The 222,800-nt window shown below is 39.4% G+C and overlaps 6 protein-coding genes across 11 annotated transcripts; 1 reads left to right on the top strand and 5 right to left on the bottom strand.

Moving 5' to 3' along the window:
• Positions 1-3,027: 3,027 nt before the first annotated feature.
• Positions 3,028-8,417, bottom strand: rpl13 (ribosomal protein L13). Its single transcript, XM_079842983.1, has 6 exons — positions 8,378-8,417; positions 7,744-7,859; positions 7,521-7,662; positions 4,713-4,886; positions 4,374-4,430; positions 3,028-3,232 (listed from the first exon to the last, which is right to left on the bottom strand). Exons 2-6 carry the CDS (start codon positions 7,845-7,847, stop codon positions 3,074-3,076), a joined length of 636 nt encoding a protein of 211 aa, XP_079699109.1. The 5' UTR covers positions 7,848-7,859; positions 8,378-8,417; the 3' UTR covers positions 3,028-3,073.
• Positions 8,418-11,027: 2,610 nt separating this feature from the next.
• Positions 11,028-30,427, bottom strand: gcshb (glycine cleavage system protein H (aminomethyl carrier), b). Its single transcript, XM_079839371.1, has 5 exons — positions 30,076-30,427; positions 21,662-21,741; positions 13,959-14,022; positions 13,749-13,880; positions 11,028-13,672 (listed from the first exon to the last, which is right to left on the bottom strand). The coding sequence occupies exons 1-5, from the start codon at positions 30,224-30,226 to the stop codon at positions 13,575-13,577; spliced, it is 525 nt and encodes a 174-aa protein (XP_079695497.1). The 5' UTR covers positions 30,227-30,427; the 3' UTR covers positions 11,028-13,574.
• Positions 30,428-32,836: 2,409 nt separating this feature from the next.
• kars1 (lysyl-tRNA synthetase 1) lies at positions 32,837-50,565 on the bottom strand. Of its 2 annotated transcripts, XM_079811007.1 has the most exons (15): positions 50,458-50,565; positions 48,883-49,013; positions 48,585-48,726; positions 48,323-48,488; positions 46,727-46,820; positions 46,451-46,637; positions 44,727-44,852; positions 44,478-44,597; positions 44,227-44,389; positions 42,244-42,417; positions 42,044-42,129; positions 38,685-38,770; positions 37,522-37,648; positions 33,644-33,787; positions 32,837-33,515 (listed from the first exon to the last, which is right to left on the bottom strand). In XM_079811007.1, the coding sequence occupies exons 2-15, from the start codon at positions 48,999-49,001 to the stop codon at positions 33,441-33,443; spliced, it is 1,809 nt and encodes a 602-aa protein (XP_079667133.1). In that variant the 5' UTR covers positions 49,002-49,013; positions 50,458-50,565; the 3' UTR covers positions 32,837-33,440. The 2 variants fall into 2 exon arrangements, with proteins under 2 accessions (XP_079667133.1, XP_079667134.1); XM_079811008.1 differs by lacking the exon at positions 48,883-49,013 and having other exon boundaries at positions 50,458-50,554.
• A 1,243-nt stretch (positions 50,566-51,808) lies between these two features.
• On the bottom strand, positions 51,809-143,621 carry nfat5b (nuclear factor of activated T cells 5b). 5 transcript variants are annotated; one of them, XM_079802828.1, is made up of 13 exons: positions 141,739-143,621; positions 94,078-94,203; positions 75,178-75,724; positions 72,124-72,310; positions 70,222-70,412; positions 69,876-70,048; positions 65,141-65,275; positions 64,991-65,046; positions 60,721-60,853; positions 60,388-60,456; positions 60,180-60,274; positions 58,280-60,071; positions 51,809-58,202 (listed from the first exon to the last, which is right to left on the bottom strand). In XM_079802828.1, exons 1-13 carry the CDS (start codon positions 141,809-141,811, stop codon positions 57,964-57,966), a joined length of 3,816 nt encoding a protein of 1,271 aa, XP_079658954.1. In that variant the 5' UTR covers positions 141,812-143,621; the 3' UTR covers positions 51,809-57,963. The 5 variants fall into 5 exon arrangements, with proteins under 5 accessions (XP_079658954.1, XP_079658955.1, XP_079658956.1 ...); XM_079802829.1 differs by having other exon boundaries at positions 64,991-65,043; XM_079802830.1 differs by lacking the exon at positions 141,739-143,621 and adding an exon at positions 94,621-95,173.
• A 4,895-nt stretch (positions 143,622-148,516) lies between these two features.
• On the top strand, positions 148,517-161,348 carry psmd7 (proteasome 26S subunit, non-ATPase 7). Its single transcript, XM_079802815.1, has 7 exons — positions 148,517-148,905; positions 149,516-149,607; positions 149,684-149,776; positions 151,541-151,638; positions 154,202-154,282; positions 154,362-154,453; positions 160,528-161,348. Exons 1-7 carry the CDS (start codon positions 148,832-148,834, stop codon positions 160,982-160,984), a joined length of 987 nt encoding a protein of 328 aa, XP_079658941.1. The 5' UTR covers positions 148,517-148,831; the 3' UTR covers positions 160,985-161,348.
• Positions 161,326-220,108, bottom strand: pkd1l2b (polycystic kidney disease 1 like 2b; the record flags this gene model as incomplete). The annotated part of the gene is made up of 29 exons (XM_079838742.1): positions 161,326-161,768; positions 164,989-165,120; positions 167,231-167,332; positions 167,911-168,121; positions 168,256-168,416; positions 170,506-170,633; positions 170,720-170,853; positions 173,064-173,394; positions 184,440-184,625; positions 184,700-184,840; positions 190,246-190,348; positions 190,416-190,976; positions 194,244-194,479; positions 195,308-195,507; positions 195,587-195,733; positions 198,259-198,437; positions 198,522-198,623; positions 200,682-200,912; positions 201,621-201,811; positions 201,904-202,126; positions 207,467-207,592; positions 207,924-208,041; positions 208,137-208,261; positions 208,988-209,137; positions 209,220-209,360; positions 211,400-211,521; positions 211,612-211,723; positions 211,891-211,993; positions 220,080-220,108. 29 exons carry the CDS (start codon positions 220,106-220,108, stop codon positions 161,658-161,660), a joined length of 4,836 nt encoding a protein of 1,611 aa, XP_079694868.1. The 3' UTR covers positions 161,326-161,657.
• Between the last annotated feature and the right edge of the window lie 2,692 nt (positions 220,109-222,800).

Raw genomic sequence — 222,800 nt, 5'->3', positions numbered from 1 at the left:
GGGTCCCCCTACAGTTGGGAAACAGTATTGTCCTCTACTACTGTCGTAAACTCTGTCATCCTTCATCAGGGGATGCATCGCACGTGCATTTGTTGACATGACAACCATGACGCCGCATTCACACGGGGCGTCGGCGTCAATGCTTCTCGGCCCGTGTGAATGCGGCGTGATAGCCCTGAACACTGCAGGAGGAGTTCACATGCAGGTGTTCTGCTTGCGTCTCGTGTGAAATGTCTTTGTCCCAGGTAACGTTACAGTGGCATATGTTTCAGCATGTCATATGAATATAATTTCATGGGTTTTATTTTTTTTCAAATGCCAAATGATCGCGATGCTCACGTTTACAAGCCAGCGTCATTATAGTAGCCTAGTCTATTGGTTCCCGTTTTACAGAATCTATGATACTTCAATTCAATGTTTGAGTGTAGGTAATAACCATATATCGTCAATATTATAATATCAAGCTACCATAGATGAATCTGCAAATTTGAAAAATCGATTTGCATTATAGCTTGAGGCAAGACGAATAAACAAATATCACAGACATGTTAGGTATCCTAAAATATGATTTTGTACATCTTATGTATTTACTTGCAAGAATGTAGCCCCTCCTCCTTCAGCTCACGCCAACGAGTAAACGCTGGCCCAATGTTGATCCTCGTCCTGCCTTTAATCCGATCACTTTCTCGTTTCCTCTTTTTGCTTTCCTCCGACAAAACCTTTGCTTTCTTATTTTTCTGTGCTGCTTCGGCCATGACTATAACATCCGGCAAACAAATGATAGTTGGGCTCGCACATCCGAATTTAAGGAAGTGGGGGTGGTGTTGGAAGTGACGTATATGCCGTAAAGCAGTCGAATTTTGTAGTTCTTTTTGTTCTCGGGTTACTACCCGAAACCCGAAGTTTAAAAGTACGATTAAAAAACGATACAGACCCCGTCAGGCTATGGTAGACGTGTCATTCAACCTATTGTAAGTCGATCATCACAAGAGTCTTGAAAATATATTATAAAGGTTGAAAAGTTACCTAGTGCTGCTTTAATATTCTCGAAACATTAGCAGACAAAATACATTAGCCTACATCATGGCTGGTCGTTTGTCTCAATTTTTAAATGTTATACTGTTTTGGAATTTACAGAAAACATTCCCATGATGTTTAAAGAATTATTAAATGGAATGTTTTCTTAACGTTCACCATTTTAAATGTTCAGAGAATATTCAGAGATAATGCTTTCATAACTTAATGGGAACGTTAGCAAAACGTTCTTATAGATCATATTTTTGTTCTGAGAGCTCTGTTATTGTTAGCCGAAGAACCATAATTCTCCAGTATTTGAATGAGTGGTCTAAATCAAGTCTTTCCAGCACTGAATCAAAAACAAGGGTAACTACAGGACACATTCTCCATGTCTTATGTAACCTCATACGTGATCATCTCCCCACTCATCTCTCCTGGGTCAAGATATTTTTGGTTTATTGATCCATCTGTAGGTTTTCATGGAAAAATCCCAATGGTTCATTGATTGCGGATGGACAGCCCCAATTATAACGGTCCCTTTACTTCACTTATAATTGATTTAGGCCACTTCAGCTTCAGTTTCAGCAGCACTACTGGGACACGAACCATTGCCCAATTCTTATCGTTTCCTAAAGCATCGAAGTTAAAAATCCTCAGAGAAACAAGTTGAAAAATCAGAGCATACGAAATACAAATAAAGATAGTATAAATCCTCTGGCTCAAACTCACACATATAGATATGATGTGGGAATGCAATGTTTGCATAATACACCCACAGCCCATTCATCCACCAAAAACCTCCCATGGACATTATGACATTACTTCAGGACAGAAGTATGCTGGTATTTCTAAGCATGAGCTGATTTGTAGTTCCATCATGAAGACACATTCCTCACTTGACCTGCGCTGACAGATGTTAATCAAGGTTTCACCTCAGGTTACAAACACAATCTGCAAATTCAGCTGCTAATACATATCATTAAAGGGATAGTTCATCCCAAAATGTACATAAACCTCTCGTCATTCATTCTAAACCTGACTTAATGAGTTCTGTGAAACAATAAGAAATGTCTTTCCATCCATATAATGCAAACCAGTGGTCACTAATGCTGCTTGGTTCCCAACATTATGCAAAACATTTGTGTTCTGCAGAAGAAATGAATACAGATTGGATCTCTTTAAAAAGTCTCACTAGCACAGGCGTGTGAAAATACTGTCCTGACCCTGATCTGGAAGAGCGCAGCCTCTGGTTTGCATGTACCGTTGATATAATTTACATCATCTTAAAATGAGCACCTATCAGGTTTCTTCAGATTAAGTTATTGCTGAACTGTGCCATTAACAAACCACACACAACAAATTAAACTTCTAAGCAAGGAAACATCCATGAAGGTAAACACTGCCATCTTCTGGGGAATGAGTAACATTCTCATTCAACTCAGTTCATACAAGAGGACAAAGGTTTTGCTCGTCCTAGGAACACTGACATATTCACCCTTTAAATATAAAAAATTTGTTTACAATTTAGAAATATTACATTGTTGTACTTCAGAGTCATGCATTTGTGATGCAATGAAAGATGCCAAATGGCATGGACAATTTTTGGCCCGATTGTCATGCAAAGAAATGATGAACACTATACAAACCCAACAAAATAACAGATTTTTTTTAGTCAACATACTGTTTATCTAAGCTTTTCTGTGTGTAGCTTGCCTTTTTTTGCCAAATAATGTTGTCATAAATACCAGTTTAGTAATTTGAAGATGAAGATTTGATCCATGAAGACACTTTAGCGATATTCAATTTGTGCGTTATCAGCGTTGGTTCAGTAGAAATTAAACGACTTAAGCAATTCTAGGACGTTTTTCGAATAAAAAGGTCACTTTGATATTGGGAATCAATTATGCTCAAGTGCCACTTCACCAAACATCACACTGGCATTTGAACATCCTCTACAAAGCAGACAATTCTACAAGACAGGTTTCCCAAGAAATGACTCCAAAGACTACAGATTTTTTGGACATTTATTTTTTGACAGTTCCTTACAAATAAACGTTTATTTCTTCTTTTCGACGTCCTGCTCGGCGGCCTCCTTTGCCCTCTTGGCACGGATGCCAAACAGACGGGCATTGGCACGGGCCATACGCAGGCTGACAAAGGCCTTGAAGTTCTTTTCATCCTCTGAGATGACGCGGGCCTTCTCCTTCTTGTAGGTCTGCAGAAAATATGAACACTTCCTTAATTGCAGCATAACACTATTATATAAGAACTGAGTCTATAACAATATACATAAAACCAAAGGAAAGGACATCCAATTCCCACACATCACTCACTGCATCTTAAGCCAACAAGTCTGACATATTAAACAGTCAGAAAAATCTTTTTTTCTTTTAAATGGAACGTTTTTGTCAAGTATCATGTGATACACAAGAGGTTTATGGATCTATAGTATGATATAGAATGTGAAGCACATATTTGGAGGAAAAATATCTTAGTACAGGGGTGTCCAAACCTTCCCCTGGGGAGTCATTGTCCTGCAGAGGTCAGTGCCAACCCTACATTAAAACACACCTGAAACTTAACAGACTCACTAAAAACTTTAAGGCAAATCTAATGGAGCTAAAATCTGCAGGATGTTGGCCCTCCAGGAGCAGGATTGGACACCTCTGTCTTAGTGAGATGATATTGCTTCTCTCTACTCGTAATTTGTCCTCATTTTAATACTGAATATTAACTTTTTTTAGTGAATTAAATTTGAAATCAAGCTCTCGTGCTATGTGTAATCTATTGCAACAAAAAAAACGATACACGAGTGAGCAAACATTTAAGCGAGATCATTTGAATGGTAATTGGTCAATGTGTACATGTGAATAAATGGCTAAATTAAAATCTTTGATTTTGGCTCTTCATAAGACTTGGATTAAACTGCTCGATGGATATGGATTACTGTTATGCATCATGTACTTTTTGAAGCTTGAAAATATTGATTTTAGAATCTCAATGGATTGGGGGGGGGGGGTGGTAAAATATCTATTTGGCAGTTTTCCTTGTGATATTGAAAATCAATTTCTCAAGGTATCAAAGTTAGAAACGCCAGTATTTCAACAACACTAAATGGATCATTTCACACTTAATTTTTTTTTTTTTTTTAAACTCTGCTTCAGTTGAGCAAGTTAATGTTTAGTTAATAAAAATAAAAGATGTTGCAACAAATTATGCACCAGGACTACAGAAGGCACATTGATTGGGTAAAATTGGTTTCTCAGCAAAGTTTCGATAGTTGATTCTTTAAAGGCCTTAGACTTTTGCTCATCAAGAATCCTACAGTAGGCTTTATAAGGGTTAAAGATACATACGTTTCTGATGGGCATGATGGTTCCAGTGTGCTGTGTAGCCATCTTGAGCTCCTCCTCCTACACACAAAAGGCAAAAACAGTCAAAAGACCGACAAAACAAATAAATCCACTAGAGAATTATGGCTGAATAGTTTGCAGTCATCAGCAAAAAAGGGTTCAAAAGTCATCAAGGATGTGCAGCGATTCCGGAGAAAATGTCATCACTTGACTGCAAACACTGAAGCGGTTTCTCTATCACAATCTAAATGTTCTGACCTGCCATATTATAGCAAGCATATAGCTTTAAAGGATTTTATGATATGATTTGATGAATTAGAAAGCTCAGATTTAGCCACTTACAGTGCTGTCTCCCTTCTTGGGTGCAGAAGCCTTCTTCGGGAAGAGGATGAGTTTGGAGCGGTACTCCTTCAGCCTCTGAACATTGGTCTGCAGAGACTCTGAGGATCGGTTACGCCGGCGAGCGTCAACAGCGATGCCAATGGTGCGGGCCACCTTTTTGTTGATTCCTGCCGCCTGTATGGGCAGATTACGGTGCAATGGGACAGACATGTGAGACGTGATGCTGGAACAGCCCTGACACTCGTACAGAGTCAAGAACAGTCATCAGCAAAAAGGGTTCAAAAGAGGATCATCAAGGAAGTACAGAGATTCCGGAGAATTGTCATCATTTGACTGTGTGAAAAGACTGCAAGTGCATGGTATGAACAAGCAGACAGACAGAATTAGTTAAAGAGATAGTTCACCCAAAAATACCAAACATGTTTACCATGTGATGTTTTCCGTGTGTGTGGATTAGGGCGTCACTATTAAATTACAAGTACTTTTTTTTTTTTTTTTTTTAAACTTGTAGAGTAACGGCAAAATCCCGGAAGTGGCGCATTCTACGGACGAGAAACCATGAACTGTATTATTAGTTTTCTAAGGCTGCACGATGTATTAACACCCTAGTATAGCGTAGTGCTATTGTGAATTCACAAAGGCTGTGATTTAATTAAATATATGCCGTGCAGGTTTAATATGCGCTTTATTTACATGCGTGTAGGTTACAGTGTTCACAATAAATGATGCCCCACTTGAACGGTCACTCAAGCATGGAGCGCATCTCAAACTCCACCCATGCATATGCTGAGTGAGGGTTGCTTAAAACGTTCATCTGGGAACACAACATGCACGATTCCACATTTATAACGGAAACCATTTAGAAATCTACACCAACGCAGGAGAATACATCAATATTTTTCTTAATATGTGAACTATTGATCGCCACGATTTCAGAATAAAAGTTAAGACTGCTCGCTCCGAGTTTGCATGTCCACATGTTCTTGTTCAAGAAATTACAGGCAGTAGTATTTCTATGGCAAGTGGCCAAATAGTAAAGATTAAGTGAACATTGGAATTAAATGTAATTTGGCCAATATTAAACAAGGATTTGATCTGCTTTAAAAGTGCAACAGCAGCATGTTGGCATTCTCTGCAGGAATTTGTTATAATAACGTAGATAAGGTGATAGTTTATAAAATACACATTATATAAACGATCACCTTAACTATCAACATTGTCCTATAAAACTAGGGCTGTGCAATATATCGAAATATGCATATCGCAAGAGCATGCAATATCTGAATGATATTAATAGGCTTCTTCAACAGTGTGGAAAAAGTGTATGTTTTAGGTTGATGCATATAGCAGAGAATCGACTGAGCACACGACTGTTACTTATGTGACTTGCTTGAAGTTAAAAATTGTTATTAAACGCAATAACTTGCAAAAAAACAACTCCTTGCAGTCTCGTGCTGTCTTTTTTTTGTCTCTTGTTACACACTCGAACTGTCAAATACACAAAGTTGTGCCTTGATGAGTATTCATGTGAACACAGTCGTTTATGCTTTAAGGGAAAGATATCAGTTGGGGAAAAATAGATTTCACACTTAAAGCAATATTGCGTCACATAGTGAATATTGCATTATTTAACAAGGATATCGCATATTGCATTTTTCTTCAATATCGCACATCCCTATATAAAACCATGTGACCCTGTTGGCAAAAGGAGTGGGAATGTGCACAGGATAATTTCAATATGAGACGGCAGAGATGGAAACATGCGACCGCCATGCGTGATAGTGAGAGGTAAATTAAACCGCATGTCTACACGATTCCTTGCACAGACCCGCAAGATTTGTATTCAAGTAATCTTTCTGCGGTTTAATATTCACAGACACTAGTCTAGATCACCAGTTGTGTTTTCAGGCACCGAACTTTGGTACAGGCTGATTTAATGTAAATCGGTACTACTGACGTAATTGGATCGGTACCCTTAAAAGTACCGACTTCTGTACCCAAACCTAGTGCACACAATCTCGATATACACACAGAATTACAGTATTTCAAGTATCTGTCATGGCGAGTATTCACGCAAACATTATCGGTTATGTCTTCAGTGAACGTTTGGTTAACTTGTGGAAAAGCATCTGATGTGTAACATTATAAAACATCTGTGCAGTACAGTAGATCTTATGACAGCCTATCAGTTTCATTAATGTTAATCAAACAATTGTGGTATCATGGGAAAAAAAGTAGATTTCATATTTTCCTATAGATATTTGGTGTTGACTTGGGGTGTCAAATTTGGTGTTATATATATATATATATATATATAAACAGGTGTAGCTCAGTCATTTGTCCAATTCAAACTAATTATTTTGAAGGGTTTTTAAATGGAGAATTTGAAAACTCTGTTCGGAAAAATTGCCATCAAGGGTCACATTTAATTACTTTTGATTCTTTATTTGAACCAAATAAGTCATGCATTTTACACTTTAAAGGCTATCATTTGCTTTGGTCTAGTTTTACTACCACAAATGAAATCTGCTATAAACTTTATTAATAGTCAAAATAACCGTTAGTGACAGCCCTAGTGGGGATCAATGTTTAGATGTAAACAAAAGCTTAAATTAAATTTGTCCATCATCTCTTCACAAGAATTGCATTGCATTTTCGGTGGAGACGGACACCTCGCAGGTTTCATTAAAAATATCCTAATTTGTGTTTTGACTAAGCCTTATGGGTTTGGTACGGTGTGTTGCAACCATTTTCATTTTTGGGTGAGCTAAGCCTTTAAGATCTAGCACAACTTGGCACCAAAGTTACCTTCAACTCCTCCAGGGTGAACCCACGTCCGGCACGGACTTTGTTGTGATAGCGGATGGTTGGACACCTGACCGCTGGTCGAAGAGGTCCAGAAACTGGTCTCGGAGCAATACGGCGAGCCTTTGCCTGACGGGCCTTGCGTCTGAAGAAAAAACAAGCAGCATTTTTATAAACAGCCACTTTCAATGACCTATTAACACATTTGTCAGCACAAACGTGTTACCTGCGGAGCTTTCTGGCAGGCTGGTTGAACCAGGTGCGCACTCTCTTCTGCCAGTCTTTATGGAAGTGAGGGTTCAAAATCATGCCATTCCGGCTGGGAGCCATGGTCGTTCACTCCTAATGCAAAACAAAAGTCATTGCAATAAGCATGTTCACATTCAATTCAACCAGCATTGAAGTAAGTTGTGCACTGTGGTTTGGATATTAGAACATCCTTGTAAATATTGTAAAAGTCATTAGACTCTACGAGACTCTTTGAAAGCGCATGCGTGTGGATAAGGCGCAAAGACAACGGCTCGAATTAAAGCAGTAAACATACTTAAGGTCTGCGAGTCTTTTGCTGAATCGTTTATTTAATCTATTTAACACTCGACTGGTTAATGAGCGGCGGTTGAACATCTCACACAGACTTTGAAACGTGAGCGTTGTGTGTGTGTGTGTAGCGGCGACAGGGCACCGTGTGCTAAATTTATATTTTTCCTCTCTCAATAGAAGAAAACATCAACAATACAGGCTGGTACGCACGTAAAACAAAGCACACTTTAAGGTTGCACTATTGTAATTATCATACAGTAAAGAGATACTGAGGATTAAAGCGGATAAACTTGATGTTTAGCCGGAATAAATGCACATACCGTCCTGAGCGGGAAATGGCTGAAAGGGAAAAGGAAATGATAACGCGGGGTTTTATGGGAAGTGAAGAAACGAGCCAATAGCAACGAGCGACGCGCCGGTCTGCCGGAAGTGTGAAGTCGGATTTTGTGGCGACAAATTAGCACGTGTATGCAAGTACATTAAAAGTTCCACGACTAATATTGTATTGCTATTAAATGTTTAGAAAACTCGCCAACTAATAGTTGCTATCAGGCTATCATAGGCTCTGACGCATGAGCGTGAACGTAAAGGAAAACGTCGTTTATATATATATATATATATATATATATATATATATATATATATATATATATATATATATATATATATATATATATATATATATATATATATATATATATATATATATATATATATATATATATATATATATATATATATATATATATATATATATATGGAAATGTGTGTGTATGTGTGTAATGCATCAAATAAATCAACTATTAAAATTACAACTAATAATAATAATAATAAAAAAAAACAAGAAACAAGAATGGAAAAAAATATGGGCTAGCTGAGGGAATTCAACTTCATACTAAATAAAATAATATTTTAAAATATGAAACCACCTTAATGCACTTTGAAATGCTTCAGTAATGTTGTTGCAAACACTGCACAAACAGTAACAGACCATTCTGACAAACTTGTATAGGGTTCTCACACTGAAGACGAACAATAGGTTTAATATTTCCATATTTTTTACCATGATTTTGCAGTCATTTGTGATATCTTGATCATTATTTTTTTTAATTAATTCTAAATAGGCCTACTTTATTACTGAACTAGCCTACATTATAGAATATTTTTATTTAAAAAAAATAAGTACTTCAATTTCATTTTATTAAGTATACTTAAGTAATGTTCAAGTATACTTTGAAGTATAGGCCTACTTTATGTAGTAAGTACACTAATATCTAGAAGTACACTTGTAAGTGTACTGTTTCAATACTACCTGGGACTAAATTAGCCCACTTTTTAGAGTATAAAAGTATACTTAGGCTAAGTAAGTACTAAGTAACTGTAATAGTTTACAACTTCAGTTTTTTTTTCCGTTTGTACTGTATCTGTACTACAAGAGATCTTATAAATATACTGATAGTTTACTAGTCAAATGTAGCACGTTTTACTTTACGAAATACACTTTGAAGTACTCTCAGTAAACTACTAGTTTAGTAGTTTTATACTGCAAGTAAAGTTTTTTTAAGTGAACATATTTATAGTTTACTCTTTATAAAATTATTTTTTGCACTTTAAGTATACACTGTAAAATCGAATTAGTTAGACTTACTTGAAAAAAGTATGAAAAGCGATAGCCTTAAAAAAAACCCAAGTGAAATAGGAATATAGTATATTGTGTTAATAAATTCTTAGTTAGTATAGTTACTAACTATATAGGACACTAACACAAGAGTTCTAGTAACCAACAAAAAGAACTGTAGAGGTTACTTGATCTTTTACTTTAGGTTTACTCTAGACATACTAAGTGTTAGCAATACAATTGTAAAAGATCATTATATGACATAGAGGGAAATATTACATAGGTTAATTTTAAAAGATGATCTTAACTTCTGACTAAATCATTAACCATAGTTTATTATTCAGTCAGAAGCTAGGTAAACTTTTAAAAGCAACATATTTATACTTCTCTTCCTTTGAAAACAAATAACTGATTTCTTGTTGCATCACTGCATCAGAAAGAGTGTTTAATAATATAAATGTTCCAAGTGCCCAACCAAAGTGAACACTTATCACTATAATGGTGAGGAATTATATATATTTTTTGCTTGACAAAATGGCACTCAAACCAATCAATTAATCTTAACTTGGTTTTTCTGAGTAAGCAAGGAATAGTATGTGAATAGTACAGATTACTAGATTTTTACAATTAAGTTAAGACACTTAGTGAAGTTAACTAAAAAGTGTTAGTTAGAATCACTGTTGGATTTTACAGTGTACTACTATGTCCCTATTTAGGTATTCATTTTTTATACTTAATATACCATAAAAAACATTTTATTCTAGCTTCAAGCATCCTTTTTTATCAACACTTCAATGGTTTCAAGTTTCATTGAAAAATAAAGCAACATTTTAAACAAAAAGCTGAGAAAATCACATTTTTGTCAAATACTTTTTCCGGATTTGAAGTAAATTCCTATGTACATCAATATTTTCAAACAATTTAAGTTTATAAGACCGTATGTAAAACTATGTGAAAAAAGTATTTAATAAGCTACTCAATCAAAAGAGTTTAAGTATATCTCTATCAAAAGATTGAGTAAGTATAGGCCAAATACACTTAGACTTCTCTGTCTGAATTGTAAGGATATTTCTGAGAAGTTCATAAAAGTAGACGGAAAGTATACTTTCTTATTTTTAGCATACTAATAGCACACTTAAACATATTTTTTGTAATGGTTGACATGCATAATCTGTAACATTTTCATTCTCTGATATTTCCGTGGGATTTCAGAAAGTTATTTACAAAAAGTATTTGACATAGTTGTCTGCAGTCTAATGAAAGAATCAAAATGGAGCATTAGGGGGCGTTGTAAGTCCTTGCGTAGAAATGAGGAAATACAGTATATATCTGGAGAGTAAGCATTGTTTGTTGGAGCCACACAGGTTCTTTCTTTATTGAACAGTTTTATTGTTGATTCAAACTGGCTTGTTCGGTTTAAAACAAAAACTGTTGGTAATAGTATGGTAAAACAAAGGCTTAATTAATAATATATCCATTGGCTTTTGACACTTATGTTATCAATGTCCAGTTGTATTACATATGCTTAAATTAGCCATATTTGATTTGCTACCTGAGATGGTTGCACTTCATTATGCTACATGGAGTTATATATGAAAGAAATCTGATGTGAACTTAACACAGGTTTCAGATTTTCTTCAGGCAGAAAAAGATACTACGATCACCCGTTCATTAATCATTGATCATTGGAACACTGAAACTCATCAGTATTTTAATCTAAGGGCAAAGGTCAAGGTTGTGCTAGGCTGGGAGGCGGCCATGTTCCCTTCTTTCTCTACGCTCTTCTCAGCACCAATCTCTTTAAACAAACAGCGCATACTGTACAGTACAAAAAGAAAACTAATGTCAGAAACAAACAATGGTGCATTTCTTGTGATAATACTGTTAAAGAAGTTTGTTTTTAAATAAATTAATAGTTTAATTCAGCAAACACTGATCAAAATTTGTGTCAAAAAAATATATTTCAAATAAATTCTGTTCTTTTAGACTTTCTATTCATCAAAGAATCCTGAAAAAAAAGAATCCCGATTCCACAAAAATATTAAGCGGCACACCCATTTCAACATTAGTAATAATAATAATTAAAGCTGCAAGCAGCGAAGAAAGGGCCCTCGCAACCGTGCCACTGCCACCTGGTGGCTTTAGGAAAACAGAGCACGGTGAGAAATATGCATTTAAGCATATAACACTAGGAGGACTATGGCCCTGTCCCAAATGGCACCCCAAACATCACGGTCTTCCTCTGAGGCTGCACTCTCAACGTAATGCCGCTTTGACTGCCGGGAAGAAGTCCGCTGGGTAACCTGCACCACAGGCTCGGCAGAAGTGCGCATCAAGAGTGCTTATTGACCTCAAAGGAGGCGCTTGCAAGCACCCTTCTGAGACCTAAAATAGCAAATGGGACACCCTGCGGTCTCGTGGACTTAACGGACACACACACACACACACACAGTTTGCCACACTTTCTGCTACCAGCTGGTGACTAACTAAAGTTTGGCGCGAAGATGTCTTCAGACCAGGACTCAACATCAAACATGTGAAGTTTGGGGCAGATCGGACATTGTATGATTGAGTTACTACAACTTCCTGTTTCATGGCGAAACATCGAACTTTGTCAGGCCGCCACAGACACACCCTTCAGGGAAAATTCAAGCTCTTCACAATTTAACATCACTAAGGCCTCAAGATTATACTGACCAAATATGATGCTGATCTGATTAAAACTCTAGGTTAAAGTTTGTTAAAGTACAACGTCTGGAAATGGCAAAAACTGCAGAGAAAATTGGCTTTCAAACGTCGCGCCAAGGGGCTTCTTTTGTAGGTATTGGGCTGTTACATGTATGTACTGAATTTCATACTTGAACGCGAAATGTAGCGCGAACGCCGCTTAATTTAAATTTTGTAGGTGGCGCTAATGAGCCATTTTGCTACACCTAATTCTGAAACCCATATCAGACGTACATTTTCGCCACTTTTGACATGTGTGCAAAGTCTCACGAGTTTTCGAGCATGTTTAGGCCCTCAAAAATGTGATTCATTTCGGAGAAGAAGAATAATAGGCCGAGCAATTCCAAAAGGGTCCTCACACTATCGTTGCTCGGGCCCTAATAAATGTTTCACGGGGAGCAAATCAGCATATTACAATGATTTCTGAAGGATCATGTGACACTGAAGACTGCTGAAAATCACAGGAATAAATTACACTTTTAAATATATTCAAATATCAGAGTATTTTTTGAAAAAAATATTTAACAATATTATTTTTACTGTATTTTGAATAAAATAAATATAGCCTTGGTGAGCATAAAAGAGTTCTTTCAAAAACATTGAAAACATTACCCTTTTGAATGGTAGAGTAGATATTTTGGTAAAATGTGATGAAAGCATTTGCTGTGAGTACTATCCCAGTACTCCTGAAGCAAAGCTTCACATTCATTTGTTAAACTGATCGTGTATTAAAGGCAAGAGAACAATACAATACTAGCGGCACAAGACAAGTTGAATCTGAAAGTGTAAGAGTTGAACACCGAATCAGAACACAGAAGCAAACTGATTTTATTGCATGTCATGTTACTTTAACGCCACACACGTTATACTGAAACATATTCTTTTTTTAAGACAATCACCCCTCTCTTTGTTTGAGTCCATGTAAAGCACCTCAAAACTGTATCCAAAAGCCCTTTAAAATATTTGGCTTTTGACGGCAAAATACACACGTTTGTTAAACTAGCACATTACAAAAGATTATTTTGGTGGAAAAAGAAATTACAAAACCAAAATAAATAGATTACCAAAAATTGTATTAGTACTCATTCTACCACCAGCATTCTAAAGTAGCCATCATGAATCCTTAAAGGCTCTGAATGATCAATAACAAAACAACAAAGGTCTGAAAACCTTTATGAATCAAGGGATTTGATGAATTTTTCATAAGCAGCTTCATCCATGAGTTCATCAAGTTCTGCAGGTTTCTCTATGGTCATCTTAATTAACCATCCTTCAAGAGGGAGAAAGGAATGTTTTAGCATATTATACATGCATGTAGAGTATTTGGTGATTTCAGCTGCACTCACCGCCTTCGTAGCAGGCTTTGTTTACTAGTCCAGGGTTATCTGCCAGCTCTGTGTTGATTTCGGTCACCTCTCCAGTCAGTGGAGAATACAGCTCACTAGCAGCTTTGACGCTTTCTAAAACACCAAACTCCTCTGGAAAATAAATGCAATCAGAGTTGTCTGTACTGTAACAGGCAAACGGCATAAAAGGAGATTTCAAATGATTTTCACCTATTTGTTCAAGCTTTGTTCCCACTTCTGGAAGTCCACAGTACACCACATCACCTAACGCTTCCTATGGAGATAGAACGGAGGAATTAAAGGGGAAGACCAATAAAGGGATAGTTCACCCAAAAATGGGTTAATTACTCACCCTCATGTCGTTCCAAACCTGAAAGACTTTCGTTCATCTTCAGAACACAAATTAAAATATTTTTGATGAAATCTGAGAGCTTTCAGTCCCTCCTTTGACAGCTACACAACTACCACTTAGTTTATAAAGAGATCATAAAACAAATCCATATGAATTGAGCGGTTTAGTCAAACATTTCTGAAGAGACTTGATCGCTGAAGCTCAAACATTCTGAGTAACACGAGAATTAACCTCATTGGTTCTTGTTGAAGCTCAAACGTGCTGCGTAACACGAGAATGAACCTCATTGGTTCTTGCTGAAGCTCAAACATTCTGAGTAACACGAGAATTAACCTCATTGGTTCTTGTTGAAGCTCAAACGTGCTGCGTAACACGAGAATGAACCTCATTGGTTCTTGCTGAAGCTCAAACATTCTGAGTAACACGAGAATTAACCTCATTGGTTCTTGTTGAAGCTCAAACGTGCTGCGTAACACGAGAATGAACCTCATTGGTTCTCGCTGAAGCTCAAACGTGCTGCGTAACACGAGAATGAACCTCATTGGTTCTTGTTGAAGCTCAAATGTGCTGCGCAACACGAGAATGAACCTCATTGGCTCTTGCTGAAGCTCAAATGTGCTGCGCAACACGAGAATGAACCTCATTGGCTCTTGCTGAAGCTCAAATGTGCTGCGCAACACGAGAATGAACCTCATTGGTTCTTGCTGAAGCTCAAACGTGCTGCGTAACACGAGAATGAACCTCATTGGTTCTTGTTGAAGCTCAAATGTGCTGCGCAACACGAGAATGAACCTCATTGGCTCTTGCTGAAGCTCAAATGTGCTGCGCAACACGAGAATGAACCTCATTGGTTCTTGCTGAAGCTCAAACGTGCTGCGTAACACGAGAATGAACCTCATTGGTTCTTGCTGAAGCTCAATCGTGCTGCGTAACACAAGAATGAACCTAATTGGTTCTTGCTGAAGCTCAAACGTGCTGCGCAACACGAGAATGAACCTCATTGGTTCTTGCTGAAGCTCAAATGTGCTGCGCAACACGAGAATGAACCTCATTGGCTCACGCAGAAGCTCAAACGTGCTGCGTAACATGAGAATGAACCTCATTGGCTCACGCAGAAGCTCAAACGTGCTGCGTAACACGAGAATGAACCTCATTGGTTCTTGCTGAAGCTCAAAAATGCTGCGCAACACGAGAATGAACCTCATTGGTTCTTGCTGAAGCTCAAACGTGCTGCGTAACACGAGAATGAACCTCATTGGTTCTTGCTGAAGCTCAAACGTGTTGTGTAACACGAGAATGAACCTCATTGGTTCACGCAGAAGCTCAAACGTGCTGCGTAACACGAGAATGAACCTCATTGGCTCACGCAGAAGCTCAAACGTGCTGCGTAACACGAGAATGAACCTCATTAGTTCTTGCTGAAGCTCAATCGTGCTGCGTAACACAAGAATGAACCTAATTGGTTCTTGCTGAAGCTCAAACGTGCTGCTTAACACGAGAATGAACCTCATTGGTTCTTGCTGAAGCTCAATCGTGCTGCGTAACACAAGAATGAACCTAATTGGTTCTTGCTGAAGCTCAAACGTGCTGCGCAACACGAGAATGAACCTCATTGGTTCTTGCTGAAGCTCAAACGTGCTGCGTAACACGAGAATTAACCTCATTGGCTCACGCAGAAGCTCAAACGTGCTGTGTAACACGAGAATGAACCTCATTGGCTCACGCAGAAGCTCAAACGTGCTGCGTAAAACGAGAATGAGCTTCAGCAAGAACCAATGAGGTTCATCCTCGTGTTACGCAGCACGATTGAGCTTCAGCAAGAACCAATGAGGTTCAATCGTGCTGCGTAACACGAGGATGAACCTCATTGGTTCTTGCTGAAGCTCAATCGTGCTGCGTAACACGAGAATGAACCTCATTGGTTCTTGCTGAAGCTCAATCGTGCTGCGTAACACGAGGATGAACCTCATTGGTTCTTGCTGAAGCTCAATCGTGCGGCGTAACACGAGAATGAACCTCATTGGCTCACGCAGAAGCTCAAACGTGCTGCAAAACACAAGAATGAACCTCATTAGTTCTTGCAGAAGCTCAAACGTGCTGCGTAACACAAGAATGAACCTCATTGGTTCTTGCTGAAGCTCAAACGTGCTGCGTAACACAAGAATGAACCTCATTGGTTCTTGCTGAAGCTCAAACGTGCTGCGTAACACAAGACTGAACCTCATTGGTTCTTGCTGAAGCTCAATCGTGCGGCGTAACACGAGAATGAACCTCATTGGCTCACGCAGAAGCTCAAACGTGCTGCAAAACACAAGAATGAACCTCATTAGTTCTTGCAGAAGCTCAAACGTGCTGCGTAACACAAGAATGAACCTCATTGGTTCTTGCTGAAGCTCAAACGTGCTGCGTAACACAAGAATGAACCTCATTGGTTCTTGCTGAAGCTCAAACGTGCTGCGTAACACAAGAATGAACCTCATTGGTTCTTGCTGAAGCTCAAACGTGTTGTGTAACACGAGAATGAACCTCATTGGTTCTTGCTGAAGCTCAAACGTGCTGCGCAACACGAGAATGAACCTCATTAGTTCTTGCTGAAGCTCAAACGTGCTGCGTAACACGAGAATGAACCTCATTAGTTCTTGCTGAAGCTCAAACGTGCTGCGCAACACGAGAATGAACTTCATTGGTTCTTGCTGAAGCTCAATCGTGCTGCGTAACACGAGAATGAACCTCATTAGTTCTTGCAGAAGCTCAAACGTGCTGCGCAACACGAGAATGAACTTCATTGGTTCTTGCTGAAGCTCAATCGTGCTGCGTAACACGAGAATGAACCTCATTAGTTCTTGCAGAAGCTCAAACGTGCTGCGTAACAAGAATGAACCTCATTAGTTCTTGCTGAAGCTCAAATGTGCTGCGTAACACAAGAATGAACCTCATTGGCTCGAACTGAAGTTCAAACGTGTTGTGTAACATGAGAATGAACCTCATTGGTTCTTGCTGAAGTTCAAACGTGTTGTGTAACATGAGAATGAACCTCATTAGTTCACGCAGAAGCTCAAACGTGCTGCGCAACACGAGAATGAACCTCATTGGCTCACGCAGAAGCTCAAACGTGCTGCAAAACACAAGAATGAACCTCATTAGTTCTTGCAGAAGCTCAAACGTGCTGCGTAACAAGAATGAACCTCTTTAGTTCTTGCTGAAGCTCAAACGTGCTGCGTAACACGAGAATGAACCTCATTAGTTCTTGCAGAAGCTCAAACGTGCTGCGTAACAAGAATGAACCTCATTGGTTCTTGCTGAAGCTCAAACGTGCTGCGTAACACAAGAATGAACCTCATTGGTTCTTGCTGAAGCTCAAACGTGCTGCGTAACACGAGAATGAACCTCATTGGTTCTTGCTGAAGCTCAAACGTGCTGCGTAACACGAGAATGAACCTCATTGGTTCTTGCTGAAGCTCAAACGTGTTGTGTAACACGAGAATGAACCTCATTGGTTCTTGCTGAAGCTCAAACGTGCTGCGCAACACGAGAATGAACCTCATTGGTTCTTGCTGAAGCTCAAACGTGCTGCGTAACAAGAATGAACCTCATTGGTTCTTGCTGAAGCTCAAACGTGCTGCGCAACACGAGAATGAACCTCATTAGTTCTTGCTGAAGCTCAAACGTGCTGCGTAACACGAGAATGAACCTCTTTAGTTCTTGCTGAAGCTCAAACGTGCTGCGTAACACAAGAATGAACCTCATTGGTTCTTGCAGAAACTCAAACGTGCTGCGTAACAAGAATGAACCTCATTGGTTCTTGCTGAAGCTCAAACGTGCTGCGCAACACGAGAATGAACCTCATTGGTTCTTGCTGAAGCTCAAACGTGTTGTGTAACACGAGAATGAACCTCATTGGTTCTTGCTGAAGCTCAATCGTGCTGCGTAACACGAGAATGAACCTCATTAGTTCTTGCAGAAGCTCAAACGTGCTGCGTAACAAGAATGAACCTCATTGGTTCTTGCTGAAGCTCAAACGTGCTGCGTAACACAAGAATGAACCTCATTGGCTCACACTGAAGTTCAAACGTGTTGTGTAACATGAGAATGAACCTCATTAGTTCACGCAGAAGCTCAAACGTGCTGCGCAACACGAGAATGAACCTCATTGGTTCTCGCATGTTAAGCAAACATGCTTAAGCTTCTGTTTAGCACAACTTGGGCCTGTACCATGATGGTAGCTGAACAAACTCAGGGTTACAGGATTAGTTTTGAGTTGACAAAACCAAACCAATCTATTCAGGCTTTGTTGGTCCCATGATGCTGATCATGAGCTTTCTCTGTCAACTCAGGCTTTGATCCTGAGTTTTGGAGTTTAGCTGTGACATCAGAAGTGAACAGCCAATCACATGCTGTGGATCAGTGGAACTGAGATTCAATTCTCTCTTCTGCAGAATATTACATGATTGAAAAATATTAATTTAAACAAATAGACAGGAAGAAAAGAGCTGTCTATGAAAGAGGATAACTTAAATAAATATCTTATTCGTCAATGCAAATTTGTTTAGTTGATATATAGAGAGAATTGAACATTTAAGATCACATGTAGTCATTTTGTAGCTTTATTTATTGATTTTAAAACTTATTTGTATGACCTTTATATAGGCTATTTATATTAATTTTAACAAAGTGCCTATTAATGATTGATTAACTAAAATGATACATGTGTAATTGATTATGGGTACAATAATTACATAAATGATTTCTAAATCATTCAAAAGTATTATTATTATAAATAAGCATTGTTAAAAGCCAGACGCTTTAGTCTTTAAAAACCATTTGCTATGTAGTGACCTTTAATTTGGAGTAGAAACTGGGGGAGTGACTTTATTTCATCAGAGGTGTGTCACTTTGCTCACAGCTGATTGGCACAAACTAAGCTTAAACATATCTGGCTAGCCAGCTAAACCGGCTTCATGGTATAGGCCCCTGATGTGTGTGTTGATGAATGTTTATATGTGAATAAATCTGTTCATCATATAAAGCGATCGAGTCTCTTCAGAATATTTGGACTAAACCGATCAATTCATATGGATTCGTTTTTCGATGTCTTTATGAACTTTTTGAAGAGTCAAAGTGGCAGTTGAGTAGCCGTCAATGGAGTGACAGAAAGCTCTCAGATTTCATCAAAAAGGTCCAGGTTTGGAATGACATGAGGGGGAGAACTCTCCCTTTAAAACTAAACTTGAGAGATCCATAAAAAGAAAATATTCCTATAACATTAAATGTAAAACAACAATGTAACTTTTTAAAAGTTGTCCACAAAGTTATACATTGAAAAAAGTTATAGAATTTTACGATTATTATTTTATTTAAAATATGTATTTTACAAATAAAGACATAAATCTGGGTTGACGTCTCAAAAAATGAACTTTCAGTGAGGTTGACTGGGTGCAGTACCAAACATTTCCACTAGATGACATCCAGGTTTCAGTCGTGACCATATAAGGACATACCCATTTCCATATATGGTTAAAGTGATCTGAACCATATTTTTCACAAAATGTATGTAGACATCCTACTCAGAAGTAGTATGGGCGGTATTTGATTTGAATTCAACCTCTAAGGCCCTGTTTACACCTGATATTAAGATAATTTAATATTTAATTTAATAATATTAAGTTTTAATTAGGGGTGTAACGATTCGTTTTAACAACGATTCGATTCGTATCACGATTTGAGGTTGTCGATATACGATTCAAGGACGATATTGGTTAATTTAGAACGATCCGAAACGATTCAGTGACTTGAAATCGATTCAGTAACTTCTTAGCCAAAAATTGTGTGACTGAAATAAATATCTGGATACTGGTCAGTGCAGGTGAAGTTTCCTAGATTCCTGTTGTTTCTTGTAAGGGAATCAGGTATCAATTAATTATGGATATAAACAAACAAGTAAACAACAATTACTGGCAAATGCATTCAAACTTTATTTGAATAAAGTGCAACCAACAGTTTAGGTTGAATTAACAGGAAGTTAACCTTTTTTCTGCTCTCATTTTCAATATTCAATACATTTTCAATAAAAGCACAGTAAGTGCAACCAACATTTCAACAGTAGGTTAACCTGCTACTTCTGCTTTTGTTTTCCAACATAAAAATATTCCAATATTAATATCAAAAATAAAGTGCAACTAACTCCTCTTCAGGTTTAATTAATAGTAGGTTTACCTGCTACTTTTGCTGTTGTGTTTCAACATTAAAATAATATAAATACAATATTAATATCACAAATAAAGTGCAACCAACATTTCTTCAGGTTGAATAAACTGGCTGAACCTGCTACTACTCTCAGTTTAATAAACAAACAATATTTAACACAAGATAAAGTGTAACCAACTACTCTTCAATGACTCTACAGATTTACAGATTTCTTTTTCAAAAATATCAACATGATCTGACCGCAGAACACTCTGTGCGTTCACTATGTCGCCAGCAGTATTAAAGCTCGCTCTGCTGGCACACTGGTGCCAGGAATGCACAGGTAACATTTAGCCAGGGTTGAAAGTACAGGTAACGTTAGCTCTTTCTCCTGGTGGCTTGATAATTTCTCGCTCGTTGGCTTCTCCTCTGCCATCCGCCATGCTATGTTTTGTTTTCTTAGCGCTGCTGCGTTGCGATGATGTCACAGATAGGCAGACTGAATCGAGTAACGTTTAACGCCTTTATCATTAAAAGTGCTAAGAAAAAACTTCCATATAAAGTCTGACGTGCTTAAATCCAATGCGGTATTTCCTATTATCGATACAATCGATTGATTACCTTTTAAAACGATGTTAGATCGATATATGTCGTCCGGAAGGCCAACTTGCCGAGCACAGATCGATGTAGTTAGATCATAGGAATATAAATCGATACATCGATGTAGTAGATGAATTGTTACACCCCTAGTTTTAATCAATCGGATCACAAGTAGACTAGGGAGACACATTCCCATTTACATCTGGTGTTTTAATCCGTCTCTTTTGTCCACTTTCAACCACTTCTGTCTGGATTTCTTCAAAGGAGAGTCTATAGGCGAGTAAATGTATGGGCTTTTTCAGATCTTTCAATCTAATGGGCAAAATAAACTCACGCATTTTACATATGAACACGTCCAAAGACGACAGAAAAACATACAGAGAGCATCAGCTTTCGTTTCTGCGTTTCTTTCGGGCTTCAGCTGACAAAGTTTAAATCCTGACTGGCTAGCGTGCTTCCCATAAATTTCCCGCATTAGGTCAGTAGGTGAAGAGTAGGCGGTCTTTTGTGGATGTTCGAACACATTCGACTACCTCTGGAAGTGGTCGAAAGTGGACAAGCTCAAAACGTTTTACACCCCGTTTATCAAGATTAGTGAAGGTTTAGACTAAGATATTATTGTTTAAACTATATAAATGGCAAACATCCCACTGGTGGGACAGTAAGAGTTAACAGGGTGCATACCGTTTCAGCAGTAAAAAGCGTAAAAACAAGTAAAAAATTGAAACTGAACTGACACCATATCTTAACACCCATTTCTTTATAGAGTGGAGCAAACCTGAGCAAAGTTGCTGATGCCGACTGTGCCCACACCCCCCTCCACTCGCACCCACTCGTGTTTGTCTGTAAACTTCAGAGCTGTAAACACACAAGAGAATTTCATTAATAAAGAGAATTAAGCATAAAAAGATCAGGATAAACAGAACAATTAGTTAAAGCAGAGCTGGTCTTATTATTGGGAGATACGAGGGTCTGTGGCTCTACCATTGGAGAAAGCATAACTGCTAACTTGGATCACATGTGCCTTGATAACCAATCACATTACAGCCTTGACATCATTGAATTTAGTTCGGAGATGTGTCGACAGTCAAAAGGTGTGTTTGACATCGGCTGGATGCAACCGATCGGCGAGACTATCCGCGTACAGGAGCTGCAAACGGAGACGTGAAGTCGGACACTTTCTGCTTCCCGCAGTGACGCTCGCGCTGTGTTTGCGTACTTTATAACAGCTGAAGTGAAATAAATGCATATTTGTAAATACACAGATGTTTCAGAGACATTATTTGTCATGTCAATTTATGCACTGCTTAATACAGCGTGTGTTTGTACAAGAATAAAGTTCAACATATAAGCCTACGCTATCAATGAAGTGAGGTCTAAGGTTTTATTTTGGTAAACATGGCAATATAACATTGTGACTACATGAAAGAAGGTTTTACTGTTATAAAAAACTGATTTGTGAGCATTAGTGGAACTGAAGGTTTTTAGAATAAACACGAAACACGTGATCGCTGTCATGCGGTGAATCTGGCCAATCGTGGAACAGCTGTGTCGTCATCAGAGTCCGCGCAGTCTGGTGCGGCCACTCTAGAGAAACTGCTCCGGCTGTATTAGCCGACTGCTCTCGAATCGCTCTAGCGGCACTTTGATGCCATACGTCACAGTCAAGTGGTGTCAGCGCTGCCTCAAGTTGGGCAAAATTTCTAACTGGCATGCACTGCTTGAAGTCAGCCGCCACCACTACCGTGACATCATTAACCAACGTGATTGAACAACAAATTTGCGACAGTATGGTTTAGGGAAATAGTCATGACTACCTAGTTGATTTCTTCAGCGATGCATCCTACTACGGTAGTTTAGCAGCTAATTATTTCGATGTACGAGAAACGCACATCAACCAACCAACCAACCAACCAGGCAGCCAGCCAACCAACTAGCCTACAAACCAACCAACCAACCAGCCTACAAACCGACCAACCAATAAACCAATCAATCAACCAACCAACCAGCCTACAAACCAATAAACCAACCAACCAGCCAACCAAACAACCAGCCTACAAACCAACCAACCAACCAGCCTACAAACCAACAAACCAACCAACCAGCCTACAAACCAACCAACCAACCAGTCTACAAACCAACCAACCAACCAGCCTACAAACCAACCAACCAGCCAACAAACCAATAAACCAACCAACCAGCCAACAAACCAATAAACCAACCAACCAGCCAACAAACCAACCAGTCAGCCAGCCAAAAAATAAGCCGTTTTCCCTATAAAAGCAGTTTTATTCAGCGTCGTGAAGCCTCTCCTCCATTGGCAATCATAAAAAAACGGCCTCTGGTCTCCTTCCCTGCGCACCACAGTGTTAACAGGCTTATTAAAGTGGCTTTGGTTAAACTGACAGCTCTCCCAAAACTACAACGGAGTGTCTATTCACACCAAGGGCAAATAGCGTGCCTTATTGGCAAGCGCTATTCACACTAGCTTTGCCTAACAATGCCTGTATGGAAAAAACAAGATAAAAAAATAACAAGCCTATGTCACCGTTTTCAGTGGTGTAGTCAGTAAAGTGTAAGGCTTTAAAATCTAGGTTGACACGATCGACCCAGGTTCGAATCCGCCTTTTGCAGAGCTCGTTCTTATCCCTTTTCTCATCACAAATCACATCGGAAAGTAGGGATGTAACGATTCAGTTGGAGCCGGTTGAAAATGGATACAAATGTTTGACGATTCAAGTCGGTTGAGATGTTAAACGAATCGCGATACCCGTTTTAAACAGCCTCACTTTACTGGCACGATAGCAACCAGCAAGTTGTAGCTAGCGGACTGTACGTGCACACTGGCACGAAGAACAGTGAAATAAGCAAATGTTTTCAGTTCATTCATATGGAAGTTGGGCACGAGGGCACCCGTGTGCACGCGCCGTCAAACAGAAGCATGGCGACGGCAAGCAAATAGTTTCAAATCGGAGGTGTGGCGGCACTTTGACTTTCCGAAGACTAATAATCACCACAGTGAGAGGCTCCAGACTCCAGTCACCTCCGGCTGAATGTAAAAAGATAATAGGCCAAACCACACTGACCGGCGGATTTGCAGCCCCACTCATGGCGTCGAGGGCGATTGCCATGGAGATCAGTGTTTTCACAGCGAAAGATACAAGGCTGTTTTCTGCCGTAGTAAATTAATTCCAAGAAAAGAAAGACCAGCGCGAGGATGTGTTCCACAGACTGAAGGAGTAATCTGTGCTGTTGGAGAACCAGGTGTTTATTTTACCATCCCTTTCTCGTGTACATGGATTTTTTCGTGAACATGGATTATGGCATATTTTTCTAAATGTGTTCTGTTTTTCTAACTCTTGCAAGTGTAATGATACAAATTATAATTAAAACCTTGCCTTTACAACAATGTGAAACCCCTGTAACTGTTGTACTAAGTTTTACCTAGTCTTTTTATTTCGGCTCTTCCTCAGTGCCATTGGAAGATCACCTTGAAGGGACTTTTTGAGGATTTGTTTTAAAATTTCAATTGAGTTATTATTTTACATTAAATATACGTTTATAGAATTTTGTCTGAGAAATAAAAGGACACTTCTTTTATAATTTGTCTTAAATCTCCTTTTGTTAAAACAAATCATGAGAAAATCGTATCGTGAATCACATCGATCGCATCGTGAGTTGAGTGAATGGTTACATCCCTATTGGAAAGGCATTTACTTTTTTAATAACAATTTAAAATAATGTTCTAAAAATGGAAATAAATTGCCTAACGAAATTTATTGGGTCGGGTTAGGTGTAGGGAGGGCTTTTATTGTCCCATTAAGGCGGCATCCATTTAATCATTTTAATAAAAATATAATCATTTACACTCCATGTTATTATTGCATCCTGTTAATGTACAACAACAATACTGAGGTGCAAATAGTATGTATCTGTCAAAAAGTATAAATAGCATCTAATTACTATTGACACATATTGCAAAGAACTGCTACATGGTGTAGATAGAATATATCAAGTCAACTTTATTTATATAGCGCTTTTTACAATGCAGATTTTCACTTAGTAAATAGCATCTACAGCTAAGAAAATATGTTATTGTCACTTAGTACAAATAGCTGCTGCCAAACTACAAATTGTGTCAATTATTCCCCCCTCACAGTGTAATTTTAATATTATTTATATACTATTATAGTATTTGTCAATCATTTTGACAGAGCTTTTTTTTATATTTTTAGTTTTCACTTTAATTTTAAGTTTTAACTTTAATGTCATTCATTATTTTATTTTAATATTTCTATAGCTTGACATTTTCATTTCAGTTTTAGTAATTTCAGTATTTTCTCATTTCAGTTAGTTTTAAGTGTATGTTTTCAAATATTTTTATTTTTACTTAATTTCATAAACACATAACTTTTTCTAATGTGGAATACAAAATGGTGAAACGTTGAATAATGTACTGGTCATTATTTTTCATGCAATGAGACTTTGTAAGACAAAACGCAGAAACAAGTTAGCATTTTAGCACTTCTGGTTCCATCGTCCTGAAGTCAATAATTTTGGTTAGATTGCTGAAATAAGATCTGCGGAGAACAAGTTCAGGACACTTTCACGGTTTATTATACAACATAAAATACATCAATATTTCCCACCTCTGATGATTTTTTTAAGCTTTTATGTGTCTTGAAAAAGGCGGTTGCTAACAAGTGGCTAAATGAGACTGCAAAGGCTGTCGGGGAGATTAAACATCATCAGGTAAACTTAGTCCCCTTTTACAGCCTCATTATGCTCATAATTGTGAGCCTACCTTCAGCTTTTTATTTCTGGCATATGCATTTAGGCTTCAAAATTCATAAACGTGCTCATCTGTGAAAATTATCTTGATGGACAAAACCAAGCGTGCCACACGAGTCCTGAAAAGGGAAGCCAACGCGTTTCGATCGACCCCCCGGGTGGCTGGATGCAGTATAGCTCATAAACCCCACCCTCTCCATGTAACGTAATGGGACATAGACAAACTAAATCAAATTAAACTTCAAATACATTTTTCTAAAGATGGTTTCTGTCATTTTAGGCAGTTATCATTACGCTGATGTTAGTTCAAGTTCTCGCTCTTTAAATAAGTTTGGTTTTAGTTAGTTATCTGATGCTATAAAAACTGGGGTTTTACTAGGGATGGGTATCGAGAGCCTAGAACCATTTCCAAATTGCCCAGAACCGGTGATTTAGAGAAGAAACGTGCATTTCGGTTACTGTGTGCATTTCATTGTGATTTGTAACCATTTGAGCGCAAAAAAGACAGAATGGCTTCTTGTGGTGAATGAATAGTGCGCGATAATGAACGGAGTTCTCTTCCTCGTCTTTTTGCACAGCACGCGAATGGACAAATACACACACAATGTCAAAATACTCTCGTGAACAGTCGGTTATGTTGTTGCCGTCTCTATGATAAAGTTAATCAAAAACAAGAAAAGCTGACAAAATTCACTTGCTGTTCTAGACAGAATAACTTTTAACTATATTTGTAATGTATAGCCTATATATTTTATCAATAAAGTACAGTGTTTGATTCCAGATACCTGAAAATGTTTATTTCAATCCTATCTTTGTTCAATTGCATTTATTTGTGCCTTTGTTAATTTGTTCTTATTTTTAAATTACTGATTGTTTACTTGTCTTGTCTTTAATAATGCTTGAAATTAGGCGCTTTTTTTTGCTATGGTATTTTTAAACCACAGGCAAGAGTTTGCTAGCCTGTTGATTTTTGTTCATGGTATTCAGCTACAATTAAATGTTTTGCAATAATAGCCTATTAATAAATGTGAATGACATCTAAGTTTTTATTTTTATCCCTATCTAAATTATTGGAATCTATTAAATCGATAAGAATCGGAATCGATAAGCAGAAACTAATCGGAATAATTAAAATTCAAACGATACCCAGCCCTAAAGGTGTGACGTCATGATTGACAGCTGAGATTGACAGCTTCTGAGCGAAGTAGTCACTTAGGCACCAATGGACATTTTTGGGGACTTTGGGAGGGGCCGTTTACACGAAACCGTTTAATAACTAATAATGGAAACGTATGCATTTTGGTCGTTTACTTTTACGACAATGGTATTTAGGGGGCCTGAAAACGTCAAAGTGCACGTTTTTGAAAACAAAACAGTTATCATCTCTGTGTAAACTACAAAACGCGTCGCAATAATGCTGCGTTCACACCAAACGCGAATAGAGCGTCAGGAGGTCCTGCGGCGCGATAGACGCATTTCGCACAGCGCGATGGACTCGATTCCGCCTCACACGAATTGAGCGTTATTTGTGCATTCACGCGTTTGAAGCGAATCCGCATCTGACGCCCGAGTTGAACATTTTTAACTTTGGCATCTATTCGCACCGCGTTAACCAATCAGGAGCCTGCTTGCTGCTGTAACGTGGTAAAGTGACGTGATGAGAAACTAAAATACAACTATTGTGTCACAAAAATTTAGTTTTAAGACTTTTTCAGATGAGAATGTAGTTGTTTAAAGCTCAAATCTGTGGTTTATTTATAAAGAGAGCGCCTATTTAAAAAAATTAATCTTGCGTTTTTGAAGTTGTGAGATCCAGGCGATCACCGGGCGCTCTGCGCTCGTTAACCCTGACGAGAGCAGCCTTTCCTCGGCCAGACCTTCTGACGTCTGCCGCTGGCTCAGATGTCTCTGTAGTGGTTAAACATGAGATAGAATTCATCTTGTGTAGATCTAACGGGCAATCTTTGGTGTCATGAATCTATAATTTGTTGTCTGCCAAATCGTTTTGACTGAGGGCAAAGAGAAGTTTCATAACTTTATTTTTTTAGGATATTTAAATATACATGCAGTGAAGATAATGTAGGAGTTGCCTGGACCACATTTGTGTGGCTATTAATGTTTAATATTTATTTTTAATGAAAATGAAGAGAGGCAGAGTGGTGTTTTATGACATTTCTCCTGGAGCGCCTTCAACGCGGCGCGCATCTATTTCGCTTCAAATGCTCGATTTATACGAAAAATGGATTTAAAATGTTCAAGTGTCCAACTAGACGCGATTTTGACGCTCTATTCGCGTTTGGTCTGAATCAAGCGGCAACCTCCTGCAGTTTCTCTTGAAGCCAATACGGACGTGACATAAACTGCAATTCATCGACTGGCCGCTAGGGACAGGCTCCAGAAGGGAGCAGAATCTCATTGAGCCCCATGTTAAAATGCCCAACTTTACAGCAGATTAAAACATGTTTACAGCCTGGTACAAATTGTGGTTTTGGTCTATACGGCTAATTTTGCCCTTCATGACAACTGTGAGGGGGGCGAAATTTTTTATAACTCATTCATTTACATTATATAAAGCATTAAAGATCTGCATAATTAAGGGCGTGGCCACTTCGAGTGACAGGTGGATAGCCGTTTGTCTGCTGTCTGTTAGTCATCGCGTCACTTCAGCTCCGCCCACGTCCCGCCTTTTGGCCCATTTTCTGTTATCCGGGAGTGACGCACTGCCAAGATGGCAAAGATGGATCGTCCCTACTTTACGCTTCAAAACTGCTCTTCAGAATCCTATGTGACGTCACGGACACTACGTCCATATTTTTTTTACAGTCTATGGTGTGAACGCAGCATTAGGCGTGTAGCGTTCCATTACAAAGTGACATCGCCAACTACTGGCCTGGCAGCAGAATACAGCATTTAGTTGTTTTCACGGATACGTGAGAATTAGGATAATTTTGACAGGACAATTTTTTAGTACATCGCTGTTGTGTATCATACATACTCTAATGACTTAAAGTTCCTTCTACAAAGCCATCACACGGGTTGAGAGACTTGTGCTCCATATGGTTTGCGTGTTATGATAATTGTATAATACTTTGTCAATTTGAAGCTTGACAGCAAAGTTCACTGACACTTTTCTTTCCAGGACGTTTATTACATAAATATTAACTTTCTGACTGATAATGGTTAACCATTTGAACTCCTTAAAGGCTAACGATACATTAATTATTTCCAGATCATTCTTTCCATTTCACTGCATTAGGTTTTCTAAGTTACTCCAACTCTGAATCTACCTTCTCATATCACTATGCATGACGCAGTCACTTCAGGGTGGAAGCAACAGTAAAAAAAGGTCACGTTAGGGCATGCTTTTCATTTCTGTGCCAGGCAATTATAAAATAACCAGCTTTCAAACAGGTTTCCTAAATACCCATTCATGGGTTTCTGTACAAGAAAGCTACAAAATTAGATTCACGTGATAAAAACAAGTGATGGACATTAAGCATCCACTTCCGTATGAAAGGGATGCCTCCATATCCCTTGCACAAGACCTGATTCAGAAAGCAAGCATTCCTAATTTGATATAAAAATAACAAATTCCATACTAAGAACATAGTTCTTAGGAAAATAGTCTGGCACACCAATGAACCACTGCTGAGGACTCCCAGAGGGGCAATGCCTCAACTGAGTCGGATTCTAGCATCAGCCCATGCAGAAACAATACAGGTTTAAACCAGATTGTGAGCAGGGCTGAATGCTGGAGCATGGCTGGGCTTTATACAAAACACTCCTGATGTTATTTTTGATCTTGAGGGAACATAATGAAGGTGAAGCATCTCATATAAACATAGATTTCTCAATGACAGCTTTCGGTTTGAAATAATCAGGGACCTCTCTAAACAAACTTCACAGGCACGAGATGCAAATAGCCACATTTTAAGATATCTAAATAATTAAACCCACATGATAAAACCGAACCGAGAATATTTGCGCATGACGAGTTTGATCCGATGCAAGCGTCAGCAAAAATTACATTGAAGCAGGTTAATAAATCTGTGCGCTTTTAACACTTTAAATAAGAATTCTAAAAAATATGTTTGTTATAACGAAAAGTTCCAAAAATAAAGAGACCAGTGGAACGGAAGAGTTCGAAAATTCGAATCCGCCTAGTAACTTACTGCGAATGGAACGTACAAACGCCTGCGGAGCTTCATGATGTAACAAACGAACCGAAGTTCCAATGTTACCAACGTTTAATCTCAATACCAGTTCAGTTGAGAAGCACACGTTTTGATTCCAGAACATTAAAACCTCTTAAAAAGACCCAAACGCAAACCTGCAGCCCTCAAGGCAAAGCTAAATGTGCGATATAAAACGGAGGAACCGTGAGTTCAGTAAAGTTTTTACCTCCCGAATGCCGCGAGCTCGTGTAAAGCGTCCTTAAGATGTTTGGTCTTAGCGAGTTTTGGCACGTCCAGATATGTGCAGGCCTCGAGAGCAGGGGCAATGCTGCCGAAAAGTTTGCCGAAACGCATCGGAGCGCAGCACACATCGCCATCTTCACCGACTCTGGGCTGCAGACATGAAATAACAGCCTGATGCACTTGACCGCGCGAGAGAGGCAAGAAGCGCGCTCCCGCTAAACCAGGGACCTCACGGTGCTGATAAGTTAGACTGGGAACAGAGATATCGATAACGACAGGAACATTGGCACAGAGACTAAACGACCTATTATACAAAGTCCAAGCATTACGAAAGCAAAAGGACATGTGTAGCACAGTCGAAAATCGTTCATTTACAGAACCGGGAGTCGAAACCAAAGCTTCTTTAGAGGAGCCCCCAAAATATGTGGGTAGTTAAGCCATGCATAGGCTATATCAAACCAAGAGACGTCTGCAAAGCTAGACTTTTAACCAAATTGTCCAATGACTTTAATTGGTAACCACAGGTGTTATTCATCAAATTGTTCCACTAACGTTTGCCCAAAGTGTCACATTACTTCAGCATAATGTATAAATAATAGTTTTATAAAACCGTAAAATGTAAAAAATATAAAATATTGTACGTTCTTAAAATAAAATAAATAGTTAAAATACTCTTGACAATCATACGTGTTGAGAAATTTCCCCTCAGTTTCACAGACAAGGCTTAAAGGGATAGTTCACCCAAAAATGAAAATTAGCCCATTATTTAGGCTACTCCACCTCAAGCCATCCTAGGTGTATACATTCTGTTTTGAAGTCCATAAAAGTGCATCTATCCATCATATAACTGCTCCACACGCCTCCGGGGGGTTAATAAAGGCCTTCTGAAGCGAAGTGTTTGTGTAGGAAAAATATCCATATTTAAAATGACGTAGGCGCGGAACGCTGCGGTGAGAATATGCTAGTTCTCGCCAGAACCAAGTTTGGTTTTGCTCTATCACCGGATCTCTCCGTTTGCTTGTGAGCTGGAAGTCCATAAAAGTGCATCTATCCATCATATAACTGCTCCACACAGCACCGGGGGGTTAATAAAGGCCTTCTGAAGCGATGCGATGTGTTTGTGTAAGAGAAATATCCATATTTAAAACTTTACAAACTGTAATCTCAAACTTCTCTTAACTGCCGTACACATAGGCGTTTATGAGAGACTGGCGTTCCAGTGTATGACGAAGATTGTGTTGTTTTCTTCTGCGCTTCCGTGTTCGTCACCAGAACTTGTGCTACGCCGGTTTCCTACGTCATACACACAAACGCAGCGCTTCGCTTCCGTGTGGAGCAGTTATATGATGGATAGATGCACTTTTATAGACTTCAAAACAGAAACAGCCATTCACTGCCATTATAAAGCTTGGATTAGCCATTTTGAAACACTCCGATTGCATTCGTCTGAAAGAAGAATGTCATATACACCTAGGATTGCTTGAGAGTAAATCATGGGGTAATTTTCATTTTTGGGTGAACTATCTCTTTAAGCTAGTCCCAGACTAACATGCAACTTTGAGCTGTTTTAACTGAAAGCAACTTGCACAGATACATCTTAAAATATGTCAGCGCCATTGTTTCGTCTCAAGATACACACAAGTAATGACACGTTTATAAAAGCGACTTAACCCTCTGGGGTTCTTCATTTATGGGTCACACTCAGGACCTTCAGGTCAAAAATGACCCGGAGGGCGGGATTAAGATAAAGATTTGAGTAAAATCAATGAAATATATTTTTGTCCAATAATATTTTTTCTTTTCTTTTTTGGTGTTTAGAGATAATTTTATGATTTATAATTAATATTTATGCAATAATTATGACCCATTTTTTCCCATTGAATATAATAAAAAAAATGTGTATATGTATATATATATACTTTTTTTAAATTTTTATTAAAGCTTTATTTCATTTTAGAGTCAATTTTTTAAATGAGATCGGTGCCATCCGGTGGACACATTGGGCATTTTTATCACGCAATAGCACATTTTTAGCACTATAGTGGATCTTGCGCTTTATACATTTTTTTTTTTAAATCGTAGCTTCATCGGAATGATCCGAACCTTGGTGACTTTATTGGTACTTAGTATATGAACACCCAAAAAAATTGGGGACAGGATTTGAAAAGTTTAAGAGGTCGTAAAAAAAAAAATAGTCACACTCAGGACCTTCGGGTCAAAAATGACCCCCATAGGAAATGAATGGGAAATTCGTTTTTTTGTGCATACAATCTACAAATCAGCCAGGATGCAGAAAAAAGGACTCAACAGTGAAGGGGTGAATCTCTAAAACATCAAGAGTGCAAAACAGACAAAAAACACACACACACACACACACACACACACAAAAACACACGCACACACAATTTAACGCGTGCCATTCCAAAAGCTAATTGTGTTTGTGTGTGTGTGTGAGTTTTTTGTCTGTTTTGCACTCTTGATATTTTGGAGATTCACCCCTTCACTGTTGAGTCCTTTTTTTCTGCATCCTGGCTGATTTCTAGATTGTATGCACAAAAAAAACTCTGTATTTTCATATTTTTGACAATTTCCCATTCATTTCCTATGGGGGTCATTTTTGACCCGAAAGTCCTGAGTGTGACTTTTTTTACGACCACTTAAGACTTTTAAAATCCTGTCCCCAATAAAGTCACCAAGTTTCAGACCATTCCGATGAAGCTACGATTTTTAATATTTTTTATTTTAAAAAATTCGGGTCAGAAATGACCGAAGAGCCCCAGAGGGTTAAATGTCCTAAGGCCTAATCCCTGTCTGTGAAATCAGGCCTTAGAGTTCATCAAACTTGCAAATTATGACTGCTACCATTATAAAACTGCATTAAAATATATTCTATTTTGGGGAAATTCTGTACATTGGAAACAAAATGAGAGAAAACTAAAATGAGATCATGTCCATCTGTGATATAGAAACAAAACAAACCATTTGGGTTGTTTTAAGTCATTATTTAATGGGATTCAATTGAACAGCCATAGTAAGCTTGTTAAAAAATACAGTTGGACAGAAGATCATAAAACATCCAAATATGTCTGAGAAACATCACCCCAGGCCACAAAACTGCAGGAAATCGACAATGGGCAACAGAGAAAAGAAAACGGGGTTCCTATTCCCCATAAAACTGTGAGCCGTGTGTTAAAAGAACTGCTGAAATCCTTCCCTTCAGTATGGACAGTGCATAGGTCTTCAGGCTATAACCCTCAACAGCGACAAGAAATTGGACAGTTCAGGCTGAATCAACAAATCCAGAGATTTCCTCAGGTGTGTTTTCCTCACTCAGATGAAGTCGTGGCGTTACACTGATGTGCCCTCTGCAGGTGGAGCTGCTTTATTTTCTTCAGGTTTCATAGCAGGGAAGAGAAGCACCTCCTGAATAGTAGAGCACATCGATTCATATCAGATGCAGTCCACGGAATCATCTTTGACTGATTTTATTACAGGGCTGCAATGTGTTAGTTCTAGTTTTTCTAATGAAAAGGTGTCATGGCGGGTCATACCTTGATGTTGTTGGAGTCCGTGAGGAACATGGTGAGCCGGTCGATGCCCATGCCCCATCCTGCCGTGGGTGGAAGGCCGTATTCTAAGGCAGTGCAGAAGGTCTCATCAATAAACATCGCCTCGTCGTCACCTTCTGCCTTGGCCTGCGGACACAGTATGAACATTCATTCACCTGGAGGTTACTTTCTAGCCAAAGCAGCCTGTTAGGGATGTGCCCGAAGCCCAATTCCGAATTCGAAAAGGCATGGAAAATGAATAACACATTGGACATGGACCATGGTTAGGCTTGCACGGTTACATTACAGTACATCAGATTTCACTCATCATGTGATCTGGAAATGTGTGGGCAGCACCGCCGCTCCCTATAGACAGAGTACGTGTGTTCGCAAAATGGAGAGAAAGCGAGTGTGCATTCAAAAGTGATTTCCACCCCACATATTGATAGTGGCTCCCTGATGCCCGCAAATTATATACAATATAATGACCCAACTATATAATTGCGACAGAACTCAAAAGCATTGAGGTTTCCTCCAATTTCTTATGTTTTCCCCATCACATGTCCCGTTAGGGGCATCGTAGAATGAGTCCTTTCCTTTCCGAACAAAGTATTTGGCTTGAGGCACATCCCTACTTCAGGAAAGATGAATGTGTATTTAAATTGGGTCATTTATATAGTAGAAATGTGAAATTATTTTATACGTTTGCTAGGGGTGGGAATCTCTAGGCACCTCACAATTCGATTCGATTACGATTCAGAGGGCTGCGATGCGATCGTGAAACGATTATCGATGAATCTTTTTCTCTATACAGATTTTCTTTTTTTCTCACATGGCAATTTTAAAGCAAAGTATTTGTAATGACCCATAATGAATTTACTTCCAATATATTTTTATTAATAAAATAAATGGAAGGGATTTTGCAAGTGAATTCCTCATGTTTGTTGTGTTTCCAAAATATTTCAGTTTCGTTTTACACAACTTACATATGGTGTGGCTCGTCGATGTCATTTTCCCCTTCATAGAAGCCAAAGTGCTTCCACACGCTTGCTTTTAATGTTGAGGGCACCGGTTGGATTTCATGCTCTGCCATCATGCGTATCTGTTAGGTGTAGGGTTGGGTACCGAACTCGGTACTTTTAAGGGCACCGACCGAATTACGTCGGTACTACCGAGTACCGATTCACATTAAATCAATCGGTACCAAATTTCGGTACCTGAGAACGCATATTGTGATATAGACTAGTGTCTGTAAATATTAAACCGCGAAAAGACCATTTAAATATGAATCATGCGTGTCTCTGTGCGAATGAATGCCATAGACGCGCGAGTCACTTAAGGAGCATTTTACCGTTTCATTTGAGAAAAACTACCATCATATCAAACACACACAAACTCAAATGAACGGCAACCCGTCAAAATAAAAGTTCGGCTAACTTGACAAATAAATTACTGTTGTAAAGTAGAATTTAGATACGTCTCAATGTAATAATAATACTCACACTAATGTAATAATAATAAATGATCAAAACGTAATTTTTTTTTAAGGTTTAAAACAAATAAATTCTCTCTTCATGTTTTCATTTTAACCATATAAAGCTCAGTTGTGCAGCACTTTGTTTGACAAAAAAAGCTTAATTTTAACCATATAAAGCTCAGTTGTGCAGCACTTTGACAAAAAAAAAAGCTTAATTAAATTAAAAGATAAATAAAATGAATGTTTTATGTCTTCATTTGATTACCAGAAAATACATAACACATAATTTGTGGGAAATCTTTTCATAGAAATTAAATTAAAAAGAAAAAATAATAATATGGTTGTTTTTATTAATTAAATTAAGTACCTAGTAGCCTACTATTTACTAGTAAATATTACAGTAATCAAACATCACAGACAATGGCAGACAGAGACCAGGGCAGCTCTGGCATAATGTCAATAACACTTTCATAAATGACTTACAGGTTCTTCACAGTTATTTATGTAAACATCCTAAAAGTACCAAAAAAAGGTACCGGTACCGAATTTCAGGTACCGGTACCGATACCGGTTAAAATGTGAACGGTACCCAACCCTAGTTATGAGCAAGCCACAGACTGTCCGGGCGATGCACTTCCCGTGATTCAGAGTTCTGCCTTTTTTCGTTCCGTATTATTACGTTATCAACATTTAGAAAATCGATTTGACATTTGTGAATCGATTCAGAATCGCCCACGTCCGCATCGCGATGCATCTAAGAATCGATTTTTTTCCCCCACCCCTAAAGTTGGTGCCTTCTAGACTGAGAAAAGCCAGAAAATGTATTTTTGGCTCATATGGATGAAAGACAACAACTCCCAGAATGCACTTGCTTCACTGCCCTATGAGGCCACTCCCAAGCCACGCCTACCGGAGATTCCCACCCCTAGCAAACTTATAAAATAATTTCACATTTCTACTATATAAATGACCCAATTTAAATACACATTCATCTTTCCTGGTTACAGCTCTTGCCCACCGCGGCTCCACCCCACCGTCATTTAGATTTTTATAGTAATAAAAATAATTTAGTTCAGTTAGAGAACAGACACTACTATTAAAAACTGAACGTGTCTGTTCAATACAGGGTGAGCTGAGCGACATGATCATTCGAATATACTACCGGGTTTCTACTGATACAAAGCCTAATGCTAAATCGCTGACGTAAAACATTAATACAAGGTGTGTTGTGGCCACAGCTTATTTTAATAAAGCAGCCATCTTGGTATATAATACAAAACCAAGCAGCTAACATATACTACTAGTGCGGGGTTAAAAATATTGATTTATCAATTCTATCCGGTTGTCATTATGAAGAACCGATAGAGATGCATAAATCCCAAAAATCGATCTCCTGTCTATGCTATTTTCAGTTGATTAATGAACAAAGATTTGTGGTGTGTCCCAACCCATATCATGGCTCATGTAATCCGTTTCAAGTGCAGAAAGACGTCAGTAAAACAGCTTGAAAACAATGTAACATTTACCTCCGTGATTAAAAACTCAGTCAGTTAGAAAATAACCACATGCGTGCGCTGTATTGCACATTCATTGTATTTTAACTTAATCTGTTCTTCAATATGCAATGAATGTTTGAATTCATGTTTTTATGACAGCTACCATTTATATGCTTTAAAAAAATGAGCAGAAACATAATATCATCATTAAAAATATATCAATATAAGGTCAATATAAAAACGTCCTTATTTAAATGCAAATATCCTACAAATCAGTTCATTTTAACCTTTAATATTATTGTGATGTACCAACTGGTGTTCCCTGTATAGTTTAAGCATTTTTTTTCCTTAAGATAATTTCCTACGTACTGTACCTGACAGGCCCCAATTAATCGATATCAGATCTGATCAAATCGCAAGCTTGTGAATTCGAAATCGAATCATGAAAGTAGTCCAAAGCCCAGCCCTATTAGCCTGGCTCCGCCCTCCAACGTACTTCTGCTCAATTTTCATTTTCCTTCAGTGCCCAGTCTGGGAATCGGTATATTCTCTGGATTTCTCCGGTCCAAATTTAAACCGGTCCAATCAGCGAACAGAGGGAGTGGCTGAGAACTGATGGCGCTAGTTTGAGATGACATACGAGCAATTGGTTATGGCAGATCCAATAGTTTTAAGCTTCAACAGAGTACCCGCCTTCAAGGAAGTTAATGCTTGTCAATGGAGAGTGGCCAGACTCTCTGTACAAATGAAATGTCCGAGAGTATGGTAGGACCAGGAAACAGTTTCAAAAGTTTGGCCTTACGATTTTCTTTATGTTTTTGAGAGAAGTCTCTTATATGCACCAAAGCTGCATTTATTTGAACAAAAATACAGTAAAAACAGTAATATGATGTATCTGATAGTTTCACCTTAGCCTGCTGCTCAAACAGTTCTCGTTGTCTGATAGGATCGTTCAACTCTGTGTAGGCATTGCAGATCTCCTTCTTCATCACAAAGAGTTCGAATCGCTCGGTTAGACCTTTCTGTGATCGGTGCCTGAGGAGGAGAGGCAGATAATACATCAACTGAATGTGTTAGATCAGGGGTGTCCAAACCTGTCCTGCAGAGTTCAGCTCCAGCCCTCATTAAAACGCACCTGAATATTAGCTAATCAAGGTCTTCAGACTCACTAGGGCCGTTTCTCAATATGCGTTCTTAAGCGATCTTGTGTCCTTGTGTTCTCATCATCAACTGTCGAAGTTCAATTCCAATACTCAAGAACTTCAAGGATTAGTTCACCCAAAAATGAAAATTAGACCATGGTTTGCTCACCCTCAAGTGATGTACAAAATCGAAACTTTTCATTTTCCGTCGGTCTTAGTACACGATGTAATTACAGAAGAGTCAAGTTGTAAATAGGAAAAATAATTGAAAGTCTTTGTGGTCATTTTTGAGCGAGATGCTAACGGTCTAATCAGATTCAATGATTCTATGCTAAGCTATGCTAAAGGGGCTACCGCCAGATCCGAATGGATTCGAAAATGGTAAAATTCAACTGTTTAACTCTAGGGGAGATGGAAAATGAGCCTATTTTCAAAAAATTGTCTCCTTTAACATTGCCAAAGCATAGGTAACTACTCATTTTCATAAATGCACGCGTTAAAATAAAAAGATTAAATGAAATAAAAATGTCTAATAATATGTAAAATGTTTTAATAGGTTGTGACATTTGTTTGTGATGTTATGTTGTATTTACTGTGCATAAGCCACTACTTATAATATGCTGGGACGGTCAGATGAGCAACAAGATCGCAGCACATCTCAATTCTCACAAGGATGCATTTCTGTGTCCTCACGTCCTTCCGAGTTTGTTCTTTTAAGGTCGCCTGTCAAGACCGATCACCACAAGAATGCAAGTCCATTCTTTGCATTCTTGGAATTGAAAAACAGCCTAGAACCTCAAGGCAAGTGTGTTGGAGCTAAAAATCTGCAGGACGTTGGCCTTCCATGAGCAGGATTGGACACCCCTGGGTTAGATCATTTGTGATTTAACCACACAGTGAAAAAACAGAAATCAAAGTCAGGCACATACCATTTAGCTAGAGGACTCATGATCTGTGGATGATCACAGATGAATGTTGGGTTGATGCACTTCACCTCCAGGAAGTCTCCCACCAACTATCAACAACAAAATGGCAGTTTAAACGTGTTGATGAACATAGTGAATATGAAAAGTATAAATCATTTGTAAATACGCTAATTGTTGTTGATGATATGAAGTGCTTTTTGTGTTAATACATATTTTTGTGAGCATTATACAATTTCACAGATCTGCTCGTGTGCCTTGTGGCCAAGCAAGTATTTGCCATTAAAAAAGCCAAAAAGGAACACGAGTTAATGCATTAACTAACAACGAGCAATATATTTCTACACATTTATTAACCATGTTAGTTAATAATTTTCTTGTTCATGTTAGTTGACAGTGCATTAAAGGATTAGTTCACTTCAAAATGAAAATTCCTGATAATTTACTCACCCCCATCTCATCCAAGATGTTCATGTCTTTCTTCAGTTGAAAAGAAATTAAGTTTTTGAGGAAAACATTCCAGGATTTTTCTCCACAGAATGGACTTAAATGGCAACCAACTGGTTGAAGGTGCAAATCTATACAATTTCAAAGGGCTTCAGAGGCTCTGCACGATCCCAGCAGAGGAATAGGGTCTTATCTAGCGAAACCAGTCATTAAAAAAATATATACTTTTTAAATTAAATTGCTCATCTTGCGCTGCTCTGAGGTGCGGCAAGGATTACGTAATCACGTCAGAAAGGTCACGCTAGACGTAGTCAGAAGTACCGGCCCCGTATTTACACGTGCACGTGCGTAATACAAATGGCCTTTAGCAAAAAAAAAAAAAAAGGTACAACAACGATGCCGGACGATTTTGAAGTTGGAGATGGAGTTTTTTTGGTAAAGGGCACTTGTATTAGTCTTGTTCACTTGGGGCGGTACTTCTGTCTACGTCTAGCGTGACCTTTCCGACGTGATTACGTAATCCGTGCCGAGCCGCAGAGCAAGATGAGCAATTTATGTAAAAAAGTATATACATTTTTATTTTTCTTTGAAAATGGCCAATGGTTTTGCTAGATAAGACCCTATTCCTCGTCTGCAGAGCCTCTGAAGCCCTTCGGAGCCCTTTGAAACTGCATTGATTTGGACCTTCAACATTTTGGTTGCCATAGAAATGCATTCTGTGGAGAAAAATCCTGGAAATGTTTTCCTCATAAAACTTAATTTCTTTTTGACTGAAGAAACAAAGACATGAATATCTTGGATGAGTTTGGGGTGAGTAAAATATCAGGACATTTTCATTTTGAAGTGAAATAGATTAGATTTGCATTTTAAATGCTCATTATTATGGTTTAGTATTTCTCCCCTACAAAAAAGAAAAAAAAGAAAAAAAGGGGGGCCTTTTTTTTGGTTGTTACTGAAAATCGAATTCTCGCAAAGTCACAATATGCTTAAAGGGTTACTTCAGTGATTTAGCATTAAGCTTTCTATTTAAACTGGGTCATATATGCAGTAGAAATGTGTTTTTTTTTTATTTGATGCCTTCTAGACTGATGAAAGACATCAACTCCAGAATGCACTTGCTTCGCTGCCCTACAAGGCCACTCCGTACACCGTCGTGTAGATCTTCCTAGTAATATAATAATTTTGTTCAGTTAGAGAATAAACACTACAATTAAAAACTGAACGTGTCTTTTCAATAAAGTGAGTGAGCTGAATGAGAGTCACGGCACAGACGCAGCAGTGTCAGATTTCATTCATCACAAAGAGCTGAGGTAACATTAAGCGCCAGTCTGGAATGTTTTCAGATCGCATATGGAAGCTAAACTATCACAGGAATTCCTTGAAAAGTTGAAATAATCACTTTACTCTGCACCGTGCTCCGTTACAATTGTCCGTGCGGCCGTCTGTGCCTTACATTCTGTGCGTGAGATCTCTCCCCTTTGGGCGGGTTGATAACAAGTGGAACAGCTCCATCTAGTGGCTGTAGTTTTTAGACTCTGGCCAAAAAAATCCTCAAATCCTCATCGTCGCAAAATGACGATATTTGCGTCATCGGAGGATTTTTTTCCAGAAATAAAATGCATAATTCTCTCATCTCAGGGGGATATGAGGGGGGAAAGTACCATCATTTGAATATACTACCGGGTTTCTATTGATATAAAGCTTAATGCTAAATCACTGAAGTAACCCTTTAAAGTCCTCATGAAATCAAAATCGGTCTTATTTACTTTGTTAGCCCACATTACAGGTCTTAGGGTGAACAATTAATCCGTGCAAGTTAATACACATAAAAAAATTGTTTGCCGTGGTAATCTTTAATCAAAATCTGAAAAGTAACTTCCGGTCTTGAATGGCGTTCCCTTTCCGATGACGACTATGCGCCGGCTTGGGTTTGAATATCCTTAACCACTCCCCTCCAATCGTTAGTCTGCTATGAGCGAGAGATGGAGAGGAGAAGCGCTGAAGTGAAACCCTGCCCTCTATTCAATATTCCGTTTCGCTTGGAAATACGTCACAGCACTGAAATAAAATCAGTTGCAACTTCCGGTTCACTGGGACTTTAATCATAACCGATTAGGGGTGTGACGAGTGCTCGTGCCACGAGATCTCACCAGACTAAAATGTGACAAGATTTCGCGTCATATTGTCATGACGGAGTGTGAGGGTGAAGTTAGGACAGAATATTGCTGCATCCCAATGCGCCTAGTTATACTACAACCTAAAAGTATGTACTCCTTTTTGTGAAGAAGTGTAGCAGAAGAGTATGCTAGCTTTGGGACATACTACTTCATCTTTAACGGACTGTTACCTATTTGCATGCATCCAGTCACCGTTTAAACATTTGATCAATGTATTCAATGTAAGTTTTTACCTCAGTATGTTTCTTCTGCGGATTGTTTTGATGGTCCCTCACAAAGAGCCTCAACAGTGTGACATTGTTACCAGAAATACACTATCCATTATCAATCACTGTTTACATGGAACGTAATAAAATCAGAATCATTCTTGCGTTTAATGCTTCCCTGTTGTTTTTTTGTCACTTCAGTTTTGAATAGGTTACTTGTCCGGTCAGGGCAATTAAATTCTCTTCTACTTGTCCCAACAAAAAAAATCCACATAACCCGGAAAAGCGTTAATGTCGAGCCCTAAAATGTATTAAACATCTTAACTTTATGAGGTTATTTATAGAGTTTTGTCTTTAGAACAATCTTAAGAAATGCTTTTGGGAATACAAAAGTATTTTTAAGTTAGAAAAGACAAAGAAAATAGCAGTTAAGAATTTTACTCCCAAGAACATTTTGTGAATCCAGCCATGAGCTCTTTTCCATCCCAGTCACTCATTTCTATTATAGTGGCAGCTTCTGGCCAGAGCAGCATACCTTATCAAGAAGACGAGCAGTCGTCCTAGGAGGAGGGCATTCAACTTCTTTCTGAACACAAAGGTCATCTAAGAACTTGCGCGTTTCTATCAAAAGACATGAGTTTTTTAGAGTAAATCTCCACTGCCTGTTTGATTATGTGAAGTAATTTTCATGATCACAGATCTCATGCTCTTTTGTTTACTGACTGTAACCCTTACCATCACTGTCGTAGGTGTCAGGAGCTGGAAACTTCACTCCCAATTCCTTCTCCAGGTCTTGAGTCATGCTGATCCGTCTGAAGGGAGGAGTGAAGTCTATTTCTTGGGCTTGTCCTTCTGGACCATCAGGGTGATACGTCACCTTATAACCTCCAGTGATGTGCTTAACCATTCCTGCGAAAGCAACAAAGAAACGTCAGACACATCTTGTTATATAAATGAACACATTTAAATTAAAGGGACAGTTCACCCAAAAATGAAAATTCTCCCATCATGTATTAACCCATCCATGATGTATATGACTTTCTTCAGATAATTACAAACAAAGATTTTTTAGGAAAATAACACACAGCGATCGTGACAGTAACTCATACAACCCCAGTGAATCAATGTCTTCATCACGTTTCACAACTTCCCTCTCATAAACGCTCGAATGACCATACATCATAATATTTATGGTTTAAAAACAAGTATTTTTCTTACACTAACCCATTGTTTCACTTCAGAAGACATTGATTCATCCACTGGGGTCGAGTGTAGGGATGGGCAACAGTGGTCGAGTAATCGAGTACTCGAACGTGACAGCGATCATCGATCATGAGAACGATGATCGCCCTGAAAAAAATATATTTGTCTCTTTTTTATTGGTTATTGCATCGTTTTGCGGAGGTCTGATTGGTTAGCGTTTTACAGCACGCCTCCAGACCGCGGCGAAATAAAGGCGTGCACTGCAGTGATGTCTGGAATCATGATGATCATTGAATGGTTAGTGCAAGATGTGCAGCGCCAATCTGTCATAGCCTACATAGCATTATAATGAAAACACGATGGAAATAGAATGCTGTAAATGATCTGTGCTTAGTTCCCCGTGTATCAGCTGATCCACAGAGAAACTAGCGGGAACACTCAGACTAGCGCGTGAAGTTCATGTGAGCATCCGCGTCCTTATCTGCAGATGCACATTGTAAGATACTTTTATGTTGTCTATATCTGATTAATCTAATATAAAAAGCGTTTGGTTGAGCTTAATAAGCTAGAAAAGCGCTGCCGTTATACCGGCTGTTGTTCATTCTCTTCAGTTTCAGCTCAAACGCATATTACATGCTCGACATGATGGTTTAGAGACGGTCATATTCTTTTCAGATAGGCTATTTCTTTCTCAGAATCATTGATATTAGTAATGCAGCACTGCTATACTGTTCTCGTATTTTTAACAGTAGACCTAGTTTATTTAAAGCTGTTTTTCGCTATGAGTTTGAAAACGCGCAGTGATGTCTGTAAACGCTTCGATCATGAATAATAAAATTAAGTGCATGATGTGCAGAGTCAATCTGTCAAAGCATTATAATGAGAACACGATTTTAATAAAATGTTTCTGTGTGCTTTCGTTGTCTGTGTATCAGCGTTGTTAAGGGAAGAGCGCATTCAAAATGTTCTGTTTCAAACCCTTCGCCTGTAAAATCTAGCACGCTGAAGTTCACGTGCGCATTCACGTCCTTTTGTGTTGATTTATGTTGTAATAGGTTCATAATAATCTTCATATTAATATTGATATATGGTGCGTTTGGTTGAGTTTATTAACCAGCTAGCAAGCTCTGCAGGGTGGTGTTATTTCACAGTTTCAGCTCAAAGGCAATGCTCGATATTACTGACTTGTTTAAGACGGTCATTTTATAAAGATGTTTCTTTTTCAAAGACATTTATGCATCATAATCTAGCAGTTATTTTTTGTTTTATATGTTCATGTTTTCATATACCCGTTTTCATGTCACGTTTGTATTTGTCAACAACCATTTTAACCATTTACAAAAAGTCATATATGGAAATGGTCCAAATCAGAATAGAAAAGAGATTACAGATTACTGGTACATTGTGCTGTTCACACTGTTATAAAACCTAAAAATCTGATTTAAGTCGCATATGCGCAAAAAAAAATCCTATATGGGCCACTTTCACCTTCAGTCTGACCCTATCCTAACAAACCTGAGAGAAGCTTCTCTGTGATTTCCATCAGGTCATGATAGTCCGCATAAGCCATGTAGAACTCGCATGTGGTGAACTCAGGGTTGTGGGTGAGATCGATGCCTTCATTACGGAACTGACGCCCAACCTCATACACACGGTCGATTCCTCCGACTACCAACATCTGAAACATCGATGAAGGTTAGTTATCCAATATAACTCAAGAACGTCAACATTTCACATTTGAACAGCTGCTGCAGTGACACATTTACCTTATGGTAAAGCTCAGGAGCAATTCTCATGTAGAGCTTCATATTGAGCTCGTTGTGGTGGGTGACAAAAGGTCTTGCTACAGCTCCACCAGGTATCACATTCATCATTGGTGTTTCAATCTGTAAAACACATTCATAAACGGCAACCAGTAAATCATGGGGGAACTGAAGAACCTCTATCAGCAGAGGACATAAATCTCCACTGATTGTTCTTTACAGAGATCTCCCTCTTGTGGACAACATCCTTACCTCAAGAAACCCAAGCTGGTCCAGAAAGCTGCGGAGATAAGTGATAATCTTGGAACGCGTAACAAACTTCTGTCGCACAGAGTCATTAAGAATCAGGTCCAGATATCGCTGTCGGAACCTGGTTTCCTAAAGGAACATGAAAAAAGATCATCATGCTGATTTCAAAATTAATAATGTAATACAATTTCCCATCTTCCCTTTTTTCTTTATTGAACAGATGAAATGCAGCTTTTGGTCTGCATTTCAGTGATTAATTTTAGAAAGCTGAAATCCTTCCTGTGAATGCACTGCATAACACACAATACATCTGATTAATTCACTGATGAGCACTTGGGGCCAGTTGTTCAAAAGTAATCTGATCAGTGTTCAGCAATCGAACTGGATCAAATCTTGGAATTCAGTTGTTCAAAAGAAAAAAAGGATTCTGAAATCAGATCATAAAATCTTGGTTTTGATCTGGATCAAATCATCAGTTTGTGTTGTTCTAAACTTTTCAGTAAGATTGGGATACTTTTGATAAAAAAATAAAATAATAAAAAATAGGATTCAGGAACAAAAATTTAATAAAACTTTAAAACTGGATTAGTTTAAATTTTAAAGTAATAAATTAGCAGTAGACATTATTAGGCTACCTATTAAGCCTTTCGGTAGCCTACAGTAAACCTAAACAAAGATTTTGGCACCATAAAATAATCCCCAAACAGCTGTAAATATCAAACAAACATATTATATTTAAATATCACTTATAAGACTTTACTTTTTATCAATTATAAGAGATGAACCAGTCAAAAGTTCTTTGCGAGAGGGTTTTCCAAATCCAGATCATTGTGATCCAGATTTTTCTTTTTGGACAACTGGCCCTCAGGCATCTACTGCCAACTGTGACAATGTGTAAACGCTAAAGCTCTGGGAAAAAGTCAATGTCTCAATGTCGTTGCACCGAGCAATAACTACTATTAAAGGAACACGGCAACTTTTCGGGACTTCAGCTTATTCACTGTATCCCCCAGAGTTAGATAAATCCATACATACCATTCTCATCTCCGTGCGTGCCATAACTCTGTCTGACGCACCCACCGCTAGCCTAGCTTAGCACAAAGACTGGAGGTAAACGGCTCCAGCTAGCCAACTGCTCAATAAGTTGCAAAATAACACCAACATTTTCCTATTTACATGTTGTGATGTGTATAGTAACATTGTGTACTAAGACTGATGGAAAATGAAAAGTTGCGATTTTCTAGGCTGATCTGGCAAGGAACTATTCTCTCATTCCTGCGTAATAATAAAGGAACTTTGCTGTCGTCCCATGAGTGCAGCGGCGCAATGATATTACACAGCGCCTGATATTAGTCCCCAGCGCTCCCTGTGCAAGCAGATTGTCACGTTGGTTATGTTGACGGAAGTTAGCCTATTTTCAGGCGCTGCGTAACATGGTGCCACAGTTCCTTGATTATTACGCAGGAATGAGAGAATATTCCTAGCCATTTCAGTCTAGAAAATCACAACTTTTCATTTTCCGTCGGTATATCAGTATATCATTTCCATAATAAACACTTTTTAATAAGCACAATAAGTTCCTGTCAGTTGCCTATTAGTTTCTGCTGTGCTACTGTACGGTACTGTACTAGGGGTACTAAATTGTAACCCTAAATTCCAGAGTCAAAGGGTGTGCGGAAAACGAAGGGTGAAACCGAAAGGGAGTTGTTAAAGAAACTAGTCTTTACCTTGTCTTTCAGGCCAAAGTGAAGGTGGGGAAGCATATGAAGGCACGGAGACAACAGCGTCATCTCCACTGGGATGATGCTCAACTCGCCCTTCTTTGTCTTGCCAGGGTTCCCCCGGACACCAATGATGTCCCCGCGCCTTAATTTGTTGTTGATGTGCACAAAATCTTCTTCAGATTTGTAGCTCCTAAGAACAAAAGAATGAACACAGGTTACGTTACTATGTCAAAATGTGAAATGCCTGTGAAATGTGACGCCGTGGAGTGCAAATCCGACCTGGAGTTGGCCATGACCTGCAGCTTGACTCCCTCTCCTCGCAGGTCATAGAACAGCAGCTTGGCACCTGAGGCCCTCTTAGCGTGGACACGACCTTTCAAATCAAGCACGAACACAAAGGCACAAAATAAGTCAATTCAAGTCAAGTCAACTTTATTTATATAGCGCTTTTAACAATGTAGATTGTTTCAAAGCAGCTTTACAGTGTTAAACAGGAAAATAATGCAGCATAATTTTATTCAGCTTTATAGCCATTCTGGAAAAAATGCTGATGTCATCAGTTCATTTCAATTATCATACAGTGACAGTGTGGGCTTTAGATCAATAATTCGATCAGTAATTTAGTTTAAATGGTTAATTTAGTTTATTATTTAGATTTATTTCGATGTTTAGTCGAACTATGTAGTAAAAAATTGTTCGGGAGAAGACCTAAGCATATACAGCAGTCCCAGACGGAGTACTGAAGGAAAATTAAAATTGAGCGGAAGTACGTAGGAGGGCGGAGCCAGGCTAGTCTTGCATATCCAGACCTTCAGACTGACGGCAAAAGCTCTGGACTAATCACAGCTTTCTTTGGTCAAGGACCGCCCAAGAGGACGTTTTACTGACATGAAACAACTACTCACAGTTAGTTTTGATCTGCGTCATTAGGGGCATGAAAATGTAAAGTTGATGTCCCTGCAATAAAAGACCGGCGTGCATCTATGAATTATTCATTCAAGAACGTTGTTCCAAGTTTACTGCAACAATGGAGCTGCGAACTTCACATACTTTTGAAAATCTAGCCTTTAGTTGATCCTGGTAAGCGCTCGTTGTCACAGTTGTAAACACGACGTTGTTCTTCTTCCACGAGAAAGTTTGGCGTCACAGCATGTTTCAGGACGGACCGTTAACGAACGCAAGACACACGTCTCGTGGACATCCTGTAGAATTCAACCAATCAGATGACGACTTCGAAACTCCTGAAGTGTTTCCAGAAAAGTGTGCCATATGCACCAGATTCTCAGCCAATGGTCCGTGGCCGTGATCTCTGAGATCAGAGGAGTGACCTCTGACCTGATGTAGGAGTAGCGTACGCTTGGGTGAGAGCAGACGCCTCTTGCAGTTAAAACAAATAGGGCTGGGCAACAAACTCAAGCTCCTCTGACATTTCTTTGTAAAAATTCTCGTTTTAGACTTCTAGTTCATGACCGGTGTTTTGTTTTTCTCTATTCTCTGTGCTTCCGCGTTCATCAATACGCCATGCGTCAGGTCAGAGGTCACTCTTCCGCCAGAACTCAACTTGCGTACGGCCGTTACCAGAAGCCAGTGATTATAGTTTATAAAGTTATAAATACGGATATTTTTCTTGGAAAAACACATATGGCTTCGCTTCAGAAGGCCTTTATTAACCCCCTGTAGTTGTATGGATAACTTTTATGATGAATGGATGCGTTTTTTTTTAGCTAGGTACCATTCACTCCCATTAAAAAGCTCGGAAGAGCCAGGATATTTTTTTATATTGTGTTTGGCTGAAAGAAGAAAGTCATATACCTATGGTGGCTTTGGCATTTTTGGGTGAACTAACCCTTTAAAATACCAGTAAAAAACATTTACCTGATAAATTGAGGACAACATCAGTCAAGTGGTCCCCTGGCTGAAGGTGGTTATATCGCTCAATGAACTCCGTAAGCGATAAGTCCACATGGAACTTGTGAGGGTACGGGTCTTCAGCGGTTCCCTTCAAGGCTTGAATGGCTTGTGAACGTATCTTGAAGTATTGCTGTATTGAAAACAAGAGAGGCAAGACAAATCAGTCAGAATTGATTCTGAATTTGTGTGCCAAAAAAATGACTTCCATACTCAATACTCAATGTACATTTGGGTCCAGGGTTTCCTCATCGGCCCCATATTCATTTTGCTGTGGCTTGTCATTGGGCTCCTTCTGTTCCTGCTGTTCTTTGACCTTAGCTTCCTTCTCAGCGGCCTTCTTCTCAGCTTTCATGCGCCTTTTCAGCTCACTAAAGACATGTAGGGTTAGAAGCTCAGTCGTCACGCAGAGAAGCACAACTAGCATTGCTGTCGCACAGTTTGCACACCCAAAGTCTCTAGCAAGCACAATTTTTTTTGTGACAAAAGGTTGGTCGCTTTTCACATTAAATGGAAAGACCACCAACCTTTTGTCACTTTTCCAGCGACTTCCTTGAATAAGCAAAGGCAGGCTTTGTGAACTGGGAAGAGCAAACGTCTGCGCCCTGAACACTTGCAGCCCGCATATTCTGACCAGAGTCAACATGATGCGAACGCCCTATTTGATAAATCAAAAAAAAAAAAGGTCAGATTTATTACACCCTTACAAAAATGTACCATGGTACAGGGATGATATTATATGGTAATACCATGATACTGTGGAATTAGTTTTCACTATCAAAGATACATAGTATTATTATTGTGGTTTTGTTTTTATAATGTGGACAGTAACACTTAACAATAAGGTCCAAATAGTTTATATTAACTTACAATGAGCATTACATTTATCTCAGTATGATTTGAGTTTGAATGTGAAGAATGTTGGTAACCAGACAGTTTACGGCACCCATTGACTTCCATGGTAGGAAAAAAACACTATGGAAGTCAATGAGTGCCGTCAACTGTATGGTTACCAAAATTCTTCAAAATATCCTCTTTTATGATCAACATAAGAAAGAAAATCATACAGGTTTGGAACAACATGAGGCCGAGTAAATGACCAGTTTAATTTTTCAACAATCCCTTTAACAAAACATTACTGTAAAGTGTTACTGTGTGGACAAATTCTAGAATAATAATACTGCGATCATAATGCTGTTATGAAACACCTTTTAGTCCTGACAGCTACTCTAAAATGACAAACACAGCTGACCACGAACGAGTCGTTCTTTTGAGTCGGATCATTTTAATGAATCGGTTCATAAGAACCATCTCTTTACCAATTCGAAATGTTTGCCAACCGCCATAAAACGCCAAAAAATACTTCGAAAAAGCTTACTAATCAAATCATATATATATATATATATATATATATATATATATATATATATATATATATATATATATATATATATATATATAATGATTTAAACTTTTTCTGTTGTAAAAGTAGTTTGCTAGCATGCTATTCATTCCGAGGTCCGCTTTTGTCCGATTCGTAATGACCTATGGTAATGACCCGAAAACCGATAGTGAAAGCATTCAGAGAGTAACTGACTGATATCGCCGAAAAACAAGATACTTTCTGCCTAATCGCAGGAAGGTTACAATAATATATGTTTGCGACGTCACGAGGCAAAATAACCAACGAAACGGTTCTTTAAAACACCGAATAACGGAAAATTCGGACCTCTCATAAACGAATAACGTTACGCCATTAGCTTTCTGTAGACACGCCACGGAATTATGGGGAATGAAGTTGTCGTTTGGACAACTAAATGCAACCGGCGGTGCCGTTTGAGGATTTGCGAGCATAAACGAGATAACAAGGATGTTGGCGAGAGAGGATTATCGCCACAAATATTACAGGTGATGATTCGGAATCAAAACACGCCGTCAATCACGTTCACGCGGATCTAACCACGTTGCCCGGTGTGCGTTTTATCCCGAATCTCACAGCAGTGAAAGTCACGCTAAGCCATACAATGCACACACAAGCAAACGTATATGTAGTATCTCGTACAGAATCAGCATAATCTCTGTAACGCTATTAATGTCTTTACTTTTTGCTGAGTTTGTCCCCATCCACGACAGCTCCGTCTGCCATCTTCTCCGCGCTCTTCCGCCACACACACAGCAGCACGAGAGCAGTGAAGCCAGATATACAACACAAAAGCAATAAACTGGCTAATGTTTCACCACATTTCAGTGTAAAAGTACCGTTGCTTGGTGTTGCATCAGTTCCCTTTTCTTGTAATCATTTTTTTTAAATAAATATTTGCATTATTACATCAACACCGAGAGAAATGTTTATAGAAATCATAATAAACGAATAACACATTGTTACACATTGTCATAATGGTTAACTGTAAAATATAAATAAATATAAACAAAAAAGAACAAATAATAAAACAAAAACAAATTAAATAGTAGAAAAAAGGATGTCAGAGCTACACTTTTCATTTAATAATGAACTATTACATTTAAATGCTATCCCTTTTGTTGTATTCAATAAAACTACTATATATAGGCCTATATGAAATGTTATGTCATGTTGCATCAGTTCTTGTAATTCTACTTCACACATATTTGAGGCACAAATAACCCTCCTATTATTGCGTTTTAAATGTGTGGAATGTATCAGTATTTAACCTAATATATTTATTTAATTCTGTGATTTTAAAATAGGCCTACACATAGATCTCTTTTTAAGTAGTGTTCATTTATTATTACTAGTGCTATCAAATCGATGAATCTAACACACACACACACACGGGTGATTCTATAATTGCAGGTACATTTAGTACACTTTCCAAAGTCATTATATTTTTCTTTTTTCAAATGGTTATATTTTTAATTAATAATTATTGTCATGGATCAGGATCACACAATGTTACAGGCCATAACAATATGATATTTTCTGTAAAAAAAAAAAAGTGTCTTATATAGCTGAAAATCATGATTCCCTGTTGTCCAAATTAGTCAGTGTATTTTTTGCCATAATGTATCATTGTGTAATCAAAATATTTTCCTTTTCTGTTGGTGATATTTAATTTATTTTATTTATAGACGCTCTAAATAGTATTTTTTCTAATTCTACACCATTAAATTGTTTCAAAATAATTTTTATCTTGTTTATTAAAATGCACATTATAAAAATGTGCCCATAAATCTTGCATCAGTTCTGTTACCGTACCGTACTTTGCCTTTTATATTGGTGAACTTATCTCCCACAACTATGTAAGATACAGGAAATGAGGTCACTTTCTTTCACTGATAAGATTTGAAGCACTGAAAGGAATGTGTGCTCTCTCTGAGAAAATATTTGAATCTAAAAAGTTCTTACACCAAGAGTTATTTTGTAAAACGTCAAAATTGTTACCACAATATCAAAAGGAAAACAGAATGGGTGGTTTAAAGTCTTTTAATCATTGTTTCATTACTGCCCTGTGCTCTTAACATTTAGAGCTAAACAGTTTAAAATTGTCAATTATTTTACCGCCAAACTCTGTTAACAAGGTAGAGTAACAGTGTTTACAGTATGTAATGGAATTGACAGTAACAGCGTAGACAAACAGTACTAGAAATCGTTTTTTCCCCCGTTAAAAGTAATTTAAAAAAAGAAAAGGAAAATAAAGGAAGTAACTTGTGTTTGGCAAGCACTGAATTATTAAAATTGAATATATTTTCAATAAGATACTGCAAAGAATTTCTGTTAGTGAACAGTTTTTTTCCTTATCTTTTTGAAATATATGTATCTCCACTCATATATATATATATGACCACACCAATCAAGCATAACATTATGACCACTGACAGGTGAAGTGAATAACACTGATTATCTCTTCATCACAGCACCTGTTAGTGGGTGGGATATATTAGGCAGCAAGTGAACATTTCATCCTCAAAGTTGATGTGTTAGAAGCAGGAAAAATGGGCAAGTGTAAGGATTTGAGCGAGTTTGACATGGGCCAAATTGTGATGGCTAGACGACTGGGTCAGAGCATCTCCAAACTGCAGCTCTTGTGGGGTGTTCCCGGTCTGCAGTGGTCAGTATCTATCAAAAGTTGTCCAAGGAAGGGACAGTGGTGAACCAGTGACAGGGTCATGGGCAGCCAAGGCTCATTGATGCACGTGGAGAGCGAAGACTGGCCCGTGTGGCCCAATCAAACAGACGAGCTACTGTAGCTCAAATTGCTCAAGAAGTTAATGCTGGTTCTGATAGAAAGCTGTCAGAATACACAGTGCATCCCAGTTTGTTGCGTATGGGGCTGCAGAGCCACTGACCAGTCAGGGTGCCCATGCTGACCCCTGTCCACCTCCGAAAACACCAACAGTGGGCACGTAATGTTCAGAACTGGACCACGGAGCAACGGAATAAGGTGGCCTGGTCTGATGAATCACATTTTCTTTTACATTACATGGATGGCCAGGTGCATGCTTCGCTTACCTGGGGAACACGTGGCACCAGGTGCACTATGGGAAAAAAGACAAGCGGAGGCAGTGTGATACTTTGGGCAATGTTCTGCTGGGAAACCTTGGGTCCTGCCATCCATGTGGATGTTACTTTGACACGTACCACCTACCTAAGCATTGTTGCAGACCATGTACACCCTTTCATGGAAACGGTATTCCCTGGTGTCTGTGGCTCTTTCAGCAGATAATGTGCCCTGCCACAAAGCAAAAATGGTTCAGGAATGGTTTGAGGAGCAAAACAACGAGTTTGAGGTGTTTACTTGGCCTCCAAATTCCCCAGATCTCGATCCAATCGAGCATCTGTGGGATGTGCTGAACAAACAAGTCCGATCCATGGAGGCCCCACCTCGCAACTTACAGGACTTAAATGATCTGCTGCTAACATCTTGGTGCCAGATACCACAGCACACCTTCAGGGGTCTAGTGGAGTCCATGCCTCGACGGGTCAGGGCTGTTTTGGCAGCAAAAGGGGGATCGATAATGTTAATCGGTCATAATGTTATGCCTGATCGGTGTGTATATACACATACATACATACAAGGCAGCTTCCACGTTGTCTGAATATGTATTTGGCTGATATAAAACCATAGTTACGTTTTAAACATAGGCAGTCAGTTTTAGGTGACTGAATGCACAATAGTATCCATTTGAATGAAGTGAAATGTACATACAGGACTTCAGGAAGAACCAGAAAACGCTGACCTCTATTGCTCAGAAAACGTTACTGCAGTTCTATTCATTCATTGTAAACAGGAAATAACTCTAACGAATAATAATAAAGTATTACTACTGTACTTATCATTACTAGTTATTAGTATTATTAATAGTTATTTAATCCAACTTCAATTTAAAATGGTTTTGTTTTCCTTTTAGGCCAATAAAAGCCACTTTCACACACAGGTGGAAAAATAAGGTGGAAAGATTTTAATGTATGTCTGACAACAAGACCACTCTGTAATTATTTTTATTTAACCTATTTTTATTGATACACAGCAGCACATTTACAGAAAAAATAGCTGCAAGAGTAAAAATGCCCCAACAAAAGCAAAAATACTTCTATATGATTTTCTTTTGTAGCCTAAATTGTCACAATAATGTCAGAAGTAATATATGTTATCATTGCATCCAACACAAACTTCCAAATCAGACAACACAATATAGCCAACTGACACATAAACGTATATTGCCATAAGACTGACATAATATTGACATTCATTATGGCACATTAGGAATTATCATACATTAATAAGCAGCAGAACTGTTAACAAAGAGAAGTCCAACTTAATATGCACTCAGTCTAACTGCATATCGGCTTAAACTAAAATTATTAAAGAAGCATATATATAAAAAAAAGTGAGAGAGAATTGTGGGTTTTTGTAACTAATTTAGCTTATTCTTTATCTAGTCAGTTTAAAGGTGCAGTAAGCAATTTCTGAGAAATGCTGTTAAAAGTGGATCAGACCTAGCCTGGTTCCGCCCTCCTATGGACTTCCGCTCAATTTTCTCATGATGGGGGAGGCGAGTGAGCCAATCAGCAGTAGGGGGCGTGGCCACTCATGATGGGGGAGGAGAGAGAGTGAGCCAATCAGCAGTAGGGGGAGTGTCCACTCATGATGGGGGAGGGAGAGTGAGCCAATCAGCAGTAGGGGGCGTGGCCACTCATGATGGGGGAGGAGAGAGAGTGAGCCAATCAGCAGAATAGGGGGCGTGTCCACTCATGATGGGGGAGGAGAGAGAGTGAGCTAATCAGCAGAATAGGGGGCGTGTCCACTCATGATGGGGGAGGAGAGAGAGTGAGCCAATCAGCAGTAGGGGGCGTGGCCACTCATGATGGGGGAGGAGAGAGAGTGAGCCAATCAGCAGCATGGGGCGTGTCCACTAATGATGGGGGAGGAGAGAGAGTGAGCTAATCAGCAGAATAGGGGGCGTGTCCACTCATGATGGGGGAGGAGAGAGAGTGAGCTAATCAGCAGAATAGGGGGCGTGTCCACTCATGATGGGGGAGGAGAGAGAGTGAGCCAATCAGCAGCAGGGGGTGTGTCCACTCATGATGGGGGAGGAGGGAGAGTGAGCCAATCAGCAGCAGGGGGCGTGTCCACTCATGATGGGGGAGGAGAGAGAGTGAGCCAATCACTCTTGCATTGCATGTTTGTGCATTTAGGGGGCGGAGCAATGAAAGGAGGAGCGTGTTTATTTGTTGATTTCAAATATCAACAGCGTTCAACAATGATTCTCAGAAATCGCTTACTGCACCTTTAAAGTGAAACATACAACATTACATAGCCTATATATCCATTGTGGAACACATTTTAAAGGGGTGTCATTTCATGATCAGTCAAAATAGGCAATGGCCAGGAGATGATCTGCTTTTAAATCAGAAGGCACGACTAATCACTATATATTTACCACGTCATGCAACCAATATATAAAATTAATTGGTTTTAGTCAATTTAGAGGCACATTGTTTGGTATAAATTTAGTGACTGGGATGAGTAGGAAGAATGTATGTCAGAATATAAATAAATGAAACAATTTTTGATATGCAAAGCCTCACTTGACTTTTATTGTATTTTAAAGAAAAACACCTACACACTTGTGTTCCCATTGCATTTTGTTGAATTTCTTTTAATTGATAAATATTTACTTTTAACATATAAATGTTATTGCACCCAAAACAGATGATTAGTTTGCTAAATTGAACTATAAATAATTCATAATTGGTCCCAAGAATCATACAAAATAGAATTTTTAGGGGCAATGTTTGTTTATATGGCTTATATTTCCCAAAAGATTGATGAAATCGAAGTCAGTTATAATTTCTATTGCTATAAATCCCCTAAAAACGGTTGAGAATCATGATCCTTTTGCAATAGTGAATGTACAGGAATGTACAACCGAATCGCTGTGCATTATAATAATGATTCTGAACAATGTCTCTATTGCCTATATTTGAAATATGTTATAATTATGCATTTTAATAAAAAAAATACTAATAGGCATTGATTCTAATTGTGAAAATTCTTGAGACACAAAAATAAATATTTTCTATTAAAAGAGGTATGGTGAATAGTAAATATTCACATAAATATTGAGTATTATGAAGAAAAAAAAACAATTAGTATTGTACAGAGATGAAGATTTTTTCCCCCCGTTCACAGTTCTTCCCCATGCAGAGATATAAAAAAGCAAAACGTCTCCCAAAATAAACAGGATCAAATCATCTCTACTAAAAAGTAGGCATAAAATCACCCAAGGTTCTGAGCAAAGAAAATGGTCAAAACAATTGACATTGAATACCAAACATAGCAGGCTCAAATGAGCCATTTCTGTGACATTACAGAGAACAGCTCCCTCATAATGTATATATTTTCACCCTTATTCTAACTACAAAATCTGACTATAATAGTCACATCAGCCTAATATTAAGCACACAAACTAGTTTGGCAGCTTTACATCATGCCTGACACTAGAACACATACATGAGCTTGATATTACCAGAATTGTATAGCTCATAATGTTTCTCTACATTCAAAACAAACTCTCTTCATAACCCAATACACAAACATTGAACCAACTGAGCCACAAAACTGACCGATTTATGATTAAGTTGATCGAATATTTGACATGATCATCGGACATGCCGACAGCTATAAAATTTTAGTATGCAAGTATAAGTGATTGATAAAAACGGTTTCTGCTACAAAAGATAAAGGGTTGCTTCCCCAGCATATAGCGTTTGTATGTACTGTATATTCAGAGAACTTGTCGATAATACTGTTTAGACACTCCCTTCTAATTTGCCTAAAAAATGCAATCAGCCCTGTTCCAGCGTACCAGACACTGGTAAATAAAATAAAATATCCTACCACGATGACACAAAATTATTTGAGCATCAACTCTCAATATTTTAGAATCAATATGAGAATAAATTTAATAATGACAAACTTTTAGAGGTATTATCAGAAAATATGTCACACATACACATGTATATAGGACACTCAGACATGCAAAACATAGACAGCAATCTAAATAAGATGGCAAGAAATGACTTGTGTAAACCAAAATCAAAAATAAATATCAGAAGCTTTGCTTTTTCGATTACTGATAACTACTTTTATCTGATTTTTAACCAGGAATGTGCATTTCTAATTGCTAGTATTAGTCTAAAATACACAGAGATGAAAGATGGTAGAATTATGTATACAGTAAACGTGTTTTGAGATAGAAAGCTTGATGAAATGTCAATGAGTCAGGAATAACTAACCACACTGAAAACATATATAAAGTGCTAGAAGGAAAATGCCAAAACACATTTGTTTTCTCACTTATATTCTTAGTGAATGTACATAATATGTATATTCTACACGGTTTATTTCCCCATTTGACTAAAAAGATTTTTCAAAAAGAAAAATAGCTTATAGATACTCAAGTGTGTCAGACAAAAAAAAATAAAAATGTCACTGCAGACTGCTTCTATCAGGCATTCTTGATTATTTGTTTAGTGTACAGCTAAAAATAGACATCCCATGTGTCCTGATCTTCTCAAAATGCTCTCTCTCTGTCACTGTAAAAATAAGGAGATACTCAAGGCACCATTTTAGTTCCTCAGACCGCCACACCAACGAATCTCTAGGTTTCCAGGTGCCTCAAATATCCTATTGTGTACTCAAAGAACTTCAATGAACTTTATTTATGATGGGGTTGCTGCCGAACCAATGACAGTCCTTTACAGCAGGAACATATGGGTTGCATTTTGTAATTTCCATGGAAAACTGCCCTTCTTTAAGGTGCCCTTGAGGTTCTCCAGAGGGTCCTGCCATTGTGCCTAAGAACTGCAGGTCAGAATTTGTATACCATGGATTAAGTTGTGATTCTTCAAAAGATTTTTGTCAAATCCTTTCTCTACTTTCTTGGTGTGAATGTGTAGCGTGAAATAAAAGTGAATCTTGCTATTTCTGTATGATCAAAGTCTCTCCAATCCTATATTTTTGCAATATCCATAATAAAGGATACCACAATATCCAATATGCGTGCAAGAAATATCTACAATCATATATGGAATGGAGCTATTGTGCAGCGAAACCTTGAAGACCCTAGTAGGAGTGGGAAATGTTATTGCCTTGCTCCCGAAGGCTCACCAGAAGATCGTCGATCTTCTCCATGTTCTGAGAGGTCGTCAAGGTGTTCGGCACATTTCCAGGGTCTGGGATAGACTGCCCAAGTAAAGACTGAATTTGCCCCTCACTCTCTTGCTGGCTCTGTCCAGACTGACTGATGGCAATGATCTGATCAGACAGTGTAGATCCTGGGCTGTTCATCAGCTGACGGCACTCTGCAGGAAAGAAATCATCACAATGAGTTACGACTCTGAATTACGAGACAAAAGCATGTTTAAGAATATTGCCTAACCATTCTGGATCTCAAAAAGGAAAAGGTCGGGCTGCTGATTCTGGTTGGGCTGGTTGAGGCTTCCACCCATTGTAGTCTGAAAGAGTTGACCAGGCTGTTGTTGTACTGGAGAGGAAGTGCTGGTTTGAATTCCGGTCACATCACTCTGTGATGCAAAAAGGGTTTCTTGAGAAGCCATTCCCCCTTGCATGTTGGACTGGGACATGAAGAGGTTTACAGACTGCGAAGGGCCTGCACCAGAACTTGGTGCCAACTGCATTGGTTGCTGGTCTTGGAAAATTGGCTTATTCGAGGACGGGTTGACCACCATAGTATTCTGATCCTGAAATGTCATGGGTTTAGACGACTCCTGCTGCCTGACTGTAACCATGCCGGTCTGAGAGAAGGGAAGGGAGGTGTTCTGTTGTTCCGGAGAAGCTAGGCTGCTGTTGTTCATCGATCCGATCTGAACTTGTCCACCGAATAACAGATTTGAGGTTTGCTCTTGTGTTACTGGAGAATTTAAGGACCCAAGGAGTAGACCAGCCTGCTGCTGCTGACCAGGGGAGAGTTTGCTTGGTGACTGGGAGATGCTTTGGAAAATGGAGCCAGGTTGGGCATGCTGTGGTGACTGCTGCTGCTCCATTGGAGTGCCTTGCTGAATCGGGGACAGTTGGGTTGGAGTCTGAAATACAGATGGGGCCTCGAGAGTCCCCTGCATAGAAGTGAGGAAAGCCATCTGCTGTGGCTGGCTGGCATTAACAGTAAGTTGACCTGGTACGGTATTCTGGGAAAGAAACATACTGGTTGCAGAGGGCTGAGTTTCTACAGACATGTTGGACCCACTGAGAACCGTGAGATTGCTTTGGAAAAGGGAAGATTGGACCTGATCCTGGTTGGGCGAGGTCTTCTGTGTGTGGAAAAGAGCCTCCTGTGGGCTTTGGGCTTCGGTCATGGCCGTAGGGTTGTGAAACAGGGAAGGTGAGGAATGACTGGGTTGCTGCTGAAGAAAGCCGGTTGCTTGTTGAAACAAGGTTGCTTGCTGCTGCTGCTGCTGCTGCTGCTGCTGCTGCTGCTGTTGTTGTGATGGGGTTTGCTGGAAGAGGGAATTTCCATTCTGCACCATTCCCTGGGAAGAGCTCTGTTGCTCTGAACTACAATGAATCTGAACCTGGGGCTGAAAAAGCTGATGTTGAAGGTTTTCCAGAGCTTGCTGCTGGTGGTGTTGCTGCTGCTGCAGCTGGATTTGCTGCTCTTGTTGCTGGATGTGATGCTGCTGTTGCTGAATTTGCTGCTGTTGTTGCTGGATTTGCTGCTGCTGTTGTTGGATTTGATGCTGCTGCTGTTGGAGTTGATGTTGTCTTTGCTTTGACAGTGAATTCTCACTCTGGAGTTGGATGTTGCAGAATCCCTTTGCTTGCAGCTGCCGCACAGCCTGCTCCAGTTGTGCCACCTCATCTGGAGGTAGAAGTGAGAGTTGTTGCTGTGGGTTGTCATCTATTTGGGACAGACCCACCACTGATCCGCCACTGTTGCTCGATCTCTCCGGTCCAAGACTGTCTCTGTGTTCCAAGAGGAATGGCTGAACTCCTTGCTGGAGAAGAGATTTATTAGGCACGTGGAAAGAGCCGCTGGGTGCAAGATTCTGTTCCTGGATGGTGCTGAATGGTTCCTTGTTGGAAAAGACAGAATTTGGAGATTGATCCTGTTCTCTTGTTTGGTGTGCCAGCGGACTGGAAAATTTGCAGTTATTGGTGGAGATCTCAGTACTCATGTCTAAGGCTTGCTGAGCTGAATTGATGACTTCAGAGGTCTGTTGGGTTTCAAACAGGATAAACATAGGCATTTATCAAATTATACGGAAAAGCTTGATGCGGTACTGATTTATTGTGGTGATTGATGTCTCGTGATTTATACAAACCTTGAAGGCCGAGGGGTTACTGGAGACCTCCATTGGTGTGGCCTCTTCTCGTTTAACAAGAGGCAAAACCGGCGTCATCAAGGCAGAATCGATTACTGTATGAAACAACAGACAGAAGAAGGCCAGTGACACTTACATTTCAGGAAATACCCTGGCAATCATAGCGCAACATTACGTTATGCTAATAGTCACATAGATGTTTGCTCACCTTTTATTTGTTCAAAACAACAAGGTGCAACTGGAGGCAAGACTTCCTTTTTCACAGAAGAATCGACAGCTGAAAAAGTGTGTTTCAAAATTAGTGATTTTTTCTAACTGGTAAACCATTCTGGCACAGTGTTTCCCAAACCTGTTCCTGGAACTACACCAACAGTACACATTTTCAAACTCTTCCTATTTAAATACAACTGATTCAACTCATCAGCTCATTTAGACTCCAAGACCTGATATAGGTGGGTCAGATAAGGGAGACACCCAACATGTGTATTGTTGGTGTGCCTCAAGGAACAGGATTGGGAAATGGGGTGGAGATTAAACTGACCTGGCTCTGGAGTGTATGTAAATGATTGAACATCATGGGAACGTCCAGCATTTGTAACAACATAGATCCCAACAGATACGGGAGATGTGATAGCTGGATTCTGATATGGAGGAACTTTGACAATAAGGTGATTCTATAAGGGGAGAAAGTCAAAGATCAAAAGATCACACTTTTTTTTTTTTTTTAAATCGCAACATGGTGTCATATACACTGCTCAAAAAAATTAGGGGAGCACTTAATCATCACAGTATAACACCAAGTCAATTAAACTTCAGGCAGTGGCGGCGTTTCACAAAAACCTAGGGTATGGCATGAGTCCTTCTGGCCATACAACAATGACATTCCCAAATAATCACATTATATCTAAACAAAAAGTGGACAAAAATCCACTAAAAGAACTTAACAATAATACAAAATCAATGCAAATACTGAAACAGCCCTATAAGCCTTCACTGTGTCCTAACCAAACGTGACACGTCATTAAAAATATATTTTCTATGTTAATCTGAGTTTTTCGTACTAACCAGCCGCAACGGCGATTCACGGTTTTTATTTCTGCGGCGTTGAATTTGTGGCTGGAACAACATACAAAGTGCAGATTATGTGCTTTATTTAATGTAAAAGGAATTTAAAGTGAGTTTGAATATCTTTTTTTTAAACCTTTATTGACGTAGCCTTACTGAAATAACAATGGATAATTCACCTCAGATCTTGAAATAAATTAAAGGAAACAACATTGTTCAAACTGTCAACTCAAGGTGAACAAACAGGTGTATTCTATGATTAAAAAAAACCCACACGCTCTTCTGATTGGCTGTGATTTCTGATTGATTGATCTTTGGTCGAGTCTGGTTTGGCGCTGAACATCTGAAAATCTTGTCCCATCGCGTCTGGTTAGGAGTCGGACACGGCATTAGGCTGTTTAAATTTGCTTTTCAAATCTGCAACAGAACTAATGAGCAGCACCATGAGCTGTTTATATCCCCTGCTTGTCTGAATGCCAGGGTATGCCAACTGCCATACTATGCCATATGTAAACGCCGCCCCTGATTTCAGGGATATTAATCTTTCCAATTAGGAAGTACAAGTGATTGTGAATCAGTTTCAACTGCTTTGGTGCAAATTAAAGTGACAACAGGTGCACTGGGGAGGCAACAGCAAGACAACCCATAAAAAGGGGATGATTTTGCAGGTGGTGGCCAGAGACAATTGTTCTCTCCTTATTCTTCCTGACTCATTTGTCTTTAGTTTTGAGTTTTGTTAGGGTCCACAATCAGGTTGCTCAGTCAGTCCAGCTCCTCCAGGATGGCACATCCATACGTGCCGTTGTAAGGAGGTTTGGTGTGTCTCCCAGTACAGTTTCAAGAGCACAGAGGAGATACCGGGAGACAGGCTGTTACAGAAGGAGAGCTGGACAGGGACGTAGAAGGGCAACAACTCCTTTGTGCGAGGAGGAACAGGAGGAGTCCTACAAAATGACCTCAAGCAGGCTAATGGTGTGCATGTTTCAGACCAAACTGTCAGAAACAGACTTCGTGAGGGTGGTATGTGGGCCCGACGTCCTCACGTGGGACCTGTGCTCACAGCTCAGCACCGTGCAGCTCGATTGGCATTTGCCAGAGAACACCAGAATTGGCAAGTCATTGGCACTACGTTCTTTTCATGGATGAGAGTGGGTTCACACGGAGCATGTGACAAACGTGAAAGAGTCTGGAGATGCCGTGGGGAATGTTATGCTGCGTGCAACATCATCCAGCATGACCGGTTTGGCGGTGGGCCAGGGGAAGAATATCCTTGGAGGGTCGTACAGACATCCAAATGCTAGCCAATGGTTCCCTTACTGCTGTTAAGTACCGGGATGAAATCCTCAAGAGCCATTTTCAGACCTTATGCTGGTGCAGTGGGCCCTGGGTTCCTCGTGGGGCATGAAAATGCCCGGCCTCATGTGGATAGAGTGTGTTGTTTTCAGATGACGAAGGCATTGATGCCATTGACTCCACAGACCTAAATCCATTTGAGAACCTCTGGGACATATCAGAGCATCCGAAGCCACCAAGTAGCACCACAGACTGTCCAGGAGCTCATTGTTGCCCTGATTCATGTCTGGGAGGAGATCCCCCAGGACACCATCCACCATCTCATCACGGGCATGCCCAGACGTTGTTGTGAGTGCATACTGGCACATGGCACTCTCTCAAGAAACACTGGGTTCTGATGGGCGTGCGGCACTGAAGACTTGGAAGTAAACGCCCACGGCTAGGATTGGATAACAGTTTTGCATATTTAATGAGCTTCAGCTCCCCTGTGAGTAGGATACACAAGGAATTGTTTTGAAAGCCTGTGAGAAACGGCAACCGAAATGATTTGTCCCACAGGGCTCGCAAAATATCTTTATCAAAAAAACACAATGATTTATCTCTCATCCACCCGCGATTGATTGGAATGTTATTTTTTTATTACTTGGCCCGCCCGATCGGTGGATATAAGCGTGAACCGTACACACACACAAAATATGTTGCAGACTGCATGATCAAAACTTCCACGATTGTACTTTTCCTTCAAATATCAAGTCAAGAGAGTGAACAACGCACACCAAGAAAGGAATGTTATTTCACTATTTAAGACAGCCCGTCGGCAGGCCGGGCTTACGTTTTGGTAGCCCGTCTGGAAAACACATAGCCCCGGGACGTTGGCCTTTCCAAGCTCTAGCCCATACATGTCCGAGTCGCAATGAACCAACAACACCACAAATAAAGGATTCTTCAGCCTGTGACAGGTACACAGAATCAGGCGTTGTTCTTATTCTGTTGAGGCGGTATTTCACCACACTCTAACGTCATAGCTGGGCACATTCTGAGATCGATCGTTTGCTGGGCCTGGTGTCAGTAAAAGCTTTTCTTTGACTAACAAGGAAGTTTTCAGCTGTGAAACTTACAGGATATTCTTATATTACCATGACCTTTTATATATCAAAAGCTCTAGAGAAAGTTGATTTCTCAATTCATCACCCCTTTTATCCATTGATATCCAATGTGTGATTTAAGTGTTCCCTTAATTTCTTTGAGCAGTGTATATGAGAAGATAGGATAGGATGTCAGACCATGCATTCTGTTGCAATTTTAATACCAGATTTATTTACAACTCAAAGCCATTTTTGGCTACATTTGTGAAAATTATGGATCCTTTGCATTACTAGAATACAGTTTTTTTGTGGCAGCACACAATATATATTTTTAAAAAACATTGAAAATGACAAAAATCACTGCTGATATTTCAGGACAAGTCACTGTAAAAACAGATATATTTAACCCTCTGGTGCTCTTCGTTTGGGGTTGCATTGGTTGTCTTCCCGGTCATAAGTGACCGGACACCTAAAAATTAAACTTCCTCCACCCCAGTAAAACCAATGCAATTTATTTTTCTTCAATAATATTTTTTCTTTTTAATTTTGTATTTTTAGATGATTTGATGGTATTTTTATATCTATGCAATAATTATGGTCTACTTTTGCCATTGAAAATTATACAAATTGTTTTACAAATTTTTTTTGGGGGTATTTTTTTGTATTATTATTATTACAGTATTTCAGGTTAAAATACAGACTAGGCCTAATATTTTTTTTTGAAGGCAGATTAGCGCCCTCTTTTGGAATTATTTAAGAAATCATGCAACCATGGGTGTAATCACTAGATGTCTCTATGGAGAGGCTTGAGAATTCCCCAGTTCTGTTTTGAACACATTTAATGATTTTTTTGATGGATTTGAATATATATTAAAAAAATCTCAAAGACTATTTATTATAAAAGTTTTAGATTTTCTTTTGTTTGTTAGAAATATAGATTTTTTCTGTGAATTTGTGTTTTTGCCGATTTCCCATTCATTTCCTATGGTCGGTCATTTATGACCAAAGACAATGAACGCTACTTTTTTTTAAACTACCAATTAGCATGCTCGAATCATGACCCCATTTGTTGTGTGTGTTTGCATACCTAATGCTAGAAAAGTCACCAAGTTTCATATCATTCCGATGAAGCAGTGATTTTTAAAATTTCAAAACCAGAGGGTTAAAACACTTACTCAAAAAGAACAAAAAACTTTATTGCGTACTGTTTGTGTATCTAGGTCATCAATCTGCCGTTCTTTCCAAATTCATGTCAGGCAACAAATGGGGACACTGAAGTCTGTGACCGGTACAAAGCTGCCTCTATTTTTGCAGCGCTTGATCATCTCACACAGTCAAATAATAGACACAGCAGATGCTATGGCTTACCTGATGGAAAAACTCCATGTCAATGTCAGCCTCTGCCTTCCAGGACTTATCATCTGCTGCAATCAAACAGGCAGAGGTTAAACAGGGCAAGTGTTGTGCAGGATAAGCTGCACATAAAAGGGCATGACACTTTTTAACATGTAAGGATACCTGAAGCATTCTCCTGAAACATGACCTTGGTTCCTTTGAGAAAGTTTTTTCCAATAATAAAGACTTCTTTCCCCCCTTTAACCGAACAGCTGTGTAAACTCTTCTTGAGAATCTCAGGTACTCCTGCAGGCTGGGCTATTAAAACAGAACCAATCGGAGAAAGAAAGAAAAAGACCATTAGGATACACAGCCACGTAACAGCAGACCATGACTAAACATTTAGTTCCTGCACATCATATACGTGTGGGTCAACAAATCCATATAGCCAAATCAGCCTGTGACTAGCGAAAAAGAAAGGGTAACACACACCAGAAGTGCATTTTCCTACAAAAGTTGGCAAACTTCACATTTCTGCTTTTTTACTTTGAGGTATAGTAGCTTCTTAGAGTTAAATTATAAGTGAATAACAACTCGACAAATTAATTACATGATAATCAAAAGAATTGCAATTAATCCTTCACATACACTATATTGCCAAAAGTTTTGGGACGCCTGCCTTTATGTGCACATGAACTTTAATGACATCCCATTTTTAATCCGTAGGGTTTAATTTGGAGTTGGCCCACCCTTTACAGCTATAACAGCTTCAACTCTTCTGGGAAGGCTTTCCACAAGGTTTAGGAGTGTGTTTATGGGAATTTTTGACCATTCTTCTAGAAGCGCATTTGTGAGGTAAGGCACTGATGTTGAACGAGAAGGCCTGGCTCGCAGTCTCCGCTCTAATTCATTCCAAAAGGTGTTCTATCGGGTTGAGGTCAGGACTCAAGTTCCTCCACACCAAACTCGCTCATCCATGTCCTTGCTTTGTGCACTGGTGTGCAGTCATGTTGGAACAGAAAGGGGCCATCTCCAAACTATTCCCACAAAGTTGGGAGCATGAAAATGTCCAAAATGTCTTGCTGAAGCATTAAGAGTTCCCTTCACTGGAACTAAGGGGCCAAGCCCAACCCCTGAAAAACAACCCCACACCATAATCCCCCATCCACCAAACTTTACACTTGGCAAGTCCCGTTCTCCTGGCAACCACCAAACCCAGACTCGTCCATCGTATTGCCAGAGAGAGAAGTGTGATTGGTCACTCCAGAGAACACGTCTCCACTGCTCTAGAGTCCAGTGGCGGTGTGCTTTACACCACTGCATCCCACACTTTGCATTGCACTTGGTGATGTAACGCTTGGATGCAGCTGCTCGGCCATGGAAACCCATTCCATGAAGCTCTCTACGCACTGTTCTTAAGCTAATCCAAAGACCACACGAAGTATGGAGGTCTGTAGCTGACTCTGCAGAAAGTTGGCGACTTCTGCACACTGTGATTTCACATGTTCCCAATTGCTTCCACTTTGTTATAATACCACTAACAGTTGACTGTGGAATATTTATTAGTGAGGAAATTTCACGAATGGAGTTATTGCACAGGTGGCAACCTATCATGGTACCACGCTTGAATTCACAGAGTTCCTGAGAGCGACCCATTCTTTCACAAATGTTTGTAGAAGCGTCTGCATGCCTAGTGCTTGATTTTATACACATGTGGCCATGGAAGTGATTGAAACATCTGAATTCAATTATTTGGAGGGATGGCCCAATACTTTTGGCAATATAGTGTAGTACTAATATATTCTTTCTTCAAAATTGACTTCAGTATTAAAGGGGTGGTAAAACACATTCTTTTGAAGGCTTGACTGTGTTTGTGGGGTGCACTGTAACATGTGTTCATGCTTCGTTTGAAAAAAAGTGCCTTATTTTTCATATATTTGACCTTTATTCTACACTGCTCTGTCCCTCCTTGTAAAACGGTCTGATGCTTTCCGGGTTGTATGAAGCCAGTCCCTCAAAAATACGCGATGGGCTCAGATTGGTTAGCTGGCCCAGTGTGTTGTGATTCGCTAACCGCCTAGTGCACGTTTGTCGGAAACGTCACGCCCCTTACCTTTACCGGAGGCTGTGCTTTGGTCAGTATTAGAAACAACGGCGTCAATAAAACCACACCAATCTGAGCCCGAATCAGACCCAGAACATTTGAGTGAAGATGATCGAGCAGAACCTGTTCAGTCCTCAAGAGTAAAGACTGCAGATCTATAATCGCTACTGAATGGAACTTTAACTTTTGTATTTTTAGAACGATTATAGCCAAATATCTGCGCAAGAACTAACCCAAAACGAACACTAAACACTGGCTTTAACTAGTAAGTTAGCCAAATCACACACAGAACCATGTTTAGCAAGCCTGTAGATAAACAATACATAAAAGCTCTAATCAAAGAATCATTTACACTAATGCCAGGTTCGCTGTTGAGATTTTAACGTTAGTGTTTGTAACATTAGGGGCCCTATTTTAACGATCTGAAACGCAAGTATCAAAGCGCGAAGCGCAAGTAACTTTGTGGGCGGGTCTCGGCGCTGTTGCTATTTTCCCGGCGGGATAAATGGCTCTTGCGCCCGGCGCAAATCTAAAATGGGTTGGTCTGAAGTAGCTTCATTATTCATAGGTGTGGTTTGGGCGTAACGTGAATAAACCAATCCGAGCGTCATCCAACATTCCCTTTAAAAGCAGGTGCGCAAGTTCCATTATGGATTGCTATTATTATGGCTTATTTACCAGGCGCACGCCAGGAGCGGTTCACAGCCGAGGAGACTGATGTTCTTTTAAGAGCAGTGAAAGACAGAGAAGTGAAGTTGTAATGTTGTACATTATGGTAAAGGTGATTTCACAGTCTTTTTTTTTTTCAGTCTTTCAGTTTTTTCAGTTTTTCAGTTGATTTTTTTTCCTGGTTCTTGACGGACAAACCAATTTGTCAGATGTCCTTATATACATATATGTCTTGCCACTATTGGGCAAACAGGTCTTATCCTTAATTATTACAATTAGCCTGAATCATTTGTAAGTTAGATTTATGCCTATTTTTTCACATCTTCGTGGCACACCACAATGATTTCCGTCATCTCATGTGTTAATATTTTTTTAGTGTAACAATTTATGATTTGCAAAAATAACTGTTGCATCTAGGTTACATGAGCAAAGTGTATGCGCGTTGTGCACGCTATACATTATGGTCAAGCATGCGCCCTTAAAATAGCATAATGAACAACGCGCAACGCGCCACTGACTTTAGACTAGGTTTTTTCTGGTCAGTGGCGCAATTGTTTAATGGAACAGCAAAATAGCACCAGGGATTGTTTGCGCCGGAACACGCCTCCTTTTTTGCGCTGAACCGCCCAGGGAGCACAAGTTCATTCACTAGTTTAGCGACGTGCCTCTGTGGAGGGAAAAGCGCGCTTTGCGCGGGTGCAAAATAGGAATGACACATGCGTCGGTGTACAAAGTCAATTGCGCTGGGTGCAAGATAGGGCCCTAGGTGTTCGTCGGATAACGTTAAGTATGAATGAGCATTTAACAGACTGGTTTGCAGAACAGCGCTGTCATCTGTTTACTTCCTTGCTACAACCTATTACAGGAAAACACATCGATGAAAAATAAATCAGACTTACAGGTTGTGGCCCGTAAACAGCTTCTGTTTGTAAATCCAGCTTTCAGGACAAGCCGTGGTGCATATCCTGTATTGAACTCGCGAAGTTTGTGGAAGTTGTCCTCCGTAAAATGTGCAGCGCGCGCGTCGTGCATCCACGCACTGGCAGTGTTTTTTTCACACAGCTGATGTTGTGCAAATCCGGCATTGAAATCGCGAAGACGGTGGATGTTTTCCTCCGTAAGATGTGCTGCAGGGAGCCCCGCGCGCGCCTGTTCCCCGCTGTCTCATACACACACGTGCAACATGCTGTATGTTAAACGCTCTGCAACGCACCCCCGTCCCACAAGGAAGGCTGAACAGAGCAAGTACCCCAGACCTGCAATCCGGATGAAAATAACAGCGTTTCCTTGGCATTGCGCCAACACTCCAGCCTAACTATACCACAACAGCGCCGCGATACAAAATGGCCTCACCCACCCTTATTTAATATTCTAGGAGGAGGGGTTTATGTAAATATTGAGCCTGGTGATGTCACCAACCCTGGAGGAATGTGTGTAGTCGCCTACTGGCCGTTTGCTGTAGTTCTTAGAAACTGATTTCTTTAAAAGCAAATATCTCCCTTTGCTTTAAACTTTGAACGTTGTAACTTTGCAGATGTTGTTTATGCTCAAGCAGCAACATTACACGCTAGCTAAAGTTAGAATAGTGAAATCGTGGTTTACCACCCCTTTAAATGTTTTTCTCAGCATTTCACGCTATGAGCGCCACATTTTTAAGACATTGTGTCCATGCAACAACACCTCCAGTGCAAAAAGCAGCACCCAGTAAGTGTTGTAGGACATTTGTATTACTGAATCTACAGGATGGAGGGCATGAATATGTGGTACATTTGTATCACATTATTAAAAAGAACCCTAGCAAATGCGTTTTCTGTCCTTACTAACACAATGAGGGATAAATCAAAACCATTTTCTGTGGTAATTGACAGAATGCTACAGATGGTGTCAGTAGAACTTAAGTTGTAATCAGGAATATTCCTCTATTTGCTGGCGACACTGAAATTCATCACAGACCTAGAAGCTCCCTTCAGTAAGCACCTGATGTTCTGCCTCATACTCATTCTCTCTCCTTTTTTTTTGGCTCTATGGCTTTAATAATATAAACATTCATTATCCCCCCCTCTAATCCCTACCTCTCCTATGTGATGAGAGCACCAGCTGGGCTCGCCAGCAGGGAGATGCTATGAATAACCCAAAGCCACTCACTGCACAGTATGGGAGACGACGAGGTCTGTAACGTGAGCACAGAGCCATCCGGGCGTGGGATGTTGACTCGAAACACCAGTCTGGCACGGGTACTCTTCTTCTTAGATCCAGCCACCCCAATACGGGCCTCCACATCGGCATTCCTGAGCTTCAGGATCCCCACACAGTCTACACTGTAAAGACACCCGAGTGTCAGCTGGTCATTGTCAATATCAATACTTCCAACCACATTTGATCACTACAAGCCTCTGGAGTAGAAGACTGGGAATTCAGTTCAAAGTTTAATGAACAATTTAAAGCTTGAAAGTCTGATGCAATTCTACAAAGCTGACACGTTGTTACATACGCCAGAGTCATATTGCTGCTGGGATCCAGAGGTACTTCGATGACAGTGGTGCCTTCAATGTCCACTTCCTTACAGGCAGTTGTGTTCCGGCCTGTAACTCTGCAAGCCTGGTAGAACCCATGGGGCTTCACACGTCCGGCATCATTGCCCACAAAAATCTGCAGGACCACTGACTCCTTCACACCCTCAAGCTGTGAGGATCAAGAAACGTGTGGTTAGCAGAATAACATATAGATATTGAAAAGTGAGAACCATGACATAACCCTCATCTTAAAGGTACATTCATTTTTTCTCCTCATTGAAATGTTTCATATAAAGAAATGAATAGTATTTTTTTTTCAAATATGTATAGTCATAAAATGAGATGTGAAGACTCCAGTCCAGTGTTTTGGTACTGTGAGAGTTGGAGAAAGTTACTTTGAAAAGTGATGCATTACCTTAAAAAGTAACTAATTGAGTTACTTAGAAGAAAAGTAATGTATTACGTTACTTTTTCCTCACCTGGGCTGGGCTTGTTTTTTATTTGTGTTTTTTTTTCTAACAAAAAAGTTCTATTTTTCACACTCACCTAAAGGATTATTAGGAACACCTGTTCAATTTCTCATAAATGCAATTATCTAATCAACCAATCACATGGCAGTTGCTTCAATGCATTTAGGGGTGTGGTCCTGGTCAAGACAATCTCCTGAACTCCAAACTGAATGTCAGAATGGGAAAGAAAGGTGATTTAAGCAATTTTGAGCGTGGCATGGTTGTTGGTGCCAGACGGGCCGGTCTGAGTATTTCACAATCTGCTCAGTTACTGGGATTTTCACGCACAACCATTTCTAGGGTTTACAAAGAATGGTGTGAAAAGGGAAAAACATCCAGTATGTGGCAGTCCTGTGGGCGAAAATGCCTTGTTGATGCTAGAGGTCAGAGGAGAATGGGCCGACTGATTCAAGCTGATAGAAGAGCAACTTTGACTGAAATAACAACTCGTTACAACCGAGGTATGCAGCAAAGCATTTGTGAAGCCACAACACGCACAACCTTGAGGCGGATGGGCAACAACAGCAGAAGACCCCACCGGGTACCACTCATCTCCACTACAAATAGGAAAAAGAGGCTCCAATTTGCACAAGCTCACCAAAATTGGACAGTTGAAGACTGGAAAAATGTTGCCTGGTCTGATGAGTCTCGATTTCTGTTGAGACATTCAGATGGTAGAGTCAGAATTTGGCGTAAATAGAATGAGAACATGGATCCATCATGCCTTGTTACCACTGTGCAGGCTGGTGGTGATGGTGTAATGGTGTGGGGGATGTTTTCTTGGCACACTTTAGGCCCCTTAGTGCCAATTGGGCATTGTTTAAATGCCACGGCCTACCTGAGCATTGTTTCTGACCATGTCCATCCCTTTATGACTACCATGTACCCATCCTCTGATGGCTACTTCCAGCAGGATAATGCACCATGTCACAAACCTAGAATCATTTCAAATTGGTTTCTTGAACATGACAATGAGTTCACTGTACTAAAATGGCCCACACAGTCACCAGATCTCAACCCAATAGAGAATCTTTGGGATGTGGTGGAACGGGAGCTTTGTGCCCTGGATGTGCATCCCACAAATCTCCATCAACTGCAAGATGCTATCCTATCAATATGGGCCAACATTTCTAAAGAATGCTTTCAGCACCTTGTTGAATCAATGCCACGTAGAATTAAGGCAGTTCTGAAGGCGAAAGGGGGTCAAACACAGTATTAGTATGGTGTTCCTAATAATCCTTTAGGTGAGTGTAGTTTCAGGATTCAAAACAGGAAAACAATTGTTATGTTATCTTTTGTAGGGTGAAAAAGTGCTGTAACTTTTTCTAAAAAGACAACTACTGTAGGTTACTACAAGTCTGTGTTACCCACCTTGATAGTAGGGAAACCCTGCTGTGTTCGGTCTTTCACAGACCCGCGGCTGCCTTCGGTCAGGTAACGCGCTCTATGCTGAGTCTCAGGCTGTACCACAATCTTCAGTTCTTTCCCTTCACTTTTCTGAGGATACTGACAAGACAGTATCCCACCTTTGAGAGCAGATGCTTGTGGTCCATCAGAGCTATGAAACAAGGATGGCTGGTGAACATCAAATAGGGGGTTTTGACCCTTTCATTCACCCAAAAATGACAATTCTGTCAACATTTACTCACTCTCATGTCCAAATTCCATTTTAGTTGTATATTTATCTAACGTTTTTAAGTGTTACTACTTATTAGTTTCAGATGGTTCAGAGAACATTCAAAAGTAAGATTCCCATAATGTTTGCAAAATTATAAACAAGCATTCCATAATGTTGTCTCTAACATTCACATAACCAAAAAAAAAAAAAAAAAAGAATAATCAGAGAGCACTCAGAAATCAAGTATTCATAACTTACTGGGAACGTTAGCAAAGTTATGAACAAACATTCTTTTAGTAACGTTATTAAAATGTTCATTCAAAGTTATGCTGTCTTGTCAAAACGCAAGCACAAAAACATTATTTATACTTGTACTATTGAAAGCTGATTGGTTGACGAACATTCTGCATTGTTAGTTTTTGTGCTGCAATTTTTATCCCCCATTTACTGTTCGTGGCTGTTTTTGCCCCATTGACTTCCATTATAACGACATTTTTTAATTGCAAAGCCATGACACCATATAATCATGGATTCTGATTGTTGGTGGTTTTCCCTGTTGGGAAGAGGTAAAATTTGTAATTGTTACTGGTGATCACCATGTGGCACCATTAACCCTTTAGATAGGCCTGTGCAAAAAAAAAAAAAAAAGAAGCTTAGTTTCTGGCTTTAATATGCAAATTCCTCCCCTGCTCTGGAAGCCCAGTTAGCTCCTCTTTCATCAAATATACACAACAAATAAAAAATCTTGGAGTGATCTTTCACTATTTTTTGATAAATAAATTAGTGCTGTTATTAGAGGAAGTTTTTTCCATTCAAGATCTATTGCAAAACTGAAGCATCTCCTTTCAAGCAAAGATTTAGAAGTTCATGCTCTTGTAACATCACGATTAGATTATTGCAACTCTCTTTATTCCGGTCTCCCTCAGTCTTCAGTATCACGATTGCAAGTTGTTCAAAATGCGGCTGCTAGACTGCTGACTGGGTCTAAAAAGAGGGACCGCATCTCCCCGATTTTAACATCTCTTCACTGGCTTCCCATTAAATTTAGAGTTGATTTTAAAATCCTTATGTTTATATATAAGGCGTTGTCTGGTCGTGCACCAAGGTATATAAGTGATCTTCTTGTGCCTTATTGTCCCGCTAGGGCACTCACTTGCTCTTAACTGTGCCTCGGTGTAGCTATAAATCAAAGTGTGATCGGGCCTTTTCTGTGGCTGGGCCCAAGCTTTGTAATGGTCTCCCCTATCATGTGAGGTCTACTCCTTCATTGGACATTTTTAAATCTACTCTTAAATCGTATTTTTATTCTTTAGCGTTTGAAAACCTGTAATTATTTTTGTATATGTCTGCTTTGTACTCTGTACAGCACTTTGGATCAATCCATATTGTGTTTAAATGTGCTTTATAAATAAAGGTTGTTGTTGTTAATATGGAGTTATATGGAGTATAACAGCATACAAACGAGGGAGAAGAAATTTAAATATGATGCTGCACAAAAACTATTAAAGCCAATGTTGTTACTAATCTTTGACATGCCCAAGACTGTAATAAAAGGTTAAAAAATATCCAGTCAACAATCACTTTTTATACTGAAAACAAGTCATTTTGTGTGTGTTTTTCCCCAAATTAGTGACATAATTTATGAAATTGGCAATTAAAGAGTAAAAATCCTGGATTTTTTAAAAACATTTAGTAGTTTTGATCAGGACTGAGGTTGATTAACAGATTTATGCAAAACAAAATTAACATAACAAAAGGGAAGTAAAAAAACTCTTTCAGGAAACATAAAAAAAAAAGTTTTCATAACTTAAAGCCACACTGTGTGATATTTTCCCCTATCTAGTGGTGAAAAGGTATATGACCATCCAGTGAATATCAGTTTCTGTTCCTCTCAATTCCGATTTCGTTTTAACTCCTACGGTGGCCGATTTAGTCCAAGATTAACATGGCTTCCAGTTCAACCTCGTCCACATTCGACACAGTGCCATCGAGTGTTAAAACGCGAAAGGCGAAGCTTGAATTTACGGGTATGTCCCTCTTTGGCTAATGTACTTTCAAGATGGAGGGGCAACATGGCGACCGGCATTCGAACCCCTTACCCGTATGTATTTTCAATGGCATATTATAAACTTACGAGAATACTTTATTGCTTGAAAGAAGTAAATATACATTAATAAGTACATATATTTTTGAAAGAACTAAGTGTTTTTAGCTAAGAATAAACTAAAAAAGTTACACAGTGTAGCTTTAAAGGTGCACTATGTAACTTTTCCATCCACTAGAGGTCGCCTGCCTTTTAAAAACAAAGGCGTAGTTTGATGACGCCATGTTTGAGCGCAGAATCTTGGGACATGTGGTCTTCACCTCACAGCCGGTGGAAAAGACAAATCATATTCATGGATGCGATTATTAATGTTACTGTAGTATGAAGCAGAGCAGGCCTGAGTGTTGTGGAGCTAAGCAAGGCCACTGGAGCTAAGCAAGGCCCGGTTCCTTGGTTAAAATAGCAATTTCTCACGATTTACAAATAGTTGGAAACATTTGGGATATTGTAAGTACTCAACAAAATATATAACACTGGCCTAGTGGTTTTTGGATATTTTACTACAAAAATGTTACATAGTGCATCTTTAATGGGAAATTTAGCCAAACTTTCTTAAACATATTTTTGGCTTTCCAACAACTTGGGTTTATACCGACGAGGGTGAGTAAATGATGGCCGATTTTTTATTTTAAATATTTTGGCTCCTTCACACCAATCTCCAACTAACAGGCACCAAAATGTACCATGGTACTAAACGGCTCACCTTGCTTTGGAACAGGTCTTGCTGTCTGGGCCAAGTTGCGAGAGCACAAAGTGTGGACCTTTGGCACTATCTGCATCAAAGACATCCATGCTGGCCTCTTCAGCAGGGACCGGCTTTGATCCCGGCTTCTGTCGTGGGGTACACTTACGGGCCTTGCGGGGCACTTCAGTGTTGTCATTGTAGGAGCTGGAGCTCACAATGCTGAAGTTGGAGACCGAGTTTTCCATCCAGATGCTGTTACTCTGCTCTGAGTCCAGAAGCAGCTCATCCTGGCAGGACATGTTGCTGTCATCGAACAGGTCCTCGGGTGGAGGCGAGATGTTGAGGACTGGCCGTTTGGAGGGTGTCATCTGGTGTTGCTGCTGGGTCTGCTGGCCACCTTTCTGCTTGTTTTCCGCAGCCAGCGCCTCACCTTTCCTTCGACTGCTAGCATCTCCTGGAGTGCTGCTGTCATGCACGGCGATCCGCTCTGAAGCTGAGGTGGAAGAGGTGGGAAAAGCACTGCGAGGACTTCCCGTGCTCATAGCAGAAGAGGCGGACGAGGCATCTGTAGTGTGTACAATTAGACAGTGAATAAAGGCATCGGTATCAACATGAGCCAACAGTCCCAGTCAAGTCAAGACATTTCTTTTCGTTACAACTGTTCCTGTTTTTTTTAATTATCTTTTACAGAGCGTTATCTATCATTCGGGCAAATGTCAAAAAGCAGTTGAAATGCTGTGGAAATAAATAAACGAACAACGGGAGCAAAATGATCATGCTGAATAACATCTGTGAAAAAAGAAAAACAAGCATTTCATGTAGAGTTACTGCAGAGCAGGCCATGACATCACTCTCCAAGACATTACGCACAGCCCGCTAGCCATAATATCCTCGTATGTCTTGGGTTTTTATTTAAGCATACATTGGAAATCTACAGTAAATGAGCTCTTGCATACTGTATGACCCTCAAACAAAAATTGTCATTTGTTTTAATATTTATTCCAGTCTATATGGGGGGGGGGGGGTGTCTATATCTCTCATCCAAATGATGCAAGCAAATTCTTATACAAATTTGCACAAATTTTTGATGGGAGTGAGCATAGCCACAGAAACAAGATAAACCAGTGTCTGACCTATGAAGCAGAGAACTGCAGAGCATTTTGTATGCAGACACTCCCTGCTTCAGAGAGAAATTCCTGGAATGAAAATGAGACAACCAATGAGTAATAAAAGCTGACCATTAAAATATAGTAAAATGAAGAGGCTTTGTTCAATTTTATTGGCTTGTTTCTGGTGCAACTAATGTATTCATTTGCCTTGAAAATCACCCTCCACACCTCATTTGAACACAGGATGAGGTGAAGCATTTGATACAAAAACAGTATAAAGCCTGCCTTTGGCATAATTTATAAGACATTTTTGATATTTGTGTGTTTTGCATAAATAAACATGCATATTCGGGAAGAAAAAGAGATTGAAAAAGCATTTATTAAAGGGACAGTTAACCCAAAAAATAAAAATTCTATCATCCTTTACCCTCATGTCATTCCAAACCTGCATGACTTATATCTTCAGAACACATTTTTTATATTCTCTTATCATTTTTGTCTCTCTTTTGACACCCGGTGCAATGTGACGTTTTTTTGCTAGTTTCAGCCCGACACAGTTATAATTTTCACGTCCAGCGCTACGTTGTTTAAATAGCAGATGCACTCGCGCCCATTTCTTCGTCCATGGTCGTGCTGGTCTGAAAACCAGGTGTGTTCAGGCACATTGTTGGCGCATTGCTATTTTGAGGAACTGAAAACGACTGCGCCATTGACCAACAAAAACCTGGTTGCAGTATTTTTGTGCTATTTAAAGGGTGTGTTAGTAATATGTGCCTATAGGCGGGTACACAACGCACATACACTCTGCTTATTACACACACACACAAGGATGCGCAGAAGCACACAACATTTTTTAAATATTAAAAATAAAAGGATCCCTCTCCGGAGAAGTGTTCAGTCTTTCCACTCGCAAATTCCGTCGTGATGCAAGCACAACTGGTTTTTAATGGAATTGGAGATGAGGCTCTGATTGGTTTAATGCACGTTATGCCCAAAACACACCCATGACTCATTAAAGGGTTAGTTCACCCAAAAATGAAAATTCTGTCATTAATTACTCACCCTCATGTCGTTGGACACCCGTAAGACCTCCGTTCATATTCGGAACACAAATGAAGATATTTTAGTTGAAAGCTGATGGCTGAGAAAGGCTTCACACAGGCCTCCATTGGCATTCAGTACATTGACACTTCCAAGATCCATGAAAGGCACTTAAAACGTCGTTACAAAGTCTATCTCACCACAGTGGCTCTACAATAATCATATAATGCGACGACAATAGTTTTTGTGCGCAAAAAAAAATCAAAATAACACCTTTATCCAACTTGTTCTCGACTTCCGTGTATGCCTCCACGACGCATGCGCGAGAATATGACGCAGATCCGGCGTTCGGACATATGACCCAGAAGCGATTTGTTTACGAGCAGAGGAAGACGCGCGTGTCTAAGCTGTTGGATTCTACATTGATCGTGCTTTAGGTCTCGGCGTAGTGCTCAAAATGGGGTTAGAGTGTGCATTTCATGGAATCCCGAGCCCCGGCGCTACGTCATATTCTCGCGCATGCGACGTGGAGACACACGCGGAAGGCAATAACAAGCTGGATAAAGGTGTTCTTTTGATTTTTTTTTGCGCACAAAAACTATTGTCGTCGCATTGTATGATTATTGTAGAGCCACTGTGGTGAGATAGACTTTGTAACGACGTTTTAAGTGCCTTTCATGGATCTTGGAAGTGTCAATGTACTGAATGCCAATGGAGGCCTGTGTGAAGCCTTTCTCAGCCATCAGCTTTCAACTAAAATATCTTCATTTGTGTTCCGAATATGAACGGAGGTCTTACGGGTGTCCAACGACATGAGGGTGAGTAATTAATGACAGAATTTTCATTTTTGGGTGAACTAACCCTTTAAGAGACTAGGTACAACCCTTTTGGACCATGCGCCTGGCGCGCAGACAATTTTTTCCGTCGTTAAACTAGCAAAAGTCGATTCGGACATGCCCTAAATGCACCTGCGCCACGCGCTTCAGACCATGCGCTCAGATCATTAAAATAGGGCCCATTGTTTAAGTAGTTCATATAAATCAAAAGGTTTAATCAAAGTCTTCTGAAGAGACACGGCCACGCAATATATCATTAACAGATTTAATTTAGACTTCACATTCACGTCAAGCATGTTTGAGCTTCAGTTTGAGCTCTTTGTATTTGAATAAAAGCCCGAATTGAATCGGTTCATCATATAAAACGAGTCTCCTCACAAAACTTTGATTAAACTCGTATGGATTACTTTTTATTTTACGATGTCTTTTTGTACTTTTGTGTGCAGAAATGAGTGGACTTTCAATGGATAGGCAAAAATGATGAGAGATTCGCTTGTTTTCCAAGGATGAACGAAAGTCTTACGGGTTTGGAACAACATGAGGGTGAGTAATTAATGACAGAATTTTCATATTTGGGTGAACTAACCCCTTTACAGTGACCTTATACAGTGACAGTATATCTTTACATTTATCATTTACAACATTTATCTGCTGTACTGCATGAAGAAGAACCTGGATGAAAGTGCTTTGAGGTCAGGCACCAAAATGATTTGATGTACACTGCAAAAATGGGATGAGTTGCATCATGGACGGTTCAAACCTTCAGCAATCTATGACTGTGTTCGAAATCGCCCCCTATACCCTCATTCACTATTCCCTACATTAGTCCAATAATATAGCCCACTTGAGAGAGTGAATGAAACCGAAAGGGCTGCCGCTTTTGCATAGTTTGTGCTTGCTGGAAGACTTTGATATTGATATTGAATTAATTCAATATGGATGGATGGATGATTCAGGTGCGAGCAGCATCTTCTGGCGAGGAATTCATTCACTCTCACAGTGAATTATGTCAAGGGGATGTCAAGGGGAATACTATTCTCTAGCCGTCGAGTGTACAACGGTTGTGCACTTGTTATTGCGGTGTATTGCGGGATTGAATGAGTGCACTTGATAACGTCCACTATGCTTTCGGACACCACTACAAATGGCTGTCCCCTCAAATAGTGCCCTATTTAAGGGTATAGGGCGCATTTCGGACACAGCCCAGATCTTCAACCACCACTGCTGCCTAAAGAGTCATACAAAGATGAGGACATCACACAAGCATAGTAATGCTGTTTCTGCTACTATAATAGAGTAAGTTTTTTCTAGTGTGCTTTGAATGTCATTGATTTTAAGGAATGGGAATTGGATTGAATTGGTAGGAATGGATTGGAATTTTAGGATTTAATAGGAGTAGAAAAGAGCAATCACTAGGTGGCACCGTCCAAAAACATCTCAGAGATCCTCCTCACAACATAGTGTCGATGATGCTTACCAAGTGTCGTCCTGATGCAGCAGATTTTGCAATAAAACTGATAAGGCGACCAAGTAAAACCACTTTTTTTTTAGTAGGTGGCGCTGTCCCCAAACTTCTCAAATACTTTTAGAACATGCAGTGATAAAGACTTTTTTCTGGAAATGTTTTTGAAACTTTCCTCTAAGCAGTTCTCAGGACTGACCTAGACGAATAAAGTAACTTACCAACCTAAGGTGCTTGGCTCCTTAATAATAGTCTCTGTTTGAATACAAGCCTATGAACCTATATGGCATGAATGACATAATTTGAATGAGACACTGAGTCCAGTGAACGATAATAACAATGGGGTGAGTTTGACGTCCCTTCTTACAAAACAAACTCAATTTCTGAATGTTGCTCAGAGTGGGCTCTTTACAAGCTTATGAAATGAATGCTGCATTGTAATCCTATCTATGAAGCAGAACAGAAGATCAGCTCACAATTTGGATGAAAAATGATTTGTGGGCTGTTTATAACTCTTAAAAGGTTCAGAAACAGTTTCTAACCGCAATGGCTGTGGAAGAACATTACATAAAAACATCATTATTCTGATGACAGTGTTGTTTACATTTGGAAGACTAGCCTAGGCTAATCGGGCCACATTCTAGTCCACCCACAGTCCAGTCTTCCCATTCCAAATGCTCAAATATGTGGGAATAATGCCCTGTTGCAACAAGCAGCATTATACTGACGCTGTTTCACAACTTCCTTAATTCTAAGGAGAAAGGATTGTTAATGAATAAAATATTTAACAATGTTCCTTTAATATTCAAATGGAAACGGTAAACAACATTGCATAAAATTAAGACAAAATCCAATAAAAATGATGAATTACAAAATTAAAATCTTTTAAACAAATGTCACAGTCAAACACATGACAGTCAAATATGCACAAAACAAAACAAAAAACAATATGATTTTTTCATAGACATACAGTAGTTTTGTACACTTTTCCTTGTTCAGGTGAAAAACATTTGAATTAATTATAATACAGCGAAGATGGGCATGTTTTAAGATGACAATCATAAAATTAAAAGGCAATTCATATTTTTCATAAACAGGCAATGTTTTTCATAAACACTTATTGTTATACTTGTGGAAACTCTCTTCACATCCTGATAGTAAATAATTATAGCAGTAGAGGTGGATGATATACCAGTAGACACAACTGGTAGAGATTTTGTACTATTGTCTCTATCGCGGTTATGTTCACGTGACGTTGCTGTGCTGATTATGATGAAAGATTATCATTTATATGTTTTTAAGCATTGCAGTTTAAAAAGATAAAACACAATAAGCTGCTTGTTTCGCTAAATGCACGTGCTCTCTGAGAGATGGTTTCGGAGCGCACACATAAAGCCACTGCTCATACAGCGAGTGAGTACTAAAAAATGAGTTATTTTTGCATCCTAAGGGTTAAATACACATACTTATGTGTCAAAATGCCCGTCTTTGCAAGTGTCCCCATAAACACAGTCATTTATGTCTTATGTGAATGTAAACAATAGAGAAAAAAGCATGTGTAGCAGTATATTGGATTCATGCATTAAGTCTTAAAGTGGCAGCAGCCTAATAAACCTGCTGCCGTTTGGTTTGGCCGTAACCCAAAAATGAAAATTAGCCCATGATTTACTCACCCTCAAACAAAACACCGGTCATTAATTAGTCCAATGAATTTTTAAATAGAAATGGTAGAGGATTTCGATATAAGAGAAGAGGGGCTTGAGTTTGTTGCCCAGCACTATCCGCAAGAGGTGTCAAAGCTTGCGATGCTTCTATATCTATATATCTATATTCTATATCGCGTCAGTGGTTATTCTTTTGCCGTTAGTCGAATTGCATACGGTTTTCCGTGGGAAGTTAGTTATTTTAGTCTATAAAGTTTTAAAGGAACACTCCACTTCTTTTTAAAATAGGCTAATTTTCCAACTCCCCTAGAGTTAAACAGTTGAGTTTTACCATTTTCGATTCAGCCGATCTCTGGGTCTGGCAGTAGCACTTTTAGCATAGCTTAGCATAGATCATTGAATCTGATTAGACCGTTAGCATCTCGCTCAAAAAATGAGTTTCGATATTTTTCCTATTTAAAACTGGACTCTTCTGTAGTTACACAAAACTTGAGATTTTGTAGGCCAAAGACTCTAAAGTCTTTGGTCATTTTTTGAGCGAGATGCTAACGGTCTAATCAAATTCAATGATCTATGCTAAGCTATGCTAAAAGTGCTACTGCCAGACCCCGAGATTGGCTGAATGGATTTTCGAAAACGGTAAAACTCAACTGTTTAACTATAGGGAAGTTGGAAAATTAACCCCCGGTGAGGTGTGGAGCAGTTATATGATGGATAGATGCGAGACAACAATTCACTGCCACTATAAAGCTTGGATTAGCCAGGACTTTTTTAATATAACTCCGATTTTATTCGTCTGAAAGAATTCATATACACCTAGGATGGCTTGAGGGTGAGTAAATCATGGGCTAATTTTCATTTTTGGGTGAACTATCCCTTTAATATTAATCAAACAACAAAAAAGAGAAAATCTCTCACTGCTCTTGACTGAATCACTTTTGTAACTTTAATTAGAATAAATGTAGGCCTATATTTAGTTTACACATTGAAGATATGCGGTGTACATTTGATTACTTAATACAATTTATGTAACATTTCTTATTTCTAACGCATTCAGTTTTTCAGGTAGGTCTATTTAATTTGTCTTTGCTCTATTGTAGTTTGATTTCCTACAGTATATGCTTGTAATTTTCTTATTTTATCACTGTTTACTTGTCTTTATTACTTGTCTATTATTTACTTAGGCTAGTATTCGTTTTTTGTGATATTGAAATTGGTGAAAAGAATCAAAGATTTTGATATCATAAAAACCTTTTTTAAAGCAAAAACAACTATATTGTGATATATACATCGTTATCGTGAAAATAAAACTACTCATATCATGATATAAGATTTTGGTCATATGGTTCACGTTCTCAGACTCTCAGATTAATGTGTTATGTCAACACTATCAACGGCGAAATTAATCTGCAGCAGTCAGGTGCTACAGGTTAAGTTGTTTACGTTCATTATTATTATAATGTTATATGATTTGAGTCATGACGGCGCTTTGCAGACTCTGCTCTGGCTGTGCGTGACCTGTGCGTTCTTGTGTTTTGGAGGAGGCGTGGCTTTGGAGACGCTCTGAAGGGAGGGTGGGATCTCATGCTTATCAGAAGATTGATTTGGGCTGGATAATGACACTAACTTTGTAACATTGACACTGTTATTGAAACCAATTTAATCAACATTGAACTGACCTGAGCTATCACCAGACCAAGCTCAATCTTTTAAGATTGAACATTGGTCTGGGGAGTCTGCTCTGTATTTTCTACTGCAAGAGGCGTGATCAACGGGCAGAGTTCAAATGACTCTGTACAAAATTGGATAGTCCTTCAACCAATCAGACCAACAATCCATCGCTTCTCTATCGGCCTCGTGTTAAACCCGCCAATAGCGCACCAGGTGGATAAGCTGGTTTGTGATCGGTTCCCGCAAATTTGTAACAGAAGCAGGATAAAAAAGATGTACAGGTATCCAGCCTGAGCTGCAGGGCGAAATCAAATTGCCGGCAAATCGGGTTGGGTTTACCCAGTTTAGATATCACCCTCTGTAGTGCTGCTTATGGCTGATAGTTGAACTTGTTTCATAACTTTGCAACACTAACACAGTCATTTAACTGAATTGAAACAACACTGAACTGACTTGAGCTGAATAACAACACTATTATCTTCTGTAGAACTGATTTATGGTTAAAATTGAATTAGTAACTTTCATAACTGATATATTTTTCAACAGTGCCACTGTTATTTTCCTGTTTATTGATGTAGAGCTTCAAATTAACTATTTGCATCATATAAAGCACTGTCAATAAATGTGACTTCACGTTCTCAACCAACCTCACCATTTACCATGAAGCTATGGTGACTTTAATAGATAGATATTAAACCTTTAGCTGGTTTAAATTCAAGACTTGTATAATGAATTCAGATAGCATAAACAACAACAATTCAACTGCAACCTTAACAAGGCCATACTCTTTGGTTAACAACCAGACACCAATACCCTCAAATAAATCTGAGAGAATGATTTGCATCCACTTTGAGCATTTATCCCAACACATGAAACCGAAAAACCTTTATTTATGAATTCTTCTCTATTTATGCCTCATTTATATGACAATGTCAAGATTCATCAGGCTCAAATTGTGAAGGAATGGTTGGGAGGAAGCATGAAGAATCATTTTCACACATGAATTGGCACCTCTGAGTCCAGACCTTAAATTCATTGAAAGTCTTTGGGATGTGATATTGGAGATGGTGGCCCAGTGGGTTAAACCATGGAACTGATACGCAGAAGGTTGCTGGTTCGATCCCAGCAGTCACCACCAGTGTGTCCCTGAGCAAGGCACTTTACTCCATGTTGCTCCAGGGGGATTGTCCCTGTAATAAGGGCACTGTAAGTCGCTTTGGATAAAAGCGTCTGCCAAATGCATAAATATATGTGCTGGAGGAGACTTTAAAGAGTGCTGGACTCTTGCTTTGTCAATACTCGATTGATCGATATCCATCTATCTAGGCCGTGTGAAGTCAACACCTCCGCAGCAAATCAAGTTTTCCCGCCAGCATTTAAAAAAACGCCAAGTTGAACGTGAAGGAGACTCGTTTTTTTTCTTGCCGCTCTGCTTTGTGTGGTTTTCGTATCGGCAATATTGTTTTGATCTGTGACTATTTCAACTCTACCACATTTAGTTGGCCATCTCGTTTTTGATTTAGTTTCTATCTGCTTTCCGATGGTGTGGTTTCTGCCCAAGAGTAAAGTGGACTGGTTATATGTGTTATCACATGACTAACGTTGCGCAACACTTAGATAATCGATCTATAGACACCCCAGGTAAGAGTGTGAACCCCACCCTTTGTATGTTTTATTTTTGGTTAGTTAGAGTAAGTAAGTTAGGGAGTTTGACGCAGAATATTTGATTTCTCTTGTTTATTTTATTAGGTAGGTCAGAGGTTAAATTATAAGTTAAGACTTTTCTTTGGCGTCACTAATTATGTCCTTTTTTCTCTTGGGTAAATTAGAAATTATATTACCTTGTACTCTTGTAAAGATTTGTTTATATTTTCACTTATATTGATTGTTTCCTTAATTATTATTGTGAGTTATCCATACTTTTTAGTACTTGTACTTTTTTCCCTTTTGTACAATAAATCACTTTTCTTCTGCATTATTTTGTTGTTGTGTTACCTCAATGTTATTACTTCTGATCTTTGATTAGATTAAGGAGTCGTAACACCTCTATCCATCCATCCATCCCATTGAACATCTCAGGCTCCACCAAAGCATCAATGGAGAGCAGGTTGTGTGGAGGGAGAAACGATTTGCCAATTTGATATCTGATACTGTGACATTTGAGTCATCTGCTCCTATGTTTGTGCAGAATTGTTAATGAAATTAATTGAAACCCTGTTCTGGCGGAGCACTACAAAGGCAGAGTTTTTCATTGCGCATTATGTTGCAGCCTCTTGGCAGGCATGCAACAACACAGACAAGTCCAATGAGACTTAAACACACAGTGTCTGTCTCTTCTTGCTCTTTGAGACGGCTGAAAGTGGCTGCAAATCATGTGTTCTTTTCATGTGGAATCATGTGGAAAATTGTAACAGATTCAAATTCAAAATTCACATTGATTACAAGACCCCCTCTGATGCATTAGTCTGATCACTCTTTACTCGCCAAATGGCCAACTTAACACAGCAACCTGAGTGTGTTGTGTTATACTGAGCCCTCAGAGCTTTCACTATTGATAGAAACTGTAACACAAGCCAACGGGAGCCCTGAGGGGCCAAACTAAAATGTAATCTGAATTCACCAATGGAGGACGCACATTCCTACAAGGCAACAGTGACAGAATTACACTTTTAGGTACAGTAGCAGAAATCTTGCAGCTGACTCCATCTCAGTGGAGAAATAAACATTTAAATGAATGGGGGATAATTGAACAGAATCACGATGTATGATTTGGGTCAAGTTAGTCATCCTTACTCAGCATATTGTCAGTATGCACATTCTAATATACACTCACCTAAAGGATTATTAGGAACACCTGTTCAATTTCTCATTAATGCAATTATCTAATCAACCAATCACATGGCAGTTGCTTCAATGCATTTAGGGGTGTGGTCCTGGTCAAGACAATCTCCTGAACTCCAAACTGAATGTCAGAATGGGAAAGAAAGGTGATTTAAGCAATTTTGAGCGTAGCATGGTTGTTGGTGCCAGACAGGCTGGTCTGAGTATTTCACAATCTGCTCAGTTACTGGGATTTTCACACACAACCATTTCTAGGGTTTACAAAGAATGGTGTGAAAAGGGAGAAACATCCAGTATGCGGCAGTCCTGTGGGCGAAAATGCCTTGTTGATGCTAGAGGTCAGAGGAGAATGGGCCGACTGATTCAAGCTGATAGAAGAGCAACTTTGACTGAAATAACCACTTGTTACAACCGAGGTATGCAGCAAAGCATTTGTGAAGCCACAACACGCACAACCTTGAGGCGGATGGGCTACAACAGTAGAAGACCCCACCGGGTACCACTCATCTCCACTACAAATAGGAAAAAGAGGCTACAATTTGCACAAGCTCACCAAAATTGGACAGTTGAAGACTGGAAAAATGTTGCCTGGTCTGATGAGTCTCAATTTCTGTTGAGACATTCAGATGGTAGAGTCAGAATTTGGCGTAAACAGAATGAGAACATGGATCCATCATGCCTTGTTACCACTGTGTAGGCTGGTGGTGGTGGTGTAATGGTGTGGGGGATGTTTTCTTGGCACACTTTAGGCCCCTTAGTGCCAATTGGGCATTGTTTAAATGCCACGGCCTACCTGAGCATTGTTTCTGACCATGTCCATCCCTTTATGACCAACATGTACCCATCCTCTGATGGCTACTTCCAGCAGGATAATGTACCATGTCACAAAGCTCGAATCATTTCAAATTGGTTTCTTGAACATGACAATGAGTTCACTGTACTAAAATGGCCCCCACAGTCACCAGATCTCAACCCAATAGAGCATCTTTGGGATGTGGTGGAACGGGAGCTTCGTGCCCTGGATGTGCATCTCAAAAATCTCCATCAACTGTAAGATGCTATCCTATCAATATGGGCCAACATTTCTAAAGAATGCTTTCAGCACCTTGTTGAATCAATGCCACGTAAAATTAAGGCAGTTCTGAAGGCGAAAGGGGGTCAAACACAGTATTAGTATGGTGTTCCTAATAATCCTTTAGGTGAGTGTGTTATTGCCTTGCAAAAGTCTCAAAAAAATGTATTTTGATAAACAACCATCAAGATTGTTCTGTTAAAGGTGCACTATGTAGGATTTTCAGAAAAAATAAAGTATAGGTTCATACTAAAGTAACGCCACTAAATCATCTCTCATAGTATACTAGAAGTGTGTGGTGGTGTTTGTGTCTACAGAGACACTACCATGAGCCTGTATTTTCATTTTTTGCTCTTGAATTGCTATGCTTTAGCCTTCACGGCTCGCAGAACTTTATCGTCTGTGTCTGAAGCTCAGGAAGCTCTGCTAAGGTCTCCTGTCTCGATACAAAAACAATTAGCTAAACGTAGCTATTGCCTTGTTGCCTGCTATCTGTAACTCGACAGATTACAAGGTATTATAATTATAGTTTTATGATGACACGTGATTAATGTTTATTAGCGAGCTAGACTGAAGATGGCTAAACTCACTCGCAAATTACAGCCAGTCAACAGACTATTAGCATAAGTGCTCTTTCATATACACAAAATGCTATTTATGTATGATAAACAATTGCTCAATAGCTCATTGCTCATCTTCCTGCTGGTATTCTCTTGAGTCAGCTCAATTAGTCTATCGTGTCAGGGGAAAGAGAGGGCGTGGCTTCTGCTGCTGTTCCGCCCATGAGAAGGAGGGGCAGAGTTTGAATGTTGTATTTAGAAACAGTAACTGAAACTTTCTGCATAGTACACCTTTAAAACATATAGGCAAACTGAATAAAAAATTTTTTTTAAATCGAACTTTACATTATAGTTAACTATTATTTATACGATCAGCACAGAAAAACATGCTTAAATGTGTTTGTTAACAGTAAGAGGAGTTAAATGGGAGTGCAAAAAGTGATTTTATGGCCCAATATTTTCAAGAAATATGGAGAATTCAAGTACTCTTAAAGTGTACACTATATAACTTTTTTTTTCAAAATTAACTACATTTAAAAACATCATAAATCTTCCTTCAAAATATGTGTTTTTTTAAGAAAGATTGATAATAATAGGCATACTATACTGAATCTTACATATTATAAGTGTTTATATTTTAGACGTAGCAGGAAGATGTTTGTGGGATATTGCGTACATGTGTCATTCGCCCCTGTGTGTCTCATCATATCTGTAAATAGAGAAGTTTCTCTGACGTGCGTATTGTGTGGGAGTGGCATAGGTTCGTTGTCACAACAAGTTTGACATGGAGCAGCTAAATCTCCAACCTCTGGGAAATCATCTATTTTAAACAAACGCCGAACAGAGGAGAGTCTCCTGGCAAAAAGAGAATGCGACAGAGTTCGTAATAAAACAAGAATCAACATTAGCTTGGCTTTTCGGAGATGGCGAGAACTAGTGTTGTAGTACTCGAGATCGGTCTTGGTTTTGAGAAAAATTCGATTCTTAGTTGCATTGCGATGTGGACGTGGACAATTCTGAATCGATTCACAAATGTAAAAAAACAAACGATTTTCTAAATGTTGATAACGTAACGTTGACGGAACGCAAAAGGCGCAACTCTGAAACGGAAAATCAATTACATTTGTGTATAAGAACAGCTGTATGTTACTAGTTATTCAGAATATGCTGAAGTCCCACAAAAATGACTTTTGTATGAGAGCTGCTGGTATAGAATTCTATATTTTTTGTATAAAAGTAGTGATTTTGGTACAGCAAAATGTTTATTTATTTATTTTTGTCTGAAGCATTATATTGCTCATTGCACATAACAGAAGGGTGCTGTGATTACTTTATGTTAGTGATTCAGAATATGCTGAAGTCTGTAATCATTCACTACAGGTATGCTGCTACAGACACTTTTCCAATGTTGGGACATATTCTGGCAAATGTAACCTTCCTGACCTGTTGACTTGTAAAATCACTTCCATTTGTTTTATTAATAAAAGATATTGGAAGTAAATTCATTATGGGTCATTACAAATACTTTGCTTTAAAAGTACCAAGTAAGAAAAAAAAATGTATTGAAAAAAGATGCATGAGGTGCCTAGAGATTCCCACCCCTAGTTTTGAGACCGGTCTTAAGACCATTTTTTTGAAGGTCTTGGTCTTGTCTCGGTCTCAACCACATTTGTACTCGGTCTTGTCTCGGTCTCAGGCTTCGAGGACTCTGGATTTTGTTTCAAGACCGGTCAAGACCACAACTGTTGGGATATTACAAAATTGCTGTGCATTGATTTATTTGTTAATGTAAAACTTACTTATTTTTGTGAATATAAAACTTATCGCTTAACATGCAATCAACAACTTATTTCTAATTTGATTTATTTACTGTGCTGGTTCAGAAATTAATGAGGGATTGTGTCAAAAATGTCACCAAAATGAATACAAATCCTCACAAAATTTAAGATATTGTTGCTAGTAAGTACTTGTGTGAGATCTATATTTTTATATTATAACGTGATATAATTAAGCAATATCAAAAGAGCAAGAGAGCTGTTTTGACAAATTTGAGCATGACTGCAAACATGATATTGCTTTTATACAAACATTCAATAATTAAAAAAATAATATTTTCTACATTTATGCATTTGTAATTTGCCAATTCAGATGCATCTTCTGTACCACATCTGCAGTGCAAATATGCATTTTGTTGTTAATGATTTGATTTAATTGGTAACAGTTCTATATAGTGTCTTATTCTAATTATATTTATTGATGTTTATTGAAAAATAAGTCATTTCTCAGGCGGTAATGTGGCTCTTTATGAATTTAAGGAGTGCTGGTATAGTCTCCCGCTGCCTTGGTCTTGTCTTGATCTCTCACCACACATTGGTCTTGGTCTTGACATGGTCTTGGAATAGGTGGTCTTGACTACAACACTAGCAGGACCTAAGGGATTTGGAATGTTGTAAAAGCGACACCGAGATGGCGTTTTTATTTCTCAACAGGTGAGTAAGGTATCTTATTGAACAGATAAATTGTTGTGTGCAGCTCTCTAACAGAGTTCATTGTAAAGCATTATCTATTTTGAAGGGTAGTTTCATTATTATGGTTGTTGTGGCTTTGTGCTGGAATTTATTTTTCAAGGAAGTACGGAGTCTGTTAATGGGTATAGCTATTGTAACGTCTTCAGCAAGTCAGCTTGAGATAATTTCCATCTAAACTGGTTATATCTCTTAAAGGGTTAGTTCACCCAAAAATGAAAATTCTGTCATTAATTACTCACCCTCATGTCGTTCCACACCCGTAAGACCTCCGTTCATCTTCGGAACACAAATGAAGATGTTTTTGTTGAAAGCTGATGGCTGAGAAATGCCTCAGATAGGCCTCCATTGGCATTCAGTACATTTACACTCCCAAGACCCATAAAAGGCACTTAAAACGTTGTTACAAAGTCCATCTCACCACAGTGGCTCTACAATAATTTTACGAAGTGACGACAATAGTTTCTGTGCGCAAAAAAAATCGAAATAACGCCTTCATCCAACTTGTTCTTGTCTTCCTTGAATGCCTCCACGACGCATGCACGAGAATATTACGCAGATCCGGCGTTCGGACACATGACCCAGAAGCAGAGATGTATAGTAACAAAGTAGAACTACTTCACTACTGTACTTAAGTACTAAAAGGCAGTATCTGTACTTTACTAGAGTATTATTTTTTTCTCCTACTTCCACTTTTACTTCAGTACATATTCTCGATGAGTTTAATACATTTACTCCGATATTTTTTTTATGTGCTGCATCGTTACTCGTTACAATTATAAAAATGTTACGAATCATTCCATTCCAAACCCACATTACCGCGCATGAGAGAGAGAGAGAGAGAGAGAGAGAGAGAGAGAGAGAGAGAGAGAGAGAGCGCGAGAGTGCGAGAGAGAGAGCGCGCGAGAGAGAGAGAGTGCGCGAGAGAGCCGCGCATTCACTGTCTTTAGAACAACACGAGCGTCTTGCGCTCAAATTGCTCTCTATTTGTTTCCATAGTTAATGTGCACTGTGAAGTAACATATACAAACAATGAACAGCTGTATTTTTATTAACTAAGATTAACAAAGATGAATAAATACAGTAACAAATGTATTGATCACGGTTAGTTCATGTTAGTTATTAGTCTAATACATTAACTAATGTAATGTTAACAAATCAAACCATATTGTAAAGTGTTACAAACAAATCATTTACTCAGAACACCTCTTGAAATGAGAATATAAGTGTGCTTTCCCCATTTTTTTAGTAAGAGTGGTTATAGTAAGATTTAATCTTAATGAACTACAGTATTTTCAGGTTATTTATATGACAATATGTAGAAAAATTACCTACCAACATTGTGATTGTCCTTTAGCTTAATCATTTGAAATAATAAAAACAATATGATGTTCAAACTTTTGACTACTTTCTTTAATAACTACATAACACAATACTTGTACTTTTACTTTCAGTACTTGAGTAGTACATTTTAAAATAAACTACTTGCAATACTTAAGTACAAAAAATGTTGAATACTTTAGTACTTCGACTTAAGTGTGGTGCTTAAAGAGCACTTCAACTTCTACTCAAGTCACTTTTTTGATAAGGAACTTGTACTTTTACTCAAGTATGTGTCTCTAGTACTTTATACATCTCTGCCCAGAAGCGATTTGTTTACAAGCAGAGGAAGACGCGCGTGTCTAAGCTGTTGAATTCTACATTGATCGTGCTTTAGGTATCGGCGTAGTGCTCAAAATTGGGCTAAAGTGTGCATTTCATGGATTCCCGAACGCCGGCGCTACGTCATATTCTCGCGCATACGTCGTGGAGGCATACTCGGAAGGGAAGACAAGAAGAGGTTGAATAAAGTCATTATTTTGATTTTTTTTTCGCACAAAAACTATTGTCGTCGCATTGTAAAATTATTGTAGAGTCACTGTGGTGAGATGGATTTTGTAACGACGTTTTAAGTGCCTTTTATGGGTCTTGGGAGTGTAAATGTACTGAATGCCAATGGAGGCATATCTGAGGCCTTTCTCAGCCATCAGCTTTCAGCACAAATATCTTCATTTGTGTTCCGAAGATGAACGGAGGTCTTACGGGTGTCGAACGAGATGAGGGTGAGTAATTAATGACAGAATTTTCATTTTTGGGTGAACTAACCCTTTAAGCCTGGCAGCGATATTCATCCGCACAGTCACGCAGAGCCAAAGCACAACCAAAACAATGTTCTTCCGCAAAACCGCTAGAGGGCCAAAAGATACATACTGTACCTTTAGGAAAGGAACAGTAATTTGCAATTATGTTAGACATTACTCAGGCAGTGTAAAAGAGAATAAAAGATAATAAAAGTAATAAAGGGCTAGGGTTAGAGACAAGGCGGCAACACAATGGCTCAATACAGATGAACCCAAATATCTCAGCACAGAGGGAAGATATCATGTAAAGAAGGGACATGAATATGGCAAAAAGAGACGACCATCACAAAACAAAATGAAACAATGTAGTGGACTTAAAATGAAACAAAATAAACACAAAGAAATAAAACATAAAAAACTATAATAAAAAAAACAAGCAAAGAAAAAACAAATGCCAAACAATAGCAAATACAATGAGCACATGTTTGATTGCTAAGAACATATTCTTGATTCAAGAATAAAAAGATACACAAACAAAATATTAATTAAACAGGAAGAGAGAATAGCCAGAAGAAGCAAGTCCAATTTGCAGTGAAACCTAAAATCCCACAATGAAATTCATTTAAGCTGGAAAATACGTCACCTTCCTTCAGCTGCAGCCAGCATGTCCTGCCTCGTCAGAGGGATGCATTTGGCTGCAGTTAGGTACAGATGTCCAAAGGCAACAGAAACTCACCCTAAACCTGGGCACTTTGATAAAGGGGCAGAGTAAAAGAAACTAAAGTGAATTGCATTTTGAATGTACAAATAGGAACTCAAAAAAAAAAAAAGGTTCTGAGGAGTGTTTTGTGGACAGTTTCTTTTCTCAGTGTTCAATGCAAGTCAGGAGGAATTTTCATTTAAAATCCTTTAGAAAGCATTTTTTCATTGCCAATTACACATGCATTTCTGAGAATATAGTATAGAATTTCGTATGTGTTGATTTTTCCCATTGGAATTTTATACTAAACAGATTCTTTTTTTTCTTAATTTGTTTCACTGCAAAACCAAATTAGATTGGGAATGTGGGAACTGAGCCAATTATGTTCATTCACAAAACTAGAAAAATGCTGGAGAGCCAACTGGAATTTCACACACTGTAAAAAAAAACACAACATGTTATGACAACATGTGTTTTTACATTACCTTAACTCATCAAAATAAGTTTATTTTCAACTTTTAAAAAAGTTTTATAAGTTATAAAGTCAGTTTAAAGTCATTTAAGTTGAAATGACTTAAACATCCGAGTTGATTTTACTTAAAAATGTAAGTTTTTTTTACAGTGAGGGACGACAGTCTGACTGCTTTATTATTATTATTCTAATTGTTAATCACTAAATTAAATTTATTACAGAAAAATAGGACTGATATTTAATTACTATTTGCAAAGCATGATTGCTACTCTGATGCCCCAAAAAAGTTTTTGTTTACTCTGAAATATCTTCATTTTTTTTCACATAAAATAACGTTTTTTGAAGGCTTTTCTTCTTTGAAGGCATTCACAACAGGAACAAAATGATCTAGATTTTGGTTAAAGACCCCAATCCATGCTAAATGCAATCAGATTTACTGTATAGTTTTAATTAAATAATGAGTATTGTTTTAATGTTTACCATTAAAACAGTTCTCTTTATATTGTTTGGTTAAAACTTAAATAAAAAAGGGCCCTATTTACGTCCTAATGCACGTTCCTGGTCTGAATGTGAACAATTCATCAGTGCATGTTCTCTGTAATCTTTTATCAAAACTCGCTCCACCTCTGAAACCACTTTCCTTTTTTCGTCTGGTGTCACCAAGCCCTCCCCTCAAACCACCTGTCATATAGAGACCATTTTTCATTAACCAAATTAAACAACCACAGAAAAAAAACTGGACAGTTGAATATGCATCTTGATGTAGGCCTTAGTTCCAGTCTTCAGCATCTGACTCAAGTGAGCGTGAGAGAAAATATGGCTTAAAAGACAAAAGTCAAGCTTACCTGCGGCGAGAGCTGTTGACGGAGGAGGTCCTGCCTCTCCACCACTTTTTTGACTCATAGCGGCTGCGTTCTGCTCTCTAGAAGATGGCAGCTGCAGCTCTTTCGGGAGAAGATCATATACTGATTCTAGTAGGAATCAGAAGAGAAATCTATTAATTATGGGTATGTTTACACAACAACAATGTACTAAAAACTGAAAGTTTTTCCTTCGAGTTTTTCGCATACAGACGACAAAGTAGTCAAAACGATCCCCGTTCACACAGATAGGTAGCCTGACGTCGTCATACTAAGATTTTAGTCAGAATATGAGTCTGATACTGGTCCATTGGGCTGTAATTATGGGGCATTTCAACCGAACCAGGAAAGAAAATGCCTCTGCACTCAATTGGATAGACCTACAACCAATCAGAGCAACGGAGGGACGCATAGTTGTCAACAGAACTCAACTGCACGCACATTGGAAGAAGTAGAAGAAGAAAATGAGTGTAAACGATCTTTGCCGGTGTTGTAAAAAAAGAATTTAAGGATACATGGAGTACTTACCAACACAATAGTAAAGGTGAATGCATATACAAACAAGTTCTCCGTTTAGGATTAGAACAAATTCAACCCAAGCGCTCTTTGGTGACGTGGATGATTACGTTACTGTTGATCATCTGTCCATCATCGTATAAAGCCCGCCCTGACAATTTGATTGGTCCGAACAGCTCTGGTTCGAGCATAGTTGCTCCACAACAAATCATGTCCAGAACGAACTTCCCGACCTCAAATGTTGTGGGCGGGGCTAAGTTCGGCTGGCATCCAGGCGAAAAACAACTAAAAACGCTGTATTCTGCTGCCAGGCCAGTAGATGGCGATGTCATTTTGTAAAGAAACAATACAACACGCATGACGTCACCTCTTTCACAAATTTACATTTTTGTAGTTTACACAGAAACTATAAACGGCTTCACTTTGCAAAGGTTTGCATTTTTCAGGCCCCCAAAACGCAGTTGTCGTGTAAATGAACGTCCAAAACGCCTAAAAAGTTATCTGTTTTTAGCTGAAAACGGTGTCGTGTAAACGGCTCCTATGTCTCAGAAAAACACAGCAAGTCAAAATAGCCTTGCACAGATTTCTTTGTGGCAACTGATATATGCAGTGAATTTCCAATATCTCATTTCAAGTGGATTATCGCCAGGCAGGGCTTGACAATCAGCGCAACATTTATTTCAGTACTTTTCCATGACCATAAAAAGTCATCTACATCTGTCAGTCCAGTTCCAGGTATACAGTGTCTTTCTGAACCCTCAACAGCCTGGCCATCAACCTGCCTGGCCATCAACATGGAAAAAGTCCTGACTGCTTATTTTACACTAATAGTAAGTGATAAATACCATTTTTGGCATGCCAGAGGCCTTAGTCACCACTCATGTGATTGTAGTGGGTTATTTTAACAGAACAAGAACACAATGCCTTCAATCCTTGTTCAGGACTCTGATCAGTACTACTTTGAAAACAAGGCTGCTACAAAGGGATGAGGAATTTGAGAAGTTGAAATGTGATTTTATACTGTCCCCATCAGTTAGGCCATATCAAGCACATAAAAATATAAATAAAGTAAAATAAAAAGTTGCCCATCTGTCCACAGCCAAGCTCCTCAAATCTTCAATTCTGTACCTTGAGATTCTAGTGCAGATCATTTCTCACAGTTGTGTGATCCCAAAGCAGGATCATTAATGGTCACACCTGTCAATGGCAGGTGAATGGAGAAAATGTACCACTCATGAACCTTATTGAGGGGGTGAAGGATAAGCATACAATCTGATCAGTAGGTGGAGCTATCTTAATGTTATATGTCAGGGATTTCCACATTTTTTGTCAGCCCTAACTATGGAACTTTTTCCACACTCCTGGAAAAAAAGGTTCTAAATATCACCTTAAAGGGTTCTGTCAGGAGCTTCCCATAATTTAGTATTTATTAGTTCATTTTGTTTTATTATTCCTTTTTATTTTGATTCAATTTGATTGGAAGTTTTGATTCGATTTAAACAGCTTAATAATTGAAATAACCAGTTAAACGTGAAAGTATTATGCAATCATAATCATACATTTCTCCTTTTTGGCATAAAGGGTTAAAAATCCTAGTGTTGTATATAGAACCCCTCTTTTTTGTGACTTTTAGTGAAACAGCTTCTCAAACAAGAAAAAATGTGTTACACCTTGGCAGGAAGATGATGAAGAAGGTGCAGATATTTCCAAAAAGGTTTTTAATCCAAGAATAAACACAGAGTAGAAGAAGGTAGCTGCCATGGAGGATGAGACCCAGAGCGCAGTTGGGACAACAGCCCTTGGCGGAGTCGTATATGTTTTTGAGTGACACCGCTGACTCCAGGGACCAAGGAGAGGGTGCGGCGACAAGTGTTCGAGGTCAAAGGTGGATTGGGATGGAGGGCAGAGCCCACTGGAGCCGAAGGGGTGGAGACAGCGTCGCGGATGGCTCGTAAGTCCGTGGTGTAGGTAGGGTGACGGCTGACCGAGGTGAAGCCGGAGGGATGAGGAACTTGGTGGAGCCACAAGGCTGAGGGTCTCTGGTGGAGCCGAGGGTGGGAGAGTGCCAGACCTGAGGCTTGACCACATAAGGTGTTACAGGGGAGTGAAGTGAAGTGACTGGCTGAGCTCTGCAGTGATGGTGAGAGAGGAAAGCGGCAAAGAAGACTCAGACGATGATGAAATTGATGACCTCAGAATACAGGTCTATTAGCCAGTCCTCCATGTCCAGTTCCACCAGGATTCCCTCTGTCACGGTGGTTGCCGGCTCACACCCAGATTAACTTTGAGGCGTGTTTGGCGCTGTCGTCACAGTCTCTATTCTCGCGGCGGGTGGAAGTTTTCCCTCTGCACGGGGCTTGGGCAAATTCTCCGCATTCAAGGGTGGGGGTGGGCTGGGCTCTGGGTCTGGCTGTAGTCTGGATCGGGGGTAGACACTCTCCAGACACCGGATGATGGCCTCCCTCCAGTCAAGTCCATGGGTGTCTGGGAGGGCTACGGGATGATGGTAGTTCGCCCCGATCAAGAACAAGGATTTGAGGGTTCATCGTCAAACGGAGAGTTGATGGCGAGACGGCTAAACTCCACTGTAAAGTCCAATAACAGTTCCGGGCAACAGCAGCAAATTTTGCTGCATAATCCATTTTAGTAGGTCGGGTGTCTGTTACACCTTGGCAGGAAGAAGATGAAGAAGGTGCAGATATTTCCAAAACGAGTGAAAACACAACTTAAAGTCCAAGAAAATTAAACTACCTAAACAGAACTGTAACAAAATGTAGGGTAGGACTTGCTTTTGTCCACGGGGGAATTGATTGATTGGTTGAATGTTTGTGGTTTGCTATTGGTCGATCTCATGTGAGTGACAAGTTGTCCTGCCAACGTCAGTAAGCATGTCAACAGAGAAGAGATGTCGTTGCAAGAGGGAGGGGAAGTTATTTTGATTGAAGATTGCGAGGGCACATGAATTTAAAAAAATGTATGTGCGCGCGGATAAATCATTTATAATAAATATGACAATTTTCTATTCAAAAATAAGAATTGTCTATTTTGATTTAGACAGACTGTTTAGTTGACAACAGATTTATAAACACTTTTCATATTTACTTTCAGTAAAAAAAAATAGGATTTAATTAATTAGTAGCTTTGCATCAACTTACGAACCCCATGCAGTTCTCTCACAAACCCCCATGGGGTCCAAATCCTTTTGTTCACTTTTTGGAAATACTTATTTTCAATATTTTATAATCTAAATGATTGGTATAAAGGAACACAACAGTTGTGTCCACCAGTTGCACCAAACAGAAATTCAAAACATAATGGATTACAAACAGGCTTCCCAAACACTTACAATGCCCTCCATCTCTCATTAGTAGCCACACCCCTAAATCACACCATTGGCTGAACAAGGCTGACACGTTAGACAGCTCCAACAAACCAACCATGTTTGCAGAATGCCATGGAGTCACACTGTTTACACTCTTTGGGGGATGACAATAAACAAATGGTTTACTTGTAGAAGTCTCTGCACATAGGAGGAAAAAAAGGAGGATGTCTGCATATGTTCACACTCTTTCCATCTGCATCTACAACGTAATACCTGATGCTAAGACGATTTCAAGCAGTCCCACAGAAAATAAAACGTGAAAAGCACAGAACTTAAGAGGCCTCTAAACATACCTGAGAACAAATTCATCTCTTATATGGCCTGAAACAGATGCAAACATGGGGGCAGGTAAAGGCAAATTCTCGGTAAGGCCGTGAACACAGTTTAAAGAGGTGAGACGGGGACCAACAGACACTCTCTGTTTCTAACTCAAACAAGCCTAGGAAAGTGGATTTTAAAGCTCTCGAGACCAAAAACATCCCAGTTCTTGCATAACCACCATTACTTTTTCCAAATATCATTGTCTGGACTTGATTTTTCCCTTTTATAATTTACAGTATGTCCCAAAAATATGGTATATCAGATGCATTACCAGGGTACTTCAACATATACTTAAATTGACCTATCATTCTATTTGATATAGGATTATTTCATTTCTGGAGCTTCCATCATTCTGCATGGTACCATGTCCATTGCAAAAATTAATTTGAAAGTTTAGTGATATTTTAAACAACTGTCATCGCATGTTGCTTAAAAAGGACCAACATGCAGATCAACACAAAAAGTGCACACTGTATGCTTTGAATTTGCTTCTGAATCCTCACAGCTCTGAATAATAACTTGCTTTTAGCCATATAGTGTAATTGAGTCTGGTGCCAATACGCAAAAAAAAAATCACTTTTAAGACAGGATAGTACCCAAATCCTGCTCTTTCCCTGCATAACCGTCTTCTTAGGCTGGTCTGCACATGCAGGAACATGTGCCGTGTGCACAGAACCCTTCCAGTAAACAGATTGCCAACCACATAGACAGAAAATATGCGCTGTGCACTAAGACTGCGGCTGCAGAATCAGTACCTGGACTGTTTCTAAGTGTTTCCACTCATTTTAAGAGAGAAAATTCCTATTTTGCTGCACAGTTTCTTTCCACACAAACAGGACACAGTGGCTGCCGTTCATGTCCCAAAACACAGTTTTTCTTTCAGGGAAAAGAAAAACAAAGAGCAATATCATTAGCTTGGTAAACATTATGATTTCATCGCTTCTACAAAACAATTTCTCACTTTCAAGCTCCTTTCTTGTTCAGACTAGATCTGATGCCAAAACACTTACACTGAATTAAAGGGCAAGAAGAAAATTCCGTCATTCCTTGTGTTGTTCTCTAAACCCAGAAGATTTGCTTTTTCCATATAACACAAAGGAAGAAATGTATCTGAATCTTCGAGCTGCTCTTTTTTCATTCAATTTTTCCTGTGAACTATCCCTGTAATTAATTTAAAGGGTTAGTTCACCCAAAAATGAAAATTATCCTATAATTTCCTCAGCCTCAAGCCTTTCGAGGTGTATACGACGTTCTTCTTTCAGCCAAACACAATCAGAGTTATATTAAAAAAATATCCTGGCTAATCCAAGCTTCATAATGGCAGTGAATGGGTACCTTAGATTTTGAAACCCAAAAAAGTGCTTCCATCATCCATCATAAAAGTAATCCATACGACTCCAGGGAGTTAATAAAGGCCTTCTGAAGCCAAGCCATGCGTTTTTGTAAGAAACAAAGACACTTTCCTGTCCTGTCAGCTAATTATCTTTCCAAACTTGTAATGACAAGTGCTTATGAACCAGCTGTTGTCAACAAAAGAGAAGCTTTATTTCCTCTAAAATAAAAGCTTTGATGGTTTAAAGTTTGAAAATGAATAAATTAAATGCGCTATACATTGCAGTTTTACAGTACTGTATTTTCCCAGTTTGTATAAACTGTCTTTTACTACTATTTACTAACATTTAAATTAATGGTTTGATACAATGCACTTATTGTGTAGTATGTGTACATACTTATATTTAAAAAAAAATACCTGCATGTAATTACAGCTGTAAATAATTTCTGTAATTCCATCTATAATAACACTGTTGACCCTTCCCTTACACCTTAACCCACCCATAAACATATCCATAGTATCAAACCTGTCCCTAACTTTACCCATATCCCACCTCAATACCAAAACCAGTGTTTTGCAATACAACATGAACACAATAAGCACATTGTACTTGTTTTTCTGTACGTACATAGTTTAAGTTAAAGACACTTACTATAGAGCGACCAATATTTTATTATTATAATTATTAAAGTCCTTTTGATATATATATCACAAAATGTTTGGCAAAATTGTGCAGTCCTGCAAACATTCACTATTAACTATTAACTAGTTGTTTATTAGCATGCATATTACTAGGATACTGGCTGTTTATTAGCACATATTAATGCCTTATTCTGCATGACCATATTCTACATCCCTTAATCCTACCCAACACCTAAACTTAACAACTACCGCACTAACTATTAATAAGCAGTAATTAGGAGTTTATTGAGGCAAAAGTTATAGTTAATAGTTAGTAAATAGTGAGAATTGGACCCTAATCTAAAGTGTCCAAAGCGTGCATCCCTAAATAAAACCATGGCCTATGGTGCTAATGCTAAAAACACAGAAGTTTGGCCACATGTAGAAGATTGACTGAAATGCATGCTCTGGAATCATAAAACTGAAAATATTTGAGCCTACGGTGCATGAAAGGACAAAAGTAAAGGAAGGAAAAACACATTATGCAAGTAATTCCGAACTTTCATTCACACTTTCATTCATTATTGCAGATTCCTGGCACTTGTTCTGATTAGCCCTGGATACGCTAGAGTGCCAGTTTTTTTGGCTGTTGGCCCGTCAGCTCCCCGTTAGCCCCTCATGTTTTTCCTCTTGTTAGCTTTTTGGCTTGATCCTCTTGCTTTATTTAACTAGCTAAACAGGTTTTGTGAAGTAGCTCAGAGGCTTGTCAAGCAGAAATGTGAACTGCCAAAAAAGACTGTCAAATCACAGGCAAAACAGAGGTGGGAAACAGATTACAAAGGAGTAAGTGACGTCACTGTTCAGAAAGACTGAGCTCATGAATATTAATTGAGCCACGATGACATTGCTCAATACGCAGTCATGTTACCTAAACAATATTCATACCAAATCTTGGAATTATTTATGAATTGATGGGCATTGAACCAGATACTGCTCATTTGAATGACTTGTAGACATTTTAGTATTTTGACAGAGATTCAGTATAAGGATATTTCTTCTTTTTTCAATATATTTACAATACCTGACAAAAGTTTGGAAACATCCTTTAAAAAAATTTTTTTAAGTCTCTTATGCTCACCAAAGACTGCCTTTATTTTATCAAAAATACAGTAATAGTAATATTGTGAAATATTATAACAAAGAACTGTTTTTGTCAGCAAACGGTTACAATAAAGGTGAGAAAACTGATCCATTCGCAGAAGTGTGAATATGTATTTAACACAACTCAAAAAACTCATAACACTAGAAACAGAACAACCGCTAAACACACTACGAGAACTGATAATCAGCTGTAAGAAATACGGAGCACAAATACAGACCAAACTAATTAATGAAATAAACAACAGGTGAAAATGATAATCAAACAATGAGAAAACATTTGAAACACTAACTTGAAACACAGGAAGCTGAACCTAACTCATAAAAACCCACCCAAACATACACAGAACACAGATCACCCATGACACCCCCCCCCCCCCCCCCCCATCAAGGAAGCACATTTTCGCGCTTCAATAACTTTACAAAAGTTCCAACAGAGGATGGCGTGAGGGGGCTATGGCAGAGGACGTGATGCAGGAACACAGGACAGGAACTCAGGCGGAGAAGACAACGGTAAGAGCCAGGACAACAAGCCCACAGCGGAGTCGAGGGAGGGAGGAGCCAGGGTGGAGATGAAGATGGGAGGAGACAGAGCGGAAACCACAGCAGGAGGGCCAGGGCGCAAGCCCATTGTGGAGTTGTGGGAGGAGCCACGGTGGAGATGAAGGTAGGAGGAGCCAGGGTGGAAACCCCAGCAGGCTCACGGTGGAGTTGTGGGAGGGAGGAGCAATGGCGGAGGCTTGGCAGCAGGAACCAGGTGGACAACGGAGATATAGCTATTGGTTTTTGGGCCTAGACAGAGACAAAGAACTGAAGGAATTGGGTGACACAGAAGGTCCAGGATAGCAGGGCAGAGCCGCAGTGACAAGTGACCGAGATAGAGCCAGGGTGCCGGAGGACTGAGGCAGAGCGATTGAGCAAGGTGAAGCCGGAGGGACGAGGAAGCCCGGTGGAGCCGAGGGGGCGAGGAGCCACGGTGGAGCTGACTGGTTGACAGGCCGAGGTGGAGTGACGGTCATGGAAGTTCTAGGCGGAGCTAGTGGGTCGACCCTTCAGGGCTCGACTGGCGAACACTTAGAATGAGATGAATTTATCATGCATTAAGCATGAAACTAAGGGTTGAGGAGATTGCGGACAGGGCTAAATGACTGGGCAGTGCAGGCAGGGGTTTATAAAAAGGCTTTCCTAGCCGATACAGGACAGACAGTCTTCTAAGGAATGACCCTCTTGGTCAACGCGGAACAAGCAGACATCTCAGGAATGGCTTTCTTGGCTGACACGAAACAGGCAGAGGCGGTAGGAGAGGGAAGCATGGCGGGAACATAGACAGCAACAACTCAGTGCACCTTCCTTCACTGCAATAGAGGCGGTAGGGCTCCACTTCATCCCCTCAAACTCCACCAGTATTCCCTCAGGGAATGACGCTGTTGCCAACTCACATACCTGGTCAGACAATTCGTCAGGCTTGGGCTCCTGGATGATTTTTGGCTCAGTATTCTTCATAGGCACTAAAATCCAGGTGGGCTCTGGCTCTGCGTCTGTGGTGGGCTCTGGCTGGTCTGTCGTTGAGGTGACGGCTGGCACAAGGATTTCCTTGGATTTCCTCCTCACTCTGGTGAAGGGGAAACCGTTGTGGAACAGCACCCATTCCACAAATTCCTGTAAACTCCCCAGAAGTCCATCTCTGCAGAGGCTATCCTCATCTTAGTGGACGAAGGGTACCAGAACTAAATACCTCTGTGTATAGACAGATCCCCTGGGAGAGGAGGAGTATTTAACCATGTTGATGGTCCGTTCTTCTGTCAGCATCAATTTATGAATTTATGGGCATTGATGGGCAATTTATGACTTGATTGGCATTGTATGAACCAGATACAGTTCATTTGAATGATCATGTAGACATTTGAGTGTTTTGACAGATGTTCAGTATCAGGATATTTCAGTTTTTTCCCCCCAATATATTTACAGTACGACACTTTTTATGAGTTTGAATTGCTAAAGAAAGAATCAGAAATGTGCTTTTAATGCAAGCCGGGTTGAGCATTGTATTTTATTATCTGCAATGGGATGTGGGCTAAAAGTGGTCTTGGCGGCCCTGATACAGACAGTAAAGGTTTACAAGGTGAAAGGCTCCATTCAAAGAATAAAAGGATTTAAGCAGGGAATCATTTATAACACTCTACAAATGTTTATTACTTATTCCATCCTGCTGCCGATGGCACCATAGCAACCAGGAGCAAAGTGCAGCCTACATCTCCAAGTATTGTGAGCATTAAGTAAGTGGTAAAGGGAAATTTAAATGGGTGCGCTATATGAGGAGAAAAACAAGGCAACAGTTACTGTCCTGTCTTGTTTGTTACTACAAGGGCCTACATTGAAAAATAGTCAGAAATTGCAAGTACATTTCACAATTAATTACAAAGAAACAGCAAGTATGACACAGTAAAATTTTGAAGTAGAGCTGCACGATTCTGGATAAATTACGAACGATTTTCACGATTCTCCCATGGTTTTGAACAGACAACTAAACAAAACAAAGTCATTTACTAGAGGTTCTGACAAAATGTTAATTGCCGCAGTTTTTATTTTAATTAATGTAATGTAATTTTGATTATTTTATTTATTTTTATTCTTTTAACGATTAATAGTGCAGCTCTATTTAAAAGTAGAATGACAATAAATGTAAATGAAAATCTGGAAATACACACTCATATTTTTCGAAAATTTACTATAAAAGACATATAAGCTGTTCTTCAATTTTAAAAAATAAGTCCATTAAAAAAAAGTTTTACATAATAAAAGTCTTAAATACATCAAAAAGCTGCAGATTAACATAATTTTAAAATGGCACTAGTTCAGAGTTTCTTGTCAACTTGTGTGCTAATGTAAATTAAATGTAAATATATGCAGCTATATTTGGAAGTACCCAAAAGTGAGTATAAAGTAAACCCGGTACGTTTAGCAACCCATGGATATTCCCTCCACTCTGATACTCAATTCAAACACTAAAAAAGAACAATAAAATAAAGTATTACCAAACTTTTTGTATTTGGAAGAGAATGTACTATGAAGATACTAAATTATTTTGATAAGGTCACAAATTGACCTAACTGTATTGTAACTTGCATTGTGATATCTCAGTCACATCATATCTTTCAGGTCTTATTTTTTTATTTTTTGTCCTAAATTGTCATACCGTTAATCAAACTCACTGTCACCATGAACTTTTTTACTTCTCGATATTCTAAAGAGATGATTTTCAAGTCAAAATTATATTTTTAACAAATGCTAACAGAAACCAGACTAGACAGAAAAGTCATGGTCTGAGCACAAGCACATTGACAGATGTGGCAATGACAATAGAGATGCAAGCAAAATCTGTAGTCAGATACAGAGAAAAGCTGAAGTATGACAAAATCCTACAGTATATTCAGAAAGTTGCCAAAATCAGACACAACATATGCGACAGTAGCTATATTTCCATCCACCTACTTTTATGCACATTTTAGGACATTGCATCAAAAAATGCTGAATGGAAACGCCAAGATGTGCATAAATTCTAAAAATGCGCATAAAAAACTAGTTTGATACATTTTCGATCCGATTCGAAAACAGGCGCATAAACTACGATGGAAATGCATTTACCGAATAAATTACTCGATGCGCATAAAAAAAATCATGTGACTTTCGCAATGTAACAGCATAACTGTACTAACCAGCGGAAAAATCTAATATGCTGTTTTGGTCATTTAGAAGTCTTGTCAAAGATGCTCGGTATATTTCCCTCATAGAACTGTCTTACACGACTGCGTTCCCAAACAGCAGCATCTGTAGTGATGCACCGATCATGATTTTACATGGCCGATTCTGATACCGATTTTTTTCAAGAAAACTGGCCGATTCCGATACTGATTTCCGAATTTTTTTATTTGTTATTTTACACAATAAAAGAATGAAAGTATACATGAACAACATGTTTATTTGGTATTTAACAGGCTAAATTGGCTTTTGGCTAATGAAAACAAGTCCTCAATCTGAAATTAACAGGAAATTTAATTGGAAATTAAAAGGCTGAAAGGTGAAATTAAAGGCAACAACTGCATATTCTGCAATCCAAACAAAGATGTTACTTAAATCAGCATTTGTTTTTAAATTCAGTGTAAAGAAAAAAAATCTTTACCAGTGAAATGAAATAAAACCAAAGTATGTTCCAAAATGTTAAAAAATAATAATGTTTAGTGCAACGAAAAAAAACTAAGATGCTACAGCAATTAAGTCAATGTAATTTTAAGGTAAAATAAAAGGTAACACTTTAGAATAATGGTCATTAGTTAACATTAGCTAACATGAATTAACCATGAGCAGCACATTTGTTGTTGTATTTGTTCATCTTTGTTAACGTTAGTTAATATAAACATCACAGTGCATTAACTAATGTAAACAAGATTTTAATAATGCATTATTAGTAAATGTTGAAATTAACATTAACAAAGATTAATAAACGCTTTATAAGTGCAGTTCATTATTAGTTAATGTTAACTAATGTAGTTAACTAATATTAACTAATGACCATTATTCTAAAGTGTTACCAAATAAAAATGATCATCCTATAGGCTACAGAACTGATAGTATTTCATTTCAAAAGTGCATGCATGTTCTTCTTTAGGCTACAAAAAGTTTCGAAATTTCGGCTTTGTCACAAGTTAGTCTGTTTTGTTCTCATCCAATCCAACACGTGAGAAGCTGAGCTGAACAAACGCTCACTATCTGCTCGTGCAGGGCGCGGAGAGGTAAGCTCGCGCAACTTCAGCTCGAGCAGGAAAGCGGCTCTTCATTCCCTTCAGCGGATCTCGTCTCTTCCCTCAGTTCTCCAGTTTCCGTTTGTAACACACAAGTGACATGTTCGCGAATTATTGCAATATAGGCGTATGTGCACGCGGGCGCACTTCCGGAAAAATCGGCAGAAAAATACAAAGAAAACCGTCCGGTTGCCGATCGCGCGCTAGAAGCAAAAAACGTCCGGTTCCCTAAGCATCTGCCTCTGAAAGCAAGACAACAAGTTTATTGAGACCCCAATAATTTATTATATATGAAAATTATTATATATGGTGGCTTCTCCTATGTTTCTTAGTGATTTTTTAGCTGTCAGGAAGTGATGATTATGTTCTCTTCGACTCACTGGATGGAAACCGTGTTTTATCCGCAAATGTTTTATACGATATAGCAATTTTGTGCATAAGTTACATTCGCAACTTTGGATGGAAACATAGCTAATGAGAGGGTGAGCGCTCTTTCATTCACAGATAACACAACCAGCATCCACTTCTGCTTAATGGGATGGGATCTGCCCCTTGTCCCATAAGGCCACTAAATAATGAGAACATCCAAGGGCAACAGAATAAATGGCCAACATTTTACAAGCATGTCAAGAGGTCTTACTGTAACAGAAGCCAGGAGGATAGATGGACACTCTTAGTCCAGCGCCAATAGCTATGGGCTAAACAATGGCCTAACCTTGAGGCCGACGTAAAGGGGGACTTTACAGACCAACCTGGGACAGGGTGGAGGAACGCAGTGTACTGTAAGGAGGATGTTTATTTCATTCTGCGTGCCACCACATGCTTCCCATTACATGTAGGATAATGTATTCCATTCCAGAAACTCTTAAAAATAAAGGGTTTTTTTTTCACAGCAATGCCATTAAATAACCATTTTGGATTCCCAAAGAAACTTTCATAGAAGAGTTCTTAAGATTGTTTTTCTTAGTGGTAAGAACTTTTAATGATCTTTTTGTGCAATGAAAAGGTTCTATGGATGTTTAAGGTTTTCATGGAACCATCGATGCCATTAGAGAACCTGTATTTTTCTGTGCTGCTTGCCATCTCTTAATTACTGTAACGGCATGGCGTGAATGCAGCATTAGCCCGTTGTTTTGGTTCAGGAGGAACTGTATAAGGCGGCTGCTATTTGTTTGTGGCTCTGGGTGACTGTCTTTATACAACTCTGCATAGCCTTACGGAACACGCTGATGACGTGTGATATCTGCGCAAGGACGTATGGAAATACATATGTTGACAAGCAGGTAGGACATCATATTATTGCATTTGGGCAAACATTTTTGGTCCTGAGACTTCCACAGAAGATATATGTAATTTTTTTAGTCTTTAAAGGTGTCATGAACTGGCTTTTACATTTTTTTATACTGTTGTCTGAGGTCAACTTATGACATTATCGTGGTTTTTACATTCAAAAACAATCGGCTACTTTCTGCCTTGGTTTTGAGGCTCTCTGAAAAATGGTCGGTTTTGAAGGGCGTGCCGCACTGAAGACTTGGAAGTAAATGCCCACGGCTAGGATTGGATAAGATTTGCATATTTAATGAGCTTCTGCTCCCCTGTCAGTGACAGCGTGTGGCAAACGGCAACCGAAATGAATCGCCCACAGCCAGGGCTCGCAAAATGTCTTTATCAAACAAACACAATGATTCATCTCTCATCCACCCGCGATTAATTGGAATGTTATTTCTTTATCATTTTGCTCGAACATCAGTGAATATAACCGCGAACCGTCTGAAAAGCACATAGCCCCGGCGGGACTTTGGGCTTTGCAAGCTGGCGTTACAAGTCCGAGTCTGATCACGAATGAACCAATAACACCTTCTCCAGCCTGTGACCGCGTGCTAAGGTATGTAATCAATAGATATCAAACGATCTGTAACAATGTAATACCAACACATATAAAAAAACATGTTTTACTCACATAAGTGTGTTGCACCGTTCCTGTCGGATCCAATATAGAAGGCACAGCATTGTGTTTTAATCTCAATATGTCTGCAAATCCAGTCTTGACCTCCATCTTGTTTACAATCGATTCCGCATCGTTTAGCTCCACGAGTCAATGGGCGGGCTTGAGGCGGTGCTTCTGCGTCCTACTACGTCAGTGGTCGACATATTCTGAGATCTCTCGTTTTCTGGGCCTGGTGTCAATAAAAGCTTTTCTTTGACTAACAAGGACGTTTTCAGCTCTGAAACTTGCAGGATATTCTTATATCACGATGAACTTTTATATATCAAAGGCTCAAAGGAAAGTTGATTTCTCAATTCATCACCCCTTTAAACAACTTCTATTTGTGATTGCTATCAGGATGTGAAGAGATTTTCAATGCAAAAAGTGTTAATGAAAAAACACCCTACCTTTAATGCCATATATTTATTTTAAAAACATAAGGGGAAATGCATGCATTGCACCATGAAGTGTGGCTTCACCTGAGGTGACATTTGTGAGAAGCCTGTTCTAGCTCTCAGCTGGAACTCAGAAGTGTGTTTTTAGCACAGAAACAAGTCTGTGTCTGCTGTGTTTACCAGCAGCTTCACAGGGCGGCGGAGAAACAGCCATCGGGCTCAGATGAAAGCAGGGCCTCAGCGCAGTGAGGAATTCACGCTGTTTACACAAGCATGGCCACTGCACTGACAGGCTCACAAGCACACAAACACCCTCACAGACACAAACACAAAGCCATCCAACCCTCACTGAAGGAGTACAACTTCACATTTAAATCCCATTTAACAGTGTAACACATAGGCCTATGCATTTGCAATGCAATAGTGAAAACCAACTGAGAGAAGAGAGACACACATTAAATGCCATTTCCAAGTTTACCGGATGGTTGTCAACCCTCCACATCATAGCTATGTGCAAAACTACATATTTTCAAAATGGACTAACCCGAGCATATCAAATCAACCTGGTAAAAGTCAACAAATGAAAGAAAATGAGCGATATCTAGCACGCCTGGTCTCATGAATGACTGGAGGACAGTCAAAGCTGTGTGTTTATTTCAGGTGGGTAACGATATAACGCCATATAACACATGGATGTTAAAATTATTTGCAATATTTGGTGTCACCATTGAGTTGTGCATTGGGAACTATGTCCACCATTGATGTGCCAACATTTTTACGGTATAGGCTACTTTATCTAATTGCCTACACTCACCAGCCACTTTATTAGGTTGCTACACCTGTTCAACTGCTTGTTAATGCAAATATCTAATCAGCCAATCACATGGCAGCAGCTCAATCCGTTTAGGCATGCTCAAGATGATCTGCTGAAGTTCAAACTGAGCATCAGAATGGAGAAGAAATGTGATTTAAGTGACTTTGAACGTGGCATGGTTGTTGGCACCAGACAGGCAAGTCTGAGTATTTCAGAAACTGCTGATTTACTGGGATTTTCACACACAACCATCTCTAGGGTTTACAGAGAATGGTCCGAAAAAGAGAAAATATCCAGTGAGCGGCAGTTCTGTGGCTGAAGATGCCTTGTTTATGCCAGAGGTCAGAGGAGAATGATTTGAGCTGATAGAAAGGCATCAGTAACTCAAATAACCACGAGGTTTGCAGAAGAGCATCTTGAGGCATGTCCAACCTTGAAGCATGAAAGCATGGATCCATACATGGTGTAATGGTGTGGAGGTTTTTTTCATTGGCACACGTTGGGCCGCTTTGTACCAATTGTGCATTGTTTAAACGCCACAGCTTTCCTGAGTATTGTTGCTGACCAGGTCCATGCCTTTATGACCACAGTGTATCATCTTCTGACGGCTACTTCCAGCAGGAGAGCGTGCCATGTCACAAAGCTCAAATCACCTCAAACTGGTTTCTTGAACATGACACTGAGTTCACAACTCAAACGGCCTCGACAGTCACCAGATCTCAATCAATAGAGCAGCTTTGGGATGTGGTGGAACGGGAGATTCACCTCATGGATGAGCAGACGACAAATCTACAGCAACTGTGTGATGCAGTCATGTCAATGGACTAAAATCTCTGAGGAATGTTTCCAGCACTTTCTTGACTCTATGCCACGGAGAATTAAGGCAGTTCTGAAGGCAAAATGAGGTCCAACACGGTACTAGCAAGGTGAACCTAAAAAAAGGGGCCGGTGAGTGTTCGTCTTAGAAGTAATACTTTAAAAATCCCAATATAACTCTTCTTTATTTTGGCTTTGTTTAAAGTAGATAGGGGTGGACTTGGGGTTATTACAGTTAATTAAAACTAACACTAAAACTCTAGCCATAAAAAAAAAACTTAATTATCTAAAAAAAAATAAGGGTTAAATTAAATAAAATAAAATAGCTGAGCAATGCAATAAGCTGAGTTATAAATATTTTGATAACTTTTTTACATTTTCTTGCCATAAGGTGAGATCCAAATGCCTGAGACAACAGGTGGCAATCGGTGACCTACTGTATAAACAGTGCAGATTTTTACATATTTCTTCATTTTGTTCAAACTTCGCTTTCATTTTTAAAATCCTAAATCTAGTTTAAAAAGAATAATAAACAAATAAACATCACAGGTTTTCAATGTGGACTCAGACCCCACTGTAACTCCATGTCATCTTGTAGGAGAGAGTTCTCAGCTCTGTGTGTGCTTGTCCTTTGGACTCAGGCAGACTAAATCCACACCTTGAGAACATTAATAACATAAGAGGATTCGGCCAGCAGTCTAATTAAGGCTGTAGAGTGTCTGCCGATCCATTAGACATGGACAAGGAGAACGCACCTATTATCACAGCAATGCACCTGGGCAAGAGTTGAGGTTAGCAGAGAGACCAAATAAAATCATCTCGCAGTGTGGAGAAAGAAAAAGAGGGCACAATTTCAAAATGATAAACTGGCACTGGTTTCATAAGGAACACAGCTCATGGTTTTAAGTTAAAAGAATAGCTCACCCAAAAATTAAAAATCATTTCACGAGTTCACACTTACAAATAAGTCAGATAGAAAGAATGGTATGCGTATTTGGCGTGCTGTCCGAGGAGAGGGCTCCGAGCTCGGTATTTGGCCCGAACCCAGACTACTCCCCCGTATGTCTGGTTTAGGAAGTAACCAGGTGAGTGTGAGGAAGATGGGGTGGTGGAGGGATGCTGCAAAACTTGTCGAGAAACATTGGTGAGTTGACTGGGTATTTATATGATCCTCCACTTGTGCTGATTGGGTAAACATGTTGATTACTGATTGCTGACAGCTGGTTGGAATGACATGATGATTAGGTAGATCATTTGAACGTGCTCCTCCCGAACTTTGTTACTGAAACATCATTTACTCGTGAAAAGACATGCGTCAGTCAACCTGACACGAATCTCTCTTAGTGCTAATAGTCCCAACCTAAAACATAGCGGCATTTAGTATATGGTAACAAGTTATTTCTTTAGCAGAAGTTTTTATCCGAAGCAACTTACAAATGAGAATAATACAATCTCGAGGAGAAAACAGCAGTACTACTACCACACCAAATTTCAAGAAGAGTTCAAGCTAGAGCATATACAGTAAGTGGAGATCAAATAAAAACTGTCTGGGAACTTTTATAACAGGGGGTGCATGGTTACAATGACCACGGTAGAGTTGGTTGAACAATACAGAGGAACGTTTATTAATACAAACTGCAGGAACACAATCAAATGCAGGATAAGCAGGATAAATCGCAGCAATAGTGACTATGAAGTGACTCTTGTGACTCTTTCAGGAGATCTGGGCACACACACACACACACACACACTCACAAAACGGAGCAGATGAGATGCTGAGAAGACTTAGATGACTAGGAAATTACTTGAAGGAAACTTGGATGACTTGAAACAGGATAACAACGTTGAGGACGGTCACTGAAGTTTATGGTAGGATTTACCCAGATAAGTGAGTCTGTGTTCTCACATGAGGCCAAACAACTAGTGTTGTGTGTGTGTGTCCTGGTGAACCCTGTGATCAGGTCTCTGGTGACTGTGAAGGCTGAGTGAGTGAGGGAGAGCCTGGCATGACCGTGACAGGAATATTATGGGCAAACTGAGGGTTATTTTTAGGGTGCTTTCACACTTGGTTCGATTGCCTGGTCCAAACCAGAGTTTAAAGTCCTCATGAAATCAAAATTGATCTTATTTACTTTGTTAGCACACATTACAGGTCTTAAGCCTTGTTTGTACTTTCGCCTGGCTCCGCAGCACGAGCCTCCCCAAACGGACAAGGCGGTTATACTTGACGCGCTCACCGTTGTGCTATTCTTTGAAACGGCAGAGGGCGACTCAAATAATTGTTCTATAAACCATCAGGAAACAGTGGTGACAAGAAGTAGAAGAACGCACACAGGTGACGATATTTATTTTAGTAACTTACACTTCACCAAAAACCACACTACAAAAGAATCAAATCAGTAAACCTTGATATTAATACTGGTGACATGAGAACAAAATGTATGTACACATGTACAGTATAGCCTACAACTAAATTAACAATCTCTTAAAGGGTTACTTCAGTGATTTATCATTAAGCTTTGTATTTAAACTGGGTCATTTATGTAGTAGAAATGTGAATTTTTTTTTTAATTTGATGCCTTCTAGACTGAGAAAAGACAGAAAATGTATTTTTGTCTCATGTGGATGAAAGACAACAACTCCCAGAATGCACTTGCTTCGCTGCCCTACGAGTCCACTCCGTACACCGTCGTTTTGATCTTCATAGTAATACAATCATTTCGTTCAGTTAGAGAATAAACACTACAATTAAAAACTGAACGTGTCTTTTCAATAAAGTGAGTGAGCCGAACGAAAGTCACGGCACAGACGCAGCAGTGTCAGATTTCATTCATCACGAAGAGCTGAGCAGAGCTGAGGTAACGTTAAGCGCCAGTCTGGCACGTTTTCAGATCGCATATGGAAGCTAAACTATCACAGGAATTCATTGAAAAGTTGAAACACTCACTTTGGTCTGCATCGCACCGTTATGAATGTCCGTGCGGTCGTCTGTGTCTTACATTCTGTGCGTGAGATCTCTCCCCTTTGGGCGGGTTGATAACATGCGGAAAAGCTCCATCTAGTGGCTGTAGTCTTTAGCCTCTGGCCAAAAAATCCTCAGATGACGCAAAATGACGATATTTTCAAGAAATAAAATGCATAATTCTCTCGTCTCAGGGGGATATGAGGTGGGAAAGTACCATAATTTGAATATACTACCAGGTTTCTACTGATACAAAGCCTAATGCTAAATCACTGAAGTTACCCTTTAAATATTTCCTAAATTCACTAAGCATTTTCATTTAGTCCCGTGAACATTTTTTATTATACATGGATCTTTATTTTCAATAAAAGGGCTTATTTATGCTTTTGTAGGCTCATTTTGAAAATATAAGTAACTCATTTATATGTGCAAACTGGGTGGCAGTTTGATGAGACGTCATATGCTTGGCTAGATTCGCCTAGAACTCGTGCATCTTCGGATGCAGAACAGCGCGAAAAGTAACAAAAACAAAAAGTTACAAAAAGACTTGCGTTGAGTATAAACAAGGCTTCAGGGTGAACAATTAATGCGTGCAAGTTAATGCACAGAAAAAAATTGTTTGTAGTGGGAATCTTTACTCAAAGTCTGAAAAGTAATTTCCGGATGTTTCTGATTGCGAATGTTCCCTTTCCGATGATGGCAGTTGGACGGCTTGGATTTGAATATCCTTAGCCACTCCCCTCCAATCGTTAGTCTGCTATGAGCGAGAGATGGAGAGGAGCGCTGAAGTGAAACCCTGCCCTCTATTCAATATTCCGTTTCACTTGGAAATACATCACAGCACTGAAATAAAATCAGCTGCAACTTCCGGTTCACTGGGACTAGGGCTGCACGATTAATCGAAATCGAACCGCAATCGCGATTTGGGTTATGTGCGATTCGATTATGAAAGCGCAAAGGCTGCAATTTTAATTAAATAAATATATGCACAGTGTGTCAGTGAAGAGCGTCTCTGTGATCAGTAGTAAACGAGCACTGCGAGTTTGAGTCACTTATAACGTGCGTTTGAAAAAGCAAAACACGTCTAAAACATCTTCACAAACTAGTAATGCGAAGCGTTCATAAACCTGTTGTCCAACAAAATACAACGTTTAATAACCGGTTTTAGCTCACTTCATATCGTCAGTCAAGCTGATGTGGCTTCTTATCACAGAATGTCAATCAGCACTGCATACTTTATTATTATGAAAATACCCGAGAAGGCTTGAAGAATTCAATACACCCTATCTTATGCAGAAGTATTATATTCATGTTTAATCAGTCAAAGTGTTTCTATCTTCGTTTACAGAGGATAGAAGCTACAGAGTGAGCTTCATATTAGGGATTTCCTGAAAACAATTACTTCTCTGAGGCATCTGTGGAGTTTCTGCTCGAGGGCGCCCTCGTATGAATGAAACTTTTGAGTAGAAAATACAACCCCAAATCAGAAAAAGTTGGGACAGTATGGAGAACGCAAATAAAAAAAAAAGAAGTGCTTTCTGAATTTACTTTGACTTGTATTTCATTGCAGACAATATGAACAAAAAATATTTCATGTTTTGTCTGGTCAACTTCATGTCATTTGTAAATATTATGCATCCTTTCCTGTCATTCAGACCTGCAACACATTTCAAAAAAAGTTGGGACAGTAAAGCATTTACCACTTTGTAATGTTGCCATTCCTTTTCAACACTTAAAAGACGTTTAGGGACTGAAGACACCAAGTGATGAAGTGTTTCAGGTGTAATTTTGTCCCATTCTTCCTGCAAACAAGTCTTAAGGTGGGCAACAGTACGGGGTCTTCGTTGTCGCATTTTGCACTTCAAAATGCGCCACACATTCTCTATTGGAGACAGGTTGGGACTGCAGGCAGGCCAGTCAAGTACCCGTACCCTCTCCCTCCACAGCCAGGACTTTATAATGTGTGCAGAATGTGGTTTTGCATTGTCTTGTTGAAATATGCATGGACGTCCCTGGAAAAGATGTCTTCTTGAAGGCAGCATATTATGCTCCAAAATCTCTATGTACTTTTCAGCATTAATGGTGCCTTCACAGAAGTGCAAGTTACCTTTGCCAAGGGCACTGACACAACCCCATACCATGACAGACCCTGGCTTTTGGAACTGTTGCTGGTAACAGTCTGGATGATCCTTTTCTTCTTTGGTCCGGAGCACACGGCGTCCATTCCTCCCAAAAAATACCTCAAATACTGACCACAGTACAGGTTTCCACTGTGTGATGGTCCATCCCAGATGCCTCCGAGCCCAGAGAAGTCGACGGCGCTTCTGGACACTGTTAACATAGGGCTTCCTTTTGGCACAGTACAGTTTTAACTGGCATTTGTGGATGTAACTACGTATTGTGGTACTTGACAAAGGTTTGCCAAAGTAGTCCTGAGCCCATGTGGTGATATCGCTTATAGATGAATGACGATTCTTGATGCAGTGCCGCCTGAGGGATCGGAGATCACGGTTGTTCAGCTTAGGCTTGCGCCCTTGTCCTTTACGCACTGAAATTCCTCCAGATTCCTTGAATCTTTTAATTATGTTATGCACTGTTGAATGTGAAATATCCAAATCTCTTCCTATCTTTCTTTGAGGAACATTGTTTTTAAACATTTCAATAATTTTCTCATGTATTTGTTGACAAACTGGCGATCATCGGCCCATCTTTGCTCCTAAAGGATTAGACCTTTCTTGGATGCTGCTTTTGTACCAAATCATAATTACAATCACCTGTTGACATCACCTGTTTCAAATCACATCATTATTTAACCATTTTACCTCATTACTAGCCCTAAATTGCTCCTGTCCCAACTTTTTTTGAAATGTGTTGCCGGTCTGAATGACAGGAAAGGATACAAACTCTGGTGCAGTTCAAATGAAATATGAACACAACACTGACCAAAGACATGTAAACAAACCCAAAACAGGACATGATGTCACAAGATGCGACCCTAAAAAGGACAGAATTCTCAAGAATACATGTTCCTTCTCGTCATAGTCTTGATGTTGCCCATCACAGTTCGGTATAGGCGTCAGAACCGCGTCTCCTCGCAGCCGATCTTGGTTTGTGTGTGACGGATGGATCCCTGAGGCTGTTTTGACTCCTTTACACATTTTATAAGCTCTTTACAAGTTCTCAGCTGGTTAAAATACCATCATATGTCGGCTACGCACATACAACGAGCGCATTTAGCCCAGCACACAGCATTGTTTTGGAAGTTCGGTAAGTTCTGTCACGAAATATACATCATACAAGCTGACCAATCAGATTGTGAACATATCCCTATGCCTTTAGGTTTGGTATCTTTTTGTTCTGTGTTAAAAATGCTAATGTGAACACTAAGGAGACCAGGACTAATTTTTTGGTCCAAACAAACCAAGTGAACCAAACTACAAATGTGAACAGACTCGGGTATGGTTTGTGTGTACCATAGTTCGTAAAAAAGCCAAACGAACCAAACTCTCACGCCAATCGAACCCGGATGCGCACCAAAAGGGCTAGTGTGAAAGCACCAGTACACTACTAAAAACTGTAATTGTTCTGAGGTACCAGTTTACGCCAGATTTGGGGTATTAGGTACAAACATTTGGTCCACCACCTGAAGAAGTTAGCTGAAATCTTCATTTTTTCCCCATTTCTTTGTGTAAAACATTTCATTAGCCAAACATTACTTTTGGTGACACAACATAAATCAGCACTGCTTTTATCATTTTTAAAAGTATTTTGAAATGGTGATTCACTGATTCAAAACCTCGTCCCATACAACAACAATTCCCCTGTCACGTTTGTCTAGTGTCACAGAAGCGAGCAATTGGAATTTGAACAAACTCTTCTCGCTCTAAGCATAGCAGTTTTGCCCCACAGGGAGCTACAGGTGAGTCACTGAGCAGGAATGAAAACAGGAAATTTAAATTAAGCAACTGCTCTGCCCATCTCTCCTTCAACCCCAGGCACACTCACAAAACCACTGGAGAAAAGAGTCATGGATTACGTGTTGTTGAAAAACCTTTTGAACTTTGACCAAGAGTTGTGTGTGATAGAGTGCAAGTGGCACATGATGTGTGGCCTAAATGAAAAACCTTTTAAAACACAGCCAACCTCACAAATCTGGATCCGGCTTTAGGCTGTCAGACCGCACTGTCCGTCGGGAAACCCGGCCAAGTGGCGGACGGAAAAAACGCCAGCTCATTCAGGGACAATTTGACACAAGGAAGCGCGCTCTACGGTGTGGCTCTGGTTTTAAGCAGAAAGTCGATCTGTAACCCGAGTGTGTCTCATCAGCCAATGGAAAACTTACTCCTTGGATCTTTGATTAACTTCCTGCATATTTAACACACAGTGTCTGGGTCAGGGTAGAATAGTCAAGAGTTTTAGGCACTTTTCACATATGCCTGATACAAACCAGTGGTTTTAAAAGGAGACAGACAGTAGAGCCTACTTTAACTGATCCCTCCTCACTTTGAGTGGAAGGTATGTTATGAGAAAATGGGGCAATTCCACTTTAGACATTCTACTGACTTTAAGTAACTTTGCAACTACATGTCAACTTATTCTACTAACCCGAACTCTAACACCTAACCCTAACCTAACAGTCTACTAATAGTCTAATGAGATTTAGTTGACATGTAGCTGCAAAGCTACTTATAGTTAGTAGAATGTCTAAAGTGGACCCTCGAAATAAAGTGTAACCGAAAATGAATTAGAGAGGCAACACTTTACTTAAAGCCTTATATCAAATGCATTATAAAACATATTTTGAATGCACTAATTATGCCTTGTATGCACCTTATAATGCATTGTCTCATGAATAATTGTAACCAGTTATAATACTTATCTATTGATTCTTATACTGCATTAAAACACATGACAAACAACACATTTCAGATGTAACATGGAATCTGAAACAATTATTATGCATTTGAACTTATTTTTAAATTATTTATGCAAAGACATAGCTGAAAGAGTTTTGTTTTAATTTGCCAACACGTTTCGACGCACAGGCCTTCATCAGAGCTCAAAGATTACAGGTGTGTGTAGGTTCCTTTAAATACAAAAAGAGATCAAATTTATTTATTTAAAGGAACCTACACACACCTGTAATCTTTTAACCCTGATGAAGGCCTGTGTGCAAAATAAAATGTAATTCTTTCAACTTTCAACTCCATCTCTTGTTTATGCTGACCCCTTGACGTCACAAGCGTTGCTGGTATTGTCCAAAAATAGCATTGCCTTTATTCCATGCACCTTGCTGATCATGTGAAGTTGCACCAGAATAACTACACAATACCGCGCCATATTTTCTAACAGCTTGCTCAAGCGCAAAACCTCATTCACCGTTTAAAAATTACTGTCAGGATTTGCTAACGACACACACTGAAAAATGATCGCTGTAAAGGCTTTTATTTTTGTGGCTGACCTCATATGCGTTTGTAGGAGCTTCCCTTTCAGACACAACATTTATAAAAGGAGAGTATTTAAATGAATCATGTGAGGTGATTTACTAAGGTTCGCGGTAGTCAATTTACTGATATTTGCGTCATTATTTACTGCCCAAAAAAACATGTCTTAAACCAGATGCTAATTTGCTGAACCCCCAAAATTACGTTTAGTTTTGCTCTATCCTCTGCGCTTCTGCGTTCGTCAATACGCATGCGTCAAGGGTTCAAGGGTTACTCTTTTAGCGCAAGTCGACTCACATTCCGCTGACCGCCGGAAGTTAGTTATTTTAGTCTATAAAGTTTTAAATTTGGATATTTTTCTTACACAAACATACCACTTCGCTTCAGAAGGCCTTTATTAACCCCTGGAGCCGTGTGGAGCAGTTATATGATCGATAGATGCACTTTTATGGACTTCAAAAACGACAAAACCATTCACTGCTGTTATAAAGCTTTGAAGAGACAAGACATTTTTTAATATAACTCTGATTGTATTCGTCTGAAAGAAGAATGTCATATACACCTAGGATGACTTGAAGGTGAGTAACCCATGGTCTAATTTTCATTTTTGGGTTAACAAACCCTGTAATGACTTGCCATTAAATGAAAATGTCATGTGGTGTGGAATACATGCGAGTGCACACATTTTAATAATTATTTTAAAAAACATGGTAAAACATGGTAATCATTATTTTATTATTCCACGTTATTCATTCAGAGGTCAATCAAGTTTTTGGGGAGTCGCACCACATGACATTTTTCATGCAGAGGTCACATGACTTGGCTGACAAAACTTTTTCAAATATTAATAAACAGTGAATCAGCTTTGTTTCACAATTTTTCTTTCAAGAATTTAATTATTTTATTGAGGCTTGATGAATTTCAAAACGGAAGTTAAAAACATAATAATCATAGACAAGGTGTTTTCAACTCACTGTATGCATGAATTGCCTCGATTTTTCAATACATTAATAGATTCAAACAAAAAACTGTATGTCATGTGTTTGACCCCTTATTGACACATAACTAATTAAAAGTTATGTATATATATATACACAATTGGATAGCGCTACAACCAGCCAGAGCAACGAAGAAGGTGAAGCGGAGTTAGTTGATAAATGAAACTTTCACCGTATCCAGTCAGCAAAACTCCGAACACATCTTCCTTTTTTAAGTGCCGTTCTTTGTTCTTTTCTCAAAGAAAATCTTAACTCCAAGGGCCCTATCTTGCACCCAGCGCAATTGACTTTGTACACCGACGCATGTGTCATTCCTATTTTGCACCCGCGCAAAGCGCGCTTTTCCCTCCACAGAAGCACGTCGCTAAACTAGTGAATGCACTTGCGCTCCCTGGGCGGTTCAGCGCAAAAAAGGAGGCGTGTTCCGGCGCAAACAATCCCTGGTGCTATTTTGCTGATCCATTAAACAATTGCGCCACTGACCAGAAAAAACCTAGTCTAAAGTCAGTGGCGCGTTGCGCGTTCATTATGCTATTTTAAGGGCGCATGCTTGACCATAATGTATAGCGTGCACAACGCGCATACACTTTGCTCATGTAATCTACACAGATGCAACAGTTATTTTTGCAAATCATAAATTGTTACACTAAAAAAATATTAACACATGAGATGACGGAAATCATTGTGGTGTGCCACGAAGATGTGAAAAAATAGGCATAAATCTAGCTTACAAATGATTCAGGCTAATTGTAATAATTAAGGATAAGACCTGTTTGCCCAATAGTGGCAAGACATATATGTATATAAGGACATCTGACAAATTGGTTTGTCCGTCAAGAACCAGGAAAAAAAATCGACTGAAAAAATGAAAAAACTGAAAGACTGAAAAAAAAAAAAGACTGTGAAATCACCTTTACCATAATGTACAACATTACAACTTCACTTCTCTGTCTTTCACTGCTCTTACTAGAACATCAGTCTCCTCGGCTGTGAACCGCTCCTGGCGTGCGCCTGGTAAATACGCCATAATAATAGCAATCCATAATGGAACTTGCGCACCTGCTTTTAAAGGGAATGTTGGATGACGCTCGGATTGGTTTATTCACGTTACGCCCAAACCACACCTATGAATAATGAAGCTACTTCAGACCAACCCATTTTAGATTTGCGCCGGGCGCAAGAGCCATTTATCCCGCCGGGAAAATAGCAACAGCGCAGAGACCCGCCCACAAAGTTACTTGCGGTTCGCGCTTTGACACTTGCGTTTCAGATCGTTAAAATAGGGCCCCAAGTCTTCCAGAGTCGCGGCCAAAGCCGATTCGAAAGACCGTTGTTCGCCAGCTTCTTTGTTTACAAGTAGCACGCGGAACCACCGCAACGCTGTCGTCATTATGTTAAGCCCGCCCACCGACTCTATGCACGATGTGATTGGCCTGACTAGAGTTTGTTTTTTTCAGCTCGCAAGCCAACGGAGAGTTGCTAGATGCCCTGGTTGCAAATTATATTTGCTGCCGTTAGGGTGCGTCTACATTTCTAGGCTAAAAGTAAATAGCAATACAAATAAATTGTAATAAAGTTCATGCTCGTATTTTACTCATACTGAAGAAGGGACCAGAGTCATAGTCATATCTATGCACCAGCACTTCAAATAGACACTAGATACTTGTGGATTTTCCTTAAAGGTGAAGATGGGAAATATACAGCCTTTCCAAAGCCCTCTTCAGCAGTTGCCAGGGGCTGCTGATATAGTTTAACCACTCGTGCATTTCTTTGTTGGCTCTAGAACAACATCCAGAGTGTGCACGGCAAATAGTGGGGGAGGTAATATTTTGACCCAGAGTCAGGAACTCTTTTATTTTTTTCTTTGCCTCTTTAAATTACAGTTTGGTTAGTGTTAACCATTAACTACCAAGGAATTTTGAGGCAGGAGTTATTGGGGCATGACAGCAGCACACTTCACCTTAGGCTAGCAGAGGAAGAAGAATAAAGAATGTGACGTCAAGAGAAGGCTGGACCACGAGGATCACATTTCATAAATTTAATTTATTCTATTATTACAAACAGCTGAGCTTAACGGTAACACAGACACTAGGTGCGTTTACATGGAGCTCTGTATTCCAATTAAAATCAGTTTAAAAGTCCAATTTAAATGAAAATGCTCAATGTAAACACCTCAATCAGAATAAACTCTGCCTAAGCCGAATGAAATTTCAATCGGTTTGAGAGGGGTGGGATAAACCTTTTGTAATCCGTTTGTTAGGGCATGTAAACACTTGATTTGACTGAAAAACTAAACGTTTTGATGTAGAAATGGTATCATGACGCATGGAACAAGCTGTTGTTGTTGAATATAATAAATAACTGTCGTGTATCTAAAATTCTCTTTCCACTCATTTGAAGTGGTGCAGGACAACGTTGTCCCTCATGTTTTTATAGCATGTTAAAATGTTCACTTTTTGAGGGTGAGCGCATGCCGTTTTTCTGTGTGTCCCTTTAAATGCAAATGAGCTGCTGCTCCCAGCCCCCTTTCAGGAAAAGGGCGGAGCTTCAAGAGCTCATGTTAGCCGCTCCGATTACCTCACACAGACGCGCACTGAAAGTATCAGAAACTTATGTTCAAACCGGAGTCGAACACTAATGGAGAGATTCAAGAAGAAGTGACAACATGTAGAATGCAACAGGACGTTTCTGAATGGTTAGTTGATGAATTTATGTAGCTGATGTTGAGTTAACTTCTTCAAGTCATTGATTAGCATATTCTGTCATGATTATCTATAAATCGCTTGTTGTAAGATACAGAGCCAGAGTAAATCTTCGGCGTGGAGATAGAACAGGTATAGTTTAGTTTAATTACGGTTATAGCTCATGTTGTCATCTTGCTTTTATGACTTGTTATTGCACTTGTGTTCGTTCTGTATTGCAATAAATGAATGTGCTCGAATACAACAACTCTTCCTCTTCTCAACATGGCATTTGTTGTGTGTTCCCAGGGGTGGAGTTTATGTACATTTTACGGTTAGTGATATCACCAACCCGTGAATAAGCTTGTTGTAGTCCCTACCGGCCATTTGTTGTAGTCCATAAAAAGCGATTTCTGCGATTGAAGCCTGTAATGTATAAATGCGCACATCAACCCGATCACTTTGTTTAATTTTTGTGTAAACACTATGTTCAGATTCTTCAATCCGGATTTCATTCTGATTTTTAAAAAAGTGTCTGTATAAACATGGCTACTGTTTGGAGATCTCTTGTGTTGCCAGGATGTATCCTAATGACCATACCAACACAAAGGAGATGGAGAAGCCATGCAGCACAGTGACTTTACAACAGTTATACCCCTTAAACCTTCACTATAAGTCTCAACCTCAGCCCATGGACCGTTGGCTGAACGCCTGATGCATATGGCACACAAAACGGGAAACACTTCAGGAGTTTTGAAGTCGTCATCTGATTGATTGAATTCTCCAGGACTTCCGGGAGATGTGTGTGTTGTGTTCTTTAACAGTCTGCCTGGAAACAAAGTTATGGAACTGACAATAAACACGCTTATCAGGATCAACTAAACACTGGATGTAAAAGTATGTGAAGTTCACAGCACCATTGATGTGGCATTGCTGCAGTAAACTTGCACAATGTTCTTGAATGAATTGTAAGCAGGCCTGTTATTGTAGGGACATCGACTTTTCATTTTCAGGTACCTATAAACATGACGCTGAACAAAACGATTGGTTGGTTTACATGTCAGTCAGACTTCCTATTGGGCGGTCCTTGGCCAATGAAAGCTGCTAAGAGTGCAGTCCTTGTGCCGTCAGTCTGAAGGTCTGGCTGCACAAGACTACTTTAGATGTGCACACTTGCCACATTAATAGCTTATTCAATTAATGTTGGGTCACCTTTGTGTGGAGCTATTTTCTAACAACTTACATACAAAACTAGCAAGAAGAAACTCACACTTAGCACACACATTGCTCAATTTAGTCTGTGATGTTGGCACACAGTCGACTGGTACATTTCAGCCGTCTGTGAAATGGAAGCATCACTAGAGGCCAAACCACTCAGGTCTAATTTTGTTCTGCATGGGCCTTTGTGTTTTGTTTATTCAGAAAAAAAATGGATTGGCTCTGGAGATTAGTAATCGAGAAAAATAAATAACCAATGAAGACAAATATTATAAAAAAAAAAAAAACAGTAACCTGCCTTGCAATCTTCTGCCTAAATAAACAGCATCCAAACTGAAATGGAACTTTATAAGTGACTGATTCGGAACAGCAACTCTGACTGACTGACGCACAAAAGAGACTTTTGATCAACAACTTATTCAACTGAGTTAACAACGTTTCTATCGAGTACAAAAAGACACAGCACACACAAATATTGAGTAAAATAGTCAATTTTAATTAGATTTAAAGGTCCCATGGCATGGCATTTTTCTATTATTTTATAATGTTTCCTGAGGTGTACTTATATTGTTAGTATGACTTTTACATCATAAAATGTCATAATTTAGAAATAAAAGGCATTTTTTCTATACTGCTGTTTGCCCTGTGGCTGAATGCCCTGCTTCAAGAGGCGTGTCTGCTGTGAGACTTCAGTAAAAACGCCCACTGTTGTGATTGGCTGACATCTTTGCATTTTAAATGAGCGGAGGGGGCGTGGTTTAACGAGGTCTACGAGGCAGGAGCAGGCACGAGCTGCTGCCAGAGAGACGGATGGACCTGAGTTCACTTCACATCAGTTCTCAGCATGTCTGAACTGTTGTAGTTACAGCATATACTTCAGGTTATTAGTCTATTTCTAGTCGGAGGGACTGTCACTCATGTCAGAAAGTTAGTAACTTTAGTAAATTATGGATCAGCGCTGACTGGAGACGCGAACCGTTTAGAACGATTCAGTCCGATTTGGTGAACTGATTCGGTTCACTAAAAAGAACCGGTTCAAAAGAAAGATCGTTCGCGAACCGGACATCACTAATGTACCAGAGACTGAGCTCAGCGATTGCTAACAAAGTTATTTATAGTAACTACTGAGTTATGAGAGCGCTGTCAGTCAGCGCGAGTTTATTGTGTTTGTATCTGAGAGCTCTGATAGACACGAGTCCCAGTCACACCGAGTCCGTCTTCATCATTATTACCAACTTTGTAACACATGCAAAGTACCATTACAGCTGTCGAGATGAACGAGTTAAAAGTAAGTGTTGATAATAGCATTATTTTTAAAATAAAATAAAAGCGTCAGTGACGCGCGTTGAGTACACAGCGCAAACAAAGACACAACACACAGTAATCGATTGTAATCCAGTTTATTGTGGGGAAAGCTGGCTAGCCCGGATATGCTCACGCTTACCCCCCTTCTGCTTAATCTCATGCCGCGTTTGGTGTCTCCGCTGTGGGACAGATGCAGTACTGGGGGTCGGGGATGTTGAAGGCCACCGGCCAGTACAGCCCGAGCTTCGGCGTGTGTGAGGTTTATCTCTAAAGATGTTGAGCAGAAACTCATGACTGTATGCACATTTTAGAACAGATAGACGCGACGAGGACGTACAAAAACACTGACTCACAAGATAACACGAAAACACCGTTCTGTTGGGAGAGAGAGAAGCCGCAGTGTGTGCAGGAATAATTAATAATTAGCTACACATCAGAAATCACTGATCACAGATCAGAAGGAACTGAAAAAAGACTTCTGTTTTCATTTGTACTTCCAAACACTGAGAAACTGCCAGCGTTCACTCGTTCACAAGCCGAGGACAATAATATAGCGTTTGCATGGGCGTGCCAGATTCTCTGGGCGGAGGAAAGGGAGGTAACCGTTCCTGCTTGGACGTCAAACCAGGAGACTTCAGGATTGGCTCGTCTGGCCTGTCATTTTCTCAAAGGCAGAGAGAGACAGCCAGAACTCGGGTTTACACCGGGCAACATTTAGGCAATATTCAGGCTAGGGGAACTCATATTAATGTTGAAAAACCTCATAAAATGAAAATTTCATGCCATGGGACCTTTAATAAAGAAGGGAAGGAAATGGGAATTGAAAGGAAGGAAAAGGGGGAAGGAAGGAAATGGAAAGGAAAGAAAGAAAGAAAGAAATGGAAATGAAGGAAGGAGGGAGGGAATGAAGGAAGGAAGAAAGGACAGAAGGAGAAAGGGAAAGACAGGAGAAATGGAAAGGAAGGAAGAAAGGACAGAAGGAGAAAGGGACAGAAAGGAGAAATGGAAAGGAGGGAAATGGGAAGGAAGGAAGGAAGGAAAAGGTAGTAAAGAAGAAGGAAAAGGAAAGAAAGAAAGAAAGAAAGAAAGAAAGAAAGAAAGAAAGAAAGAAAGAAAGAAAGAAAGAAAGAAAGAAAGAAAGAAAGAAAGAAAGAAAGAAAGAAAGAAAGAAAGAAAGAAAGAAAGAAAGAAAGAAAGAAAGAAAGAAAGAAAGAAAGAAAGAAATGGAAAGGAAGGAAGGAAGGAATAGAATGGGAAGGAGGGAGGGAATGAAGGAAGGAAGAAAGGACAGAAGGAGAAAGGGACAGAAAGGAGAAATGGAAAGGAAGGAAGAAAGGACAGAAGGAGAAAGGAACAGAAAGGAGAAATGGAAAGGAGGGAAATGGGAACTGGAAGGAAGAAAAAGGTAGTAAAGAAGAAGGAAATGGAAAGAAAGTAAAGAACAAAGGGCAGGGAAAGGAAGGAAATGGAAAGGAAGAAAGTAGTGGTGGAAATCGACAGAGGCCCCATGATATGATATTATCGCGATACTTAAGCCACGATATAATATATATTATTGCAATTTTTAAAACATTATGAATGGCCGTGCGCATTTTACTTTCACTTTAGAATTAGCACTAATATGACTATCGCAGCAAGCCTATTGTGTTGTATAATGAATGAGTGCGCTGACAGTGTAGATATGGCATAATGTAGACAGCTTCTTTGATTGTAATTGCGAGTGAAAGTTCTGTTGCAGTGCGGAGCTGGCTTGCACTTGCATGTCAAACCAACACATGTAACTAACAGAACCACGTTCAGAAATATGCGAGAATGCGCTTCCTGCACACACAGCTCACTGTGCACGTGTGTGAGCGAGAGTGATGTGCTGTTTGTGATATTACAGTCTGAAAGAACTAATTCTGAACTAATTCGAAAGTTATTATTATTTCCAGCATTATAAGGAAGGAAGGAAGGAAGGAAGGAAGGAAGGAAGGAAGGAAGGAAGGAAGGAAGGAAGGAAGGAAGGAAGGAAGGAAGGAAGGAAGGAAGGAAGGAAGGAAGGAAGGAAGGAAGGAAGGAAGGAAGGAAGGAAGGAAGGAAGGAAAAGGGAAGGAAGGAAGGAAGGAAGGAAAAGGGAAAGAGGAAGGACATGGGAAGTAGGGCTGGGCAATTTTATCGATTCTGCGATATAAATCGGTATTTTTTCTCCCAAGAAAGTATCGATTTTTAAGCCGCGAGTATCGATACATAAGTCCCATTCAAATCCCCGTGTTTACCCCCATTTGCGTTGCAGGAAGAGCGATTTGGTCAGCCAGCCGCTAGTACCGCTGTAGAGCAAGTTACCCGTACTACTAACTTTACGCCGACGTCTACCTCTTCTTGTTTACGGAGTCAGAGCGAGGAGATTCAAATAAATGGCGGCGAATATCAATCCAGCGCCTTCATGCTTAAAAGCAGATGTATGGGAGCACTTTGGGTTTAAAAAGAAGAAGGAAAGCGACGACTTAGACTCAGGGGTCAACAACATGAGTCGCCCGCAAGGACCACACGAGTTGCCCGCGGGTCTGTTCTAAAAATAGCTCACCATAGCAGCTGCGTTCAGTCGCTTCCGTGTTCATTTAAGCGCAGGGCTCCAGACTGAAGCCGAATATATACTAGTGTCTGTAAATAATAAACTGCAAAATACTATTTAAATATTACTCCTGCATGTTCTGCGTCTGTGTGGATGACGAGCGCCGCGCGCGCACTCGCTCTTGTAGTCTCTGCCGACACGAACACAAACCTCACTTCATGAGAATTTACCGTTTCATTTGAGAAAACTGGCTGCGTCTCATTCTGCTCCTGGTTCAGAAGTCAGGGCACTGATCAGGACATAAGTCAATGGGCTGATCCCTGGTCAGTGCCCTAACTGAACTAGGGAGCTGAATAAGACGCGCACCCATACCCCTTTTCCACCAAGGCAGTGCTAGAGCTAATTCAGAGCCAGAGCTAGTCCCAGTTCATAGTTGGTTTGACTTACCCCTTTTCCACCAAGGCAGTGCTAGAGCTAATTCAGAGCCAGAGCTAGTCCCAGTTCATAGTTGGTTCGACTGAGGAGCCTTCTAAGAACCGTTTGCTTTTCCACGGGCTGAGAGCCACAACAGAGCCAGGTCTCTGTATACGTCTCATCTCTCTCAGCAACGCTAGCGAGGCAGCGGCAGTGTTGCCAAGTATGTGGTTTTGCCGTGGGCTGTTTTTTCATGTCCGCGGGATGAAGCGACCCCAATTCTGTGATATTTAGCCCCGGGAATGCGAATTTTAGTGCCAAAAAACACATATTTTACCCCCAAATGTGATTTTTACTGGGGAATCCCCCCCTGGAACGCGATTGGGCTTGTTTGGAGTAGCAATTGGGCGGGTTTGTTGTGAAAACCTGGCAACCCGGAGCAGCGGGAAACACAAACACACCAGGCTTGTTCGAGATGCATCGTCACTGCGCAGACCGTTCCACGTATGATATAAAAAAAAACGCATGAGTGAATCAAAAGCATAAGGAGTCATATGCTCTCGCTGGACTCGTTGTCATACGGCGATCGGTCTCTGCACAGCACCGCTGCGAACAAGCCTTCCATCAACAATGCAAACGTTGCGTTACTATTCATTCACATGGCTTTACGATCCTACATCGGCATCAAAACACAACGAAAACACAGCGAATCCAACGCATTCATGTAGTTCGCCGTAATTTGTATAGACGGAGATTACAAACGAACAGCAGCTGTTAGCTCCATTAGCTGCTATTTCAAAAATGGTGGATCTAAAGTTTGTGTTGGTCTTGACTTGTTGACCCCGCCCCCAGCGCCTGACGTAATCGGTTCTTACTTCTAGCCCTGTTCTAGCCCAGCAATGTTTTGGTGCTACTTAAGAACCACTTTTCCTGGCTCTGAGGTGGGGCTTTGTGTGTGGAAACACAAAGAACCGATTTGAAACTAGGCTCTGGCTCCGATCTAGCTCTGGCTCTGCTTTGGTGGAAAAGGGGTACCACTGTCATATCATCATGAACACAGACACTGGTAATCACGGCAACCCGTCAAAATAAAAGTTTGGTTTAACGTGAAGAGATTGACTACAGATTGTAGCCTACAGTACATTTAGCTACGTCTCTATGTAATAATAATACGTCTCTACTAATAATAATAATTATGAAATAAATAATACTAATTATATAATTATTAATGGTTGCTTATTTTTCACTTGATCTTTCATTTATAAACAATGTTTACTTTTAAACAGCATACAGCCTTTACATGTTTATGTATTATTTACTTATGATTATCATCATATATAATAAAACATTTATTTAAAAAAAAAAAAATAGTGGTATTGTACCGACTACTGGAACTACTACTATACTCTTTCAGGTGTAAAACAGTTTGGATAGTTGTTAATATGAGAATTATGATGCATTATTTAAGAGTTTTAAGTATTATATAACATGAGTAGCTCTCTGTGACTTTCTTTTTTAAAAAGTAGCTCTCAAATGAAAAAGGTTGGAGACCCTTGACTTAGACAAAGCATCGCGGTTGATTTGCAAGCTGTGTGACACAAACGTGAAATACTCTGGAAATACCACCAAATGTCAGTGTCAAGCTAAAAAAGCTGTCAAAGAAACTGTTCAGAACAGGCCACTTGCTGCAATTTTTTAAAACTCCATTGTTAATTGCAATACTGCACTTTATTTACTTTTCAAAGGCTTGTAAGCTACAGTTTGCACTGTTTCAATAAATGGAACTAATTTTCTGAACACATCTTTGATTCATTTTGTCCAGCATTTGCAAGCTGTAGACTCTCTGTCCCGTCAGAGACATATATTGTGTAATTGATGATTTTAGTTTTCAGTTCAGTTAATTCAATCCAAGTAAATGAAACACTCACAAGATGTCACCAAAATCACTCTGTCCCCTTTAAATCTTTCAGAAAATTATGTAAGTGTATCGAATTATATCGAATCGTATCGTTGGCTGAATATCGTGATATATATCGTATCGTGAGCTGAATATCGAGTATCGTATCGTATCGTGAGATTAGTGTATCGCTACAGCCCTAATGGGAAGGAAGGAAGGAAGAGGAAGGAAAAGAAATAAAAAATAAAGAAAGAAAGAAAGAAAGAATAGACAACAAAATAAACACTAAAACCATCAAATAAAAAGACAATTTTATTCCTTACACATTGAATACATATGACTGCACAGTGCACACATCTTATTTATTGTTTATAAAATATACATAAAACATTTTCCACAAACACTGTGAATTATTCATTCAGAGTTCAATCAAGTTTTGGGGAGTCACACCACATGACATTTTACATCCTAAACTACATCATTAAAAGGCAAATGATCTGATATTTCGAGAGACAGTCAAACCACATGACTTTGATTTGGCAGATAAAACTTTTTCAAATATTAATAAAGAGTTGTTGCAAAATTTCTCCCTCAACCAATAGAGATCGCCTCTTGCGTTGACAAAGCAATTATAGCATGCTTGCCATTCCAAACATATCTACTCCAAACTGACAAAAAAGTATGAATCAAATTCCTTTTATCGCCTTGGTGAAACATTCTAAAAGTGAGAAGGATTTCACAATTTTATTCACCTCAGACTATAAAATAGCTTTTTACACAGTCCTGTAGTGTGACAAGTTAATTTTCATAAAAACAATCCAAAAACAATGCATTGTAATTATTACAGATGAATAATAGTAATTGTTTTAGATGGATTATAATGTACAGACAGAGCGGCTTCCTACAGAATAACCCATTGACTTAATGAACGTAGGGAGCTAATCCGGTGAATGAAAACAGGATTTGCCTCTATAGAAAACAGTGATCAGCTGCATGGAAAGAATCAGGTCTTGGCTGCAAATCAATCCCACATCGCACAGCCACTCAAGCTGGACAATGTGTTTTCAAAGCACACATACCAAACAACATCAAGCTAAAAATAAATTCACAAGCCACATCTCCAGGGCGTTTTGCCATCCTTCTGGGAATGCACAGCCATATGCTTAGCTACATCTCATCCCCTGCACCGTCGTCCCCCCCGTCACATGACACAAGAGCTCATTAGCCAGTCCACTCGAAGAGATCCACGCAGCAGGGACGCGGAAGGGGAAACAACAATGTGAGAAGGTCAACTGCAGATGTCAGAGAGTGACAAGAATACTGAAAGAGCGAGCACGCGCAATGACGGAACCAAACTGGCCCCAGTCTATGAGAAAAGGCCTAATCTACTGACTACTTTAAATAAGCTCATTAGACGGATTGCCGGTTTCCCATAGACCCCTGCCACCTTTCTTAACTTTCACTCCATGGATACTCCATCTACAATTGTTCTCATGTTTTCTAAATTACTCAGAGTTTCACAACCTCATAATAACTGAGATACTATGTGAAATAATGTCTGACCGCAGGACTATTTAGAAATATAATTACACGAGAACATCATGGAACGTCATGGAAAACCTGGAAATGTCAGAAAATGTCAATTTACAGGCCTGGAAAAGTCGAAAGTAATAATATCTTACAAATTCAGTGAAAAGGCATGGGAATTTCAATAGTGCATATCAGAATTTGTATCTAAAAAAATCAGATTAAAATTGTTCTTTGTGTGCTCAATGTAAAAATAACAATACATTTCTCAATTTAAACAGAAATACAATAGCAGGAATTATTAACCTTTAAATAAAATAAGACCAAAAAATATTTTTCATTGCTAGAAAAAAAACGAATTAACTGAAATTTAGTTAAAGTACTAAAATAACAAATTAAACTAAAACACATTAAAAACTATAGACATTTAAAAAAAAAACATAGTAAAAATTACAAAAAACGCAACAAAATAAAAAAAAAAAAACAGACATTTTTTAAAAATTGTCTGTTTGCATTAGCAATACTAAAACAACAGTGTAAAATAGAAAAGCGTGCTAAAATCATAGAAATGTATTGGTCAATTTCCCCAAAAAATGTACAATTAGGGTTACAGTACAAAAAATATATAGTTTCTCTTTCATATATCAGTTTTAGATAAAAATAAAATAAATAAATATTTATAAATTACACAAATGGTCAATAACTGAGGGCCATCCTTCAAATCCTAATATTATAGCCTGCCCTGGATGCCAGCTGAAATTAGCCCCGCCCATAACAATTGAGGTCGGGAAGTTCGGTCTGGATTTGATCCGTTGTGGAGCAACTATGCTCGAACCAGAGCTGTTCGGACCAATCAAATTATCAGGGCGGGCTTTAGACGATGATGGACAGAGGATCAACAGTAACATCCAGTGCTTGAAGTGGAAAAAATAAAGTGCCGGTACTCACCAAAGGGGGCGGGGCTTTGTTGGGGGGCGTGGTTATGGGGGATTGTTTAGTCAATAATTCAAGAAGGTCCACTTGTACTCAGCCTTAAAACTAACATATAGTTCTTGTAATTGTTTAACTTCGGGGTAGTCGTGGCCTAATGGTTAGAGAGTCGGACTTGTAACCGGAAGGTTGCGAGTTCGAGTCTCAGGTCCGGCAGGAAATGTCGGTGAGGGGAGCAAATAACCAGCGCTCTCCTCCACGCTCAATACCACAACTGAGGTGAGAACCTTGAGCAAGGCACCAAACCCCCAACTGCTTCCCGTGCGCCGCAGCAATATGGCTGCCCACTGCTCCTGGTGTGTGTGTGTTCACTACTGTGTGTGTGAACTTGGATGGGTTAAATGCAGAGCACAAATTCCAAGTATGGGTCACCATACTTGGCCACACGTCGGTTCACAAATTTAGCATTTGTTAAGGGTTTATTTACAAAGCAAGACCATTGAAGGCTCCTCATTACCAATGTTAACTTTTTTCTTTCTTTTTTTAATCTATAGCATTTGTTATGAAAAATAGCAACACAGTTAGAAACTATAGCTACAACATCCCACAGGTGTAATATACATCTTTAGTGAAAAATCTATTCCCTTAACTGATTATCTACATAAATTCTACAACTAGTCAAAATTTACCACAATAAATACAATAGAAAGTGATCAATTCTAGTAAATGTGGTCATCATGAGGATGATGTTTTCCCCTCTTTTCATCCGTCATTTTAGTGTCTGTTTTAGATCATGTTCGACTTTCTCCATAGTGTTTTACTAGCCTACCAGACTCTCGTACATTTAATTTGTACAGAGAGTCTGGCCACTCTCCATTGACAAGCGTTAACTTCCTTGAAGGCGGGTACTCTGTTGAAGTTTAAAACTATTGGATCTGCCCAGAGCCACTCTGGGTCTGCCATAACCAATCACTAAAGTTTGGTCGTGACGTATGTCATCTCAAACTAGCGCACGACATCAATGTCATCGTTCTCAGCCACTCCCTCTGTTCGCTGATTGGACCGGTTAAAATTTGACCGGAAAAAAACAGTGAATATACAGCAATCCCAGACGGAGTACTGAAGGAAAATGAAAATTGAGCGGAAGTACGTAGGAGGGCGGAGCCAGGCTAGTGTTTTGCATTCTCAATAGAATTCATTTCGCTTGCTGGTGTGCCAAGTGGACGAGGCGCGCGCAGTCAGCGGAGGCTTGCGCTGCGGAGCTAGACGAAAGTATAACCAAGGCTTTTGGAGTGCGCTGGTGAACGCACCTACAGTGTTTCGCACGCCCCTAAATTAAACAATTGGGCTTCAGTCACAGTCATATTGCACAGACAATTGATCCGTCCCCTTATAAAAGTGAGAAGTAGCGGTACGCAAGAAAAAGTGCAGATACGCTTAAGAGTAAAATGTACAAGTGCCGGTACTGTGTACCGGTGAGTACCGCCCCACTTCGAGCGCTTGGGTTGAATTTGTTCATTAAACTGAGAACTTGTTGGTATATGCTTCACCTTTACTATTTCTCTCAGAAATGATGATCGTGTTGGTAAGTACTCCGTGTCTCCTTAAATTATTTTTACAACACCGGCAAAGATCGTTTACACTCATCTTCTTCTTCTACTTCTTCCAGCGTGCGTGCAGTTGAGTTCTGTTGACAACTTTGCATCGCTCAACACGTCACTTACTCCATTGCTCTGATTGGTTGTAGGTCTATCCAATTGAGTGCAGAGGCATTCTTCCCTGGTTCGGTTGAAACGCCCCATAATCACAGCCCAATGGAGCAGAATCAGACTCACATTCTGACTAGAGTCTGAGTATGACGATGTCAGGCTACTCTTCATTGTAACATCTCATTTAAAAGTGAAAAGGAAAATGTCTCACGCCTGTTCTTATCATGTTAACCTGGCTGATAACATTGAGGGTTTTTAACACCTGTCACTGCGTAACCTTGTGTTCACCTCTGATATCTGGCCAGAGGAAGTGGATAAGGAGGTTGTTTATTTATTACTCTAGGCCAGGGGTCTTCTTCAGGCTAAGGACCTTCTGGTGGTTAAGGAGATGCAACAGGTTTTACATAAATGGAGTGTCGTATTTACATATTTGTTATGATGGTTACAAAGCAAAGCCAATCATTATTGATGCACAGATCATTTATGCATTATATACTCCCTCTTAAAGGTGCAGTGTGTAATATTTATGAGGATCTATTAACAGAAATGCAATATAATATACATAACTATGTTTTCAGTGGTGTATAAAGAATTTACATAATGAACCGTTATGTTTTTACAACATGACATCATGACTTTGCGTAAACATACACGCCACTTTCTAAAGCCAAATGGCGTGTTATCTGTACGCATTTTGAGCTATCCACGTGTATGTCTACGCCATGTGATTCCGCGTGTATGTGTACGCCGTGTGATTCCGCTTGTATGTGTACGCCGTGTGATTCCGCGTATATGTGTACGCCGTGTGATTCCGCGTATATGTGTACGCCGTGTGATTCCGCGTATATGTGTACGCCGTGTGATTCCGCGTGTATGTGTACGCCGTGTGATTCCGCGTATATGTGTACGCCGTGTGATTCCGCTTGTATGTGTACGCCGTGTGATTCCGCGTATATGTGTACGCCGTGTGATTCCGCTTGTATGTGTACGCCGTGTGATTCCGCGTGTATGTGTACGCCGTGTGATTCCGCTTGTATGTGTACGTCGTGTGATTCCGCGTGTATGTGTACGCCGTGTGATTCCGCTTGTATGTGTACGTCGTGTGATGCCATAGCAAATTGGCGTCATACATACATACATACGTCATACATACGCTATTCCTTTTTGGAACTTTTTTTTACTTTTATTTTTAAAGGAACACGCCGACTTTTTGGGACTTTAGCTTATTCGCCATATCCCCAGATTTCGATAAGTCCATACATACCATTCTCATCTCCGTGTGTGCCATAACTCTTTCTGATTTACCCACCGCTAGCCTAGCTTAGCACAACCCTTTTTTCACTTATTGAGCAGTAGGCTAGCTGGAGCCGTTTACCTCCAGTCTTTGTGCTAAGCTAGGCTAGCAATGGGTGCGTCAGACAGAGTTATGGCACGCACGGAGATGAGAATGGTATGATTTAACTAACTCTGGGGGATATGGTGAATAAGCTAAAGTCCCAAAAAGTCGGAGTGTTCCTTTAAAGGGTTAGTTCACCCAAAAATGAAAATTCTGTCATTAATTACTCACCCTCATGTCGTTCGAGACCCATAAGACCTTAAATACACAAAAACACAAATGAAGATATTTTTGTTGAAAGCTGGTGGCTGAGAAAGGCTTCAGATTTGCCTCCATTGGCATTCTGTACACTTATACTCCCAAGACCGATAAAAGGCACTTAAAATGTCGTTACAAAGTCCATCTCACCACAGTGACTCTACAATAATCTTACGATGCGATGACAATAGTTTTTGTGCGCAAAAAAAATCAAAATAACACCTTTTTCCAACTTGTTACTGCCTTCCGTGTGTGCCTCCACGACGCATGCGCGAGAATATGACGCAGATCCGGCGCTCGGACACATGACCCAGAAGCGATTTGTTTACAAACAGAGGAAGACGCACGTGTCTAAGCTGTTGGATTCTACATTGATCGTGCTTTAGGTCTCGGCGTAGTGCTCAAAATGGGGCTTAAGTGTGTATTTCATGGATTCCCGAACCCCGGCGCTACATCATATTCTCGCGCATGCGTCGTGGAGGCACACGCGGAAGGCAATAACAAGCTGGATAAAGGTGTTATTTAGATTTTTTTTGCGCACAAAAACTATTGTCGTCGCATCGTAAGATTATTGTAGAGTCACTGTGGTGAGATGGACTTTGTAACGACATTTTAAGTGCCTTTTATCGGTCTTGGGAGTATAAGTGTACTGAATGCCAATGGAGGCCTATCTGAAGCCTTTCTCAGCCACCAGCTTTCAACAAAAATATCTTCATTTGTGTTCCGAATATGAACGGAGGTCTGACGGGTCTCGAACGACATGAGGGTGAGTAATTAATGACAGAATTTTCATTTTTGGGTGAACTAACCCTTTAAGAGTACATGACATTTTCATTGAACTAAATAGATTTTATTGGCAATGAAATGTTTAGCTGAACTTGAGCTTCCTAACTTTTGTCTGGACTTCCATACATTTACTGTATATCTGCAAGACAATTTAACAATTTAAAAGGACATGTAACACTTCATTACTATGACAACAGAAGTGAAAGTGCAGCTGAAAAAATATGGACAAGAACAGCTAAACAATCATCCAACACTTTGGTCTGGATGTCTTGAATATGAAGCAACAACAATAACAACAGCAGTGGCGGGCCAGCAGACTATTACCAAGAATTGCAAATGAGATTAGGCTGAGTCTTACGTAACATGTGTGACTAAAGCCCTGATTCAGGATACTACAACACACACCAAGGCAATAGCACTCGTCACCTGTAATACGATGAGAATCCACATCAAATCACCGGGCAAATTAAAATCTAAGACCACCGATCCTCTGCTTAAGGCTGATACAAACTACATAAAGAACATCTAATGCACAGGAAATTAAAAACGCACCAATAGAAGACCTCAGTGAGAGGGGTGTATTTCACGAGAACGCTGCCCATAATAACTCTACAAGTATGAGAACAATGTTTGAGGCCACCACAGTTTGAGTTACTCCCAGTTTATATTAAGTGCTGCTTGAAATATTGTTGTTATTGTTATCTAAAACTATTTTTTGTTCATTAAAAAGAAGCTCAAATAAAATTAGAAATGTGCATTGGCATCTAACCGAAGCAAATAAGCTGAATTACTAAATCTGGAATAAAACTAGACATAAAAAAGAACTAATAAAAATAACCAAAAGCACATCCAATTACTAAAACTTAAACTGAAAAAGAAATGCTAATTAAAATATGAATAAATGCTATAAAATAATACTTCAAATAACACACAAGCATTGGCTTCTCTCATACACACACCTTTAGATATGTCATATTCACTCCGTTTAGCTTTCAATCACTGTCTAAAACAACAGACAGTCTCTGATGTCTGTGATGTTTCCATAAGCAGATTTAATTTTACTATAACCAAAGGAGACATGGCTAGCCTGGATGCCAGCCGAACTTTGCCCCGCCCACAACATTTGAGGTCGGGGAGTTCAGTCTGGACTTGAACCAGAGCTGTTTGGACCATAGACTGTAAAAAAATATGGACGTAGTGTCCGTGACGTCACCCATAGGATTCTGAAGAGCAGTTTTGAAGCGTAAAGTATGGACGAGCTGGCCGTTGCCATCTTAGCAGAGCACCATCGCACGTCACTCCCGGTTAACAGAAAATGGGCAAAGAGGCAAAGATGTGGGCGGAGCTTAAGTGACGTGATGACTAACAGACAGCAGATAAATGGCTATCCACTAAGGCTGCACGATTAATCGAAATCCAACCGCAATCGCGATTTGGCTTGTGTGCGATTATGAAAGCACAAAGGCTGCGATTTTAATGAAATAAATAAATGCTCAGGGTGTCAGTGAAGGTCTCTGAGATCAGGAGTAAACGCTGCTCCGTCTGAAAGCACTGCGAGTTTGAGTCGTTTATTATAACGTGCGCTTGAAAAAGCAACATGTGTCAAATATCTTCACAAACTAGTAATGAGAAGCGTTCATAAACCTGTTGTCCAACGAAATACAACGTTCAATAACATGTTTTAACTCACTTCATATCGTCAGTCGAGCTGATGTGGCTTCTTATCACAGAATGTCAATCAGCACTGCATACTTTATTATTATGAAAATACCCGAGAGGACTTGAAGAACTCAAATACACCATATCTTGCTGCAGTGGTGTTTATTGTCGTCATGTTTAATCAAAGCGTTTCTTTCTTCGTTTTATTCAGCTTATAGCGCTAGCTTCGCTTCACATTAGGGATTTCCTGAACACGATTACTTCTCTGGCAAATGAGGAGTTTCTGCTCGAGGGTGCCCTCTGACCTCCAGTATGAATGAAACTTTTGGGTGGAAAATAAGAAAAATAATACTTCTAAATAAATGTATATGACAATCCATATGTTTTTCTTCAATGTAGCCTACAGGAGTTTTAATCCCCACAGTAGATGCATAAGATGCTCATATTTCATATTAAAGACATAAACTTTAAGAAATTGATATCACAGATAACAAGCACAGATTTTTATAATTTTTATTTTTATTTTTTACAATAAATCCTTAGACCTTTCTAATAATTTTTAGTCATAGGCTGTCTGCATATTAACAGGTAACCCATAATGTTTTAGTTTTATGTAAAATATAAATATTATTATTATACTGTATTATTATTATTTAATGCTCTATTTAATTTTTTTAATAATGAATGTTATTGTAATAATAATATTTCTTATTTTTATTTAGCAATAATAATAATCATAATTATTATTAGTAATATCAATATATAAAAACAAAATGTTATATACAAACTTTTAATTTCTAAAATAAATAAATAAATAATAATAATAATCGCATTTTAAATCGCAATCGCAATTTCAACCAGAATAATCGCGATTAGATATTTTTCCCAAATCATGCAGCCCTACTATCCACCTGTCACTCAAAGTGGCCACGCCTTTAATTATGCAGAACTTTAAGGCTTTATAAAATGTAAGCTAATTAGTTTATAATTAGTTATAAAAAAAAAATCACCCCCCTCACAGTTGTCATGAAGGGCAAAATTAGCCGTATCGACCAAAACCACAATTTGTACCAGACTCTAAACATGTATTTTTTCTGCTGTAAAGTTGGGCATTTTAACATGGGGCTCAATGAGATTCTGCTCACTTCTGGAGCCTGTCCCTAGTGGCAGGTCGATTACAGGTTAAGGGTGCGTTCACACTTGTCATGTTTGGTCCGATTAAAACGAACCCTGGTGCGATTGCTCGGTTAGTGCGGTTCATTTGAACATATGTGAACGCTGCCATCCGAACCCTGGTGCGCACCAAACAAGCGGACCAAGACCGCTAAAAAGATGGGTCTCGGTCCGCTTCCAAACGAACTCTGGTGCGGTTCCATTGATATATGAACGCAACACGGACCAAAGACATGTAAGCGAACTAAAAACAGGACTTGCTGTCACAAGATGCGACGCTACCAATCAGCTGATTTGACGATGCGGAAAGATCAGCTTATCCAAAATGATTAGAGGGCAAACGTGGAGCAACGAAAAGTGCCTCATCATCTGCTGTCTCTTTGCAGCAGATCTTCGTTTCTGCAAACAACGGAGGAAATCCTGGTGCTGTTTTGAATGTTTTTAACATTTTATGAGCTCTTCGTGAGTTCTCAGCTGGTAAAAATAAAACCATATGTACACGCATAAAATGATCGCGTTTAATCCAGCACACAGCATTGTTTTGAATGTTTGGTAAGCAAGCTCTGTCGCGAAATATACGTCATAAAAGCCGACCAATCAGGTTGTGACCGCATCCCTGTGCCTTTGGTTCGGTAACTTTAGGTTCGCTGTTAAAAATGCCAGTGTGAAACCTAAGCGGACCAGGACTATATGTTTTGTTTTGGTTTTTTGGTCCAGACCAAACGAACCAAAGGAACCGAACTATGCTTCGCTCATATGTATGTGGAGGAACGCAGCGCTGTTTTATCATATTAAATACATTTGAAAACAGTTGAAAGTTATATTATAATGCTTCTCTGTGCGTTCGCTCGCACTGCAGTGAGCTAGATCGATATTAGGCATGGTTAAACATGCCTACTACATCAAGAAAACGAGTAACTGTGTTGAGCTGTATAACAATGATTTGTTTTCTGTCGATGAATGTATCCAAACAGTTGCTCACCTGTCTAATAAAACACACCATATATAAAAGCGTCTTTGGTTGACGATGTTCATCCAGCGCTGAATAATAGCAATCCAGTAAGCTACGTCCATAAAAATGTATTATGAATTTGATGCTAGTAGATTGAAACAATGGCCGGCAACATGCATATTATATGCCTATCTGAGTTTGGTATAACCATACTTATTAGAGAATAATCAGAATAATGAAAATTGCATGTAAACTGGAGAGAAGAGTTCTGCTCATGGCATGTAAACATCTTACTGCGATTAAGACCTTATTCTTATTATTAGAAATAGTTGCATTATTGGTGCACATGTAAACATAGCCATTGATAGGCCATGCACGGACACGTCTGTGTCCTGGTTAAAGTGGCTTATTTCTCTGGATTTAAACGTTCTTGGAAACATTTGGGATAATTAAGGCTGCACAATATATCGAAATTATCGCAATATCGCAAATGTTCATGTCGCGATATGCATATCGCAAGGGCACGCAATATCTGAATAATTTTAAAAGGCTGCTTCAACACTGTGAAAATGTTTCGTTTTAGGTCGATGCATATAGCAGAGAATAGACTGGGCACACAACTGTTACTTATGTGACTTGCTTGACATTAAAAAAGAGTTATTAAACGGGAAAAACAACTCCTTGCAGTCTCGGGCTGTCTGACACACACACTGAAACGCACACACAAGCCACCTCTGAAAGCGTGTGATCCCTTCAGCTCTGTTTCGTGCCTTGTTACACACTCGAACAGTCAAGGTATTTAAATATTGGCATTACATTTTTTGTTTGTTTACATTGATGTTAAAATTATATTGTCAGATTTTAGACATTCATTTTTGCATAAACACTGCCGGTCACTTTCAGAAGTTGTAGCGATGCTTTCTATTCCCAGAAAGAATGTGAAACACATAAATGGTATCATTCTCAGTTTTTAAATAATTGTTTTAATATAATTTAAATAGATTTTACACACTTAAAACAATATCGTATCGCATATCGCATTATTTAACAAGGATATCGCATATCGCATTTTTCTTCAATATCGCACAGCCCTAATTTTAATCCAAAAATCTTACATACTGTGCCTTTAAAGCTGTTCTCAGACAGAACAGAGTTATATATTCTGCGCATTTATACTTTCAGAAGATGGGTCCGTGTCTTTAAATGGATGTCAAACTCCATTGCAGGTCCATTAACCATGTCTGAATGTTTTCTCATTCATTCACTCAATCAGAGATATTTATAAACCAAATAAATAGTGATATGCTGATGTAAGTTACAACTGCACACCCCGCCCCCTCAAACACACACACAAATATGCAATGTGTGTATCATCTCACACAAGCTCATTTATTTGATCACCATTTAAACCACTTGTCACATGGACTGTGTAAACTAACAACAAACTGCTTGACAGTCCAGTGTGGCATTACACAGACTGAGTGCACGAACACACACACACAGGCGTGTGCTGTGTGCAAAACCCTAGCGAGCAGCCTACCTAGGCAGCACTTTAGGGCATCATCATAGACATAGTGAACTTGAGCGTGCATGTGATGTTGTCTAGGTAGGCAGCGCGCTAGGTTTGGGAACACAGCCCGGCTGCGCGTGCACACACAGTACATGTACAGTATGCTGAAAGTGAGCAGAAAAGTGGGTTACCTTTGGAGTAGAGGGACTTGGGCGAATCGAGGTCGATATCCGCGCTAAAGAGCGTTGTGAAATCAGAGGGCATCGCAGTGCCTCCGGTCCGCCGAGAAAATGACAGACTTGCTCTTCAACCGCAGCTTCTAACAAACTGCCATCGTTTAGTTTTGCCGAAACAAAAAAACGAAGACGAACAAAAGCCAGGTACTGAAAAAGCAGGCAGTGACACTTCTGAGTATCATAAATAAAGCGTCGCTCGGCGCTGTTCGTAGTGTGTGTTTGTGTGCGTGTGCGTGTGTATGTGTATGTGTGTGTGTGTGTGTGTGTGTGTACACACAGCCAGCACGACTCTGTTTAGTTTGTCTGTTTCCTTTGCGGCCCCGCCCACTCCTCGCGTCACTTCAAGAGCAATGCCAAACACAGGTTCATTAGATCAATTCTCACTCAGATTTAATCTAAGTTTGTCGAATAATAAAGAATTCTGGCTTCTTCAGTTGTTAAAGTTACTTTTTAAATTATTCACAATTGTTAGGCCCCTGAACTATAAATGTACAAAGTTTAATGACTGTGGCCTGGCCTCTTGCCATCACTTTCAAGACCAAATTACCCATAATTTTGGAATTGCAAAGTGTTTTGTATTGACTTTTCTTATTATAGGAATTTACACTCACCTTCCACTTTATTAGATACGAGTTGGGCCTTGTTTTGCCTTCAGAACTGCCTTAATTCTCCGTGGCATTGATTCAAGAAGGTGCAGGAAACATTCCTCAGAGATTTTGGTGACATGACTGCATCACACAGTTGCTGCAGATTTGTCGTCTGCTCATCCATGAGGTGAATCTCCTGTTCCACCACATCCCAAAGCTGCTCTATTGATTGAGATCTGGTGACGGTGGAGGCCGTTTGAGTTGTGAACTCAGTGTCATGTTCATAGAAACCAGTTTGAGGTGATTTGAGCTTTGTGACATGGCACGCTCTCCTGCTGGAAGTAGCCGTCAGAAGATGATACACTGTGGTCATAAAGGCATGGACCTGGTCAGCAACAATACTCAGGAAGGCTGTGGCGTTTAAACAATGCACAATTGGTACAAAGCGGCCCAACGTGTGCCAATGAAAAAAACCTCCACACCATTACACCATGTATGGATCCATGCTTTCATGCTTCAAGGTTGGACATGCCTCAAGATGCTCTTCTGCAAACCTCGTGGTTATTTGAGTTACTGATGCCTTTCTATCAGCTCAAATCATTCTCCTCTGACCTCTGGCATAAACAAGGCATCTTCAGCCACAGAACTGCCGCTCACTGGATATTTTCTCTTTTTCGGACCATTCTCTGTAAACCCTAGAGATGGTTGTGCATGAATTTCCCAGTAAATCAGCAGTTTCTCAGATACTCAGACTTGCCTGTCTGGTGCCAACAACCATGCCACATTCAAAGTCACTTAAATTGCATTTCTTCTCCAGTCTGATGCTCAGTTTGAACTTCAGCAGATCATCTTGAGAATGTCTAAACGCATTGAGCTGCTGCCATGTGATTGGCTGATATTTATAAATTAGATATTTGCGTTAACATGTATTTGAACAGGTACAGAAAGTGGCCGAGTGTATAACACCATTAAAAACGGTGACTCTCTTACCCTTTTCATATTAAGTTTATAATTATGTGTTTATTACTGTCCCTTGTGAAATTTTACATTCATAAATGTACATTTAAAAAAAAGATTCTTTGTTTATTTTCAAGAAATACATGTATATTTGAATTATTTAAAGAACTGTTGCTTGAAAGACTCTTCTGTAGCGTAATATAATGTATTTTGCTTTAGTTCATTTCAGAACTTCATGTTTGTAACCCTAGAATATTTAGTTTAAATTTTTTGCAATAAAAACATTATTTATCAATTTACAATTATGAACTTGATATGGTCATTAACCATATATTAACCATTAACAGTATGCTTGGGTATGTATGTTTGTTGATTTATGCAAACAGCAGCAGTTGAACTGAGATCATCTCTGTGCTCTTTAGAGACAATTCACTGAAAAAAACTACATTTTTCTTTCTGCATATTTTTAAGTACATTTCACGTGTGGAATTAAGTAAAAATCTGCTAAGTACATTTTACTCTAAACAATATAACATGCTTTTCTAGATTATCTAAATAAATAATACAGTAGATATTGTGTAGACAACATACACTCTAAAAAAAAGCTTCTATATGGCACCAAAAAAGGTTCTTGGCTCGTAATCATAGGAGAACCTTTTTAAGTGCTATAAAGCACCAATTTTGGTGCTTCAGTGGTTCTTCAGTGGTTCTTCAGCGGTTTTTCAGAGGTTCTTCATCGGTTCTTCAGTGGTTCTTCAGCGGTTCTTCAGCGGTTCTTCAGCAGTTCTTTTTCTCTTTTTCGGACCATTCTCTGTAAACCCTAGAGATGGTTGTGCATGAATTTCCCAGTAAAAAGCCCAATCGCGTGGGCCCCTTTTCCACCAACCCCTTTTCCACCAAGCCAGTGCTAGAGCTAATTCAGAGCCAGAGCTAGTCCCAGTTCATAGTTGGTTCGACTGAGGAGCCTTCTAAAAACCGTTTGCTTTTCCACATGCTGAGAGCCACAACAGAGCCATGTCTTACGTCACTGTATACGTCTCATCTTTCTCAGCAACGCTAGCGAGGCAGCGGCAATGTTGCCAAGTCTGTGGTTTTGCCGCGGGTTGTTTTTTCATGTCCGCGGGATGAAGCGACCCCAATTATGTGATATTTAGCCCCGGGAATGCAAATTTTAGTAGGCAACCATGCCAAAAAACACATATTTTACCCCCAAATGTGATTTTTACTGGGGAATCCCCCCCCTGGAACGCGATTGGGCTTGTTTTGAGTAGCAATTGGGCGGGTTTGGTTGTGAAAACTTGGCAACCCTGGGCTGCGGGAAACACACACACACCAGGCTTGTTCGAGATGCATCGTCACTGCGCAGACTGATCCACGTATGATATATATTTAAAAAAAACACATGAGTGAATCAAAAGCATAAGGAGTCATATGCTCTCGCTGGACTCATTATCATACGGCGATCGGTCTCTGCACAGCACCGCTGCGAACAAGCCTTCCATCAACAATGCAAACGTTGCGTTACTATTGATTCACATGGCTTTACAATCCTACATCGGCATCAAAACACAACGAAAACACAGCGAATCCAATGCATTCATGCAGTTCGCCGTAATTTGTAAAGACGGAGATTACAAACGAGCAGCAGCTGTTAGCTCCATTAGCTGGTATTTCAAACATGGCGGATCTCAAGTTTGTGTTGGTCTTGTTGACCCCGCCCCCAGCACCTGACGTAATCGGTTCTTACTTCTAGCCCTGTTCTAGCCCAGCAATGTTTTGGTGCTACTTAAGAACCACTTTTCCTGGCTCGGAGCTAGGGCTTTGGGTGTGGAAACACAAAGAACCGATTTGAAACTAGGCTCTGGCTCCGATCTAGCTCTAGCTCTGCTTTGGTGGAAAAGGGGTAAGAGGTTCTTCAGCGGTTCTTCAGCAGTTCTTCAGCGGTTCTTCAGAGGTTCTTCAGCGGTTCTTCAGCGGTTCTTCAGCGGTTCTTCAGCGGTTCTTCAGTGGTTCTTCAGTGGTTCTTCAGCGGTTCTTCAGTAGTTCTTCAGAGGTTCTTCAGCGGTTCTTCAGTGGTTCTTCAGCGGTTCTTCAGCGGTTCTTCAGCGGTTCTTCAGTGGTTCTTCAGTGGTTCTTCAGCGGTTCTTCAGTAGTTCTTCAGAGGTTCTTCAGCGGTTCTTCAGTGGTTCTTCAGAGGTTCTTCAGTGGTTCTTCAGAGGTTCTTAAGAGGTTCTTCAGCGGTTCTTCAGTGGTTCTTCAGAGGTTCTTAAGAGGTTCTTCATCGGTTCTTCAGTGGTTCTTCAGCGGTTTTTCAGAGGTTCTTCAGTGATTCTTCAGCGGTTCTTCAGAGGTTCTTCATCGGTTCTTCAGCGGTTCTTCAGTGGTTCTTCATCGGTTCTTCAGTGGTTCTTCAGCGGTTCTTCAGAGGTTCTTCATCGGTTCTTCAGTGGTTCTTCAGCGGTTCTTCAGTGGTTCTTCAGCGTTTTTTAAGAGGTTCTTCATCGGTTCTTCAGTGGTTCTTCAGTGGTTCTTCAGCGGTTCTTCAGAGGTTCTTCAGTGGTTCTTCAGCGGTTCTTCAGAGGTTCTTCAGCGGTTCTTCAGAGGTTCCTTATCGGTTCTTCAGTGGTTCTTCAGTGGTTCTTCAGTGGTTCTTCAGAGGTTCTTCAGTGGTTCTTCAGAGGTTCTTCAGTGGTTCTTCAGTGGTTCTTCAGAGGTTCTTCAGTGGTTCTTCAGTGGTTCTTCAGAGGTTCTTCAGTGGTTCTTCAGTGGTTCTTCAGTGGTTCTTCAGTGGTTCTTCAGCGGTTCTTCAGAGGTTCTTCAGTGGTTCTTCAGCGGTTCTTCAGAGGTTCTTCAGCGGTTCTTCAGAGGTTCCTTATCGGTTCTTCAGTGGTTCTTCAGTGGTTCTTCAGTGGTTCTTCAGTGGTTCTTCAGTGGTTCTTCAGCGGTTCTTCAGAGGTTCTTCAGTGGTTCTTCAGCGGTTCTTCAGAGGTTCTTCAGCGGTTCTTCAGAGGTTCCTTATCGGTTCTTCAGCGTTTTTTAAGAGGTTCTTCATCGGTTCTTCAGTGGTTCTTCAGTGGTTCTTCAGCGGTTCTTCAGAGGTTCTTCAGTGGTTCTTCAGCGGTTCTTCAGTGGTTCTTCAGCGGTTTTTCAGAGGTTCCTTATCGGTTCTTCAGTGGTTCTTCAGTGGTTCTTCAGTGGTTCTTCAGAGGTTCTTCAGTGGTTCTTCAGCGGTTCTTCAGTGGTTCTTCAGCGGTTCTTCAGAGGTTCTTCATCGGTTCTTCAGTGGTTCTTCAGCGGTTTTTCAGAGGTTCTTCATCGGTTCTTCAGTGGTTCTTCAGCGTTTTTTCAGAGGTTCTTCAGCGGTTCTTCAGTGGTTCTTCAGCGGTTCTTCAGAGGTTCTTCAGCGGTTCTTTGACTAAGGTGCTATATAGCACTGCTACCATATACAGAACATGTTAAGATATGGTGCTATAACACCAAAAGTGGTTCCTCTATGATTACGACGAAGAACCATTTTTGGTGCCATATAGAACCTTTTTTTTTAGAGTGTATCTACATATTAGAAGAAAAGTTGTACCCACCCAAACACGGAGATGTGAATACTTGGTACACAATACACATTCAATGGATAATTTTTGATTATGAATGTCATTTTGAGTATAATATTAACTGCAGATGTCACAAAACAAGTGACTAAACAAGCAAGTTACTATACCTCACAACAAAAGCAATGATGTCAGAACTTAATTATTTAGATAGGAATTACATTTGTTTTTATTTTTTTGTAGTATTTACTTCCCCACAAAACAATTTTTATCAGTTGGGATACAATTAAATGCATATTTAAGTATTAAAGCAAATAGAGCACAAGCACTCTTTTCAAGAAAATATTTCACACAAAAAAGTTTGACCCCTGCACACTTTCTGGTCAGCAAATGTCAGTGGGACACATTTCTTAGGAAAACAAACATGTTTAACAAAGCACCCAATCAGTGTCTATGAAGAGTCGTGCCATCATGCCAGTGATGTTCTTGGGAAAAATGAAACCATTATTGTCTAGGGACAGCGCAGGCTGTGAGGACTGTTTGACACAATGTTTGGCAGCTTGACACATGATTCATGTTCAGCACATTCACTATTGTCCTCACACAATGGATGTTAAAGGGATAGTTCACCCAAAAATGAAAACTCTGTCATCGTTTCGGCTACTTTTTGGGTGAACTATCCATTTTTAGTTTAGTTTATACAGAATTAAACTGAGAACATTTGATTAAATCCTGAATTTGATTTGAGGTAGCGAACAGGATCCAGATTTGCAATTCAAATTCGAATGTAAGGAAGGAGTATTCAAAGTGATTCATAGAGTAATTGTTAACAAGAAAAGCACAAACTTTGACCTTATGAGAGTTTAAAAAGCCTTGACATGATGATGTAGCCTAAGCAGTTGTTTTCATTTACTCCTTTTACAGCTGTTAATAAATTAATTATAATACAGCATCGTATCATTATACCACTGTGTTAATTGCCTATAAATCTGCAAAGCAAATGAGATTAGCGGATCAACGTGGATAGTTTTACAATTGTTCAATCATTGACAAATCATCAGAAAAGCTACATGACAGTCATTCATAATAACTCTATGGTCTTCTTCATGTTCATATGTGATATGTTGTCAGTGGTCTTTCATAGTAATATCTGGACACATTCAGACCTACACTATCTCAGCCCTGCCATTTTTTATTATTTGATTTAAAGTTCACAAAATTTGTGGGGTCAATTTTTAATTACTTTATAGCCCTGTGTGATTTTATCTGTACTCGATTTATAACTTTGTAGACCACACAGTGCTTTATTACTCTACAATGGACATATCGACCGAACACTGAGGTCATTGTAGGCCTATGATGATTCATAAGGTGATTTCAGAAAAGCGTAGGCCTACATTATTTGCCCTCTGTGTACAAACAGATTAGGCTACGATGGAATTGTTGACACTTTTTATTTGAGTTTAGAGAGACTCCAAGGAATTTGTCAGTACATATATCAACTGACGAGAACTAGTTAACTAAATTACGGTCATTTAAATAAATAAATAAATAACTACCTAGCCGCATGAAGTAACCATAGAAGTAACACTAAACATGATAAACAGCGCCATCTGGTGTTTAAAGGAGCGCTGTAACATAAGCAAACAAAACAGATTACAATGGCCATGCATTCACTGATAAAAGTATACTGAATATTGTTATATTGCGGTGCTCGTCTTGTTTTTAGATAGTTGTCTAGATAGTTGTTTAGATACTATCAGTTGAAGGTTATCAGGGTGTAATTCTTCCTCCAGTCCAGAGGACGCTCGCGTGCGTCGTGTGCGTCATGCCGAAGCGCCACTGTGTGTAACACACGAAGCAGAAGCGGAACAAACGGCGCAGCGTCCATGAAACTGGCGTGCTGAGCAACAGAAAAACACAATTTTTTCCACAAGTATTCGGATTTATTGAGTGAAAATGCCGGACTTAGCAGTAGAAAGGGTCGTCGTTCATCCCTTGGTGCTACTGAGTGTCGTGGACCATTTTAACAGGTAAATATGAGTGTTGTGATGGTGCTATAGTAAAACTGTTAACTCACTGTCATTATGTGTCAATGGAAGTAGCCGCTACAAGCTAAAGGCTAACTGGATGCAATCACTCTCTAAGTAAAAACATGAAAAGAGACGACATTTTAAGAGTTTATACATTGAGGTATATTATGGCGCTACTACATATCGGCTTCTCTTAATAACATTAACGTTTATGTTATATCGTCGTCTTGCATAGGCACAGATAATATCTGACTAACTGAAGTCAGTTATGATTATTAACATGTACAGATCATTTTACTCGTAAGTATGACTGTAAGCTATCCGAAAATGACAATTCAATACACAAACTATAGAAATTAATAGCCTACTGTAATTTCATAAATAAACCAGATTTATTGCGCGTTTTCCTACTTCATTTATTGTGATGCATAACTTGCTGTGTGACATATATCTGTATATATTATGTTTATATTACTATAGTTCAATTGTAATACATGATCTGACACCGCTTATATATTCAAAAAGAGTTAAATTTAACCATTCAAAAACATTGTATTAGTTTTTTTTGTATTCTCTGTAAACCTCTGTAAACCTTGTCTTTGTTTTGTAGGATCGGTAAAGTTGGCAGTCAGAAGCGAGTTGTGGGTGTTCTTCTGGGCTCATGGCATAAGAAAGTGCTTGATGTGTCCAACAGCTTCGCTGGTATGTCTGCATCTCTTAGTGTACAATTCAAAAAAATTAAATATAGTGTAATTAATGTTTATTAATTGTGTGCCAGTGCCTTTTGATGAGGACGACAAGGATGATTCAGTTTGGTTCCTCGACCACGACTATCTGGAGAATATGTACGGCATGTTCAAGAAAGTCAATGGTAAGATTGCTTAAAGGAATAGTTCGCCCAAAAATGACAATTCTGTCATTAATTACTCATCCTCATGTCGTGCCAAACCCGTAAGACTTTCGTTCATCTTCAGAACACAAATGAAGATGCTTTTGATGAAATCTGAGCGCTTTATGTCCCTCCATTGACAGCTACACAACTACCACTTTGACAGAAAGTTCATAAAGAGATCGTAAAACTAACCGTATGAATTGAGCGGTTTAGTCCAAATTTTCAGAAGCACGTCTGAGCTTCCTCAAGAACCAATGAGGTTCATTCTCGTGATACACAGTTTTGATTGAGCTTCTGTTTATGTTCGCTGATGAATGTTTATATGTGAATAAAAGACTAAATTCAGTCTGTTCATCATATAAAGCGACCGAGTCTCTTTTTAATTATGATTATTACTATTGCTTATAATATATTTAATAATATTTAACAAAATAAGAAATGTTACTATTACAATAACATTTTCATTATTACAAATAAAAAATAGAGTATTTAAGAATAAATATAACAATATAATAATAATAATATTTATATTTTACAGAAAACATATTTTACAAAAAACTGCAGGGTTACCTTAACATGCAGGCAGCCTATGACTAAAAATCACTAGAAATGTCTAAGGATTTAGTGTAAAATATATTATTATTAATAATTATTATTATTATTTAATTTTTGTCAGGAGGTCTATGTCTTTAATATGAAATATGAGCCTCTTATGCATCCACTGTGGGGGAAACACTCCTGTACACTGGAGAAAAACATATGGATTGTCATACATTTATTTAGAGGAGTATTATTTTTTACCCAAAATAGGATGTAGTGAGCACTGCTGAGCACTAAACACACTCATGTTTTATTCATACTGGAGGCCAGAGGCCGCCCTCGAGCAGAAATGCCACATTTACCTCAGAGAGAAGTAATATAATGACGTTTGCAGGAAATTCCTAATGTGTAGTTGAATAAAAAGAAGATAAAAGCGCTTTGATTAAACATGAAGACAATGAACACACGACTGCATCAAGATATGGTGTATCTCGGGTATTTTCATAATAATAAAGTATATTATAATGCAGTGCTAATCGACATAGAATTTATCACTGCATAGAATACTATAAAATAATGAATCGTCTGCCTCATTCTGTGATAAGAAGCCACATCAGCTCACAAAAAGGAAATATCAAACACTCGACTGATGATAAGAAGTGAGTTAAAGCGTTATTAAACATTGTCTTTTTTTAGTTTTTTCAAACTCGCATTATAAGCGACTCAAACTCGCAGTGCTTTCAGACGGAGCAGCGGTTACTCCTGATCTGTCTGATTTCATTAAAATCGCAGCCTTTACGCTTTCATAATCGCACATAAGCCAAATCACGATTGGAGTTTGATTTCGATTAATCGTGCAGCCCTAATTAAACCACTCAATTCATTTCGATTAGTTTTACAATCTCTTTATGAACTTTGTGTCAAAGTTGTTGTATAGCTGTCGATGGAGGGACAGAAAGCTCTCAGATTTCATCAAAAAGATCTTCATTTGTGTTCTGAAGATGAACGGAAGTCTTACGGGTTTGGAACATGAGGATGAGTAAATAATGACAGAATTTAAATTTTTGTGTGAGCACACCCTTTAACTATGCACATATCAAGAACCAATATTATATTTTATACAACATTTAATGTCATTGTTATAGGACATGACCTCATATCCAATGTCTAATAGAGTAATGGTATTATTTCTTTCAATTCTAGCAAGGGAGCGAATAGTTGGGTGGTACCACACGGGCCCGAAGCTGCACAAGAATGATATTGCCATAAATGAGCTCATGAAACAGTACTGCTCCAATTCGGTATGTAATACTGTTTATTTTAATAATGTTTGGCTTAGTTTACACTGTATATCTGACAAAAGCATGTCTGGGTAATGTTCCATTCTAAAATTAAAACAGATATAATATTTTGCATAAAAATTATACACAATAATAATACTTATTTAATATATATATTTAAAATAAAAAATATTCCACCTCTTTCATGTCATCCTGATCGGCCAATAACAAGTTTAGTGACTTCCGATCAAGTCATAAAATGTGACTATCAATCGGAGGATCCTTAATAATATCTTTATCTGTAATTATATTTTTGTTTATTATATTTAAATAATTTGTATTAATATAAATTATAAACAGAAGCTTTGCTTTAGTATTATTAACTTTGCATTTTGACAGTTTTTTTTTTTATTCCCACTATCATTCTTTTTTTTTTATTCCCACTATCATTCTTTCTCGATTAGTGATTCTCATTACATTCATGTTTTACTGAATGCTTGAATTACAGGCAGTACAACAAATATTAGTATGATGTATAATTTACAATTTAAGTCTTGTTATTTATTATTATTATTATTATTATTTTGATTTACAGTACTGGGATTTGGCAGAGGATATTTAAAGAGTACCTATCATGGCATTTAAAATGTTCCAAATATTATTTTAGAAGTCCCCAACAACAGTTTTGCATGCATGCAATGACAAAAAAGACTTTAGTTTTCTTATAATATGCATTTATTTTTACCTGTTTTGACAGCGATTCTCAAATGATTCCTTTAGTGATTCACTTTTCAAAACCCTGCCTTTACGTGACGCTAATCTGCGGTGATTGGTCAGATGACCCAGTCAGTTGTTATTGGTATAGTCTGTGCAGATATTCTCGGAAACGGAACGCCCATCAAAGTCTTATAATGACAGTAATTTGTTAATATGTGTCAGGAGTTATGAATATGAAAACCGCGTCGGTACTGTTTGATTGTAATATGAGCCTCAGCTGATCTCATTCATAAAAAAACTCCTCACGAAGACTCGCGACAAATCAACATCCCTCAGGGCTTTTAGTTCAAAAGTGTGCAGATGAGGAGACATATTGATAGATTCTCATATGTCTGTGTCAAATTTCTAAACAGAGGAGTATTTTTTATTCAATACTTCCTCAAAATGGGCAGAAATAGCCTAATCATGAGCGATTGAGTCTCTTATGTGTTGTTTTCAATTCATACTGGCAGCCGGAGGGCGCTCTGTGCACATGTAGTCCATATGGTACAGACAGACGAAGAAGAACCATGTGCCATAATAAAAGTCCATAATAAAAGCTTCCTGAGATCGCGAAACATACATTTGACGACTAATAATAAACACTCAATCGCGACGATGTATGGTTTGTCTTCAAGCCACTTAGTCTTCAAATGCTCATCCTTGGGCAGATGAAAAAAGTTTGCTTTTGAGTCGCACTTCAGAACACAGTGTCTCGTCGCCATGATGTTTTCTAGTTTTCACTGGCGTCTTGGAGCGCAATAAGTGGGCGTATCGTATTCAAATAACTTGACAAGTTGACGTCATCTAGTCAGAGAAAAAGCTTCGGTCTTCTAACGATTCTTAAAAATGACTCCGAGTCGACTCTTACTTTTGAAAGAAAATAACTATATATACGGTGCACTGTCATATTTCAAGCTATCACAGGATGTTTTTGTTCACTTAGATCTATGTTACACACTACATGAAAGGTAAATTTCAAAATTCCATGATAGGTGCTCTTTAATTGTAATGAAAAGGATGCCATAATACAAAATCTTAAAGGATTAGTTCACTTTAAAATGAAAATTAGCCCATGATTTACTCACCCTCAAGCCATCCTAGGTGTATATGAGTTTATTCTTTCTGATGAACACAATCAGTTATATTAATAAATATCCTGGCTCTTCCAAGCTTTATAATGGCTGTGAACAGGGCTCACGAGTTTGAAGCTCAAAAATGTCCATCCATCCATCATAAATGTACTCCACACGGATCCAGGGGGTTAATAAAGGCCTTCTGAAGCGAATTTATGCGGTTTTGTTACGAAAATATCCATATTTAAGACTTTATAAAGTAAAAAAATCTAGATTCCGGTAGACCGTGTTCCGTATTCAACTTACGCCTCTCGCAGTTCAAAACGCTTACACTACATCCAACGTCATGCGTCACGTCAGTTGCGCTTTTTCCGCAAGTTAAATAAGGACGGTGGTCTTGCAGAAGCTAGATATTTTACATTATAAAGTTTTAAATATGGATATTTTTCTTACAGTGAGCCCCGTTCACTGCCATTATAAAGCTTGAAAGAGCCAGTATATTTATTAATATAACTCTGAAGGTGATAAGGCGAATAAATTATGGGGTAATTTCATTTTAAAGTGAACTAATCCTTTAATATTTCAAAAAATAGGCTTCGTTTTCTTTATGCAAAATATAATTTCCTACTTTTCATTTTTGGGGTGAAATGCATCTTGTATATGTTCTTGACATGTTTCATGAGGTTCACCCACCACCATACAGGAGAAACGGCTTCATTTAAGCTTATTAAAATCCATTGTATTTCCCAAAGGTTTTAGTCATTATTGATGTGAAACCCAAAGACCTGGGCTTGCCAACTGAAGCTTACATCTCAGTGGAGGAAGTGCATGATGTAAGTATTTGTGCAGTTCTCTTATATATTATGTTTGACGCCTCTCATGCTAATTATTGACATTTATTCTTTGCTGAAGGATGGAACTCCCACATCTAAGACGTTTGAGCATGTGACCAGTGAGATCGGAGCAGAGGAGGCGGAGGAAGTGGGTGTAGAGCATTTGTTGCGGTAAGACGGAGACAAACTTGTACATAAATAATTAGCTGATTCATTTTACATGTATTAAAGTGCCCCTATTATGCTTTTTGGGATATTACCTTTCATGCAGTGTGTAATATAGCAGTTTGTGAATGTAAAATGTCTGCAAACTGCAAGACAAATAGAGATCTTGTCTCACAAAAGAATCAATTCTGAACTGCCTGAAACGAGTCATTAGTAATTCCAGTCCTACATAGGTTTGTAACAAATGTGTATAATGCCAGTCTGTGGTCTTCAATGGCTGCCCACGAACAACGTCTACCAAACACTGTAGTTGTATCTGAGACTGGAAGAGCTTGCTGTGTGTTGTCGACATGACAAGAAGAGGCTATTTTCTGCGCTGTGAAAGCAAATCCATTTTACATGCACTTCCAAAGGATGTGGACTCGTGCTGGAATTGATGCGGTAAAACCGACGCCAACGTTACTGTTCGTATCACTGTGTATTCATAGCTTTCATGTGACACCACAGCATTATAGGAACGCCCACCTGGAGGGCAAAACAAGGCTTTCCTCCATTGCCCGCCACTCATTTTTACCAGGTTTGTAGTCAGTTTTAAAGCAGTAAGACACTAGCCACGTTTACATGCGCAGTTTTTTTGTCATTCCGATTGAAAGATTCAGTGGACTGTTTACATGAGACGTTATCTAAACCGATCTGGTGTTTACATGTGCTGACTTTCAGTCGGAATCATTTTGTGACATGCGCACACAGTTTGTCTGCCGCATCAGATTCGTAACGTTAGTATCGTGGATCAATAGTGTTGGTAATTTTTACATTTATTTATTATTATAAATGTATTATTTAGTAGTTTAAACTAATTTATGTCCTATACAATGGCTATTTCAACAGCTGTGAATGATGAATGCGGAATCAAAATTAATTCAATTCATTTATTTTGAAAAACACAAAATTAACTATAAAATGCACCCAAATTATTAATAAAAACTAGGGATGCACCGAATCCAGATTTTTGGGGTTCGGCCGAATACCGAATCCACTGGTCAAGATTCGGCCGAATCCGAATCCGAATACCGAATCCTACTCCCATCCGCAGTCCATTATCAAAGTAAACACATTAATGAAGTTAACAACGTCCACAGCAGTGTAGGGATGCCATTAACTGTTTTGGTCAAGTTTACTAAAGTAAACATTGTCGTGTATGTTCTTCTCGACGCTATTTCATGATGGTTTATAGAAAAATTACCCCGAGTCGTCCTCTGTTGTTTCAAAGAACAACCCAACGGAGAGCGCAGGAGGCGCGCGCTAGGGTTGTGCCGACATCAAGATGGAGCGCCACCATCGTGAAGCCACGCCCCCGTTGCGAGTCTGACAGCGTATTAGTTAAACTAAAAACTTAGCAGGGATTGCTCTGTAAATTAAATTGAGAATGTAACTAATGCATATATGCTATTTTAAATACTGTAGTCTATGCCAGATATATAGCCTACATTTTGAAATCATTTGAGGCTGAAACATCCATAAGCATGCATGTTTATTTTAGCACTTCCGTCAGTGAAACAACACAGCCTATAAAACATCTAAACGATTATCAGTAAATAATGGTAACCTCAAGAATATATGAAAATTAAATATTAGTTAGAAAAATATTTGATTCATACTATTTCCCCGCAAAGATGTGTCATATACCGCTCTGCGCTTTGAGAGGAATGGGACACTGAATAGACACCTTCTCGAATATCTTCGTCTTCATATGTTCTACTGATGTTGCAAAGCAACACTTGTTGTAAAAGGTCTGAAGAGTGGATTTTATTTTCCACAGGGTCAAGACATTTAGACAATGTTTGATTATTCACTGCCAGAGAAAACGAAACTAAAATCACCGGCGTGTGTGTGTGTGTGTGAAATGCGCTATTCAAATAAACCAAACTTGACGCGCCTTACCAAGTTTAATAACAAGAACAAACTGTGTTAAATAAAATTTGAAGTAAAAGGCTATTCGTCTTACAGTGTTTTTTATACTTTCCCACAGTAAAGGATGTGAAGTTATAATAGACTTAATTATAAGCAAACGAAAGGAAGAAACGTTTATAATCCCCTGCGAACATGGGTGCGACGCGAGTGAAGATTTGGGAAAAGAAACGAGATGTCCATGTCCATTGGGATAAAATGGGCTAGGCCTATTGTTCAAATTCACGGAAAATCGAGTGACCAGATACAGATCGCAAAACAGAATTAAAAAGAGCTCTCTGACCATTATTTCCTTTCTAGGCTAAACAAAGCTTTGTGTTTCACTCCTGTGGTAATATTCACGTGAAACAGCATTCACATACAAAACACTGGGTTAGTAAAATAACGAAGTTATTTTTTTAAAGTAGAAAATAGTATTTATGTTAAGAGATATATTAATAAAAAGAGCTCAACTCTTAAGTGGAAGGAACCTATTTTTCCCCCTCCCGTGCAACCTAGCGGATGAATCATTATTTGGGTTAGTAAAAATAACGAAATGATGGTTTTAAGAGAATAGTATATGTAAAGATATATAGTAGCCTATATTATCTACCTATTTACCTAATTCCGGTTCTTCAAGCTTACGGATTCAGTGTATTTTCGTTTTGTCATCTTAATTTGGTAATTATTTAAGTGAAAAATATTTAGTGTAGGCCTATTTTATTAATTTTATTAATATTTTATCTGATCTATAGATCTATAGGCTGTTTGCAAGGTAAAATAAAATACATTTTGGCTGCTGTCTGTAGATTCCTTCATGCACAACTCGTATTCTCTCGGATGTTTCATATGCAAATGTTATAACAGCGGCTGTTGTTTAGGGTCCTTGTCATCACGAGACAAATCGGGATTGCAAATTGAACGCGTAGCTCAACTTGAATCGCCTTCTTTTGACTTAAAGTATACTGCCACGTTTTCTGTTCATGAGTTCCATTTTCACTTTCAACAGCGGCGTCATTACGTTCGACCAGCGGGGCGCGCATAGTGCAAGCCTAGTGTTCGGGTTCGGTGGAAAAAAATTCTGAGGTTCGGCAGAAACCGAACCCAGTCAAAAAGCCCAATATTCGGCCGAATCCGAACCCGAACCCTGGATTCGGTGCATCCCTAATAAAAACATAGGATGTATGGTGAAACATGAATGAAAGCATTCAAGACGTGTTCCGCATACTAGTACTAAACGCATAGATATTTCAGATGATTAAGGAAATATACCATAATCACAAAGGTATAAATATTAACAAAAGTAATTAAAGTAGACTGTTGTTCAACTTTTTTTTTTATATCTAACTTACGAGAAACAAAATGTCGACACGTCCTCTCCAGCAGCTTGAATGTTCCCCGTTGCCATGGCAACTCTCAACGGCCACCAGGACTTGTACAGTTTTATAAAAGCTATTCATTATTTGTTGTAAAGTGTAAGAATCACCTCAGAAAAATGAATTCTTCTGTCAGGTGCAGTTGAAGCCTCGGACAAACGCTGTCAAGATGAGATGGTGTAGCCAGGTTATGTCTGTGTCATTATTCCAACATCATGTTCATAACATGTTACGAAATAAAGTTTAATACCTCGGAAAAATTAACTTTCCTCTCTTGTCAACATTAGCCTGGTGTGAGAGGTTGTGTGAGAGGTTGTGGAGTTGTGGAGGCGCGCGCTGTATATCACGTCACGGAAAGACGTACACTCATAGTAATCGGATCAGGTCGTTTACATGGTGGACTTTTTCGTTTGATCGGTTCATGAAAAGGTTTATCCCACCCCTCTCAAACCGATTACAATTTCATTCGGTTTGGGCATTTTTATTCCGATTGAGGTGTTTATATGGAGCATTTTCATTCGGATTGGACTTTTAAACCGATTACAGTGCTCCATGTAAACACACCTAGTGATATTAAAATACCAAATTCAATATACACCTTATTGATGATGCATACTTTGTACTAGGGTTGTCCCAGAATTATAAAGAAAACACGCTTGGTTCATATTCTATCTCTCTCACTCACTCACTCACTCACTCACTCACTCACTCACTCACTCACTCACTCACCTACTCACACACACACACACACACACACACACACACACACACACACACACACACACACACACACACACACACACACACACACACACACACACACACACACAGGTAACATTCTAGGCAGAGGCCTACCGAGTATAATTAAGGGTTTATGTTTACATTTATTTGAAACTATTTTAAGTGTAACCATAATTAGAATTTGTTTCCTTTTAAAAGAGATTTCTGCCTATTATGTAATTGACATTTTACATTTACTTGATTGTTAATAAATTGTTACATTTTTGATCCTTTCTGAATTAATCTGTAATTATTAACTATCTCCAATGTGGAACGGTATAATTGCAACAAAGGGTTAAAACGGAACGATTAAATGTATGATTAACTATCAAATATAAATGATCAAACAACCAGTTGGCGTTCTCTTCTAAATGCCACAACTATGATAAATGGAGTCAGATAAAGAATATTATAATCAAATCCATGTTTCCAGCTGAGACACTGAACACGCGTGCGGCCTTCACCGCGTTTCGCTACCGATCCTTGGAGCGAATTCATGCCGTCTTACAGTATATTAGGGCTGAACGATTTTGGAAAAAAATCTAATTGCGAATTTTTTTTTAAATTTTATAACCAATATTGCGATTGCGATTTAATATGCGATTATTTTTTAAACTCTTTATCTTCTGTATTATTCAACAATACATTATTGTATAGTAATGGTGGAAATCTTTAATTGGTACCTCACAATCCGATTCCGATTCTGGGAGTCACGATCCGATTCCAAAACAATTCTTTCTCAAAAGTTTTTAATAAATTAATAAGATTAATATTAATAATTAATGTTTTTTATTACGATATATGTAATTATAAGCTTTTTAAAATAACTACACATTATAACATTTTAATTAAAACAATTGCATGTTGATAATTTTAAATATATAAACTAATATAGCTGCAAATCAAAGTAGTAAATCATAAAGAGAAACAAAAAAAACATATTACAAACAATGAACAAAGAGTGCTTTCAGTATTTAAGAGTGTCTGAACTGTGAGTGATTTTTCTCTTTCTCAGCTTTACTGTTTGATTATTAATCATGACATCATAGACAGCGGGAGACCTGCATTCACACTAATGCACAGATCTCTTTTGAAATATAAGATGTTTTTGCCCTGTCTGTTTAATTCATTAAAACATTACTGATGGTGTTTACATTAATTTTGCGTCATAAAAGCATTTTGAGACGCGCACAGACGCGTGCTCTTCACAATGCGCCGCGTGAGCATTTGAAATGGAAAGCCTTCTGTCAGTGAGTTACTAACGACATGAATGAAGCCTTCGTTGAGCATTTGTAAGGAAAATACCGGCGGGCGAGAACACACACAGTAAGCGTGACATCAGTTTCTCACAGCGCTTATCCTGTGCAAAGAAGCCTGCGAATTGCAATTCGCGCCGTCAACCTTTCCGAACGTTATGAAATATTATTTTATGGTTCGTGCGTGATTGTGTGTGTGTGTGTGTGAGAGAGATATAATGGAAGCAATCCGAATACGGGTGTTTCTAAAACACACGCAGCGCCACCGCGCACCTGCAGTTAAAATCTAAGCTCAGAATCGATCCAGAATCATTGGAGAGATGATGGTAGCCTTTAGTATGAACAACACCATATTAGATAGATCAAACACAAATAGTTTTTTTTTCTTTTAGGCCAGGCATATGATAGGCTATGTGTAACGTGCCAAGTTGATGCTTCTTCTGCAGACTTTACTCTCGCGTGTCACGTGACCAGACTGTAATCGCAGCCTTTGCGGTTAGGAAATCGCGTTATAGCATATCGCGATATTATCGCAAATGCAATTAATCGTTCAGCCCTACAGTATATTATGAGAAAATGGAGATTTTTGACCTTGGATGCATGTAAACCTGTTGTAGGAGACGTCCAAACAACATTAGGAACCTTGAAAATGGCATAATGGGACACTTTAAAACATCTGCGAGCAACCTGGTTTATTTATTCTCATGATGCTTTCTTGCAGTGATATCAAGGACACAACAGTTGGCACTTTGTCGCAACGCATCACCAATCAGGTGCATGGCCTGAAAGGGCTCAACTCCAAGCTGTTGGATATCAAGAGCTACCTGGAGAAGGTCGCGACCGGCAAACTGCCCATCAATCACCAGATCATTTATCAGCTGCAGGACGTGTTCAATCTGCTGCCTGATGTCAACCTGCAGGAGTTCGTCAAGGCCTTCTACCTTAAGACCAACGACCAGATGCTTGTGGTCTATCTGGCCTCGCTCATCCGCTCCGTAGTGGCACTACATAATCTCATCAATAACAAAATTGCTAACCGGGACGCAGAAAAGAAAGAGGGCCAGGAGAAAGACGACAGCAAGAAAGAGAAGAAGGACGAGAAGGATAAAGATAAGGACAAAGACAAGGAGAAGGGAGACGCCGCAGCCAAGAAAGATGACAAAAAGGAAAAGAAATGAACCTGAACTGGCATGAACTTGGGCTAACGCAATCTTGGCTGAACAAGGGAGGTGGTCTGCGTTTCTTTGCCTCCTCTTTTAACAATCTCCAGGCTAAATCGGGCATCGTGTCTGTCTTTTTGATATAAAGGACTTGTATTCTGTTTTGATTAAAAGAGAAAGAAATTCATTTCAGATGTTCTTTTCTTTCTTGATGTTTGGTCCTGATCAAAGTTGACCCATTTACATTATAACACCGTTATTAGACCATCAGAATATCATGACAAGTGTCCAGTGTTACAGCAAAGTCCAACCGCAGCCGTGTCATTGTATTTACACTGATGAGATTTCTTTTTTTATTATCATAAAAGCAATGTCAAACAAGCTCCTGTGGCCTAACCTGTTTTATTTTGTTCACTACATGCAAAGTGTACAGTTTGTTACAAGTTCACAAAGAGCGCTACTTCATTTAAACGTGGCTAGTTTATAACATGTTTCAGAAATAATATGCTCCTTAAAAGTACATTTTGCTTTTCCTGAAAAGAAAATTAAAGTTTGATCAAAACTACCATGTGTTATTGTAGAAGCAGTTATTTTAAAGTTAAAATTCAACAGAGAAACTGATATTTTCAGTCTGCAAAAGGCAGGAAGAAAGTGCAATCCTCTTGTAGGATCACAGGCCGATGATTGAGGACTAGGTTTTCTTGTCACTATGAGGAGTTTCTTCCTTCTTCTTACATTTGATCCCAAAAAGACTGAGGATCTTCACCAAAATCAGGTCAACGATTTCCTCTTCCTCCAAAGGCTGAGTATCACAAGAGTAATTTCAGTTATTAAAACTTAATGTTTACATTACATGGTTCAAGTGACCCAATTCTGATTTTGTCCTCCCATGTGGCACAGATCGGATATGACCCAAAAACGTGTAAGCAGGAAAAAAATCAAATGGATTCTGATATTCTCGGATCGTTTTCAGGCCTCATTTATGTGTAAATATATCACCGATTCTTGAGATAAGGGACGAAACATGTTTTAGATGTTTAAATATAAAAACTAACATACATTATTAAAAATTGGTATTTTTTTGTAGACAACGGTCTCGGATAATGAACCATGTAAGGCAGGGGTGTCCAAAGTCCGGCCCGGAGATGAATTTCAAACGGCTTGTCTACATTTACATTTACATTTATGCATTTGGCAGACGCTTTTATCCAAAGCGACTTACATTGCATTCAAGGTACACATTTTACATTTTGTCAGTTCTTGCTTTCCCTGGGAATCGAACCCATGACCTTGGCGTTGCTAGCGCCATGCTCTACTGTTTGAGCTACAGGAAAGCTACTAAAATATATTAAATGTGGCCCGCCCACGCATAATTTACAAATCGTGCTGGTTCACAATGTCAACGCAAGGTGGCAGTACTACATTTTAGGCCAGGGAAACATCGCCAAAAGCGGAACAAAACAACTTGAGGCTGCAAAAAGGGGTTTTCTTACTTAGTATGTCTGTCTTTCTTCCAGTCCATATATATATATATATATATATATATATATATATATAAAAATCTTAGATCAAGATGCTTTTACTAAGGAAAATTATATATTTTTTCTTGATTTCTGGGGGGGGGAAATACATTTGGGACAGAAACAAGATTGCAAACAGAACCAATATTATTTTTCTTACCCCGTTGGCAGATAAATATGCTTATTTTAAGCAAAAACTCACTTCAATTTCATTTTATTTTCCAGAAAACAAGAAAAAATATCTTATGTCATTTAACTTGTCTAGTAAATGCATCTTGATTTAGGAATTTTTAGATATATTTAGACTAGAAACAAGACAAAAATACTAATTAAGAGCATTTTTTGCAGTGCACACGTGGCACCTATTTTGGAAAAAATTTACAAAATATTAGTTGTCGCGTAATCGAAACACTCAGCAAGTAAACTCGCGAGTTGCGCTGCGCGTTTTACCTGTGGTGATCTAAATAGAGTACTCGTTAATTTAAATAAGAATAGAAATCTAACTCACTAATAATATTTAAATTTCACCCATTAAAAATCTTTGGTTGATGAAAGTTTTACAGATATTGTTAAATATCTATAAATTTGCAAGCTACTCTACTGTCAGCTCAAGCTTTTGTCAAATCTGTCATGTTTCCAAGAAACAAAACATTATATATATAATGTAATAGAAAGATAACTTTCCCCCTGGTGTGTCCACAACATTGAATCTGGCCCCCTTTTAAAAAAGTTTGGACATCCCTGATGTAGGGGAACAGGCTTATTTCTAAATATTTTTTCTAAAAAATTATATTTATTCACTTCACAACTTAATTTGCGTCAACTCCGTCAGACACACTAAAAAGCAAGCTAATTTAATTGAATCCATCCAAAAACAATGTCGAATCTTCAGTTATGTAATATTGGTTTTCAGTAAAGGATCTAAATCATAAAATACATTCTGTTTATTTTTTGCTTGTTTTCACACTATTATGAACAACCCAGTTTCTAAATTCCTCCCTCCTTTTAATATTGAACATATATCACCAATGTTCTTAGGTAATTAGGACACAATATCATGTAGTTTCATTGATGTTTTAACATTTTTACACAATAAATTGATAAGAAGAATAAGACATTTCTTTCAAAATCAACAAAAACCTTCACCCGGCGGTTTAAAATACTGATGGAGTTGACAAAGGTCAAATATACAGTATATAGAATCATGAAACGGCATTAGAAGAATTCCCCATTTGCAAAAAAAAACGTATTAAATCACATTATACAGACTTTTTCAGGGCACTTGTCAACGATTTCATAAAACCTGACGAGTTGACAAAAGTGAATTTTTTACCACTTTAACCATGTGTGGTACAGTGGAGGAGCAATTTAGTTTTTTCCTCAGTTGTAGCCTTAATAAACATCAAAAATGGCTAGATTTATCCCACAACTATTTACAGAAACTATTACACTGCGATGACGGAGTTGACATGTTTAAGCTGTGACCGCAGAGACTTCAACAGTTTGTTTAAAATATTAAAATATACATAACTTCCATGACTATGTGTCCTACTGTGAGATCCACAATGAGCAGGAAATAGTAAGTGCTCCTCAGAGTTAAAGTTGCCCGTGACACTGCCTGATTTATTCAGAATTATAAAACATCCTGACGCAAAGTGATGACAACTTTTATAGCTATCTTTTAATCGAAAATATAATTCAATATTTACTTCTAGATCTCCTCCACTGTATGTTTTAATTTGTTGCATTTTTAAACACTTTGTTTGGCAGTTTTAAATTGTGACCTCATGCTGAAAATGACATGTTTCCCAGCATAGAGTGTGCTTTTAAAATAATACTAAAGAAATGATGTAAAATAATAAGCAATGAATGTCCTGAGTATACAAATTTCCCTTAGATGTAACTTTTTAAGTATTTTTATTGTGTTGACATTCTTACTTTTTAACATAAATAGGGCTTTTGTGTTCGGGACATGTTTTGTCCCTTATCTCAAGAATCAGTGATATCTGATATGAATCTGTGACGTGCATTTGCGCCTGCCATGTAAGCGGACAGATCGGATATTCCCATCAATGCGAGTCATACGCCATTGAAATAGCAACAGTGGCGAATGACATCAACTCAGGTGGACACCAAACACGATCACATGACTCTTTTCAATGCCGCAATAGAGGACGAAGGCTCAACAAAATGTTTTCTGGCCTTTAAAGGTGGTGCTGAATTCAAAACGTTTATTATCATTTTGTCCTTTGCAAATCAAGCCGTTTTTTACTTCCTTTTCGGCCTAAGTTTTTCCAGGTCAATACATCCACCATGGGTTATTCCACCAAGTGTACAGTGTAAATGCAGATATCAGATATGGGTCACTTTTAAAAGAAGATATAAGCTGGTCGTTGAAAAAAACGGATATAGTCAACAAATCAGAATTGGGCATTGAGACCTGCAGTGTAAATGCGGCCCAACAGTAGTCAGACTGAAATATGAAAGAGACTCATTTAACACCTGGTGATTCTGCTGTTCTTCACCGAACGCCTCAAGGATGATTGAGACAAAGAGGGTCAGTATCACAAACGTGATGAAGATGACACAAGTGGAAATGATGAGAGCGCCAAGCACGGGATCAGAATCCATCACCTGTAGAGACAGCAGGAAAGCTTTTCGGTAACACTTTACAATAAGGTCTCGTTTGGTAACATTAGTTCATGCATGAAATAACGATGAGAAATATACTTTTACACCATTTATTTACGTTTGTTAAAGGATTAGTTCACTTCAAAAATGAAAATGTTGTCTTTCTTTCTTCCGTCGAAAAGAAATGCAGTTTTTTGAGAAAAACATTCCAGGATGTTTCCTCCATATAATGTATTTCAAGGTCCAAATCAATGCAGTTTCAAAGGGCTTCAGAGGCTCTTCCCGATCCCAGACAAGGAACAGGGTCTTATCTAGACGTGGGTGGATCTGAAGTGACGCGATGACTAACAGACAACAGATAAACGGCTATCCACCTATCACTCAAAGTGGCCACGCCCCTAATAATGCAGAACTTTAAGGTTTAATATAATGTAGACGAATGAGTTATAAAATAATTCACCCCCCTCACAGTTGTCATGAAGGGCAAAATTAGCCGTATTGACCAACACCACAATTTGTACCAGGCTGTAAATGTTCTGCTGTAAAGTTGGGCATTTTTAACATGGAGCTCAATGAGATTCTGCTCCCTTCTGGAGCCTGTCCCTAGTGGCCAGTCGATGAATAGCAGTTTAAGTCACTTCCGTATTGGCTTCAAGAGAAACTGCGGGAGGTTGCCGCTTGGTCCAAATCAATGCAGTTTCAAAGGGCTTCAGAGGCTCTGCACGATCCCAGACAAGGAATAGGGTCTTATCTAGCAAAACCATCTGCCATTTTCAAAAAAAAATGTACATTTATTTACTTTTTAACCTCAAATGCGTGACTTCTGTGTTCTGCTTTTGCATGACGTATGATGTATGACGGCATTACGTCGGAAAGGTCACGCACGGGACATACGTGGAAGTACCGACCCAGTGTTAAAACCATAGACTGTAAAAAAATATGGACGTAGTATCCGTGACGTCACCCATAGGATTCCGATGAGCAGTTTTGAAGCGTAAAGTAGGGACGAGCTGGCCGTCGCCATCCTGGCAGCGCATCATCGCGCGTCACTCCCGGATAACAGAAAATGGGCAAAGAGGCGGGACGTGGGCGGAGCTGAGGTGACGCGATGACTAACAGACAGCAGACAAACGGCTATCCACCTGTCACTCAAAGTGGCCACGCCCTTAATTAAGCAGAACTTTAATGCTTTATATAATGTAAACGAATGAGTTATAAAAAAATTCACCCCCCTCACAGTTGTCATGAAGGGTAAAATTAGCCATATAGACCAAAACCACAATTTGTTCCAGGCTGTAAAAATGTTTTTTTCCGCTGTAAAGTTGGGCATTTTAACATGGGGCTTGAATGAGATTCTACTTCCTTCTGGAGCCTGTCTCTAGTGGCCAGTCGATGAATTGCAGTTTAAGTCACTTCCGTATTGGCTTCAAGAGAAACTGCGGGAGGTTGCCGCTTGGTTAAAACGAATGTGTAAAGACTAAATCAAACGGCCTTTACAAAAAATAAAGGTAAAACAACAATGTCGGAGGAGAACATGAGAGTTTTTCGGCACTGAGTCGGTACTTCCACCTACGTCACGGACGTGACCTTTCGGACGAGATGACGTCATACGCCGCGAAGAAGAACAACAAAGGAGCGTGCATTTGAGGTTAAAAAGTATAAAAAATTTTGTTGTTTTTTTTATTTTTTAAATGGCCGATGGTTTCACTAGATAAGACCCTGTTCCTCGTCTGGGAGCCTCTGAAGCCCTTTGAAACTGCATTGATTTGGACCTTCAACCCATTGGTTACCATTGGAAACCATTATGTGGAGAAAAATCCTGGGATGTTTTCCTCTAAAAACTGAATTTCTTTTCGTCTGAAGAAAGAAAGACACAAACATCTTGGATGAGATGGGGGTGAGTAAAATACCAGGAAATGTTCAATTTGAAGTGAACTAATCCTTTAATGTTAGTTAATAGACATTTTCTTGCTCATGTTAGTTCAAAGTGCATTAACTACTGTTAACAGATACAACGTTGTATTAGTAAACAGTAATTAAGATTAATAAATGTTGTAGAAGAATTGTTCATTAACTAATGTTAAGAGAAAAAAAAAAAGATCGTTTTACATACCTCATCATAATTGAATATGCCAAACTGCAAACTGAAGATTGTCTTGAGCGCATCTGGGAGCGATTTGTACGAGTACAGCTTTGATCCAAATATTAGATTGCACTATCAAAAAACAAAAAAAAATATTAATTTCATTAGAAGAATGACTGAAATGCACATAAAATGGAAGTCTATGGGGCAACCATTTATTTTTTGCAGCATAGACTTCAATTGTACACGTGTTCCTGTCAAACGATAGTTCTCTGCTTTTTTAAATATAATATTGTTTTTGTTTGATTTTTGGTTTGATTGAGGGACCAGCAGAAATTGTCTGCTGCTTATAGAGCTAAAACACATCTTGCTGTTTTTCAATGTTAAGATACTTTTATTGGCCTATTTTACCAAATCAGTATTTTAAAGTCACCCTAAACATTTTTTAAATTGACCATTCTTATATTTTATGTTCTCTGATCATGTGTTTACTGGTGTGAGGGCGGGACAACCTGTCACTCGTGAGATCGACCGATAGCAAAATAAAATCATCCAATGAAATAATCAATTCCCAATGGACAAAATCAGGTCCTGCCCTTCATTTTTTCTCATTCAATAAGCCGTTTCACTCATATATACGCCACAAGAAAAGACTATCACAACTTCTCTTTCATGTTGACTTTAAACTGTAAAAAGTTGTTGCCCCTTACAGAAAGAGAATAAGCCAAGAGGATGATGAAGATAACCACAATGAAACTGGACATTTCGTTCCAAGCCCGCTGCAGTGAGGAGGTGATGAGGTGTAGTTTAGGGTTGAGTCTCAGCAGATGCCAGAGTTTAACACAGGCCAGTAGAACCAAGAAAGCCATGACATATCCCAGTGTAGAATCTACGACAGCTGTGTCATTGAAACTGGGAAACCTGCAAGACAGGGATAGCATTTGTACCATGTTCAGTTCACCCATTCTCCAAACCGCTTGTTCTATGTAGGGTCTTGGGATGTTCAATTCATGTTCATATCAAAACACTGGAAAGAAAAGAAAAGATCTACTTACTGATCTTTGTGTTGCTGGTAGTACTCAATGTCTTTGTCTCCCTGCACGGTTCTCTTGATGAACACTGATAATGAGCTCCAACTTAAAATGATGATGGCCAGGTCTAACAGATTCCACTTGTTTTTGAAATATGCCCATTTCTGCCTCTTCAACAGCTTTCCCTGTTCAAATATGAATGGTTTGATATGAGCATTGCAATTTAAGGAACGGTTCATCCATAAGTTCAATTTCTTTCATTAATTACTTGAGAACTTTATTCTGTGAAACAAAAGAAGATTTAGTAGTGGTGTAACGGTAAACTTAATAAAATAAGAAAAAATAAAGAAATTGTACACAATTGTAAAACAAAGAAATCAAACAGGATGCCGCTTTCTGCCATCCCGGTTTCCTTTCCATGAAGTTTGTGGAGCATGTCACAACAATAACTCAGCGTATAGGCTACTAGCAAACTCTTGCGTCTCATCTGAACTCTTAGGCTGTGTCTCAATCAGCTCCCTAGTTCAGTAGTCAGGGCACTAATCAGGGCGTCGGCCACATACTGATTCACAAGCTAGGGAGCTGATTGAGACGCACCCATAATTTGGGTTGGTGCATAGATCGTCTTTTTTTCTTCTGCTCTTTTTTCTGTTGTGGCGCCCCCTTGTGGACTGGAGTGTGGATCACCTGTGACTGACTGTATACGTCGTCTGACTGTATGCGCTGAACCGTGACGTCCGTACTCCGCACCATGACGGTTCGGGGCGAATTCATGTACCGTTACCCCCCTAATGTTTAGACATGATGTTCAAGCTGCTCTTTTTCCATATATAGAATATGTTCAGTCAAGCTCCAAAGATAATACAAAGGAATCCTAAAAGTCAAAAAGCTCATTTGCACTTTTTCCTCGCAAAAAGCTGATGTATGGCTTAAGAGGAGTTGAAATATAGCTCACAAGTCAGAAGGTCTTCTGTTATTGTACTTTTATGGTTTCCTTTGATTCTTTTGGAGCTTGACAGCCCCTGGTCACGCTTCACTTTCATTATATTTGAAAAGCGCTGCATGAACATGCTCTTGTGTTCTTAAAAATAAAGCTTCTTTATTGGCATCAGTTGGCATCCATAGAACTTTTTCAGTTCCACAAAAAGTTATTTATAGTGGAAAAAGGTTCTTTAGATTATTAAAATGTTCTTCACATTTAGAAAAAAAATGGTTCTTTTAAAGGGATCGTTCACCCAAAAATGAAAATTAGCCCATGATTTACTCACCCTCAAGTCATCCGAGGTGTATATGACATTCTTCTTTCAGACGAATACAATCTGAGTTATATTAAAAATGTTCTGGCTAATCCAAGCATTATAATGGCAGTAATAGTTGCTCTGTTTTTGAAGTCCATAAAAAAATGCATCTGTCCGTCAAATAACGTGTTCCACGCGGCCCTGGGGTGTTAATAAAGGCCTTCTGAAGCGAATCGATGCGTCTGTGTAAGAAAAATGCATTTAATTTTTTTCTATGACTCTGCATCGTCCCCGCGCCATCACTTCAGGCGAATAAGGTCAAAATACATGCAAAATATCGGCGCGATCATAGATAAATACATAGATTCGTCATTGGTGCCTGCGTGGATCGGTCGAATGAGGCATCTACGTTTATATATCTTTGATCGCGCCAGTATTTTGACCTTATTCACCGGAAGTTATGGCGCTGAGAATACTAGATGACATTCGTCTGATAAGTGGTAAAAAAATAACATAAATACTGTTCGGTTTCTCTCAGAAACTGATCGTTTCGTGTCTTAAGACATCAATGTGTCACCACGAGCCGCATGGTTTTATAAGGATTCATATGTCTATGTGTTTTTACTCTCATTGCTCTCGTACTCTAAAATATCCCCATTGACATGCATTATACGACTATCACACTGCAACGGTTGGAGTTAAAAATCTTAATTTGTGTTCTACTGAAGAAACAAAGACACCTACATCTTGGATGCCCTGGGGGTAAGCAGATAAACATACAAATTTTGTTTTTGGGTGAACTATCCCTTTAAGAACTGTTGACTGAAAGGTTCTTTGGGAAACTCAAAATGTTTCTTATATGGTATTCGCTGCGAAAACACCCTTTTGTAACTTGTATTTTTAAGAGTGTACTGAGGAAAGAAAGTCATATGGGTTTGGAAAAACTTGGGTAAGCAAATGATGAAAGAATTTAAATATTTTGGGGGTGAACTATTCCTGTAAAATTTCAATGAAATGATGCTTTCAGAGAACTGACCTGCAAAAACATGTAGTAGATGATGAAGAGGAAATAAAAGACCTGACAGGCCACGAGAAACGATTGAAAGCCACCGGTGGACTGGTAGAGACGGACACACTGCACCACACAGCGAAACTGAAATGCGCCTGTAGAATAAAATATGTGTAAGCTCAGCTTTGCAATAAAACATGAAAGTTGTATATGAATGGGGATGATTGTTCTTTTTCCTCACCCACTGCAGTGCTCTCCAGTATCAGCGTGACAATGGCGAACAGGTTGACATTAGCATTGTACACCGTAAACTCTGTAAAAACCGCCCTTGTGTACATATCCAACCAGGTGGAGTCAAATAGATATTGAAGCTTCCTGTTGGTTGAATGTTAGGATAGTATGCATAAAATATACTCGCGTGAAAAACAAGTACACATTAATTACAATTAAGCACACTTTTGTTCACAAGGGTAATACACAATATTTTCAAATAGAGGGCTTTAAAGGTAAAAGGTTGAATTTTTCTGTAACAATACTTTCTGCTATCGTAATTCAGTGTGCAGTCACCTAATATTGAGCCCTTGGCTGCATCCGAAATCGCATACTATACAGTAGGCGAAAAACAGTATGTGACAAAAGAAGTATGTCTGAATTCACAGTTCTCATAAAAGAGTAGGCAAATATTACCCGGATGACCTACTACTTCCGTCGAGATTCTGAAATGTGCTTATGATGGACACTTTACTATTCCATGAGGCCATGGAAGAGGATTTGTGAATTGAGGTGAAGCGACAAAACTGAGGCTAGTAGGTCACATGATAATGACAACATGGCGAATACAGTGCATCAATTTTTGGTCAAGATCTTGTATTGACAATGCAAGAGTCCAGCACTCTGTAAAGTCTCCTCCAGCATATCAAGACTTTCAATGAATTTAAGGTCTGGACTCAGAGGTGCTAATTCATGTGTGAAAATGATTCTTCATGCTTCCTCCCAACCATTCCTTCACAATTTGAGTCTAATGAATCTTGACATTGTCATCCTAGAATATGGACACTATGTGTCTTCCTACGTGGTGGTTTAAGAAATGAAAAGCTACACACTCCATCAATTAGGGTTAGAAGAACTGTTATCAAACATAGAACATGCTATAAACATAATAATCTCTGCAGTAATGATCCAATCATAGACTCCTAAATTTAAATCCAAACAGCTATTTATATTTTTATCGTGGTAGGGGTTTATAGTAGTAATTACTTTATTCAAAATACACTCACCTAAAGGATTATTAGGAAAGCCATACTAATACTGTGTTTGACCCCCTTTCGTCTTCAGAATTTCCTTAATTCTACGTGGCATTGATTCAACAAGGTGCTGAAAGCATTCTTTAGAAATGTTGGCCCATATTGATAGGATAGCATCTTGCAGTTGATGGAGATTTGTGGGATGCACATCCAGGGCACGAAGCTCCCGTTCCACCACATCCCAAATATGTTCTATTGGGTTGAGATCTGGTGACTGTGGGGGCCATTTTAGTACAGTGAACTCATTGTCATGATCAAGAAACCAATTTGAAATGATTCGAGCTTTGTGACATGGTGCATTATCCTGCTGGAAGTAGCCATCAGAGGATGGGTACATGGTGGTCATAAAGGGATGGACATGGTCAGAAACAATGCTCAGGTAGGCCGTGGCATTTAAACGATGCCCAATTGGCACTAAGGGGCCTAAAGTGTGCCAAGAAAACATCCCCCACACCATTACACCACCACCACCACTGGCCTGCACAGTGGTAACAAGGCATGATGAATCCATGTTCTCATTCTGTTTACGCCAAATTCTGACTCTACCATCTGAATGTCTCAACAGAAATCGAGACTCATCAGACCAGGCAACATTTTTCCAGTCTTCAACTGTCCAATTTTGGTGAGCTTGTGCAACTTGTAGCCTCTTTTTCCTATTTGTAGTGGAGATGAGTGGTACCCGGGGGGGTCTTCTGCTGTTGTAGCCCATCCGCCTCAAGGTTGTGCGTGTTGTGGCTTCACAAATGCTTTGCTGCATACCTCGGTTGTAACGAGTGGTTAATTCAGTCAAAGTTGCTCTTCTATCAGCTTCAATCAGTCGGCCCATTCTCCTCTGACCTCTAGCATCAACAAGGCATTTGCGCCCACAGGACTGCCGCATACTGGATGTTTTTCCCTTTTCACACCATTCTTTGTAAACCCTAGAAATGGTTGTGCGTGAAAATCCCAGTAACTGAGCAGATTGTGAAATATTCAGACCGGCCCGTCTGGCACCAACAACCATTCCACGATCAAAATTGCTTAAATCACCTTTCTTTCCCATTCTGACATTCAGTTTGAATTTCAGGAGATTGTCTTGACCAGGACCACACCCCTAAATGCATTGATGCAACTGCCATGTGATTGGTTGATTAGATAATTGCATTAATGAGAAATTGAACAGGTGTTCCTAATAATCCTTTAGGTGAGTGTAAGTACCTACTCAAGAGAGTATGCAATTTCAGACATAGCCACTCTGTTTAGTCCAACTAAAATGGAGGTTGTATTTAAGCGATTACTCACCTGCTCGCGTTTTCCAGGTCAGAACCGAGGTCCATAACATAGCCTCCTCCTCTATAGAGTGCAATCATACCCCAAACAGGGACAGCTCTGAGTGTGGACTGGCTTTGGTACTGCCAAGCTGTGACGGTGTCCTCTGAGCCATTTACAAAATTAAACTCTTCCCAACCTGGACCGTAGGAGCCCATGTCCTCATTTTCCCAAGAGTAAGGGGCATTGCAGTTGGGAACGGCGTGATGCATGGACTTAGCAATCTTACAGGAGTCTCTCGACACCCTAACTTGACGAAGACGAGCACTCCCAACAAGTTTTGAGTTTCCATCTGTTATAAAGCCTTGAAAATTAAAATGAAAGAGTCATTAAACACATCAGTCAATAATGTGGCTATTTACTGGAGCCTAATGGGTTGAAACTAAAGCTCTCGCGACCTCCTGATAAATAGTTTTTTCACTACTATTTGTATACCTGAGTTTGAATGGCAGACTAGTATATAATATAAAATAAGAAGAAGATTTGTAAGAACATTTTTAGGAGTCCTTATAGATCAGGGGCCGTATTCACAAAACATTTCTCCTAAATAGCAGTGAAAGTTCTTAGCTAAGAGTTTTCTCTTAAAACCTGTTCACAAAGCTGCTGAGAGCAACTTTTACTAAGGATTAGAGAGAAGTCTTAAAGGGATAGTTCACCCAAAAATGAAAATTAGCCCATGATTTACTCACCCTCAAGTCATCCTAGGTGTATATGACATTCTTCTTTCAGACAAATAAAATCTTAGTTATATTACAAAAGTCCAGGCTAATCCAAGCATTAAAATTGGATTCATAGTTGCTCTGCACCTGCCTGTCAAATAAACTGCTCCACACAGCTCTGGGGTGTTAATAAAGGCCTTCTGAAGCGAATCGATGCGTTTGTGTAAGAAAATTATCCATATTTAAAACTTTATCAAGTAAACTTTCGGCCGACCACCTTCCCTGTTCAATTTATGGAACATTTTTTGAAAGTTCCCCTGCCGATCGAAAGACTAACGTGACCAGGTTCGCTCGTCATGACGTCACGAACGCATCTTGAGTTTCACTTTCAACATTCAACACTTTTCCACGGAAGGCGGTCGGCCAAAAGTTTACTTGATAAAGTTTTAAATATGGATATTTTTCTTACACAAACGCATCGATTCGTTTCAGAAGGCCTTTATTAACACCCCAGAGCCGCGTGGAGCACGTTATTTGATGGGCAGGTGCACTTTTTATGGACTTCAAAAACAGAGCAACTATGAATCCAATTCTAATGCTTGGATTAGCCTGGACTTCTGTAATATAACTACGATTTTATCCATCTGAAAGAAGAATGTCATATACACCTAGGATGACTTGAGGGTGAGTAAATCCCTTTAAGCTAAGAGAAAGGGCAGGGTTGACCTTGTTGCTATGGATGATGTCAACACGCTTATGTCACAGACACGTCAGGTTCCAACCTCCACCAATCACAACGCACGCCATCTCCTGAGTATTGATCGCCATCACCTGCACCTCATTACGGCACTCATCACCAGCACTATATTACACACACTCACACAGCACTCCATGTCCGGTCTCGTTCGCATATACTCTGTGCTATGCTTACCACAAGGACTTCTCTTCGCATACTTACCTGTTTCCAGCGTGTCTCCTTCCCTTTGTGTTCCTCGTCTGCTGTGTGGGTGTGTTCCAGTCAGCTCCTCAGTTCTCCAGCGATCTCCAAGCTCCAACGGTCATCTATCTGCAAAGGAAAGGACAGTAACTATCTCTATCATATCCACTCAACGTCTATCTACAACCAGTTTACTCACCTGTGTTACTTCATCTGCTCTACTGTGGTCAAATAAACTACCATTACCTGTTACGTCTGTGTCTGCCTCCTGTGTACTGTAACAGAAGACCGGACCACAACAGAAGACCCAGTATGAGCCAGCCGGATCCCTTTCAGGAATTGGTGGATGCGCTTCGGCGCACATTTCCTCCACCACCCACTCCAGTTACTGTCCCTTCACCTGCACCAGCGAACACCAGCAACTCTGTCAACAGTCCTCCTTCACTACCTCCGTATGCAAGTCCCATGGCCAAACCGGCGTTGATAACGACGTATCGGCAAGGATTAGAACCTTGGGTATGGCTGCATCTCGCTGCATGCGAGGACTCCATCGGCCTTGAGAAATTCATCCAGCTCTCCATTCGCTGTGCCACTCGCATGCAAGCGTGCATCCAAGAGCACCAGGACCAGTATTCCATCAACGTGCCCTTCCGCCGATCCGAACCCGTCAGCACCCCAGAACCAGCCCAAGAACCCATGGAAATAGAAAATTCCTGTTTGTCTTCAGAAGAACGCCGCCGTCGGCTGACCCTTCGTCTTTGTCTCTATTGTGGTGAACCTGGGCATGTCATTGCTGCATGCCCCACACGACCCCCGCGACCCATGGTGAGTGCTATTATTCCTGCTACTCATAAGATGAAACCACTCACCACTGTCGTCATCCTTACTGCCGCTAATGTCTCCCTTTCAGTGGTCGCGCTCCTCGACTCGGGGTCAGCCGGCAACTTCCTCTCCGGTGCCATCTGCCGCCAACTACGCCTCAAGACCACTCCGACCATCTACAGGATCAGTTCCATAACCGACAGACCCCTCAGTCGCAAGCGCGTCCGCACCGTGGCTGGACCAGTTACACTACAAGTGGGTCTATTACACCGTGAAGAGGCTCATATGCTGGTTCTGGAGGATTCAACTGCTGACGTGGTTCTGGGGCGCCCCTGGTTGGAGCAGCACAACCCTACCATCTCCTGGAAAACGGGCGAAATCCTGAAGTGGGGCGACACTTGCTTCTCTCGCTGTTTGACGGAACTTCCTCTTCCACCATCGACTCCGCCTGATTTAACTCTCTGTGCCACATCCATCGAAAGTCCAGTTGAACAACGCTCAGTTGACGTCCCCAAGTGTTACGCCCCCTTCAGAGATGTCTTCTGCCCGCAACGGGCTTCCAAGCTGCCTCCACACCGGCCATGGGACTGTGCCATCGACCTGCTTCCGGGTGAACCAGTACCAAAGGGTAAGATTTACCCATTATCCATCCCGGAGGAGAAGGCCATGGAGGAATACATCAAGGAAGCCCTCGCCCAAGGTTACATCAGGCCGTCTACTTCCCCTGCTGCTTCCAGCTTCTTCTTTGTGGCAAAAAAGGACGGAGGCTTGCGGCCATGTATCGATTATCGTTCTCTCAATAAGATCACCAAGTTTCGATATCCCCTTCCTCTCATCCCAGCGGCCCTGGAACATCTCCGTGGTGCCACTGTGTTTACCAAGCTGGACCTCCGCAGCGCTTACAACCTCATCCGGATACGTGAGGGGGACGAGTGGAAGACTGCCTTTATTACCCCTACTGGACACTATGAGTATCTCGTCATGCCGTATGGATTGGTAAACGCCCCCTCCGTATTCCAGGATTTCATCCATGAGGTGCTCCGGAAGTTTCTCCATCGATTCGTCCTAGTCTACATCGACGACATACTCATATACTCCCGGAGCTAGGCCGAACATCGCCAACAGGTCGAGGTCCTCAACCGTCTACGTCTATTCCACCTGTTCCTCAAGGCAGAAAAGTGTTCATTCCACCAAACATCAGTTTCCTTCCTGGGTTATCACATAGACCACAGTGGCATCCGGATGGACGAGAGGAAGGTGGAATCCATCACCAACTGGCCAGAACCCACAACCATCAAAGAACTCCAACGCTTCCTCGGATTCTCCAACTTCTACAGACGTTTCATTAAAGGTTACAGTTCGATCACTCATCCACTCACCAGTATGCTACGCAATAAGCCCAAGTCTCTGTCCTGGAGCCCGGCAGCCATCAACGCCTTTGAACAACTTAAGAAAGCCTTCACCACCGCTCCCTTACTCGTCCATCCAGATCCTGAAAAGCCTTTCATCGTGAAAGTGGATGCCTCCACAACTGGAGTGGGAGCGGTGTTGTCCCAGCAGCAGGGGACGCCTAGTAGACTCCATCCATGCGCCTTCTTCTCCCGCAAGCTCAGCCCGGCGGAAGTCAACTACTCCATCGGTGACAGGGAACTCCTTGCTGTTAAGCTTGCCTTGGAAGAGTGGAGGCATTGGCTGGAGAGAGCCAAACATGCGTTCCTGGTGCTAACGGATCACAAGAACTTAGAATATCTTCGATCAGCCAAAAGACTAAACCCAAGAGAAGCCCGTTGGGCTATGTTTTTCTCCCGCTTCAATTATACCATCTCTTATCGCCCAGGTACAAAAAATATCAAGGCTGATGCTCTCTCCCGTCTTCATGCTCCTGATGAACAAACCGAAGAACCAGAACCCATTATTCCAAGTTCCCTCATTGTAATTCCTATTACCTGGTCTGAAGAAACTATCCCCTCCTCCAATGCCTCCATGAACCCTCCGCCGGGCTGTCCACCAGGCTTGTTATACATCCCACGGACACGACGCACTCCCACTATTCACTCGGCTCACACTTGGTACTGGTCACCCGGGGGTCAATGAAACCCTCTCCTTGCTTAAAGAACGCTTCTGGTGGCCAGGGATGGCTTTGGATGTCAGAAGGTACGTGCAGGGCTGTAGGGAGTGTGCCATTTCCAAATCTCCTCGTCATCTGCCAGCTGGGAAACTCCTTCCTCTGCCCGTTCCAGAACGCCCATGGTCACACCTAGGAGTGGACTTCATCACTGACCTTCCGGCCTCAGACGGTAATACCACCATCCTAGTAGTTGTTGATCGTTTTTCTAAATGCTGCCGTCTGATCCCACTTCCAGGATTGCCTACTGCCATGGAGACAGCCGAAACACTCTTCAACCAAGTTTTCAGATACTTCGGAGTACCAGAAGACATTGTCTCAGACCGAGGTCCCCAGTTCATATCCAGAGTATGGAAATCGTTCTTCTCCCTCCTAGGTGTGGCCGTTACCCTGACGTCGGGATACCATCCACAATCGAACGGGCAGACGGAAAGGAAGGTACAGGAAATTGGCCGCTTCCTACGTACCTTCTGTCATGACCACCAGGACTCTTGGAACCAGTTCCTGGGTTGGGCCGAGTACGCCCAAAACTCGCTCAAACAGTCAACCACAGGACTCACCCCGTTCCAGTGCGTACTCGGCTTCCAACCTCCACTGTTCCCCTGGGATGGGGAACCCTCCAACGTTCCAGCAGTGGACTACTGGTTCCAAGAGAGCGAGAGGGTCTGGGACTCAGCACACCATCAACTGCAACGGCCCTGCGCAGACGCAGGATGGTAGCCGACCTCCAACGGTCTGACACTCCTGTCTTCCAGCCTGGTCAGATGGTTTGGCTATCAACCAGAGACATCAGAATGCGTCTGCCTTGCAAAAAGCTGAGTCCCAGGTTCATTGGCCCATTCCCCATCATCAAGCAGGTCAATCCAGTCACCTACCAACTCCGTCTTCCACAAGGGTATCGTATACACCCCACTTTCCATGTGTCACTACTTAAAGCTCACCATCCCGCTGTTTCACCCACAGGACCTGACGTGGTTCCTGCCGAATCCCCCCTTCCACTCATCCTGGAGGACGGAACTGCCTACAAGGTTCATGAGATCTTGAACTCCCGACGTCGTGGTGGTCAGCTGGAATACTTGGTGGATTGGGAAGGATATGGCCCCGAGGAACGCTCCTGGGTCCCGAGGAACGACGTCTTAGACCCCAGTTTCCTCCAGACCTTTCACGACAGTCACCCTGAGAAACCGGCACCGCGGGGTAGAGGACGTCCACCACAGCGTCTGGGTTCTCGGCCCTCTGGAGCGGGCCGTGGAGGGGGGGGGGTACTGTCACAGACACGTCAGGTTCCAACCTCCACCAATCACAACGCACGCCATCTCCTGAGTATTGATCACCATCACCTGCACCTCATTACGGCACTCATCACCAGCCCTATATTACACACACTCACACAGCACTCCATGTCCGGTCTCGTTCGCATATACTCTGTGCTATGCTTACCTCAAGGACTTCTCTTTGCATACTTACCTGTCTCCAGCGTGTCTCCTTCCCTTTGTGTTCCTCGTCTGCTGTGTGGGTGTGTTCCAGTCAGCTCCTCAGTTCTCCAGCGATCTCCAAGCTCCAACGGTCATCTATCTGCAAAGGAAAGGACAGTAACTATCTCTATCATATCCACTCAACGTCTATCTACAACCAGTTTACTCACCTGTGTTACTTCATCTGCTCTACTGTGGTCAAATAAACTACCATTACCTGTTACGTCTGTGTCTGCCTCCTGTGTACTAGCTTACTAACTATGCCCACAGTGATTGGCTGATGGGGGAGGAGTCTCAGTCAGTGATAGAAATATTGTAGAATGTATCATGTTGCCATATTCAAATAAAGATTTTAAAAAGTAGGCTGTCACTAATTGTACAAGTATATGTTCAGCTAATTATCAGCCTCTCAGCCGAGGGAGAGATTTCAGAAGCGACAAATTATGTTTTATAAACAAAGTTCGGGAGGAGCACTATCTAAGTTAATCAGCTCGAGAGACATACAGTATACACAGCCGAATCACCTAGTTGCCAACACAGCTTTCAGTATCCCTCCACCACCTCGACTCCTCACTCTCGGAGACCTCGATCCTCTCGGACAACATGGCAAATAGGCTTATTTTACTCTTTTACTCTATCCGATCAGTTGTAAGTGTGAACCCGTGAAACAACTACCACAGGTAATCAGACATAATTTTTTTATTAAATAAATAATATTTCTTATTTTTGGCATTTTTGCCTTTTTATTATGATAGGACAGTGAGTAGACAGGAAGCGAAGTTGAAGAGAAAAAGGGGAGAAAGGTCTGCAACAGCCAGTAGGATTGTTTAGTGATTTGGTCTTAGTGACTTAGCAGTCCTCTTGACTACTCCTTGCAATTCATGGATTTAGGAGCTAGTTTTAGTGCTAAAATGCTTTGTGAAATACTCTTAGAGCAAACATTTAGGAGTCGGCAGGTTAGGGGCTACTTTTAGCCTTAAGATGTTTCGTGAAAACGGCCCCTGATGGTCTATGACTACCTTAACATGACTTCCCTCGGGTCATTTTGACATGAAACTTATTTTATAATCTTTTTTTTTTTTTTTTTTACAAAATTAAATGTTCATCGGAGTGGTCCAAGATGTTAGAACTTTTCTCGCACTTGAGCCATGAATACACACGCCAAAAATTACTGTTTAAAAAAAAATTGTTTATGTGGATGTAATAAAAAAAAGTAACAAATCCTTCCCTCACGGGTCAATTTGACCGAATTAATGGAATGCGAGGAATGCTTCAGTATACACTGAAAAACTACAAAAAATGCTCAAAAAACAAAAACAAAAAAATGCTAAACCTGTACCAAAAAGTGATTTTATACATGTGTAACTGACTTCAGGACCCAGCGGAACAGCTCAGTTGCTCCATATAGCGCTAAAGGCCATCTTTTGGCAAGAGTCATGAAATATCATGTTATATTATTTATTTTTTTCTTCCACAAGAGGTCGGCAGAGACACCCAAATTGACCCAATGTAAGATATTTTGAGCTGATTTGGGCTGGTTATGCATGTATTAGAGAGTTATTTTCTATTTAAATTGAAAGAATGTGAAGAATGCGCTTTAATTATATAAACGTATTGATAAAATCTAGTAATTTAAAGGTACATAAAGGAAAAACTTGCATTAAAAAGTTTTAAAAATATTATAAAAATGAAACGATACAAAAAAAGGTATAATTTTAAGGCTTAGGGTCATTATGACCCGCACGGGAAGGATTTATTTATTTATTACTTATTCGTTGATTTAACAGGGACAGTGTATGGCACTCAGCCACACCAGAATTAGCTACAAGCTAAATTTCATCTGTAGTCCCTGGGCAGGACAAGGTAACATACGATTAACAATCACATATAAATTGACCATAAAACATCATCACACAAGTTTCACATTCTTAAAAGCCCAATAGAACACAACAACAGAACAAAATAAAATGCAATATTAATAGACACAACAATACAATGTTAGGATACAACTGAAAATGAGGTTGTTGTTGTTGTTGTTGTTTTGTTTTAATTTATGATTAATGGGTACATGATTGTATTGATTTTAACCATAATTTTATTTTATATTTAAAACAAGTAAATGAACTGATGTCTCTAATCTCATTTGGGACTGAATTCCAATACTTAGAGGCTCTGATAGAGAAGGCTGATTTGCCAAACTCAGTACGTTTGTGCTGTACAACACAGTCACCTCTACTGTTTGCCCTGGTAGTTCTCCGACTATCTGAGAGCAATAATATGAACTCCTTTAATGGGGGCGCAGCCAGATTATTAATTACTCTGTAAACTAAACAAACATTGCTATAGCACATAAAATTGTCAAAAGTCAAGAGTTTGTGCTTTTGGATGATATTACAGTAGTGATAACCTGATGGCTTTTTATCTAATACTTTAAGAGTTTGTTTATATAGCGTTTGTAGTGGAGCAAGTATTGTTTTTCCGGTTTGTGACCAACTTGTGATGCAGTATGTAAAATGTGAGAAAATCATTGAGTGCATATACAATTTGGCAGCATCTAGAGGTAACTGATTACGAATATGTCTAAAATTTCTCAAATTAAATTTAACAGTGTTACAAACCTGCTTTATATGTTTCTTAAAAGACAACTGTGAATCAAGAGTAACTCCCAGGTATTTAAAATGTGACACAATCTGGATTTTTTCCCCTTTTACAATGACATCTGGCTGATTTTCATTTTTCCTTATATAAAAATACATACACGCAGTTTTACTGACGTTTAACGTCATGCAAGACTCAGAAAGCCAGGTAGCAATTTTTGCCATTGCTGTTGTTAATTTGGTTGCCACTTCATATCTGTCTCTACCATGTGCAAGAATGACCGTGTCATCTGCATACATTTGGATGTCAACTTCGGGACATGCTAGTGGTAGATCGTTAACATATAGACTGAATAACAAAGGGGCTAAGACTGAGCCTTGCGCGACGCCAACAGAACAGCTATTGAATGATGACATTTTATTCCCAACTCTGGTGCTTGTCTTCTCATGGTGAGATAGGACTCCATCCATTTCATAGCATCATCAGAAAAATTAAAGTTTGACAACTTAGAAAGAAGAACATTATGATTTACTGTATCGAAAGCTTTTTTTAGATCCAGAAAAACTGTTCCTACAGCACTCCCACTATCTAGTTTTGATTTGATTTTTTCCACAAAATATCAAGTAGCCATTTCGGTCGAGTAATTTTTCCTAAAACCAAATTGCATTGGATGAAGTATTTGTCCAGAATTTAAAAAGTCGGTTAACTGCTCAGTTACCACTTTTTCTGCAATCTTTGATGCCACCGGCAAAATGCTGATTGGTCTATAGTTAGCTACATCAGTAGGTTCCCCTGCCTTGAAAATCGGAACTAACACTGCATTTTTCCAGGCAGCTGGGAAAATTAATTGCTTTATCGATAAATTGACTAGGTGTGTAATGGGGGTGCTAAGGGAGTGAATATTGTTCTTTAAAACAATATTTTGAAACAACTTATTTTATATTTTATATTTTTATTTTATTTTTTTATTTTTATCTTATTTCCTATTTTTATCTTACTTGATTTATTTATAACTCTACTTATGTTAATACTTTTTATTCTAATTTTATTCTATTTCTATTTTAATTTCCCCTTGTGTTCTTGTAACTGTTATTTGCACTGTCCATGGAGCGGACCTGTTTACATTTCACTGCCAGTTGTATATTGTGTATATAACTGTGTATGTGACAAATAAAACTCTTGAATCTTGAATCTTGAATCTAAAAATGTTGAATCCCACTTGAATGTGTCCTTTGCCTTTGAGAACTTTAAAGTGCTTATTGTCTTACAAATTTTATTTTCAGGAACTTCAGTTATCTTAAAAATTGTCTTAATTCTTGCACCAAAAGTGTCAGATAAATTCTGCACTGATACGGTAAAATAAGTATTAAATACAGAAGCTATTTCACTGGAGTCATTATTTAAAATTCCATTAATTTTCAGCTCATGTCCATTTCCCTGATTTTGCTTCTTGTCTTTCTTTGTTAATTTGTTTATGTTGCTCCATATCAATTTACTATTTCCTTTTTCCGTCTTTAATAATATCCATAAAGAACTTTGCCTTTGCTTTCCTCAGTTCATTGACCACTTTATTACGAAATTTTGTAAAAATTTGTCAGTCAGTAATCAATTTAGACTTCAGTGCTACTTTCAAGGCAAAGTCACGTTTTTTCATCAGGTCCCACAAATGGTCATTAAACCATGGTAGGTTGCCCTTACGCTGTCCATTTTTAAAAGTTTTTGTATATTTTTCTTTAAGTCTATTTATTGTACCAATAAAGGACTCACAGGAAGCATCTATATCATCTGTGAGCAAAACATCTCTCCAACCAGTTTGACTTAGTTCTTCCTTAAACGCATTCATGTCATTTTTCCCTATTCCATAGGAGTTTTTGATTATCTCTCGTTGGTAAATAATCCGTTTTTTTGTTAATTTCCTTGCAATAAGAGTCATGTTATGATCTGACAAACCAGTGAGAAGATTATAAGATTTTATAATTCTCTCTGGTTTGTTACTAAATATAAGATCAATTTGTGTTTTTGAGACGTTTGTTATTCGTGTGGGTCCATCTATTAGTTGAGTCAGATCGAACTTGTCTGTAAGTGCTTTTAGCTTTTTTTCTAGTTGCTTTTTCAGCCCAATTTAAATTAAAATCGCCCAGAACTATACATTCTTTCTTTGTATCGAATAATTTAAGCAGGTTCTTAAGATTTTCATAAAACGTGACATCATATGACGGTGGTCTATACACTCCAATCACATTAAATGACATCTGCTGAGAGAGAGTAATAGTAATGGCAATACATTCAAGTTCATTTACACATGTTAGATCAATTTGTTCGCATCTAATGTTATCTCTCACATACATAAGTAGCCCGCCGCCTCTTCCCTTGTTTCTGTCCTTTCTGAAAACCTTGTAGCCAGGCATTATAAACGAGGCTACGGGTGACGATTTGGATAACCATGTTTCAGACAGACAGAGGAAGTCCAAATTTGAGTCGGTAAAAAGGTTTTCTAGTTGTTCCGTTTTTGCTCTTACACTACGAATGTTAAGGTGACCTCCGATGAGGCCCCTCGGCTTTGCGCATGGGTCCCAAATAATTTTGGAGTGCTGAACAGTTTGGAAGAATTTGTTACCAATTTTGTTGCCAAATTTGTTACAGACTGCAAGGAGAGGATGAGCGTTAAATACAAAATAAAGAAGATTGTTGTGCACTTCTTATATTCTTGACAAATCAAGATAAAGGAACTACCTGGATATTCTCCAAACAGGTTGCTAAGAAGTGCATTATTAGCCCAGGTGAACACGTCATTGTGGTTCATACTGTCTGAAATGCCATTGCTGAAGCTCTGGCGGATGTGCTGAGTGAGATAGAATCCATTTTCATCTCGTTGACCATATGCCACCAAGAGCAGCATCCACAAGAACCCCAGAAAAACTGCGAAGGAAACACAGGTCTGAGCAAAAACTCTTCTTTTACATAGTCATTGGCTGAACAGTTATTTTTCCTACCCAAAATCTCCATGATGAGCGCCCGTGCTTTCTGCTGTTTGACCATGTTTCTCTTCATCTTTTCAATGTCACTGGCAGGTGGAGGCTGATAGAAGCTGCGTGTACAAACCCTCTTAGCAAGTCGCACTCCATTGAGATCATCTAGTGAAGAGACCATAGTCGAATGTAAATCAAAAAAAGATCTGATTGGGCTCTTTAAAAAAGAATACGAGATACATTCATTTACAAAATAGGATACAGGAAATAATATCCTTAAAAGAGGATTCTTAAAGCCACAATATGTAATTTTTCACTGCTAGAGGTTGATTATTGAAAATGGGCGTAGCTTGATGATGCCTTGATTTCACAGAGCTTTTATTATGCCGCTTCTTCTGCTCATGTGTATGTGGAGTAACACAGCGTTGTTTTATAATATTAGATACATTATTTGATACACCTTTCAACACACTCAAATAATTCTCTGTGCGTTCGCTCGGTGGCGACTATGAGACACTTGTTGCACACTGCAGTAAACTTAGCACTGCCAAATACATCAAGAAAACCAGATTTAAACAATAAGACTAACTGTGTTGAGCTGTATAACAATGATTCGATTTATTTCGATGAATGTATCCAAACAGTTGCTCCCCTGTTTAATAAAACACATAATATATAAAGCGTCTTTGGTGTTTCCATGGTTTCTACAAAATAAAATCGAGGGTTACGTGGGTAATTGATAGGCGGCACGGTCCGTCCTGGTTTAAATGGCTTTTTCCTCTGGATTTAAACATTCTTGGAAACATTTTGGATAATGTAAGTACACAAGTCAACAAAATATATAACATTGTTCTAGTGCTTTTTGGATAGCCTATTTTAATCCAAAAATCATAAATATTGTGCCTTTAAGTGTGAACTGAATGTAATGTTTTTGAACACATATTTCATAACTACTATTGTCTTTGAAATATGGTCAAAGTGTACTGCTGTATGTACTGAAAGCATTTATGCTAAACAAAAATATACTTTAATTTATTGAAAATTGTATGTCATGTATTTAAATACATATTTGTATAAATTAAGCTGCTATTTAAATTTTTCATTTTAAATATATTAACATTTGAAATAAATTAATACCACAGTGAAAATGTCAAAGTTAATTACATGTTTTAGTATGTTAGTCAACAGTGTGTACTTTTACACATAACACATTTCTTAAAACATGTTTAAAATATTTTTTTAAACATACAGTTAAGTGTACACTTTAAGTATACTTAAGTGGCCTTTCATTTCATTATATTAACTACAGTTTTTTTTAGAATATACTTTAGTGTGTAAATCAATAAGGGTCTTATCTAGCGAAACGATCGTCATTTTTTTTTTAAATAAATAAAGTTTAAGTTTTATAAGCACAAATGCTCGCCTTGCTCTGTTCAGTGATGCGCGCTGACATCACGTAAAACGCAATTACGTTGAAAAGGTCACGCTAGATGCAGGTGCAAAGACGTTTGAATATGTGGATACGGTCCTCCTTCCGCTCATTTGTAAACACTGACTCGGTACTTCTGCCTGCGTCTAGCGTGACCTTTTCAATGTAATTGCGTTTTACGTGACGTCACGAGCGCGCATCACTGAACGGAGCAAGGCGAGCATTTGTGCTCATAAAAAAAATGACGATCGTTTCGCTAAATAAGACCCTTATTGATCGTCTGGTACCGTTTGATGTGGTTTAAAGCCCTTTTGAAGCTGTACTGAACCTCTCATTTGGACCTTGAACCGTTTGGGGTCTATTGACTTCCATTATATGGAGAAATATCCTGAACTCTTTTCATCAAAAATCTTCATTTCTTTTCGACTGAAGACAGAAAGACATGGATATCTTGGATGACAAGGGGGTGAGTAAATTATAAGCAAAAGTTTATTTGAAAGTGAACTAATCCTTTAATTATACCGAACTTTAAGGCTTTATTATATAATGTAAACAAATAAGTTATAAAAAAAAATACACCCCCCTCACAGTTGTCATTAAAGAGTACCTATCATGGCATTTAAAATGTTCCAAATATTGTTTTAGAAGTCCCCAACAACAGTTTTGCATGCATGCAATGACAAAAAAGACTTTAGTTTTCTTATAATATGCATTTATTTTTACCTGTTTCGACAGCGATTCTCAAATGATTCCTTTAGTGATTCACTTTTCAAAACCCCGCCTTTACGTGACGCTAATCTGCCGTGATTGGTCCGATGACCCAGTCAGTTGTGATTGGTATAGTCTGTGCAGATATTTTCGGAAACGGAACGCCCATCAAAGTCTTATAGTGACAGTAATTTGTTAAAGGGGTGGGGAAACACTCAGTTTCAGTCAGTCTCATGTCAATCTTGAGTACCTATAGAGTAGCACTGCATCCTGCATATCTCCGAAAAGTCTTTATTTTTATTATAATTATAAAAGGAAGATGCGCTGTTCCGAGTCTTTCCGAAAAAAGCTGTGCGGCTGGGGGCGTATCGTGTGGGCGGAGCTAAAGAATGTCGAGCGCGCGCCGCTGTTACTGTGTTGAGTGCGTCTGAAAGCTGCGTCATCCCTAAAAGCGTGAAAAAACTTTATTCAACATAAAAAATGGCTTTTAATCGGATACATCCATACATCTATGATCCGGAATCAGACCCAGAGGCTGAAGTTGAACAGGAGCAGCAGCAAAAACGACTAGAGCAGGACATCTCTATGTGGTATAAGTTACACTAACTATATAATATGCTTAGCGGCTTGTGTTATTTACACATTTATACTTTAATTATATCGTGTGTGTGTGTGTGTGTGTGTGTGTGTGTGTGTGTGTGTGTTTACGCGTGGTTTGTGTAGACATGATTTGTAGTAAGCGGACTGGTTTTGCGCGTCAGGCTAGTGTTTACATAGAAAGACATGGAATAGTAGCGCATTTGAATGAAGAAGCGCGCTTATTTAGTTCAACATATTTCCCCACTCTTTGTGTATTGTTGTTTGGAGTGCTTTTACAATACACAAACATACACATATAGTGGCCAGCTAAACAAATGTACACACTATACATCGCATGCTCCATTGATCAATACGTGGTCATGTTTGGGCTACTTGATGGGCATAGGCAAAAACAGACATTTAAAGTAGTCTTACTCAGTGCCTGCGGTTCCAACGTTGGGACCTTTATCGTTGGGACCGCTCCATCCTTCAGTATTAGGCGATTTGAAAATCCGGAAAAGCAAATTCCATCCACTTTTGCCTTAACGCGGGGTTATTTGGCTACGAGCCAGCGCTTTGATGGGCGTAGCCTATTGCTTTCACGCGCTCTCTCTCTCTCTCTCGCGCGCGCGCGCTCTTCCGGTAGAATTGTCCGTACGGCCCATACAAGGAAATTCCGCCCTGTTGACGTCAAGCGGACCCATGATCGAAAAAAACTTTCCGAAACTTATGACTAACAGGAAGTACTAATTTTGGCAAATAAATACTCCCATCAAACGTCCACCTTAGCTTTTGAAACTGTGTCCATGTTTAGCATGGGAATCCAAGTCTTTAACAGTGCAAAAAGATCAGTATGCATGAAACAGCATTTCACCCCCCCTTTAATATGTGTCAGGAGTTATGAATATGAAAACCGCGTCGGAACCGTTTGATTGTAATATGAGCCTAAGCTGATCTCATTCATACACCCCCCCCCCCCCCCCCCCCAAATCCCCTGACGAAGACTCGCGACAAATCAACATCCCTCAGGGCTTTTATTTCAAAAGTGTGCAGATGAGGAGACATATTGATAGATTCTCATATGTCTGTGTCAAATTTCTAAACAGAGGAGTATTTTTTATTCAATACTTCCTCAAAATGCGCAGATGTCTCTTATGTGTTGTTTTCAATTTATACTGGCAGCCGGAGGGCGCTCTGTGCACATGTAATCCATATATGGTACAGATAGACGAAGAAGATACCATGTGCCATAATAGAAGTCCATAATAAAAGCTTCCTGAGATCGCGAAACATGCAAATAGAGACATTTGATGATTAAATAAACACACAATCGCGACAATGTATGGTTTGTCTTCAAGCCACTTAGTCTTCAAATGCTCATCCTTGGGCAGATGAAAAAAGTTTGCTTTTGAGTCGCACTTCAGAACACAGTGTCTCGTCGCCATGATGTTTTCTAGTTTTCACTGGCGTCTTGGAGCGCAATAAGTGGGCGTATCGTATTCAAATAACTTGACAAGTGGACGTCAACTAGTCAGAGAAAAAGCTTCGGTCTTCTAACGATTCTTAAAAATGACTCCGAGTCGACTCTTACTTTTGAAAGAAAATAACTATATATACGGTGCACTGTCATATTTCAAAACTTTGCAGGATGTTTTTGTTCACTTAGATCTATGTTACACACTACATGAAAGGTAAATTTCAAAATTCCATGATAGGTGCTCTTTAAGGGCAAAATTTGCCGTATAGATCAAAACCACAATTTGTACCAGGTTGTAAACATGTTTCTTTCTGCTGTAAAGTTGGGCATTTTAACATGGAGCTCAATGAGATTCTACTTCCTTCTGGAGCTTGTCTCTAGTGGCCAGTTGATGAATTGCAGTTTAAGTCACTTCCGTATTGGCTTCAAGAGAAACTGTGGGAGGTTGCCGCTTGATTGGAACCAAGCGTGCCACATTCGTGTTAAAAAACTCGAGCCAAAGAGTCCTGATTGCCCCCAGGTGGTTGGTCCCAGTATAGCTCATAACCCCTGCCCCTCTGTGTATTCTAATGGACGCGAGACAAACTAAACAATCGAATTACACTTCAAATAATTTTTTCCCCAAAGATGGCTTCTATCGTTTTAGGCAGTTTTTTTTATCACAATTATTTCAAGTGTTCGTTTTTTTAAATAAGTTTGATTTTAGTTAGTTATTTGATGCTATAAAAAGGGGGGGTGTGACGTCATGATTGACAGCTGAGATTGCACAAGATGTCAGCGCCATATTCGGACGTTGGAGGCTTCACTTTTCTTCAGTGGAAGGTAGTGAAGACGCATCGTCCATGTTTTTTTACTGTCTATGGTACGGTCACAGTTATGGAAAGGGAGTGAAATTTCTAAAACTGTGCTTGATGACCAAATCAGAGCACATTGCACTTTTCAGAAGGAGGGGCTTCATACACTAAATGCTAAACCCAGCAATTGGGTTGTTTTAACCCAGCAATTGGATTGTTTTAACCCAACGGTTGGGTTAAATGTTTGCTTAAAAGAACCCAATCGCTGGGTTAAAACAACCCAATTGCTAGGTTAGTCCATTTTCAACCCAGCATTTTTTAGAGTGTAGAGACAGGAAATAAACTGAGTGTTACTGGCAGACTAGGAAGAGAGGTGCTGCAATAATTTCAAAATATGTGAAAAAAAATGTCTTTTGAACATTCAAGCATAAAAATCTATTCTATTAGACCCCAAAAACAAAACCAAGAAAGGGCATAATAGGTCCCCTTTAAGATTTGAGGGACAATAACTGCATATACAACACAATTAAGTTCATTTCTTTTCACAAGTGTTGGCTGTGCCGCATACCTGATTTCCAATTACCTGAGCAAGTGGATGTTTTCTTACGTAAAGTGTCGTAAAGTTCTGAATCCTCAAAAGTGACTTTTTTCACCACCAGTGCAAAGAAAATTGCCAAACAAAACACCTGCCAAATGAAACATAACATTGTAAATACAATACAAATATATAGCATTTATACTGCAGCTCTTTACCTTTACGGGCTGGGTGAAGAAGAGGCTCTCGGTGAAGGACATCCCAATGGAGATTATCCAACTGACCGAGCGATCCTTTCCGTATTTCAGTCCGTACAACATGGTGAAGTACCCTGATATCACACTCGTGGCGGCCACAAGAAGCCAACCCACATACACAAACCACCAGGGCAGACCCTTCTTGCTGTTGCTGTCTTTTTTGGGGCTCAAGCCACAGGTCGGCTGCTCAATGAGGGGTCTGGAGGAACGCTGGCTTTCCAGCAGTTTCTTCATGCTCTGGATCTGCAGTAAAACCTGGCCGTAGCACCCAGGCTTAGAAAAACCTGAAGGCCCTAGCAGCTTCACTTCTCCCTCCAAGTTTTCAAGTTGTTTGGACAGATGATGGTTGTAGGGCCAGAAAACGGAGAAGGTTTCGTTCTGGTGTATGAAGTGCTGTTGTTCGATGAAGTTCTGCAGCTCAGACAGTAAAGTGATGACGTCTGCCTCATCAGAGTCCTTCTGTGTTTTCAGGGCGGGGCATCTCATGGCATTTTCAAACAAGTATGTGATTCTCTGTATGTCCTAATGAATTATAAGTAGATTTAAGATTATAAGTACACACGTAAGTACTGAGTAATAATACTTAACTACATGTAATTAAAGTTAGGGTTAGTTGCTTGTTATTACTATAGCAAGTACATGTAAGATGGGACACTGTAAAATTAAAGGTGCACTATGTAACATTTATTCAGTAAAATATCCAAAAGCCACTAGGCCAGTGTTATATATTTTGTTCAGTTGAGTACTTACAATATCCCAGATTTTCCAACTATTTGTAAATCAAGAGGAAAATTGCTATTTTACAGTTTTTCTCAATTGCTAAAACACTAAACCCTATTGTCTGAACCAAATGCTCAGTTGCCTGAACCCACTGATTGAATCAATCACTCTTTTGGCAAAACCATAAGCACTTTTCACCTGTTTAGACACAACTTGCCAACACATTTTCATTGTGATGCACCCGTGCTGCAAAATGGTGAGCACAGGTGACAAAAGTCAAACACAATTAAAGCACAGATGTCACCACTTGAACACAACAACTCAAAATTGATCACACTTGTGGCTAATGATGTGAGGGAACATATAGAGTAAGCCAGTTTAGAGAGCACTGGTTTGTGAGGCCCTACAATGGATAGAAATCTGAGAGGAAGAGTTCGTGTGAGAGGAGGTCAAGGTGGTCGAGGTGATCAGCGAAGACAAAGAACAGTAATTCCTGATGAAATCAGAGCTACTGTAATTGACCATGTTCTTGTCCATGGTATGAGCATGAGGGAGGCTGGACAAAGGGTACAACCAAACATCAGTAGATTCACTGTGTCCACCATAATCCGAAGATTTAGAGAAGAGAACAGGTAATTACCTTTTTTTGACATTATAGTACAGTATGTAAATGTTGACAGCAATTATTGTATGACATACTATATACTGTACCACAGTATACTGTAAGTAAATATATGTTTCAGTACATCACTGTACCATATACTGTAGTATTGTATTGGAGGGTTGGTCTAACTGTTCGTAGGCCAAGTATTCCATGTATATTTTTGTACTTTATTTTCACATGGGCTTACTGTACACAAGTGGCAAATGCATAAGATTTCTGTTTTGTCTTTTTGTACAAGTGCTAAATGAACAGGGTTTTTTTTGTTTTGCAACATGCATTTAGCCTACAGTGAACAATAAACATTTATTTCTCCAGCTTCATGTCCTGAGCATTGTGTTTTCTATTTTTCTACGTAGTGTTTAGTGACTGTTCAGTAGTGTTTTTAATTTTTATTGACGCGGGGCACGATTTGACAACACAGTTCAGTTTTGAGCACAGATTGAACTGTTTTGAGGTCAAAGTTTGGTTTTGAAAGAAGAGTCTGAGGTTTTGTGAATGTAGCTTGAAAATTGGGTTTTGTGTTCACAGTTTAGAGAAAAGGAGAGCAGCTTTCAAGAAATGTGTCTTAGCAATCGAGAAAAACTGTAACCAAAGAACTGGGAAGTGTGAGAGAGTCGCCTGTCAATTGCGTCATATCTGCGTTACCCTCGGTTTCCGGCAGAAACGCTTTACTCTTACTGCAGTGTGCAACAAGTGTCATAGCAGCCGCCGAGTGAACGCACAGAGAAACGTCATAACATAATTTTCAACACACTCAGATGTATCTCATATGATAAACAGAGCTGCGTTACCTCATACTCATGACCGGAAAAGCGGAAGTGGCGCCGGCGACCGTGTCATAATAAAAGTCCCGCTGCTCGCGAAGCGTGTGTTGTGTTCATTTTATTAACAATCACTCCAGCGGCCTTACTCAGCTCCACAACACTTGGTCCTGCTCTGCTTCATACTACAGTAACGTTAATAATCACATTCATGAACATGATTTCTGCCCGAGTCATACCCCGACTCTTTTCCACCGGCTGTGAGGTGAAGACCACATGTCTCAAGATTCTGCGCTCACACTTGGCGTCATCAAACTACGCCTTTGTTTTGAACAGGTGACCTCTAGTGGACAGAAAAGTTACATAGCGCACCTTTAAGTGTTACTGAAAAATTATACATTTTGGAAAAGTAATTACAGTGTACCCATGTTTGTTTATGGTAATTATTATAATTTTTTTTAAAACTTTTATTCAGCAAGGATGCATTCATTTGATCAAAAATGACACTAAATAATGTTACAAAAATCTATTTCAAATAAATGATGTTCTTGTGAACGTTCTATTCAACAAAGTATCCTGAAAAAACACTACAATAAACAGCACAGCAATTTCCATCTGTGACGATAATAATAATATATCTTAAGTAGCATATTAGCATATTAGAATGATTTCTGAAGGATCATGTAACACGCCACACTAGTTTGAAATCAGGTTTTGCCATAACAGAAATAAGTACGATTTTAAAATATATTAAAATAGTTCATTGTAATAATATTTCACAATATTACTGTTCTGACTGTATTTTTTGAACAAATAAATGCAACCTTGTCAAGCATATGAATTTTCTTTCAAAAACCAAAAAATATTGAAGTTAGTGTACATGAGTATGTACACTCTTAAAAATAAAGCTTCCAAAATATGTGCCATAGAAGAACCATTTTGAGTTCCACAATGAACCTTTCAGTGAACAATTTTTAAATGAACTCTTTTTTCTTCATGCGAAGAACAATTTATTACCCTAAAGAACATTTTTCCACTATAAAGAACCATTTGTGCAAACATTTTAATTCTGTCATTAATTACTCACCTTCATGTCGTTCATCTTCAGAACTCAAATGAAGATCTTTTGATGAAATCTGAGAGCTTTCTGTCCCTCCATTGACAGCTACACAACTAACACTTTGACTCTTCAAAAAGCCAACATGCTTGAGCTTCTGTTTAGCACAACTGATGTGTGTGTTAATGAATGTTTACATGTGAATAAAAGCCTAAATTCAATCTGTTCATCATATAAAGCGATTGAGTCTCTTCAGAATATTCAGACTAAACTGCTCAATTCATATAGGTTAGTTATACGAAATTTTTGAAGTGTCACAGTGGTAGTTGTGTAGCTGTCAACGGACATGAGGGTGAGTAATTAATGAACGAATTTTCATTTTTGGGTGAACTATCCCTTTAAAGGTTCCTCATGGAACCATCAATGCCAATAAAGGACCTTTATTATTAAGTGTAGGTACATGAATATGGTAGACATGCTATATATCAAAGTACTACCATCTGCTACCATCACTAGCTGCAGAAACAAACTGTATTTTTTGTTAAACAAAAATTCTGTGCTTAATTAATAAAACATGGAGGACTTACATTGATAAGGAAATCTACTGTTAAATTGTTGTCGAAATGTGGAGGGAAGGCCTCATATGGGATCTCTTTCTCCATCTGAGAAGCCTCAGGCTGCTTATGTGCCTTTTGTTTCTTTGTCTTCTTTTTTCGGGGACGCGAGTGTCTGAAGATTCCCACAATTATTAGGTTGACGGGGAACACAACAAAGGAGCTCTGGATGCCAATCATCACCTGACTCCAGGTCAGTGTAATCGGGCCTTTGAAAAAAAGAGAATCCAAATGGTAACACTTTAGGTTTAGTGTCCAATTCTCGCTATAAACTAGTTGCTTATTAGCATGCATATTACTAGGATATTGTCTGTTTATTATTACTTATAAAGCACATATTAATGCCTTATTCTGCATGACCATATTATACATCCCTTAATCCTACCCAATGCCTAAACTTAACAACTACCCTAACTATTAATAAGCAGTAATTAGGAGTTTATCAAGCCAAAAGTCGTAATTAATAGTTAGTTAATAGTGAGAATTGGACCCTAAACTAAAGTGTGACCATCCAAACCAAACATCAGTTTTGACTAGAGCTGTCAATCAATTAAAATGTTTAAATATTAATGATATAATATATATATAGGACATAGTATTTTAAAAACTGATGTTTGCATGACAAGTAAATCTTTGAATAGACATTATAAAAAGTGGCTTTATAAGTCACTAAATGGCTTTATTTCCATATCATTGAACATAAGTAGGACTATTATATGATTATGTTACGGAAGCACTGCATTTCGAGTTCACTTTAGACATTCTTAACATTAAGACATTAGACTATAAGTAACTTTGCATCTGCATGTCAACTAACTCTAAAGTCAACTAAACAACTAAAGTATTAGAAGACCGTCTGCTTAATATCTGCTAACACTTTATTTTGATGCTCCCCAATAGACATTCTACTGACTATATGTAACTTTGCAAATCCATGTCAAATTATTCTACTAACCCTAACCTAATAGTCTACTAATAGTCTAATGAGAGATAATTGACATGTAGTTGCAAAGTTACTCATAGTTTTTGAATCATACCCAAATCCATTGTCTGGTCTGTGGGGTCTGTGGGAACCCCGTAGAACATGATACTGGCCAACATGGAGCAGAGCAGCACTGAGAAACAGCACGAGACACGCTGCACGCGGGTGAAGCTACTGCTGGGGGGTCGACTGACCACAGAGTACCAGATGTGCCCGTCACAGAAGTCTGTTGTTGTCTTCATGAAGAATAAATTGCTGCAGAAGGGAGAGTCTTTTAGTTGCATTTTCAAATATTCTCTTTTTTAAATGCTGCACCAAGAGATAGTGAACGCACCTGAAGCCTTTCATGTCCATCTCTGATGCAACAGGAAACACTCTTTCAACAGAACAATCATCTATATCGACAGCCAGCCACGAGCTGCACAGGAAGTGCCAATTCTGCCCAGTCTGCAGGTCTTCAACCATCACCGAGTTAACATACCTGAGAAACATAAACATGAGCCTTTGTGAAAAGCAAACACACTTAATTGTATTGAATGGGCACTTGTAGTGCACTTTAAATCTTAAAAGTATAAGTTAAAAAAACTGTACTTGCAGATAATCTCATTTTAATGAAATTATAAGCCACTTAAGTGCACTTAAAGAGAGTTCACTTTCATGATAATGTCTTTATAAACAATTTTAAAGTATGCATTTTTTAATAATGTTTACTTTAAGGTGCATTTAAAATAATGTTGTGCTTTAAAGGTGCAGTGTGTAATATTTAGGAGGATCTATTGACAGAAATGCAATATAATATACATAACTATGTTTTCAGTGGTGTATAGACTTTACATAATGAACCGTTATGTTTTTATTACCTTAGAATGAGCCGTTTCTATCATACACCGCGGGTCTACTTACAGTAAAGTCACCATTTTGCGCCGCCATGTTTCTACAGTAGCCCTAAATGGACAAACTTCTCTACAGAACGCTAGCTACTCTCTGCTCTCTCAGACGACAACATTTTTGTCTTGTGTCGGCCCCCGTAGCTTCTTTATGTGCTCCGAAAGGGAGGGGTGAGTGGTGGACATTTGCAATTCCCAACATCACCGCTAGATGTCGCTAAAAATTACACACTGCACCTTTAAAGAAGTACACTTATTTTGAAGTGTTCACTAACATACTAAAGCACATGCAAAGTACTTGATTATTATTTTAACTGCTGTGTCAATTTTACTTTTAAAGTTAATGTTTAAATATTTCAAATAGCCTGGTTCTGCCCTCCTACGTACTTCCGCTCAATTTTCATTTTCCTTCAGTGCTCCGTCTGGGATATATTCTCTGGTTTTCTCCGGTCAAATTTGAACCGGTCCAATCAGCGAACAGAGGGAGTGGCTGAGAACGATGATGTTGATGTCATGCGCTAGTTTGAGATGACATACGTCACGACCAAACATTAGCGATTGGTTATTGCAGATCCAGAGTGACCAATAGTTTTAAACTTCAATAGAGTTCCCGCCTTCAAGGAAGTTAATGCTTGTTACAAATGAAATGTACGAGACCAGGCTACTAAATTGCAACTTCATCATTACAAATGTGTAATTATTACACATATTTCAATTGTCACATCCACCAGCTGGAGTGCTTTTGATCTCCACCAGAGGACACTCCTCCCTGCCATCTAATCATGAACTGCATTTCCCATAACCCTTTGCCTGAAGTCATTATGCTTCATTACTTTGATGCATAGCGTCTCATTTACCTAGTTAAATCTGCCTTTAAAAGCCCTGTGTTTTCGGTCATTCATTGCAAATTCTTGTATGTGTCACACTGCATTTCTGAGCGCACTCCCTCTGGTTTCCCGTGTCATGGTTTTCCCTGTTTGCCTAGGCTTTTCTGCCCTGTTTTTTTGTTGTTGTTGTTGGATTATCTGCCCTGTGTTGACCTATTTCCTGTTTTATGGATTACGATTCTGGATTGCCCCAATAAAACCCATGTCTCGGAGCAGTTTACGACATAAATACATGACATTCAGGTTTCAATAGAAATTACATTAAAGTATATTTTAGTTTATCATAAATGCTAGTCAGTACATTCTAGAGAAATTACATATAAAGATGTACTTAAGTCCTGCTTAAAGGGATATTTCACCGCTGGAAAGATGAACGTGTATTTAAATTCTGGTCCTTTATGTAGTAGAAATGTGAAATTATTTTAGAAGTTGGTGCCTTCTAGACTGAGAAAAGCCAGAAAATGTATCTTTGGCTATGTATTTTTATAGTAATAAAATCATTTAGTTCATTTAGAGAACAGACACTGCAATTAAAAACTGAACGTGTCTGTTCAATACAGTTTGAGCCGAACGAGAGTCGCAGCACACACGCAGCAGGAGTCAGATCTCATTCATCAGAGTGAGGAGCTGACAGACCAGATGATCGCGGATGATTTGGTTTCAAAGCTAAATGTAAAAGCGCCTATTTAAGTGAGTTTGTCATTGTACCGTTTTGTTGTTGCTATTTTCATGAAGAATAATAGGCTAATGAACCCACAATTCAAGCAACTCGCTCCCAAATTGGCACTACTTCTAAACCGACATTCATTCACGGCCTCACAGTCATTCACGGTGCATGTCCAGTCTGGCGCGTTTTCAGTTCATGACTATGGAAGCTTAACTTGCATAGGAATTCATTGAGAACACTCGCTTTGCTCCGACCGCCCCGTTATGAATGCCCATGCGGCCGTCTGTGTCTTACAATCTGTGAGTGAGATCCCACCCCTATGGGCGGGTTGAAAACATGCAGAACTAGCTCCTACTACTGGCTGTAGTCTCTAGCCTCTGGCCAAAAAAGCCTCCGATGATGCTAAATGATGGTTTTTGCGTCATCTGAGGATTTTTTCCAGACCCAAAATACATAAATCTCTTGTCTCAGAAAAAGTGTAGTGTGACCACCCTTTTAGAACAAATAGTGAGGGTGAGTAAACGATGACTGTAGTAGGGGAACTGTTATATTAACACCATTTTACCAAGCAGGATGATCTCCTGTGTTGTCATGCCACAGTCTGATGCTCTGCAACTCTCCCAATGGGAAGGGGTGTGTCAGTAAGAACAGGTCCACACCTCCCCTTTCAAACACTGGCTTATCGGGGTCAGTCAGGTGATGGGGCTCACATTCTCCCTCTGTACCTTGTAGCGTCACTATGACCTGAAGTGACAATGAAGAGTTGGTATGTGACAACATATGGCAAGAATTCCCGAAGAAGTGTTTATGATAAAAGCACATGCTAACCCGTGATGAAGTGGAGGATCCCATGCGATGTCCAGTGCTGATCTTCAGCAAGTATCGGTACTCAGCAAAGGGATCATTGTCCTCCAGCACAGTAATCTTCACCTTTAAAGAATATATCTTATTAGTTCATGGGTGTGCACACTTATGAAGTTAGACTAGTTTATAGTATCATGTCGTTCCAAACCCGTAAATTCATCTTTGAAACACAAATTAAGATCTTTTTGATTGACAGCTACGCAACTACCACTTTGACGCTTTGAGCTTCTATGTTCACTGATTATATGTAAATAAAAGCCTAAATTCAATATATTCATCATATAAAGCGATCAAGCCTCTACAGAAAATTTTGGACTAAACCGCTCAATTCATATGGAGTAGATTCACAATCTCTTTATGAACTTTTTGAAGCGTTAAAGTGGTAGTTGAGTAGCTGTCAATGGAGGGACAGAAAGCTCTCAGATTTCATCAAAAAGATCTTAATTTGTGTTCTGAAGATGAACGAAGGTCTTATGGGTTTGGAACGACCCAGTCCCAGTCAATGCTGGAGCTTTAAAGGATTAGTTCACCCTAAAATGAAAATTTCCTGATAATTTACTCACCCCACTGCCATCCAAGATGTTCATGTCTTTCTTTCTTCAGTTGAAAAGAAATTACGTTTTCGGAAGAAAACATTCCAGGATTGTTCATCATATAATGCTCTTCAATTGCGACCAAAATGCTGAAGGTCCAAGTGCAGTTTCAAAGGACTTTGAAGGGCTTCAGAGGCTCTGCGCGATCCCAGATGAAGAATAGGGTCTTATCTAGCCAAACCATCGGTCATTTTAAAAAATAAAATAAAAATTAATATACTTTTTAACCTAAATTGTTCATCTTGTGCAGCTCTGCGAGGTCTTTAGCAAAAAAACGATATCGGACGATTTTGAAGTTGAAAATGTAGTGTTTTTGGTAAAGGGCGTTTGTATTAGTCTTCACACGAGCGCTTTGTAAACACGGGGGCGGTTCTTCTGCCTACGTCTAGCGTGACCTTTCCAAAGTGATTACATCATCCTTAGCTAGGGTGACCAAACGTCCTGTTTTCCCAGAACATGTCCTGTTTTCAAGTCCTGTCCTGGCCCTAATATAACAATTTTCTATCCATACAGAGGGGGCATACTTTAAATGTATTGAAATGAATAAGGAATCTTTGAGTAAACTTCAAGTATCATTTGAGTATCTCAATCATTTGGTAATCAAAATATGGTCACCCTACCTTAGCACCTCGCAGAGCTGCGCAAGATGAACAATTTAGGTAAAAAAAATATATATTAATTTTTTTTTTTTTTTTAAATGACCGATGGTTTGGTTAGATAAGACCCTATTCCTCATCTGGGATCACGCAAGAGCCTCTGAAGCCCTTCCAAGCGCTTTGAAACTGCATTGATTTGGACCTTCAACATTTTGGTTGCAATTGAAAACTATTATATGATGAACAATCCTGGAATGTTTTCTTCAAAATACTTAATTTCTTTTCGACTGAAGAAAGAAAGACATGAACATCTTGGATGAGATGGGGGTGAGTAAATTATCAGGAAATTTTCATTTTGGGGTGAACTAATCCTTTAAATGACTTGCTGCATGCAACCTATTTTATTTCCAGATCAGGGCCGTATTCACAAAACATCTTAAGGCTAAAAGTAGCTCCTAACTTGTCAATTTAGGAGAAATATATATATATATATATATATATATATATTGGTCTAGAAAAATCACAACTTTTAATTTTCCGTCTGTCTTAGTACATAATGTAACTATACACATCACAACATGTAAATAGGAAAATGTTGGCGTTATTTAGTCACTTATTAAGCAGTAGGCTAGCTGGAGCCATTTACCTCCAGTCTTTGTGCTAAGCTAGGCTAGCGGTGGGTGCGTCAGACAGAGTTATGGCACGCACGGAGATGAGAATGGTATGTATGGATTTATCTAACTCTGGGGGATACGGTGAATAAGCTGAAGTCCCAAAAAGTCAGCGTGTTCCTTTAGGATAAATAGTTTTTATGACTATTATATAAGGGATCAAAGGATTAAGAAACTAAATAGGATAAATAATTTTTCAGCATAACTTTAAAACAAAGAATTCATGGTGGCTAGAGACTATAGATGCAGTAAAGTTAAACAGACCTTAGTTTTGTCCTGTAGGTCCTTCCTACGCGCCCATACCGCGGCCAGGATGTAAACTACGAAGATAGCCCCGATAAAGCACACCACCACTGGGTTATTCGCAAAGTTGGAAAAAAGCTCAGCAGACTTGGACGGATCTACCGTATTGGGCATGACAAAGAAACTGCTCCCAAAAAAGGTTAAATGGTTACACAGACACTGAGTAACATTTTCAGTCGTTTTAGGGCCAACCTAAAGAATAAAGCAGAGTGTTATTTCACTAAACGTTTGATAGCTAAGGCCTTGTTAGTAACTGTTAGACTGATGCAAATTAAATGATTGCAATGTTTCATTAATTAATTTTTTATTTGAACTTCACTTAGGCCCTGTTTACACCTGGTATTAAGATGTGTTTTGGTCGATCGGATCACAAGTAGACGAGGCAGACATATTCCCGTTCACAACTGGTGTTTTAATACGTCTCTTTTGTCCACTTTCAACCACTTCTGACTTTTGACAACCGCAAGATCAGCCAAACACGGTGAGTGCGTGTTAGAAATCAGGAATGGTGAGAGATTGTGCTTGGTATGTTTTTCATCTTCAAACCAAACTTGGGTCTTCAGCCGACAAAGTTTAAATCTGTCTGGCTAGCGCACTTCCCATAATGTTCACGTATTAGGTCAGTAGGCGGAGAGAAGACAGTCTTTTGTGGCTGCTCGAATGCATTCAAGCACATGAGCGTCTACACTACAAAAGCAATCCGATTGAATGTGTTTTCCACTACCTCTGGAAGCTCAAAATATTTTACATCCCGTTTACACCTGTATTTACCGTCGTCCACTTGTGATACGATCGACCAACACGCTTCTTAATACCAGCTGTAAACAAGGTCAGAGGTCAGCAACGTTTGCATTTATGCTTTCCCCCATTGGCACACAAAAGGAAAGAGTCAGCACTCACCCTACAGCCATAGTCACTCCAGTCGGATCTGGTTTGTTCCCAGAAAATGCACTGAGCAGTAACGGATGTAATTGTTATTGATGCATCAACAGACTTTATGCCCGGACCAACAACAGGTCGTATCCGTAGGTAGTAAATGCCCACGTCTACTGCCATGTCACTGGGGCCCAGTACCCATGTGTACCTTTCGTCTGTGTGAAAAGATTACAAAAAGTTCAAAACAGTGTTTGTTGCAGCTCCTACTGTTCACAAACCATTGTGTTGTTTCCAGCAAATGTCTCACCTTGTGAATTTCCTTGTTTAGGAAATGTAACTTTGGCTACATTGTCTTCCTCAGTAGGATAGCTCTCATAACCCAGCATTACCAGTAGGGTTAACTCTTCAGAGGGACGTAACTTTAAGACCAGAGTGACGTTGGGGGTGGTTATAGTTATCTTCGAAGTGCTGGAGTTTCTCAAATCTAGAACTGAGCTGTTCACTGCTGTGTCCAGCCTCGGTAAAAAGATCTGGAGATTGAAAATTTCCAGTGAAATCTCTTGACTATTTACACATTCTGATGATATAAGCTTTTATAGGTGTTTCCCCTGTTCAAAAGCATGCATACTATTTCTGACTCTAGGCAGCATTTGAATGAAATCTGGGTAAACGGAATCCTGGGCTATCTTGCCTCACGTTGCTCATAATTTACCTGGGGATATCGATTACTCCTGGGCAGTGTTAGGGAAAGTTACTTTGAAAAGTAATGCATTACAATATTGCGTTACTCCCTTAAAAAGTAACTAATTGAGTTACTTTTTAAGAAAAGTAATGCGTTACGTTACTTTTTCTCACCTGGGCTGGGCTTGTTTTTATAACAAAAAAGTTATATTTTTGTAAAGACCTCTTCATACCAAAATTGAAATAATAAGGTAAAAATGCAGATTCACGCATGAACAGTAGACGGCGCAGCTCTGCTGCCATTCTGGATAATGGTAGAATAGGATGCAGAAGAAAAAAAGTTTTACCAATAAAAACGAAAAATCTAGTAATTTTCATCATCAAAGGTCAGCAGCAAGACATTGGTAAATTAAATATAAAGGTAGATTATGCATAAAAATAGTTGTTTTATTTAACATTTAATCATTGGAGGTTTGCATAGTATTCTGATTTTGCATTTTGACTGATTTTATTCATTTTGAGGAGGACTGAATCTGTATTGTGCAAGTGAGATGAATAAATGCTCACATTTAGTCTAGAAATACAATAACCATCGTGTTTACACACAACGCCTCTGCACTTATTTCTCTCAACATGGGGGCAGGAGAGCTGTCAGTCAAATTAATGTGAAAAAGTAACTTGCGTTACTTTTTTGAAAAAGTAAGTCAGATATTTTGTTGTAAATTTGAAAAGTAATGCGTTACTTTACTAGTTACTTGGAAAAAGTAATATTATTACATAACTCAAGTTACCTGTAATGCGTTACCCCTAACACTGCTCCTGGGTATTCAGAAACTCCTGTTTCACACTGTCCATTTCTAAACCCTGGGTTAAAGGTGCGGTATGTAATATTGACAGCTAGCGGTTTAAGGGCCAGATTTACTAAACAGGCCGCAAAACCAAAAAAAGCACGGATGGGAGTGAAAAATGCAGTGTGTGATCTACTGACGACGCAAAATTTTAAGAACACAGACGCAGCCAGATCATTTCCATAATGACCAACACAATCTACCAAGAGCAGCGCAAATTAGCGTCTGGTTTAAGATATGCTTTTTTTTGGACGGTAAAATCCCAGTACATTAGCCTGGGAAAACCCAGACAACTTCCGGCAAATTTAGATTTGCTCTGCAAGTAGTCTGGCAAAGAGTCCATTCAAACCCATTTCTAAACCCTAGAAATCGCGGCACCAATTAGAAACGTTGGGGCGGGCTTTACACGATGACGACAGCGCAGCGACGTTGAAGCAGATTTGCCGCTGCTGTGGAGCATCACTCGTTCGAATCAGCTATCGCGTCTGTTTTAAGCGTTAAAACCCGAGCAAAGAACAACACTCGAAGCCTTTATATCTAAAAAAGATGTTATCACTGTCTTAACGACTGGATTCGGCAAAAGTCTGATACCAGCTTGGCCCTTTGGTGGCTAAACGAATGGGTCTTAGCGAGAGTCCTCTGGTAGTGTTAATGCTTTACAAAATATAGTTTTAAGTCCTTTTCAGGAGTGAATGAAGTTGTTTAAAGCTCAAATTTGTGGTTTATTTATAAAGAGAGCGCCTTTTTTTTAAATTTCATCTGCCGTTTTTGGAGTTGTGAGTTCCAGTGGTTCAGCGGCGCTCAATCGATCATTGAGCCCGCCGAGAGGCGCCTTTCCTCGGCCAGTCCTTCTGCCGTCTGCCGCTGGCTCTGATGTCTCTGTAGTGGTTAAACCGTCTCGTCTTGTGTAGATCTAACGGCTGATCTGTGCTCTCATTAATCTATAATTTGTTCCTAGACAGATCGTTTTGTCTGAGGGCAAAGTGAAGTTTCATAACTTTATATTTTTAAGATATTAAACTTTACCGTTGTAGTCTCCTAGCGCTGACTTTGACTGAATTGCTTTATTTATTGTATAGCTTCTTATACCTTTTACTTATACTTTTATAATTGCTATTGATGATCACACATAAACTGACATTTAACAAAAAGAGACTGGGTTGTGTTTTGTGTCATATTTAATTTATTACAGTGATAAGCATAGCCTATATTATGTGTGTGTGTTTTTTTAAATGTAAACGAAAAGAGGCTGGTTTTTTTTATATTTCGTTTTGTTAAGATAATATGCATTGCCTGCACTACATATACAAATATATACTGAGTGATACTGTCAAGAGCATAGTAGGCGGACTAGTGTCCTCCCGTCCTCGGGAGTTCGTTCTCCGGAGTCAAACTTGGTAAGTCACGGACGCAAGTCAGAAGTTCGCGTACGAAATATGTCATAAAACACCACTGCCTCATTTCATAAAAAAAAAAAAATTAAACATAATAATAATAATAGCCACACGAATGTGGTTCAGGCAATGCGTAGCTAGGCCTACATTGATTATCTTATATATTTATAATAAAACGAAGTATAAAACACCCTGCCTCTTTTCGTTTACATTTTAAAAATAATATATTAAACATTAATATGTGGTTTAGGTAAGGTGACCAGATTTCTGAAATGGAAACTGGGGACATTTCCTATTTGAGAACACAAGTACAGACAAGAACGCAAAACGCATATTGAGAAACGGCCAGTCAGATGTTTCTCCGTCGCTCTGCATACGTCATCTCCCTCATCGATCTGATTGGTTTTAGGTCTATCCAATTGCGCCGAGAGGCATTTGAGCGACACCCGTTGGTGACGCCCCTTTGGAAATGATTTGTCTATGAAGCTTTGCCAGACCATAACTCAGTTACTACTGAGTATGGTCTGGTTTTAACCAGGCTACCAGTAAATACCAGTGGTCGCAAATACCAGTAAATTGACGAGCACAAACCTTCTGTAACCGGTCCAACTAGACCCGCTCAGAGCGGGACTCGAACCAGGGTCTCCATTGTGGGACGCGGGCGCACTAACAAGGACGCTAAAGACCGCAGCCTCTAAAGGCCAGGGAAGTGAGGTTAACACGCATAACTCTTACTGGCCTACGTCCATTACACTTGCATGATTCATTTCAATACTCTACTTCCATCAATTTTTCGTCTGAAAGGGAAACTCCTACAAATGCATATGCAATAAGGTCAGCCCCAGCGCCTTTTAAGCACTAAGTTTTCTCTGTGTGTCTTTAGTAAATCCAGACAGTAGTTGTTTAACACCAAAATTGGGTGTGCAAGCTGTTATTAAATCTGGCCCTAAATGCAGTCCAAATTCAAAATATTGAAAAGAGTTGTTTCCCGCCCCCTGCTCCTCAGACTCGATGCTCACGTGGTTTGCCAGATTGAGGACACACAACAATAACAAGCTCAATTGACAATGGAAAGCTACAAGCTTTACACTGTAAGTTGATCAGCTAGTGTATTTGTATTTTAATATGCTTCCAGTCATAGAGCCTTTTAGATGGATGAATCTGCGATCTCTGACCCAGTTTGTTTGCTGACTTCCATGGATGCAACCGATCGGCGAGACTATCCGCGTACAGGAGCTGCAAACGGAGACGTGAAGTCGGACACTTTCTGCTTCCCGCAGTGACGCTCGCGCTGTGTTTGCGTACTTTATCACAGCTGAAGTGAAATAAATGCAATATTTGGCAATACACAGATGTTTCAGAGACATTATTGTCATGTCATACTTTATGCACTGCTTAATACAGCGTGTGTTTGAACAAGAATAAAGATCAACATAAGCCTACACTATCAATGAAGTGGGGTCTACGTTTTTTATCAGTTTTTTATATTGTCATGTTTTATGATAAACATGACACTATATGTAAAGATCCAATCTCTAGGATGCTGTTCCACTCCTAGCCTGCAGGGGGCACCCTCCTTAAGCATGCTCCCATGTCATGCTCCCTACAGGTCTCCAGATGGCACTTTAACCCCATGCTCAGTGCTCTCCACTCCTGCAGATGGTGCCAGTGTGTTTAATGGTACTCAGAACTCTCCTCATTAGCCCTGATTCCCTTCACCTGTGTCTTGCCCTTTATAAGTGTGCTTGTTCCTTGCCATTATGTTCAGTCTTGAACCTATCTTCTCCTGTCTCCAGATCTCAGTACATAATAAGTACATATAAGTTTTGTGCCTTTATTGTACATTTTTGACCCTTGTGTCTATTTTTGTTTCTCTGTTTTATGGAAGCTCTGCTCTCCTAGTTTATTTGTACTTTGTGCTTTGGTTTCTCAAGTAAAGACTATTTTTATTTTTTGGAAGACTCAAGTCTCTTGACTCTTTACTCTTCTGCTCTTGGGTTCCATTGCCTGGGAGTTAGCTCAGTGGAGAACACACCACACCTAGAACACCAGAGACCCGGGTTCAAGTCCAGCCAAGGGCGACATCCTTACACTATAACATCGCGACTACATGAAAAGAGGTTTTACTGTTATAAACTGATTTGTGAGCATTAGTGGAACTGAAAGTTTTTAGAATAAACACGAAACGCATATGATTGCTGTCATGCGGTGAATCTGGCCAATCGTGGAACAGCTGTGTCGCATCAGAGTCTGTGCAGTCTGGTGCAGCCGCTCTGGAGAAACTGCTCCGGCTGTATTAGCCGACTGCTCTCGAATCGCTCTAGCGGCACTTTGATGCCATACGTCACTGTCACGTGGCGTCTGTGCTGTCTTAAGTTGGACAAAATTTCTAACCGGCATGCACTGCTTCAAGTCAGCCGCATCGGTATTGCGTTTTCTGCCAACTGGCAACCTGGGGTGTCGAAATACTATTGGGTAAACTGGCAGTGGGCGGAACCCCACACAGACCAAAACAAAAACAGACATTCCGACACGGAACACACATTTCAAAGTAGAATATCTGGCTGTAGCATTTTTCCAGAGAAACAAGTACTGTATGTGAACAAGTTTCCTAAATATATGCAAATATATTATGGTATTGTTATGATTTCAAAGAGGAATTGTGCGCACATCCAACAAACTTTTTGCAGGTGCTCGATCAAATGAAGCATTTAACTCAAAGTTAACAAGAATCTGCACACTGCCGCTCTAAGTTTTAGCACAGTCAAAAAAATGACATACAGCACCTTTGACATTCTTAATTGCTTATTTGTGGCGGCATTGCCATCGGTTGGACAAATGCCGCTCGCGACCACATTCTCATATTATATATTGCAGACTGTTCTGTCCAGTTTATACTGAATGTAGTTTTTATACTATAAAGGTAAGAATGAAATCTCAATCAAACCTCAATCTCCTCAGTAAGGTTTGCCACAGGAATAACAGAGGCATTTGTTGTTGAAAGGGACAAACCACCCACAATACTATTGATGGGCTGACCTTCAATCCACGGATCAATGAAAAAATGTGTCATCTGTGAAAAGAGGACAGGTATGTGTACTGTATCATGTGTAAAAGATGTGTAACATTAGTACAGCATATAATAAAATGCACACTAGACCTATCAATCTTATTGAACAAAAGGTTCAAACAGATGCAATACTAGGATTTCAATTAGAAAGTCCTGAAAATAAGGTTGCATCATTCCTGACTACATGTTCTTGAATAAACAAATTAATATTGTCCAATGTACATCAGTAATAGTGTCACCAAAAAGGCTAAATGTTTAGTTTAGACCAAATAAATGGTCTAATTTAATCTTGTATAGATATTTTACGGCTTCCGGTGAATAAAAAAACACTGACTTTCACATCCACCGGCTCATCTACAGGCAGAATATCAGAGCCCAGATTTGGAAGCTTGAAGCTGGCTAGACTGTTCTGGACACTGAAAGGCTCTTTCTGGAGGTTAGTTGGAGATAACCTAACCAGAAAAACAACCAAGCACACACAAATGTTCTCAATGTTCAGTTTTATTTTCACTGAACACATTAATTTATTGAATTCTGATTGTCCTACCGGTTGACGTAAACATTGACATTAGGAGTGCTGATGATGCTGGGTTCCAGATCAGGTGCTTTATTTGCTAGCAGGAATTTCTGAACACAGTCCACTGCATTGAGCATATAACCAGAGATGTCAGTCTGAAAGGCAATGAGAATGCATCAGCAGATTTCTTCGCTTAGTTAACTGTTTAGAACATGAGGTTTCTGCCTAGTCATTAACTGGTGCAAACTGCTAGACCATCTTGGTCCAGCAACAAAAAAGCTTCCTTGTCATACCAGTTTAACATGGACTGAACAAAATTATACTTTGCAAGAACTTTGGACACCCCTGCTCTAGTACAAGCCTATAACTGAATCTGGAAATAAAGCAAAATAACTGAGAACAATGAGAATTAACTCCTCAGACGCCATGTCCATAATTTATATCTGTCTGTTTGTTTACTTGGTTACTAATTGATTGAGTATTCTCTTGAGGTGTGTCTAGTTAATTATCTCATTATCTCCTTTGTTTGTATTTAACCCCTGTGTTTGGCTTTTTAGTTGTCTGTTAATGTTGCATCTTCAGTTTTTCTGTCCTGTATCCTGTTAAAATAAACTGAAGACTGCTGCGATTTACATCCTGTTTCAACTTGACTTGCACCTGCCCGTGACATTAATGTTTATTGTGATGTCTTTTTAAAATAATATTTTCTGTTATGTAGTCAAGTCACCCTTTGTTTATACACCGCTTTTTACAATACAGATTGTTTCAAAGCAGCTTTACAGTGATAACAGGAAAATAATGCAACAAAGATTGGTCCCAAAACATGCCTAACCTAAGAAAGATTTGCAGGTTTAATCAGGCAATTTTTGGAAAGAAGTTACCTTTCTGTCCTTATTGAAGGCACCGAGAATGTGACTAGTGGACTCAACGATGAGTTTGGCTGTGTCAGTTAGTGCAATGATGTTATCTGGAGTCAGATCGATGGATCGATGGGAGTTACTGATGACATCTAGTATGCGACAGGCTGACTCCTGTGAAAGAAAGGTGCCTCATCAGCAATTATAATTAACACTTGATCATATGTCTAAAGATTGTGTTTGGTCACAGTACTACCTGAGCATTAGCATTCACTTTGTCCTCATCTTTAAGGAGGCTTTCCAAAGCCATGGCATAGAACTTCATGTCTGTGGGTTGCTGGAGTATCTCAGAATCTTCTAAAATTGAACACATATTTGAAAGAACTTCCTCTTTGATCTGCAAGTGGGAAATGGATATTCGGGAATAGTTATTACATGCATGATGTGGAAAACCACAAAAATACCTTTTTCATATATATAAGGTGACCAGGTGACCAGATTATAAAGTGACCAGACGTCCACATTTTCCGGCGACAGCCCCGGTTTTTGGTGTCCCTGATTGGAGCTGTCCCCGAAAATGTCCACGTTTTACAGCTCGTTCAAAAACAAACCCGCAAATACATAACAAGCCCGACCAACATACAGCAGACAGCTGGTTATAGGAGTGATCATGGTGATTATTTTCACCAACAGATGGCGCTGCGAGCTACACTGACACATCTTAGTTGCGTGCTGCTACTTCATGAACAATGTAATCTGGGGCCAATTGCTCAAAGGTAAACTGATCGGATTTTGGTTATCAGATTGGATCTTGAAAATGGGTTGTTCAAAAGGGAAAGAAGGGATCTGAAATCAGATTAGATCACGGAATCCAATCCTAGTTTTAATCTGGATCAAACCTTCGGTTTGTGTTGTTCAAAACTTGTAAGTAGGATTTGGATAACTTTGATCCAAAGAAAACAGGATCATCCTGATCCCAACAGGGGGTAGGATTTCAAGGTGGATTCCAGGAAGAAAATGTAGTAAAACTTTAAAACTGGTCAAAAAATACAACATTTGTGTCATATAATACACAAACACATATTATTTTATTTTGCTCTTGATTAGTTAGGATAATTGTTAAAGTAATAAATTAGAAGTAGACATATTAAGCCTTTCGGTAGCCTACAGTCAAAGTAAAAAAATATTTAGTCGCCATAAAATAATCCCCAAACAGCTGTAAATATCAAACAAAATTATTATATTACATTTAAAGTGTTTTTTTATTTCCTTGGGTGAATTATTTTTTTCCCCCCGATATTTTTCCCATCACTATGTCCCTTTAGGGGCTCCGTAGAGCACTAGTAATCCAGATTTGGTAATCTGAAAAGGTGTTTATCTGGATCAGGGTGATCCAATCCAATTTTGCTTTGAAAAACCGGCACAAAAGTAAGATGGATTACCTGATCCTGGATAACAAAACATGGGATTTCCAAATCCAGATAATTTTGATCCAGATTAAATGTTTTGAACAACTGGCCCATTAAGATTAAAACACAATGCTGTGCCTTCTCTATTGGATCCGACAGGAACGGTGCAACACACTAATGTGAGTAAAACATGTTTTTTTTATATGTGTTAGTATTGCATTGTTACAGATCGTTTGATATCTATTGATTACATACCTTAGCACGCGGTCACAGGCTGGAGAAGGTGTTATTAGTTGATTTGTGATCAGACTCGGACTTGTAAAGCCAGCTCACAAAGCCCAAAGTCCCGCCGGGGCTATGTGCTTTTCAGACGGGCTCGTGTGTGTGTGTGTACGGTTCGCGGTTATATTCACTGACGATTGAGCGAAATGATACAGAAATAACATTCCAATCAATCGCGAGTGGATGAGAGATGAATCATTGTGTTTGTTTGATGAAGACATTTTGCGAGCCCTGGCTGTGGGCGATTCATTTCGGTTGCCGTTTGCCACACGCTGTCATTGACAGTGGAGCAGAAGCTCATTAAATATGCAAACCTTATCCAATCCTAGGTGTGGGCGTTTACTTCCAAGTATTGAGTGCGGCACGGCCATCAAAACCGACTGTTTTTTAAGGAGAGCCTCAAAACCAAGGCAGAAAGTAGCCTATTACTTATTCATTATGATGTTTTTTAATGTAAAAAACATGTGAACATCATAAGTTGACCTCAGACAACAGCATAAAAAAATGTAAAAAGCCAGTTCATGACACCTTTAAAGAGCGTTGATAATCAAACAGCTGTCGGCACCCATTGACTTCCATAGTATTTTTTTTCCTGCTATGGAAGTCAATGTCTACCGTCAACTGTTTGATTATCAACGTTCTTTAAAATATCTTCTTTTGTGTTCAACAGAAGAAAGAAACTCAGGAACAACTTTTCATTTTTGGGTGACCTATCCCTTTAATTCTATCTCTTTTATCCTTTTACCTCTTCTGTGTCGTCACCTCTAGGTAGATTCAATCGGTTTTTGATATCTTTTATGAGCTGATTCTTTATTAAGGAATCCTTTATGATACGCTCCCCATAAGAAGTTGTTCCATCTTTTTTGCCTAAATCATACAGAAATAGTTATTAGATTCCCTTTATACATAGATGTAATGCAATAACTTCTGTGGTCAAAAAATGTTAAATCAACGCACACATCACCAATACGAGGATGTCCTTCTTTAAAAGTTTAAGTTTTGCAGCTTTAAGTTCCAATTCGTCACCATCTTGGTCTTGTAGATTCAGCACACTTTTGGAGCAGTCATCCTTTTTATAGAAACAAAACAATGTATATGTGAAAAAGACAGTTATTATACAAATTAGAAAAGCATCTGAATAACAGCGTAAAAAAAGTATAGAAATTGTATTCAGTATATAGTATTCATGAAAATAAAATCATTACATACAGTACATTTGAAATAGACTGTAATTACCTTTGATTCACCTTCCACATACCAGTGTCTCGTGTCACAGTCAGAGCTTTCTAGCTTCAAATTGATGTTCTCATTTATATTATTTGAATCACAAACTTGGCAGCTGGGAGAAAATACATATACAAACAGATCAACTTTCTTCATAACCTCCATCCAACAACAGATATGAAAACAAACAAACTTTTTTTGGTTACACTTTATTTTGAAGGTCCACTTCAGATATTCTACTAACTTTGTAATGGCATGTCAACTAACTGTCTCGTTATAGAGTATCAGAAGACTGTTAGGTTAGGGTTAAGGTTAGTAGAATAAGTTTACATGTAGTTGCAAAGTTACTTGCAAGTCCTTTATTTATATAGCACTTTTTACAATACAGATTGTTTCAAAGCAGCTTTACAGTGATAATTGTTTTGGCTGTACAGCAGATCTAAAAGAATGTCATTGTCCAGTTTAAAGGGATAGTTCACCGAAAAATGAAAATTACCCCATTGATTTACTCACTGTCATGCCATCCTAGGTGTATATGACATTCTTCTTTCAGACGAATACAATCTGAGTTATATTTAAAAATGTCCTGGCTAATCCAAGCTTTATAATGGCAGTTAATGGGAGCCCCAAAAAAGTGCATCCATCCATCATAAAAGTAATCCATACGGCTCCGGGGGGTTAATGAAGGCCTTCTGAAGCGGAGCCATGCATTTGTGTAAGAAAAATATCAATTTTTAACATGTTACCGTATAACGAAAAATATCTAGCTTCTGTCAGAGCACCTTCTGTATTCAACTTGTGAAGAAAGTGTAACGCAGACTTCCGGTTAGCGAGTGGGATGGAGTAGCGGTGTTTTTCCAAGCTCCGACCACACAATCTCTATTTTTGGTACTATTTATGGGTGTGTGTGTGTGTGTGTGTGGGGGGGCTTTACCCTTTTATTTATTTTTACTTTTATTTATTTATTTTTATTTTTTGGTCAAGCACATCATATTTTACACTATAATTTTAATCTACTTTTGTCTCAGTGGGAAGTAGACAAACAATGGATAACATTCGCTTCATATCATGGAATGTCAAAGGGGCAAACCAACCTACTAAAATAAATAAGATTATCTCCCACCTCCAAGATTTGAAAGGAGATATTGTATTTATGCAAGAGACCCACTTACCTACAGGTCAGATTATGCGCTTAAAAAGGAGTAGGTTCAGCGAGGTAGATCACTCCAAATTTAGTGCAAGAGCCAGGGGTGCTGCCATTTTGATCCAAAATAATATTCCATTTGAAAAAGATGATGTCATTACAGACTTAAATGGTCGGTTTGTTATTGTATCAGGGACACTCTGTCACACTAAAGTTGTCTTGGCCAGCATCTACGCACCAAATTGGGATGATGAGCAATTTGTTTCAAAAATCTTTACTTCTATTCCTAATATTGAAACGCATCATATTATCATTGGGGGAGACTTTAACTTTGTGCAAGACGCCGATTTGGACAGATCGTCTCTTAGACCGCATTCCCTTACTAAATCCGCCAAACTACTAGCGTCCCTTGCAGAAGAGCTAGGCATGTCTGACCCATGGAGGTTTAAATTCCCTGGAAAAAAATCCTTTTCTTTCTTTTCACATGTCCACCGCACCTACTCTCGAATAGATTTTTTTCTTATAGATAACAGACTGCTGTCGAATGTTCTATCTTGCGATTATCATAGCATTGTGATCTCAGACCATGCTCCAACGTCACTAGACATAAACTTCCCTAATCACAACCGTTTTTTTAAACCATGGAGATTTAATTCAAATTTGCTTGCCAACGACCCTCTGGTGGAATCTTTAAGATCAAGCATTGAACTATTTCTTGAAATAAATGACAAACCAGACGTTGCGAGGGGCACCTTGTGGGAGTCCCTTAAGGCATATTTAAGAGGCCAGATAATTTCCTACACAGCCCACCTCAGAAAAACTGCCAGGTCTAGACAAAGTGAGCTAGCACAAAAAATTCAGGAAATTGATGATAGCTATGCAAATAACCCAGACCCCTCACTTTATAAGAAGCGTTTACAATACCAGACAGAATTCAACCTTTTAACGTCAAACGATGCAGAAATGCAACTGCTTAAGTCGAGACAAAGAATTTTTGAGTCAGGGGATAAGGCTGGTAAACTTCTTGCTCAGCAAGCTAGAGCGGCAGCAGCATCTAGGTTTATTCCTAGTATTATATCTTCATCAGGCGCCACTACCACTGACCCAAAGTTTATTAATGAAACGTTTTTTAAATTCTACTCTGAACTATATGCCTCTGATAACCCTAACACCAGTTCAACAAGTGGTTTAAGTTCTATCGAGTTCCCTAAAGTAGATCTGGGACTAGCAGAGAATTTAGCTATACCAATCTCTACAGCAGAGATCATGGGAGCGATAACTACGTTGCAGAGTGGGAAATCGCCCGGTCCAGACGGATTCACAGTAGAATTCTACAAGAAATTTGCCCCACTTCTCTCTACAGTTCTAAGTGATATGTATAATGAAGCCCTGTCACTTGGCAGACTTCCTCCAACCCTGACCAATGCCACAATTACTCTTCTCCTAAAAAAGGACAAAGATCCCTTACTTTGCAGTAGCTTCAGACCTATATCATTACTAAACGTGGACTACAAAATTCTAGCTAAGATCCTAGCCATCCGCCTTCAGAAGGTTTTGCCAGGGATCATTTCAGCAGATCAAACAGGCTTCATGCTGGGGAGGCACTCATTTCACAACACCAGAAGACTCCTAAACATTCTGAACATGCCCAGCTCCAGCACCCCTGAGATATTGGTATCGCTGGATGCTGAGAAAGCTTTTGATAGGGTAGAGTGGAGGTTTCTTTTTGAAATGATGGATAGATTTGGTTTGGGTTCAGGTTTCATATCATGGGTAAAACTGTTATATTCATCCCCAGTGGCATCTGTACAAACAAACAATGTACTCTCACCCTTTTTCCGACTTCACCGTGGCACGAGACAAGGGTGTCCCCTGTCCCCTCTACTGTTTGCCATAGCCATCGAGCCTTTGGCTATCTGGCTAAGATCTGAAGAAAAATTTGAGGGCATTACATGTCAAGGTACGGTACATAAGCTGTCACTGTACGCGGATGACTTGCTCTTGTATGTATCCAACCCGTCTTCCTCTCTTCCTGTAATTTTAGAAATTTTAAAACAATTTGGCCAACTGTCAGGATATAAACTAAATTTTGGGAAGAGTGAGGCATTCGCAATCAACAACCTTGTAGGTAAACTGCCAAACCATGTAGCCCCTTTCAGGTGGGTGGACCAAGGCTTCAAATATTTGGGTATTTTCATCACCGGGTCCTTGGCAAGCACTTTTAATAGTAATTTCAACCCTTTGCTTAAAAAAGTGGAGGAAGACTTGAGCAGATGGTCTACCCTGCCCCTCTCTTTAGCTGGCAGGGTCAACCTAATCAAAATGACCATCCTCCCAAAGTTTCTTTATCTATTTCAACATATCCCCGTACTCATCTCAAAGAAGTTTTTTGCCAAAGTAGATAAATCAGTCTCTCATTTCCTTTGGGGTAATAAACCAGTGCGCTTGCGGAAAAACATATTGCAGCTCCCTAAAAGGTCCGGGGGGCTGGCCCTCCCCAACTTTCTACATTATTACTGGGCTGCTAACATTCAAAAACTCCTATACTGGACAGTCGAGCCCGCAGCCACTCAGCCAGCCTGGGTCCAAGTAGAACTTTCGTCCTCTAAAACCCCATTACAATCATGGTTATACTCCCAACTCCCAACGTCAACTACTGACATTGGTGCTAATCCTGTAGTCACTCAATCGCTTAAAATATGGATGCAATTTAGAAAGCATTTCGGCTTGAAGCATCCCTCTATCCTTGCCCCTGTAACTCACAATCACAGTTTTAAACCTTCTATTATGGACTCTGCCTTTCAACTCTGGAGCGACAGAGGTATCACAGCTATCAAAGTCCTCTATGACAATGGTACCTTCATGGCTTTCGCCGTCCTATCAGCCAAATTTCAACTCCCTGCCTCTCACCTTTTCCGCTTCTTTCAAATTAGGCATTTTGTACAAAGAAATTACCCTGACTTCCCAAATCTACCGCCAGAGACTTTGGTAGACACTCTTCTCAAAGTTAACCCCAATCAGAGAGGAGCTATTTCTCATATCTTTAAAGCTCTTGATTCCACTCTCTCTAATTTCCCCCAAAAAACCAGAGATCTATGGGAACAGGACTTGGGGCATATTGAGGAAGATCACTGGGACCAGATTCTAAAGCTAGTCCACAACTCTTCCATCTGTGCACGGCACGGATTGATTCAATGTAAACTTATACATAGGACTTACTACACTAACCACAGATTGTCTAAGTTCTACCCCAATGTTATAGATGTCTGTAATAGGTGCAACCAATCTCCTGCTGATCTCATTCACATGTTTTGGTCATGTTCTAAGCTTACAGACTTTTGGTTTAAAATTTTCAACACTCTTCATACAGCCTACCATTGTATATCAAACCCAAATCCTTTGTCCGCCCTTTTTGGTATTTCATATGGCAGCACTCCAACAGCTGAAGCACAACATTCTCTGGCCTTCTGTACTCTGCTTGCTAGGCGATTGATCTTACTTAACTGGAAGCAAGCATTACCTCCATCATATGTCAGATGGATTAAGGAAGTTTTACATAACTTAAAACTTGAGAGGTTAAGGTTCTCCATTAGAGGCTCCTTGAGGAGATTTGACAAAATTTGGAACCCCTTGCTTTCCATCATAGATTCTCTAAATATCATTCCTGATGAGTGAAATGTTTATGTCCTTTGGACATACAGTGTAACTAACAACAATTTTTTTTTAAAGTTTATTTTATTTTTTATTTATTTTTTTTTTTTTTTTTTTATTTATTCTTTTTATTATTATTATTTTCTGTCATCTAGGAGGGGGGGGGCGTCAGGGTCTGGGACCTCATGTAGGTGGACAGGGATAGTGTTATGTTGGAAGTGTAGGGGCGAGAAACTGGAAAAAATGTGAGCACTGTTGTATATTTATTGGTACTGTTTCTTATTGTGTGCATCCTATATTTTGGTGCTCAATAAACATATTTGAGAGAAAAAAAAAAAAGAAAAAAAAAAGAAAGTGTAACGCCTCTCGCCGTTCAAAACGCTTAAGCTTACGCATATTTTTCTTACACAAACCCATCACTTCACTTCAGAAGGCCTTAATTAACCCCACAGAGCCGCGTGGATCACTTTTATAATGGATGGATGCTTAAAATTAATCAAGGAACTTTGCTGCCGTACCATGGGTGCAACGGCCCAATGATGTTACGCAGCGCCTGAAAATAGGCTAACTTCCGTCAGCATAACTAACATGACAACCTGCTATACTTGGCTTACACAGAGAGCGTGCTGGGGACTATTTACAGGTGCTGCGTAACATCATTGCACCGCTGTACCCCTATGGGATGGCAGCAGAGGTGGACAAAGTACACAACTCTATTACTTGTGTAAAAGTAAAAGTGCTACTGGTCAAATATTACTCGGTTACAAGTGAATGTTCTAAAAACAGATTTTTACTCAAGTAAAAGTACAGAAGTATTTGTTTTTAAAAGTACTTAAAGCTACACTATGTAACTTTTTTAGTTAATTCTTAGCTAAAAACACTTAGTTCTTTCAAAAATATATGTGCTCATTAATGTATATTTACTTCTTTCAAGTAATAAAGTATTCTCGTAAGTTTATAATATGCCATTGAAAATACATATGGGTGAGGGGTTCGAATGCGGGTCGCCATGTTGCCCCTCCATCTTGAAAGTACATTAGCCAAAGAGGGACATACCCGTAAATTCAAGCTTCGCCTACCGTGTTTAACACTCGATGGCACCGTGTCGAATGTGGACGAGGTCGAACTGGAAGCCATGTTAATCTTGGACTAAATCGGCCACCGTAGGAGTTAAAACGAAATCGGAATTGAGAGGAACAGAAACTAATATTCACTGGATGGTCATATACCTTTTCACCGCTAGATGGGGGAAAATATCACAAAGTGTAGCTTTAGGTATCAAAAGTAAATTTCCTTCTTTATGTCAATGCATTATTTTATTATTATTGCATTGTTGTATAAAAGCATTCTATGCCATCATGGTGGTTTAAGCCAGTCATTGATGCTCCATCCGACATGCTAGCATACGACTACCTTAAACTCATTTCAATACTTGTATAAAAGTTACAAAGCTTTTTACAAAGCTGCTGTCACTTTAAGGCTGAATGCATGGACCCTATCAGTGATGCGCGGGTCAATGTATAAACAACCCGCACCCGACCGACGTTTTCAACTAACCCGCCCGCAACTCGGACCGCAAAAAAAAAAGAAGAAAATATTGTACCCGACCCGCTTCCTGACCCGCATTTTTTAAAAGTAGTAAATGCTCATCGTAGCTCATTGGGCCATTGAGAAAATGTTTCAGGCCCTGACGTGGTGTGCTCAGAGGTGCAGCAGCGAGAGCGGGAAGTTCTTGCGGCGGCCCATCATTTTCCATTTCAGCTCCAGATGCATATTATTGATGAACGCGATGTTTATGTTTCGACCCGGCTTGAAGAATTCATCAGCCCACATTTGGAAAACATTTGGAAAAGTGTGAAAGCCCTTAGGAGCGCAAACTGTTATTTTTCTGAATGCTGTATGATATAGCCTAGTGTTATGTAATAAAGGCTTGATTTATTCATTTATTTCGTTTAATTTTCTTAACAATTAAGATGCTGCATGTGTTTATCCAGTCTAATCGAAGTGTGCGTCTCTCCCCCGACTTTCCCAACAAAAATCCCGCCCCCTCTCAGAAAATACATAAAACTGACTTTAAATGCGTTTAAAAGTAGCCTATTAAAATGGTACAATGGCATTGCTCAGTTCAACGTTTTGGGAAATCGGGCATTTTGTCCCGCGTCAGCATTTATTCAAAAGTTAATAACGCTCAACATTCAAAAGGTAAATAAGGATTTATTGACGATCCGACCGACCGTGACCCGAATATCATTAAAAATATTTTTGGATGACTCGTAACCGCGGGTAACCGCGGGTGGCCGCGGGCACCCGCTCATTTTGGATCAACCCGCGCATCACTGGACCCTATACTCTGATACACATCCAATTTTCCCAACTGTTTACTCTTCTTTCTCCCAGACATTTACATTTTTGAACATTTTATGAGACATGTTTCAAGTGTATGCCAACTAAGCTAATCTTGAATTTTTTGAGAAAACTGAAACACACTTTCTAAGTATGGCCATGGGTAGGGGTGTGCGATATGACGATATTTAATCGTGGACGATTAAAATGTCTCCACGATTCACTTTTTCGGACATATCGTAGAATCGCTCTCCAGTGCACGTTCTATCAGATGCAGCTCTATGGCTTTTTTTCAGCTTCGTTTACAACATGCGGTGCGCGGCGCGTTAGATGTCAGCATGTTAACAAAATCATAAACTACTTGTTTGTGAGAATAAACTACGCAAGGACGATGGATGAAAACGCAGAGGAGCTGATCCCTAAAAAAAATTCAACATCGGTAATATGGAAATGGTTTGGATTTTCCATAACAGACACGGCGCAAACGACCGTTATTTGCAAATGCTGCAATGATAAGATTCGCACGTCAGACGGCAACACAACTAATCTTTTTAACCACCTTAAGAGAAAACACCATAAAGAATATGCTGACAGTCAAATGATGAAGGGACCCCCCGCGAGCGCATCAGGTACATCCAAGCAGCAGCCAGATGCTAACGTTACACGGCTTAAACAAACAACTCTAACGAAGGAGGTATTCGAGAAGGGAACTCCGTATGACAGGACAAGTAAGCGCTGGAAAGACGTAACTGATGCAGTGACATTTTACCTGGCCAAGGATATGATCCCCATAAAAACTGTGGAAAACGAGGGCTTCAAAAGACTGCTCAAAGTTGTAGATCCGCGTTACGAGATTCCCAGCCGCAAATATTTTTCTGCCACGGCCATTCCACGGCTGTATTCCGAATGCCGCAACAAGATGGAACACACAGTTCAAAATGTACATTTTTTTGCCACAACAGCTGATTTATGGTCTAGCCGCACTTCAGAACCATATTTAAGTTTGACAATTCATTTCATTGATGATTGGAAGTTGTGCAGTGCGTGTCTAGAAACAACATACTTCCCACAAGACCACACGGGAGAGCTCATAGCACAAGGCCTTAGGGAAGCGCTTGAATGTTGGGGACTGAAAGAAGCGAACATGACCTGCATGACCACTGATAGTGGGGCTAACATCGTGAGGGCCTTGGAGCTCAACAGCTGGACACGTCTACAGTGCTTTGGGCACAGACTTCACCTAGCTATTGGTAAGTGAAACTAAAAATAAAATATTGTCACTGGCATTTAGAAGTTTGTTTGTAATACTAAATATTTACTAATAAGGGTAGATTAGGAACACTGAACAGAGTAAAATGATAAAACTAGTTTACTATATAAATTGGATTATTATATTTTAATGTTTCGTACAGTATATGAAAAACATGGTATTGTAGCACAATTTGTTCGGTTTCAATAAAATATTACAATTGAAAAATATAAACCTTTGTTAATTAAAATGTAAATAAATCTAATCAATGAATGTTTTGTGTGTTTTTTTTTTTAGAAAAAAGTGCCAAAGACCCTCGTGTTGAACGCATAACATCTATCTGCAAGAAAGTCGTCAGTACATTCTCTTTCAGTTGGAAGAAAAAGAGGGAATTAATTAAAGCTCAAACAGAGCTGAAACTACCTCAACATAAACTCATCACTGAATCCCCTACACGATGGGGTTCCAGACTCAACATGATTGAGAGAGTGCTTGACCGGGAAAAGGCCATTTCGCAGGTCCTGAAGGCAGACCGGAAGGCGAGGCATTTGGTCCCATCATGGCAAGACATTGATGTGATGGAGTCTGTGAAAAAAGCACTGAGTCCACTGAGAGACTTCACTGATGCACTCTCCGGTGAGGACTATGTGAGTGTGTCCTACGTAAAGCCAGTGCTTTCCCTGTTGAAAGTCAACATCTTGAGCCTGAATGATGACGACACTGAACTAACAAAAACAATGAAGCAAACAATTCTCAATTACCTCACTGACAAATATCAGCATCCCACCACTGATGACCTGTTGGATATGGCTTCGCTTCTTGATCCCAGGTTCAAAACCCAATACATTGCCAGTGACAAGATAGAGGGAATACAAGCCAGAGCTGTATCTGAGCTGGAGTCTTTTCTGACCGTACAGTGTCCAGCAGCATCGGTTCAACAGCCTACATCTGCCTCCACATCACAGAGCCCTGACGCAGAACAAACCCCACACAAGAAAGTAAAGAAATCACTTGCCAGCTATTTGAAAACCTCAGGTGGTGCAAGTGCATCTGCTGCAGTTTCAGGATCAACTTCCTTTTCTCTAAAAGAGGCAATAGAAGGGGAACTGAAGGGATACGTGTCCATACCGAATGCAGAAAGTGAGGTGAATCCCTTGGAATGGTGGAAAGTCCATGAGGCAAACTTTCCAAGAGTTAGCCAACTTGCTAAAAAGTACTTGTGCATTCCGGCCACAAGTGCTCCCTCAGAAAGAGCTTTTAGCACTGGTGGCAATATTGTCACATGCCAGAGGGCAACTCTCAAGCCAGATAAAGTGAATCAACTGGTTTTCCTCTCTAAAAATTTGTGATTGGGATCAGTCATACTCTAACTCTACGTTCTTAGTATATATACTTTGTATGTGAAAGGTTTGTTCTAAAGCTGCTAAGTTTAAAAGAGTCAGGATTCAGATAAAAACATGCTGACATGGGTTTTGCTCAGGGTCAGTCTACTGACTGTTAGCTGTTGCCAATGTTTGATTTTATTTTTTATTTTTTTTAAACAATGTTCATTTTGTGATGAGAAGTCTGATTGTAATGCAAGTCATGTTGACTGTTCTTACTTTGCACAATTGCACTTCCATTAAATATACACTTGATTAAAATATGCTACTTTGTCATTTTTTTTCCCTTTTATGTTTTGTTACCTTGTATGGCTATATTTTTTAAACGGGGATATAAGTTTGCTTGTATTGCGGCTCAGTAATTTGCAAAATAGTCTTAAAAATCAAAATGAAAAAGAATCGTGATAAAATCGTTAATCGTGATTTTTCCTGAAAAAATCGTGATATGATATTTTTTCCATATCGCCCACCCCTTTGCCGAGGAACCGTCTTCTTCCATTTTGCTATAAACTGATCAGTGTTCAAAAAATGTTGACCCTACAAGAGTTATTACTGATAGGCTGTCTGCAAAAAAAAAAAAAACTTTTAAAAAAGACAAAAATCATCCACTGACTTTCAAAGCTGCAACAGAAACGACTTTCGACTTTGAGGACCTTGATAGAAATGTAGTGGAGTAAAAAGTACGATATTTGTCTTTCAAATGTAGTGAAGTTAAAGTAATACGTTTCCAGAAAAAATAATACTTAATTAAAGTACAGATACTCAAAAAGTGTACTCAAGTACAGTACTCAAGTAAATGTACTTAGTTACTTTCCACCTCTGGGGCAGCAAAGTTCCTTGATTATTACGCAGGAATGAGAGTATGGTTCCTAGCCATCAGTGATGCGCGGGTCAATGTATAAACAACCCGCACCCGACCGACGTTTTCAACTAACCCGCCCGCAACTCGGACCGCAAAAAAAAAGAAGAAAATATTGTACCCGACCCGCTTTTATTAAAAGTAGTAAATGCTCATTGTAGCGTCATTGGGCCATTGAGAAAATGTTTCAGGCCCTGACGTGGTGCGCTCAGAGGTGCAGCGGCGAGAGCAGGCAGTTCTTGAGGCGGCCCATCATTTTCCATTTCAGCTGTCTAGATGCATATTATTGATGAA

Source organism: Gobio gobio (genome assembly GCF_949357685.1).
Source record: "Gobio gobio genome assembly, chromosome: 2".
In the NCBI taxonomy this organism is placed as follows: domain Eukaryota; kingdom Metazoa; phylum Chordata; class Actinopteri; order Cypriniformes; family Gobionidae; genus Gobio; species Gobio gobio.
The sequence above is the reverse complement of the archived record's forward strand: the minus strand, read 5'-3'. Positions and strand labels throughout refer to the sequence as shown.

What these genes read in the sequence shown, in the direction of transcription:
- rpl13 (XM_079842983.1), bottom strand. Translation starts at nt 7,847, where the DNA reads ATGGCTCCCAGCCGGAATGGCATGATTTTGAACCCTCACTTCCATAAA. An exon ending in CCTGCCAGAAAGCTCCGCAG is followed by an intron (nt 7,663 to 7,743) that starts GTAACACGTTTG and finishes TTTTTTCTTCAG; the next exon opens with ACGCAAGGCCCGTCAGGCAA. An exon ending in CCAAGAAGGGAGACAGCACT is followed by an intron (nt 4,431 to 4,712) that starts GTAAGTGGCTAA and finishes TTTTGTGTGTAG; the next exon opens with GAGGAGGAGCTCAAGATGGC.
- gcshb (XM_079839371.1), bottom strand. Translation starts at nt 30,226, where the DNA reads ATGGCGATGTGTGCTGCGCTCCGATGCGTTTCGGCAAACTTTTCGGCA. An exon ending in GAGCTCGCGGCATTCGGGAG is followed by an intron (nt 21,742 to 30,075) that starts GTAAAAACTTTA and finishes GTGTGTTTACAG; the next exon opens with CTCTGAAGTTTACAGACAAA. An exon ending in AACAAAGCTTGAACAAATAG is followed by an intron (nt 13,881 to 13,958) that starts GTGAAAATCATT and finishes TTTATTTTCCAG; the next exon opens with AGGAGTTTGGTGTTTTAGAA.
- kars1 (XM_079811007.1), bottom strand. Translation starts at nt 49,001, where the DNA reads ATGTTGACTCTGGTCAGAATATGCGGGCTGCAAGTGTTCAGGGCGCAG. An exon ending in CGCTGGAAAAGTGACAAAAG is followed by an intron (nt 48,727 to 48,882) that starts GTTGGTGGTCTT and finishes ACATGTCTTTAG; the next exon opens with TGAGCTGAAAAGGCGCATGA. An exon ending in CAGGTCATGGCCAACTCCAG is followed by an intron (nt 46,638 to 46,726) that starts GTCGGATTTGCA and finishes TTTTGTTCTTAG; the next exon opens with GAGCTACAAATCTGAAGAAG.
- nfat5b (XM_079802828.1), bottom strand. Translation starts at nt 141,811, where the DNA reads ATGCCCTCTGATTTCACAACGCTCTTTAGCGCGGATATCGACCTCGAT. An exon ending in AGGGTTTCCCTACTATCAAG is followed by an intron (nt 70,413 to 72,123) that starts GTGGGTAACACA and finishes TGATCCTCACAG; the next exon opens with CTTGAGGGTGTGAAGGAGTC. An exon ending in GTCGTCTCCCATACTGTGCA is followed by an intron (nt 65,276 to 69,875) that starts GTGAGTGGCTTT and finishes CTGTTTTAATAG; the next exon opens with CCCAGCCTGCAGGAGTACCT.
- psmd7 (XM_079802815.1), top strand. Translation starts at nt 148,832, where the DNA reads ATGCCGGACTTAGCAGTAGAAAGGGTCGTCGTTCATCCCTTGGTGCTA. An exon ending in TGTGTCCAACAGCTTCGCTG is followed by an intron (nt 149,608 to 149,683) that starts GTATGTCTGCAT and finishes ATTGTGTGCCAG; the next exon opens with TGCCTTTTGATGAGGACGAC. An exon ending in AACAGTACTGCTCCAATTCG is followed by an intron (nt 151,639 to 154,201) that starts GTATGTAATACT and finishes TATTTCCCAAAG; the next exon opens with GTTTTAGTCATTATTGATGT.